This window comes from Lycorma delicatula, chromosome 8 (genome assembly GCF_047948215.1).
Source record: "Lycorma delicatula isolate Av1 chromosome 8, ASM4794821v1, whole genome shotgun sequence".
Classification (NCBI taxonomy): domain Eukaryota; kingdom Metazoa; phylum Arthropoda; class Insecta; order Hemiptera; family Fulgoridae; genus Lycorma; species Lycorma delicatula.
In genome coordinates this window covers 71,573,815-71,862,172 of record NC_134462.1, presented here as the reverse complement: position 1 = coordinate 71,862,172, position 288,358 = coordinate 71,573,815, and the positions used below count along the sequence as shown (strand labels likewise).

Genomic DNA, 288,358 nt, shown 5'->3' with positions numbered 1-288,358 from the left:
ATCGGATCTCCGGGTGGGGAGTACTAAGGAAGAGGTCACCAGAAAATTAAAAAATAACATTCTACGAGTCGGAGCGTGGAATGTTCGAAATTTAAAAAAGGTTGGTAGGCTAGAAAATTTAAAAAGGGAAATGGATAGGATAAATGTGGATGTAGTAGGAATTAGTGAGGTTCGGTGGGAAGAGGAAGGCAACTTTTGGTCAAGTGATTTTAGAATAATTAACTCAGCTTCAAATAATGGGCAGGCAGGAGTAGGTTTCATAATGAACAAGAAGATAGGGAAGAGAGCAGAGTATTTCAAAATGCATAGCGATAGAATCATTGTAATAAGGATAAAATCAAAACCTAAACCGACAACGATTGTTAACGTCTATATGCCTACAAGCACCCATGATGATGATGATGAGGTAGAGTGTGTATACGAAGAGATTGATGAAGCAATTAAACACGTAAAAGGAGATGAAAATTTAATAATAGTTGGAGATTGAAATGCAAGCATTGGAAAAGGCAAGGAAGGAAATATAGTGGGTGAATACGGGCTGGGCAAAAGGAATGAAAGAGGGGACCGACTTAGAGTTTTGCACGAATTATAATTTAGTAATTGCCAACACCCTATTTAAAAATCATAATAGAAGAATATACATTTGGAAAAAGCCAGGCGATACGGCAAGGTATCAGATAGATTATATCAATATATAATACGAAAGGTAAAGTCGATAGATGGGTGGAATATATTGAAGAGATATACGGAGGAAATGAATTAGAAGAAAATGGGTGTTATAGAGGAAGAACAGGAAGTTGAGGAGGATGAAATGGGAGAAACAATACTGAGATCTGAATTTAAGAGAGCATTAAAAGATTTAAATGGCAGAAAGGCTCCTGGAATAGACGGAATACCTGTAGAATTACTGCGCAGTGCAGGTGAGGAAGTGATTGATAGATGTAATATTTATGAAAAAGGCAAAGCCGTAATAAGAAAGGGAGTCCGACAAGGATGTTCCCTATCTCAGTTACTTTTTAATCTTTACATGGAACTAGCAGTTAATGATGTTAAAGAACAATTAAGATTCGGAGTAACAGTACAAGGTGAAAAGATAAAGATGCTACGATTTGCTGATGATATAGTAATTCTAGCCGAGAGTAAAAAGGATTTAGAAGAAACAATGAACGGGCATGGATGAAGTCCTACGCAAGAACTATCGCATGAAAATAAACAAGAACAAAACAAAAGTAATGAAATGTAGTAGAAATAACAAAGATGGACCACTGAATGTGAAAATAGGAGGAGAAAAGATTATGGAGGTAGAAGAATTTTGTTATTTGGGAAATAGAATTACTAAAGATGGACGAAGCAGGAGCGATGTAAAATGCCAAATAGCACAAGCGAAACGAGCCTTCAGTAAGAAATATAATTTGTTTACATCAAAAATTAATTTAAATGTCAGGAAAAAATTTTTGAAAGTATATGTTTGGAGTGTCGCTTTATATGGAAGTGAAGCTTGGACAATCTAAGTATCTGAGAAGAAAAGATTAGAAGCTTTTGAAATGTGGTGCTATAGGAGAATGTTAAAAATCAGATGGGTGGATAAAGTGACAAATGAAGAGGTATTGCGGCAAATAGATGAAGAAAGAAGCATTTGGAAAAATATAGTTAAAAGAAGAGACAGACTTATATGCCACATACTAAGGCATCTTGGAATAATCGCTTTAATATTGGAAGGACAGGTAGAAGGAAAAAATTGTGTAGGCAGGCCACGTTTGGAATATGTAAAACAAATTGTTAGGGATGTAGGATGTAGAGGGTATACTGAAATGAAACGACTAGCACTAGATAGGGAATCTTGGAGAGCAGCATCAAACCAGTCAAATGACTGAAGACAAAAAAAAAGTGGAAGACCATCTAACACTCCAGTATGTACACCAGTTCTCAAGAGACTGTGGAGAAATAAGATCAGCAGAAAAAATTCAATATGATGGGACTTAGTCACTTGCCCTTCACAATGCAAGGGGTATATCAAATGCAAGGAAAAATCCAGAATCCAATGTCAGAAATGTAAAATACATTTATGTCTGTCAGTAGAGAGAAACTACTATGCTGCATTCCATCAAAAATAAAATGTTCAGTATCAACAAAGAAATCTTTTGTTGGAACACTCCATTGCCTTGTAGGAATCTGTTTTGAAGTTGTGTTACAACCCTTTCCTTCAGAATCTTGATATATCCATCACTTTTCAACAGTTCATCTACTGGAAGTAATGAAGAAGGGCCTTCAAATGTGTAAGACCCCAAAACGTTTTTTTGTTTTCTTTTTAATATTTTCATCATTTTTTAGTATTTTCATCTGTTGCTTTTCTTATGTATGAAACCCTTTTTTACCCCTAAAAATAGAGATGTGACTCATCAGAAAACATGTCATCCTTCCAGTCTTCTTTTGTCCAGTTAGCATGTGCTTTAGCCTACAAAAGCCTTTTTTTGAACATTGCTGGTGTTAAAAGCTGCTTTTTACTTTCTGTCCAGCTGCAAGAAGTTGGCGTCTTACAGTTGTCACTTGTAAATCTGTTTCACTGACTGCTAATTCTCAATTTAAGTCTACAGCAGAAAATTATCGATCAAGTTTACTTTTTCTTATTATTAACTGATCTTATGTTGTAGTAGTTTTTCTTTTACGACACATTTACATATCCTTTAAGATGAGAAGAAACCAATTTCTTTAAAAAAGCAAAAAATAGTTGTTTTAAAATAGCATTTACTGTACCTAATCCAATACCATACTCAGAAGCTGTCTGACTTTGTGTCAAATTGGTATGCTCAAAAAGAGAAACAATTTTCAAATGCTTTCTTGGAGTTATGTCCATTATTACATATTAAAGACACACAAAACAAAAAAATACAAAAATATGATTCTGTAATAAAAAATGAAATAAACTTTCACAAAATACCATTTGTTACATAAAAATTCCTAAATAACCAAAGAACAATAACCTCAAATTACACGATTAAAGAATGGGTGGGAGTCAAGCAGTGTAGCCACAACATAGAAATAAACTAAAATGTCCCTGTATTTAGATTAATTTGCATGCTACTGTAAATGCTATTAGTATCTACGTAATAGCATAGATGCTATAAGACCTATTATAACAGATTAAATAAAAACATTTGAAGCAATGCTTTTTGAGAAATTAGTGTGTATCTCTCTCACCACCTTAGTTAGGAACTAAATAAGCTCCTCCCTTTTCATAGTAGCCCTTTTAAAAGCAACTTACTGCTGACAGAGTGATTGAGTTATTGGTAACATATCTGTTCTAGTAGCTTAAGAAATGAAACCAATATTACCTATTTAACAGCATAAGCAGAAGGCAGGGGTTTCTACCAATATACGAGGGCTATTCAGAAAGTAAGGAACGTTTCCACCTGACGCCGCCAGGCGCACGCCAATCGCATATATATATTGGTGTGCTCATGCTCAGCACCTCAAGTCAGCGCCCAGCCGTGACAACAGGAACATCTCCGCACTGCCTGTTTTTTTATATACAAATTTGAAATGTGTGCTGCAATCGAAAATCCCACCAGTTGTGAGGTGCGGTCTGTGATTCGTTTTTTGTTGGCAAAAAAATTAAAACCAATAGAAATTCATCAGGAACTGTGTGATGTGTGCGGGAACAACATAATGAGTGAAAGTTCTGTCAGGAAGCGGTACATTCAGTTTAAAAATGGCTAAACAAACGTTCATGATAAAGAGAAGAGTGGACGTCCGAGTATTGTGACTGACGATCTGGTCTCCAAAGTTGACAAAAAGATTCGCAGTTTCACAATAAGCTTAATAAGTAGCTCTTAATAATAAGAGCTTTCTCTATGTTTCCCAAAAGTTTCACGGACTTTATTGTTTGAAATTGTTTCACAGAAGCTAGGCTACCACAAATTTTGTGCAAGATGGGTGCGTCACTGAGTGGTTGAGATCACAGGTGGCAGAATTCTATGACACAGGAATTTCAAAGCTTGTCCACCGCTATGATAAGTGCCTGAATTTGTATGGTGATTATGGTGAAAAGTAGTATTTTAGTCCCTCTTTCACATGTATATAATAAAAAGTTTTCCTTGTACTTGGTTTTTTAAAATTCCAAAACGTTCCTTACTTTCTGAATAGCCCTCGTATATTAATAATAGTAAAAATTATGAAGGAGATAAGTAATAGTTTCATTTTCCCTTAATTTTATTATTGAAAACAAAGAACAAAAAGAGAAGAAAGTTATCAACTAACAACATAATCAAAATTTTACCAATGTTTTCGAGAAAAGTTCTAATTTTGAAGCCCAATCTTCAACTCGTGTTTTTATTGGTCCAACATGCCTAGAACTAGCAATAGTACTTATATTAATATTACTCTCATCCAGAACTGTTTGAACTTCATCAAGGCCAGCCAATATGAAAACATCTTTAGCATCTCTATGAGTTACAAGACTGAACTCTAAAGCTTTCCATGCATCTTCAACCTGCAATTAACAAAACTCATAAAATAGTACCTATGTAATTCGATTAAAAAATTATATCCAAAAAAATTACAAGTATAGTAGAAAGGCAAATATGCCACACTATGTCACCATAAATTTTTATTTTTTATTTTTCTTCTGATATCAATTTTTGACAATAAAAATTCATCCAACTGCATTTTTTTTTTATCAAAAAAAGTTAATAGGTGAATTAAAAGCAGCAAGTTAAAAAATATATTTCTATATCACTGTTAACTTATTTTCTTCTTATCAATGTTTCTTTGATTCCCTGAATATTATTAACTTGAGCCAACTTTTATATCATACCAATAACAATAACAATAGCAATATTGTCCATTGTAATAATATAACATAAAAAATATATAAAAGAATCATAAATTGTAATCTACAGATATAAAGAGACTTTTTCTATCATATGTTAACCAAAATGTACTTAAGCACAGTATAACAAACATTACAAAAGGAAAAAATATAATTATATTTTTCTATTCACTATATGTATAATATAATAGTATATCTAATATGTATAACATAGTATTAATATGTGTTACTTTTGTAATACATTAAAAAAGTTGCTAATAACAAAAATACAAAAACTAAACAAGATATCAAAAATTCACGAAATGTAGTTACAGAGGAGGTTAAGTAGAACACATCTAAATAGCACATCACTAGTTATCTCTGTTGGCATGTGTTCTGAGAGGATATGATGGTCTGGATTGGGTAGTTATTACGAATAAGAAAAAACACATAAAACAGCACATCAGCATTATTTGAAGTTTGTTTAATTTATAATTATACTAGAAACACAAGAAGAGAAGACTTAACTGAGAATAATTATTACATTCACAAAATAATAAAAAAAGACAGGAATTCATACATATAATTTTAACTCACAGTATGAAAACACATAGCACGACGAGCCTTACTGAGCACAACATTTCACTTAAAAAAAATAATCTAATTCTAGCTTTTCCGACAATACAGAAAAGCTGTGAGCAGAAAGTAAAACATTAAATAAGGTCTTAAGAAAACTAAAATCTTGTAAAGAGTTTGACGTGACGATATATTGACAACAAAAGAACAATGTACACAGCACCGAAGCGAACACACCCAATGCTCACAGAGAGCAGACTGGCGACAGCTGGTAACAGCATTCACACACAGGTCAGAATTGTAATAATAAACAACTTTGGGTTATCTTGTTTATAACACCATTCACTGATTTGTTGACAAACCCTAGTCCGTTTAATGTGAAATCGGCAAAACTGTGGTTTCTCGAACAACATTGTGTCTGCGACCTTGACCAAAAACTGAACAGCATGTAATTAAAAATGTTCGGTTATTTTCTGAACAGACCTCATATAATGGTATTTTTGAGGTTGATTTTGAGTCTTCTTTGTCTACTAAGTAAAAATTGGTCTTTACTTCTGATACTTATCTGATGTTTTCAAACTATGTACTAACAGAATTTTACTGGAAGTAAAAAGATTTTCACTGGGATACACATCTTTCTTTATAACTTTCTGTATAAATTAAGTCAAAAAGTAAAGTGAATATATAAAAACATTTTTATTTGCATTTCATAAATTAAATAGTCATTTTTCAACCTTCCAACTTCTATACATTTATTCAGTATTTTCATAGGCTTCTGAATTCCTTTCCAGAAGAAATGTTTTAATCTGGTGCTTAGCCAATTTGTACCGCTCCATTTGAAAACAAAGGATTGTGTTTCCAGCTGCATAAGTCAAGCATTATCATGCAACAAAATTACACCTTTTGGACTTAGTTTTGCCTTTTAGTGATTGCAGTAATTTTCTCTATTCACCATTTTACATTTATATGTAAAATTACTGAAGCTTCCATATCCCAGACTACAACCATCAACTTTCCTGCAGATGTGCAAGTTTTGCATTTTTTTCTGTAGCTGAAAGATGTGTCAAAACTAATTTTTAATGCTTATTCTCAGGATCAAAGTGAGTCCTGTCAATGGTTATTATCCACTTCAGAAATTAGTTTCCACTTTCATTAAGATTTAAAAGCTGAGAAATTTTCAAATGATCCTCTGTTAATGTTACAGTAGAAGCCAGTAAGCCCTGAAAATGCCAAGTCCTGGGCTTAAATTCAACTTGCTTTTAACTTCACCAACTTTAATTCATCAAATATTGTTAATCACTGTTTTTGTCATTTTGTCATTCTCTGAAGTAGAAGGCCTACCTACCCCCTTTTTTCTGTTCACTATACAGAGAGATCATAGCTTCTTTAAAAAAAAATACAGATCTTGTTTATACTCAAATAACTCTATATTGCTGCTGAATTCTATAAATATTTCTGTTGATTTCATTCCTTCTGAATTGAGAAAACATATCAATGATTGCCCTTCCTTGTTGGTGCCATCTGAGAAAGTACTCATTTTAAATTGACTTGTATACACAACCATAAATGATTAACAATAAAACAATAACTCCAATAAATAAATCATATGAAGTTTTGATTTATAGCGGAACAGTCAGTTTTATGAGACATGAGTTTTTTGGATGAAAAACACTTCCACATTATCATCAGGACATGATATATTTATTGTAATAGACAAAGATATATCACATATATATCAATTAGAATAGTAAAATTGCCATCTATCTACTTTATGACTAAGGAAAGGAAATAAAAATTTCCCTTTGTTTATTTTTATTAATGCCATACCTGGAACATCTAAGGGAGTAGGAGTTTAATAATAATTAAATAATTTAAAGATGAATGCCAACAATTGAAACCATATATATGATAAACTAGTTCCTGTAGATCTCAAACATTAAAAAATAACTTAGTATCCATTTTTTTAGATAACAATGTACTGTTGCACTTTTTGGTTAATGACCTTAGCTCCCTACATTTAAAAACATAAGAAAAAACAAATTCATAATTTTAAAAGGTGGACAAGATTTTTTTTGTAGAAATTATTTTCTGGTATTTTAAATTTACCTTATGTAAAAGTCCTTCAAGACTTGCTTCTGAGCTAGCTTGTCCAGATATCTCCTGGAGTTCAGTTGGTAATAAAAATGCATCGACATCTTCAAGCAATTTTAATGTCTTTGTTTCGGTTGGTTGAAATTTATAATTTAACACTTCCTCCACTTTCATCCAGTGTCGTGGTTTCATGTTTGGATTACGTAAGGTTGTAATTACAGGTAACTGAAATATATCAAATGTCACAAAATTAATTTTTAATTCTTGAGTCTATTAAAAAATTTAAGACAATAACCAGCAGCTTAGTGGCATGCTATTTGTCCAAAAAATTAACAATATTTGTAAGCTAAGGATGGAAATTTTTTTAAATATAATTATTGCACAAGCTCCAGGTGTAAACCATGAAAATTTTGGTAAACTAATTTTTGATAACTATAAATTCACATATTCTTTCATGTTTTTACTGTAAATTAATTTTAAAAAACCAAATTTATTGAATGAAGTATTCAATTGCAAGTTTAAGTATTTATGACATTTATAGCCAGAATAAATATAGTATAACTGAAATGGAGATAAATAAATTCTATTCTATACAATAAAATCATGCTAATACACATGAATTTCCCTAGTAAATATCAATCTAAGTTATCTGGAGCCTCAAGTCCCCCCACCTGTTCAGATCTCTGGGATGGATGGTTTTGAAGGCTATTGAGAAAAGTAAAAAAAGGTGGAAATAGTCTCTGCACTCTTTATTTTACTTAAAATTCAAGGTAGATTGAGTGTTAGGAGGAGAAAAATGTCATGGCTAAACAAGAGGATGGTTCCATCGTTCAACTATATTATTATTTAAAGATGCAGTTGTGATTTCCAAAATATTATCCGATCTTGGACAGAAGATGGCACATAAAGCAGAATCTACCTGAAATCAAAGACTATTGTGTAGTCATCTGCTCAGTAGATCTCTAAAGATGAAACTGCATGAAAGAAGAATGCATATGATAGAAATGTAAACGTTGCACAGATTGATGGGCTGATCATATTGGGTAAGGCTGCAGAATGTTACAATAAGAGGCTGTTTGAATGATACCAATTAATAAGGCACAACTGAAGCACATCTTAAAGAGTATGATCTCATTAAAAGACAAAAACCAAAATTCTTAGTAGGGTAACTTCAGACAGAAAGATAGTTACAAAGACGAATATGAGTATCATATAAGAATTCATAACAAGAGAGAACTGAAAAATTGTTTCAAAAAACATATAAACTCATCCAAACACACACACATACATTTATATATATATATATATATATCTGCAGAACAGGGAAAAAAATCAATTTTAAATTCTTCACGGGCATCCTGATCACCATTTTTGAGGATTTCTGGATTAATTTTTTTCTTAGAAAATTTAAAAAAATATTTCCACTCTCATGCCGGTGAAATTTTGCATTGTCTATAATAAAGAGAGCACAATGTAATTTTTTAATACAGTTAACTTCTTTCTTGCATTACCTGTGTCAAAATCAATTCCAGGCACGATCAAAACAAAAATGATTTTGATTTCATTTTTCAAAATAGTAGCCAAAATATGTCTGCTATTAAAATAATAGGTGGGTGTAAAATTAGTAAGCAGTTGTTGCACCATCCTTTTTCTTTCTTTTTCCTGTTTAGCCTCTGGGAATTACTGTTCAGGTATTACTTCGGAGGATGAATGAGGATGATATGTATGAGTGTAAATGAAGTGTAGTCTTGTACAGTCTCAGTTTGACCATTCCTGAGATGTGTGGTTAGTTGAAACTCAACCACCAAAGAACACCAGTATTCACAATCTAGAATTCAAATTTGTATAAAAGTAACTGTCTTTACTAGAGTAGCATCCAAGGTCGGCTCTACATAACCTACTGGGTTGGTCTAGTGGTGTAAACTTGTCATCGCCAATCAGCTGATTTCGAAGTCAAGAGTTGTAAGGTTCAAATCCTAGTAAAGGCAGAGGCAGTTACTTTTATACGGTTTTGAATACTAGATCGTGGATACTGATGTTCTTTGGTGGTTGAGTTTCAATTAACCATACATCTCAGGAATGGTCAACCTGAGACTGTACAAGACTACACTTCATTTACATTCAAACACATCATCCTCATTCATCCTCTGAAGTAAAACCTTACGGTGGTTCTGGAGACTAAACAGAAAAAGAAAAGAGAAGGTCAACTCTACATAGCTTTCTCTATATTCAATTGTCATATTTACCCAATTACATCAAGAAGTATTCTGACAAATTTGGCAACTATGATTTTATTTATCCAATTATGAAAAATCACAATAAAATTTTACACTGTAAAATGTTGTTTATTTACTTTATATGCTAACCTTACATTAATTTATTAAAGTTCATATCAGTTTGGCAAAAGGGTTAATATATTTTTAATATATATTAATATTAATTTCTTGAAACAATGGTTTATCAAATCATAATAGAAAACATATTTTTATTGTAAATAATGTTATGATTTTTTTTAATTTGATTTCTCAATAAAAAAATCAGAATCTTCACAATCTTTTATGGATTCAAAACCTTCAAGTACAATCTTTTAAGCATGATATAAATAATTATTTTTTTTTTTACAGTGACACCCCATAAAAAATACACCTATATTAATAAAAATAAAATACAAACCTTATCCTTCATTAATTCAACACTAGATTTTAATTTTGGAACAATTTTATTTTCAGGTAACCCCTTTTCAAACTGATTAACATTTTTCATAAACTTAGCTGTTGTCTGATACATATCATCTGGATTAAGGGTATTGAAATCTTGATGTGTCCAATCATGAACGTTCTGATCCCACACTTCAACACTTTCCCAAAGCAATTGACGCAATTTAACATCATTTATTACTTCATCTAATAAATCAAAACGTGTGACTTCAACCTAAAACAAAGTAGAAATAAAGAAATAAATACTGCATTATTTCTTATATAAATTTCTTAGATGTTAAAAGAGCATTCAGGAATTGTTTCTGACCTGATTTTTTGACACAGTTTTATAAAACAAATTGTTATAATACATTAGAACTTTTACATAAATTTCATTTATTTAAAAATATCAGTAATATTTAATATAATTAGTAAAGATAAAACTCAAGCCTTTGGAATCACACAGCCACATCTGGCAAGAAAATCTTTCAGTGAATTTTTACATGTATTTAAATTACAGTATTATAACTAGACAATAAGAATCTATTATATACATATATAAAATAAATTTTTTATTCTGTTCAGAACATAATAACATTATGTAGACCACATTAAGAATGGATAGATATGCTACCTCATGGATTAAAAATTATAGCCACATCCAATGCTTCATATAGGCAAGCACAAAGCTTGCAGTTCAGATGTCAGCAAGAGTTACCTAAGTGCATATAACTACATACACACACAAGCATCCTTCCCACTACACCAGCTGACTGCCCAACATCCCACTACAGCAGCAACACCTCCACCACGAGCTGGCCAGCTTTATAAGCAGGGGTCCAGTACAGCAAGAGCATTCACTTCTGGACCATCACCAAGAGCAAACCAAGAAGTTCCCTGGTTAGCCCAACATTGAACTTCCCATGGATGCCAACATCCCTGTTGGAGCATAAGCCTGGCCTACCTGTTGAGGAAGCTGCTGGGCATGGAAACCATCTTTCTGCCCCAGCTTGCCAGACTTAAAGCATCCTGGCTGGCAACCTGACCAACAGGCCTACCAGCAGAAACCAGCCCAACATGGGATCGCTCAGGGAGAATCCCCTCGGCAATGCTGACCCGACAGTGCAAGGTTCAGGGGACCACCACCATTCCTACACTGTAATGGGGGCCCAACTACCACTGAGGGGAAGCTCAGTCCAATTCCAATGGACGAACCACAACTCCCCAACTACAGCAGAGCCAACATCACCAAAGATCAGTGACCGGACTCAAGAGCCCTTCTTAAGGCTATCTCATCATCACACACACAAACAACCATTTTCAGGCCCACCACTACAAAAACCCCAAGCAGCCCTATACAGGGCTACCACAAGATTCTAAGGTGCTACATACCATCAGAGCAATTCAGTGACAAAAGGAACTGCTCCGACATTTGTCCAGATTCATTTGATAAGGTTCTCATAGTTTAAACTGAACCTTTCTTTACACCAATTTAATAAAATTAAACTTATTGTCTTCTCACTTTTCATTTAGCACAACTCAATTTATTAATGAAGATATTTCATATAAATTTTATCATTTCTGTATGATTTTGATAGAAATTATTACTGGTTTTGTAATTTTTATACTTTTTATTGAATATTATTTACTGTGAGAATACTTACACTGTTAGAAATATTACCAGGCTTTTTTTTTAAATTTTATTTATTCTGAAAATGTAGAAACTGGAATATTTTAATGTATGGAAGATCTACTTTATTAGGCTTACATCTTTATTTTCCAGATCTAAATAATAGATGCAAAAACAGAATTCGAACAATTTATAAATACATTTCTTAGCAAATTGAATTTCACAAAATTAGTTGTTTAAATACACACATTATTTAAATTGTTTGATAATTTGTTCGCATTGTTTGACAATTAGGTATCACTGTATTTACACATACATTGATTGTTTCTGCACATATCAAAAAGTGTTATTTTTATTTATGTCCCGAGTATACATGACACACCCTCTCCCTATACCATCAAAATAATGTTAATATTTTCAAATATAAGATCCAATATTGTGACTCATACTATTGGAAATTGCATTACTAAAACATTTTTCTCTGATGAAAAATATCTGCAACTGACATTTCACCATCTGTACTCATTCTACTCCCAACATCAGTGTAAATAAGTCATTCACATGAAACACATAATTTTCATGATAAGTCTACTGCATACTTAAGTGCAGACTATTACAAAATAAAAGTACAAGTTGAGAATAATTTGTTAATAAATCACTTGCTAGAAACTCAAGAACATTTTTATTTAAATAATTACTTGATACATTGACAACATTAAAAATAATTTATGTAAGTATCTCTTTACTAAGCGAGTTAAATTCTATAATCCACTGAATTTATTTGTTAAGGTGTATTGAATTTATCTACTAAAATGGAACTTAAAAACTAGTTATTAATGTATGGCAATGGCAATTTTCTCAGCACGGGTCTGCCATTGAATCAAAATAAGTTATTTATAGTGAGATTTTACATCAGTAAATAAACTCCAGTGTGAAGCTTCATGTGTAGTTTCATTAGTATTAAGAGATTAATACTTTTAAAACACTTAACTACCTCCACTATGACAGGAATTAATAACAAAAATATTTTTATGTGCCACTTTCAAAAAAGGTATCTCATAATATAAATGAATAAAATCTTTGGTAATCCATTTTGATTCTAAAACTGGATAAACACACAGACTCCTATCAGTATTTGTTTGAACATTTTGGATAAAAATACTCTTTCATGTTACCCTCTTTAGGACTATAAAAAATTATGAACAACAAACACAATATGCTACAAAGCAGCACTGTTCTGAAATAAAAACCGATAGTATACAATATGGTTGCTTCTAAATTCTATCTTCTTCTGCTGATATCTGCAGATGATGTCAGTCAGATGAATAAAAATAATTGAAACTGAAATAAAAACTGTTTGTTATTGACTTACAATGTGTCAATTAATAACAGTCATAAGAAAATCTTACTTTTCCCACCATCCAAAAATCCCCTCTCTATAATTACAGCTGTAAATTCTAAAATGAAATTATAAAAAAACAAATGAAAATACCTTACAAAAATAAGAGTTTTACTCAGTTTATTAAGCAGTTTAAAATAAACCACTCATATTATATATTTTTTTGACATTGATGATTTAATAAGAAAAGATCGTTTACCTTGAAAGCTTTTTGGTAAGCTCTATACTGTATAGCTCTCTGCTGGCACTCTGTTAACTGTTCCATAAGTTGTGAAATTTTTCCTTTTACTTCATCAACATTTGAGTCAATATCAGTTAACCACGGTTTCTGAAAAAAGGAAAACCCAAAACTATTAACAATCTAAATTATTCTGTAATGCATTCTTACAAATACCACATTTGTAAAATTAGTCGTTTTCTTAACTTCCGGTTAACTTCCAGAATTTCTTCTATTATCAATATTAACTGTGTACAAAATTGCAGTGCAGCAGCATTCATTTAAATTGCAAAATCACAAACAGGCAAATAAAAAAATTAATTTACCATTAACCTTCCAGTCGATATACTACACCTGAAGGAAAGTGAAACAGATCTTTTATTATCCAATAATTTGCTACTATGAACTTTTTATTTTATCAATCTAATTTTATTTTTTTAATGACAATCAATTTATCAATAATTTTTAATGATATCCTACAGCACTTTTTCATTTTCAAACTACTGTTTTTTATTATAATACAACAATTAGGACATTCAACTTTTTACATTTTATTAATTTTTTTGTACATTTATAATTTTATTTCTGCATTTGCATAAATACTTGTTTTAGGGAGTGTTTGTGAAGAACATATTTAAAGGATAAGACTTCAAATCAATTTTTAGGATTTAGGCCTGTATTTGATATCTAAAATATTTTCAATTCTAGCAGTCTTTCCTATCATGTCAAACAAAATTTTGTTGAAATTAGACAATTTTTTATAAGCATTTCATTTTTATAAGCATTGTGTTTTCTGATATGAGGGTGAATCAAATATAAACCGTAATTCTTTTTTATAAATTTCTTGTTTAATAACATACAAAATTCATACCTTCATCATTTCTCTATATAGTCTCCTGTATGACCTACACACTTTTGCCAAAGATTTGGAAGCTGAACATTCCTTGTTCATAAAAAGTTTGAGAACAAGTGATCAACCAATTGCACATGCGCTCCTCGATATCTTCATTGTTTTTGAATTGTTCCCCTTAAAGTGATTCTTTCAAAGGTGCAAACAAAAAATAGACACAAGGGGACAAATCTGGACTGTGTGCATTTTTTCTCAGTGCATTTTTTCCAATTTATCCCTTGTTAAAATCGCAGTGTGTGGCCTGGCATTGTCATGGAGAAGAATGACATCTCTTATGGGCATACCCCATCTTTTGTTTCAGTAGACAGCTTTTGTTGACTGTAGCAGCTAGCAATAGTAATCCGCATTTAGTGTTCATTGATTGTGGAGAAAATCAATGAGTAACTCCCCTTGAGTCAAAAAAGATCGTTACAAGAACTTTTCCTGCTGACAGAAAGGTTTTGGTCTTCATTGGGCAGTGAAGGCCAAAACCCATCTATCAGCTAGAAAAGTTCTCATCCTTCCTTCGCCACTCCTTACTCACCATTTTTGACTCTGGAGTGTAATGATGGACCCATGTCTCATCATATGTGTCAATGCACCTCAAAAAATCATCCCCTTCTTGCCGAAATCGATTTAGAAGTCTCTCATAGATCAAAAACCTGATCTGTTTTTGGTTTTCAGTCAACAACCTCAGAACCCATCGAGCACTAATTTTTCTAAAGCAGAAATGATCAGTGGTAATGGACTAAGCACTCCTGTAGCTGATACCCACTTCTGATGCGATTTCTTCAACAGTGAACAGGCGATCACTTTCAAGAAGCTCTCAAACAGCATGGATATCATCAGCTGTGAGACTTCTTGACCTTGTATGTCGATCATGACTTTTGTTTTCTACACTTTTTTGCCCGCCCTTAAATTCTCTGGCCCACATATATACTCAGTTCGGGAATAGTATAGCATCCTCAACCTGTACCATTAAACAAGTTAAAATTTCTGTTGATTTAACACCTTCATTATTTAAAAACTTGATTACATGTTGTGCAACAGACAATGGAACCTCTTGCTCACTTATGGCTGTACTGATGCCAGAACAGACTGGAGAAGCTGGCTAACAGAGCTGGTTTCTCCTGTCTAACATAATGAACATTAACCCAACCACTCTGTCATCCAGGTCAGAACTGCTTGCTGCATAGAATAGCAAAATTACAGTTAACAAAATTTGATTAACTGTACATCACCAATAAAATTAAGCTGTAAAAGAGAATTTATTACAAAAAATGGTTGATTTAAAAAAAGTAGTTTGTAGCCTGTATTATTCAAATAAAAAAACAGAACCAAAAATTCCAGTGCACATACAGCTCTTTTTTTAAATTTGTTATGTCATATAAACCAGAACAACTATGAGAGGTTATCTCTAAAGTAAAGACCATATCATTATAAAAAAATTTATTCTAATAACTTTATAAATATTCTTTTATTTCTCTTAAACTACATACCTTATATTATTTCACTACATAGTTGCCACTTGAATTAAGATATTTATCGCAGAAATATACCACCAACTTCAATATACCCTTGTCGTAATCTTCTGCTGCCAGTTCATTTACCCACTGATTAACAGTAACAGCATTTTTAAGTTCAACACCTACAAATTGCTTACCACTCAAAAATTCTTTCAATTTCCCAAACAAATGGTAATCAGAAGGAGCTAAGTCTGGACTATATGGTGGGTGATCGTAAATTTCCCATCCAAATGTTCTCAGTAAATCACATGTCAGACCGGCAACAAGTGGATATGCATTATCAGGCATCAGGATGATGCTGTCAGTCAGCCACCCAAATTGCCGATTTTGAATGATGCGCTGTAACTTACGTAGAGTTTCGCAGTAGGCTTCTACATTTATAGTTGTTCCATGTGCCATCAAATCAATCGGCAGTATGCTAAACTGATCTCAAATGTGGCCATCAGTTTGCATCCAAATGGCTGTGGCTTGGCTGTTGGTCTGGTTGGTGATTGAGGTGACACCATTTTCAGACGTTCCTTTCATTCATTACATTATCACCGTACAGAGCAACCAATGTAATTTCAGCCAACTTAATGGTTTTGATGGTTTAAAAAACATATGACTCTACGTATTTCAGTCTGTGGCAACATCAATTTTTCTATTCATTTTATAATGTATTAACTCACACGTAATCAAAGGTACTACAACGAGACAACTTACAGACAACAATATAGTGTGTACATTACAAGCACGGCCATGAATGACACAGGTTCACCAACCTTAAGGAAATAAATTTTGCAGTGGTCTTTAATTTAGAGATATCGCTCGTAATTTTAATTTACTAATGAATATAACCAGAGTAACAGTAATATATACATACAAGCACACAGCCTCTATAATAATAACAATTCATGGCAACTGTACATACGAATAAGTTAACAAAACATTCTACTAAACAGCACAAATATGTAATGTATGAGTTATGAGTAATGTTAACTATGATGAGTTAACATAAGCTGATGGTGACTAATTACAGGTTGAGCCTTGCCCAACAATAAGCCAAACATAATACACTGCACAATTAAAAAGCTTTTACTAAACAAAGCACTCCTGAAATGGAATACAACATGCAACACTTTACTGCAACCAATAAGTACCATTAAACCTTTCAACTGTAAATAATTAAAATAAGTACTGTTACTTCCAGCATGAAAAGCTCAACATTAATTTATTTTATATTTGAAATATTAATTTATTTTATAACTGAAAATTTCTACTACTAGAAAATACCAGAAGGGTAAAAACAAAATAGTTGAACACACATAGTTCTCAGAATAACAGAATAAAAAAGCAGAGAGGAATTTAACTGATCTGAACAGAAAGGAAAAAATGTTGCAAGTAAATAAAAAAGTAAAGATAAAAGAATGAAGAAAATGTCAAAAAATAAAATGAAATTATTTTAAAATGCAGTAGTATTTAAACTACTTGTCAATAATAATTCAACCTAAAATTACATTCAAAATATTATCTCCAATGATACATCTCAATGTTATGTTTTTGAAGCTTATAATAATAAAGGAGAAGTAATAAAGTGACTAAAATTTGCTTTTTGTAAAAACTGTCAATATTGTAGAAAGTAGCATGGCTTAAGTAGAATAACTTAATAAACACAAAACTGCTGCTTAATGAATAAGAAAACTCATATAACCTCAGTACCGCAAATCAATTTGAGTTAAAATGGTGATAAACTAAAAATTCAGAGCATAAATTACCTACAACTTATCCTAAATATATAAGTAAAACAAGCTGGTATTACTAACTAATGATTCATCTCTGAGAAGCCCAACTTCTTCCATCAATAAGTCAATGTCCCTATTGATTTGTTCATTAAAATTTCCAATAATTTTTTCCCTCTGATTTGTTACAGTTTCAACAGTATTATGTAAATTTGTTAATATATCTGCCAAACCCTGAAATAATAAAATTTCATGTAATTGGATTAACATAAAGATAAATTCAACGATTAACTCATAAAGATGAATTTTGTCCATTATTTAAAAATCCACTATCATTAACACAGTTTTTCTAAAATTACAGTCACGGTAACAGAAAACTAAAAACATAACTTGTAACTTACAGAAAGAAGTATTAAACCAGTAATCAAATACTTTGGCAAATTATAGTATTAATATAAATAATTATATTATTAATTACTTACTGATGTAAAATAATATTGCTATATAACAAATAACACGATGTCATTGAATTATTACGATCATGTTAATTTATATAATTTTGTATAAATTATATTATTTATAGCATTGTTAGATTGTTATGTTAAGGTAAAGTTTTACTTTCTTAATGTTATATATAGTATTAAATGAACCTGTAATCAGTGGAAAAATAAATAGATTATTATTACTGTTTCATATTTTACCGACCACTGATCCAATTTATAGTAAGTAAGCTGTCAATTTTTATAAAACACATATAAGATAACTAAATTAATACATACATAATAGTTGGCAATATCTTCTGATGCAACAGGAATACTGAACTCTTCAACAACATCATACAATTCCTTACAGTATTCAAGCTGATCATCCATTTGTTCAATCTGTAAAACAAATTAAAATACTTATAAAATATTTTATTTACTATAAAACTGAATAAGTATTATTATTTAATATTTAAATAAGTATTACATTATTGGTATTATGATTAAGGTATAATAAATTTACATTAAATTGTGGTTTATTTATATGTGAATTAATAATTTATTACCCTTGAAGTAAGGTAAATTAGCTAATCAATAAATCAGGTAAAAATTAAATATATTAAATTAATTAATATAATTAATAAAATAATAAATTCCTTATTGCTAATTTTTTTATTTATTAAATATTAAACATATAATTTTATATGACACAAGAGCAAATTGAGTAACTTTCGACATTCTGTTTTATTAAATGAAAAATAAAAACAAACATAATACAGAATATATTGTACATCTCATTAATACTGTACAATTTGGCCTAGAAATGTCCATTACTCCTTCACTACATGAAATTATTTTATTCAAGTTATTATTCAAGGTATCCATACAATTAGCAGTTAAATGTTACAAATAAATACTGACCCTTGCAGTAATTTTATCCAAAAAGTTCAAATATTCAACATAATGTAACGTAGTTCTTGGTTCAATTTCTAAATAAGCACTGGCATCTTGACCTTCAGCAATCAGTGCATCCAATAGGTCTTTACCAATACTGAAAAAAAATGTTTATGAATTATGTTACTTTGTATTATATGTGTATATTTGCAATAGACAATTTATAAAAAAAACACATCAGATTGAAATAAAAAGGGTCTTTATGTAATTGCTAAAACCATTTACTGGATTCTGCATGATCAATAGCTTGTTTGCAAAAAAAAAAGTACATCACATAAGAGTTAATTTTACTAAGTCAATTATATTAAAATGTATATCAAACATCAACATATGCAAGCTTAATGAGTACACAACCATTTTTTGGTACATTAATTTTTTTTTTGTTTTTGTTTTGAGACCACCATTAGGTATTGCTTCAGAGGATGAGATGAATAATTTGTAGCGTGTGTGATAATTAAAATTTCCCGTGTGACCGGGATTTAAATTAAAATTTAGTGCAAATTCTGTATACATGATATTTTGGTAGAATTGCTGAAAAAACCCATCAGTTAAAAATATTATTTAAAAGAGGTTTTATTTCTTAAAGTGTGTCAATGAATTACTTATTTCATAATGCCATAATTTCTCACTAATTTGCCAAAACCCAATTTGAATATTATTTAAGACAAATGGCATCAAACATTGGAATATTAATGTACCAATATTTGTTATACTTTTTTTGCATTAATACCAAAGTTGTTACTAAACTTCCCAGTTACAAAAGAAAATAGATACACAAATAAAATATTATAAAATTAAAATCTGAATTACGACTTACCAGGGTAAAGTAATTTTTATTAATTCAATGAGACGATCAGGAGATGGCATAAGAGTTTTTTTAAATTCAATTAAAATTAGGTAAATCAATCCAAGAGGTTGTACATCCACAATTTTTTCAATTGTTGCTCTTTCATTATTATATTTAATTAAATATGAGCGAAAAGTTTCAAGAACTAAAACATTAATAAAAAATGTTTTTACTTTAAAACTGTAATTTTAATAGATTAAAAGCATAATAATGTATATGGAATGATAATATAAAAGAAAAAGAAATTTACGTAAAAATATAATTCAAGAAGGAAGCAAAACTAAAACGTAACAACTTTTTCATCATTCCTTGTTAAAGCTATCTAGTACTATTTTTAAAATTCTTTTACAAAGATTTCCTAAAAAGAATTAATTTTTGTAACTAGGATAATAATAAAAACTTAGCTCAGTAGCTCCTGACATTAAAAGTTGGATTAATCTCAAAATCACAAATTGAAGTCAAGCAACACATAAGACTAGAAAAATCTGGTTTAGAATGAAAATACACATATATTGCTTGATACTGTATCATTCTGCTGTTAATAAAAATGTTTCAACATCATCATCTATATCCAGAAAGCTAAACTTTAAATATTCTTTTACAGAAAATAGATTTTATCCTTTTAATTCATGTCGGCCAAATTTTTAAAAAAATCTGAATTAAAGTTGAGAATACAAATCTGTTCTATGCCTATCTCAAGTTTTTTCTATCCAGACACAGTAGTACTGCTGAAAATTGAAATAATAATAATAATAAAAGCCTGTGAAATATAATGGTAAAATCACCAGTACTAATAAATCTATACTATTATATAATAAAGAGGAAGAGGGTTTTTTGCTTGTTCAGCTTAAGCAAAAAACTACTTCATCAATCACAACAAAATTTTTACTCATGTTTCTTGGCATAACTGAGAAATTTTTTTGATATATTTCATCTCAAAAATTCTCGAAAAAAAAATATATGTAAAGTAGTGGAGATTTGCCAGTTAAAGCACAAACTTTAATGAACTGTGAGCCTCTATAACTGTGTGAGCTGCATTTGAACTGAATGATTCAAATCAATCAAATGATATTACAAAAATAATAGAATTAAATTTATGTTAAATAAAATAATATTAAATAAATTTCTATTGAACAATGAGCTTCCCATGGGGACTGGCATGTGAGGCTAGAGTGGTGAGGTATGCAAGCACCTTGCGGGAGGCTAGACTGATCAGTTGGTAACAAACGGGATATCCCTGGGGCACTGTTTTGAGAGGTGTGATGGGGTGCTCTTATAATAACTCTGCAAAAAATTGTCCATTTTGAAAATTCAAACAGGGTATTTTGTTAATAGGTTGAAGGCTAACTTTTCCACGCATCAAGTACACTCTCAATCAAACAGATTACAGTTATTCGGAAATGTTGTTATATCTTCACAACCAATCTGCCAATTTTCAAAATTCAAATGGGTTTTTGCTAGATATTTTTCAATATATATATATATATATTTATATGTAGTTTGTTTATTTGTTTTCGCATCACATGAGAACCAACCAACAAATTGCTTTCAAATTTGCAGGAAACATTTGTGTTATCCCAGGAAAAGTTCAATCATAGACCAAAGATCTTAGCTCCCTTGAAGGTTAAGATGTTAACGATATTCATTTTTCCTTCATCCCAAGGAGGGTGAAGTTGTAAATTAGATATTCATTATGGAAAGAATAGATTAATCCTTTTACTTCATTATAGTTCTGCCACTATGGCAAAGAAATAAGTTATGAATTTTTTGTTGTTGAAGGCGAGTGTCCTTTATTTATCATAGTTACTATTATTTTGTCTTTTGCAATTTAGTTTCTTTTTTAAGTAAGTCTGAATAATTTAATTGTTATTTATCAGTATTATTCTCACAACCATGAGGGTAATAAACAATGAGGAGGTACAGGGGCAGGAGCCATTTGTGTAGATGGGAATGGCAACCAAAGCAAGATCTATGGGTGTCCAGGGTGCCAGTACCACTGGAAAATTGGGAATGGAAAACAAAGTGAGCTCTGTGGCTCTGAGGTAGGAATACCTCAGTAACTGCAGGGCTTGCCTAGGTCAACCTGCACCCAAAGGATACAGGTTCTGGCTAGACAGGCTGGCTAGTTAATTTATATTTTAAAAGTAACAGTAGTGCTAGCTTTACCCAACAGATATTTCACTCACTTACTTGGTTTTTGAACAACTGCCAAATAGGAAATTTGGAGAGTTTAACAAGCACAGAGGGTCACTACCTCTCTAACACCCAATAAAAAGTAGCAGTTCAACTAACTATTAGGAGATCCCATTATAAAGGCACAGATGGAACCAGGGCTAACCCAATTCCTATCAATTTGTTGCATATGACTAACAAATTGTTATTTTCATCTTTAGAAAGAAAAGAATCTGTTCATTTTGTAAAAATAATAAACAATGTAATCAAAATTGCATGATTTCTACAACTTTTTTCTTAAGAACCATAATAAGATGAAAACCACAATTCACAATCAAAATGTTGATGTAACTCCTATGAGTTATACCTACCTACACATACCTTTCAAATAAGCATCAATCACGTTTATACTCAAGTTATGATCTCACTACCTTTATAATAAAATTCATGGTAATTATGATATGAACTCGCAGGTAGCGTTCAAGGTTTCTTTTGCTACCTGCATTAAGGATAAATATGTTGAATAAAATTGTATACATAATTTTCAATTGACAAATATTATTATTAAATTAAATATAAGTTTATCAGCTGAAAATAACATCCTGTTGAATATAAACATAACAGAATAGTAACATAATTCCTATGCAAAATGGTTATTAAAAAACTGAAATTTGACCTTTTTCATTTGTGATGACAACAGGATCCAAATTTTCATTTATACAAAAGCTTTCATGTACAGGAGTAAATCGTTTTATATAAAACTTAACTACTTTTAAATTTTCCTCTATTAAGTGTAATATCTCTTTTTCAATATTCTGTGATTCTATATCAGTTGATAAAACATGTTCTAAAGAAACACCATAACCTATTTGCCTTTCTTCTTGTAAACCACAAAATGTTGGCCTATGAAACATAAAAAAAGATATAATAATAATAATAAACAAATATTATTATTACTTTATGTAATAATAATATTATTAATTGATAAAAGATTTTCTAAATATTTAATGTCATATATTTTTCTTTTTGATAAAAAAATAATTTATAATTACTGTTTTAATAATAATCTAATCTAAAATAATTACATTTTAATAAATAATTACATTTCTAAATGTAATTAAAGTAATTACATTTTAATTTTAGCTCAGATTTAAAAGTTGACTTCCATAAGTTTAATTACATTACTGGTCCAGAATCTCAACTAGTAATATACATTTTTGCTAATTCATTTTTTTTTAATTCCCTGACATTGATCTAACTCTGTTACAATTACATATTTAAACAATAACTAGTAACAATTACACAGCAAAAGATATAAGCTTATTGTAATACAAAGAAAGCAATTATTAGATCATATGATTCAAAGTGAGAAAACTGATGAGAAAAAGTTTTTGGATGCACTCATTTTGAAATACAATAAACTTATACTTCCACTTGTTCAGCTATCCTGCTGGTCATTATTTTATCGATTATTATTTAAATGTAATAACACACATGAAAACATATCTATAACTAATTACTTTTTTTAATATCATATTCTAAAACTCCAGAGCATTTGGAAAGTCACTGTGCAGTATGCATTACAATTATGTGGTGCATTCTGTTCTTTTGGCATGAGTTGCTCAGTAATAAACCAAGAAGTCAATTGTTAAATTGTGAATGAACATGCTTGTTTTGTTTCATGTTGTTTCGTTTATCGGAATTAATAGTTGTGAGAAACAACCATTTTATGATAGAGGAATACACAATGATTTTTCTCATTGAATACATATTTTGTGAAGGTACTGATTTAGTGAAGGACAAGTTTTCTGAAAAGTTTCCAGAAGCACAAGTTTTCAAGCCGTAAGAAGCTGCTTGATATTCTGGATGCTGTGGTTGAAAGTCCATCAAAGTCAATATGTAAGTTAGCACAGCAGTAAGACATTGGACTTGGTACCGCTCATAAAGCTGTAAGAAATGAACTAAAACCTTTCCCATGCAAAATGTGTGTTCAAGAACTGATGATACCTGCAGATCATGCCAAGAAACTATATTATTGTCAATGGTTTAAATATTTTATTGACCAAAATTCTGTAGGTACCCTCGAAATTACATTTTTTTTAATAGATTAAGCATGGTTTCTTAATAGGGTATATTAATTCACAAAATACATGAATGTTGTTGATAACTAACCCCCATGAATTACATGACCAAAAATTGGAGTCTGGGTCGGCGTGAGTGAAACATGCATATGGGTCTATTTTTCAAAGTACAGTTTTTGAAAATTAATAGTGATCATTTAAAGTTAATAGTGATCATTTAAAGTTAATAGTGATCATTATTATGCTGTTTTAACAAGGTTCATTAGTCAGTTAACATAAGCGGAAATCAATCACGGTTAGTTTCAGCAAGATGGTGCCACACCGCACACAGCTAACAAGTTAATGAATTTTTTACAAAATGTCTTCGAAGAATGAATCATATCGTGGGATTATAGCCTGCAAAATCACCCGATCTGATCCCAGATTATGTTCCGTAAGGGGGGGAGGGCAGCAAAACAAGTAGTATATCGCAATACAGACCACGCATGAATGATGAACTAAAAAACGCAATTAACAGCTTATGTATGAGACATTTCAGTACATCAGCTGGTTAATGTGTTTGAAAACAGACTAAAACGTGTGCAGTGTTGTATTGATGTTGAAGGAGGTTATTTTCAACACCTTTAATAAACTATTCCAGTTATTGTAATATCAGTTTCTATAAAATAAAAATACAAAGTAATAATTTAAAAAGTTTCATCATTACACTTCCATAATTCCAGTGTACAGCATCTTTCCGAATGCACTATATAACAGAACAACAAAAGAGAAAAAATAATAAATTAAAAATACTAACTGAGTAAATATATGAAAATATGGATCACTAGTATATATACGTATAGCATTAATAGTTTCATTCCACATTTTCATTATTCGATTAGCTCCATTCAAGAATTCAGTCTTACTTGGTTCAAGATAAAATCCTACTGTATTCGCATATAACATACAAATAAACATCGGGTGCTGGAAACAATATCACAAAATTTGATTAGTTTTTATTCTGTAAAACATAAAAATATCCTACAATATAATAAATTAACATAGTTTTATGTGTGTATGACAACATACTTTCATAAATATACGAATAGATAGAGTTTATTAAGTGTATTTTTTTCATTCACTCAACTATATAACTCAGAATCAGCAAAAACATAAATAAAACTTTTATAAATATTTTTTTTCCTATTCAGACATTTTAAATCATTCAAATCGAGAATGATGAAATAATGTTTAAAGATGGGACATGGAGTAGCACTTAAAAGGGCTGATTGAACTGTTATACATTACATTATCATTAACAAACTATCTTCCACGCATAATATGTTGCTGGGTTTTAATTAATAATTCACCCTGGTTATGAGGAATTATTTGCCCACTCTTCTCTTGACAGAATGCTTAAAATTTACTACAATATAAAATATGTGTGAAACGTAAATCAGCATATTATTATTATTATTATTATTATCATCTACCCTGAAGCAGGTCCCTTGTATAATGTTCCTCTCCATTATTCTCTATTCCCAGACTTTTCATTTCATTCTTCATCTAAGAATGACATCATTCTTCTTTCACCTACACAGATTCCTTCATATTAAAATTAAATTAGCTTTAAAGAACTGCTGAAATGTAAATGTTAAAAGAACATTACATTTAATATGTTCATTTTAATCTTACTGTTTTATGTAAGCAATAATATTAAAAACTATTATAAATGGAAAGTAACAAAATATTAGTGTAAATTTATATGAATGTATTAAAAATAGATATTAATAAAGATGTTAAAAAAGTAAAAAACTTCTTTATATTCAAATAGTATAAGTAAAACTTCTAGATACGCATCTATCTAGAAGAAAATAATTGGGAGTTTGTTGTACTATTTCAATTTTTGTTGTACTATTTCCTACATGATCCTCATTCCTTAATAATGAAGAAGTACACCGGAAGATAGAAACAGAAATTCAACAGTCATCCGAGGAAGAAAGATGAGACCTGCACTGTTTGCTGTTATGCCCTTTTCAGGACTCGCAAAATGTTTGATATTACTAGTAAAAAATTACAATGATCAAATAAAGAGTCAGATTAAAAAGATGAAAGAAGACCAAGAAAACCATTTCACAAGTAGAGAAAGTACAGCTCACACCACGAGAATATCTCCAAAACCCAGATTTCCTTCCTTTACAAATAGTTAATAAGAGCAGGCAATCATCTCCAGTCACCATAAGTAACTACCTCTGCCTAGGAAGAGTACTATACCCATCACAAATCTACAGCCCTACCAAAAAGGCCTGGAAGGGGAATCACATATGGAGAAGTTTTTTGCGACGTTCATGAGAATAACACCAATTAAAATTAAAATCACGCATGATTTTGAAAAGGATCAGAATCCAATTCTAAACTCAGACTTAAAAAGAATATAATCTATAATAGTCATTAAAAATAAACACCCACAATCTAATTAGAAAGACCCAGTAGTAATCAGCAAATCTCCAGTTTCTGCAATAAGAATGGGGATAAAGTATCCTCCAAAACAAGTGCATTATAAGTAAAAATTATTCATCATAATATAGTATAGAGTAATAGTAACAAAGATGGGTAAAATTAAATCTTATTTTATGGTCATGTATGACCATAAGATTGTACTGCGCATAGCTACTCACTGTGCATGATTCTAACTGCATGATCAAGCAAGCAGGAAGGCAGCATATTTTATATATATGTATGATAAAAACGTTTGCTTTTTTTAAATGCCCTCTTTGATATTTTGAAGTCGATGCCATATACAAAAAATATTTGCAATTATATCTCATGCAATAATTATTTTGTAATCCATATTTCATGCACTTGTAATTCTGTAATCCATATCTCTTGAACTAGTAATTCATTTAAAATTTGGCACCAACCTCAAAAAATAATTTACAAAGATTATATTGAGGGTGTAGTGGGAAAACATTTTTTTTTTTCAGAGTAATTTTTTTTCATCTTTTCAATGCTAAAAAAAAATTTATTTTACTTTTTTTTAATTTTTTAACTTCATCGAACTTCTGATGATGCATTATATATTCAGTTCAATGATGAAACGATTGGTCCAAGATTAAAAGATAATGATGATTTAGTTTCAATATCATCAGTTTGTGCAACATTACAAGTTATAAAGTACTTTAGTATTGTAAAACAAATAATACTACTGTTAATTTTAAACTGGCATGTTATACAGTGTGAAAACATCAAGGCACCACTTCTTTGAATAAAGCTGTAGTTGATCTTAGAAAGAAAAATTTTACCGAAGCACAAGTTTATGTCACTCTTAATAGAGTCAAAACATTAGAGAGCTTGTATTAGCGTGATTTAAAACCAAATAGATTACTTATTAAACGTGATGAAAAAGCATTAAGAGATTAAGAAAAGTGTAATATTTATTTTTAAAAAACTCTTGCAGAGTTCTGTGCAAGAAAACAGAATTTTTTTTCTTTTGAGAAAGAATCAACTCATTCTAATCAAAAATTTTAAAAAAACCACTCAACCCTACACACAAGTATCTCTCTTTTTCTCTCTTTTTTCATGTTTAGCCTCCGGTAACTAACGTTTAGATAATTCTTCAGAGGATGAATGAAGATGATATGTATGAGTGTAAATGAAGTGTAGTCTTGTACATTCTCAGTTCGACCATTCCTGAGATGTGTGGTTAATTGAAACCCAACCACCAAAGAACACCGGTAGTATCCACGATCTAGTATTCAAATCCGTGTAAAAATAACTGGCTTTACTAGGACTTGAACGCTGTAACTCTCGACTTTCCAAATCAGCTGATTTGGGAAGACGCGTTAACCTACTAGACCAACCCGATGGGTTATACACAAGTATCAAGCACAGTCAACATAACTCTCTTAGATAAAAAATACATACCCAGTCATCGTGACTGTCGAAGTAGGTAATGGCTACCTGAATATGCCGAATAATATTGCAATAGATACTGCAGACAAAGAAACTTCAATATTCCAATTTACAACATCATAACAAATCACACTTCTAACTTGCCTTACACAAATTTTTTCGACCTTAAAAGTGAGCTTAACTCAAGAATGATTTAACCAATCTTCATCAAATTTTCACATGCACAACTTCAGATGCATTACTAGAGCACACCTAAATTTCAATGAATTTAATCTAGTAGTTTTGGAGGTTTTCAAGTCATAAAATTTTATGGATACACCTATAAATAATTATATAAAGAAATCACAGTTAAGTGAACGGTACTTTTGTACTCCTCATATCTCAAAACATATATAAAATTCACTTTCACCCCCTTCCAATTCCACCAGGTGATCGAAAATACCATACTTTTCTTCAAAAAGTTATAAAAAGATTACAAGAATTGTAAATGTTGTTGTAAATAAATAACTTCTTTCTTATTTCAATAAATAAATAATTTCATGATGTATAATAAATAAAAAAACTAACATAAATTGAACTGACTTTTTAATAATTATATTTCTATTACCTATATCTACAAGCTTAAATTTTTTAATGACTTCAGTACTAGAGAAATACTCAACCAATGTAAAATAAACTTTGAAGGAACCAACTGGATATCATCACCTTTCAAATAAGATCAAATACATTGATATTCGTCCAGCCATTCAAGAGTAAACAATGTATAATGTAAAAAAGCAAATATTAATATCAAACTGAGAACTTCCTTTTTTGTGAAAGTTTGTTAAAAACTGAAGTTACATGAAAAAATAAAGAAGCTCCTGGAAGAACCAACTATACATTTTCAAGTAGTTACACCAACAAAAACAAAACTTACACTAGGCCCAATGATTTCTCCATCAATAATCAATCTAACCTAAGTAAAGTAGTTAAAAGAATCTGACAAAAAAAATTATAATATTCAGAAATGTTTATTTTATCACTTTATTCCAGTCACTGTTGAACACTTATCAACCTTACTTTATAATTTTTATCTTTGTGAGTCATAATGAATATTTTTTTTAAATTATGCTACTTAGCATGTCACTTTACTTTAGCATGTACAACCAAACTGAGTCCTGTTATGTTGACTAGTTCATATTCATTTCAAAAACAATATATTTACTCAATTTATACATAATCATTAATCATTTTATTTATTTACACATTGCTTTTTTAAAATACTTTATTTTTTTGGTGCTAACTTTTTTCTTATAGAATATTTACAAGGTCTTCTTTTCATGGAAACAAATAAAAGAGCCTATTAGCTCAGTATTCTTTAAAAATGCATGTAGTTTTCACTGAAATACTTAATTTCGAGAGAATAAATTAAATGAACACATTGTATAAATGCAAAGTATTATGGGGTGTTATAAAGACCATTTCTATAATTAAAATAAAAATAGCAGGCAATTCAATTATCCACATGAATAGAATTTTGATTAAAAAAAAGTTCTACTGTTTACTTACACCAGAAATAATGACACAATAATAATAATCAATAAAAAATTACTTTAGGTGGATTCTGACGAGGTTCTTCAAAGGTGGAACACAAATCATTATCAGTTAATCCTTCTATTATAGGTAAATGTTGATAATGTTTATTAATGATTGCAAAAAAATCTCTTACAGAATTCTTTATAATTGTGTGAAATAAAGTATGAATCATTATATCACATACCATAATAAACCTGCAAAAGATTATAAATTTCAACATTAAATCAAGATTTATTTTGTACAAATTTTATATATATATTATGCAAGTGCAGGCATCAACTGCTGTGGACATTAGCCCAATGGATTGGTAGCACATGAAAAGATGCCACGCTTAATCAGAATTTGAACCCACAACCTCCGCATGAAATGCAGAATGCTGTTCTGCACGAAATACAGAACTCAGCCAAGGAGGTTGACATTTTGTACAAAGAAGTAAACAAAAGTTTCTACTGTTTCTATAAATTTTAAAAAATTTCTAAAATATTTCAAAATTTGTTTTACAAGATGTATTTCATAATCAAAACAAATATTGCATGTGATTAATACTTATACAACAAAACAACATTAGTAAAACAGAATCTTAAAATCACAGCCAAAAGCAAAACAATAACTTTTTTGACTGGCTTATTTATATGCTAGTACTCAAATTAATTACATTTCTGTTAAGTACAGTGGCTTGAGCCATTGACTAAATTCAGTCTCTAACTTATTAATTCCAGAAATTAAAAAAAAAATGTTAGTAAGGGCAAGAAGTACTGTATATACAGTTTTATGAAGTTGATACTGAAAATCAACAAATTGCTATACTTTTATCTGTATTCCAGATATTATGGGAGCAACAATTATACCCATTTCACATAACACATGTAAAAAGAGTTATTACCACCAGATTTTGGTAAATGGATAAAATTCTATCAATAGTTAAATAGAAAGAGTGAACATTATCCCGATTTCCTAAGTAATATTCTAATTACTGATGAATCCTCTTTTACAGGAAATGGCATTGTAAATTATTGAAATACTCACATTTTTTACTTTATCAATTTTACTTATCACTTTACTTCATTAACACTCACACTTTAACAAACACATCTTTTCATTTAATATGCGGTATGGCCTTCTTGTTGATAATCTCATAGCTGCTTATTTCTTAGCATCAAGCCTCAATGGAAAGTGGTACTTGCATTTTTTTGAAAACAAATCTGATGGAAATCTTGGAAGACATTCCACAGTTACTTGTAGATAGAGTGTAGATGGGGTTTTTCAATGGTGGCACACCTGCTCACTACTATCATAATGTGATTAATCATTTACTTAAATAACACATTTTGTTAAGCAATGGGTTGGTCGAAACAGAGCAGTAAAATGGCCACCTCGATCTCCCTATCTCATGCCAGCAGACTTTTTCCTTTGGAGCTGGATGAAGTTGTTAGTCTATTCTGCTTGTATTGGCACACAAGAAAAATTGAGACATCATATAACAGAAGCTGTTGCTACTATTAGTAGTAACAATGATTAGACGTGTCTGGCTATCATGGATTCACAGAGCTGAACTATGCATTTAACAGAATGGCAGCCACATTGAACAACTGCTTTGATAAAATGTTTGCAGCTTTATCAAGTAACCACTTTGATATTTAAAATTTTTTTTAGAAAAAACAAAGTATGTGATGTTTATTTTTTTAAATCTATTTTTTATTCATTTTTTCAGTTATTGATTTATTTTCTATTTGTTTCCATTTATATTATGTTGTTCAAACATTGATGAAAATTGTTCTGTTTAAAATCTTATCACTTTACCGATCAAGTTTATGAGTTTTGTTTCTGAATAAAGTCAAATTTCTCAAATTTACGTAATTTTAATAGATGTTATTTACATCAATTTTCTCTCAGAATTAAATTCTCTCAAAGTTAGCTAGAAATTTTTATTAGCTACAAATTAACAAGTAATGGATTCTGTATTTAAAAATCAACCCACAGAACAATGAAACGAAAAGAATAACAGCAGTATTAGTTAAGCATTAACCCACCATTCCATACAAATACTCCTAACAAATAATGTTTTCTGATGTTATACACACAATTGTTTCTTTGATTATAAAGAACTTGTTTTACTGGAAAGGATTTATACCAGATTTCTAACAAATAAAAAGTACACACCTTGAAAGTCTAGTACATGCTTTTCTTTTATTTAATCTGTCAACATATGACATACGGTACCTTCCATCTCTTGAAGTTTTGATTCCTTTCACAGCTATGGTACCTGTCAAAATGATAGAACCAAATTATTATTATCATAATTACTAAAATTATCATTGCAATTTTATACAAAATTTGTACATGAAAAAATATAGAAAATACTAAATAACTACAGTAAAGGAAGTGATGATAAAAAAATAAAAAACTTACCAACAAGATCTGAAGGTATTCTTAGATTATTATCATCTGGTGTAAAACCTAAAGCAAACAATGCACCAAGGCAAGCAACATGTATAATATCCTTAACAAGTTCACGAAATTCTAGAATGTGCTCATATACAACGTTTTTTTTATCAATCTATAAAAACAAATAATAATTATCTAAAATAACATTTATATAAATTTTATACAAGAAAATTTTAATAATATAAAAAAATGAAGTATTCAACCAAACTGAAAAAAATTTAATTAAAAAATGAGAATTTAAAAATGTAAAACTACTGCTTCTGATTTATATACAGTAAATTTAAAATAACTGAAAGAGAAAAAAAAAATTGAATACATTCCAATCCCTTATGATTGGGCATAGAGGATATCATTTTAAAATGTAAACTTTTTTAAATTACAAAAATACTTTTTGAACATTTTATTAACAAATGTTTAAAGTAAAATAAAAATATTTTATTATAAAATATTAAACTTATTTTAAAATTTTTTGGTCATATATTTTTGACTGTCTTCAGAGACTTATAAAGAAGGTGTTTGTTGTTGCTGGCAGTTTTTTTTTTTTTAATTAAAAAATAACTGAACATTTTTAATTATCCAGCAACAGAGATATTTAGTGGACAAGTGGTTGGCAGCATTGTGTTTCACATAACCTCTTCTATAACCACATGTTCTCGAACTGTTGATATCTCATTTATTTTTGAGTTTTTGTTATTTGAGTGCAACATGCAAGTGTTAGTAGTGATTTTTGTAATGTGTGATTTTCAGGAGCAATGATACAATGTAAAATTTTGCATGAAACTGGGAAAACTTTCAGACATGTTTCAACTCTTGAAACAAGCTTACATAGATGATGCTCTAGGTCACGCTCAATGTTATGAATGGTTTTCATGATTTTAAAGTGGTCGTCAGTCAATTGAAGATGACCCTTGACCAGGAAGGCCTTTGACTTCAACTTATGACACCCACGTTCAGAAAATCAACCATCTGGAGCACGCAAATTGCCAACTGACTGTCAGAGAACTTGCAGAAGAGGTTAGCATCTAAATTGGATCAATCCAAAATCATAGCAAAATCACAGATGATCAAAAAATAACCTAATTCTGTACTGCAGTTCAGTATTTACTTGCACTATTATATTAAGGTATAAAAGTAAATTTAAAAAATAGAGTACATTACACTACTATGTATTTGGAAAAAGTAATATCCAAAAGTTTATTCATGATACTTATTAACATAACAAATTTTCACGACCACTAACACTGTATGCAAATAGACTGTCCATACAGTAGTCTAAGTATTAACTGTTTTAAACTACAATAGCTAATGAGAAAAAATGCATAAACATTAAAATAACAAAATTAATAAATTGTGCATTTTACTCTTTCAGAAATTTTTTACATAAGATAACTGAAAGCAATTTCCTTTAATTGTTTTTTAGTTTGTGTAGCATAGGTTTACACAATGTACTACCATCCTATCATATCCACAATGAACTATAGTACAGCATTATATTCAAAACAAGTACACATTCAAGTAGCAAATGAATAAAGAAGTAAAACCTATTATAGAAAAATGAAAAAGTTTTAAATTTTTAGCTTCATTATAAGCTTTTAAAACTTTATTTTCTCTGAGAGGCATTGAGAGTTGACTGTATATTCAGAATATGGTTGAGATGTGTCTGTTCAATTTTTGTGTATTAAAATATTTCATAATTTTCAAGAATGTTATGATGAGATTTTTTTTATAAATGTGTAGAATAAGAAACTTATCAATGTTGGTAGATTAGTGATTGGCAAATGGGTGTTTGATAGTTTGTAAATATTGACTATGTTGCTATGAAGAGCTTTCAAGTGTTCATTTATTTTTGGATGAAGTTGCATCCTGTCTGACCAAAACAGAAGCTTTTTTTAACAGTTATATATTGAACATATATATATATTTTTTTAACATATATATATTGAACTATTTCAACAAACTCGATCAATCTAAGTACAGAACAATAAATTAAGTAGGATGACATTTACCTTATTCTATCATATGTACAAAAATGTTTTTGCGAATTTCTTGCATGCTCAGTTGTAATCCATTTTTTTAAATTGCTTACATCAGAATATTATCATAATATTAACATTATCAATAATAATAATTTTTTTTTTTTTTTTTTTTTTATAAAATACAATAAAAGCTTTGTTAATTTTTTTAAAAGTATAAATTATAAAAATCAGTAATTTGAAGTTAAACTGAAATTAAAATTAATTTCATTTAAAAAATTTTTAACATTTCAAAATGTTTTAAAAATAAAAAATAAAAAATAAAAAATATAGAAATATGACTTCAATTGATACAAATATTAAAATTAAAAATTAATTAAACAATAAATAAATAGGTTAAAATAGAATAAATATATGTGTGGTCTGGTTAGCTAGTGTTACATTACTCTACAGATTTAAAATAAATTGAATTACACATAACAGCGTCTGATAAAGTACTGCCATCTACTCCAGCTTTTATAATTGTGTCATCCTCTTACTTTATTTTTAGGTTGATCAAATTAAATCTACTTTTATATTTATATATATTAAATCAAAAACTTTAAATTTGCTCTAAAATGTCTAAACCACTATTATTTGCATTCATATTATATTTTTTGATTTCTAATATTTCCAAATTTGTTAGAATATCAGAATATTAAATGTTTATGATTTATTAAGATGGGTAGAAACATTAGAGAACCCGTTTTCCATTTTAAAAAACATTTTAGATGTTATAAAAATGGAAAACAGGGTTTCTCTATTTCTGACCACCTTAATAAATAATAAACATTCAATATATGATATTCAGACAAATTTTGAAATATTAGAAATCAAAAAATACAATATGAATGCAAATAATAGGACATCTTAGAGAGATTTTATATATATAAATTTTATAAAAGTAGATTTAATTTGACAAACTACAAACAAAGTATGGGATGACATGATTATAAAAGCTGCAATAGATGGCAGCACTTTTTCAGATATTGTTAATGTATAATTCAATCTATTTCAAATCTGTACATTAATGCCATGGCTAGCCAGATCACATATATATTTATTCTATTTTAACCTATTTATTTATTAATTTTTAATTTTAATATGTGTCAACTGACATCATATTCTATATATGTAATTTAATTTTTGATTTTAAATTTTAAAAAAAATATTTATTTTTATTTCAATTTTTAACTTTAATTTGACTTTTATAATTTAAGAACATTTAAGTTTTTATTGTATTTTATAAAAAAGAGAAAAAAATTTTATTATTCTTGATAATGTGATAATGTTTATGTGTAATATGTAGTTTGACGTGAACAATTTAAAAAATGGATTACAACTGAGGATGCGAGAAATTGGGGATGATTTTTTTTTTTATTTGGTATTTGTGTTCTGTGTTTAATTCTTTTTACAGTTGAGAAGGCTATATTGTAATCCAATTTTTTTCCACATTTGTTTGCTATTTTCTGTAAGTTGTTAATTATGATTTATCTTCTGTTCATCTTTGTTTTTACTCTTTTATTTATTTTGTATAGAATTAAATACTGACCAACATACAATAAACAAGATGCTTCAAAGATTAAACTGACCAACATACATTAAACAAGATGCTTCAAAGATTAATTCAGTCAGAAAAAGTTCAAACAGAAGATAAAATGTTCACATCAACAAAAGAAAAAACAACACCTTCACAACTATTATATAACTTATATACATAAAAAAAATTAAGAAAGTAAGGAACATCAAATATGTTCCCTATCTTTTACCAGATAGTACCAACATATCAGTTTATATAAAATTTTAAATTTTAACTACATTAATTTTATTAATTATAATTTATATAAATATATAAAGATGAATGTTTGTCTGTCTGTATGTCTCTTATGCCTTCCTAAACCATTCATCCGATAGTGATGAAACTATGGGGAATGGTTGGACGCATGCCAGGGAAGGTTTCTGAATTAGTTTGGACCTGCTAGGTGGCACTGGTGTCGAGATATTTTGAAAAATTGTACTTATGGTCCGATTTGCCTCATATTCAGAACATATGTTACTTACATGGAAACTATTATCTCTGCAAAAAATGAACCGACTAGATGGCGCTGGGGTTGAGATATTTAGAGAAATTTTATTTATGGACCGATTTGGTTCATATTCAGAATACGAATATTAGTTACACGAAAAGAAATATTTTTGCAAAAACTATATCCGCTAGGTGGGGCCGGTGTCGAGCCGGTTTGTATATTTGTATAAACAAATATACAAACAGACTTTTTTATTCTATATATACAAAAAAATTCTATATATATAAAAGGCATGTTGGTATGTGTGTCCGCTAAAGACCAAAAAACTAATGGACTGATTTACACGCAGGCAAAAGGGAAAAAGGGGAAAATTGAAAACGCGAAAAGGTGGAAAGAGAAAAGGGTAAAAAGGAAACTGGGAGAGGGATGTGGGAGAAGGGTGAAAGGGAGAAGTTGGAAAGGGAAAAGGGGAAGGAGAATAAGTGAAAGGTAAAATTTGTAAAGTTCAGTTTTTTAATTTTTTTATCAAATTTTCAATTGTGTTCATTTAAACGCGCTTGCGCGCGCTCTCTCTCTCTCACTCTCTCACTTTATATATATATAATATAATATAATATAATATACATATATATAGCAATAGCGAAGCATTGCCGGGTCTGCTAGTTATTTAATATATTCAAAAATAAAATCATTGATTCCATAATTAAAAAACTGCCTTAATAAAACATAATATCAGATGCCTCTAAGAAATCAAAGTCTTCTGATATCATCTTTGACATTCTTAAGAAACAACATGTAATTATTTACATCAGTACATTAAGGATTTTGTAATATTTCATACTAAATATAAATATTGAACAGAATGCTATAAAATGCACACACACACTGCGTGTACACAAATACACACCCATACATTAACCTCAATTTCTGAAACAACTGTTACAAAACACATTCACAAAGTAACTGTTATTTATTCTAAAAACTGCTTAATAAAAATAACAAAAATAAAAATATCAAATTTTTACAGTTCAATGAGATCAAAAACCAAAAATAAAGTGTCACTTTTACACAAAAATAATATTCTTTTTACAACAAAAATACATTACTTAAAAAAAATAACACTGTACTAGAATGAACATACACAATTCAAATCTTCAAATCAATTACACTTTTCAACCAGATTCTATATTTGTGTTCGCCTAAATCAGATAAATACCACTGATGTATTAACTAACATAAAAACAGCAACACTTACGTCATGAAGTGAGTTTTAAAATAAAATATATTTTAGTTTGTCATTTCAGAAGTTGACAGTTTTAAACAGAATTCACCAACAATGATATGAACAAAAGTAGCATAATAATTAAAACTACCATAATAAAAGGTCACATCATAAAATCACTATCACCTGTGCATCTAAAAATTCTTGAAGTTCAAGTTTTTCTATAAAAGTAGCATCAATAAATGATGTTGTAACAAGATTAAAACTCAGCTCCTGAATTTCAAGTAAAGCTTTTTGTAAAACTGGATTTGATATGAAAAGAAGTCTAGATACTGATTGACGGGCAAGATAAAACTTTCTCCATGCTATATTCTTACGCCACATATAAAAACACTTCCAAAGAGGAAACAAAGCAAATGTTTTAATCTGCAATAAGAAAATATAGAATTAAGTAATTTACAATATTTCTAAATGCAAATTACTGGCTTTCAATATTATACAGAAGATAATATTGAAAATCTACTCATGTAATTTATTTATCTACAATTACATGCAATCCAATAACGCATTAATGGATCAAACTGATATAGATCAACAACAAGGCTAACTAATATTTTAAGATGGGAGATAACAGATTTAAAATTGTTCAGTTTAAATTTTTAATGATTATATAAACAATGTAATTTACATTTACAATGGTCAACAAAGTTTAGTTTTTTGTTTAATAAATGAGAGCGAATAATGGCTGTTTCTTACAGTATTTTTTATGCTGATTTCATATATGTTAATGGATTTTTTCAATTGGGCTCTGTTTTTTGTAATTGAAATTTAATTTGAAACAAAAAATTTATGGTGAATATAATATGATAATATATTACAAGTATTTTGTACCAACCTAAAACCAATTTCTTTTGGTTTTTCTGCTGTAAGTAGATCCCTCGTTAGATTCCAACAATTGTCAGCTAACATTTTTGGATTCCATCTTCCCTGGTGTTGTGTTTCCATTGCAAATATCTTCTGCTGAAAGCATTTTCCATGTACATCAGTGATAGCGCCGAGATTGTTGGGGAAAAAATCCAATGTGACTAAGAAATGGATTTTGAGTGACATGTTACAACACCCAAGTTCCTTGTAGTTTTGAAGGAGTTTACTCACAAGTTCTCTGAAGTTATTGGCCTTATGGTTTCCAAGGAAGTTGTTTACCACATTTTGAAATGAGTTCCATGCAGCAACCTCCAAGTCATTAAAACATTCTTCAAATGCCAGATCACTCATTAGTTTTCTTATTCGTGGCCCAACAAATGCATCTTCCTTTATTTTAGCATCGCTTATATTAGGGAATTTGTTTTTTTAACTGAAACCCTGAACAATTATGATCCATTGCTTTAACAAAATTGTTCAATAAACTTAGCTTAATGTGTAGTAGCAGAAGATAAACTTTTTCTAGTTTTACCAATACCCGACTGATAAAATTCTTCTCTCCTACAGTTCCTCTCTCTTTGGCCACTGCCCTTTTATGTAATAGTTTTTCCTATCCCTGCTATCCCAATCGGACAAAAAGCAACAGAACTTACAGTAACCAAGCTGCGGTACAAGTAAAACCGCTATTACTTTCAGATCTCCACAAATATGCCATAAATATTTCTCATACTGTATCCTGCTCAATACAAGTTTCATAAGATTCCTTCATGTGGACAGCGCATGCTAATGGTATTGATGGGTATTTATTTTCAACGTGAAGTAGAACAGCTTTCAAAAACTAAGCTTTGACAAGTCAAAAAAAGTTCATCCTTTCATCAGAATGATACATATGTCCCAAAACTTCTACTAACAGTCCAATCATTACAGTAAACTAAGTTTTCATACCGAGAGAAGAAATGTTCAAATTCTTACTATCACAGAAAGCAGTTGCTTTAATGTTTGATTGTAAAAGATGCCATCCCATCAGTCTTTATGCAATATTTCTACTTGATTCTTGATAAATTTAGAACACTAACCATATAATTAAATAGGGTTCAGTATATCCACTTTCTAAAAAGTATGGATCATCTCTTTCTTCATTGCCTGAAAAGTCAGCACAAGATTCTACATTTTCATCTTCATCTATGTTTCATGTTTCTGGTGATAATGGAATTGGAAGTTCTTGGCTATCTGGCATTGGCCACATAGCAGAGGGAATGTCAGGGTATTTAACAGACTAAGTCTAGACTTTAGCTGTTATCCCAGATATTTTTATTACACAAAAATAAGTCTGTGGTGTGATCCTTCGGTTCTCTTCAAACCATTGGAATTGCAAATGACATGTGACGAGATCCATTTGGCAAACCAGTCAACAATATTGCACAAAAAGCACAGTAAATATGAGGAGCCCAAGATTTGTCCTGATCACTGAATTTACATCCAAAATACAGTTCATATGACTTTTTTATCAGTGGAGTTATATTTCTTTTCTGAGACTTCAACGTTATCTCACCACAGATGCAGCAGACATTTTTTGGGTGATTAATCAACTGAGACTGTTAATGCATTACAAAAACTAATATTGTTTAAAAAGAAACACTTTATAAACACACTAATTTAATAAACATATTTTACTGAAAAACATATACTTGCAAATATGAAAGCCAGCTACAAAACTAAATGTTACACACACACAAGGACTCACACTTGAATGTGAATTAAAAATATTTCTTTAGTCTGCATGATAGTTTATAAGTAAATATAATAACGACAGAGATAACTAATGAATGGATGTTATGTTAATAGCAAGATTATGAAAATAGAATTAATGAGTCACATTCTTATTCATTTAATTAGTTTGTAAATAATGAACATGATGACTAATGTCTAACAAATCAACGTGACAATATTTAGTTAATTTAGATAATATAATAAAATACGTTCACAAAATGCTATGTTTTATAGAGTTCATCCATGATACTACCTGAAAATAAGAATGGTAATTACAAAAAAATATGCCTGGTAGAAGAATTCAGCATGAAAGAATCAGCAAGAAAAATACTATAAAATCAGTTATTCACTCTCATTTAACAAAATCATTGTTGATCAGTGTTATCAGTGAAAATAACAGAAAAAGTCAATACCTTCACGTGTTTACTTCATTTTAATTTACTTCTCTATTGTAAAAATTATGAAGCAGTTTTTTAAGAAAATGACACCCTAGTCATAAAATGTTGTCTGACGACAAACAAGGGTCATTGCAAAAAGTAGGCCTAAACCAATATGGTGGCCATCTTGGTTTTTTCATTATCATGGTTTCTGATTAAAATCACTCATTTTAGCAATTTTAATCAGAAAATTTGATTTTGTTATCAAAAAAGTCATGATAATAAAAAAAAATAAGAAGGCCACCATATTGGTTTAGACCTACTTTTTGCAATAACCCTACTTTGTCATCGGATTTTTACGACTAAGCTAAGCGTTTTGATCACAAAAGAATGCTTCAAAATTTTTATAATTAACACAATTCGATAAATCTAATAATTCCTAAGCTATTTAAGATTAAGAAAATTTGAAACAACTGTCATTTTGAAATTTGTCAACGAATAGTATCATTACTTTTTTCCTATTAAAAAATGTTGGTTTAAAATAAAGTACAAAATTTTATTGCGTTATCTCCAACCTTTCTTGAAAAATAATTATTTTCTTAAAAAATACAAAATGGCGGGAAGACAGAAAAATATGCGTTTTCAGATCTATGTTCATTGGATATTATTTTCTTCAGTATGTAGAGTAATATGTATGTAAAGTAGAATCACTTCCTAGAGTTTGGCCTCATCTTTAAAGGACACCTGTATATTTCTTATTTTTGCGTATTATCTACATACTTCAACCACTTCTAATTTTCACTACCATTAATTGTGTATATTATTAAAATGCTACTCTCACCAAGACTTTACCACAATTCTACTTGATCTGTCTAGGCAGCTGGTGAGGCAGTTCCTTTCTTTTATTTATTGACAATACATTTAACATAACTGTTCTTAACATGACCTACATATATATAATCCATAATTAAATACTGATCTGAATAAAACATTTATTTACTCATATTTAACAAATACTCAAGCTCTACAAATGACATGGCAGCTTAATTTTTCTTTAGTCAGTCTGCCCCTAATTTCTAATAACAGTTATTTTTTTGAACTACATTAGTTTCCAAAAAATATTCTCCATCTTGTGTTATATTATTCTACAACTGTTCTTTTTTAATACTTTGGATGCATACAATATTAAAGTAATTTTAGAGTACTTGTTATTTAACTGCTACCTGCTCCTACAAATTAATTTATCAATAAAAAAAACAAATCACAAATAATATTGTATACCTTAATTAAACACAAATAATTATCATAGCTTTTTTCCCACTCATCCAATGGAGTAAACTGCATTTCACCAGACTGATGATAAGTTACACCATGTTTACTGATAGTCAAAAAATTCTTTTTATTAATCTGTTGATAAGGTACAACTCTGTAACAAAAAATAATTGACAAAAATGTAACTGTAATTAATAATATATGACAATATTATACAGAAATAGAATTATCATTCAAACGCTATTTAATATTTCTCTAATGTTTAAGTATTTTTAAGTATTATAATATTTAACTATTTAATATCTAGGAGCAAACAATCATGCAATTATCTAAAAAAAATCTACTGACAATGCAATTGATATTAACATAATTTTGTTACATATTTCATAAGTAAAACTAAAAAAAAAGAATAAAATTAATTTTTTTATTGTTAGAACTTGTTAAAAGTTCATAAAAACAAAGTGCTTGACAAGATTTAAAAAAAACTGCGTGAACACAAGTTCCTGATAAGACTGTATTTCCTTTTATATTCATCTATAATTTGAGCCTGCTACTGATACAACACAGTTTTCTGTTTTAATCAACCCTTTTTCCCTGATAACATGACCTAGCTTTTGTATCCTAAATTGTTTTGATAAAGCTTCTATTTCTTTTACTCTTTTCTTCATTTTCCTATTTGCCAGCTCACTTTATAATTATATTTAAATGCAAGTACTTATATCTTATTTGTTCAATTTTTTCCTTATTTTGTGTAGACACTCAATCTCTATTTATCTTCTTTGTACATTACATTTTATTTTCCTAACATTCATTTTCATACCGTATTTTGTCATAATGTCTTCTAACTTATGTTTAATCATGTGTTGAATACTCTTTCCTTTACCTCCTAAAAAAACTAGTTAATCTGCAAACATTATATAATTTCTTTTCCTTCTTCCTATGACGATCCGTTAATGCTCTTCTTTTGATCATATTTCCAAAAAAATACAAATTAAACAAGGTTAAGCAGCATCCCTTATAACATCCCTTGTGCTTCTTCTCTTCCTGAATATATATTGTTTTTCTCATCATTTTCTCTTCTTTTTGTAGTATTAAGTTCAGAATTCATAGAAGAATCTTCAATAAATGTAAATTAAACATGACGTGATTTTTATAATACTATTTAGCAATAGGCTAAAAATTTAGTATCATGCATTATTGAAAATGCTTATGTATAAAATTTATGTAAAAAATTATTGAAAATTGTTATGTAAAAAAATTTCTGTTTAAAGTTTTTTTGTTACAATTAGTTATGCAGATAAAACTTCCTCTTGAAAATAAAAAAACAATCACTAAAATTTGATGAAGGATAAGGCATGATATTTAATATTAATTTTTCCTCAGTTTATCACATTTGACTCAAAAAAAATTATTTTAATTAGATTTTTTTAACATACAATAATTTTAATAAGCTACTTATTACAAAACACAACTAATTATTTAATAAAAACATCACCGTTTGAGAATTACTAACTACTAACCTTATTGCTACTAGTAATATGTACTAGAAAGATATTTTCTCACAATTATATTTTAACAGTTTGTGATAAAAGTCTAGACTGTCCAGTTTTTAAAAGTATGTAAAATGAAAAAAAGATGCACCACTTAAGGGTGTTAAAACCCAAGTAAAAAAAGCCACTATTCTCTTTACTTGAATTTGAAGCTGAAATTCATTATATCATAGGATAGTACCAGCAATAATAGCTTAACAACACACTAAATAGTTAAATCAACACACAAAATAAAATTTAAACTGTAGATCAGAATGTACTATTCAAAAACATTATCTCTCAATAAAATTAAATTTTTCAATTTAAGTACCAGACTGTTATAAATGACTTTCTTTTTATGTAAGGTTTTCCAGGAGTATTACATATGAAGAGATGATCAATAATTCTTAACAAATATAACGTAAATTTACTTCCTAAATTTAAATTTCTCATTTACCTAAAACAGTAAGGATGAAAGAATTTTGAACTTCTTGGTACAGAATAAATCAAATAATAAAAAAATCCAGTAATATTTTTTTCACGTAATTCTTTTATTAATTTTTTAAGATCAACAGTAACAGGAGTTATTCTTTCTGGTTCACGGGTTAATTCATCTAATCGAGTATCAGATGCTTCATCCTGAGATAATAACCCTGAAAAAATGATACTTCAAATGCAAAAACTTATTACCTAAAATAACTATGCACAATACTTAGAACTAATAACAACTCGAATGAAAATGAAAATTGAATCAACAATACTCAAAAGACAAATCAGATAGTTTCATTTCCAAGAATGAAAATTTTAGACATTTCTTATTAAAATGAAATAATGGAATTTTTATTTTAATAAATAAGATATGCTTTAAAAGCTGTTTTTAAAATCAATTGCAGTATACTTTATTTCCAGATTAAAGTTACAAAAATTTTTTAAATAGTTTTCATTATAAAATTTGTTGTATTTTTGCACAATAAAAAATGGCAAATTACCACCAATATACAATCGCTTTTACAATAAAATAAAAATGTTTTAAAGACAAATATACAATGACAAAGTGGCTGTATGAAACTACTTAACTAGTATTAATACTGAGTAAAAATTAAACATTATTTGATATGCATGGCAAAATATGATAAAAAAAATTATGATGTGGACACCACATCATTTGACAGTTACAAAATAAACTAAAATATTAGTTTTTACTAACATTTTTCTTTAAAAAAAATGCCATCTAAAAATTTTCTTAGGATTTTGTTAGTTTATATATTAATTCTGTTTCATGTCACTCAAGTAGATATGTGGTATAAGTGAGAACGTAACTAACTGATCTGTAACCATGCACACATGGATTCAAATCAAACTTCATATACATTTTTTTTTTCAACTTTTTTTCATAATTTAACTACATTGATTTATTAATAATTATTTACCTCTGATTGTAAAAATTTTTGAATTAAAATGAAAGTACATAAAATTTTATTTCACTAATAATTTCTGATTTTTTTCATATTTTTTTTTTTTTGTATGGTTAAAAGTTTTTTTACAATCAGATATATAGTTTTTTACAATCAATATATTTAAATAAAAAATTTTTTTTAATATATGCATATGAAGTCTGATTCGAACCAATGTGACCTCCCATTGTAAGATCCAGATATTTCATCAATTAAAATTTTATTTGGCTATAACTCTGGAACCAATGAAAATAAGTACTTCTTTTATTGTTAAGTGATATTATATCATGAAAACAATGACTACAAACAACAAGGACTAATTACTGCAGTTTAGAAAAAGTCCAAAATCCAAATGTTTCAAAATTGAAACCCCACTTACACATTTTTGGCTCAGTCGATCACAATCAAAAGGCGAGTTGCACATAGTCTTAAATACAAAATTTCAACATTCTGTGGCTAATCACTTCTGAGTTATGCGACACATACATACAACATAATAATATATGACATAATACTGGACATACTCAGAATGGAAGTAGAAAAAATCTGACAACTAAGGTGTAATATGAGAGGTGGATAAAAAAATAAGTTATACTCTTGCCATGTTCTTGAACTGAAAGGGATGTATTAATGTCTTGTGGTGGCAGCACTACTGTGGTGATGTTTTTACACTCCCCAGCAGCAACTCTGCATGACATTTAGTATGTCTATAGTGTCATAAATATGGTGTGTCCTCTAGAAGTTCCGTTCACTAGAAGTTCCATCCTCCATAAAGTGCATTCAATAGTCAGATTTTTATGGGCAAAAAATTACAATTGTTGTGAAATACATCACCAAATTTTTGAGGTATATGGTGAGAATGCAATGTCATGCCCTATGATGACAAAGTTGTGCCAAATGTTCAGAAACTAAAGAACAAATGTGTGACAAACTGCATGCTGGGCATCCAACTGAAAACATGACAGGTAATGCGGAACATGTGAATGAAATGATCTTGAGTAACCGACGCAATAAAATTAGAGAGATTACAAGTGAACTTAACATCAGCTTGGTTAATGTAAGATGTGTGCACGACGGGTGCCACATCTATTGACAGACAACCACAAACAACAACATTTTGCGTCTGCTCTTTCTTTTCTTCAATGTTATTACAGAACTAGTCTACAGTTTTGAAACAAATCATCACAAAGGATGATAGCTGGGTGCTTCATTACACTCCTCAAACTAAACGAGCATCACATAAATTGAGGCAAAAATTTGCCGCAGCCAAAAAAAGTGAAAATATCCCCACATGTTTGAAAGATTATGCTGAGTCTTTTTCAATTCTGAGGAAGTTGTTTACAGTAAATTTATGCCTTGAAGAAAAACAATCAATACCTAATCTTACTGTGAGACTAAAAAAATTGCATAGAGCCATTAAAAATCAAGACCTGGAAGATTGAGCGATGGGGACATTTTTCTTCACAATGCTACTTCTCATTCAGCTCATGTGACAAAGGAGCTACTGCAAAAATTCAAGTGGGAAATGTGGTCTCATCTGCCTTACAGTCCTGATCTAGCACCCTGCTACAACCACCTGTTTGGCCTCTCAAGAGATACGTGGGAGGAGAGCATTTTACTAAGAATGTTGAACTGAAGGAAGTGGTCCACAATGGTTGAAAAAAAATGGATTAAATTTTTGTGAGTGGAATTGAAAAACTTGTCACTAGGTGTGAAAAGTGTTTAAAAAACTTTGTATTTATGTCAAAAAATAGATAAAAATATGTATTTTTTTGTCAATTAAAAAAAAAAAATTGTCATAATTATGTGATTCACATAGTGTAACCGACACTATAAGTCCATTCTATTAATAAAAATAATGGAAAAAGTCACATAAATATGGGCTCGGTATATACATTGAACACTGACCCCCACTTTGTTTGTTTTTTTTGTTGGAATCCCTGGTCCTGAAACATTGAAAGCAAAAAAAAAACCCATACTCAATTTTTTGACCGATTACCATACTTTCCTTCTTATAGTACAGCTCTAGAGCTATGATGCCAGGAAAGTAAATGGGCGACTCCCAGAAGTCAATTAACAGTATGTATTCAGGCAAAGCATAGGAAAGGCAGATGACCAAAAGAAAATATATTTGTGGCATTTAGACTCCGATAGATAGCAATGATAATATAAAAACAGGGGAAACTACAAAACTAAAAAAATATCAATTATGGTGCTAAAAATTCATAATAATACATGTAAAATAATATCATACATATTTTTTCCAAACAAAAAGTTTAATAGCAACTTATTAAATAGAATTTACCCCATTTTCAGAGCTTGACCCAATGATATGTTTAAAAAGGATAATTCTTGACTCATAAATATTTAAAAATCTAAAGTTGCCATTCAATATTTTTAAATTTGAAGGTGAACTGAATTGCCCAGTAATACTGGACAACTTAGTTCATCTTCAAACTTGACCAAGGTACTATAAAAAAGTAAAGCTATAAAGAAAATTTCCTGAGTTGTTCATAACTTATTACATGAAAAGCCAAATATACAAATAGGCACAAAACTTCACTCTATGATACTTGTTTAAGTTTTAAATATAAAAAAAGAAACAGTTCAAGCAAACAGAGTTAGGAAAACAATTGTTGTATTTACTTTTCACATAAACAATACATTTTAATATATTATTTAATGAAGGATGTTATGTAATATGTTCTGCTTTTAACAGTAATGGTTGAATGCAACCATTACATTTATTATTACATTACGTATAATATATATGGGTAGTACAGCGACACATAGGCCTACCTAAATGCAAGTGACATTCCTGCAAGTGAAAACTTCACTTTGTCTACTACCAGGACTGGTTGAATGGTAAGCATAGTTAGTCTTAGAGAAATGCTCTGACCAGTAACCTGTAGCTTTAAATGTTTCACAATCATAAGGAAACTGAAACGAAACTGTAGCATAAACTAATATAATCCTTTCCATCATGAAATCATTAAGCACATAACTTCAGCTCAGTGTACAATAGCATATTGTACAGTACACCATTAACCCCTTGTCTCCTGCTGGTCAATATATTAACCACTGGTAATCAATTTTTCAAATTCAAATTTCTCATGAACCATTTAACACAGAAAAAAGATTTTTATATGGATTTAATCACAACGCTTTGAATTATGAGAAAATGCAATTAGCATAATAGCCGTGTATAGTGTAGATATTTCACAAGGGATCAAACACACAGTACTTTTTTTTCACTGCCGTCATTGTTTAAGTCATAATATTTTGGTATTTTTTTGTTTATTTGATTCTTATATACATTAGCAGTGTGTTATCTTTTATATAATTGCTATGCAAACATAAATTCAACAGAATAACGAGTGAACGTGACTTTTAAGAAAAGAAGCAATAATTTTAAATTATTTTTTTTTAAACCATACTTGATCTTTATTTAAAATATTTTTATACATGTATCAAAAGCAAAACATATATATCAAAGTTAGATTTTATACTGGTTCAATGAGACAAACGTATGCACATATAATCGCATGCATAGCCAGGCCTAGGATTTTATTTCACTAGCACAGTCCACTGCGGAGCGAGATATGGAGTTACAATTTTCTGAAATGTAATGGTTTTTTATTTTATTTATATTATCAGTTTTTATCTGATATAAATAAATGTTACGTCAAATTAACCAGAAAAGTCTATAGTTTATATTAATATAAATAAAAAACTAAAAAAAATTGTAATTTTTTTATACCATATTTGTGCGCGTGCAACAATCAAATATTAACAAAAATTAATTTTTGTTGAACAATATAAATTAATAACGCATTGTTAACATCCCTAATTTTTTCAGATGTTTTGGATGAAAAACAATTCAGTAATAACGAGATAAACGTTTACCGAAATCTCGATTCACGCGTGAAATAAAGCGGGAGGTTAAGGGTTAAGTCAATAATCTAGTTAGCACCAATTTATGACTGTTAATAAAGCTCTCTGAAAAACAGTGAACTTTTTAACCACAAATAGATTAATTTTATGTTAAACAAACGGTCGGATTATGTTATTGTTAGGTGTCTCCCACATACTAATTAATTCCTTTTAAGCCAAAGAAGAAAGATACTTTACAGAACATACAATAGAATTGTAAAACACAGTGTTGGTCAGCCACCACAAAATATAAAATTGTTTCTAGTTATTTTTTTTGTTAATGTTTTTCAGAATGATGTGACCAAATTGTTATACATCATGGAGTTAACTTTGTAATAAAGACCTGAAATTGAAATTGTACAATAAAAAATTGCCAAGGAGCTGGTAAAAGAAGTAAGCAAAGAAGAACCAATTATAAAAATTAATGATTCCAGGATCAGACATGTCTCAGATTTAATCAAACATGTCTCAGATATTTTTTAATCAGATGACCCAAAATTTAGGCAAAGTGTGGCAATTAACATAGCAGTAAGACATGATATAATATGCTACAATAAAATATATAACAGAATGAAGAAGGACAAAAGCTTTCTTCTCAAGACTTCTTAAACAACCCTGGGCACAGGGCTTTCCCTTAATTAGGTAAGTGAAGAATATTGTCTAATTTTCTGATGCATGTAAATAATTTGATTTAATTTTATTTATATTATTATCTTTGAATAAAGGCAGAATAAAGAAGAATTTCTCAATGAAGCTGGCAGTAGGGGCTACAAATTGATGGTTTAATACATATCATAAATTTTAATATGTCTATTGGTTTTGTAATTTCCTATTCCATTATTTCACTTTTCCAAAATGTTAAGATATTTCTGTAAAATAGTTACAGTCTTTCTTTGAGAACCCTGAAATGTTTGTTGACATAAACAAGAAACAATTTACCTAAAAGAAAACATTAAATCTAGTTATATTTGAAAAAATACTTTACTTTTAGAATCTGAAGAGCTTTTAGATGTCTTGGTTCTTCCCTTTTCTAAAAAGCCACCCTGTAAAAATTATTTTAAAAGTGTAATTAAATATTAAACAAATATTAATAATGCAATTAATATGTCAAATAAAATGACAAAATTTGATTCCTTTTATCTAAACAAGCTCTTCAATTTTCTTTATCTTTGACACAACATCTATTTACTAAGTAAGACACCGTACTTCCTTTGCAAATATGAAACTATTTTGTGTATCATGATTTTACTCAGAATATTAATGATAGTAAAATTAAAATGATGTTAGTAAAGTTGGAATGATTCTAACTTTCAAAAATACAAATTTGATACCTATGTGCAAATATCAAATATCAAGAGCTACTACACAGCTCTTTCAACCACTGAAATATTAGTGACATCATGTAAATGCCATAACAGCTGTGAAATGAAATTTTATAGGCAAAAAATATTTCAAAAATATAATGTGAAAATTTGTAAACAGTTTAAAATTAAGGGTATCCAGATTTTACTTTATAATTGTTCACTTACTTTACTGCTGGACTGAAATCCAGCATAATATCCTGGTGTGACCAATTAAATATTAATGAAAACAAAATTGTTATCATAGTTAAACACAAGAGGTATGGCCTTAATTTTTAACAAATCAACAAACACATAAAAGGTATTAAGGTATTAAAACACATAAATATTAAAGGTATAGACTTTCTTATTATTGTGATGATTATTCATTTAAAACACAATTTCTTCTACAGATGTAAAATTAATAGTATATTATAAAAGTCACTTTTTATTCAGGATAATACTGCCTCATCACAGGCTACAACTCCAAAACAGTTTAGCAACTGGATTTATCTTTTTCAAGTTGACTAGTCATGTAATAGAATATGATCTGCTGAATTCTTTTAACCAAAAGCATTTGAGTATCATAAGCATTTTTTGTTTTGTCCTGATTGTTTTAGGTGAGTGTCTGAATGGATGGGAAGACGATTTTAACATTTGCAGAATAAATATGTTTATTTACATCATTCCCACACACCAACGAATCAAATTTTAAGTATATATTATTAATACTCTGACCACAATGGAGGATAAATTTGACACAAGTTATATTGATAATTTTCAACAGTTTAGAAAATTACATTTGTAATTGTAAATTATACTGATAAAACTGGCAAATAAATTCATTGATATCATCAATTAATTAAACTTAATTATGCTTATATTATGAATACTTTGTTTCAAAACTGGGAATTGCATAATGGTCAACAATAAATGTCTAACCCAAAACCAAATTTTATAGCTGATTTATATAGTTCTATTCAAACTTCAACTTATTTAGGCATAGAGCAAGAGAACTGATGAAAACAAAATTTTTTTCTTGATCAACTGCAATCTGTTTTTTTTTTGTTTCGTTATTCACAATAGCAATAATATTATTATAACTTTATTATTCACAATAGCATATTATTAGTAATCAATTGTTTTTCCTTTTATAATATAATCTATGAAAACTTCTTCAGATCCCAAAACAGGCCCATGACTTTTTCAGCACAGGCACTGACTTTCTCTTTTTCAGCATCAGTTCATCTCTTAGTGTTCACTGTTTTGAGTGTTCTTTTATCTCAAATTTATAGTGATAAACCTTGGTTTCATTAACAGTTACAAATAAATACAAAAATTTATTTAGGTATCACTTGAGATAAATTTAGCTATCACCAGAATAAATTTTTGGTCAAATGTGAGCAAACCACAATGCCCACTGACACACAAAGCTTCATCATTTCTTAAATGTTCATGTAAGGCATTGTACAGGTATTCAGTTCAGATGCTTAACATCTGAGCTATTTCTTTGACTTTCAATCTACAATTTGTAAAAACATTATTCTCAATTTTTTCCCATTTATTCCATTGTTAACTAACTTTGATTTCTACTGCAATGTTTGAAGATATATATTTTGGAATTATATTTTATCATAATATTCTTAATTGGCATTTCCTGTAACAATACTTACGATGATCAATAATATGCATGATAATATTTGCCAATGAAATCAAATATTCACATATTTTTTTTTACACATTTTTTATGTACGTAAATTATTAACATTAAGATCTATTTAGGTGTATAAAATAACTTTAACTGAAAAATGTCCACTAATTAAATTTGATAAAGAAATTAAATACTATTAAAACAGATTTATTTTATGATCTCAGTCTTATTCTATTTACTTAACATTTCTTTACAAATCCAGTACGCCAACCAATTTTTCCAAATTAACTTTTCAATAAAAAAATCTATATTACAGTTTATATAGTTACAGTTTATACTCTAGAAGCGCAAAAAAAAATATTTTTACATGGCAAGCACAAAAAAATTTTAACAAAATATATACCTCACCATTTTATCAAGATTACCAGAACCTAAAATGACAAACAAACTTTTATTTTTTTTTTTTTTTAAAGAAATCTGAGGAAACCATCTACATGTAAAGAAATCAGCAGTTGATGGCAAAAAAAAACAAGCAATATGCAAAGAGCATTTCAGTTAAAACAAGAGATTATGAAAGGAATGGAAGTTCTACAAAAGAAAAAGAAAAGCTTTTCAAGGAAGTTACAAATACAGAGAATTACGAAAAAACATTCACTATTAATTTATTGAAAAAACGAGCTATGAATTGCTTGCTTTCCCGGCTAAGCCAGTCAAGTTATGCAATTCATTTTTGAAATAATTACAACTCTGCTTTAAGATAAAAATAAATAATGAATAATAATGCATCACGGGGCTTTTTTAATGATTAAAATAGTCACTAAAATTGATTTTAAATGAATTAAGATTGAAATTAAAAATTTCTTTAAAATTTTTTTTAACATTTGGGAGCTCCCAATCAGAGGAGGATATTAAGTTATTTTAGTGACTTTTTTTCATTTTGGGGGCTTCCATACTCCAGGGGAAGCATTCCAGTAAAATTATTTTTTAAGAAAACAATCCCTAAGTGATAATACATTTTTTTTAAATAATAACTTTTTTAAAAAAAACAAAATATGCAGCAGTATAATTCTAAATAAAGTTGTAGAAGAGTGAAAATATTTAGGTAATTGTTTTTTTTTTTTTCAAAAAATACTAAAGAGAAATGGCTATTAAAAAAATTAGATCTTTAAATGTAAGAGGTAGCTAGCGAGATGAGTTTAAATTGAAAATAAAATTAAAAAAACCTTTTTCAATTAAAAAAAAAAACCACAGACCATCAATCAGAGTGAGATGGGAAAAAAGTTTATACTGGTTTGATGGTCTATTGATGTAGAAAACAGATGCAAAAAACTTCCATTAACACCTTTTCTGAAGCAAGATACAACTAATATATATATATATATATACATCAACATTTTTTGGTAATTTCTGATCTTGGTAAAAAAAAAAACTTCAATTTTCATAAGAATTTTTGCTGAAATACATTTTTTGCTACAGTACTCCAGTAAAAATTTTATTATTTCCAAAACATCCCCCAACCTCTTTTCACAGTTTGAAGAAAATCAGTCAACAATCCAGAGTTATAAAACAGGCCAACATACACACATACATATGCACAAAAATCCATCTGACAAAACTTCTTTGCATTTTTTGAACATGGAAGCATTGGAAATAAAAATATTTTCTTGGATTATTTACAATTTATATATATATATTTTTTTTGTAACAAGAAATGTAATGCTTCCTTAAAGCAAAAAACAAAAATGACCAATTTTTTAAATCTTTTTTTTGACCAATGTATGTACTTTCCCATTATAGCTATAGCTGCTTTATAGCAGCATAAATTACTATAGCCAGGTAAGTAAGAAACTGTTAACTTACACATGCGGTTAAGTCAGAAATGTGGTGAATAAAAGCAATGAGAAATGCAATGACTTTGCATTTTAACTGGGATAGATTTCTTTTTTAAAAAAAACCCGTTCATTTCTTCTGAAATAAATCTTTTGTCTGATGAAAAACAACAGTTCATTGCACAAAGGCTTACTCTAATGTAGCTAGTTTAATACAATTAAATTTAACAAATTAAAAAAGTAACTGTTAGCTGTTGGATATGATGATGAATAAATTTAATAAGATACACATATACACATATATAGTAGGTTGTTACACAAATGACAATAAGACCATTATGTTGAAATGGAAGGAAAATTGCTCCATTTTAACCTTCAAGCACCTTTTGGAAGTAAAAATCTTTCAAAAGATTGAAAAATTCCTCCCAGATTTGATTACAACGGTTCAATTAAAAAGATTAATGCATTTGTTTTTTCTCAGTAAAAATTTTAAAAGACTAGATATATCTTTGGAATTCCTTGTTCACATGCTAAAGGATTTTTATTAAAAGTAGTTTTTGCAGTCATAAAATAAAGAAATGTTTACCAGGTACCAAGCTCAAGAAAAATTTCTCTTACTATTTTCTTCTTTTAAATACAATAGATATCTCTATTATTATGCAATTAACATTTTTGAAAACATATAATAAAATTTTATTTTTTATTTTTATTTTGACATTAAAAATTTGTGTGTCATGTCATACGTGAAGGTGCATGATGTACTTTAAATTAAAAAAAACTACATATCATTACTAGAAAAAAATACTGAGTTCACACAATTACAAAAAAATGTTTAGAAACCATTTTTTTGCAAGAGTAAAGAACATTAGCACAACAAATGATAAAAAAACCTGCTATCTACAGTAGTAAAAGACATGGTTCAAAAGTAAGGGCCAATGAATTAGAAAAAGTGATTGACAATACCCGATTGGTTCACGCATGCGCAGTAGTTTTAAATGGTCTGTTGGGCTTGTAATTACCCTGTTGCTGACTGTTCATTGTTTGCCTTTGCGAGGCAATGTATTAAAATGAGTGTGGTAATAACAAATCCTACCAGTTGTGAAGTTCGATTGGTGATTAGATTTTTAAATACAAGAAGGCAATGTTGCTGAAATTCACAGTAAATTATGTGAAACGTATGGGGTACTGCAATGAATAAAGGAAAAGTGAGGCAATGGTGTTGTGAAATAAGGAGACGTTAATTTAAATGTTCACGATGAACAGAGAAATGACAGGGCTAGTATCTGAACTGACAATCTCATTGAATATGTGAATGCAAAAGTGAGAGAAAATCATAGCTTTATGATTAGCTACTTTCTATAGAATTCTCAAAAACAACACTGTTGAGAATTGTGACTGACACTCAAGGCTATCATAAACTTGCACGATGAGTGCTACTGAAATGTTGACATGTGCTCACAAAAATCACAGAATGACATTTGCACGTGCTTATCAATCCATGTAGTGGCTGAAAAAATTGAAAAATTCAAACAAGCCGAATAATCTTGAAAGTCATGGCAACTGTATTCTGAGACCAAAAGATGTACTTTTGACCCACGATTTCATGGAACCTGGAACATCCATCACATCACAAGTTTATTATGAAACCCTCTTTTTTCTGTTTTAGCTTCAGAATCACCAAAAGGTATATTTTACTTCAGAGGATGATATGTATGAAATGAAGTGTGGTCTTGTACAGTCTCAGGCCAACCATTCCTGTGATGTGTGGTTAATTAAAACCCAACCACCAAAAAACACTGGTATCCACGATCTAGTATTCAGATCCATTTAAAAGTAACTGCCTTTATTAGGTTTTGAATCTTAGAACTCTCAACTTTGAAATCTGCTGATTTGCGATGAGCACACCACTAGACCAACCCGTTGAGTTATAATGAAACCCTTGCTAAACTGTATCATGCCATTCAAAACAGACAACAGGGAATGCTGAGATCAGGAATTGTTCTTCTTTATGATAACACACATCCACACATGGTTGCATGCACAACAGGAACAATTCAAAAATTTGGATGGGAAATTTTTTTTCATCCCATTACAATCCTGACTTCACGCACAGAGACTTCCATCTCTTCCTACACCTCAAAAACTGGCTTGCATCTCAACGTGGGTTTTGTCCAAACACTTTATGCAGTGGGTTTGCAGAAGCTGGTTTCATGATATCAAAAGTGTTTAGAACAAAATTGTGATTATGTAGAAAAACAGAATAAATATATAAATATTTTTTTTAACTGTGGGGCCCTTATTTTTTAACCATGCCTCATAATTTAAATTAATGTTTTAAATTAATTTAATAAAATTGTCTTGGCTTCAAACTATACAATTTGTGCCAAAAAAAAGGTTTGCCATAAAATAAAATAATAAATATCAGCATCAGAATGTACCACAGGTTCAAGAAATTCCTGGACTACATTCTTTTTTTCTAAATCTTCAAAAACTCCTTTAGAAGTAATGCAAGGTAACCTAAAAAGTATAAAAGTCATACATAAGCAAATAAATTCAAGTAATATATTCAAGAATAATAATAATTTAAAAATAATTGCAACTAATAAATTTTAAATAGATTTAGAACAATAATTCCTTAACCACACAAAGAACAGGTAGGATACCTTTCTCATCTTACGTGTACAAACATGAATGATCAATCATTTATGAAATACTAGTCACATGAAAAACTAAAGTTTTAGAACTCATTATTTTTATTTCTATTTTGAAGTCATTTTTATAAAATAAATAAAATTCTTCTCCTTCTCATCTCAAGGAGGAGATCTATTTCAAGTAATATATGCACTCCAACCTTTTCTTGTCTATCCTAAATAAGATATCTCTCCAAGTGGTTGAGATTCTAAATATCTTTAGAGAAGAAACACTTACCATATTCTTCCAATTTAAAAACCATTTATGTTTGCTTTCAATAACTATTAATAATAGAAGGAATAGTTCAGGGTACTTCTTTTCAATGTTCCTCAATCTATCCCTCAGGATACATAATTTTATAGCTCATTAAAATTTAATTTCTGAACTATGAACCCTAAACTTACTTCAGTCATCACTGACAAACTCTCTGCTTTATATAAAATGATATGAACAACATATCAAAATTATATTATAAAATTCTTTTTTATCTTGTGTAAAGTTTAATTAAATGGCTGCCCCATGTTTGTGTGGTGCGTGTGCGCTCGCTCACTCGCACACACGCACCACACAAACACACTCTAAAATGTTAAGCCTAATTTTGTTATCTTTATTATAATCATAACTCGTTACATAGTGGATGAAAAACTTCTGTTCCAAAAGTTTATTCATGTTTTATAAAAATAAAATAATAAAAATAAAAAATTGAATAAAATTTTTTTCAAAATGCAACAAGTCAAAAGAAAAATATAATTAACATAAATATTTTATACCAATAAATAACCAAAAATAAAATTCAATAAAAAATGTATTACAATGCTTAACAAAAATGTCTACTGATGAATAAAAGGCACACACGAACTCCAATAACTCCAAGTTTCATAAACATTTTATTTCAATAAATATGGCCTAGTATGAACTTTAATTTAAGAGCAAAATACATTGCAGAATCATAGCTTCCTTGGCATGAAAAATATGTACGTGTAACCATTATTATTCTTCACAGTCTTCTTGTTTTTTTTAGAGACAGGAAAAAGCTTGGTTATCAGTATTTACTCAAAGAATGGTTTTTAAAATCATTTGTGCTCACAATCTGATTCTCTGAGCTGCAATGTCTTCCTCTTAAGTCACTACTGGCATCAACTCAATTCATACTCCATTCATCAGTCTGAAGCAAAGTTACCCAACAATGAAATCAATGCAATTTTCTTTGTTTAATTTAATAGGATTAGTTCAACCAGTAAACCAGGGTATGCTTCACAAGTAATATTATAATAGGAAAAATTATAACAGTGAAAATAAAAGGGAATTATAGTACTTTTTTTATATAATAGCTATTAAGATAGCTGTTATCATTAAATAGAATTAGGCTGATTAAAAGACATTTTTTCTTCCCAAAGGAAACAAAATAAAACAGACTAAGAAAACAGCGAAACAGAAACTCACAGAGGGAAATGAGTTAATGAGCTAAAAATTATCAAAGTTTAGCTTCTAAAACTAAATTTTTGATACCAGTTAGTTCACTGGGCTTATTATTTATTATTTTATTTAATAATTATTCTGCATGAATAATATTACTACAGAAAAGGCCTAATATATTATTTTATTTTAAGTATTTATACTTGAAACCCCAAAAATGTTTCAATTACCTTTGGTTTTTTATATTGGGCATTTTTTTCATTTCACCATACAACCACTAAGTTACTCCCAAAACATTCTAATGAATTATTTGATACCTACCTACTTCAAACAAATCATGACAGCCATTTACAGTATCCAAAGCATATAAAAAAATTTATCAAAACATCCTATTAAAATCAGATAGATACATCCTTACTGACTGATTAGGAAACAGCACTAGAATGCATTTAATTGACCTTAACAAATACCTACCTCTAAATAAGAATGAAGACTTGTCCAACTGACAAATAATGTATCATTTAATAGTTTGCCTATCCCTCTTCACACATATTTCAATTTGATTAGAAAATTTAGTCAGTAAAAACTTTGTGACAGCTGAAGTCAGTTGAGACTGCCCAAAGAATAATAGACTGCCTAATCTGTTAATGTATCACAAATCAGTTGTTTATAAGTTGATTTTCAAAGTCAAAGATTCTGAGGTTCAAATCAAAGTAAAAGTTAGTTGCTTTTATTCAGATCTAAATATTAGACAGTGTATAGGGTATACTTCGGAGGTTGGAGTTTAATTAACAAACATCCTGGAAATGGTCAGCCTGAGTCTATACAAGACTACATCTATTCACATATCATCCACATCAGACATTGAGTCCTGTGTGTGTGGGGAGGGGGGGGGGTTGCTTATAAACAACAAACACGATTAGGAAAAAAATAAATAGTAAATAAATTCCATCATCAAAAAAAGTATTACATATCATACAAATTCTAATTTCAGAAAATTTCAATATTTTGAGAATTAAGGAAAAAATCTGATGTGGGTATCACATGACTTCCTTGTATGTTTATTTTATTACATATACACATTGTATATAAAATCTATTTCATTAATAACCTCTGATATTTTTTCATTATTTTTTTTTTTTACTGAATTATTATTTATTATAAAAATTTTTAACAATCGGAGGTTAATAATTACTAATAAATCTAATGTATTTAAATTAAAAAAAAGAAGATTTGAACCAATGTGCCTTCCTCTTGTAAAATCCAAATATTTCATTAATTAGAATTTAATTTTGATACAACTCTGGAACCAATGAAAATAAGTAACACTTATGACAACAGCTCTCAATGAGGGCTTATTACTGCAGTTAACAAAAAGTCAAAAATTCCATTTTTTTGGATTTTGGGCTTTTTTGGACCCTTTTGGTTCGGTTGATTGCAATCAAAAAGGGAGATGCACAACTAGATGTTAGAAGAGTCCAAAATCCAACATTAAACATCCTTCAGCTAATCATTTTTGAGTTATGTGTGATACATACAAACATATGTACAGACGTCTGCCGAAACTAGTCAAAATGTATTTAGGGATGGTCAAAATAGATATTTCCATTGAAATCTGAAAATCAAAATTTTTACAATCACAATACTTCCTTTACTTTGTAAAAGGAAGTAAAAATTACTTAATCCTTACTACTGAATATCTGAATAATCTGCCAAATCATCTACATTTTAAAATTCTCATGTATATGGTGCTGTAAGAGACAAATTAATTATTATTACATGTATACATCATTGTAGGAGGACATCTCTCACAGTTATACACAACTCAAAACGTTTCAATTTTAATCTTACTTTTTTTGGATAAATAAGTGTATAGAGATCCAGTGACTGACACTTTTATGAATTATTTTCTGGCTCTTGCAGTAACTACACTGTTTAAAATATCCCTTCTTTAGAATGTTGCTCAGCATATGAAAATCAACAGTTTTAGTCTGTTATGCTGTTTTTATTATATCACAGTTCATTTATCTTTTTCTAAGTTTGTATTTTTTGTCTCTTTTTTGGGAGGTTTTACTAATATTTCTTTATTTAATAATTTACTTTGCATGGCTAGGGAGTGAAATCAATGATCTGGTGCTTGTGTTCTAATGGTAGATGAATTAAGCACTATAAAGTTATCCACTAATATTGATCACAAGACACAAGTTTATTATCTAAGTTCAGCCATTGTTTATTATTTTTATCGACTTTCCAAAGAACACTAGGCTATCCCTAGACTCTTTCTCAATAGCTTTTCTGGAAAGGAATTTATTCTAAAAATGTTGATGCACTTCGCACAGCTTATGTACTTAAAAATGCAATTAATGTAATTTAATGATAAAAGTTTATCCAAGTATTTACAGACAATTATTAATTTTACTCTGAACAACTGTATGTATTATTACAGTACATATTAACTGCAGAACATAGCAGTACATTACTTTTGATCTTAATGTTCAGGTAAAACAGAAGTAAACAAATGTGGCCTATCTAGAAAAACTAGCTCTCCAAATGTTAAACTAGCAACAGTTAGTTCAACATTAGAATGTTAAGGATCAAATATATATGCAAAGATAATATAATGATGATCTATGCATTAGATTATAAAAAATAAAGTCATCATAAGTAGAGTCATACCTTTTAATTGGTTCTGATTTGGCTTCTTTTAATGTCACATTACCTAATGATTAAAAAGAAAAATAGTTTAAGCAAAAATATAGCAATAATATTATAATCAAAAAATACATAAAAACTCGCTAAAACTGACAATTTTTATAAAAATTAAATTTTGTGACTCTTTATGACATCTTTACTTAAAACTAAACATAATGATTTGTACAAATTAAAGATAAACTGCACAAACATAAACAAAGGTATAGTAAAAAATAAAACATTTTGAAAATGTTATATTTATATCATTATTTTGAAATATTTCCTGAAAGCATTTAATCTCATAGTCTTGTAACTAAATGACTTTTCAATGTTATAAATAGTTTTTTTAAAAGATACACAAAGAAATTTAAAAAAATGAAGACCAGTTGCAAAATACACTGTCTACACTAACAATGAAAGAAAAAACCTTGCCTAAGAACAAAGCAGTCACATTAAAAATTGTTTAAATAAGATGTCTAAATGTCTCAATCATTGCAAAAACAAAATATTTTTAACAATCAAGACATAAGAACAACAAAACTGAAGTTAATACCATATGATTCTGATGAACAGAATATGATCATATTTCATTATTCTAAAGAAACTTACTAGATTCAAGAAGACAACTGGAATTTTTATTGTGAAACGTCCAACAAAGCATTTTTATTTATATATAAATAAATGAAATTCAACCTGACAAACAATTCATCCGCGTTCTCTTTTCTAGCACTTTCAGTCATTCAATCATCCTCAGCAAAAGTTTCTTCCATGTAAATTTATAAAATGTTAAAATCACAACAGCTGGTTGTCATAGTATAAAGTTAGTCATGTCTGTTATGTAAGAAGGTCGTAGTTGTTATGAATATTAGTGGTCGGAGGAAGACAGTTTAGGTATCTTTGTAATTATTAATTATTTGTTTGAATAAAATATCATCCTCGAATCTGGTCTGTTTATTTATTAATTTACTGTTATAATAATATATACTGAATTTTTCAAGGATACTGGTTTTATAAAAGTCGTTTGAAATATCGATAAAATATCAACTATTTTAATAAAATTATTGGGATTGTAGCTGTGTTTATTTTGTAATATGTGTCTAGCATAATTTGATTTATCCAAATAGCCTTTTTCTTTATATTGTTAATATACTCTTTGGCTCTAATAGAAAAAGAAAAGTTGGTTATGGACTATATATTCTAAATGGCAGTCTTCACATTTCAGACAATACACTCCTTATTTATCTAAGATATTTATATTTTTGGAGTTTACTATTTTAGTATGATTGTTATTGTTTATAAAATTTATTATTTTATTGTTGGTGGTGTAAGTTTGTCTTTAAATTATAGGCTTTATATATTTTATCAAAATATTTATAAAATGGGTTAAATTCTATTTTCATATAAGATTAAAATAATGGATAAATAGTTAAAATTAAGTCAAGTTTAACTATTAGTTTAAGTAAATCGCTAACATAGTTTAAGTAAATCATAATTTAATTATCTAAATTATATTTAGATAATCGGTTATAAATAGCATTTATAGTTTCTATTGCATCAATATTAGCATACATATCTTTTATGATCTGTTTATTTTAATTTTATCAATGATATTTATTAATTCATAACTATTTTTTAGGTTGCATTTATTATTTAAATTAATGTTTTCCTTCAATGTTTTAGCTGAAAATTTGTTTTGTTGATATGTGGGCAGATTGATGAATGTATGAGTGGACATATGGAAAACCTTCTTTATATATTTTGGGTAAGGCTTTGAATCCTTGGCTTGAATTTTCGTAAGGCTTGAATACATGGGGGGGGGCGGCAATTGTTATTGCCCCCCTGACGTATCAAGTTTTTAATATTTCTATCGTGTTCTCTGTCAAATTTCCTTTCGAAAACGCTTTTTTTATAGATGGGGAAATAATTATTACTATATTAAAAAAAAAAGAATTAATCTAGCGCATTCTTCGAATCAGCTGCGTATTGGCCGTTTCCGCTCTGTCAGTACTCCTCGTGCGATTCAGTAGCATGCGCTGTGACCCGCGCGCCAATGTGACGAACCGCGCTAGATTAATTAATTTTTTTTCATATAGTAATAATTATTTCCCCATCGATAAAAAAAGCGTTTTCAAAAGGAAATTTGACAAGAACACGATAGAAATATTAAAAACTTGATACGTGGGGGGGCAATTGTTAAAAATCTATTTAAACATTTTAATTGTTTATAACAATTACAATTTGTAAATAATTTTTTTTCAAGTACTTTTTTATTAAAGCTCATTTTTTTACCTTTAAAATGAAAAAAAAAAAAATGAAATCTGTAGCTCAAATAGAACCAGAGTTATAATTTTTTTTTAAATACACTACAAGCCAAAAATCACCAAATTCTTAAATTTTCAATCCTTTCTATTTTCCAAAAAAATGAAAAGAAAAAAAAATCCTCGAATAGGTATATCTTTTTTTGTCGTATAGAACATGTAAAAAGAGTTTTAGCTAAATCAAAAATGTGTCGGTCAGAAAGGTGTTCGGTTTGTAAAAGAATGTCCCTGATATGTTTTGTATGCAGCATAAGTTGCACTTACATTGTAACTTATGATGACTTTAGCACTATTTTTTCTAAATGAATGTTTGGCTAAGATATTTTAGAACAATATATTATAATTTGTATAATCATTCATAATAAAAAAACAAATATAAACCAATTATTCTAACATGTCATTACAAGTTGCATAATAAATAAAAATAAACACAGTAATTAAAAATTTTGAAAAATGGATTTAGATAAAACTCAATAATGGTAAATAATTAAGCAATTAATACAAAATTCAAATTAGAGGGTAGGGAATTTTAAAAAAGGTATTCTATTTCTATGCTGAGCAAGAAGTTATCAGAATGGATGATAAGATACAAGAGCAAAAAAATTAATGTAAAACAAATATATTTATCACACTGCATCCTTAATTTTCAACAACAATCCATTACAGTAAAAATTAAAATGTTTTAACTATTTCCATTCCAGCCCACTTGTAGAAATTTACAGTACTGCAGCAAGGAAATTAAACAAAAGAAAAGAAAGAAGAACTTATTAACAGTTGCGTGAAGGAGAATGGAATAACTGATGCTTAAAGTAACAATGAAGACTAAGTATAATGAATAGATAAAAAAATCAAGTCTAAGTTTGACACATAATTAAAGGATGCAGAGAATCATAACTTTTAAGGGAAAGTCAAAGAAAAAAGAGAAATTTTTATTTCTTTTCCAATCACATGTCACATAATACTGATTAATCTGCTAAAAATCATAACCCTCCTCACATCATCTGTTCACCAGAACAAATTCCATTATTAGCTGTTTAAATTTGGTTCAAATGGGTGCTTCATTTCTGATAACACAAAGCACAAAATGCAAATAGTGATATATTTCTTCTTCATTCAGAATGGATGAAATCAACAGAGATTATTCATGGAAATCAGTATGGAAAGTTATTTGAATGAAAGTAAGATCTGTGATTGGACTGATCTGTTTAAAAATGTACGATTCATCTCCTATAACAAAAAAAAATAACAAATTCACATGTTTGCAGAAAATTTGAATTGATATTCTGGGATATGGAAGGTCCACTTTTTATTCACTTCACATCTAACAGGAAAACTACTGTGAGCTACTGGCAATCATTACACTAAATGCAAAAATTAACTCCAAAATGTGCGGTAAACTTTCAAAAGGATTTTGATTGAGGATAATGTTTAACTTCATTCGCTTAAGAAAACACACCTTTCTTTGTTTTCAAAGTGTCAGTTTTGAATTATTGGACCACACAATCCTGACCTTGCTCCAAACAATCTTCATCTTTTTGAAAGAAACTAATTCTCTGATACTCAACAATGCAAGACTGGTTGAGCATCAGATAAGGTTTCTTGGGAGAAAGGAATAAATGCAAATAAAATTTTTCTACATTTCACTTTATTCTTTGGCTTATAAATATAGTTGGACAGGGAATATATCTAGATAAATAATAATAAAAGTTAAGCTTATTAATAAAAAAAATAAACTAAAAAAAATAAATACCTTAATGTATGATCTGAACATCTAATTGACAAAGAGTACTACTATTTATGTCCCTACAAGTCCTTATGAGATCTTTTTCTTTTTGTTTTGATGCTCCTTTTAGTGCTTTTTCTTCTTTAATCTTGTCAGCAGGTCCAACTCTTTCATTCTTAGTGACTCTTTCCCTCTGCTCCTCACTTGCTGCACCAAAAGGCTCATTTTACAGTCTAAATTTTTTAAGTTTCCTAACATATTTTGTACATTTTTATAATATTCCATTTTTTTGTGGCCAAGAAACTTGGTAACTGTATCCTTGAAGGCTTCCAAGCTTGATTTTCTGCTTCCAACATTTTAGATTCAAATATTTCATCGTTTACAAGCTTCCTTCTATCCAGCCCAACAAAAACATCCTACTTTATTTTTATTTCTGATAAACCTGGAAACTTACTGCAAAGGTATCTGAAACACTCTCCCTCTTTTTTTTAATGCCTTCATTGATTTAAATGCTTCATTAACCCTACACTTTAATATGTAACAAAATTTGTCTTTCCTTTCTTTTTCCTGTTTAGCCTCCGGTAACTACCGCTTAGATAATTCATCAGAGGATGAATGAGGATGATATGTATGAGTGTAGTCTTGTACATTCTCAGTTTGACCATTCCTGAGATGTGTGGTTAATTGAAACCCAACCACCAAAAAACACCGGTAACCACGATCTTGTATTCAAATCTGTGTAAAAATAACTGGCCTTACTAGGACTTGAACGCTGTAACTCTCGACTTCCAAATCAGCTGATTTGGGAAGACGCATTAACCACTAGACCAACCCAGTGGGTTAAAAAACAAAATTTGTCTGGTTCTACTAAACTTTCTCTTCCAGTGTTTTTCATACCAAATTTTAAGGTTTGCCTTAGTGGCTATTCTTTTTTATTATATTGTTGCTTTCTACCACAACTATCCCACTCTCACAGAAAACATGGATATTTGGAATAATTGCTTTGTTGTCCAAGTAAAACCAAGTCCAAGTACCTTTAAATCACCACAAATTGTCCAATCTTGATCCTTATACCGAAGTTCAATTAAAAATAACTCAAGATTTTTATAACACTTTCAAATGAACAGAATGGCCCACTGGTAAAGAAGCGCACTTACTTCCATTAAGCAGAGAACTGCCCTAAGACTCCTTTTCATTGAATCAAAAACTTAGTAGACAATGTGGAATTTTCCATGAATCAAGGTACATCATCACAGTAAACACAGTAAGTCTTTTTTTCCCTTCCTAAACCAGCAAAAAATAATGCCAGAAGCTAACAAATCTTTTTCCTTCAATCTTAAGCCTAAAATTTCAGCTGAGTCCTTAGGAATGTTTCCTTAGGAAAGTCATTTAATTTGATTGCTTAAACATTTTTAGTTCATCACATCTAGGATCATAATCATTTTTATCATCCATTTTATTACCACACACCTATGGAATCATTTCATCACATATATCATCTAATTTATCCAATTGTGAAGGTACATGTATTTCTAATTCATATGACGTATTGCTGATCGAAGGTTGGTAAAAACGTCCTTTCTGTTTTGTAAATTGAATTTCAATATAATACATGAAGGAAAGTAACATCTTCACTATGATTGGTTGCTTATCTCTGACATTTTGAAGTTAGTATACTTATTTTATTACAAAATTTGGTTTGCTTTGTCATTGCAAGCATTTATATAAGGATCATTATTATGGTAAGAGATGTTTGCATGTATAATAATACAAGTTGATGCTTTGGGATGCAATGAAACATGCTTTAACCTGTGTATGATGCCGTCAGTTAGTTCTGAAATCTAGGGTCATCAGACCTTATATTTCAGTGGTCTTTCATTGATCATGTTGTTCATCAACCCCCACTCACTTCAAGATACAATCAGTAATTCAATCTTTAATGCAAAACACATTTCAGTTGCAGTGTATGAAGCAGTAGTGATGAATGAAGCAAATGAACAAAAATGGTATTGGTTATTCAACAAAATGAAAATTATGTGTATGTAACAACAATCTCCATGGCCATCTACCATCATCACTAACATCACTTTCTGGGACCAAAACGATATTCTCCTACAAAAAAAAATTTACTTGCTTCAAAGAGAAATCATTAAAACTGAAATTTACTATAAAACTTCATAAAAAAAGTTACAATATGCTAACAGAGCAGTCAGCACAGCCTGCTCACTAAGGTGTTGTCTGATCCATGATAATATGTGTCCTTACACATAAATACAAAAAAAAAAAAAAAAACAATTGCAAAAATTTTGATGAGAGATATTTAATTAAAGATCAAGTAGCAGAGTTTTTCAGTAAATGGATCATTAAGCTCAACTTCAAGAATGCTTAAGTCAACAGAAATTATGAAGAGTTTGATCTACTGTCAATTATCAGTTTTCTTCAAAATAATTTTTAAGTAAGAAATGAACCTTATACTTTTTTATAAGTAATTCTGTTTTATAATAACTGAGAAAGTGCTTTTCAGTATTAAATAACAAGTAAATAAATAATCAAGTGAATGTATGCAGTTAAAAGAAGTCACAGCTACATCAGAACAAAAAAGGCTGAAGAAGAAGACTATCATAAGACAAAATTATTGTCTGTATCTCCCTTTCAGATCAGTAGATAATTTTTTATTTACATTTTCTTTTATCATCATTTTGTATAAATTCTGATTATGACCGTTCGTTCAAAGATTTAGTTTTTTTTATCACAATGATCTTACCAAAATGAAACTACTAGCACTAGAAAGGAAATCTTGGGCAGTTGCATCATCAAACCAGTCAAATGACTGAAGACAAAAAAAAAAGATCTCGGGAATGTATAAGAAGTAAGTTAAACAGTGACATCTTGTTAAGTCTTGGAAAGAGTGACACTTAGCTGGAAGAACTAATTAGGGTCATATACAAAATGAGTCCAATGTGCCATAAATAAATCACCAAATGAGACAGGTACAAACAATGATATTGCACAGATAAGTTAACCAACTGTTTAAAAATGGTTAGCATATAAATATTACCCTGAATGTAATTAAGAGACTGTTAAGATTATAATATTAATTTTTATATTATTTTTAACTAATGAAGAAAATAATTGCAAGAAGCTAATTTAAATGGTAAAAACTTTTTTTTCCATTTTTATTTTAGATTAAAAATCAAAATTGTGTAAAAAAATTTTTTTAAGTGATCTTTATTTATATTTTAAATCAAACAATTTTTTTATTTTAGAAATTTTTCCTTAAAGTATAAAAAAGTACCATTTTATAAATAGATTTTTATAAGTGTGATTAAAAAACAAATATTTCTCCTGGAAAAAATAATTTATCATAATGTAAAATATTACAAACACTAGCAGTTTAGGCAAATTTTTTAGTTACTTAAAAAATGGCAATGTAAGGATTTTTTGACTTACGATTACTTTACAAGCTTATAAGTTAAAATTATAATATTATGATTACTAGTTACTTTTATAGTTAAATTATAGTAACTTATGATTACATATTAATAAAATAATAAATAAAGTTTATGAGGAATAGGAGACCTGGCTTCACCCACCAGATACACCACAGGCACTAGTTTGTTTTTTGTGTAACAATTAGATAAGAGTCCCTGGGAGAGTTCCATAGGCACAGAAGGTCACCACCTCACCATATGAAGAGTGACCATTTATCAATAGAGTGGCTTCTCTGCTGGCTTCTACACCTATACCTAAGAGAGAAATCAGGGCAGTTGATGCAATACTCTTGTAATTTTATACATTGGAGAAGTAAATAAAAATAAAGAAAGAAGAGAAAGGGTTGATCAACCCATAGAGGGATTGGTTCTAATCAAAATAGAGATTGTAGTAGTTAAATCTCACCCAGGATTCAGAGACATAGCTGAAAAAAATCTACTGTTATTTTGAGTATCTCAATTTACTTTGAGAGAAATTAAAAAGAATGGCTACTAAATAAAGCCAAAACCAAATGTTTCTAGCATTTAGTCATTGAAAACTGGATGAGAAAACTTTTTAGAATAGCTGGGGACAAATTTTGCAAATATCAAAACAGTATAACAAATCTGATTGAAAGAATTTCAGATCTATGTAATAATATAATTTTTAATTTACAGTTAGTCCACTCAAATTAGATTGCCTTCTGAATTGAATTAACATGAAAATATCTTCCTCCACAACAAACATTTACTTTTTGTTAAGTTATATATAAATTAAATAATTTTTTGTTTTGGTCAACCACATTAAATTTCAAAATTCCACATCAGATTCAGTATCTGTAAAAACCCAAAACTAAACTACTTTTGAATTTTGATTAGCTATAATAAATCCAAAATTTTGGATTCCAACATGTTGAAGTAACCAAATTCAACACTATGTTTTGAACCACAGACCTCAAAAACTATAAATCTAAAAACCCACTTTTATTTACTTTTAACAGAATTAAATTGGTTTTTGATTGACCACATTGAATCTGTCACTTTCAATATGAGGTTCTGATTCAGCATATCAAAATATTCTTTGTTTGATGGCTGTATTGGATTTGCCATAAATAACTTAAAATTTCTAATTGCGTGAACCCAAAGCCCGTGTGTCAATTTTTTTTTAAATTGAATTACTGCAACATTGAATTTTCAAAAAAATTATTTAAAATGATTCATTTTAAAATAATTTTGTACTTTGAAAATTTATTGAAAATAAAATGTTCTTTTGATTTTTTTTTTATTTTTCAATTTAATTTTTTCAATTTTTACAGTTTTCTAGCAGATAAACATTTGTTTATTAATTATGTTTAAAACAATAATGCAGAATTGAGAAAAATTTAACTCATCTACAGAATTCAAAAGAGAAATTTTTGTCTAGCTGCAGTAAACAACACAGTTTTAGAAAAAGCTTTGCGCAGCACAGAAAAAGTTTTGCGATCTTGTATACAAGGCATTCTCAAAGTACACTTCAATCTGGATCAAGACATACTTACTTGTACTTAAAGAAAATTCACTTAAAGTAATAAGGTTTTCAGATGCATTAAAATAATCTATCACATCACTTGATGGTGAAGCTGGAATACGCTCTTCAACTTTTTTAATTCTTTTCTTCTGGTTTTCTAAGAATCCACCCTGCAAAAATTAATTTTTTAGTCAAAATTTTTAAAACATATTACATAAAAAAAATATTAACTTCACGATACTATAATTCATCTTTCCCTGAAAAAAATCAATAAAGACAAGGAAAAGAAAAATCTCAATTTCATAAAAAACAACTTATTTCTTATGCAAATACATGAAATATAAATGATGTTTTCATCACTTATTAATTTCCAGTTCTACTAAAAAAAAATTACAAAGACTGCAAAAACAACTGTTGTAACATATAGGTGAAATACTATTACTTTTAAAAAATGTATTTTTTAAATAATAATAAACATTGGAGGGTGAAGGTCCCCAACTACACACAAAAACAAAGGGGAAGACTGTAAAAAAAACTACCAAGATCATTATTATATGGCCTAACTAAAAAAAAACTTATTTACACAATAAATTAAAACCAATAAAAGTGTGCAGAATTCTTTTTAATATGAAATAATAAACAACAATTAAAATTGGTTTGGCAAACACTATTTACACACAACACACACACATTAACATATATATATATATATATATATATATTAAAATTTGTTGAACAGCAAAACACTTCAAGAAATTGTAATAAGATGACTCATTTTCAATTTTAATGGAACTTTTTAACAAAGACATTTCAGAATCAGTTATTACGAACTCCTTCTTGCACTGCCTGGTGTTGTTATTTACACCCATTTATATACCATTAATATAAAACTGAATAATATCTTTTATCTATGTTGTTTAATTTATTTTTTAATTAAGTAAATTTACAAATTTCATGTCATTCAAGTGTATTGAGATCTTGGGCTTTTTGCAATATTTGTTAAAATTGCATTGATAATAATTTATGGGCTAGATGCTACTTGTAGAAATATGAATACTATGTCTGATCAATATGATTTGAAGTGTAAAATAAACAAAAATTAAAATAAATATAAATGTAGATAAGATTGAGCAACAATGTACATTTTTGAAAGATAAACAAAAAAAACATAGAAAAAATTAATTTGTTTAGATGAAAATAATTTTACAGTGCATTAAAATTATTATCTTTAGTCCACGAATAGTAAACTTATAACTTTTAAACAACTCCTGGAATGTCTCTGGAAGCAAGCACACTAATAATTGTAACTTATAAATTGTATTTAATAACCAATTAGAATTTTTCTTCATTAACCTACTTCTTTTTTATAAATATAGTCATCAAAAAAAGTTGCAGCAATTTAAAAAAAATCATATCTCAGAAACTACTACAGATAATCAAACAAGTATTTTTTTTAAATTCACCAACTCAAAAAGTTTTTTTACTTATCTTAGAATGTTTCAATATGAGCTACGTTGGTCATTCTGCATACAATCAGCTGATGTTTGCAGACTTCTACCCAGCATCGCAGGCGTATGTATGGCAATAGCATCAGTAATCAGTTGTCTAAAATGTTGTACAACCCTAATTTTTTTCACTGCAGACAATATTTTTAAGAATCCCCGTATAAAACAATCTAGCGGGTGTCAAATCTGGGCTTCGTAGAAGCCAAAGCACAGGATTGGCCATACCAATCAACGATTAGAGAATCTTTCATTGAGAGTGCGTCTAACTCCTAGGCAAAAGTGTGGAAGCACACCATCTTGTTGAAACATTACAGCAATGTTACTTTCTTGTTCAATTTAGTCAATTTGTAGGAAAATGTACAGTTGTAGCACGTCTAAATAAACATTCCCTGTGATAGTAGGCTCATGAAAAAAGAATGGCTCAATCACACGATCGAATATCAAAGCCGCACCACTGTTTGTTTTTGGGATTCTCTGATGTACTCAATAATTTAATTGGGTTGCTGAGATCCCCATATTGTATAATTATGCCAGCTGACACAACCACTGACATGGAAAGTTGCTTCATCTGCAAACATTTTAAACATGTTTTAAAAATGTTTCTTCATCATCAATGTTATTAAGTATTTTACTTGAGAATTAAATATGTTTAGAATGATCTGTAGGTTTAATTTGATGTTTAAGCTGAATTTTGTAAGTATGAAGCCATAAATTCTTGTGCAGCACATTTTGAATTGTTGTCTTTGAAACTCCTGACTGTAAACTTCGCCTAGAAATTGATTTTTTAGGGCTTCTTAAACAACTTTGGCATATATGCTGAACTGCTTTCTCACTTGTTTCAGGCCGTCCAGGGGGGCCTTTTTTCACTTTGATGTTGCTAGATTCCTTAAACTGCTCGTACCACCATCTAATGCTGTTTATATGAGGGGGATCATTGCCGTAAACACACCACTAAGTCTATTGATCAGTTATAATTGATTTATATTCTGCTAACCACAAAACGTACAGTGCTTTCTGCTGAACTGTTGCCATTGAACTGACAGATAGTGGCACAGAGGTGTTGTGCACATCAATTCAAGATCACGGCCAGTCATGTCTAAAAAAACTTCGATGATATCCAGATTATTTTGCAGTTCCAATTAATACACTTTATCTCAATTACACAGACAGACATGATTTTTTTTGCATTTTCAATGACCCACATATTCCTAATGTGTATGTATTATATATTACTAATGTGTACATTGGTGGTACTAGTGTACTGTGGTGGTTATTGAACAACAACCACCACAGTACACTAGTATCTACTGTCTAGTATTCAAATCCATATAAAAGTAACTGACTTTAACTAGGATTTGAATCTCAGAACCTACAACTTTGAAAATCAGTTGTTAAACAAGTGATTTGCAACTATGAGGCTTACCACTAGACCAGCCCGGTGGGCATTAACCTACTTCTGGGTTTGTAAAAATTTCAGGTTTTAGTCTTTTGTTGGTATATTGTTAAGATTGCTTTTTTATGAGACCTGAACTTTTAAATTTTTTTCTTGATAATGATGGTTATTTTGAATTATTCTTAGTTGATGTCAGCGTTACATCTTTTCTGTAACAGAAGACATTACTGTTACTAGGGATGGCCTCATTAACAAAATTAAACTTTGCAGATTAACTTACAGAATCAGGACACATACATCAGTTACACTTGAAAAATGCAAAATTTACAAACATACTAATTTGGGAAAAACATTAAACTCAGCAAAGAATGAATATTAAACAATATAAATACTGCTATTAGGTGCTCCACAGAAGTTTATAATTAATTAGCTTTAGAAAAAAATATTTTATTGATTTTCAAGCAAATTATTTAATAATTAATAATTTTAAATAGAATTTAATCTTCTTCACTGTCTAACAAGTAGACAAACTTAATAAGTAAAAATGTTTAATAAGTACACAAGTAAAAAAAAAAATCAAGGCGTAATTCAAAATGAATCAATATTTTTTACAGATTAAAGGTACTAAATCTGTCAATACGTAGTTTCTTTTTTTCTACATATTTAAGTATAATTTTTTGATTCAGTAATTAACTTTAACAGCTTTAATTTAATATTTACTAAAATAACATTCATACCAATGGTTCAATAGTTTCCACAACTTCCTCTTTAGTAACGGCATCCTCATAAAACCTCTTATGAGGAATGTGCAGTTGGAGTATACTAAAATGCAGAAAAATGAAGCCAATGTAATTATTCAATTATATAATCAGCTAAAAAATAAAAATGTTGGCATTATAAATTTACTTTTTTATATTTATAACATTAGAATTCTTTAAAGAAATGACAATTTTTTTAACTACAAAAAAATAAAATAGTTTATTTTGTATTTTTTATTTGGAAGAATTCTGCCTCTACTGTACTTTCTTTTTGAAAATGAAGACTTCTACAGTTATTCCTGGACCACCTACCTTTTTTTAGGTTTTTTAATAAATGATTAACACACATACCTCTATGAGATATATTTTCCAATCTGTTATTGCTTCACTGACATTATCTTCACTTGCTTTGCTCGCTAATCTAATCTTGACTATTATGTTAGTATATTTCATACATATGTTAGTATGTTATATGTTAGTTTAGCTGTTTCCTCTAATTTTTTATTCATCAATTATTATAAAACATGCTATATTAAATAATTTTTATGTGAAAAAAGTAGGGGGCATAAAGAGAAATTTTCAAAACTTTTATTGCACTACTATTTTTGATTTTGATGATATTTGCTATATAACTATCCACCTTGTAGTGGCCAAAAAATATTTTTTTATATTTTTAAAATAATTTTTCTTGAGTAATAGACTACTTTCTAACTCACCAACAGGTAAAAATAGCCATTTTCATCACTTTTTCCATGAGCTGTAGCATTCTTAATTTACATCGTGCAGAGGGTCAAAAAGGGTTTTTGAAAAGAGTAAATATGGAACTTCATCTTAGTGTATTCATAATTAATTTTGTTACATAACCAATTCTTGTAATATTTACTGAAGTTATGTTTACAAATTGTTTTTCAAATTTTGGGCTAAAAATAAATAATGAAGGGCCTTAGGATAACAGGCCTGTTTTTTACCTTTTAACTCTTAGGTACTAGTAGTACTTATAAAAAATAATTGGACTGTTACAATGTGTCCTTCACTAAAAAAAAATGGCCACCAAATAAATCTTAAGATTTTGAAAATGTCTCATTTTTGGGACCCAAAAACGACATGTGGAAGGCAAAAATCTGAAATAATTACAGCAGCAAGTACATTTTTAATACTTTAAAACCATATAAAATTTATTTTGTTATTCAAAGGGGTTGATGAGTAATAAAGCCCATAAAACCACTAAAAACACCATTCCTTCTAACCGTAAATAACATATCCAAAAATAGTGATATATGTATTTTTTCAATTTAAAAAAATTGCAATTTAACTCATTAGAATGAATAAACTGATAATTAATAAATAGTCTATTACAAAATGATAAATAGTCATTTAAAGAATGGTAAATAATAATTACAAAATGATAATTCAAATACATTAACAAGTTGTTCAATTCATTTATACCTTATTGCTAATGGAAGTTAATGATAACAAACTTGCATTATAACAAATTATTTATTTTTGTGATACAAGATGAAGTCCAGTCATTTCCACCTTTTGATAACAAACTTTACATAACTTAGTACTCCTGTCATTTTATTATTGAAAAGAACTGTTAAGTCCTCATTCATCTTTGGTATAATGTTGTGTCCTCTTCCAGTAGTTGATAGAAAAAGCTCTAAAGGTGTGAGAATCTTTCAAATATTTTCCAGTTGAACCAATGTTTGATTATCCATCAATGATTTCTTGAATGAAGTACCAGGACCCTGAGGATGGAAAAAGTGTATTCTACATTCCTTTTCATTTTCATGTATTTTGACTTCATTGACTTCACCTAACCACCATTTGCAATCATATATGCAGCAGACATAATTTTTACATTTTTGCTTTGGTAAATTTATAAAGCAATCAGAAACACTAATATCAAGCACCGATACTAATATAAATATTTCTGATTCAGAGGTTGCCTGGACTTTCAGAATACATTTCTGACTTGTTGGAACAAAAGTGTGAAAGGTTCTTGTTTCTGAGTGTTGTGATTGCCTTATAAGAAGAACTGAAGTATTATTCAGCCTCTTGAACATCTTTATTAGAGCAGAAAATAAATGTTATATTTTTAATATTGTCTTTGCAATATTTGTACATTTCAGAAGGTGTAACAATTTTATTGCTGACTGTCCTTTGAAGGCTTGCTTTAGTCACAGTCCTTTTTATAGTTCCACCAATATAATCACATGGTCCTTTTCCATGGTACAAGGCAAAAAAATACTATTCAGCTGCAATTTCAAAATTTTCTTGATGTAGCAGAAATTTATGAATTTTTTGTTGTTTTTATACTGAGCTGATGAGCCATCAGAAAAATAAGTAATAAATTATTGATTTCTGAATAATATTAAGAATTTTAGAAAGTATTTATCATCTAATTTTGATTAAAAAACTAGATCACTTATTTTATGTATTTAACTTACTCATTACAGTAGTCACTTTCATTGTAAAGCATGACCTCGTGTTATTCTCTGTAACACTTTGTTGTTGCTCTTCATTTTGTTGTACTATAGCCCTCAATCATTTGCATGCTCTTGCATTCACTCTTTTCATCACACTTTCAATAAATGTTACCTTCTGAAATCGCATCCAACCCAGCCTTAACATAATCCAGTTCTCTGTATCGGTAGTCTTTCTTCTATATTCTATCACTCATCACCTATTTATCTAACTATCCTAAATTACACATTGAATAGTTTTGAAAAGAATATTATTTTCTTATTATTATAAATAAATAAAAAAAACAATCATGAATTGGCCAAATGTTTATTATCAATTGATAATTTGATACTAAGTAATACAATTTTGTGAACTGCAAATACATAATATACAACAAATTTTTATACGGATCGTTAATTACCACCAATAAGTACTCGTATATAATGTAAAACATAAAAAATGTTTTTTTTCAATTGTGGGCGAAAGTATTCATTAAAGTAATACGGCGTTCAGTGTACAACATAAAAAAAACTAAAAACAAAATTTTTATTAAAAACAATGTAAAATCAAAATATTTACCCTTGATTACTTCTTTTAACGAGTTGTGGCAATTTTCGTTCAACAACATCTCTAACATGTCGTTTCTTAGCCTCATCTGAATTTTTACGTGGCCCTTCCATCAAAGCCAATAAATAGTTTCAACACTACGAATAAACAAAAAAAAATGCTGAATTATAAACTATCATGATGTGTTATCACATATATATATATATGTTTAAATAGTCATGGCAACTGTCAACTGTACTGTCTGCCTTCTTTATATCATCGCCAAATCTAATTGCTAAAACGTATTCTGCTATAATTTCTTTACTGTTACCTCGCTCAGGTATATAACATCTTACAAAACGTTATCCATAAACAGTTATTTGTTTTGAATGCCCAATAACCAGATGCATCACTCAGTATTATTTAATATCCGCTAATCAAGATATTCAAAATGCATAGCGATTACGATCAAAACTGTGGGTAGTAGAAAACTGATTAGATCGTTCTCATCGGTAGAAATTATTTGAATAGCTTGTTTTGGGACTTTTAATTTTTTAATTTAATGATTACTATTTGAATTAATTCATCTTAAAAAATAGTCGCCAATAAAAAGGTTTAACTGCCCCAATTCCAAGAAAATACTACTTATTTATTAGTAAAATTAAAGGCTGTTATGCACCATTATCTTTTACAAATTATAGCAACAAACCGTCCAATAGATTAATAACAATATAATCAAATTTACACACACAATTGTACGTCTTGTTTGTCAATCAATCGTAATTGATTACAATTACTTGCACAAATGTAAATAATTGTCAGGTAACACATAATATTGGAAACAGCAAACGTATAAAAAACACAAATAAGGATATCCACATTCATGTAATTTTCACCATCTTTAACTTAAATAACCTTTATCCTAACGCATCTTCACAAGAAATTGGTATCATATCTTACAAGAATTTCTTAAAAAATAATAAACACAAAACAGAGGTTTTGAAGAACACAAGTTATGTCAAAACAAAAGTATTTCACTCATAACATAAACATTTCCAAATCATACATTAAACCAAGCTTATCCATTGGGTTCACTCATTTCTGACCTAACTGAAATACTTTTTCAATGGTTTACTCATTTCTGACCTAGCTGAAAAATTTTTTCAATGCTGCATAATGAAAAAAGTATGAACAGAAAATCGTACTGACATTGCTATGTTGTTAACATATTTTTTACAATGGCAACACAACCCTAACATACCCTTTTCAGCAAAGAACTCAACTATATAAAATATCAAGCAAATGTTAATGGTAGGTCACCTTCATATCTCTGCTACGAAAGCATTACACAAAACACAAATTAAAACAAAAAATCCAACTAGTAACAAAAAATATATAACGTTAGAATATCTCAGTCAGTTACTTGTACAAATCTGCAAAAATTTTCAAGAAGTATGGTTTCTAAGTGGCTTGGAAAATTCTAAATAATATCTTAATAAATGCTGCACTGGAATACATATCAACCTACACATACCACATTGCTAGGCTTACCATACGTCTGGGATTAGCCCGGACAGACCTGGTGTTTTAGTGCTGTCCGGGGTTTGAGAATTATATGACTGGCGAGTATTTTTTTTTAATTTTAGATTTGTATCTTCGACATCGCGCTTTTAAACATTCTCTTACGGCTGCGCATCTCTCAGCTAATCTTGGAGCAAGCGGTGACGTCGATTTTTATGGAGGCGTGACTACGGTCTCGCCAGAATTTTTAGGTAGACTTCATAAGAATGCTACCTATTATAATGGGTACCGTGATTCGACTTCCAGAAAATTTCGACATATCTTCGCATTTTACATCCCCCAGACTCCAAACCACCGTCAGTTCAAAAGTTTATATATATATTTCACTTTCTTGTGGACACTATAACTGCCGTAATTTTGCGCAAATCACTTTTGAATTGATACATAAGATATAACGACCAAAAATCTCAGTCAAATTAGTTAATGGGCAAAATCGGACCATGGGAGTGGAAATGGGGGCTTTGGAAAAAACAAAATATCGCTATAACTTTCTAATTAAGTAAAATATCGAATTCGTATAAGTTCCTACTATTCTTTGGATAAGGGCCTAAAACTTATTTAAGTAAAGTTTTTTGATATTACCAACCATTGGCCCAGGGGATGGAAAAAAATGGGGTTTCGAAAACAAAAAAATCATACCTCCCATAATAGGCACAGTATCGAATCGGTTTAAAGTAGTTGTTAGTCCTTTAAACATTACCTAAAACTCTGAAAAAATTTTTGATATGACCAACCCTTATGGGCAAGACATCACCAAAATTTTGCTACAATTGTAAGAAGATGCCTCCTCTATGAATCATGAGCCCTTGCCGTTGGTGAGGGGGCTTGAGTGCTCAGGGATACAGAGTAGCTGGACCGAAGGTGCAACCATATCGGAGAGGTATCTGTTGAGAGCCAGGCTAAGGAACGATTCCTGAAAGAGGGCAGCAGCTCTTTCAGTAGTTGTTAGGGGCGCGAGTCACAATGACTTAAACGCCCATATCAACATCACTCAGTCCTCTGAGTACTGTGCAGCTGAAAGCAATGGAAAACTACATCTGCTTTTTTTCCAAGAAAATGTGGCTCTCTACATTTTCATATAACAATGATGGAGTTCCTTGGTAAAATATTCTGGAGGTAAAATAGTCCCCCGTTCGGATCTCCGGGTGGGGACTACTAAGGAAGGGGTCATCAGAAAATTAAAAAATAACATTCTACGAGTCGGAGCGTGGAATGTTAGAAGTTTAAAAAAGGTTGGTAGGCTAGAAAATTTAAAAAGGGAAATGGATAGGATAAATGTGGATGTAGTAGGAATTAGTGAGGTTCGGTGGGAAGAGGAAGGCAACTTTTGGTCAGGTGATTTTAGAATAATTAACTCAGCTTCAAATAATGGGCAGGCAGGAGTAGGTTTCATAATGAACAAGAAGATAGGGAAGAGAGTAGAGTATTTCAAAACGCATAGCGATAGAATCATTGTAATAAGGATAAAATCAAAACCTAAACCGACAACGATTGTTAACGTCTATATGCCTACAAGCGCCCATGATGATGATGAGGTAGAGTGTGTATACGAAGAGATTGATGAAGCAATTAAACACTTAAAAGGAGATGAAAATTTAATAATAGTTGGAGATTGGAATGCAAGCATTGGAAAAGGCAAGGAAGGAAATATAGTGGGTGAATACGGGCTGGGCAAAAGGAATGAAAGAGGGGACCGACTTAAGAGTTTTGCACGAATTATAACTTAGTAATTGCCAACACCCTATTTAAAAATCATAATAGAAGAATATACATTTGGAAAAAGCCAGGCGATACTGCAAGGTATCAGATAGATTATATCATGGTTAAGCAAAGATTTAGAAATCAACTCGACTGCAAAACTTACCCTGGAGCAGACATTGATAACGACCATAATTTGGTGATAATGAAATGTAGATTGGGGTTTAAAAACCTGAAGAAAAGGTGTCAGATGAATCGGAGGAATTTAGAGAAGCTTGAGGAAGAGGAGGTAAAAAAGATTTTTGAGGAGGACATCGCAAGAGATCTGAGTAAAAAAGATAAGGTAAAAAATGTAGAAGAAGAATGGGAGAATGTTAAAAAGGAAATTCTTAAATCAGCAGAAGCGAACTTAGGCAGAATAAAGAGAACTGGTAGAAAACCTTGGGTTTCAGACGATATATTGCAGCTGATGGATTAAAGAAAAGTGTTCAGAAGTGGAAAGAGAAATGAACATTGGTAAAATAGACGGAGCATACAGGAAAGTTAAGGAAAATTTTGGGGTACATAAATTAAAATCTAATAATGTGTTAAACAAAGATGGTACACCGATTTATAATATGAAATGAAAAGTCGATAGATGGGTGGAATATATTGAAGAGTTGTACGGAGGAAATGAATTAGAAAGTGGTGTTATAGAGGAAGAAGAGGAAGTTGAGGAGGATGAAATGGGAGAACCAATACTGAGATCTGAATTTAAGAAAGCATTAAAAGATTTAAATGGCAGAAAGGCTCCTGTAATAGACGGAATACCTGTAGAATTACTGCGCAGTGCAGGTGAGGAAGCGATTGATAGATTATACAAACTGGTGTGTAATTCCGTCAGACTTCAAAAAAAGTGTTATAGTCATGATACCAAAGAAAGCAGGGGTTAGATAAATGTGAAGAATACAGAACAATTAGTTTAACTAGTCATGCATCAAAAATCTTAACTAGAATTCTATACAGAAGAATTGAGAGGAGAGTGGAAGAAGTGTTAGGAGAAGATCAATTTGGTTTCAGGAAAAGTATAGGGACAAGGGAAGCACTTTTAGGCCTCAGTTTTATAGTAGAAGGAAGATTAAAGAAAAACAAACCAACATACTTGGCGTTTATAGACCTAGAAAAGGCATTCGATAACGTAGACTGGAATAAAATGTTCAGCATTTTAAAAAAGTTAGGGTTCAAATACAGAGATAGAAGAACAATTGCTAACATGTACAGGAACCAAACAGCAACAGTAATAATTGAAGAACATAAGAAAGAAGCCGTAATAAGAAAGGGAATTCGACAAGGATGTTCCCTATCTCCGTTACTTTTTAATCTTTACATGGATCTAGCAGTTAATGATGTTAAAGAACAATTTAGATCTGGAGTAACAGTACAAGGTGAAAAGATAAAGATGCTACGATTTGCTGATGATATAGTAATTCTAGCCGAGAATAAAAAGGATTTAGAAGAAACAATAAACGGCATAGATGAAGTCCTACGCAAGAACTATCGCATGAAAATAAACAAGAAGAAAACAAAAGTAATGAAATGTAGTAGAAATAACAAAGATTGACCACTTAATGTGAAAATAGGAGGAGAAAAGATTATGGAGGTAGAAGAATTTTATTATTTGGGAAGTAGAATTACTAAAGATGGACGAAGCAGGAGCGATATAAAATGACGAATAGCACAAGCGAAACGAGCCTTCAGTAAGAAATATAATTTATTTACATCAAAAATTAATTTAAATGTCTGGAAAAGATTTTTGAAAGTGTATGTTTGGAGTGTCGCTTTATATGGAAGTGAAACTTGAACAATCGGAATATCTGAGAAGAAAAGATTAGAAGCTTTTGAAATGTGGTGCTATAGGAGAATGTTAAAAATCAGATGGGTGGATAAAGTGACAAATGAAGAGGTATTGCGACAAATAGATGAAGAAAGAAGCATTTGGAAAAATATAGATAAAAGAAGAGACAGACTTATAGGCCACATACTAAGGCATCCTGGAATAGTCGCTTTAATATTGGAAGGACAGGTAGAAGGAAAAATTGTGTAGGCAGGTCACGTTTGGAATATGTAAAACAAATTGTTAGGGATGTAGGATGTAGAGGGTATACTGAAATGAAATGACTAGCACTAGATAGGGAATCTTGGAGAGCTGCATCAAACCAGTCAAATGACTGAAGACAAAAAAAAAAAAGTAAGAAGATGGGGCTTGTCGTATGCTAAACATGTGAAACTTTTTTCATATGCAACCATTGTCGTATTGAGTAAATTTGAAGTTATTCTTAACTTTAAGGTGGAAATCTGTTTTATCCCCTATTTAGCACCGGTAAAATATACCTCCACCTTCCAGCATGTCAAAAGGGATTTTTTTACTTCGTTATTTAGCAACAAAACAGGGGCAATGTGTTTATGTTGTTTTCGTGTGTGAAGTAACTCATCTACATGTTTTTCATCATTTTATCTCTATTCATTTTTTGTCTCATCGTTTAGCAATGGGCAAAAGAAAATGTGAGTTTAATGTTAACCTGCAGCAGGAATACAATTTTTTTAATTGAGTAATGAAGTAATAATGAATGTGTTTATTGCATATTATGTACTGGAGAATTTTCTGTTGCACATAGAGGAAAGGGTGATATTGAAGACTATGTGAAAACAGCTAAACACACGAGTGCTATTGATGCTACTGCTTCAGCAAACATAAGTGATTTTTTTAAAGCCAAAGATGGGAATAACAGAAACCAACTAAGTATAGGTTGTACAAGAGTGTTATTGAGTGCATTTTATTGTACGGGTCAGAAGTTTGGAAAATTGGAAAAAAGATGAGGGAATGATGTTTTTGTGGAAATGGATGTGCTGCGTAGGTGAAGTGGAATTTCTAAAATGCGATGCGTGAGAAATGAGATCAAAAGAAGAATTGAGGAACTGGTACAGTGATTGATGTTTTGTAGGGAAGAATACTACAGTGTTATGAGCATGTTCAGAGAATGGAGTATAGATAGCCTAGGAGGATGTTGGAATGAACTCCAGGAGAGAGGAGGAACGTGGATGATCTCTAAAGCAATGGATGTCTGGAGTAATGGAGGCGATGGATAGAAGGAATATGGAAGAGAAAAGTCTTTAGAGCCTTTATATCTGTAAACATTCGCCTAGAAGAAGAAAAAGAAATAAAGACAAATTGTCGATGATTTATTTCTTTTAACAAATAATATGGAAGAAGTCAAAATTCAAATAATAAGTTTACAAAAAATCGCAGGAGAAATTTAATTAAAATTTTCATACTACAAAACAGAAATAATTGCTTTAGATGCATTAATAAAATAAGAATTAATGCCAAAGACATTAAATTAGTACAAAAATTTAAGTATCTGGGCGAAATAATAGATAAGAAATTAAGAGAAAATTCCTCTTTGATAACGGAGTACTAAAAATGAGAAACGGCCAACTTCTAACCAAATCAGCACACAATAAAAAATGACTTTCCACAAACGCGAAAATGAGACATTATTATAGAACGGTCATTTTACCAGAAACACTTTATGCTTGTGAAACATTAATTAATATTGAAAATGAAAGTAAAAGTGACCAAACAATTAAAACAGAAGATAGGATTACCAGAACCTACATAAACAAAAAACTGTAAAAAAATGGAGTGTGGCGAATCGCAACTAATAAAATAGTTTAGAAGAATATTACAGAACCAATTATCAGTTTGATGAAAAAACGTAGAATTTCCTACTTCTTCCACATTACGAGAATGCGGGAAAATTGGTTATTAAAAACTTCTTGTAACCAGAGCGCTCAGTATGAAATCTGGTGGAAGATTTGGAAATTAAAAAAGACTAGAAGAGATTGGACTGAAAATCGAAGACGCAACAGATAAACTGAAAATTAGGGAAATTTTTAATACCAAATATTTTAACATGGACAGTGTCGAGAAATGTGAGAATTACAGATGAGCAAAGAACAAGATCCGAGAATATGAAGAAATATTGGCAGAAAGAACGAGCCAACAAAGCCCAAAGAGAACGGACCGAAAATTGATTAAAGTGATCCTACGTGGTCAAATAAGCAAAAAAAAAAATTAAGTGTATCACTTCCAGCTTACCTGTAGAAGTAGCCGTATGATACCTTGAAAAAGATCTGGGTGCGGTGTCCTTTTTTGAAAGTGAATTGTCTTAAATAATCAGAAAAAATATATATATAATACAGAGTGTTTTATGTATATAGCGGGTCTGGACACCCTGTGTTCCTTGTGAGAATAATAATGATAAATAAAAATTAAAGCATGTTCAGTTTATAAAACTGCCAGTGTATTGTAATTTCTTCAGAGCAACAGTTTGGTTAGTACAGGACCCATTAACTGGTTATTAGTTTTCTTGTGCGGTTTTGCTCGTAAAATACATAATCAGAAAAATTTCCATCACAACATTACCAAATCCCATTCAATAGCAGAAACATAAAACGGTAAAAATGTAAAAAAAAATAGTATTTTACCCCTTAAAATATTAAAATTAAAACAAACTTAATAATTATTTTTAGATATTTATCTGAAGCGTATTTGTAAGCCCAAATCGAGTGAATATTGACTAAGATACAATTTCGTCAGTACAGCCGGAAATGAAACAAATTTGCAATCATTGTTCAAATTTTTTACCTTTCTTCATCCCTTTCAAGGTAGAATATCAGAAAATCTACAAATTGGTTTTTAGATATTCACATGAAGATTACACACACCTAAAATCAAGTTAATACCTTCATTTTTTTACCAAGAAATTCAAAGAATAGTCGGGTTTCAAAAAAATTCAAAAATCCATTTTAACCCTTTAAAATTGAAATTTCAGAAACTTCCTTCTTGGTGCGCACTTACAACGTAAGAAAAATATGTATGCAAATTTTCATCAATTTACCTTTGTAGGTTTTGGTAGATGTTGATTATGATTCATTCAACACCTCTTGTTTTATACGAGTACTTTTTTCAACTTCTGATGGACTATAAATAAGACAAATTGACATAAAATGATTTTATTGCTAAAAGTTGAGTAGTATCTAACTTATTTTCTACTTAATCGCCAAAACGATTAAGGCATTTGTCGTATCGTGATACCAGCTTTCCGATGCCCTCTTCAAAGAATTTTGTCGCCAGTGAGGCAAGTATGTCTTGAAAGCCTCCTGAAGTTCTTTGTTGGTGGCGAATTGTTGTCTGCCTAACCATGCGTTCAATTATTGAAAGAGGTGAAAATCACTAGATGCTAGGTCTGGACTATACGGTGGATGGTCGAAAACTTCCCACTTGGATTGTTTGAGAAGGTCTTGTGTCACATTGGCACAGTGTGGTCGTGATCAAAACCAGCCGGACGAGAGCATGTCTCTTGGTTTGTTCTGGATCATTCTGCGGAGGCGACGTAAAGATTCACAATAAACTTTCTTTGTTACTGTTGTCCTCTGCTCCATAAAGTCCACCAACAAGATCTGTATCTGTATGGTCCCAAAAAACTGTAGCCATTGTTTTCTTGTTACTCAGTGTCTGTTTGAATTTTTTCGTCTTGTTTAGAGAAGTATGCATCCATAGTTTAGACTGTTCTTTGGTTTCTCGATTGTCATAGTGGATCCAATAATTTAGTATATTAAAATGGAATAAATGTAAGAATTGTTTTATAACAATTCAATACATTAAATGTACTGAATTTAGTTAAAAAAAAAACAGTAGTAGTTCCAAAATATCTAAAATATATTTTCTTCCATAGTAGTGAAAAACAACAAAAATTGGGATCAAACTGATAAATACTGAGTTTAATATTTTAAGCAAAGCAGATTTTTCCCTGAGATGGTCAGATTCTCATGCCAATCAGTATTGCTCTTTTTCGATGGTACCACTGCACCTATATATAAATCTGTAGCTAAAAATGACAATACTCTTCAATCCTTCAATTTGGTTTAAATATCAATACAACTTAAGTTATGTCTTACATTATTTTAAATATGCTTAATGACTAAAAATGATTTTAACAAAATTTGCAAGTAAATGTTTCATAACTTCAAATAAAATCTTAAATTCTCCATATTTGTATTTTGACATTCAAAATTTAAAAAAAAATAAAAAATTGAATAAAAATTGCAGACAATAAAATATAAATGATTTATTTTTAGAGGTAGCTCTGATCCCATTACAGCAGAAGAGATTTTTCCCATTTATTTGGAATAGATATTCTGGTAAAATATTTCATGAGACAAGAAAAAGATTTAAAACAACTTTTGTAGAATGTTATTGAGCTTCTTATCTCAATAAGGAGCTTCACTTTCAGACAAAAACACAAAATGAAAGGGGTATAGTAAAAATAAGTTGTAGAGTTAAATAAATGAAAGTGAAGAGAAATCAATCCAAACACCTTAGAGGATGCTCTCTGTACAGAAATTTGGTATAAACAGAATTATAAAACTCTTACTTTTAACAAAATTAAATAAACAATTTTATGCAATAAAGTTGCATAATTTAAACTAAACTTAATATACAAATCAATATGACTATTTATGATATACCAATGATCATTTAAATTCAAAAGCTTTAATCTGAATGATTCTTTTTTGAGCATGTTTTTAAATGTAAATTAACCAGAACATCATTATTGGATAGGTAGTAAAGCTTAAACATACACTGTATATTTTACAGCACATTTCTCATTCCAATATTCTGAGTGGATAACTAACTATGTCCTGTACAAACTCTTGCAAATAAAGTTTAGAAAAGGTGGAATTTTATTTTAGTCTACAAGTTTATCATAAAACATTGTTGGGGTTTAAATTATGAATTAAATAAAAACAAAAGTATTTAAAGTTATATTGTTTTTTTATTCGTTAAATTCCACAGGCCAACAATGGAAGTTGTTTGAAAACTAATAACTAATTCTTATACATAGACTTTTTTGTGCTGGTTTCAGGAATAATAGTCAAAAAATTCCATTACAAACCATTCCTTGAATATTCTGAAAATTGATAATCAATATATTTTATTTATAAAACATTGAATAAAAAATTAGGCCTGTGTTAATTTTTATGAACTTTATTATTAGTTTGCTTATATGGAATGAATACAAGTAGTGTTCATAATTTTGGTTGAATACAAGATGAGTGACTAATATGATGTAATATGATTAGAGTGACTTCACGAGCTACTTTTGTCAAGCTATTAGCTAAGGTCACTCATTCCTACTCCTCTTCACTCACTGAAATAAAAATAAATCAAGTGCAATTAGTACATTGTCTTGAAAGGTTTTGCTAGTGTTAAATAGTTTTCTAAATCTTCTATACTGTTTTAGTTTTCTTTCATTTTTTGAAGTTATTTTATTTGTGCTGACCTTGTGTTTCTATATTTCAAAATGGCTTCAAGGGGTTGTGTTAATTCACCTAATAACTTCTATTACATTTGCAGGGATTTTGTGGCGAAAAAACAGCAAAGAAATATTAGATTTTGTTAAAAAAGTCTATGGACAAATGCGGTAGATTTTAGAGCGAGGGTGGACTGTATTTTTTTTTGTTGGATGATGATAAAATAAAACAATGTTGTTCTTGATCAATCATTCTGTTTAATTTCTTTTTAAATATAAATTTACTTGAATTATCAAGCATTACAACTATTAGATATACTTGAACATTATCAAGTTTCACTAAGCCTAAGCGTCCATCCAGACTGAAACAAAAAACATGACCATACTGTACGGGATTCTAACTTCGAATGAAGGTCACCTACACCATCATAACTGCTCCTCGCGGTATTCTGAGGTAGAACGATCATATGATCCTAGCTTGCCGGTGAGCTCTACTACCCACTAGATAGCAGCACCCAACAGTTAGAAGTGGAAGGTAACAGTGTACTACGCCTATTTTAGGGTAAAACTTTGTAACCCACCGGGTTGGTCTAGTGGTGAACGCGTCTTCCCAAATCAGCTGATTTGGAAGTCGAGAGTTCCAGCGTTCAAGTCCTAGTAAAGCCAGTTATTTTTAAACGGACTTGAATACTAGATCGTGTATACCGGTGTTCTTTGGTGGTTGGGTTTCAATTAACCACACATCTCAGAAATGGTCGAACTAAGAATGTACAAGACACTTCATTTACACTCATACATATCATCCTCTGAAGTATTATCTGAACGGTAGTTACCGGAGGCTAAACAGGAAAAAAGAGAGAGGGTAAACCTTGGTGACCAAGATAAAATGTAGACCCCTCATACAGTTCATTCTACTTGTGTGGTAGAACTACGTAAACGGACAAAAAGACTTATTTCTTAAGTCTTTTTGGTTTGGAGTACCAATGATCTGGAGAGAACCACAAAATCAGTGATGATTGGTACTTTAATTCTCATAATGTACAAAGGTTTAATCTAAAAAATAAGGAAGAAATTGTGTATCCTAATTGTTATTTGGCAATAGATCACAGCCCTGGTGTATCTGTACCTTCAGTTCCAGAAAAACTAGAAGGAATACTGAACAACTTCAAAATGTAGCCACAGGATGATGACGATGTTGATTTTATTTCTGGTAGTTCCAAGCCACTACCTTTTTCACAGCATGAACTGAATGACTTTGTCAGAGGTTTAAGTTTTACTAAAAATTCAGCAGAACTTTTAGGACCTAGATTAAAAGAAAAAACTTATTGGCCCTGGCATTTTTCTCATGATACAGAAACGGAGAATAAATCTTTACCCTGTACTTTTCTGAAGATAGAAGATTAATTTATTGTAACAATTTTCCTGGTGTAATGGTGCAGTTGAACATAAAGTATGATGTGAATGAATGGAGGCTGTTTATTGACTCCAAAAGAAGCCTCAAAGCTGTTATTCTTCATGACAACAAATATGCTTCAGTGCTGGTAGGACACTGTGTATCTGAAAGAATGCTGAGAATTTAGAATTAGTTCTGTCTACTGAAATATTGCGATCATGAATGGATCATATGTGGTGACCTAAAAGTAATTTCTATGCTTCTGGTGGGAATGGAACAGCAGGACAAGAAAGATCATTGAACCAGAAAAGAATGGCCACATAGCATGTTATTAGAACCTGGGAGGAAAAATGTGATATGAAAAGTTTGATTGATCCATGGAAAGTCCTGCTACCTCCATTTCACATAAAATTGGGATTGATGAAACAATTTGTAAAGGGTCTATTTAAAGAAGCAGAGTGTTTTAAATACATATGCCATGTTTCCACAATTGTCAGAAGCCAAAGTGAAAGGTGTTTTCACTGGTCCAGACATTCGTAAACTTTTTAAAGATGAAGTCTTTCAAACCAAATGGAGGACATTGAAAAAGCATTTAAAGAAGTCGTAAAGAAATTTCTTGGAAACAATAAGGTCCCAAATTTTAAGTGTATAGTGAAAAACATGCAAATGAAATTTCAAGACCTGGGTTGTTTGATAAGCTTGAAGGTAGATTTTCATATTACTTCCCCAAAAATCTTAGTGCTGTAAGTAAAGAACAGAGTGAAAGATTTCACCAAGATATAAAGTAAATGCAACACAGGTATCAGGGAAGGTAGAATGTGAATATGATTGTAGACTACAGAACATGAGTGAATCCATAGAGACAATCCACAAGCTGACTGACATAGCGACAATCTGTTACAGAAAATGTGGCCTGAGAAGCGTTGAAAGGAAAAGAAAAAGGCAGTACAAATCTTCGTAGGAGTAAGAAACTGTACAAAAATACTATACTTTTTTTTAAATAAAATTTTTCTTCAACGAACACTTAAACCATATGCATTTTTTCCATTTAATTTTTTTAGTATTGTGAAAAATTCTTACATGATAGAAAAAATTGGTGGCCATATTTGATATCAGTGCACAAAATAACATTTTATAAACTTTTAAATTTCTTAATTCTGTTGACCTGTATTGTTAATCTAAAATAAATTTGTTACATAAGCAAAAATCTCAGCATGTGCAAACTTAATCATCTGACAAATGCCCAGTTTAAGTGAATTCTAATTGCAAATTGTCCAATTCTTTGGTTACACTTAATTCCGATACTGGTAGCTTTCCAGGGAATTTCTGTTCAAGAACATTTCCTAATTTTTGAACTAGTTAAATATTGTTTTCACATCAAAATGAACATTTAACTAAAACTGATTTCAATTTGTCTTTCTACAAACATACTGTGCTTTTTTTTGAGCAGAAAACATAATAAAACAAAGACACAAATCTCTTCAATAAAAGACTTATTGTAATGGTTAAATTGGCTGTTACACAAATTGGGTGTAGAGTTACAGTGCTAATATAATAATATCTCTCGAAATGTCCCTAATGTTTTCATTTTTCAGAATCTGGTAAACTGTTCTAATAAATATTTAACAGAAAATGTTTTTGCTCCACAATTTCCATAAATAGACAAGTAATTTTGTCATACCAAGTGCTATGTACTTCAATTTTTATAATAGTCCTTAATAACTCAAGTTACACCTGCAAATTGCTAAGATACATTTTATTTACATGCTCTCTTGCTGTTCCAAACAAAAGTAAGTCAAAGGGATTTTGCTTCAATATGTTTTTCAATTTGAGTCTGTTGTAACGTTTTTATTGGATTTTATATCAACATTACCTGTTTTAATGAAATTCGATTTCACCTCTGCAATATTATTATAATTATATGCATAATTTACTTGTTGGAAATCTTAGCAATAATTGTTTTCTTAACTTGAAATATTTACCAGTGAGCTGTTCAGTCTACTAGACAAAAAATTGATTTTTACTAAAAATTTATAAGATGAAAAATTAAACAGCTTTCTGGTAAGTAAAACTTTTTTTTTTAAATTTACACTAAGAAATTAAATAAGGGTGATTTCAAGTGATGAAAATTAAAGCAAATAAAAGTTACTGTTTTCATAGAAATTAAAAAAAAAAATACTAAGGTTCTTTCCCATCATGTTACAACAGGATTTTTGTATTGTAGTCATGTGTACAAATATTATAAAGGGGGGTTTTAAAATGAGGATTAAAGCAATAAAATTGGAAGTAATCTTCAAATGAAATGTTTTTCTTTTAATAAAGTAGTAAGTAATATAGTACAACAAGGAGTAACACATCATGTAGTTCAAATTGTAACCTAATAAACTGCAGACGGCATTCAATTATTTTGTGTGAATTAGCATAAATAAAAAAATATCCATAACATTTTGTAATTTTTAACACTGGTATTCGTCCACTAGAATTTTAAAACATACTTATTTTAGATTTAAAAACTAAAGTTTTTTTGAAATGTTGGTAAATAAGACTTACAAAAGTTTTGTTTCCGAAGTAACATGTCCTGAATTAACGCTCAACTTAATGTTCAAAAAGACCAAAAGATTGTTGCTATAAACGTAATATACCCATTGTCTGAGTTCAAGATATACAGGTGATTGAAAGAAATAGGAAATTTTGAAAGTTGTGTTGGTAGCCATGGGCGATTGGTACCACTTGATAAGTGGCGCCAGCCTCGTAAACCTAACCTGCCATTTAGTTGTCATGGATCCTTGGAGTGGTGCGCAACGTGCATTTGCTATCAAAGCGTTTTACAAAAACAATGATAGTGTGGAGGGAGCGCGTAGAGAATTTCACCATCATTTTAATCTGGGACGGCACGACCGTGTTCCATCAGCACATGCAATTAAAACATGGATATCTAATTTTGAGGAAACTGGTTCGGCAATGAAAAAGAAATCTCCAGGCCGTGAGCGAACCGTCCGTACACCACAGAATGTTCAAGCTTTACAAGATGCTATCACATGAAGTCCATATCGGTCAATCCGTCGTCTCTCAGCATCTTTACAATTGCATAGTTCAAGTGTTCGACGAATGTTAGTGAAGGATTTGCAATTCCATCCATACAAGTTGCAGATCGTCCAGGAACTGAAACCGAATGATGCAGTTGTGCGAGCACAATTCTGTAATGTATGCTTCAGAAGATAAATGATAATGAAGAGTTTGTTCACGAACTGTGGATGTCAGACGAAGCGCATTTCCACCTCAGTGGATTTGTTAACAAGCAAAATTTCAGATACTGTGCACAAGAAAATCCTACGCAGCTACACCAGTGTCCGTTGCACAGCCAGAAAGTGACCGTGTGGTGTGCTATGTCATCTTACGGTGTTATAGGCCCTTAATTTTTTGAGGATGACAACAGTCTTGCGATTACAGTAACGTCGGCTCGTTACATAGCCATGCTTGAAACCTTTGTTGTGGAACAACAAAAGAGATTTCCACAGATTCTTAACACAGCCTGGTTTCAACAAGATGGAGCAATGTCACATACTGCACGAATATCTATGGCAGCTGTACGCCGATTGTTTGGACAACGTGTCATTTCACGAAATGGTGACATTAGATGGCCTCCCAGATCGCCTGATCTCTCAGCTTGCGATTACTTTTTGTGGGGTCACCTTAAAAGCAAAGTGTTCCACAGCAGACCTGCTACAACGGAAGAACTGAAGGCAAAGATCCGAGAAGCAATTGCAGAAATTCCAGTTGAGATGTTACGTCAAACCATGAACAATTTAACGAAGAGACTTCGTGAGTGTTTACGTAGAAGAGGTCACCTGCAAGATGTCATCTTTAAAAAAATAAACTAAAACAGTAACCTTACAAGTCGTATGTGCTGCATAGTTGAGTATAGTATAGGTTGAATCTGAAAGAATATAACTATTTATTGGGTAGAGAAAAACTTCTTAGAATGATGTAAGGTATTTTCAATTAAAAATTAATTTATGGTTCTTAAAAAGATTTTTTATTAGCATGAACAGTAATTTCATAAAGTAATTCTTCCATAAACTTTGACCTCACACAGCAGCTTACTTTAGTTTACTTCCACAAATCTATTAGTTCATTTTCTTTTAAAATCTGTCTTATTGAATACAGTTTCAGAAAAAAATTAATTAGAAAACTTAATCTATTAATTTGAAGAAACTTTGTAGGACCTACACATAAGAATAACCATATTTGTAACCTACTTTCACACTAGAGCAATTTTAATGCTCAATAGGAACAGGAAAAAATAAACTAAATAATTTTAATTATAGTATACTATTTCTAAATTTTCCAGTTGGTCTAATTACAATGTAGGAGCAATTTATTAAAAAATAGTTCTTTCTTTCAAATCTCAGTAAATACAATTTTTTTTCCTCGTATTTGAAAATTACATTATGCATGAAAAATGTTTAAGGGGACAATAATTAAGGCAAATAAATTTGGAAGTATCGGAATATTAATTGACAATGGGATGTGTAAAAGGCAAGTAAGCAAAAAAATTTCATATAAAATGTTAGCCTCTATTACGAATTTCTCTCATGGTGAAATAGCAGCACAGGCAAGAAAATCTGTATAAATATGATTTGTCTGTACACTTGCCTGCTCCTCCCCTCAAAAGGAAAAGTTCTTGGCGTGAACCTTTCTTTTTTTAATTTAAGTTTGCTAGCAGGGAATTGACTATAGGCTTTAAAGCAACTAAGTTTTGCAGCTACACTATAAGTAATTACATAGTGATAAAACAGTTCATAAGATTAAAAGTATGGGCCAATATCACTGCAACTGTTGTTTTAATGCAGGGAAAATATATTTGCCTTCAAGGTATTTCTACTGGAGCATGTTCATTAAAATCAGAGCAAAAGAACAGTCGGGTAATAAGAAAAGCATAAAGTCCAAAAAATGTTTTTGTCAATTAAGATAAGAAAATTTAATACTTCAATTCTCACTGAAAAACAGTGTAACAGTTCTTAGCTTTGTGCCACAGTAGTATAAGGTGTCTTCAATAATTATTTTAAACCCAAATAGTGTAAAATTATATCAGTTGTGAAGAATGATGAAGTTTTATTATTTCCCATTAAGATTTTACTCAATGTTATATGTATGCATAAGTTAAAAAAATTCCATAATCTCTCTGTATTCTTGATTAAGAACATAATGAGCAAGAGTTACACAGTATTAGCAGCAAAAAATTAAAAAATAAATTGTATAATCACATATCCAGATATTTTCCTCCATCCAAGGAGAAGAAATTCTGTAAATTTGTAAGTAGCTCAAAATGGATTTAAACAAGTGAACTACAAATTATAACATGAACAATGCCTAGCAAGAACTGAACAAATCAAATTACTTTATCAGCTTTGACTGATATCGCATCATTTACTTCACTAAAACAAATCAATTCATAACTTGTTGTAACAATCTCCTTATTAAACAAATGTGGTCAATGGGTTAAAAAGAAAATTGCTATACAAGTTTCTGCATTTTAACCAATGCTTTAACCATTTATTTCACTGTTAAAGCTAAGGATCAACATACAATGAACTGAGAATTCACCTCCTTCCTCTGTTACTTCAGCAAATGTATTAGGATAGCCCCTTCATTGGTTGAAGCATATAACTTACAGCTTCAGCTGCAATTTTAATGTTGTAGTCTGACTTATTTTCAAGTTGATCAATACTTTTTACTGACCTAGAATGAGTTTCACATTTGTTGCACAATGTTAATGTTCTTCAAAATTGGTCAAAAAAGTGGTCTACAGCATAATTTTAGATGACACATCTATCTAATATCTATAAAATACTGACTTCACTGATAATAAGAAATAATGGGAATAACTTTCAGAAAATGTTATTCAATAGAAAAGCTTTAGATATTATTACAATGAACGAGACAAAAAATAATTACGAGCAGCAGCTGCAAATAAAGAAGCATGCATTCATCAAGGAAGGTATAATCTAAATCAATTTTACAAATTCAAAATATTTTATAGTAAATTTATTAGGTGAGTGATGTACATTCACAAATAATAATCACCAATAATATTAGCGCAAAACAATATTAATGCAAGAATTGCTTTCAATATTCATAAAATTTCAAAATAATATAATACAAACAAAATGACAAATATAATAATCACTATGTAAATAAACTATAAAACCCACTAACACATGAATTTCACCAAATATATATTTTTACCTCTTATAAATATGATGTTAATATTAGAAATAAAAAAATAACTAACTACCTTGAAGAAATTAAGTTTGTTATTTATATGTATTCTTTTTTAGTAGTATAGACCTGAAAAAGCATTGAAACAAGCATACTTACATGAAATATATATATATATATCTTTGTTTACGTGAGTAATAATAAATACACCAGAAAAACAATTATACGTTTATCCTAATAAAACTACTGGGTAGTGCAGTAAGTTTGTTCACAATCTGATTTTTCTACACATGCTAGCATGCATGTATATTTATTATGATGGGTGCACTAATACATATAAAACATACAAGGTATGAAAAGTGAGTAATAAAGAAGTTAATGTAGTAAATCCAAATAAACAGATCTTTTAATAATCTGCAAAGGAAGAAGGTTCACATCAATTTGGAATATATAAAAAATCATGGGTAGTAATAACTGTTTTAACACTAACTTTCTGCATTTTTGAAGTACAGATTTTTTAGACAAATAATATTAACATATACAGTATTAATATTTTTATAAGAATTAAATAAAATAAACACTATAGCTATTAAAATAATTTCTTCTTTTGTTCTTCCCTTATGAAGCTATCACGTTGGTTCTTTGCTCCACCCTCTTCTATTCTCCATATCCTCAGCTGTCCTCTTACCTTCTCTTTTCTTTTTAGCCATCAACTCACATATTGAACATTAATTTTCAATTAACTCTTCTATTTTTAAAAAGTTAATAATGAGATAAAGTTTTTTTTATAAGTTGTTAACTGAATATTAAATAAATAATAATACTCTGTAATACATATTACTTGCTGTTGTATTATATAATGATGGACTTCTGATTGATCAACCAATTCTTTAACCAAATTAAACATTGATTTACTATACTCTCAAAATAACTGATCTTATAAATTCCAGTAACTATGCATTTCCAGTATTTTAGAATAAACATACATTATTTTCAATATAATAATCTTACTTAAAGATATATTTTAACTATAAAAATAATAGGATAAAACAAAAAAATAACTGATCCCACATTTAATTATTAAAAACAACATTAAGTAAAGAAAAAGAAATATTCATAATTCTAAAATAAAAACAATAGGAAAAACAAGTGTAAAACTATATTTGTCAGTAAATTAAAAAAAAAAAACGAAACAGAAAAATACATAACTGATCCCACATCTAAATATAAAAAACCAAATTAAATAAAGAAAATGAGATATTCATAATTTAAAAAAAAAATAAAAATAACAATACATTTCAACATAAATTTAAAGAAAAGACAAAAAATAAAAATATAAATAAATTAGTCTCCAAGATTCATACAGTAATTTTCTACAGTTTGTTCTACTGAATAATTAAATTGTTTTAATAAGCGAACATTTTTTGAAATATTAGTGAAGCCCATTTCATAAAGCATAGCTAGACCTCTCTGTAGTTTTTCATCATCTGTTTCCTAAAAGAAAAAAAAAACAAGATTGATTTCATTAATTTATAAAATATGAATCTACTAATAATAGAAAGGTTCAATAAACAAAATAAATCAAGTCAAAGAAAAGATATGTATATGTATGTATGAAAAAAGATAAAAAAGATATGTATATGTATATATATGTATAAATTAATTTTCAAAATAACAAATGTTTTAAAATTGAATATTTTTACAATTTTGTCATTACAAAGAACTTTGTTTTTATAAAACGTTTTAAAACAAAGCTTCATTTCATATACCATAAATTAAAAAATGAATACTAAGGCCATAACTGTATTAATTATTCAGGTAAAAAAATAAAACAACATGTTACATATATAATTTACAAACATTAACATTGTATGCATAAAATTTCCCTTCTAACAGACAAAAACTTGAATCTTTTTCTAAAGTTACCCTAGATATTTATTAGGAAAATAATAATTTTGGCAAAAAGAAAAAAAATAATACTACGCTTACCTTCCTATACCTATAAAGTGTGATCACTTTCCGTTTGATAATTATTTTTTAGGTCATCATCTGATCAGCACTTGAAATTCATAGTAATATTTTACATTATTTTAATATTTTTTCTATATAAAAAAATAGAACTTTAAATAATCGCATGGAATACAGAAATTGCAAGGACTAAATGAGAACTTTGAAAAAATAAGTTAAAAACTGGGGTGAGATATCCACGGACTACTTTAACAATAACAAATTTTTCCAAGTGACAGCACATAAAACAACCTGAGCCAGTTTTCTGAGCTCGAATAACAGCAATATAAAATATTATTAGAAACATTTGATGTATCATCAGCTCCTTAACAGAGTTTAATATGATGCTAATGAGTCATTAGCACTCAACATGTTAAGAAAATGGCACGAAAGAAAAACTACGGTATTAAGATGCAGCTAAAATACCTTCAATAATTAAAACTTGGGTGTTAATAATAAACTTGGGTGTCTATAAACATTATTAAAGATTTAAATAAAACTATTTAAATCTATGTGTGTGTTTATTTTACAAAAACTTCCGGATTTGGATTCCTGTTCTCTAAATATAACATAACATAACATAACTACATTTTATTTGCTAGCGAGGTAAAACTTTAATAGTTGATAATCTTAAAAAAATACCTGAAATCCTTTTAATTCTCTGGCAAAACCAAATGCCAATTACAGATTGCCTTTCAATAATATATAATATTTATGGAGACATTCAAATTTAGGTTTATAAGTATATATTATTACATTGCTGTAATGCATCACGTAACTTGTATTCACAAATTTGTCTTAGCTTGCTTATTTACTTGTTATCCAACATGTTTCAGTATTTTACAGTGGAGCAACCGTTTTCATAAAAACAGTATAGCCATTCCCACAAATATTTCATGTAGATAACTTAGTGAAAAAGAAGTGACAAGGATTAAGCCAGCCCTTAAAATTACTGATGATTCCGGCTTGGTACAAGTGACTTTGTAAACCACCTTAATAATCACTTTGTAAACACAGGACTGACTGCATAATGAGCTTCATTACTTTAAGAAAAACAACATCACTCCAATGAAATGTGTCCTTCAGGTGTTATAAGTCATCATAATATAATATTGAGACAGATAGCAACAAAATGTTTCATATTCTATGAGGAAACAACATAAATCAATTATCAACATCAGTAGAAGAACTGAAAATGAATCTACAGATTAAAGTGAACAAACTGAAAAATATTTGAACAATGCAACAGGAAATGAAACAACACATATAATTTATCAAGATGGTTGTGGCTCTTAAAATACAAAAAAATAATAATAGGGTAATCTGTAAACTACTGGCATGGCTATAAAACACAAACATAAATGAAAACAGCCATGGCAATATATAAAATACCTAAGATATGCTTTAAGTGAAAGCAATTTTAACATAAGCAGATTCTGTATTCTTAAGTAATGAAGAAAGACAAGAATGCATTTAGTGAACAAAATTTTCAGTAGAGACGTTTAAATAAATCAAACACACCGATGATTTACACTTGTATACAAATTTTTTCATCTTGAACTGTGGAATGCAGCATTCACTTCTATGATTTTAGGCAGTTAAGTAGAAATAAACCTGAAGCACTTAAACTGATCAATTACAGTACCAAAATTATGTTAACAATAGTACTACATGACAAACTATTTTCTTTTTTAAAGCGTGATGTATAGCAGTCCCTTGTTTACAGTTTTAACAGCGCAAGATACTAAAAAATATAGGAATAGATTTAATTAAAAGCGAAACCTATAAAAAATGCAACCATACTTATAGATTGAGGTGCAAAAAATAGATGCGAAATGCTCATTTCATGAAGGGACAGTATAGCAGATAAAAATTCCAAATTTGGCAAGTATTGGTGACTGTTGAATATGTAAGCTTGATATAATTGATATGGCAAGTAAATCTAAATGGAAAAAGAATATAGGTGCTGATTGGTTTCATTTCTACAGGGAACTATATGTTACATTGTTCTTGCCATACACTATGGCAATTGGTGAACCAAATAGAATTGCTGAAACTTGTGAGATCCATATTATAATGAGAAAATATAATTATGAAAGAATAGTGTTGAAAGAAAAGCAGCGAAGCACACACAGGTCTTAGGTGACAAAAAATATAAAAGAAAATTTTATAATGTTGTCAAAATGAGATGCTGAAACATTAATGTTGTTAATAAGGACATTAAGCTATTATAATTTCAGAATAAAATGGGAGGCTCAGACACAATTTGACAATGATATGTATACACATCTAATGTTAAATTATAAACTGCATTTTGTTGATTTAGACAATCCAAATATACATATCAAAATGTTGAAAGGAAGACTGTCAGAAAACAAAGGATACGGCTTTCAGAATTCTTATTACTTAAAATACTAAATTTAAGTTTTTCTAAATAATCTGTTTTCTTTTTGGTGATGTTTCACCAGGTTTTTCCTGGATATGGAAAACTGCTAATAAAAAAACCATTAAAATAGTCCTCCTTTTTAGGAGGTTTGCATCAATGGTTTATTAGGTTAGGTTAGAATTTTTTTCTGTTTCATTGAATGTGCATTTCTGATAATTGGCTAAATGATTATCTGACAAAATTCTTTGGAGTTAATATAAAGTAAACAAAAAATGCAGTTTTCATAATCTGAGAACTTAGTTTTCCCAGAGGTTTAAATATTACAATAAATTACTCATAACTAAATGCTGACAAAAACTACATACGCAATAAAGATTTACGCCTGAAATGTGTTAATGCAAGTTAAATTATAAATGAAATGTTAATTTATAATGCAAGTTAAATTAAAATACTGAATTTATTAATACTTAAATAAAAATGTAATTTACTAAGGTTTTATTTTGTGTTAATGATAAATGCACCACACAAAACTTTTAAGGTGCATGTATATGAAAACACCAAGCTCAACCAGGATTTAATTAGGAAGCTGTATTGAAGGGGCTACAACATCAGCCATATAGATAAGCAGGCTTTTTCAAGAATATTTATACATCACACAGTACATAATATTAAAAGCACAGTTCTTTAAAGTACATTTAACAAAAACCTTACATTACAGATTACCCAAAACATAATGTCATGTAAACAAATGGACTACTATATAATTAAAAGATATGAAATGTTCTCTGATCTATAATTAATTTAATTTACCATACAAGAAGTTATGAAGTTCATCATCAGTGTAAGGTTATAATTCAAACAAGTTTTCATGCTTTAAGTACAGGAAAATAACTAAACTGATCGACTTCTGAAACTTCACTACAACATTATAAATATTAAATTAAACAGAAAAATCTGGAATTATTTTAATGGTGAATATTTATAATAAAATTAAATGAAATCTTTAATTTTCAAAAAAAAAAAACTCAATTTTAGTAACAAAAAATATTTTATCATCTCAAAGTTCATTTTAATTGAACAAAATTCAACATATATCAAATAAAATATGTGTACTAAAATTTCAATCTTTTAAAATTTTCCAATTATTTTTCCCCAATGTCTTTGAAATATGGACGAGAGCCACTCAGAAAGTAACATCAGTTTGACTATAAATAAAAAACCTACATAAATAAAAATATTTTATTATATACAACTTAAAACTACAGCCATACTACTATTTTTAACATATTCAATAGCATTCATTTAAATGTTCTCATCCACTTAAGACAAGGAGAATGATATGACCTATTACATGAGTCACCATGTACTAATCACTGTGAAATTACTGACCCAGTACAACTGGTCTTCTTATCAAATACAAATAAACAAGTTTTTTACCCATTTAAAACCAGAATAGTCCAAGATAACAATTGTTATCCTGTCTGGTGTTTTTTTCAGTGTGTTATAACTTTTATTACAATAGGGCTATTCTTTTAGTTAGAGAGTTCTTCTAATTGTAATATTAATATAGAATTTTGATTAACTTTAACCCACTTTCAACTAGGATCTTTTTTTACAAGGTTCTAGCTTTTTATTCAGGGTCTATTTTATGAAACTCATGGTACTAGGTGTTTTTATCCATAGGTCAATGTCTTGCTACTTATTTATAAAACCAAATCTAATTTGCGATTCCTTTCAAAAATACGTGTTTCGGCCTTTATTTGCATTGTTTATACACAGCTCTTATATTATTTAACCCAATTTATATCTTTCAAAACAAATGTATCAGGGTAGGTAGGATGTGCATATTTTACAGTTATCACAATTTTTCACTTTCCACTTTCACATCACTCCATACAGCATAGTTTTAAGGAACTGAATTATTAAAATAAATGTGATTCTCATTCAACAAATAATTTTGTAATTGATATTTCCAGTTTGCATAAAAAAGATAAACCAAATGAACATAACCAAAAATGTTAGTTATGAATTACATGTTTTTTGTATAAGCATAAAAACAAAAACAGCATGAAACTAAATGGTTTCAAGTATATTCTACATACTGGTCATGCAAGTAACACAAAAAAATGATCCTTCATGTTATATTTCTTTTTGTTACAGAAATATCAGCACATAACTTATAAAAAAGGCAACAGATTGTAGGACTGTTGTGTCAACTAAAAACTTGATTGCTTTGATTAGGTAGCCAAGGCAGAAAAACCATGAGGTTCTCCTATTATAGAGTGGTACACCTGAAACATGGTAGGGCTATTGCAATGATTGAGTCCAAAGGGTTAATATATAATGTACTGGACAACATTTGCATATTGCAAAAGATATTTTTAATTACTGCAATAATATTTATTGTAGGTACATTATTTTATTAGAATAAAAGTAAGCTGACCAAAAAGTATAAAATATTAACAGTCTTAGAAAAAAAAGTGATTGGGGGCAAGAAGAATGAAAATTTAAGTTATTTAACTAAGTAAAATATTTGGAAAGATAGTTGTAGCAAAGAGTAGCCTAAGTAATTTTTAAATGAGAATGTTATCCATTTTAGCCCTTTAACTCAGAATTTCAAAAAATTTGAAAATTGGTTTTTGGATATTCACATGTAGATTACACACACCTAAAATAAGGTATATATATCTTTACCAAGAAATTCAAAGAATGCCAAATTTAAAAAAATCTATAAAACCGATTTTTAGGCATTCATATGAAGACTGCACACAACAAAAATCAGGTTGATATCTTCATTTGTTACAGAGAAATTAAAAAAAAAGTACATTTCATTCTTACTCTATTTTGAACTTGGAATTTCAAAAAATCATTTTTTTAGTGTAAACTAACATTGTAAGAAAAACATGTATATAAAATTCATCAATTTATTTTCAGTAATTTTTGCTGGGAATTGTTTATGAGTCACTCATAGGTTTCTCTCTCTCACTCTATAGAGTATGAGAGTGTACACACACACACACATAAATACATATATTGGTGAGATGGGTAAAATAGTGTGGAAGATGTTGGTACGACTGAAGTTGGCAAGGGGAGGAGTATTTTTTATCTGCACAATTGCGTATTGCCAGTCTATTTCTAGCACTGGCACTTACCACCGGGTTGGTCTAGTGGTTAACGCGTCTTCCCAAATCAGCTGATTTGGAAGTTGAGAGTTATAGCGTTAAGTCCTTGTAAAGCCAGTTATTTTTTCACGGATTTGAATACTAGATCGTGGATACCGGTGTGTTCTTTGGTGGTTGGGTTTCAATTAACCACACATCTCAGGAATGGTCGAACTGAGAATGTACAAGACTAAACTTCATTTATATTCATACACATTCATCCTCTGAAGAATTATCTAATCGGTTACCGGAGGCTAAACAGGAAAAAGAAAGAAAGAAAGCACTGGCACTTAAACAAGGTTGCGTAATTGTGTGTTGTTTGTTTGTAGCACTGGCATTTGAACAACTGTGGAAGATGTATTCGTGATAGAAATTTATTTAGAGATGATATCTCAAGCTGTGTGTTGGTGAAATTTCAGGGAGAAATTTGATAAGGTCTTAAAAGTATTATACAGAAGTTATTTAAAAATTTTGTGAACAGGTTCAGGTTCAATGTTAAACCAGATATGTGCCTGACACAGGTCAGTTTTAATGATGCAGGTTGTACAGGACATTAAAGCAGCAGTTACACAAGATCTCGCAAATCTTTGTCGAGACTAAGGTGGGAAAAGAACATTTCACTAGGTTCAGCTCGTACTGCAGTGAAAAGGATGTTGAAATGCTGTCTGTATCAAATGCAAGTTTTCCATGAGCTAGCTAATGCTGATTATGCTAAAAGGGTTCATTACTGTCAATAGTTCAAGAACTTCATCAGAGACATCTGCATTTTGATAAAGTGTTTTTCACAGATGAAGCATGGTTTCACCTGATGTGCATGTTAATAGTAAGAGCTACTGTAATTGGGGTGCTGAAACCCACACAATTTCTTTGAATATCCCCAATATTTATAAAGAATTGGTGTATGGAGTGCTGTTTCAAGGTAATGAATAACAGGACACTTACTTTCGAAAGATAACTGTGGATGCTGCTGTCTAGCAAGAAATTATCCAATAGTTTATAGCTTCACTGCAAAAGAACAAGTGGCGACTGCTACTTACAACATGAAAGTGCCACTTGCCACACAGCTTGCTGCTATAGAGATGCTACAGGATTTTTTTTTTTGTAAAAGAATCATTTCTAAAGGATTGTCGCCACCAAGATCTCCAGATTAGACTAGTCCAGACTTCCTTCTGTGGGGATACTTAAAAGAAATTGTTTATAGGAGCAATCCACACACCCTACAGAAATTGCAGATAAACATAACCAATGCCTACCAGGAAATAGATGTTATACAACTAACAAGAGTAACCAGGAACATGGTGAAAAGTGTTGACAAGTATATAGAAATAATAATACGTGTATAATAATAATAAGTAAATAATAATAAGTGTATAGAAATAATTTTTAACACCTTCTATAAATTATTATGTAAGCGTTTGTCAATAAACTATTATTTATAGACTAAACTAAGTAATGGGACTGTTTAAAGTTGAACATGTGTATATACATATATTATGATACATTACAGAACAGTGATGATGATAAGAAAGTTTATTTGGGAAAGTCTTACTAGATTTTTCACAGATAATTGGTTTTTTACAACTTTCTAAGAATAGCATATTACTTTTGGTCACAAGCTGGGATTGGAGGGTGAAGTTGAACTTTCTAAGTGTTTAGGTATGAGAAGTATGAAAATACCCTTCACTTAAAACGTAATTTCCTTATATATATAAAATTTGTGATTCAAATATCTCAAAACTACTACATAAATTTCAATGAAATTTAGATATGCTGTAATATTGTATCTAAAGTTGAGCACATGAAAATTTGATTGGTAAAGTTGTTCTTAAGTTACGTTCAACTAAATTTAAAAAAAAATTGAAAATTTCCAACATTAATAAATCAATTTCACTGAAATTTAGAAATGCTGTAATAGTGAATCTGAAGTTGTGATGTGAAAATTTGATGAAGATTGGTTGAGTCATTCTTAAGGTACGTTCAATTTAAGGTCAACAACATAACTTCAATTTGGGTCTATGTTACCTGTGTAGTGGTGTATTTTTTATATGCCTGATGCAAGTAACAGGAGTAAGTAAATTGAAACTTACTGCTTGTGTGTAACGTCTACTTGTTAATTAACATATGAAGTGGATTGTACTCTAAAGATCAATGCGCATTTCCGACTATGAAATAATGAGGGCACCAGAAATTGAAAGCCACTCTACTTGCACAGAACTCGCAGAAGGTTTTTTAAATTTGTGTTGTTAAAATAGCATCTATGTTGTATTAACAGGAAAGATAACTAGCCGATTAACTACTTAATTCACATGTATAAAACACAATTACTGTAACAGAATGTTTTTATCATGCCCAACTATAAACTATGGTTACATATAAAGCATCATACATATCTACTGCTGCAATAATGTAAATTAATCAAAGAATTAATGAAGTCCTATAAAAGATTCAAATGTACAAATCATACATATAAAATAGAAGTGATAATGTGGAGAGGAAGAGGAAGGCTACTGTTGTTTTAGTGACATTATCATATACTATTGCTGTTACTGTTAACTGTTTAATAGAATATACTTCTATGCCTCTCAATAAAGCTATACAAAACCTTTATCTAGAAGGTACTATGCAAGCGGGTATAGTTAACCAGTACAAATAACACATAATTTAGTATTGAAGCAAATGATCAAAGTTATATAGAAATCTGAACTTCTTTTCAGGGTAATTTTCATTAGTAAATTAAAATCAGAGTAAACAGGAAAATTTTAATTATAAAAATTATTTAGTGGGCTGTTACTAAGAACTTATAGTTAAATCCATTACCTGAAAGTTTAACATAATTTTTGAATTTAACATCTCTGAAAGCAGGTCTCTTTACTAGTGCTATTTGGTTACAAAAAAAAATTATACAAAAACCTAGTTGCAATACATCACCTCAAATCAGTGTTGTTAACCTTTTTCTTTAAAAACTTTCTGATCAGATAAAAGACATTTCATAAGATGTAAAAATAAATAATTTATAAAGAAAACAACAGAAGCAAAATATTAATACTTACAGGCATATCATCTGGTCTCGTTCGTAAGCTATTCAATGCACTTACAGCAGTACTATAAGCAGAATATGCAGCACTTATAGCACCATTCATCAATCCCTCTGGTAAGATGTGTACAGGTGCTGCCTGCTTAGTGCAATCTTCAGAAGCATTAGATTCTTTATTCAATAAAACTCTTGGAATCTTATCATCAGTTCCCCCAACTGCACCATTATTGGCGTCATTTAAATTTTCAACTGGTGGTGTAGATAAAATAACCTTAGGATACAATGACTTTTTAGGTTCTGACTTAGATATCCTTTTATCAGATGCTACCATTTCACAATCTGAGGAGATCTTCATTTTTTTCATTCGAAACATGTTTAATTTGTGTTTACGACCAATATTGCCATTAGTAGGAGTGTTTTCAAAGCCTGATGTTTCTCTGGTCTTAGGTTTACTTTGAGATATAGATGACTTTGCATCAGAAATGTTATTTTCCTCAGTTATTTCTTTACCTTCATTACCAGATTTACCTAGAGTTAAATTACTTTCAGTCATTGCATTAGCGTTCTGTTTATTAAGAAATGTATTTGTATTGGGTTGGTATACGTATTTCATTGTATCCCAAATTGGCACATCGTTAAAGTAATCACGGCATTGAGTGTCAATGTAATGTGGTGATAATGGGTTGAATGAAGAAAGTGGATGAAATGGATTTAAAGGAGGAAGAGGATGTGGAGTAACATGTGGTGGTAGAGGAGGGGGAGGTGGAGGTGGAATGAACACATGAGGGGGTGGAAAAACTACAGGTGGAATAGGTGCAGGGACAGTGTATGGGAAAGGACCATTAAATTCAGGATGATGAGTTTGTGGAGAACCAACTGGCCCTAAGTAACGGTCATAAAAATTGTAAGTTGGTCCTGGAACTGGTCTAAGAATACCACTTTGATCAACAGTAACTCCATTGCACACTGTATAACTAGTAGCATAATACTCTGGATCACTTTGATAAATCTTTTCTGAGAATTCTGGTGGTAAATCAAATGGCTGTAATTTGTGGTCAACATATACACACTTCTTCACCCTATCTCTAATTAAAAATGGCTGTGCTGTAACATTTTTATCTGAATCATCTTGCTTCCTGGCATTATGAGTTTCACTATCATTTAATGCCTCCTTAGAATCTGGTCCAGAAGGATCAGTTTCATTGATTAAAAAACATTTTCCAGACTTGTCAACCATATAAACACTTCCTTCAATTGATTGACAAGGCTCACTTGGTTCTTCATACTCAGTAGCACCAGATAAATTATTCGCTTTTTCAAAAACATTACTTGAATCTTCTTTAAACTGAACAGACTTTCGTTTCACTTTAACAGGTACAGAATCTGAAACAAAATGAAAAAAAAGACATATTTAATCAAAATAACATGATTAAGCAGGATTGTTTTATGCAAACATTGTCAAGAGATTTTATCAAAAGAATACTAAAAATATTAGCAGAATTGTATTTAAACTCAGCACTGAACTTGTAAAGTGTGTTCAGTTATTTAGGAAATATACCCTATACCATACAAATCCCAATATTTTTAAATCCATTCTGGTAATAATGTATCCCAGCATTAACATTCTGCATCAATCTTAAATTTAATTTAACAAAACTAATTGTAGCAATGGGCATTCAACACCTGAAGGAAAAAGTAATGAAAATGATATTTCAATCCAAGGTAGATAAAAATTATACTTTCAAAAAATTGTAAATGAGGTAACAACTTACTACTGTTCTACAGGTGATACTAAAGTACGGGAATGGCTTCATATTTCAAAACAGGAATACTAGGAGGTAGAAAAAATGTACAGATCTACATAGTTGCAAAATTACTACTTTATGGTATGTTTGAAATCTTTGTCCGCCATCTTGGATCTGCCACACTGAATCATACATTTTTTTAAAGGAAGGTGAACATATGATATGATTTTAATCTAGTTTTACAAGAAAAATGATGGAAAAAACTGTTCCTCAATAAAGTAGTATGTTCTTTTTAATGTTCATTTTTTCTCATATTTTTAAAGTTTTTAAATTTTTTTGTGGGTCAATTTTTTCAGGGAATGGTAGCATTATCTCATGGACCATCACCGGTCCATAGGATTGGTGGTTGAGAAACACTGTGTTAAGACTATTTTCTAGCCTAAATTTTCAAATTATCCAATAATTTAAAATTTCCTTTTTAAAACATGAAGTTTCAAATACTGCATCCAACAGTTGGGTCTAAATCATTGAGGTGAAGTGTAATCACTCCTGGGTTAAGAAGAGCAAAAAATAAACTTGTTTCATTTAACTTCCTTAGAAATAACTTACCAGCAGAATCTGTAGGTACATCTGGGAAAAAACAAGCAGGCATTGGAACTACAACAAAATTGTCATCTCCATCTTCATCACTATACTCCATTACAAGACATTCCATAGAGTCTACACCAGATCCACTACTGACTTTCAGTCCATCAAAATCATTCTTCCAGGGAAAATCAATTTTTTTTTCTTCTGTGTCTGATTCTTTGTTCAAGGTAAGTGCATCTAGACCTTTTGTGAATTGTTCTTGATCATCTACACACAGAGGAAAAAAGAAGAAACATTTTTATCATTTATAACACAAATTCTAACATTAACAATTAACTTTCATCAACTATTGTACTATAGTATTCATCAATAATGATAAAACTGTACAGTATTTCTATTTTTTTTTATTTATACAAGTATCAGTTGAGATGTAGCTTGAAGTATCACAATTTTTTTTTCAAAATCAGCTTTCTTACCATGTTCTTTCCAATTATGCCACTTGCATAAACCAGTTATAAATTTTTTATCTAATATACACTAAAGGTTGTCCTTCTTTACAGCTACTTAAGTTATTAAAAAATGGTATTAAAAAATATTGGATGTTTAATTTTGTCTAGTTCAGTGCAAAAAACGTGTTTTACCAAATATCAGCTCGTGCATAAATTAATAACATAAAATTGAACAATAAAATATTTTATTTTTGAAAATGTAAACATACTTTTGTAAAACTTTTTAAATTACACAATACCCAAATTTTTCTTTCCACTGAATATTTTGTGTGTTTGATCAGATTTTTTGGCAAGTATTTCTTTATTTATCGGTTGAATTGCACATGACCATTCCTGTTGTGATCTATATAATATCTACCTATCAAAATAAAATATCCGTTTATTGATTAATATTTAGGAGAAATTTTCTGAAGTCTTACAAGCTTAGTTTTTTACAGATCTTGTTTAATATGCATCAGTAGGGTTTACTGTATTTAATGATGACCTATAAATTTGTGTACCAAAATTTTCCACAAGATCAAGAGTATTTAAGTTAGAATTTAACTCTTTTTATGTAGGTTAAAAGCAGGAGTTTTTTCTATTATTTGGTATGAATTCAGTTTGGTGGAAACAAAACTGAATGAATCTATTTTAAAATAATTACCACAGGCATAGTTCATAATACCACAATAATGTATGTTAACTTTTTCATTAAAAAAATAACTTGCCTGCACCTTCTGATAATCCATTCTTCTTCTGTTTTTCAACAACTATTTCGGCTTGAACACATGGTCCAAACTGAATACCTTTATGATACAGAAGCCATCTTATACAATAAATCCCTTCTTCAGCTGAAAAAAAGAGTAATACATCACTTAAAGAAACTTTTAAAAGAAAGCATTTATAAATATCAACCTCAGTAAGTTAAAAAAATAATCGACTTTTAAACTTTATTCCATGTAATTAACTAAAAATTTTAACCAATAATGATATGTATAAATATATTTCTGGATACGATTGTAAAAATACCCTAATGATATGTAATCAAAGGTGGAACCTCCAGATTGACTGTCGTCCCCTTCTTTAACTCCCTGCTTCCTTATCTTCGGAATAGTGTCAACTGCTGACACAGGAATTAAGAGTGACAGACAGTGGACAGTCATGTCCTTTTAACAGTTACACAGTATCTTTTTCCTATCCAAAGATTGCACAAAAAATCAGACCAATTGCTTAACTGCTCATTAGAAAATCTGTCCTCGAATAATCTAATCTCATACACAGGTAAATAATAAATAAGAGGAAGAGTGAGGAGCAGAAGATTGTTTCTAATACTGAGCTATATCACTTTACTCAAAGACCATGAATTCTATTAAATTCTTTTTTCAGTTTAGATTCATCCTTTTATCTCTAACATAATAAAAATATGTGTAATTTTCATAGATCTCTCGTTGAAGATCTAGTAAAATGTGAAACATTACTATACTGAGACCAGCTAAGAAATGAAATCATGCAGATAATTTGACAATAAAATTAGGAAAATTATCAATCATTGACTACAATGGTTTTTTGTACACATAAAATGTATTATGCAATTCACATACAAATCTGAAAATGTCTTATGGAAAAAATTACAATGGATATAATTATTACACTTAACCCAGAATAATCTTAATGTTTGCATTAAATAGATCAGTTTATTTATCTGCTCTGGTATACTTTAATGAAATTATGCTAACAGTTTGAGGGAGAAAATATAACAAATCATTCAAATTAGCTACCTTTTCTCAAAGTAAAAGTAATTATAGTTACCAGCTTTAAAATCAACAACTACAGGCCCAAAAGCTGATGGTGGCAGTGGTGGAAGAGTCTCTGTTGTCCGTTTTGGTACCAAGCCTGGTGTGCAAAATATCACTTTCATCTCGGTCTAAAAAGAAAAAAAAGAAATCAGTATTAAGTAAAGTAATTAATTACTTAGTTCAACTATGCTAAGCAGATAATTAAACTTTTCATTGTTGAAAACTTTACTGCAAATGTAGGATAACAGTAATGGTTTTTTAAACTTTTTGAAAAAATATATCAGTTTACAAAAGGAAGGGTACAATATATTGTAAAACAACATAATTATTTATTAAGTAATAAAATTATTAAATTTTCATCTATAATAGTTAAGGTAATCCAACAATTAAATGTGAGCATACTTTTTTTTTACAAAAAAAAAATTACATAAAAAGAGAATGTATTCTTTTGTCTGACATGGTTAATCCATCATGATTCATAAAACTGTGTCCACCTGCAGATAATCCGGTAACAGAAGTTACTTTCTCTTTGGCAATAAATTATATTTAAATTTAACTATTACAATATGCTGTTCTTTACACACACTGTTTGAAGTTTTTCATACACTGGAAGAAATATTTGTAAAATTAGAAACTTCTATACTCAATTAAAAGCATGTTTGAATTAAAGTAAATATGAGCTACCAACTTTTATTTTTACTTGATAAAACATAACTAAATAATTAATAACTTAATCCAACTAAAACTTCAAGTAAATCTTGCTTTTAAACACCATTGTTTATAACTACTTCTTTGAATATTAAATCACAAATTACTATACAACATGACTCAAATTTCATAAAAATTAGGCCCAGTAAATTGTGACGATGGATTAAGATAATGTAATCACCATACACAAATTAAGGTCAGTAAATGTTTAATGGTCAAATGGGAAAGAAAATCCAGCACCATAATTTACAACATTACTATAGCAACATACAGAAACAATTTCTTCCAAACATAAATGTCATTAGAAATTTCTTCTAGAGGGAATCTGCAATCTTAACAAAGTAAATAAATATAAGAGTTGTAATATAAAAGTACATTCCTATTGTTCAAAATAAACATTATTACATTTTTACAATTATCAAAAAGTATCCATTTTCTCCAATACCAGATTTAATTTTAATATTTCTAGTGAACAATCAAGAGATAGTGATCACCATCACCAGAGAATAAATTATAGAAAAGGAAAATTATTTCTTATGAGTAAGAAAAGATTAGTTTTATTTAAAAATAAAAGGAAGAATACTGAAGCTAGAATGAGTAGGAAGGGAGACATTATGAAACAGATAAAACATTTTTTTTAATGATAATTCCATAAAAATCAAACAATTTGAATCTAGAGTTCTGCTTATTATTCCTAAACAAGACACAAATTAAATCACTGTGTTCTGATTATGTAATGAAGTAAGAACGAGTATTTGATTCTTCTGGTACGAGAGTTTAATCTTGTACTTGATGCTTCTGCAATAATATCAGTACCAAAGAATCAATTGATACCAAAAGGCAAATATTTGTTTTTTTCTTAGTCACTGAGTTAACATAACAACTGCTCTATTTATCTTGATCTCCCAAAGCAAAAATCAAAATAAAGTTCTGATATTGGTTTGTATTGAATTTTCCATAAACGTAACAAAAAAATATTTAGAGAATTTTTACAAGGGCAATTTCTACTCTTATTATACCCCTAAAAAAAAATATTTAATGAACTAAAATAAACAATTAATAAAAATTCTTTGACTTTTTACATAATAAAACATGGCATATAACGTATGTCATAAAGTAAAATTCGTAAATATGTTTTCTGTGTGAAAATGTTTCATCTTGCTAAAATTCTATTATGCCATAAAAGTTGATATTGCAACTACATTTTAACAGCATCATGTAATTATAAGCACCTTACTAACAGCTTATTTGTCTTCCACATACTACAATCATGATGTGGTAGAGTATTTTGGAATACAATTTCTGATTTAACATGAAAAATACTGTAAACAACCACTCGCTTTCCAATTCAATACACTTCCTTTCTAAAAATTGTTTTGACCAGTATTATTAATACTGAAATTTCATTTTTTAACTAAACCTTAATTTTTTGTAAAATATATTTAATTATTTATCAAGTTATAAGTAAATATTTTTAATATTACAAATTATTTAATAAAGTACAAAAAACATATGGCAACAAATGCACACAACAAGAATAAATAAATACATATGTATAAGTTGAGTTTTATTTAATTAATATAATTAGTTGAGTGTATGGACGACATAAAGTGATGCAGAGCTTAGGCATGGATTGGATGCCAACCTACTTGCAGGACTAACGGTGATAACAGGAAATATACTAAAAATGTTAAATGATAAAAATATTTGCAAATCTTGTAGTAATTCTTTAATATTACCTTTTCTGTCCAAGTTAAACAGCCTACATTTCTCAACTTCCAAACAACACCAAAATTTTGAGAAGGTGGCACGTGAACTTCACATGGACTAATATCTGCAGCCAAAATATGTTCTGAACTAGGTGGAAAAGATTGGCAAGCAATCAACTGGTCCACAAATTGTTTTTCTGCTATTGAAGTGTCTAGTTTTGATTTTGGCAAATGGCTACTGGCCATTTTTTCCCACATTTTAATTTTTTTTGATTCCATTTTTTCCAAACGCTGATCCAGCCGTCGTTCCTTCTCATAAAGTTCATCTAACTTACGCATTAATTTTTTGCTTCTGAAACAAAATACAAATTTAAATTTTTGAGTAAAATAACAATATTAACAAAAAATCAATTTGAAAAATAACAAACAGTGAAAAACATTAAAAAAAAAAATTAAACTGATTAACCTCAACATTGCAATATAATAAACAAAACAGTATATAAAAGAGTAATGTCCTTATGCTAAGCCACCACTCTTGATGGCTAATCGATTTTTGTTAAACTTGCAAGGCGATTTAGATTTAATCATGATTTACACTGACATTGCATATTTTTAAATGTGCCAGCCTTTTCTTGATCATAAATGGTTTTTATTGCCATTTTTTCCCCATTTCAAGTTTTTTCTGTTACTGTTTATTCTAGTTACAGCACTCAAAACTCTAGTCAAGGTAATTCCTCTGCTATGTTTAGCTTCAGTGTTAACACTTTTTTGCAGGCGATCTAATCAGCCCTTAACCAGCTTACATGGCATCCACTATGCACAAGTTCAACATTCCCATCACCTACATTTTAAAATGGCACAATTTCAAAGCTTTATTTCTTATTCTTTCAGTTTTGTATGTTGCTTAAAAAATTACCACCATGCACAAGTTCAACATTCCCATCACCTACATTTTAAAATGGCAGAATTTCAAAGCTTTATTTCTTATTCTTTCAGTTTTGTATGTTGCTTAAAAAATTACATTCACAGAAATCAACTTTTACTTCTATTTTAATTTACAAAATTAATTTTTTATATTTATTTTTACCATAAACACCAATAATCTTTTTCTGTGATCTTATTCATATATGTGTATTGTATGAAATAGTTATTAGTAGTTTATTATATTCTGTTGCAAAGTTGTAAAACTATTTTGATGTTTGGCTGTTTTGTTTTTTTTAAATTCTTACAATTTGATTATCAAAGCAATTTGAAACTGCTATTTGTTTTATTGTCTTTATTTTGTTTTTGAGTTTATCCAGGTTATTTTTTTGTATGCAACACTCCAAAAATTAAATTTTTATGTGCCAATTTTTTAGACCATGGATGATTAAATTCTTTGTGTATAGTGGTGTGATTTACGGTTGGTTCCCTATTAACGACTGTTTCCATAATGTTATTTCCATTTATTTTAATTTCAATGTCCAAAAAGTGTATTTTCCTGTTAATTTCCATTTAAAACTTGAAATTTAAATTATTATTATAGTAATAAGAATATTTAAAAGTATCATATGTTCATCATTTGTAGTTGAATTGTTTATGACAAATGTTGTCCATGTACCTATCCACAACATTTGATACTTGTTCAAAATATCATTAATTACGATGTTTTCAAAATGTTGTAAGAAAATTTCAGAAAATATTCTTAAAATTGTTGTAAGAAAATTTTGTTTGGTATTTTTGAGTATTAAAATACATAAAACTTCTTCTATTATTATACAATTTTGATTACATCAAGGTTTATTGGCATAGGTTCATGACCTCTTATTGAACAAGAGGTGGATCAAAAAATAAGTTACAATTTTGCCATGTTCTTGAACTGAGAGGAATATATTAATGTCTTTTGGTAGCAGCACTGGTTGTGTTGTCTTCACTCCCCCAGCACAAATTCTATATAACAATCAGTACATGTGTAATGTTGTTAATATGGCGTGTCCTCTAGATGTTTCGTCCAGTATAGAAGTGGCTTCTGTAGTTCGATTTTTGCAGGAAAAAATTACAATTATTGAGGTATATGGTGAGAATGCGATGTCACACTTCATGATCACAAAATGGGTAACGCAGAACGAAATGATCTTGAGTAACCGGCATATTAATATTAAGAGAGACTGCAAGTGAACTTAATATTAGTAAGTTTGCAATTATTCACGATCACCTTGGTTACCGTAAGATGTGTGCATGTTGGGTGCCATATCTGATGACTGACAACCACAATATCATCATTGTTTTGGGTTTGCTCCTTCTTTTCTTCAATGTTACTCCAGGACTGGTCCACAATTTTTGAAACAAATCATCACAGGGGGATGAGAGCTGGGTGCTTCATTACACTCCCGACACTAAACAAGCATCACATGAATGGAGACACAAAAATTCACTGCAGCCAAAAAACGTGAAAACATCAATGGAATTGTTTTTATTCACGATGCTACTCCTCATTCAGCTCATGTGACAAAGGAGTTACTGCAAAAATTCAAGTGGGAAGTGTAGTTTCATCTGCCTTACAGCCCTGACCTAGCATCCTGCGACTACCACCTGTTTGGTCCTCTCAAGTGAGACCTGGGAGGGAAGCGTTTCGTTAATGATGATGAACTGAAGGAAGCGGTCCTTAAATGGTTGAAGGAAATTGGACAAAATTTTTATGAGGTTGAAATTGAAAAACTTTGTCACAAGGTATGTAATGTTTGGAAAAACTTTGTGATTATGTTGAAAAATAGATAAAAATATGTGTAGTTTTTTGTTCAATAAAAAAAAAAATTGTCTTATAAGTATGTGTATGTTTATAGAGGGGATGTAACTTACTTTCTGATCGTTCCTCATAAGTATTGAGTATGTGTATTTATTTCGTTTACTTTTACCATAGGCAGCACAGTGCGCCTTTATATTATATTTTTTATTCATTTAATGCAAATTAAAATAATGTGATGGAAACTCATATACAGGATTTTCTAATTTCTCTTCAAGAAACTAACAACAAATTGTGTCAGAACTAAATATATTAGAAACTTTAATAATATTAATAGTTTTTTAATACAATTAACAATATTAAGTTGATATAAAAATTTCTTTGTATGAAAATATAATGTAGCTATGAAATTATGTAAAGAAATAGGTGAGGAGGAGGGAAAATGGCATGCCACATGCTGTTTATCCCTAAAACTGCTGGTGTTGCTACCCTATAGCAGATGCAATCATGGTGGTATGTGTCCCAGATGGTTGGACTTGGGGGCATATCTCTGCCTGATTTAACATATGAGCAATGGATGCGCCCTATAGTAATGACGTGTGATAGGGTTCGACATGAGTGGCTTGCGAACGCTACTCACGTGCAAAAGCCGAGTGACAGTCCCATCGGTGTACAACTACTATTTAATGAACTCAAAACAAAAAAATATCTTACATTCTTAAGTAAGACTGAAAGGAGTTAACTAACTACCAGTAGAAGGTAAAAGTGAGTTTAACAGACAACACAAAACATAAAAATATTACATGAAAAAATAACAACAGAGTAACATTGACACAAAACAAAGGACAAAAACATAATTTATAAAACAAAACATCAACAAAAACAGAATACAAGAGAAATCCAAGCAGGGCTCTAAATCCCCTCAGCAATCCTTTCCTTTGCCAAGTACATTATAAAATTCTTCACTATCGTCCATTTGGCCTGGCTCCTCCAGTTTACATGGAGATCCAACCCGATAAGATCAAGCCAACAGATGGTCTCCATGCACATTAACTCGTACTTTAAGCACTTATAAAGAATATGGTAGGTGTCATCCAACTGTCCACACTGAGGAGACATCCCAGAATCTACCAGGCTGAATTTCTGCAGTCTGCCCCTAAAAGCACCATGGCCGGAGAGATCATGTGTATAACACCCACCACCCTCTGTCTGATCCCATCTGGCCTGCCACACGGCATTACCCATGTTGTTCAATTTCTTAAACTTTATCCTAAGTCAATTAGACGAACTTCTTAGCAACATACCACTGCTGCTTTTCAGATGAAATAAAGTCTATCAGTTTCACACCTGCAATCACAAAGACTGCCTGCTGTGAAATAGTACGGTAACTACCTGTAACAATATTAAACTGAACTCTTAATCACATATCCCGATAATCTTTATTCTAGCCTATCTGCTCAAACTGGTGCCGCTTGTAGCATAATAGCCTTGCAAACACCTTTATAAAGGATGTACATGGTCTTAAACTTAAGGCCCCAATCAGGATTGACCATACGTCAAATACTGAACAAGGCATTGCAAGCCTTCTCCTTAACATATTGAAGGTGCTTCATAAATTGCAGTTTCTCATAAAAAAAAAAACACCTGAGGTGCTTTTGAACCTGAACATACGTTATATGCTGGCCTGCCACTGAAACACAGACTCACTGCCAAACGGCCTTTGAGAAGCATCATCATAGTGTTTTCCAGGCTAAAGGTAATCTTGTGTTGATGATCCCACCAAGCATCCTGCAAATGCTTGAGTGGCTCGGAGTTCAACCTCCCTTTAACCAGCAGGAGCCCATTATCAGCATAAGCCACAAATGCAACATCCGCTGGGCAAGCTCAGCCGCAGAGAGAATCAAACTCCATCACCCACAATAAACGACCCAACATGCTGCCTTGGGGACATCCCTTGGACAGTATCTTGCCAACCTCATGACAGCCCTTGTGGAGCAGCACATCCTGATGACTGAAGTAACTTTGCATAACTTGCAATTCACTTACAGTACATTCTCTTTTTTGGAGTTGGTAATTAGCAGAAGGCCATAATAAATTATTAAATGCACCAGAAATATCCAGGAAAATTCCCATCGCATATTCTGTCTCACTGATTGTTACCGAACTCATCACATGAAGTACATCGTCTTCAGTTCCCTTTTCAGGACAAAACCCGTACTGATTCTCTTCAACAATCGAGGTTAACCTCTCATTTACATGCAGATACAGAATCTTTTCCAACACCTTACCAATAACGGGAAGCAATGACAAAGGCCTGTATAAAGAAGTAATATCAGGATCCTTGTTGCCACCTTTAAACAACAATTTTACAATCCATTTTTCTTTCAAAACACAGGGAAATAACCACCAAACAAAAATTTATTAAAAATTTGTGTGACAACTCTCACACTCACTCCAACTGAGTGAACAAGAAGCTCCGTTATTCCATCAAAGCCTGTGGCCTTGCCTCTACCTAAATTATAGATAACTTGACATAAGGACACTGAACCCCTGTGAAACTGAGCGACCTCTTGCTGCACCCATATATGGTATGTGGTCCCTCCAGTTTTACTATCAGGTAGTAAATTGTCTAGTAATTTGTGTAAAATTTCAGAAGTATCTGAAATTATACTAAACCTGGTTGAGAGAGCAGACAGAAAAACTTCCTTTTATTGTTTGTGTCCTAAGACCCTATATACTACGCCTCAGGGATCCCTGTTCTTCTACTCATAAACAAAGGGAATGCCAGCAGTCCCGACTTTATGAAAGTAATGAGATCTCAGATTTCTGTATTCAGCAAAAAGGGCTGCCTGTCATTTTTGAACACACACATATTGAGAAGCTCTCTGCAAATGACAAGCAGCCCTCTTCATGCCTGACAGTTCCCTATTCCACCATCATTCAATTCTCTCTCAACTGGAACTTTGGGGAACACTCAGCGGCATCAATAAAGCCACCGACAAACCAACTGCCGGATATTCCAAATCCAAGACATCCAGACTCCGATCCTGGTCGAAAGAAAATCAACAAATTTATTTCAGTCCACAGGCCAGTGCAGGAAACAACTCTGCTGAACCGGAATGTTACATTGGTAGCGCTCACTCAAACACCAGCAATTTCATAGACATCAATCAATGATCTCTTGAGTAATCAACTACCTTCCAATTACAAACATTGGCAAAACCTACCAACAGTAACATTGATGTTCATTCCACCAAACAATCGACGCCCATCTGTCATACCTACTACATAGGTGGGCAACTAACCAGGAATATTTTATATCTGGATATATCATAGATATGCTGGACAGGGAAGTGTATTACTTCCTTACCCAAATCCTCTCGGAACATGGTGAGTTTGGATTCTATCTGTTCAGATTTGGCAGAAGGGCCACTCCGACCTGTGTCTATTGTGAAAAAGATGCGCCGAAGCATGTGTTCTTTCAATGTAGAAAGTGGAAGGGGGTTAGACAACTTCAGGGACTGAGCTGGATACCCCTGACATGGTGGGATACATTCTCTGTTGTGGTTGGAGGCAGTGCAATGAAGTTACGACACTGGCCTCATGCATACTGGAGACCAAAGAGAGAGTAGCACTCTTTGGAATGTGGAAAAGTAGATAAGAGTTGATCCTCAGAATGGAGATTCCAACTCTGCCAGGATAGGAGCTGCCTTAATAAATATATAATATATTTATTAATAATTACCATTTAAGATATTTTGAGTAGGTCATATATTATTTTTATGTATTTTATATGGTATTGTGAAATGGGTAGAGTGCAGAGGAGTAGTTAGTTATCATTATCGGTAAAGTACAATTGTATGTTTTCCTTGCTAAGATTTTTTGACTAGTATTTCTGTGTGTAGCATAAGTACTAATTTGTAACTTGATGTATTAGTAAATATAGTGTTTTGCTTGCACCAATATCAATTTTTATTATCTATGGTCAAACTCTGTAGTGTAACTTTGTAACTGGATTCTTATACATTTTGTATTTTATGTTTAAATGTACTAGTATTTATAGGTGATTTTATAATAATGTGTAATATGTATAGCCATCTTGTAGTCATGATTAACTGAAGTTACGTATTCAGTAACACTTATTTGCATTTGTACTTAACCTGTAACTCAATGTATTAATAAATATTGCGCTTTGAGAGTATGAATAACAATTTTATTGTCCATGATCAAACTGTGTAGAGCAATTGTGTAACTGGTAATTTAGTAATTATATGTAACTGGTACTATGATGTGTAATTATAGATTGTGTTTTTTGTATACATTGTAATTTTTAATGTGTTGTATTTGATATTATGGGTTGTAAAAAAAAATTATGAAATGTCCCGATGAGAAGGGACAGGGAGGCAGGCAGCCCCCTTGCCTAGGATGCCTTGGCTCGCCGACATGCAAGAGTGGGGGAGTTGGGGTGCTTCTGATGATGGCATGTGGGACCCTCAAGATTTGAGAGGACGTGATGAAGGTAAAGGACATGTGAAATGCATGTCTGAAAAGTACTAGGATAGGGCCGGGAAGAGCAGCCCTCATCAGGAGAGGCATTTCAGCTACACAGAAGTCTGAATGTCTCAATTATTCAGGGGGGACCCCGATGGGTGACCACATGAGGAGCCAAGTTAGGGTGGGGCAGTCTGCTGCCACGACACTTGGTAGCAATCAAGGTAATGCTTAACAGCTGTACCAGTTGCTCCTGGAGTGTTTAAAAAGGAAAAAAAGATCATGCTGGGCTAAAAAGACCTCTATTAATTCACTGCCATCATCCCACTATGCCAAAAGAATGACTTAGCATTCACATCCGCACCTATAAGGATTGGAGCAGTGCCAGAGAATTTTAGGATTTTATCCCAGACCTCAAGATGACGATCAGCAGGATCTCTATACTGGAAATATGAACTAGCAACATAGAGATTCAAGTTCTGAATATTCAGACAGACAACATGATGATTATTTGAGAGCTGTTGAATAAAAACACAATCAAGTACCCTTCTGTACAAAATAGTGGACTTGCTTTCAGAACCACAATAGATCTCTTCAAACGAGAAAAACCTGGCAGATCACCGAAACAATATTTGGATGCTATAACAAAACAACATCCAATCCTCTACGTAATCCAATCTCTGAAACTCAATCTGAGCAATGGAAGTATCCTGTGCATTTGATCAAATCTAATCATTTAACTAAATAGAATTATAGTACATATCGAGAGCTCTCTGATAACACCCACAATATTTACTGTCCACAGAGTGATTATGATCCTTCCAAAGACATTTGCAATTAACACATGTCGGTCCCTCCAACTTCTTTGGACACAACTCATGCATGTGTTCTTCATCACCACAATGAGTGCAAACTGCAGGATGTTTACAGAACTTAGCCCTGTGACCAAACCTGCAGCACTTAAAACAGCGCTGAACATAGACATATTCCTTGACCTTACATGAAGAGAAGTCTACAAAAAACCTGCCCACAACAGTGAAGCTGTTGAAAAGTTTAGGACTGATCTTGAAAATCCCATGGTAGTGCTGCGCCTCATACCTACCCAATTTAAATAATAATCAACACTCAAAGAGTTGAATGTGGCCTCATCCATCTGACTATTTTGATCCCTAATGAGCCATTAATTCTTCCTCAGACAGCTGCCAATCTATGGCATAGACAAATAACTTTAGGACACGACTTTAGGGTTGACTTTCCGACTAAAGAAGTCAGAGATGACTTGCACAGTTTCTTTGTCATCAGCAATGATGACTAACCCTTTTTCGTTTCTCTAATATTACGAATTCTCAGGTTCTGCCTCTTTCTTTTATCGAAGGACAACCTGAAACTCATCCATCCCCTTAGTTGTTTTAATAATTAACCCCTCCTTTAGGTTGACGAACACTACTGCTGCTTATGGGACAGATTAGCCTCACGCCTCTCTTTCAACACCTGTGTGTACTGTTTACACTGAGGCAACCCCTGCTATGGAACCATGAGGGGTGCAAATTATCTCCTGTGCAACCTCTCTCACCTCAGGCTTAATAGTCAATTTTTCATAGCCTTGAGCCAACGGCCTGATCTTAGGGAGAATCTTACCTCACACATTAGCCTTAGTACTCCTTGGGTTTTCCAAAAACAGAATTAAAAAGTTTTACTTCTCTTCAAACACCCGTGCTAACGAGACTGAACCTCCAACCCTCCCAATACTTTTAGAAAACTTCTCAATCATTAATTCACCTTTATTCTTTTCAGCCCATGAAGAACCAGACTCCTCATCCCCAGAAGAGGATGAAGAGTCGTCGAGCCTATCCTCAATAGTTTCAACTCACGAGGTTTAGTCTGCTTGGACTTACCCTGGGTTTTTCTTTCAGTTAAAGACATTTCTGAAATCACAAACGCAACAGCCAATGGGGTGAAACACCTAAACAAAATAACTACAAGTAGAAACAAAATAAACAAAGACTGCAACCAATAAGAAAAAGTGTAAACAAACTGGTTGCTAAATGATTGCTAATAAACAACAACTTATAATAAATACCAAAATAAATAATAAATTAAGCGATTTGAATTAAAGTAAATATTTATGACTTTAATATAACTTAATACTAAACTGTCCAAGTCAGTCCCAGTCACAAAAATGCCAAACAAACTACTACTTATACAGCTGGCCTAGATAACCATAAAGGCTACCCATACGACCAAAAAATCACAAATAAATAATATATTTATACCAATCACTTAAAAACTACACAAAAACAAAATCCAATCCCTTACTAATGTATCCTGTTTGGATACTTTTTCAAAAACAAACAAAGAAAACCCAATTATAAATACATTTTCAGCACCTACACTAACTCAACCACCCTAGTTCGTGTTGAGTGTTAAACTATACTGTATGATCTCATCTTGACCCCAAGGAGAAGACACCCACCTTGTGATGGATCTGACCACCATGCCATCCTCTCCATACCTAGCCCTTAGGGGCTTTACTGGAGGTCATCTTCAATAACCTCAAGACATATTTCAGTCTGACCACTGTCAAGATGCCACTGATGCGAATGCCACAAGTGACATTCACATCGGTGTACATTGCCTAACATGGAGACTAATCCTAAACTCATTTATCAATCTCAAATGAGATCACATCGATTGAGCTGCATGACTAACTCGAGAGAAGAATGAACTCAACGCATAACACCAACAACTAGATACACATGAAATCACAATAATAAAATGCTAATCAAAACAACAAAGTAATAAATCAAAAGAAATAAAACCTACAAACATTACAAGACACTAATGAGAAAACAAGAAAAATCAAAGCATTCAAAGACAACAATACAACTAAACACGAAATAATAAACAACAAAACACAAACACAATAACAAAACTAACTAAACCATAACAAGAAGACAAGTAGCCAAACAAAGTAATAAAATTACAACAAAATAACAAAACTATAAGTATTCATACCAGAGAACAACACCCACAAAAATAGCAAAACTAGGAAAATCGCAAAGCAAGAAGCACGGATAGCAACACAAACATGAGCAGAATGATAACACACAAAAACAGAAACCCAAATATGAACAGAACATAAATGTAAAAGAACTTTGAACTGCCCGTACAATCACAGAGATCTATGTATCAATCTTGTTACACAACACCTTCCATGCACGCCTATATACAGTACATTCATCAGACCTAGTTATGAGACACAGGCTTCCCAACATGAGAACAATTAACACAATTAGGAGAACCACCTGCTTTCCTAATTGGAGTCTTTCAAATAATGTCCCTCCTTTCTGCAGTAGGAACACAGGAAGCACTACCTCACTAATCCTTAATATTACAAGACCCGCAATCTACAAATAACTTACCTTTCCCTAGAAAAACAGCATGTAACTGCTTGTCACATTCAACTATAAGATGTACATTACTTCTGTCCCTGTTCAAAAAACTTGAAACATACTGGAACTATACTTGAAACATACTATATGATCTGCAGAAATCAATTATATCAAGCGATGTCTCAGTAAGGACAACAACACTGAAGTCAGAACTCCCGAGACATGCAAAAAACTTAGCCAATTTAGTTCTCAAGCCACTAGGCATTTTGATATGAGTGTTAACCCAGTCATTATGATTCAATGAAAGCCATAATCTGCTGACAAACTGTCATTTAAAATATTACTTAATGAACCAAAGAATGGGGCACCTTCAGGCCATAGATCTGGGTTATTAACTTCGTAAATTCCAAAATCACTTTATGGTACAAGAAAGAATTAAAATTTTATAATTCATCAGAATTTGTCTGCAAACCATATACATTCTGATAAGAGATTTTTAATTCTGTTTGCAATGCCACTGGCTATTTTACCTTCCTTCAGTCCACCTTCCTTTGTGAGCATCCTATTAGTATAGTCCAAAGAACGTTTCTTTACCTGTGACACAGCATTATTGATTTTAAGCCTCCTGTAAAAAGGGCTGACCAAAGCTCTTTAAATTTAATATCTACTGCACTAAGATAGTACTATGTGTAAGGAACAATATTCAATTAAATATACCATTAAATACACACAGTATGTCTGAAAAGTTCCTGAAATAAATTAAATAAAAATACAGATTTAAAGATAAAATAATTTACTCACAACAGCCCAACATTCAACCTTTCTCTAGTTGTACAATCGTTGCAGCACCAGTAGAGCCTGTCAAATGCTTTGGAGAAATCACTTTGTGGGATTGCCTTTAACTGCTTGGTACAAAACCTTTGCATGGCTGGAATGTCATCGAAAAAGTGACCTTTCATCTTCAACTTGAGTTTCGGAAATAGAAAATACTCTGCTGGAGCAAAGTCGGGTGGGATAAGATGGTGTTTTGATTTGTAGCGTAATAATGTGTTAAAAATTGTTGTCATGTGTGTCTGAGCATTGTTATGCAAGTTTCCAACTGCCCGGATCCTGGTATTTGGGTAGGATTCAACGAATGCAATGTATCACGCATTTCATTACTTCCAAATAGAATTTAGAATTCACAGTTTGACCAGTTGGGATCAATTCACAATGAATCAAGCCCTTTGAGTTGAAGAATGCAATCAACATTGTTTTCACTCTTGATTTCTGCTGCCTGACTTTCACCCGTCTTTGTGCTCCAGGACTCAACCAAGCAGCGAATTGACACTTCATTAGTGGATCATATATGAAGCACCAACTTTCATCCCCAGTTACAATTGTGTGCAAAAAATTCAAATTGCTATCGGCAGTTTCAACAAAGACTCGAGTGCAAGAAAGATGCACCTGTTTTGGTTCTTAGGTCAAGAAGTGTGAAACGAAACAAGAGCACACCTTTTGGTGGTTCATTTTTTCTGTTAGATTGTACGTACCACATATTTACTGATGTTTAGCTCGTCTGCTATGGATCGAAGGGTAAGTTAGGTTGTTTGAGCAAGAGCTCAAACATCTTCACAAACACTTTCACAATATTTTTGTCGTGAACAGTGTTGATGGCCTCCCGCTTCGTTCATCATCATCGAACAACTCTCTACCGCCTTTTAACTACTTCCAAGTGTATGTTGTAGTACGAGATGCAGCTTCAACACCAAATGCTTGCTGTATCATAGAATAAGTTTCAACAAAAAATTTTTGAAGACAAACACAAAGTTTTATTGTGCTTCTTTGTTCCATGTTGCAAGATTGCACAAGATCACATGAACACAACGTATGTGGTCGAATGTAACTCGAGACTGGAGTGATGACGTGATGAAATTTTGTACACACTCATCAGACATCGTACTACATAGTTCCTTGATTGTCCGAGAGATGGCATTACTTGCAATGACTACAGAAATTTAGTTCGGGAACTTTTCAAACCTACTGTCTATAATAGGGGTAATGAAATGTGACTAAATAAATTTGTAAAAATGTACAATTAATTACAAAGGTATTACTACTACTAAACATAAAAACTACTATAAACATAAAATAGTAGTCAATAATAAACAGATAAATCTTAAGGGAAATTTGGACAGACATTAGACAACACATGGATAAGTAAGTTTATAAATTTCAACAGAACTAAGTTAATTGAATTTAAGCCATCTTACTAAGGGCCAATGTTTTTTTTCTTCAGAAATTATTAAACATTAATAACTATGATAATATTATAATTTTATAGCAACGATTACAGCAGTTTTTGATTTAGAAAAAACCATTTTCAATATTTTGAAAAATTCCTTTTTTCCTCCCACAGAAGTAGATCAGGTTTTTATTAGTTAAGGATTAGATTCCAGGGAGAGATTGACTACAATAAGTCAAAGAAAAAACAATGATACATTTAGTTAGTAATAATATTTGGTTTCCAGAGACTGCAGCGACATAAATCTACTCTAAGTAGATTTACTCATAAGTTTCTATTCTATCTACGCAGAGTACTACCAACTAGTTAGAAATGTCTTCATACCAAATCTATGTAATCTTAATATTTAATGATACATACTTTGATGGCAGATTAGATGTCCCTGGTTTCATAAATAAAGATGATTTTGTTACCCCTTTTGATGCTTTTGTATCTGTTACTCCCAACTGCTCATCAAGCAACAATTCAAATTCAATCAATAATTCATCCCTGAACTGAAATGATAGGAGAAAAATATTAAAACAAAAATTATGATGCAAAATTATGTTTTTCACAAGCCAAAGTAAATTTGATAAAAACAAATTTTTATAAATAATTACAGTTAAGGTTTTGAACCCTTTTGCAAATTCACTATGATGTTACTCTTGATTACATTCTAATACGTCCTATTCAAAAGAACTGTAAACAACATAAAATAAACACAACCAAATAAGTGCATTCTTAGTACAAAAGCTAAAACAATATCACACTTCATCATGTGTGCCTCCAAAAAACAAACAAGTTCAGTTTCTTATCTTTAGTTCCAGCTATTGTTATAGACAGTTTTCATTCATATCTTCATGTTTTTTCAGTATAGTGTGTTATATTGTGTTTTCTTCTAATATATGACTTCCATATTAATATAGGTATGATGTGATTTGTTTTTATAAAGCCACCAGTAGAGTTTGTTTGGATTCAAAGACATTTGATGTTGTCTGTATTCAGGTTATGGTTAAAACATTTACACATGAAAGAGTATAACTGTTTGGGCTACACACTGAGGTGACTGTCAACATCTCTTCTTGTAAAATTTTCATAAACTGTGTGCCACTTTTTCTGAGATTTTATGTAATTCATCAATAAGCTTATGACATTAACAGTGATTTTTACTTGAGTTGGGTTACATTACTAAATCCCGTAACAGTTCCATTACTGTTTTTATTAGATGATGAATCATAACATAGTCATAATCATAACATTTAAGAGGTTCTTAGATGTATAACACATTACTGGGTCAGTGACAGAAATTTCCTATATGTTTTAACTTATACATTACATTGTTATACATCCATTTACTAATATACATTTACCATACGTTCCAAACTCATATCGGTCACATGGCAATTAAAATATCAATTCATTTTCAAGATATTAACACAATGATGAGATCATCAATCACCAGCTTGGTAACAAAATATTTTCTATAACTGCCCTAAAACCTAAGGTTTACACCTAACATACACTTCCATGGCTCCATCAAATTGTAATGAACCAAAAAGCCATATTAAATGAATAATGTAAAGTAGTGTTCAGAACAATTATGTTTAACTGACAAATTACACACAAAAAATAAACCATAGATCACAAAATAATACAATCCAAAAAAAAGGGCATAATTCTATCTTAGTAATTAATAGCCAGTAAAACAATAATTTAGGAACATAAACTACTAGTCATTCAAAAATAACAATGTTAAATATTTTAAAATAGACATAACAAACATCAAATAAGACAAATGTCTTATTTAAGCCTAGGCTGAGAAGAAGGAACTGCACACAAGCAAACCATCAATAAATAATTTTACAACATGCAGATTCTTATTACCTCATAAATCTCACTTGAACAAAAGTAGAAAAAACACAGGGAAATTTGACAAATTACTTATATACACAATAAACATTCTTCAATAATAGTTCCAACATAATCACACTTCTGACAAATAAATTTAACACAAAAAAATTCAGATATCCCACCTCTTTCAATCTATAATATGACCGAGAACTAGGAAATACTTTTTTTTTTTAAATCATGCAACCCTATTTTTTAGCACTTTTTTTTTAAATAATGTAAAATTCAATATTTACCTTATATACAACTAACTTAAATTTAATGTTATTGTTTCTTCAATATTTTCTAATTCTCTCAAAACAAAATATTCTATGCAATTTATACTGCTTAAATATGTAACTTAAATAACTAAGTAACTTAAGTTAACTTAAATAATTTTTTAGTAAAAAAATTATTTAAGTTAACTTAATTTAAGTTAACTTAATTTTTTTTAATTACTAATACTAAAAAAAAATTACTCGTGTTTATTAAATGAAACATTTATCATCCAATCATTACCTTGCACAAGAAAGAGAAAAGAATATATGATACATGTACACAGTCACTAATAAAATCATTATAATACACAATACTGTCGCACTTCACTAAAGCAAAAAATCAAACTACACAAAAAACCTGCCAAACCACAACTCAATACATACTAAATATATCTTGAAAGAATATAAACAACAGCAAATCAGAAAATGTAACATGTTCTTTAGTAAGCTTGTTTAATAATTTTTTCTTTATGTGTGAAAGAAGTATTTTGTTTTAATAAAACATTTGTGAATTAGAGTTTTGGAAAGGAAATTAGGATATGAAGTATTGTATAGAAACAAGTGATTGTGAAATATAAAAATAAAATAAGTTGCAGAATAAAGCCTTGTATTTAATATAGCCGCGACACATTATTAGTGCTGTGGCCAATTACTTACGTTACTGCAACAACATTTTCCAATAACAAAGTTAATATCCCTATATTTATAATACAATAAATTTTACAATATCATACTAAATTAATACTACCATTATATCCCTAATCTACCAGGCCAAGTATACTAGATATAAGAAAAAAAAAGTCAAACATCAAAGATGTTATATTACACTGGCATTGGTTATTTATTCTTATATAGTGGGGAAAAATACATGAAGAGAGTTAAAAAAATTCAAGAAATTGATTTTTTACTTTTTTCTGCTCCCCACCTACAAAATTACTTTCAAAAAAATTTTCTGATTGTCTGTTTACTATGTTGAATGAAAGAAATTAAACAAATTTCACAGTAAAATCCAATGAAAAGTTATCTTAATATCTTGTTTGTGAGTAGGGGTGAGTTATGATGAAATTTTATTTAATATTATAAAAAGTTTAAATAAAACGTAAAAAAGCTTTAAAAAGTCAAAAAATTGGTATTTTTAAACTAAAATTGGCTCCACTAACTCCAATATAACTACTTTTATACATAAGTAATTTTTTTGCACTATTATGATGCTTAGTAAGAGAGGTTTTTTGATTTTTGGGGAAGGGGAATTTTGGGCAAAATAAAAAAAAAAAATGGTAAAATAAGAATGCATGCATATACTAACTTTACAATAGTAGGGTTATGTTTGAAAATTTTGAGCAAATTGGCCTCAAAAAATCCCCTTACCCCTTGAGATATACCCCAAAATTTTACCAACAAACTGCCCCATATACAGGAATCTATGCAAAATTGGTTTATTCAATCAGAAGTTGTTAAGCTTCAAACACGCCAACACACAAATTTAAATAAATATTTCCCCCATTTTTCTTTTGTTTTTGGGGTCCTTGGGTCATGAAAAACATGGAAAAATAAAAAAAAACCACCTCATTTTCTGACTGATTACCATATTTTCCTTTTTGTAGCATAGCTTTAGAGCTATTATGCCAGGGACGTAACAGCGTATGGTCTGTATACCATAGACAGTAGTTCTGCCTTATCCAAGTCATAATTTTAGCATTATTAATTATGCATATAAATACGGCATATAAAATAACAGTACTGCATAAAATTTGATGGGATAAGGACACTTACATTGATTACTACAGACATCAGACAAAATGGAATGCAGTGCTAACACAGTACCTTGGTTACACCAAAGTGACCTGGCTGGCGGAGTCAGCAGCAGGAGCCGACCCAGTGTGGGATTGCTTGGAAACAACCTGATGCCAACCTGACACTGTGGGACTCTGGGTGCCACCACTGCCGTGGGCAACCAACTGCCGCTGAGGGGAAGCCCAGTCTGATTTCAATGGACGAGCTGCAACTCCCTGACTTTGTAAGAGACCAGCTTCTGGACTCAACAGCTCTTCTCAGGGCCAACACAAAAATCACCACAATCAGGGCCATCACCACAAGGCTATAAATTACAAGCCGTCGAAGCTATTTGACAACAGGCCTTCTCAGGGCTACCATAAGGTTATTAATTACAACGAGCTGTCGAAACCAATTGATGACAAAAATGGTCCTTTTCAGGACTACCATAAACTCATAAGTGCCACGTGCCGTCAAAGCAATTTGGCAACAGTACATTGTTTATAATGACATAGCTTATTATAACTTATTATTCCTACTGCAATGGAATAATTTATCATCTATAATGACGAACAGAAGTGACTCATCAGTAACGTAGAATATCTACAACGCAGCTACAGAAATATTTTGATGGTTCTTTTTTTTACATATGTACTGTAATTTTTTTTAAACTTCTTCATGTACCAGATTACTGTAAATTGAAGCAGTCATATTCAATTGTTATTAATCTTTTGCTGTGAGTGTATCATATCGTGCGAGTACAATATTTTTATATAACTTGTGCAATTCATTCAATGGTGATTTAATTACAACTTTGCAAAAAACATTCACGATAAAGGAAAAGGCACACATCAACTTGGCAAAAAACATTCACGATAAAGGAAAAGGCACACATTATTAGGAGGTTAGAGAATGGCGAAAGTAATAAGGGCATTGTGTAAGATTTAGGTATATGTCAATCGACAATATCGATGATGGAAAAACCGTGAAAAACTTTGAAACAAATTCTGTGAAATCAAAAAAATTACTTCCTAGTCATCATGATGTAAACCAAGCACTGTTAAAATGATTTAAATACCAGAATACTAGTAACATCTCTATTAACGGCCCTATATTGCAAGCTAAGGCAAATGATTCTTGAAAAATTCAAAAATTAAATTATTTCTCAAATTTGGAAATTTCTGAATTAAATTATTATTACTGCATTACAATACTCGTATAGATGGCATATTAAAGTAGTACCACTAAACTACCTAAACATCGGTTATTGTAACTGTTACAATGACCTAAAATCGTCGGTCCCTTGGAGGTCACTATAAATGATATTTACTGTGTGTGTATATATATATATATTTCCTTCTATGCCAAAAATATTCCTGTCTATTAGTAATATATACCATATACCTTAAATACCATTGCAAATTACAAAATGGCAGCCATGTTTATTTTTCAATCTATTATATCTCCATAAATATTAGATTTATCAAAATTTATGTTATTTGCTAAAATACTAAGCCTTTTGTTTTAAACAAAATGACATTTTATTTTTTTTTAAATCGGTTAACAAATAGTCGAGTTACAAGAGAAAATTGATGTGGTAATTTTGTGTCATTAGGTCTATTATCGAGAGAAAATTATTACTTAATTATTACATACTTAATTTACAATACTAGAGTTTACAATAAATAAAAACAATATTTCAACAAATTGAACGTAAAGTGGAGGACATGAAACAGACACATAATTACATCAATTTTCTGCCATAACTGAAATTCAAAACATTTCATAATAGATTTTCAAAAATAAAACTTCATTTTGTTGAAAATTAAAAACTTAACATTTTAGTAAATAAAATAAATTTTGATAAAATGAATATTTATGGAGATATAACGGATTGAAAAATAAACATGACCGCCATTTTGTAATTTGCAAAGGTATTTAAGTCCTGATTCTTTGGTAATTTTAAAACTTAAACCAAATTTTAAACCAAATATTAATGTGATTTGTCTATCCGAACTTGAGATATACATTTTTATACAAAAATAACAAACTGGAGGATGGGGAGAACGAAAGAGAAATTGCCATTTTTCTCAAGGATATTTTTGCTTAGTTTTTACAAGGAGAATCCATAAAAGTATAGCCAGCCCCCATTTTAGAAATACCCTGTATGTTGTGTGTGTGTGCACATATATATATATATAAAAAGGATAGACAAAATACGGCACACATCAAAAGCAGGCTGGCACAAGTAAGGACAAATACGCTAAATATACAGCTAAGAATTGGTGGGAGAGGGGAAATCTTGAAAATATTTCTATGATGGTCAACAGTTTATGTTAGTGAACTTTAGATAAGATAAATAGGAAAAAAAGAGTGAGGTTTTAAAATGTATTACAAGAGGAAGTAAAAAATTAGGTGGGTCGATAAAGTTCATAAAAATGAATTTCTACTCACGGCAAAATCATGTGGAGATAAAGTATATTGGATGGCTGTATTTAAAGATATCCTATCCAAGTTTAGTTTATTGGTAATAGAAGGAAAACAAAAAAAGGTAAAACAATGGAAGGACAAGATTTAAATAAATAATAAAATAAAATTAAGGATATAGCATGTTGTAAATATGTTCAGGTTTAAAGTTCAGCAAAGAACAAAAGAAAACAGAGAAGAATAGTGCTAAGCACACATTACATATATTATTAAACAACATACCTGTTCCATATAGTTCTTGAACCAGAGTGGTACTTCCGTTTCATCCTTAAATAAACACTTACATTTTTCACTTCTCAATTTTGTTAAACCATGTTTTACAGTCTTTAATTTTCTATGCACATCCTCTCTAGTATCTTTATTTTTTTCTAATGGTTTTGATTTTTCCACTTTAGAAAAATAATCTTTGCCTGCTTTTGATTTCCGAGCTAATTCATCAATATTTTTTTCTACTTCATCAATACCTTGTTGAAATTTTAAGTCCCTATTAACAGTTTTAATAATTGAAGAAGCTGCTTTACTTTCTTTAGGTACAATTGGTGGTGGTAAACCTAATTCACAGCTCATCTTTCTCTGCTTTTGTTTATCCTCATTAACACTATCAGATACTTCCAGTTTACATATATCTTTTTCAGATTTTTTTATTACACAAGTCATTGTCTGGCGATGATATCTGTTCATAGCGTATGCAATCTGTAACATATAAACGCACATACATGAATATCTACAGAAATTTCCAGTTCTTCTTTCTCATATAGATTACAAAAATGTTGTCATTAGCATCCTGGATACTGAAGGAATACAATAATAACATAAGTATGTAAAAATAAAATGAATTTATTTTACATCTGTTTTATTACAAATGAAACTCCTGATGGAAAAGGTTTTTTTTATGTTCAACTGTAAAATTATCTGACTAGGCATTTTAAATTATTTTATACACTAATCTAAATTGAAACTAAAAAATTCAAGTTTCTAAATTATCACACGCTTCTAAATTGAAACTTGATAATATAAGTTACATCATCAAAACTTACTGTAAAAGTTATTCTGATTTTTAAGAAAATATCACCTAATTCAAGAGGGATAACAAAAAATTGAATAAAAAATAATATACTGGAGAAAAAAGATCCACAAGCATTGAATTAATATTATTTTTTTCTTGTTACTTCTTTTATCAGTATAACTACTTAATTATTAATGAAATCATTGTCACTAAAGAATTCGTATTCATACAAAGGATACATAGGATCGCTGGCTCTCCACCAACTCTTGAGTTGAAAAAATCAAAGTAAGTTAGCAAACAATTAACCGGAATATTCAACTACTATTTAACAAAACTACATGCTTCTACTGATTTGTTTTATAAATATTTTATAATACCATGTTTTGTTATTATCCACATTTTCCTATATCTACAAAACTTACACCTTTGACAATTTAGCTAACATAACAAACTTTGTGGGTTTCCAGATTCCCCACTCTGGAACTTTTCTTCAGTTTTGTTTACTCCTCAGATGCCTGTTCCATTATTATCAAACACATTTAATAAAATTATTGTAAACAAATAACTTCTGCACATTTCAATAATAAAGATTATGTGCATGACTGGCAATAATTTTTATAAAAAATCAAAAAAAATCACTTACATGTAATGCTTCCCTAAATTCCTCATCACATTCAATTGGTATCTGTAACAGAATTTTATTTTTAAGAACATTATTTGATTTTGTATTAATTAATGCTAATAAACATACAATTAAACTAAACACAGACTCCTGAAGTGTCCAGATATATACAAATTACAAAAAAAAATTATGTGATTTACACAATATGTAACCAATTAATAAGTGGAAATTCAGTACTTCAAAGAATTAAAAATTATGCAAACATAACAAATAAAACTAAATCTATTTATATCATAAGAATGTTGGATCAAATAGAATAAGAAAAGAAATTTATTTCACGTAAACAGATTTCAGATCTAATTTAATAATTTAACTAATTTTAATAATTTACAATGTACAATTCAAAAACATTGATAAAATATTTGACATTTATGATGATGACAAACTTATTTTTGTATCTTGCATAACCAGAATCATCTGGAATTTCACTATACTCTGCAGGACACTAAGAGCAGTTATAATCCAATGACTAATTAAAATAGTCAGACATAAAAAAAATAAATACAGGAGAAATTATTTAACACAGAAAAGTGTAATATTATTGGACATTTTAATAAGATAACCTCTGCAAATGCAACACAACACTTGACCTTTTTTACAGCATCATGAAGCAAACAAAAAATCTGATAAATTAACATTATCTACCATAAAATAGTTATATGCAGGCTGGATCACAAAACCTAGTATATCACACTGATAGCAAAAGTCAAAAACCTTACCATCAGTTAATGCAATGAGTGACAAATGGCAATTCTCATAATTTTTAAAATACCATACTGGTCAGATATGCTCTAGATATTTTGACTCAAACAGTAAACACTTAAAGAAAATATTTAAAAAAATTTGCCAAGTATTTAATTAAAGAATTACAAAGCCGCAGTTGTTCAAAAACATTTTTTAAAGATTTTACGCGATTTCAAAAAACAAATGGAACTATAAAAACAATTAGACATGGCATACAGTTAAGTGTACATGCTAATTTGTGGTGATGAATAACTTTTTCTTTATTTTTTTTCTTAATGATATCATATAAGCTAGTGCGTGGGATATCGAAATGGAAATTAGTATGTGAAAAATCCACGCCTGACTGGGATTTGAACCTAGTATTTATTTATTTATTGTTTAAATAAAAGGTGATAATTTCCATTCAATACAAAAATTAACTTTTTATAACACTAAGTTGTGAACAGTAAGGTATGCTTTGCTAGCAGGAAAGTATATAATATTACACCTTAAACTTGCAGGTTGCTTTCTCGGTTTTGTAGCGTATTACTTACATGTTCATGTAAGTAATCCTTCTTCTTATCTTACTTCATACTTGATATTATATAATTTAAGAATTTAAACTGAAAAGACCAAGATAACAACTATGTAAACTATGACACTGAGAAGGTCAGGGGATATAGGATAACAACTACATATACTACAATAAATTGATGAGAAATTTACTTTAACATAAATTTACTTTTTGCTGGTAAACATAGCAAACTTGGTGGGCCTATCATCACTCACCAAGCTGCAACTGGATAAAGTTCAGCACTGCTAGTTCCTATTTAGTATATTATTGATCAAATAAATGAGCAACGCAATGTGTAAAGTTTCCTCCAAGTTTCAGTACCACTAAACCATTACTTGAAATCATTTGGGCAGAACTAAAAACCTGATGCCAAAATATGAAGGCAATTGCAGAGACAAAAAACCTAATAGAGAATGTGAAGTTGGGAAAGAAGGAAAACCAGAAAAAACTAAGGATCTTTTGATAGGATTGAAGAGAGGAATTTATTTTAAAACTGCCTAACTCTAGCAAAAGTCTGTTCAATTGTGATAATACTGTACATGGTACTGAAGAAACTTATCATAAAGGTAGGTTGGTATGATTCTTTTAGGGTTAATGCAGGCAAATCTTAACAATGAAGAATTCAGTATTCATAAATAGAATTTAAAAAACCAAACAGAAAGGATTCTCTTTTAAGGAAATTCAACTTCTGTCAAAAATTCTGCAGAAACATGCCCATTTACCATTTGTAAATGTGCTGTATAAGAATGCATACAATCATAATGAATACATTCTTATACAAATGACTTGTAGATTTGTCAACTCTTTTTCTCAATTAGTCTGCCTTCCTTGTACTAATACAGTGTATGAGCACCGAATGCATTTTTATATTCTAAAAAATCAATTCTTTTTTTGTTTATAAGAAGCGTAATCAGCTTTATTTTTTCACAACTTAAAATCTTGCTTTAGTGCAAAATATCTAAACTTAATTTTTTTTTTTTTTTTAATTATATTGGATAAACATTGACTTAAACTAATTTTTTTTATCCTATTAAAACACATAAAGTTATAAACAATAACTTTTAAAGCGTAAAAGTATACAAAAAAAAAAATGAAAACCAATTATTCAACTCGAATAAACAAGAATTTAATAAAAATAATTCAACAAATTTCTAAAAAAAACCTTTAATAAAAATTAACAAAATATAATCCCCCAAGCTTTCAACTACAAGATGAAAATGATAGTTCACAGCAGTAGAGAAAAATGTAAAACATTAGCCATGTATTTAAAAAAAAATGTAAAAAAAAATTTAAGTTCAGAATCAACAATACCAACAAAGACGACTCTAAAGAAATCAGACTCTATCCTACATATCAGAAAAATCCAAAAATTACAATCAAAACTTAAAACATAAGCTTCAGGTGAAAATCTAATAGTAGGAAGAACTTTGGAAAAAATCCAATACCAATGCTAAACATTCACTAGTTAATATCTTCAAAGAAATATGGAAAAAAAATTATTAATACTAAAAGAATGAAAAACAACTTTAATACATCCATTATAAAAAGAAAGGCTCAAAAACAGACCCAAATAATTAAAGGGGAATTTAATTTACTAAATTAAAATTCTTAATAAAAAAGATGATGCATTCATCATGCACACATAGGGATATCTTGTTCCTCTCTCCGTTTGATGAATGATCACATGGTTGCTGATCTACTTGGCATTTTGCAGCTGACAGCTCAAAGCAACACATCGCAATAAAATTAACAATTTATGAAATTTACTACTGTACAACCTGCATAATCCTGGTCAGGTTTTCCACACTCTTTTCTAAACGTAAATAAAAATAAATTTACCAGATACTGTATCTTAAAATTAATAAAGTAAATAACTTTTATTAATTCATTACTTTAAATCAACTCTTTGATTGAACTCCTTATCATTCATTATCAAGAATATATTTTATAGACAACGTGTTCATTGCAAAATGTTGTTTGGTAAATATTTTCACTTAAAAATTAGGCTACGCAAACATATGGACGTGTTTTTTTGTTATTTATAAACTGTTGAATTAATATTTATAACTGTTGAACAATGAAATATAAACAAAAAAACAATGAAATGTTTTTCTATTCAAATTGTAAATAAATAATTTGACTGCAGTAACTTTATACTGGCAGTCCTGAAAGAGGATGGTGTCATTGACTGTAGTTGAGCTATCTACAAAAATTAATAATAAAACTTGGTTTTTTATGGTAACGATGTCAGTCACAATGAAAATTGCTAATTGAGTGGCCAGATATTGCAATGTAGAGGATACGTTATTTACAGTATACAGGAGATGCATTATTTGCATCTTCTATAGATGCAATTATATAAAATGCGGTTATTTGCAATATGCAGATTGTATTGTGTGTGTAGAATATATTCAAATATAGAAAAGATGGTTGGAACAGTCTATTTAGATGAAACCTACATCCAAGAGGGACATTCTGATGAAAAATGTTGGCCGTTAGGTGAGGAACTGAGCATCCTTAAAAAAATTGGCAAAGGCAATAGGCTAATTATTGTTCACGCTGGTGGAGAGCAAGGCTTTGTAAATGGAGCGTCATAAATATTTAAAGCTGAATTTTCATAATCTATGCAAGTGGTTGAGACAAAGTCTTTTACTGTTATTGGAATCTTTATCAGTAATTGCAACAGATAACACCAGCTACCATTCGACTGAGAAATGCAAAAAACCAACTTCTGCACTGCTTAAAGATGACATAGCAAAACAGCTGGACAATCATAATCTCACTTATAGTAAATCATGGACAAAAGCACACCTTTTTGCAAGTAGTGAATTATTTTAAGTGGGGAAAAAACATTCATCCTGGATGAAATTATTCATGACTATGGCCACATGTCTCTAAGCCTATCACCATACCAACCAGATCTAAATCCAATTGAGTTGATTTGGGCTGCAATTAAAAAACAAGTGGTTGAGCAAAAATTAATCTGCCTTCAGGAAAAAAAAAAACATTCTGTCAGAAACTCTTTCAGACTTATGGCACAGAAAATTGGAAATTTGTTAAGTATTACTTCAAAGGATGAGATGAAATGGTAATTGTATAATGTGTATAAATGCCATGCCTGCCCAGGATTTGCACCCAGGACCACCAATATGCTAGGACTTGTGCTATGGAGACCAACAATAAAAATATTATGAATTATTGTAAACTTGCAAATAAAACATAAGAAATATACGTATGTTTTGACTTTAAAAAAGCACATGAATCCATAGACAGAACTTCTCCAACATTAACACTAAAAGAATTAAGCATAAACAAGTACAATCAAGACTACCTTAACAGACACATTCTAAAGTAAAATTTATGGGAGAATTATCAGAACCAGTTCTAAATCAAAACTGCAGTTAGACAAGGTGATGGATTATCATCACTTTTATTCAATTGCACCCTAGAAAAAGTAGTCTGAGAGTGGAACCAAATCTAGAAGAAAATAATGGGATTTTAAAATAGGAACAGAAGGACTAAAATATGCTATGTAAAATAGGCTCTTAAAAATTGGTCTGAAGCAGAAATACATATTATAGATGTGTAATTCTTTAATCTGTATTTCTGCTTCAGACCAATTTTTAGTCAGCAATTTTAACAGTCAGCTAAAATAGGACTCAATATGTTTGAAAAAGCTAGAATACTAACAAACATTAAAAACTCACTAAAAATGTTGGAAATAATAATCAGAGAATTGAAGGAATAAAACACAAGTAAATGGATCAGCTGGAATGCATTAGAAAGGAGAATAATACAACACAAACTGATATTTTTTGTTCTAAAAGATATGAAACTAGCATTTCAATTAACCAAAAACACATAAAACAAAGTCACTATCATGGAACATAAAGATTAGACAATCTAAAACAGTAATAAAATCCTATAAACAAACCAATAAAGGAATTCTAGATAGTTTACAAAAAATATTTTAAAAAATAATGAGGAAAATATTAGACCCAAGTTTTTAAATAAAGTGATGAAATTAATCCCCCAATAATATCTACCTAAATCTTAAAATTGAATAACTCTCAGATACCATGAGAAAAAGGAGAATCGGTCTCCAGAGTCATATCTGTAGAATGTATAATAAGACTTACAAAGCAAATATTTGAATTATTCAAAAATAGAAAACTAAGGAGCAAATTGTTCCAAAATCTAAGAAGACCTAAATCAATTAAATATCACAGATGAAATTAAAAATAGAACCTACTTCAAATAAATACTAAAAGAACTTTTAGTCCAAGAAAAACCAAAATCCAAAGGGGTGAAAGTTTCAGAAGAAAGGAGTAAAGTAAACTTAGAAAGAATATCAGGTTAAACTGAAACCAGTCACAAAAAATGATTGATCCAACATATCCCAAAGTGTGTAATTTGAAAAATAAAGCAGTGTATTTACATATTTTATTACAAATTACATTTTTCTGAGCTAGCTTTAACTCGTGTTAAACCTCTTTAGAGACATATCACTGGTGTTCAAGTTAGGTTTTTAAAGGATCCTTTTGTTTTAGTGATGTATTTAAAAAGTGTGTATGATAACTGCTTGTTCAAATACAACGTAATTTTTATATTATCTTGAATTGCTCAAGTATGTCACGTTTCCATTTTTGGCTGTTAAATAAGATTTTTTATGCTCAGAGCAAATTGGACACAGCTTTTTATAACTAAATAAAGCATAGAAAAGCACTACACCACTCCAGCAATGAATACCACTTTTGCAAACTATCTCATTAAAACAAACAAGAAGATTATAAACAACAAAGACGGTTAAGTGAGTCACAACTGAGTAACTCAAATAAAACTGGCATTATAACTGAACAAACATCATTTAAATCACATATTCTTTAAGCACATCACAAATGACAAACAGGTTTCAAAATCCAATTTGGACATTAGTATTCTCAAAAAAAAAAGCTTAATGGTAGTGTTTTTATAACATTTCCCGTTTTAAAAGTGCATAGTAACTAAATTCAACAATATATTAAGAATTTTAAAATACTGAATGTCATTGTTTTGAAAATTAAAAAACCACTTCTTTTCAGAATGCCATGATTCTTCATAAATGTTTTTGGGAGGAAAATGAAGGAAATATAGAATATTAAGGGATGAAGAAGTGCTAACTTTCATACTAAATGCATTGAACAGATTCAAATTTATTTAATTATTTATTTATCAAAGTCTAACTGAAAGTTTTTTTTCTTTTTGTATATATTTAAAATGCTCACTCTATATGTTAAAATATATATTATTTACATATTTTACTACTGGCAAGTTGTCACGTCTAAGAATTACTAAGTACAACAGATGTTTCATCCCAATCCTGACAAATTAGGTTTAAAATTTGTAATCTTTCAACTTTAATTATCCCATATCCGCAAACATGAATTGACAAAACCAAAATGTATATGTTTAATCAAATGATTAGTTACATATGTTAAGGAAGAAACATTATTCTAAAAAATACCATAATTTTTTTTTAATAACAGTGTCATGTACGTACAAACTCAAATTTCAGCTACCCAGCTAAATAATAATTTGCTCAATTAAACAGTAATTGTCATAAATATAATAATCCAGTCAACAATAATTTTAATCATATAATTTTTAAAAATAAATTATACTTTTTGTTTTACATATAACACATTCTGCAAAACTATTATTAACAGCACTCTTAATATAAATTTATGAAATGTAAATAAACTGTCAATATTACAAATAAAATTTTTATATTACGTATTTTAATGAATTAAGGCAGTAGTTTCCAATCTTTTTTGACCGACAACATACTTGGGATACCACAACAATCCTGTAATATTACTAATAAAATGTAACATCTTAATATATTATCTTACATTGTGACAATACTATAACATCTTATTCTTAACATCAGACATCCAGTATATATAGAAAGATGTTAACAAGCAAGCAGGTAGATTCTTCTAAATATCAGCAGCAAGTAGAGTGGCATCAGAAAAAGACAAAGTTAAGTGCTTATAAAATCTACCTATCTACACCAGAAGTTGGATTAAAAAAATATATATTATTGTTACTTTTAAAAGCTCACCACTACAATTCATGTGAAGTTTGCACTAGGTGTGTTCCACAGAGTTTGTCAACACATAGCCTTATGGTCGACATGCCAACATGCAAATCATCTTCAAGATGTACCAGTATATTGTTCTGTTTAGATTTCACTATTTTCATTGTAGTTTAGTGCTGATTCACATACATATGATGTAGAAAACAACAGTAAAACATATAGATGTTTTGTAGAGAGGCTAAAAGAACCATAGGCCCTCTTTTGGATTGTGGGATTTTTGTTTTTCATTTTGTATAAGCTGATTTTGAAAACTTTCACTCAGTATGGCAACAATAAGCATCGTTGCAGGTTTCATCATCAATCAAAATTAACAGAATGAAGAAAAATTAAAGTTAGTATTGCTGTATGTACTGACTGGTACAGTCTGTCTCAAAATAAATTTTACTGAATCAAGGGTTTCATGGCAAGTACAAACCATATTATATAGGAACTTTCTGAATGGCATAAAATTTAGTTTTAAATTCTAAAATTTTGTCACACCCCACAAGACTGAGTGCCACACCATTTGGGAACCATTGGATCAAGGTATAATTTTTCTTATTTGCTAAGTAGTAGTGTGTTAATTTATATGAACTCACACTTTTTTGAGTATATTATTTTCTTATACTTTTCAATATGGCCTATTCTATAAAACCAGGCATAAAATTTTCATGAGCACAGAAATGTTGTACAATGGGTTTTGATTTTATAGAAAATTACTTTATAATCAAAACCCATTTTTTCAAAGAATTTTCAAAAAATAAATAAGTACTTTATTGCTAAAGTTGTTTCTTTCCTCAGCCTTACCATCAATGGGTTTTGTTCAATTAGAACAAACAGCTGCTATTATTCAAATTTAATTCAAAGTTGCTGAAGATTTCCAGACTTTCAGAATCCCACATGATAAATGTATAATCAACTTAAATAAATTTCACTCTAAACATTAAATTTAACATCTATTATGAAATGTTTAACGAACTTTCAATCCTTTGTGTATATTAAATCCCAAGGAAATTCTTTCAGATATTTTATTCTTTCAGGTATTTTGCAATTTACATATCTAATAAATTTAAGGTCAAATTACAAACAAATGCTACCTAATAATATTCACTACTGGTCTCATCAATAAAAAAAAAAAATCAATCATAATTAAAGAAAATGAAAAAAAATTTACCTCATCACCATCATCATCTAAATAAACAATCTTCACATCATCATCATCACAAATCTTCTTAAGTGACTTCTGCAACACAATTCACATTTCATTAATATTAAATATGAATAAGATTGCAACATACAAATGTAATTCGCAATGATAAAATGCTGAACCTGGTTATAATGATAATTCGAGTAAAAAAAAATTATTAATAGATGAACAAACAAACAAGATTTACGATATCGTAATAAGTAAAATATTCAACATACCATTACTTCTAACTGTATTCCAGAATAGTGCAAATTGTGCAATACAATTAGTTAAGTTAAATCTAAGGTTTATACTGTTGTGATCTTCACAAAAGTATAATAACTAATCACAACAATATCGACATTTTATAAGTCACAAGCAAAATAATTATCAAATGTACTTATCAATACGCAATTAAAAACGGATCGGTTTTTTTATAATTTTTAAAACATGAAATTTATACTTTAAAAGTTTACTTTATACCTAATTCATAATTCGTCATAATAAATACACAAAAAAGTACTAGTACCCAAAACTTACCAATTCAGCCAAAAATTTAGTGTAATTTTTGTTCTCATCGCTCCATCCGTCATATTGCGAATTCCACAAATCCCAATGGTGTACTGACAGATTTTGATAATCACCTCTTTCCTTAACATGTCTTGCATCTATAACATTTATTCTAATTTCAAAGTTATCCATAGTTCTGGAAACATTCACAGTTAGGAAATGAAAAACCTGAATTACGTTAACGAACGCAGACAATAACCACTACAGTACAATCTACCGTTGTCAACTCAGTTTACTACAACGAGTATAAAACAATATCTATACTTTCGTATATGCGTATTACATGAATTTAAACGAAATACATGTATCTGCAATTTTAACTTAAATTATCAAAATTACTTTTACTTATTAAAACTGATGTCGTATAAATTAGTTTAGATTTATGAATTTAATGTATTAACACTGTTATGTTTTAATATAAACATGTTAAGCATAAATTTATACCACCTAGCGTAAATTAGTTTAGCTCATTCTAAAAAAAACAGTTTAGCTCCTACTAAAATGTTTTATTCTTATTTAATTTGGCACAAAATTAAATTAAAGCTCAAAAAGTTAAATACAGTAAGTTTTTTTATAAAATGCTGTTAAAGTTCCTTACCTAATTGTCACTTTTTAAGCGCCAAAATTTCAATTATTTTAATTTTTCATTAAATAACGAATTTAAGATAAAATTATTATCGGAAAACAACTGGCTGGTTCAAGATTCAGATCGTAGTGTGTGTGATGGATTTATTAATTATATTTCTGTTTAATAACAGCAAATTAAAATTTTTTAATGGCATTTTGTTGTTGGGTTTTAAATTAAGTAGTATGTTCAGGATAGATTCAGTCATAGTCTGAACTAGAGTAATAATATAAAGTGACTCAACAGTCACTAATACAGCTTCAACAGTAATTGTAGTAACAAGTTGTTGTATTCTTACATTATAATGTAAGAATGCTATCCGCTGTGATGTGAGTGATAATGCCTTTCATCAAGAGGTCCCTGATTAGAATTCTCGTAAGGCAATTTTTACATGCAACAAACTTGCCATTTATCTCATGCATTGAAGCAATACCTAACGGTGGTCATGGAGGATAAAAAAAGTATGAAAAGTAAGTGAATAGTATTTAGAAAAAGTTTGATCCATAATCATTGCCATTCACTCATCAGCTGTTTTATAAATCCTAGACAATGTAGTAATTTAGTTCTAGATTCATGAATAGAAACTTTTCTATATCATATACATAATTGGATGCTCAGCATTAATTGACAAAATCAAAAAAAAACTTTCTTCTACATCATACTGAATTGGCTAATAATAATCCATTTTTTTTACAGAAGCATGGTTTAGAGTACTAATTTATTCTGCTTTCATTTTCTTCTTGATGATACACATAAGCTTGAAGCTTGTGCAGGGCTATGGAAAGGGACTTTTGTAGCATATGAAAAATGCCATGCCTGACCAGGATTCAAACCCTGGATCTCTGGATGAAAGGCTGTGGTGCTACCATTCTACCATGGAGATCAGCTTCACAACCTTCTTTTTTTAGATTTTTTTCTATACTAATCCTTCAAACTTAAAGTACCTTCTATATCCTTTATCCTCAGTTATCTATTTTAAATATCATGTATTATAATCATATCAGATAAATTTTAAATAATTACAAGAAATTCAGAAACCATGAGGATTGAAATGAGCACTTTGAAAATAAATAAGTTCAATAAGTCATCAGCCCTTGACAAAAGTTCAGTATGATGTGTTAATGAATCATTACCACTCAATGTGTTATCACTATATGCATTTAAAATATACTAATTTCCAAAATAATTTTCATTTAAAAAATGTATTATTAGCCAATTTTACGCTAATGCATGACAATAATCTACTGTTCAACAAAAAGAATTTATGAGTACGTCATATTACATTCTTTCTGGATATTATTATTGATAAATAATTTCGGTAAATATATAAATAAATTCGATAAATAAATAATTTCTACCTTCTCTATGAATCATGAGACCTTGCCGTTGGTGAGGGGGCTTGAGTGCTCAGGGATACAGAGTAGCTGGACCGAAGGTGCAACCATATTGGAGAGGTATCTGTTGAGAGCCAGACTAAGGAATGATTCCTGAAAGAGGGCAGCAGCTCTTTCAGTAGTTGTTAGGGGCGTGAGTCACAATGACTTAAACGGCCATATCAACATCACTCAGTCCTCTGAGTACTGCGCAGCTGAAAGCAATGGAAAACTACAGCTGTTTTTTTTTTCCAAGAAAATGTGGCTCTCTGCATTTTCAAAAGCAATAATGGAGGCGCCTTCCTTGGTAAAATATTCCGGAGGTAAAATAGTCCCCCGTTCGGATCTCCGGGTGGGGACTACTAAGGAAGGGGTCACCAGAAAAGTAAAAAATAGCATTCTACGAGTCGGAGCGTGGAATGTTAGAAGCTTAAAAAAGGTTGGTAGGCTAGAGAATTAAAAAAGTGAAATGGATAGAGTAAACGTGGATATAGTGGGAATTAGTGAGGTTCGGTGGGAAGAGGAAGGCGACTTTTGGTCGGGTGACTTTAGAGTAATTAACTCAGCGTCAAATAATGGGCAGGCAGGAGTAGGTTTCGTGATGAACAAGAAAATAGGGAGGAGAGTCGAGTATTTCAAGACGCATAGCGATAGAGTCATTGTAATAAGGATAAATTCAAAACCTAAACCGACAACGATTGTTAACGTCTATATGCCTACAAGCGCCCATGATGATGATGAGATAGAATGTGTATACGAAGAGATTGATGAAGCAATTAAACACGTAAAAGGAGATGAAAATTTAATAATAGTTGGAGATTGGAATGCAAGCATTGGAAAAGGCAAGGAAGGAAATATAGTGGGTGAATACGGGCTGGGCAAAAGGAATGAAAGAGGGGACCGACTTATAGAGTTTTGCACGAAGTATAATTTAGTAATTGCCAACACCCAATTTAAAAATCATAATAGAAGAATATACACTTGGAAAAAGCCAGGCGATACTGCAAGGTATCAGATAGATTATGTCATGGTTAAGCAAAGATTTAGAAATCAACTCGTGGACTGCAAAACTTACCCTGGAGCAGACATTGATAGCGACCATAATTTGGTGATAATGAAATGTAGATTGGGGTTTAAAAACCTGAAGAAAAGGTGTTAGATGAATCGGTGGAATTTAGAGAAGCTTGAGGAAGAGGAGGTAAAGAAGATTTTTGAGGAGGACATCGCAAGAGGTCTGAGTAAAAAAGATAAGGTAGAAAATGTAGAAGAAGAATGGGAGAATGTTAAAAAGGAAATTCTTAAATCAGCAGAAGCAAACTTAGGCGGAATAAAGAGAACTGGTAGAAAACCTTGGGTTTCAGACGATATATTGCAGCTGATGGATGAACGTAGAAAATATAAGAATGCTAGTGATGAAGAAAGTAAAAGGAACTATCGGCAATTAAGAAATGCTATAAACAGGAAGTGCAAACTGGCGAAAGAAGAGTGGATTAAAGAAAAGTGTTCAGAAGTGGAAAGAGAAATGAACATTGGTAAAATAGACGGAGCATACAGGAAAGTTAAGGAAAATTTTGGGGTACATAAATTAAAATCTAATAATGTGTTAAACAAAGATGGTACACCTATATATAATACGAAAGGTAAAGTCGATAGATGGGTGGAATATATTGAAGAGTTATACGGAGGAAATGAATTAGAAAATGGTTTTATAGAGGAAGAAGAGGAAGTTGAGGAGGATGAAATGGGAGAAACAATACTGAGATCTGAATTTAAGAGAGCATTAAAAGATTTAAATGGCAGAAAGGCTCCTGGAATAGACGGAATACCTGTAGAATTACTGCGCAGTGCAGGGGAGGAGGCGATTGATAGATTATACAAACTGGTGTGTAATATTTATGAAAAAGGGGAATTTCCGTCAGACTTCAAAAAAAGTGTTATAGTAATGATACCAAAGAAATCAGGGGCAGATAAATGTGAAGAATACAGAACAATTAGTTTAACTAGTCAAGCATCAAAAATCTTAACTAGAATTCTATACAGAAGAATTGAGAGGAGAGTGGAGGAAGTGTTAGGAGAAGACCAATTTGGTTTCAGGAAAAGTATAGGGACAAGGGAAGCAATTTTAGGCCTCAGATTAATAGTAGAAGGAAGATTAAAGAAAAACAAACCAACATACTTGGCGTTTATAGACCTAGAAAAGGCATTCGATAACGTAGACTGGAATAAAATGTTCAGCATTTTAAAAAAATTAGGGTTCAAATACAGAGATAGAAGAACAATTGCTAACATGTACAGGAACCAAACAGCAACAGTAGCAATTGAAGAACATAAGAAAGAAGCCATAATAAGAAAGGGAGTCCGACAAGGATGTTCCCTATCTCCGTTACTTTTTAATCTTTATATGGAACGAGCAGTTAATGATGTTAAAGAACAATTTAGATTCGGAGTAACAGTACAAGGTGAAAAGATAAAGATGCTACGATTTGCTGATGATATAGTAATTCTAGCCGAGAATAAAAAGGATTTAGAAGAAACAATGAACGGCATAGATGAAGTCCTACGCAAGAACTATCGCATGAAAATAAACAAGAACAAAACAAAAGTAATGAAATGTAGTAGAAATAACAAAGATGGACCACTGAATGTGAAAATAGGTGGAGAAAAGATTATGGAGGTAGAAGAATTTTGTTATTTGGGAAGTAGAATTACTAAAGATGGACGAAGCAGGAGCGATATAAAATGCCGAATAGCACAAGCTAAACGAGCCTTCAGTAAGAAATATAAGTTGTTTACATCAAAAATTAATTTAAATGTCAGGAAAAGATTTTTGAAAGTGTATGTTTGGAGTGTCGCTTTATATGGAAGTGAAACTTGGACAATCGGTGTATCTGAGAAGAAAAGGTTAGAAGCTTTTGAAATGTGGTGCTATAGGAGAATGTTAAAAATCAGATGGGTGGATAAAGTGACAAATGAGGAGGTATTGCGGCAAATAGATGAAGAAAGAAGCATTTGGAAAAATATACTTAAAAGAAGAGACAGACTTATAGGCCACATACTAAGGCATCCTGGAATAGTCGCTTTAATTTTGGAAGGACAGGTAGAAGGGAAAAATTGTGTAGGCAGGCCACGTTTGGAATATGTAAAACAAATTGTTAGGGATGTAGGATGTAGAGGGTATACTGAAATGAAACGACTAGCACTAGATAGGGAATCTTGGAGAGCTGCATCAAACCAGTCAAATGACTGAAGACAAAAAAAAAAAAATTTCGGTTTCTTAACATATGATAAATAACTTTAATCTGTTTTTTCATTACCTTTTATGATTTTTTTATAATTTAAAAAAAAATTTAACAGGCTACTAATATTAAACCTATAAAATTGCAGGTAAATTAAATGTGATAATAAGTGATTTTATATTGTTTAGTTATTGACTCATTATAAATTGTTTTTTATATTAATTTTGGTAAGCAATAATGTATGATAAAACATAAAATAAAACATTTATTTTCTCATACTATCATCCAATTATAATTGCATATGAAAAATGAAATCTTTAGCAAATGAAAAATGTAGAACTTTCCATATAAAAGGTAGAGTTGCTACACTGCTGCCATGAAGATCAGAGGATGGGTAAAAATACTCACAAGAATATAGTCATCATTCTGAAATGTTCATGAAAAAATGAATCACCTGCAAAAGTTAAAATGTACACAAAGCTTATCTGCTTTGTTATCACTTTTAGCATTGCTTTTCTTTATTCAGTTTGTATGACAACTATAATAAGTAAGAAATAATAACAATAAGTAACAACAATAATTTTATTTGTCTAACATTTTTTTATAATTTTACTAGTTGACAATGTCAAATTTTATTTTATAATTCAGCATATGCATTTATGATATATTTAATTTGATTAATTACAAAAAACAAATTAAATACTAAAAAATTTCACTGAAAAGCTTTAATTTCTTATTAACACAACTTATACCATTACTAGATAAGTTATGGAGGAAAAAAGGTCAAGTTTAATTTAGCTTCTTTAAGCTAAATGTATTTGTGTTGAAATATATGGAATTTAAATGTTAAATAATTACAAGAAATTCAGAAACCATGAAGACTGAAATGAGCACTTTGAAAATAAATAAGTTCAGAATTGCCAGGGTGTGATATCCATAGACAACTTTAAGAGGAGGAGACTGTTGAAATATATGGAATTTTTCAAACTATAAAAAATTTGAAAAAACCTTTCTGAATGTCAGCACAACATAAACTAACCCCAAGCCAGCTGCTTGAGCTTGAATAACAGTAATAAAAAATATCATAGACATTTAACAAGTCAATAAGTCATCAGCCCTTGACAAAGTTCAGTATGATATGTATAGTTGATATATAAAACATATGTGTATAGTCAATCAACACATATAGTATGATGTATAGTAGCCAATTCAGTATGATGTAGAAGAAAGTTTTTTATTAATTTTGTCAACTAATGCTGAGCATCCAATTGTGTATATGATATAGAAAATTACTAGTTTCTATTCATGAATCTAGATATTACTGTGTTGTCTAGGATTTATAAAACAGCTGATGAGTGAATGGCAATAATTATGGATCAACTACACACATAGTGAAATACTATACACACATATGTTGTGTTGTTGATATGTGTATAGTTGATATTTTAAATGCGTATAGTGTTTCATGGCATATGAAAAATGCCATGCCTGACCAGGATTCGAACCCAGGATCTCTGGATGAAAGGCTGAGGTGCTACCACTACACCATGGAGATCAGCTTCATAACCTTAGTTTGTTTGTAATGAAGACATAGTTAAATGTGTTTTTCAAATTATATGAAATTTTTACTGCAATGTCCTAGCTCTTAAGCAAAATGGTGCATGTGTAAATATTTTCATAAAATGTTCTGTTTAAAGTACAGCAACTCTCATAGGGGATGAAGAAAAGGTATGATGGAAGATAAGGTTCCATTACCAAGCTACTGCTGTCACAAATACATGGTTTTCTTCTACTTCTGTATTGCATGTCATTTCCAGTTTATCTCTCAGTGGGTAATAATTAGATACTTCACATTTTATTCAATCTTTAAGGCTAGTAAATGTGAGCCTGTTCTCTTGCTAATGTACATAAGCCATTTTCTCAGTTTGCCATTAACTATTTATCCTATCCTGGATTTCAATAAATTAATTTTTTTCCTCTCCGATATATTATTAAAAAAAAAATAAACCCTATATAAGAAAAAAATGTTACAATAGAAGAACCTGCTGCACACTTACCAGTCAGCAGCCTTTTGCTCCTAAAAGCAGTACTATGATATTGCAGACTCAGCAAGATAATTTTTATCATTGACTAAACCTTCAGTAATCAATTTTAATTGACAATTCTGTTGAGTACTTTATTCTAATTTTCATTTTGTTAATCTAAACTTGTAGATTTTTTTATAGAGAACTACCAATGGATGAGTCATAACACCTAAATTTGTTATAGAGCTCAATTTAGCTCAATAAATACAGTGCAAAATGTGTAAGGTGTAGGATTCACAAAACTATAAGTATTTTTAATTTTATAAGATTTATACAAATATATAATTTTTATATTCACATTCTAAGAATTTACAGTTTATCCTTTAGAATTTTATCCACGCTATAGTATTCTTGACTACCAAAGTATACTGTATTATGTTTATATCTTTGAATATATGAAGGCTGTTTTTTTTTTCAATCTCTGATGGGGTATAGAAAAAGGCACATTGACATAACAAAATGATTTTATTACTAAACATTGAGTAGTATCTAACTTATTTTTCTACATAATTGCCAAAATGATTGAGGTATTTGTTGTATCCAGACACCAACTTTCTGATGCTCTCTTTAGAAGTTTGCCGCGAGTGAGGTAGGGTATGTCTTGACAGCCTCCTGAAGTTCTTCATTGGTAGCAGTGTTGTCTGCCCAAACATGTTTTCAATTATCGAAAGAGGTGGAAATTGCTAGGTCTGGACTATATGGTGAATGGTTGAAAACTTCCCACTTGAATTGTTTGAGAAAGTCTTGCATCACATTGGCACAGTGTGATTGTGCATTGTCATGGATCAAAACCACACCGAATGAGAGCATGCCTCTTATTTGTTCTGGATTGCTCTGCGGAGGCTATGTAAACACAATAAACTTCCTTTGTTATTGTTGTCCTCTGCTCCATAAAGTCCACCAACAGGACACCTTTATGTTCCCAAAAACCTGTAGCCATTGTTTTCCTGTTGCTTAGTGTCTGTTTGAACTTTTTCGACTTGTTTGGAGAAGTGTGCATCCACTGCTTTAACTATTCTTTGGTCAGGATTTTCATACTGGATCCAAGTCTCATTGCCAGTAACGATATACTTTAAAAACTCTTCCCCCTCATTATCGTAATGCGTGAGAAATATTAAGGCTGAGGCCATTTACTGCGTTTTGTGATTGTCACTCAACATTTTTGGGACCCAAAATGTACACAGTTTCCGGTATTTCTAAGTCTTTAGTTACAATTAACCAGCCTCCATAGTGAGAGTGGTAGTATCTTGTCCTTTCATCCGGAGGTCCTGGGTTTGAATCCCGATCAGGCATGACATTTTTCACACACTAGATTTCCAATCCCATGCACAAGCTTCAAGCTTATGTAGTGATATCACCAAACAAAAAAAAATTTGTACAGAAATCCTTGAAATTTCTGCAGAAAGTTCATTTATTGTAAACCTCCATTTGTCATGGACAAAATCATCAACATGCTCAACCAGGCATACAGAAGTGTTAGACTTGTCCTTGCCCACCTTCGTCATGGACGTATGTTTACCCTTCTTTAAATTTCCTATACCATTCCCGTACACTATCATCACTCAAAGATTTCACCATACACTAGGCTCATTCTGGGATAGAATTTCAGCAGAGCCACATCCTTCTGCTTGCAGTAAATATATCACCCTTTGCAACTCACACTTGGTGGGAGCATCGATCTTAGCGCCCGTCTTCAATTGCCCATGGCTTGGCTCAGACTGATGCAATGGAGCAGGCAATGACAGAGGTTGCGGTGAGGGGGCGGCGCAATCACATGACATGCAGACCTGGCTGCCATCTATCTCTTGTTTATTTAGATGCACGATCAGAAGTTGAAAAAAGACAGTCCTCGTATCTTGAAAATGGAAAGTGGCAGATTACTAAAAAACTTGGTACTTGAATAATTTGATTTGTTGTAGCTGGAATCTAGGCACTTTTAAATTAAATTTCTCTCTGGCATTTCAATTTTAATTCAATTATATTGAACATTCATTATTATTTACAACAAAAGATATTAATAAGTATAAATCAAGGTAATGTAGGAATGATTAAATTTATTATTGTCCTGATACAACACAAGTAAGTTGTAGTTTCAGTTTAGACTTAAACAAGATCTTTGATAATGATAGATCACTCTTGCAGGATTTTTGAAGTCACAAGATTATAGGAATGTGCCTAGATCTGCTCAAGTCATATAAAAAATAGATCACACGTCAACAGAATTGATTAGTTGCAAAGTTTTTTATAAGTTACATGTTTTCTAAAAGGAATACAAGTAAAAATTACCTCAGAATAACCCATCAGTATTGGGTTCTTTTCTTTTTCTAATATACTGTTACCACATATATTTCTAATTTAATATCGGCGGACGAACATGGTAGCAACTAAGATGTGAGCTTACAGTATATGTACGCCAACATCCCGCTGTAGCAGCAGGCCTGGCCGGCCCGCCGAGGAAGCGGCTGGATGCGGACTTACCTTCCCACTCCAGTTCGCCGGGCTTCGATCGCCCTGGCCGGCGTATTCAAGCAGACTAAGTCGGTCCAGCGTGTGATCGCTCGGGGAGAACTCCTGGACCGCGTCAGCGAAGGATGACCGATGTCGATCCGACACTGCGGGGTTCTAGGGGCCAGCACTGCCACGCTGTAGTGGGGACCCAACTGCCACTGAGGGGAAGCCTGGTCTGACTTCAATGGAGGTGCCTCAAAAATGATGAAACTGGTTTTTAGATGTTCACATAATGATTATATACACACAAAAAAAAAAAAACAATCAAGCTGATAATCTTCATTTGTTACCGAGAAGTCAAAAAATAATAAATTTCATTATTATTTCATTTTATCCCTTTAAACTTCGAATTTTAAAAACCCTTTCTTAGTGTGCAGAAGTCTCTTAGTCTTAGAAGAACATGCACTCAAATTTTCATCAATTTATCTTCAGTAGATTTTGCTTGGCGTTAACTATGAAGCACTCATGATATAAATATTATGAATCACTCATGAAAATATTTAGGGAGTGTCTCACTGTAAGAAAGGAACATGAGAATTTAGCGGCCACCTAGGAGCCTAAATGAGAAATGCAGCACCATAATGGATTATTAATTATTTACACATTTTAATAAATAATTTTACATGTAAATAAATGTTCATTTTTAAATAGCATTTCTGAATAACCGTGATCTGTTAAATTGAGAGTACCTGATGCAAGCAAAAGTTTCTTTTCAAACTACTAACAAATATACGGTTTGAATTTTGAAAACAAGATGATTGTTTGCAGAGATATTATATGAGTGTCACATTGCACCTCCCAGAACAGCACCACAAGGGCACGCCGTTTGTAACCCGTTGATGGTGATGATGGGTCTAGCCTCTCACGAGGTACTCGCACACCTAACCACTCTGCAACGTATGCAGTTCCGACGGGAAGCCCAATTTGTTTTACATACTCCAAACGTAGCCTGCCTGAACAATTTTTTGCTTCTACCTGTCCCTGCAACATTAAAGCGACTATACCAGGATGCATTAATATGTGGCTTATAAGTCTGTCTCTTCTTTTAACTATATTTTTCCAAATGCTTCTTTCTTCATCTATTTGCCGCAACACCTTTTCATTTATCACTTTATCCATCCATCTGATTTTTAACATTCTCCTACAGCACCACATTTCAAAGCTTCTGATCTTGTCTTCTCAGGTATTCTGATCGTTCAAGTTTCACTTCCATATAAAGCTACACTCCAAACATATACGTTCAAAAATATTTTCCTGATGTTTAAATTAATTTTTGATGTAAACAAATTATATTTCTGACTGAAGGCTCTTTTCGCCTGTGCTATTCGGCATTTTATATCGCTCCTGCTTCGTCCATCTTTAGTAATTCTACTTCCCAAATTACATTCTACCTCCATAATCTTTTCTCTTTCCATTTTTACATTCAGTGGTCCATCTTAGTTATTTCTACTACATTTCATTACTTTCGTTTTGTTCTTGTTTATTTTCAATTTTGTATTATATTTTGCCTTTTGTATTATAAATCGGTATACCATCTTTGTTTAACCCATTATTAGATTTTAATTTATGTACCCCAAAATTTTCTTTAACTTTCCTGTGTGTTCCGTCTATTTTACCAATGTTCATTTCTCTCTCCAATTCTGAACACTTTTCTTTAATCCACTCTTCTTTCACTAGTTTGCACTTCCTGTTTATAGTATTTCTTAATTGTAGATAGTGCCTTTTACTTTCTACATCACCAGCATTCTTATATTTTCTACATTCATCCATTAGCTGGAATATATTTTTTTGAAATCCAAGGTTTTCTACCAGTTCTCTTTGTTCCACCTAAGTTTGCTTCTGCTGATTTAAGAATTTCCTTTTTAACATTCTCTGAATCTTCTTCTATATTTTCTACTTTATCTTTTTTACTCTGACCTCTTGCGATATCCTCCTTAAAAATCTTCTTTACCTCTTCTTCTTCAAGCTTCTCTAAATTCCACCGATTTATCTGACACCTTTTTTTCAGGATTTTAAATCCCAATCTACATTTCATTATCACTAAATTATCGCTATCAATGTCGGCTGTCAAGGGTAAGCTTTGTAGTCGACGAGTCGATTTTTAAAACTTTGCTTAACCATGATATAATCTATCTGATATCTTGCAGTGTCACCTGGCTCTTTCCATGTGTATATTCTTCTATTATGGTTTTAAAGTGGGTGTTGGCAATTACTAAATTATACGTTGTGCCAAACTCAAGTTGGTCCCTCTTTCATTCCTTTTGCCCAGCCCATATTCACCCACTACATTTCCTTCATTGCCTTTTCCAATGCTTGCATTCTAATCTCCAACTATTATTAAATTTTCATCCCCTTTTATGTGTTTAATTGCTTTGTAAATTTCTTCGTATACACACTCTACCTCATCGTCATCATGGGCACTTGTAGGCATATAGACATTAACAATCTAAAAAATCTGGGTTTTGATTTTATCCTTATTACAATGATTCTATCACCATGCATTTTGAAATTACTCTACTCTCTCTCCTATCTTCTTGTTCATTTCAAAACCTACTCCTGCCTGCCCATTATTTGAAGCTGAGTTATTCTAAAATCACCGGACCAAAAGTCGTTTTCCTCTTCCCACCAAACCTCGCTAATTCCTACTACATCTACATTTATCCTATTCAGTTCCCTCTTTAAATTTTCTAACCTAGCAACCTATCAAAACTAGTGGAGAATTTAATTCTAGAAAGTTGATGTAATAAAATAAAATAATTGTTGTAAGACTATGAAAAACAAAAAATCAGTTTTTATTATTAATAACAAAACAAACAGCAAAATGTTTTAAATTTGTAAAAAATTAATAACAGTTTGTTTTTAGTGATGTAAATTTGGACCTTTGAAAAATTAAACTACTTTTAATTTAATTTAAAAAATACTCATGGTGGTTTATATTGTAGTAATTTACAATAAATGTCCGAAAATTCAACCACTGACATCAATGCACTTTTCAACTAGTTTCCTTACATTTTCTGTTGCCAACCTAATGATATGTTCACGTTTCTTGATCTGAGCAGCAGCACTGAGAATGCGAGCGATCAGTTCATCATATATGTCTACTTTTTGTTTGTACCCTCGCATTTCATTCATTCTCATAAGTAATAATCTGAGTAAAGTCCAGTGATCCAGGTAACAAATTTACTAGCTAATTCAATTCATTTACCAGTAAATTTTTCATCTAAGAATTGTCTTCAATCGTGAAATGTGTTGTTGCTCAATCAAGTTGATAGTACATTTCAATTTGTTTTGGCTATGACAAATTTTTAAGCACTGTAAGAAATTCACGGTTTAAAAATTCCAGTTAATTTCCCCCTATGACACATTGTTCTAGTATGAAAGGGCCTGTAAACTGGTTGTTGATCATACCACATCAAATGTTCACTGAAATTCAACTACGGCATGTGGATTTTCTTCAGACCACCTTTGTGAATTCTGTGTGTTGTTTATGCCATTATGGGTAAAAGTAGCTTCGTCTTGTAATAATTAAAGTTGATGGATTTTTGTTTTCCATAGACTTTATTATATAAATTTTCTAGAATTAAATTCTCTACAACTTTTAACAAAGTTATTATACTTCAAACCTAAAAAAAATGTGTTTTTCATCAAGAATTTTTTTTTTACATTGGATATCACAAAAACTATGGTAGAAATAGTTTTGAGACCAGTTTTATTCAATTTTCAAGTCAAAAAACAAAAAAAAATCCACCAAGTTTATCCCTTATATAACACCTTAAAAATTTTAGTTATGACCTGTTTTGGCATGGGGAACGGAAAACTGGGCAAAATTTTTTGCTAGTTGTAATTCTAAAACAAATTGTTTTCGATCATATGTTTGTGTGAACTTTTTTCCTATTTCAAGCTGTAGAATCATTTCCCAAATTATTTCCCTTTCCTCCTGAATCACTCTGTATTTATTTTCATGAATCCAAAACAACTCAGTCCAGTCACATTAAATGAGATCTTCTCTCCTCGATTTTTATATTTAGTAATAAATATATAATGTATCAAGCGTAACAGTACTAAATTCTATGTAGTGGTTTGATCTGCTATATACTCGTTATATTTTTTTTCAACAGGCAACTATATGCAACTATTCACTCTTTTTTATGATGAGAAATAAACTGTGCAGGTGTGAAAAATGCCAAGTCAGACCAGGATTTGAACCTAATGAATGAAAAGTAACTAAACAAAAGGCACACTTATCATTCTATCATGGAAATAAGCGGAATTCAATTATTACTCAACAATAAAAATCCTAAATGTGCAAACTAATGAGAGGGATTAGAAAAACTTATTATTATAAAGACGTTTATTATTATTATAAACATAAACAATCATCATCAAGGCTTTGTTAGTCTTTATTTGAAATTGACAAAATTTTATTTTCTAGCACAATCAATAAAACAATGTTCACCATCATTTAAATTTAATAAATATTTAAAAGAACTAAACTCCTGTTCTGAGCTAAATTTTTTTTAAATCTTGTATATTAAAACTTAATGTTATATATTGTTTCAAGAATTCTAATCACACAAATCCCAGCACCTATAAAACACAAGGACATACCAACAAATGCAATGAACAGACACCAAATTACAAACAAAACAAACGTTTTTCCAGCATAGTTGTTCCAGTATGTAAACAGGTTGCAAACTGCTGGTAAAGCAATACCTGTTGATGCTAAACACAGTGATCCAAGCAAAGGTATAAACAGGCTAATTTTGGGAATTGCAATTGAACACATTACTGAAAAAAATAACATTAAATAAATTACAAATATAAAATACATACATATATATATATATATATATGAGATGCATACAAATATTAATAAAACAAACAGTTACAGTAACAAACCTTTTTTTTAAAAAAATATTAACTGCTATAATAATAAAATGTGTACTTATAATTAGTACAATTTATACTGTAGTATTTATCATGCTTCTATTTCAAGCATAATAATTACTTTTTTCTCTACGAGAACCAGTAACACAGTAATTGCTTTCTTCTTTATCAAATTCATTATATGTGTAATTGTATTAATTTTTTTATTTTCATAATTTTTGACGCATTTTTTGTCAGAAAATAAGAATAATTTAATTTTTTTTAGCAATTTATAAAGTGTGCTTGAAATATGTAAACAAAACAAATAACACTAAAAGAAGTAAAGTTTTAAATATTGGCATCAACTGCTATGGTCATTGGCCCAAAGGAAATTTGTAGTGTATGAAAAAATGCCATACCTGACCAGGATTCAAATCCGGGACCTCCAGATGATACGCTGAGACGTTACACCACCCAGAGATCAGCAGATGTGTAAGTTTTGTTATTTAAAACACTATTATTAAATTATAATTTATTGAATAATAATAAAAATTACAACAATAATTACAGCTTATTAGTAATTAAAATAACATTGTTTAGATTACAATTATTTCTAACCAGTAATATTTTCCGCAAACATTTAAACTTGCTTTAACATAGAGAATAACCATTTTACTGGTGACAATTCAATTACAGTTATGTTAAATTATATAATTTGCAAGCAGCTAGGCATTGTTTTTATGTGTGTTAGAGCTAATGGTAATAATTATGAAGTAGCACATTTCTACCAGAAATCATTTCCTGATAGAAAACAGCCAAGTCATAAAATCTTTTCTCTGCTATTTTTTTTCTTACAGGTATGGGAACATTGAAAGCATTTAATCAAAGATGGTTAATGAAATAGACAGCAGTGATACTTGAACTACAAATTTCAGCGAGTTCCCAAATTTTTGTGTATCTCTCCTCACGAATATGATCATTAATGCCATTTTGCAAAGTGTCAGTCAAAACTTCCACCATTCATTCTCATAATACAGTAAATAATAAATTTTCTTAGCAGATAGAATTAAATTACTGTGTTGAAGACAAGATAGAAGTAAGTTCGGGTTAATAAAAAGATTTACAAACATTTTAAATCTTACAAGATATTCCATGAAGTAGTAGACCCTCAAAAGCAATGACAGATGCACAAAGTCTATGTTTTTGAAAAAATTATAATATATTCATATCAATTATTTTGTAAGATTTCAGTTGAGAGTAGTATATAAGTTAGGTCAATATACAAAATATATAAAACAAATAAGTTTTACTCTGATAAAATACAATTATTTCAGCAGCTAAATGAAGATGATGCAGCTAAAAGGCTACATCTTTTGTAAACCTGTGCTAAAAATGAGTGTTCAGAATTTCAATGATTATCTGAGATGTGTATGTTTTAATAATGAATGTATAAAATTTTAAACATGATTCAACTAATCATTATAACGATCTGTAATAGTTGAGTACAAACAGTCACTGATTTCATGGTCTCACTAAGAATCCACAAACTGTTTGAACAGGAACTTTTACAGATCGAAGCAATGCCTCTTTTATTGGAAAATTTACCTGTTTTCTTCAATTTCAGTTTGGTTTGTTTACATAATTAGTGGACCAGTTTCTTTCCCTAACATTTCCAAGTACTTGGGTTTATTTAGTGACTCATTAATATAAAATGGTCGAATTATACGATCTGTAAAAGTTCCTGTTCAAACAGTTTGTGGATTCTTAGTGAGACCATGAAATCAGTGACTGTTTGTACTCAACTATTACAGATCGTTATAATGATTAGTTGAATCATGTTTAAAATTTTATACATTCATTATTAAAACATACACATCTCAGATAATCATTGAAATTCTGAACACTCATTTTTAGCACAGGTAAAAATATAATTACGTATAATTCGACCATTTTATATTAATGAGTCACTAAATAAGCCCAAGTACTTGGAAATGTTAGGGAAAGAAATTGGTCCACTAATTATGTAAACAAACCAAACTGAAATTGAAGAAAACAGGTAAATTTTCCAATAAAAGAGGCATTGCTTCGTTATGACCTCTTTGTTACAGATTTCTGAATAATCACTTTGAAAGAAGAGGAATAGATAAAGTACTGAATTAAAGTATTGTTAAGTCAGACTTGCCTCTTTCAATGTTTCCTTTAGGAAAGATAATTATTAAAAAATCCCATCAATGCTGGAAACTTAGAAAATTTGTCAATACCTTACTAGTTTTCCCTTTTTTTTAAAACTTCAGTAAACAGTATCATTTCATACTCTGGACAAAATTTTTTAACTGAGTCAATTTATTGTATGAAGCTTTGGTTTGCACAACTTTTTTTTCTTAAAAAATGCTTTAAAAATGTGCCACATACATTACCTTTACTTTAAACATTTTTGACCTCCCTTACTCCCTGCAGCCTCCAAAAACTAGGGAGATTGGAATTGGGTAAAATAATTAAGAACTAATACACAAGTGCTATGAAAATTTAAAAAAAATTTTTCATTTTCAACCATTAAAAAGTTAAGAAGGATTAAAATGACTTCCTGAAAATTCTGCATATGTTGCAGATACATGCATTAACTTTAGCATTAATCCCAATTGGGAAGATACCCTCTATGGTGTTACGATCGCCACTCTACCTCCTCTGTACTTAGGCCTGAGGGGCTTTACTGGAGGTCACTTCAGTACCTCAGCAATGAAAATCTATGCAAAATGTCCATACCAAATGCATGTTGTAATCTTCTAATAAAGAATCACAGTATCTACCCAGAAATGCTGGATATTTTGTGGATTGTCAGCAATCAATCATTTTGTGGATTGGCGCGAGTCAAACTTGATTGTAGATCCGTGTTCCAGAGGAGTAGGTGGGAATATAAAAAAAAAAAAAAAAAAAAAAAGAAAGAAGCCGTAATAAGAAAGGGAGTCTGACAAGGATGTTTCCTATCCCCATTACTTTTAATCTTTACATCGAACTAGCAGTCAATGATGTTAAAGAACAATTTAGATCCAGAGTAACAGTACAAGGTGAAAAGATAAAGATGCTACAATTTGCTGATGATATAGTAATTCTAGCTGAGATTAAAAAGGATTTAGAAGAAACAATGAATGACATGGATGAAGTCCTATGTAAGAACTACAGCATGAAAATAAACAAGAACAAAATGAAAGTAACGAAATGTAGAAATAATGAAGATGGACCACTGAATGTGAAAATAGGAAGAGAAAAGATTATGGAGGTAGAAGAATTTTTTTATTTGGGTAGTATAATTACTAAAGATGGACGAAGCAGGAGCAATATAAAATGCCGAATAGCACTGGTGAAACAAGCTTTCAGTCAGAAACATAATTTGTTTACATTAAAAATTAATTTAAACATCAGGAAAAGATTTTTGAAAGTATATGTTTGGAGCGTCGCCTTATATGGAAGTGAAACTTGGACAATCGGAATACCTCAGAAGAAAAGATCAGAAGCTTTTGAAAAAAGATCAGAATGTGGTGCTGTAGGAAAATGTTAAAAATCAGATGGGTGGATAAAGTGATAAATGAAGAGGTGTTGCGGCAAATAGATGAAGAAAGAAGCATTTGGAAAAATATAGTTAAAAGAAGAGACAAACTTATAGGCCACACATTAAGGCATCCTGGTATAGTCGCTTTAATGTTGGAGGGACAGGTAGAAGCAAAAAATTGTTCAGTCAGGCAACGTTTGGAGTATGTAAAACAAATTGTTAGGGATGTAGGATGTAGTGGGTATACCAAAATGAAATGATTAGTACTATATAGGGAATCTTGGGGAGTTGTATCAGACCAGTCAAATGACTGAAGACAAAAAAAAATAAAATGAAATTAAAAGAAAAAAATAATTAAAATTACATTTAATTAATAAATACAGTAAAACCGTTTTAAAGTTGCTAGTTAATAAGGCAAGAAGTTGTGAAAGCAGAAAAAGTTATTAAGTACCAAGTCATTTTTTAAAATATAAGATCCTAACAGAATTTAGATTCTTAATGTAGAAGCCTGTTTACTTAGACATCTGTTACTTAGATGTTTAATGTTTGCTGTTTTCTTAGACATCTACCATTATAGAGGGAAAATGAAAGAAAATATTTAATCCTATAACTGCAACAGTTTGAATGAAGGAAATTTATATTAAGGGGATAACTAATGGGTATATGTCTATTCTTTGCTAGACAAAGTTTAAAAGCAGTGTGTTACTTTTTATTTCAGAAAAACAAATTTTTAAAATGAATCATAATTTATATAAAATAAGTTACTTCCATTACTTAGTCTAATAATTATGGACTGCTTCATGAAATGAGATTGATAGAATTCTAAGTAAAGAAATAATATCCATCATCAATTATTCTCAATATGACATTTGTTAAATAATGTTTGTTTTGAAATTTGCAAATTAGTACTATGATGAAATTTCCTGCTATTGTGTTAGACTATTTTCATTTGTTTTGGTGTAATATGGATACTGATATAATCTATTATACTGTTCTTATCTTATTTAAATCATCTCACAAATCCTATCCTTTTTTTATTGGACAACGTCTGTCGGGTCTGCTAGTATATATATATATATATATATATATATATATTTGTACTCTATAATAATACTTTCATTTTTAATCATGTTAATTTAATCACTATTTTGGTTTCTGTTAAACTGACTGATGTTAAGTAACAACATAAACATAAATGAATAGGTGTATATGTATATATATATTTTAAAACGTTTTTAATGAACGTTACAGGTTTATATGTATAATATTATTCAAATTAACAAATCCATTTCAGTAGAATAACACATGGAAAATATTCTTTACCTTAAGTCATTCATTGTTTTGCATGATTAGCATGTATTTGGAAGTACTTTTATAAATAATACTATATACAAACAATTTTTAAAATTAATTCATGATGTTTAAAGATCTCACAGTATGCATAATTTGTCATTCAAATATCCTAATTTAATTTATTTATCTTTTCATTAATTGTAATGAAAGTGTCAGTCAGCATGATAAAAGCTCTAATATCGCTTCTCTACTAATTTAACAAAATATCCTATTTATAGTCTATCTGTAAATTCATTAAGTTGTGTTTACATTCATAAACGTAACTGTTTTTCTAATTGCTCTATTTTATTAGTAGAAGTAAATAAACAAAAACAAATGTAAAAATAAGTGTATTAAAAAAGAAAGAAATTAAAAATATTATTTAATTCTAATGATGGATTGCTAATCCAAAAAATTCTAGAATAATATTAGCCTCAGTCTTCTTCTTTTGTAACCTACAGTATATCAATTAGCATATGATAATACTTACAAGTAACTGTGATAAGCACTATTCTAAGTGAAACCTGCCAGAAATATAAATTCTCCAATGGGTTTTCAAAATGTGGCAAAATATATACTTTCCAAATAAAATTGTATGGAAGAAATAAACTAATCTCATACGCTATGAATACAGAAAATGTCAACAATAATTTGGCAAGTGTAGCCTCACTGAAACAATGCAATAAAATAAAATAATATTTTTAATTTTAAGTTATTTTTTAGTACAAAATAAAAGTTTATAGTTAGTTATATATTTCAAAGAACTTAATGGCATGTTTATTCCGATTAAACATTCCTCTTTTCTACTTAACTCTTGAAATTTTCAATTTATTTTAAGAAAACCAGAATTATGGTAAAGTACACAAAAGAAGCACTGCATTTAATTTTTTTGTCTATTTTGCTAGTGGGACAATTTCAATTTTAACTCAGCTTCTTAACAGATCGTATAAAAAAAGTTTAAGTATGTTGAAACAGAACCTTTTCTGTCATTTAAAGTAACGTAAAATGTTTTTTCCAACAATCAATTTCAATATGGTAGCCATTTAAAAAAATGCTCTTACAGTTCACGGCAAAGACAGAAAATTAGTTTTTGACATAATCTTAATTAACAGAATAGAAAAATTGAAACTACTCAGTAAATTAAAAAATAAATAGTTTGGTTAAATATCCAAAAATATTTTAAAAGCAAACTGTAATTTTGGTGAACCTTTATGCCAGCTTTAAACAAAATAAGACAAACTTAAGCCAAAGCAAAAGCATCTATTTTTACATGATAGGAAATTTTATTAACATTTTATATGCTTATGGTTGTGAAAAATAATAAATTTTCTTTAATATTTTAAACGTCAAAAGGCAATTAAAAAAAAAAAAATACTAACTTTGTTCTTTAGTATAAAACATTTCATATTACTAGTTCCCATCTAAGAAATATTAGTGAAGAGACTTTATAAATACAATTTTCAGTTTTTATTTTGTATGTCTAGTGGCATTACTATAATGATAATAGATGATCTGCTATCTATTATCATTACAATAGATAATGATAATAGATCAGCAAGCCAAGCCCACCAAAATGTAGGTGATATTCAATTCATCACAAGTGACAATGCAGTTCACAACAATAATTGGCTCTCAGAAAATAGAATTCTGACAAGTGCTATGTCAAATTTATGTACATAGCACTTTACTTTCTTATAGGAATTATGTGTATAAAGCATTTAAAGTAGCCTCAGTCTTTGACAGGGCACTTGGTATACAGTAACAAATTAATATATTCCTTTCTGTGAATAAAATCTATTGTAAAATCTATTCAGCAGCGGATATTTTTAATATAACTAAAATTTCTCAATAAAACTAAAACAGTAAAATTAATTAAACTTGTAAAAGAGCTATAAAAAAGAAGTAATATTTAATAGTTTCAGGTAAAAATATTAAACACAAAAATCCCTTTTGGCGTGCTGGAAGGCGGAGGTAGATTTCACCGGTGCTAAGTAGGGGATAAAAAAGATTTCCACCTTAAAGTTAAGAAAAACTTCAAATTTACTCAATACAACAATGGTTGCATGTGAAAAAAGTTTCATATGTTTGGCATACGACAAGACGCATCTTCTTACAATTCCAGTAATATTTTGGTCATCCCTTGCCGTGAGGTTTGGTCATATCAAAAATAGTTTCTGATAAGGTTTTTAGTAATGTTCAGAAGACTAACGACCACTTTAAACTGATTTGATACTGTGCCTATTAAGGGAGGTACGATTTTTTTTTGTCTTCGAAACCCCATTTTTTCCACCCCATGGACTCTACTTTCTGTTTGCACCAAAGAAGAGCAACGTTCAGGGATCTGTTTTTTGTGGTTGGAAGGTGTATCAGGGGCCGAAATTCATCGAAGACGTTCGGTACAGTGTGTTGCTGCAATGGAGTGTTTATGACTGGATTGAAAAATTCAAAAATGGTTGCACAAGTGTTATGCACGATGAAGGAGCCGGACGACTGTCTACCGCCACAAATGAGGAAAACATTGAGCGTGCACGTGACATGGTTTTCTTAGACAGACAAGTAACTATTGATGAAATGGCACATCGTCTGCAAATTAGTCACGGTTCTACCTATGAAATCATCCACAACAGACTTGGATTTCATAAAGTCTGTGTAAGATGGGTCCCAAAACAACTCATACAGTTGCATAAACAAACGCGCTTGGACATCTGCCAAAAACATTTGGATCACTTCTTAGACAGAATCATCACTGGTGATGAAACATGGATCCATCATTACGAGTCGGAGAGTAAACGACAGAGAATGGAATGGAAACATCCAAATTCGCCCTGCAAAAAAAAGTTCAAGACCCAACCATCCGCAGGAAAACTGATGCTTACTTTTTTTCGGGACTCACAAGGCCCAGTACTGGAACATTATGAGGAAAGGGGCACGACAATAAATAGTGCGCATTACAGTGAGATGCTTACTGCCATGCTGAAGCCTGCAATTCGAAGCAAACGCTGAGGACTGTTGTCGAAAGGTGTTGTATTGTTGCATTACAATGCCCGTCCACATATTGCTGCCCTCACTGCTGAAACGCTCCAGAAACTCAAGTTTGAAGTACTGGCTCATCCTCTGTATAGTCCAGATCTTGCCTCTTCTGACTACCACTTGTTTGGTCCACTCAAAGAGGCATTAAGGGGCCATTGATTTACCTCAGACGAAACAGTGAAAGAAGCGGTGCATTACTGGCTTGCAGCTCAACCGAAAACTTTTTTATGAGGGCATCAGGAAGCTTGTGTAACGATGGACCAAGTGCGTTGAAATGCAAGGGGACTATGTTGAAAAATGATGTACATGTAAGTTTCCTATTTGTATTGCAATAAAATTTATAACTACATTGCGGATAATAATTGGCTTATCCTCGTATATATAAACTTTTCAACTGACGGTGATTTTGGGGTCTGGAGGGATGTGAAATGCGAAGATATATCAAAATTTTCTGTTAGTCGAATCATGGTACCCATTACAATAAATTTCTTATGAAAGCTTATAATTTCATAAGAAAGCAATTTCATAAGCTTTCTTATGAAATTTACCTAATATAAGAGGGTTGTAGCCCTGCTGCAGCCCTTCTGATTTTCCTCTTTGATAGAAATATAGTTGCATTCAAACAACTCTTACAAAATCACTTCTACCTTTGAATAGATTAAAAAATATAAAAAGTTTAATTAGTTTAGGACCCCATCCATCATAAATTAATAAAAAATGAAGTGTTATGACATTCAAAAACTACAAAAAAAAAAAAAAAAAATGTTATGCAAGAGTCTCATATCTTCTGAGTCCTAAAGGCTTCTAGCCTCATCAAAAATGTTAATAATATGATAATTTCAAAATAAATAGTTTGATAATCAATTCAAAATGCCTATAGAAAAAGAAAGAAAGAAGGGTTAAGGCCTTCTAGCTCCATCAATCAATATAAGACTTTCACTTTTTAAAGAAGTTTTGCTCAAAATGTTTCAGAGAAAAATTTATTAATCATGTTGTCCAAGGTGTTCCATTCCTTCACTTCTAAAGGTCTCTAGCTTTCTAGCCACCTCAATTATAAAATGTGAAATATTGCAAATTTGCATTTTTTTCTTTCTTCTGAAAAAATTAAAAAGCAATGGTGTTGTACATTCAGATTCTCTTCTTCCCTCACGAGTTTTAGCCCTTAGGCGCCCTCAATCAACACCTTAAATACTCTGATATTTGGATTATTTTTCAAGTACTACCTTCAGTAAAATTAAAAAAAGTAATATCCACTAGATTCAAACTGAATTGCCCCTAGTGAGCCTACAACTTCTTAATCCCCTTGTTTAACATCATTTTGAATATTGTATGTTCAAACATTTTTCAAATTGTACCTAAAAAAAAGAAAATATATTGTCTAAATAATAATAATCCTTGTGGTTTGAGCCCTGTTCAAAAACCATATATTCTAGTTAACTTAAGCCCCTTTACAAAAAAAAATATTGAAATTTTGAAATATTTTAATTTCATTTCCAACCTACATAATTTTTTAAAAACACATAAAAATTCAATGACGTCTAAGAGGTCAGGAAATATTTGCCACCCCAAAGCCTTCAATTAATTAAAATAATTATTTTTATCTTCTAAACATTCTTTTTTAAAACTAATCATTCTCTTTTAATAACAATTTCAATGATATTCTAGGTCTCCACTTAACGTGATATTTTAATAATAAAAAATATTTTGTGCCTAACAATTACTGTAAAATTAATATTTGAAAAAATTCACATTTTTATAAATTCACATTAACATTTGTTTATTTTTTTTTATGTATATTATTTATATTTTACATTAAGAAGCATTTTATGCAAACAGCATTTACATGCCGTTTGGCATGGATGTAGATTCCAAACTGAGCCCAACTTATGAATAGTTCTAACTACATGTTTCTCAAGATAATTTTTGTGGTGGAGATGAACCAGATTTTTTGAGTTAGCTTAGGATGCAGACACTTGTTATTTGTTTACACTGCTGCTTGTTACTGATCTAGTTGCAAAGATTCTTCAGAATTCTTTTTTTTTAATTTACATTTCAAGACATCAATGTTTTACTCAAGATAATTATTTTATATATTTTTTTCTATTGTATTTTAATAATTTGTAAAATATCTTTTATTTTGCTAATTATTATATCAAGGAAATACTATTTTATTTATTTTTTGCATTATTATGCTGTATAGTGTTTTTGAGTTTTCTATATTATCTTGTTATTCATTCAATTTCATGATTTTTCTAGTCTAAATTTACTACTTTTATGATATAGAAATCATTTCAGAGTTTTAAAAAAAATATTCAATGAAGCAGCAATAAAAAAGAATGTATTCTAATAACACGATAGAAAATTCTAGTATAAAATATACTTTTTTCATAAAAGTAAAAACTTTTTGTACACACTCACAATAACTGAAATGCATTTTATTTTAGATAACTGAATGAATCATGTGTATGCACAAATTATCTTAGACACAAAAAATTTTAATCACTAAAAATATATAAATGTAATGTAAGATTATCTGTACTAGAAAGAAAAAAGTACTTCAGCAAACGGAATATGTATATTAGGAACTATGTAGCAGCTTGTTAACTCATAATTTTTAAATTGTCTGTTCCCTCCTATACATAATAAAATTGGCATTACTTTCCTTGGAGATGACTAGCCAAAATTAATACTTTGTTAAATTACTGAATCTGTTGTGACTTATCAGAACTTTAGAATATGTTTTGATAACTTTCTTTTTATTTAATTAGGGTGGGAATTAGGGTGCTTCACATTTTAATGTGTTCTTACTTTTAATCTTTTGTTAATATTTTTATGGATATCGATTTTGTACATGCATCTTGATTCGTTGTCCTTTACATTCTCTTAGCATTGTTTCCACTGTTTCTTTTCTGCCACTGTATGTCATTACTACCAAACATTTTGTGATTTTAATGGCTCTTCTTTATAGTGTTTCGACAAGATTATAATTGCTCAAATCAATTCCAAATGTTCAATTTTTTGTTTGTGTTTGGTGATAATAGTAAACTTTCTGTTTTTTTTTCATGATAAAATCTACTTCCCCACCTAGGTTAGGTCCTTTTCCTGTTACAATTTTTAAAATCCTGGCTTCTTTTCAGAAAACTCTGTTGATTAGTGCAAACAATCTCACTCTGACAAAATTCTTGAAATGACTTTAACAAATAATTGACAAAATAAACCAAAACAATTATCGAAGCGCAAAACAGTATGCTTTCAGCGTTTGACACCTCATGGAAAAGTGGTTTAGTAATTAGTTTTTGCCAACATCGATTTTTTAAATGACTAACCAACTCCTATTCAGATTTACTATGTTACACTTTATGCTATGATCCATTATACAATGATAAATGCTCAAATTATTAATTCGTAAGCTTATATGTTAGTTAAGCATTCAGAAACTGTTTACTTACTAAGAGTCGCGTGGTAAATTCCCGGTAATAGGTGCTTTAACATTTTCTCCATATTTTAAATAACCAGCAAAACCAACCATTCCATTTATTGGTATTACTAGAGCCATTGTAATATTTAAAACACCGAACTTGCTTGTAAATCTTTTAGGATCTGCCATTTCATTTTCCAGAGGTAGTACCTATGAAACAAATTAAATAAAATTAAAAACAGAATATATGAAAAAAGTAATACTTGTAATAGGTAAATTTTGAAAATGCCCGAGACTAAAAAAAAAAGTTAAGAATTCCACCTAACAAAAATCTTAACCTACATAAAAAGGTTTTAATCAAAAACCTAAAAATATAAAATGAGCACACACAAATATTTTGAAATAATAACATCCAAAGTCAAATTACATATGAAAATGATGTATGGAGAAACTCTGAAAACAATAAATAATTATACAATTACATGTTTGGATCAAATAAATTATATGTGTACAATTACATGTATGTTAAAATTTTAAATAATCTATTTATTTTTATCACATCATCATTTAAATGCAGTTTTAATTTAAGATAAAAAAAACAAAAAGGCTCAAATGCAGTAAAAAACCCAACCACAAATTAAATAATAGCTATTCAGAAAAGAACTGCCCTTAGTTACTAATGTAATGCAGTTAACAGTATAATTAATAATCCAAATAACAAACAGGGAATATGTTAAACTGCACAATATATGAATGAGATATATTACAATTTGAAAATCTCCAGAATATCTAAAAATAGCTTCTTCAGAAACTGAACTGCTTTTAGATATACAGAATAGCAGGATAGCATCCCATGTTTGTGAAGTAGCAATATAAAAAGAAAAAAATGGTAGGTCTACTTAATTGGTTCATGAATGCTAATTTAGTAAAAAAAAGCATCTTTAGCAGTAAAATCATTCATTCATAGGCTGGAACTCTTTTGTGACCAGCAAATTTGAAACACTTGTAGTTCATTAACATGTGATTAGCCATATTTTCAGTTACAGTGTACAAAAAGAATTGATATAAAAAATAAATAAAATTAATTTAAAATTTCACTTATAATTATGAAGTTTTTCTCTTACTTAAGATAGAGAAAAAAATTCTATTCCTTAATAATAAAGTTTTTCTGTCACAAATAAATTCCTTTGTTTAATATTAATTAAAAGTACTCTTCAAATCTTCACTTAAGATCAGAAAGTAAATTCAAGGTGACAATTCCTTTACATTCTTCATTTTTAAATAGTTTACAAAACTAACCATACACTTTACTGTTTCAACAACTGCAATATTTAAAACATTAATTAAACCTCCCTTATTTGTCTTGGTTATTACAGGAATTATAATTATTTTTTAAATCAATTATTATTATAACTCTTCTTTATTTATTTATACTATGAGGGCTGTCCAGAAAGTAACTTACATTTTGAAATAAAAAACCAACCAAATAAAAACAAGATTTTTATTATACACATTTGAATGGGATATAACTTTAAACTATTTTTCTACATAGTTTCCATTTAAATTAAGGCAGTTATAAAAATGCACAAGCTTTTCAATTCCTTCTCTGTAGAAATATGCCGCTTTAGATTTCTGATACCTATCTTGCACAAAACTTGTGATAACCAAGCTTTCTTGAAATAATTTCATGCAGTAAACTTCGTGAAATTTGGAGGAAATAAAGCGAGTTCCGTAATCGTAATGCAGCGATTTTCATTGTTGATTTTCATCGTCAGTTCATCAGTCACAAGGCTAGGCCGACCACTGTGATCCTCATCATGAACATTGGTATGGCCATTTTTAAATTGAATGCACCACTCCGTCACTACACCTTCACTCTTTATTCCATCTCCATACACCTCACAAAGTTGCCAATGAATTTCAATTGGTTTTAGGTTTTTTACCAGTAAAACCCTAATCACTGAACACATCTCACAACTCGTTAGATTTTCTATTGAAGTGCACATTTCAATAATTCACATCAAACAAAGTTGAAAAATCACAGTCCATATGCTATGACAGCTTGATGCATACTGAGGTAGAAACATTTTGATGCCAAGATGGCGGCTCTATCCCCACCCATCTTCACACTAAGCACAAACATAAGTTACTTTCTGGACTGCCCTCGTATAATAACAAAGGGCACAATTATAATTATTATATAACTCATATTATATATAATTATTATATAAGTTATAGTTACTGAGTCAAACGTAACAAAATAGTGGCTAAATTTTTATTAAGAGATGGAGGTTGTTCAAATTCCACATCTTGTTCAATTCCATCATCTAGTTCTTGATGAAGGAAAGATATGTCTGTCTTAATCCATAAAATTTATGGAGAAGACACTTTTAGTGTGAGTGATCTATACAGGTGAATGAAGAAGTTTAAAGAAGAGGAACTGTTATTAAGGACAAACTACACAATGGACACCATCAACTGTAGTTACTGAATGAGGGGGTGGATGAATTGGTTTGCGTGGACAAATGAGTCACATCCATAAATCTGCAACACAATTGGACTGTGATTACAATTTCAGACAGAAGATGGCGGAAGACTTATGTTATCAGAAAGTGTGTGGAAAGTAGTATCTCAGTGGTGGTTTGAAGGAGAAAAAGGATGGAAGTCACCTCTGATCTGTTGAAAGCATTTTAAAAAATGTATACTTTTGTCTGGTATATGTCAGGAAAAACATGAGTGTTTAATTAACAAAGAATCAGTCTGTGAAAACATCATCACAACTCTTCCCCAAGTCCTAACAAGTTAAAAACAAGCAATCATTATACAAAGTCATGGTTCGTTAGAATTACAAATGTATCATTCTTTTTGATTCTATGGAATGTGGTCATATCATGAAGGGAATGGTTTACTTGGATGCTTAAGAAGCTGTAAGGTGAAAGAGATTGAACAAAAACCCACCAGCCACAAAATATTTTTATATTTATATTACTTTAACATTCTGCTTTCCTTAACCAGCTCTATATAACATACTTGAAATCATACACACATACCTGAAATCATTAATAATTACAAATAACAAAAGATAGATCAAAACTATTAGAAAAATTTCATACTATTAATTTAAATTCAAGAATAAAATTAGCAACGATTAAATATTTAATACACATAATTTATTTAAGTTTGTTAAATATTTATAAAATTGTGTTGGACATAATTAATTTCCATTTTGTGCCATGAGTTTCAAATAGTAAAACCAAAAATTTTCAGTTCATATCAGTATATTTTTTGTTGTATTTTTTTTGATTTCATACTATTAGGATAATAATAGAAATTTAACTATTTTTTTAATATAAGTTATAATTGGAATCAAGACTGAAAATTTAAGGGGAAAAAAGTGTTACTCATTCAGAGATTTAATTTATTTCTCCATTAGGCAGTTTATTAATTTATCTTATATAAAATATATACACACTTCTAGTGTGTGTATATTATATATATTTTCAAACGTTGTATTTACCACTGTATCAAATAAAATAATTTAAAACGAATTAAATGTTATAACTACCAGGTACAGTCACAGTAAAATTTACAAAAACTTACCTAATTGGAACGCTTTTGGAGTGTTATTACATTCTCAACAGTCAAATATACAAATTAAACATAATTAAAATAAAAGTAAAATTTAAAATAAATTTCATTAGTATGTATATAGATGTACCAATAAATTAATCTTACATTTACCAATGTAAGATTAATGAGTGGTATTTTATATTAAATATTTTAGTTATTATATCAAACCTACCATTTAAACATTCTACTATCATATTCAATTTGATTATTTATGTTTATGTTTATTTTTATATTTACTAATATAATATTTCTTTAGAACAACAAATTTTTTTATTTCTAAATTATAAATATCAGTACTTTTATGAAAATTCAAATAGTGTTCCAAAAACCTTTTTATGAATGACCTGGTGGTTTTTCCTATATATTCATCATCACAATTGTTACATTTGGTTTTATAAATTCCACAGTTCAAGTTTGTAATAACTGTTATTAGGGTAAGGATGGTGGCAGAAGTAGAGGTAAAAAAGACTGTTAGATTTCTGCGAATATTGTGGAATGAATGTCACTAACACATGCTTTGAAATGCCCAAGAGAAGAAGGTATACTTGGACAGTACCAAGAGATACCAGATAAGACTATATTCTGGTTAACGATAAGTAGATAAGTATAAAAACTAAATAAAGTCTAGTCATTCGTACCATGGATGAGATAGATGTCATGTCCTTGTGACAGCAAAGTGTGATATTATATTTTGGAAATACAAAAGAGCTATCCAGCATAAATGGTGTGTAGGAAAACTCAAGGAAGAGGAAATAGTTAAGGAGCTTAAAATAATGACAGATGAGTTGATCAGCAGAGAAGAAGGATGGGAAAGAATGAAAGAAACCATAACAATAACAGCTAAGGAAATAATAGGGCTAAACAAGTTAGAACCAAGGAAACCACGACTGACAAAAGAAATACTGGACCTCATTGAAGGGCGAAACAAGTTAAGAGGGAAAGCCTTGGAAAAGTACAAAAGGATAAAGAACATGATTACTTAAAAATGCAGACTGGAAAAAGAAAGGTGGATGCAAACAGAAATGAGGAGATTTAGAAAGACGTAGGAAGAGGAAAAACTGACAGAGCTTACTCGAGTATTAAGTTAATGATGATAAAATCAAGAATGAAAACATATATGGTAAGGAATAAAAATGGGGATCTTCGCTTTGATTTAGATGTGGGTGATAGAGGGAAAGAATATATTGAGAAGTTATATGAAGGAAAGGATATTGTTAACAGTAGGGAATATCAGGAAGATGAAAATAGGGTGGATAAAGACATGATGGGACCACCTGTATCTAAGTATCTAAGTTGTAAGTTGTAAGTATCTATGTATCTAAGTTGTAAGTAACTATGTATCTAAGTTGTATTTGTCAACGCCTTGAATAACCTGAATAATGGCAAAGCTACAGGCATTGATAACATCCCAGTAGAAATATTAAAAGAATTAGAAGAGTCAACAAAGGAGTATTTGTATAGGCTTATCAAACATTGCTATGAAGAGGGAATGATACCGCCATTAGATTTTACAATAGCGAAACTGTAATAATTCCTAAGAAGAAAAATGCAATGGATTGCACCAATTACAGAACAATCTCTTTGTTATCCTACACTTAAAAAACAAGGCTTTTGTTAAAAGCCGAATAAAAGGGAAAATTGAGGCAAATTTGGGAGATGACCAGTTTGGTTTCAGGTCTGGGAAAGGAACTAGAGAGAAGAATTGGGGTTAATAGGAAGACCTTTTTGACTTTTGTAAACTTAGAAAAAGCCTTTGACAAGGTGAATTTGGAATTGCTATTTCAAACAACGAGGGAAATAAAGTTCGACTGCAGGGATAGATGATTAATTCTGAATTTGTATAAAATGCAGAAAATGGAGATTGAAATCAACGGCTTAAAGAAAGAGGCCAAAATAAGAAGGGGAGTCAGGCAAGGTTGCCCCCACTGTCACCATTTCTGTTTAATTTGTTTATTGAAAAAGCTATTGTAGAAATGAAATAAAAAATAAAAGGAATCAGAATTAATAGAAAATCCATACATTATATCCATTTTGCAGATGATATTGTGTTACTGGTGGAATCAGAAAGAGGAACAGAGATTATGTTATAAACACTATCTAAAGTACTAACAAAACAAACTGAAAATTAATAAGAAGACAACGATTATGATTCTAGGAAAAACAAAGAAAGGTACAAAGGTTGATATTAATATATTAGACAGCACTGTTGTACAGTTTTTGTTATTTGGGAAACAGAGTCACTAGCTATAATAAATGTACCACAGAAATAAAAAGAATAGCGCTGGCAAAATGAGCTTTCCAGGGCAAAAAGAATATACTGACTGATAATCATTTGAATATGCAAATAAGGAAACAACTAAAACTTATGTCTAGGGTTCTAACTTATGGATGTGAAACATGGACGCTTGGGAAAGCAGGAAGAAGAAGAGATTTCCACTTCCATGGAAGCAATGGAAATGTGGATTTGGAGGAGAATAACAAGAACAAGCTGGGTGGATAGGAAAAGAAACTATCAAATGTTAGCAGAACTGAGTGTGAGAGGAGGTCCTTACTAAATGTTATACGAAGAAGAAGAAGAAGAGTGAAATTGATAGGACATCTAATATGACCAGTTCTTGATGAATATATTTGAGGGTAAGGTTTTGGCTAAAAAACCTAGAGGTAAACCGAGAGCAACCATCATCAATAATGTTAGTGAAGACGTGGGCCTTGGTTCATATAATGACAAAGAGAGAAGTGGAGATGAAAGTGACGTGGCTAAATCGATAAGGCATAGCCTTGAGTGAATGATGATGATGACCTGGTACATAAGTAATATTATATCCATTTTCGCAAAATATGTTAGTGATATTTGCAGTATTACTGTAAAAGTAATAAATCTACTAAAAAGTAATATTACTTTGATATTTAAAAATAAATATCTATTAAGTAAAATATATTTATGATTATTATTATTATTGTTATTGATTATAAATGTAATTTTTTCTGACATGTATTTTATTAATTAAATATTTTTTAAGTAACCTATCAATGAATTTATTATTATACCCATTTATATTTACAATATACTTTATATATTTAATTTCTTTATGCATTTTAACCCAGGTATATATTATAAATTATACATAATATACATTTTACTGATGATGATGATGATCCCATGGCCAGATCTTCATTTTGAAGATATTTACCTTCAAATTCAAAATAATTCTGCATACATATATTCCTTATTATAATATATAGATTATTCATATTTATGGGATTTTCTTTATTGCAAATAAGATTAATACATTATTGTTTACTACGTCTATAGTTTCATTTCCAGGAAATATTTGTATACACACATTTTGTTATATTAAATGAAACTATTTTTGTGCAATTTTTAATTACTAAATTACTGAATTTTTTTATTAATTGAAATCCGCTTTTACCACTCTTATATTAACTTGCTCTTGGACTACATATGTGAGATTCATGGTATGGAAACATTCAGACAAATTCTGAAGCACTTCCGCTTATCCATTTGCTCTGAAATTTTGCATACAGGTTTGCTCCTGATGACAACCCATTTTAGTAGCATTTTCAAGTCGTTAAAGGTGCATTAATTGTGAAAAAAATGACCCCTGAATTTATGGAACCTCATTTACATGCATATTTTCTTAGTGAAAAAATTATCCATGTTTGTGATATTGTTGTTTCAATTGATTAAATTGAACAAAAGTTTTTTTCTACGGCTGAGGCAAAAATTCAAGTTTCATATAACTGTTGTTACATTCAATATTTATGTCTGATGATTCATGATACTTATGAGCTAGTAAATAAAAGTCATTACTTTTGTGTGCAATTTCCCTGTGTAGATTACAAACTAAGATTAAAATCACCTTAAAATTGTAAAAAAAACCTGAAAAAGATTCAAAAAAGTGCAACAGAAAATTATAAAAATAATTTTGCTGCTGACAGAAATTGAACATGCAACCACACATATGATGAAAAAAAAATTGCCTGCAACTTTTGTTAAATATGGCTGGAGACATTACTAACTGGTTCAGTGTATGATTGCATGAAAGATTTTAGTATGTGAGACTACAGACCTAAGATTTGTGCTGCCTGTGATGTTTGAAGTGTATATGAGTATCAACAGTAATATTTTAAGATATATGAACTTTTAGCTGCCTATACTCTTGTCTGCAGTATTGGAAACTGGAGGCATGAAAACTCTGATCACTCAAACATGTGCACTAGTGCAGCTGTAAAGTATAAACTTATGAAGGCTAAAAAGTAGAAAATAAAAAATATTTAAAAAACTTTCTAAAAACTGCTGTTATATTAAATGCATTAAAAATTAGAAAATAAAAGTATGTAAAAAAAAACCACTCTTAAATTAAACGCACTAAAAGGTAAAAAATAATTTTAGGACGGTATCTCAGAATGGATTTGACAAGCTTTGATGGTGATGTGTAAGATTATGTGAAAGTCTTAGCTTCAAATTAAAGATTTGATGTTTTTGCCAATTCTTTCATATGTGTGATGAATGGTCTAAAGAGTGTGGGGAGCTCATGTCAAAGTACAAATCTTTGCTCCTAACCGAACTTTTTCCCCTTTGTTTTTCTGTAGAAGGAGAGAAAATTATCTCACACGCTACATGCCACCAAAAAGGTTGCAGTGTTGGGCTTACACTGACTATAAAATATCCCTCTTGCTGACTTCACCCAGGAACTGGACCCAATTAAGTATTACTCAATTCCAGGAAGTATTTAGAAATGACATCTAGAAAGCAGCATTACATAGACTCCATGGAGTCCCATATGTATCATTTTCTGGAACCCACCCACGCTGAAATGCCTTCTCTATGTGCAGACTGCTCCTAACTAAATCTGCAGTTAGACAACTGTTCTTAAATTTTTATTTTTATTGTATCTAGAGGTTATAATGTATAATTGTTTTTAAATTATTATAGAATATATATGAAATATATAATATAATATTTTTTCAGCCTCTGCAAAGTTCAGAATTAGAGAACACTCTTATCTTTACTTTTTTATGTTCATCAAAATTAAATTTTATTAGCTTTTTACATTTTATTTTGCAAAAATTGCAAACATATTTTTTTTATTTTATTTTGCATAAAATTTAAAAAAAAACATTGAAAAAATTCAGAACAATAATGTAATAAAATTAATATGTAAATGTAAACAAATCAAGAATTTATGAAAAAAATATGACTGAAGATGGGCTTAGGCTTGAAAACGTTTTGATGAACATAGAAAAGTAAAGGTAAGAGGAGTGTTCTCTAATTCAGTACTTTGCGGAGGCTGAAAAATATTATATTATATATAACTTAATAACTATATTATATATAGTTATTTAAGGTACAGAAGAAAAAGAAAAATGGACTATAAAAAATTTAATCTAAATATGTTTATATATATACATATAAAATAAATTTTCTAATCAATTACACTATATGTTATTAGCGAACATGAACATGTTAGTACATCTACTAACAACAACATTGCAATAATAGCAGAATATACATATGCATATATGCATATCTGAACTTATCATATGCAAGGCATCAATCTATACTTGATAGTTTTTAATGCTTATAACCTATTATACAAAATTAAATATTTATATTTATCTGTGACACTGCCAAAATATTCAAATACAATATACTAACCATCAAAAGATTACGTAGTGACAACATCAAACAAATTTTTAAATTATCATACAATGTTAAATTAGTTGATAAAAGTTTAATGAAAATATCACCTTCTTACTTTTAGAATATCTTGTAATTTTATCTCCACTGTGATCTGCATCACTTTATACTTTGATTCTTAAAATTCAATCCTATAATTTATGGTTGCTTTCAAATATTTGAGTACCTGCTTCATTAATTAAAGTTTGCTTGAGTGGGTACATCCAGAAATCTTGAACCTATATTAATTACATAGGCTAAATCTGGTCTGATCCTAACACTAAATACAATTACACTACCAATGATTTCATGATAACCATTTTTATCTTCTGCCAATGGTGAATCACCTGGCATCCATCAATGTTTAATAGGGATCACTGATAGCTGAGAAATTCTATGTAATCATGAAATTTACCAATTTTTATTCCCAAACAGCTGACGTCTGATGAAGTACCTCAAAATGATGCAATTTAATCATGAATTTATTGACTGTTTTGTCTTGTCCCATAATTAACCCATTATCCACATGGAAAAACAGTATCAATTTTCCATTATAAAACACACAAGCATTTGCACAACTCTCCTGTAAATTACAAGTTCTGAGGAATTCAATTAAACATTAATACCAATATTTAAAAGCCTGTTTCAATCCATATAAACATACAAATTTTTAAGCAATTTATAAACATGACATTTATTATTATATCCTTGTAGTTGTTATATATGTATATATTTTATTTTCTTTTAAGTTATCATTCTAGAAAGAGTTATCTATTCTCACATCAAATAGTTTAATATTCCAATCAAACTCAATAATAACACCCAGCAGAGCTCTCATGGCTTCTAATCTGGCAAAAGTCTCATATAAATCATATCCTTTTCTTTGACTGAAACCCCTAGCCTCTAAACGAGGTTTATACTGAATAATTTTATCTTCAGAATTCATTTTTACAGAAAAAGCCATATTTTATCAATAAGTGTACCTTGAGATTGTAAATTCACTAATTCCATGTCTTATTCTTGTATAATAGATTCATTTCATCGTCTATTGCAGCTTTCCAACATTTAACATCCTCTGATTTCATAGCCTCATCATAATCTGTGGGTATTTCTTTTATCAACATAACTTTTAGTTTTTGTTGAAATGATTCATCTCGATATTGCACTGGTTCTTGAATTTCCATTCTATTTCTTAGATTATAACGATACTTCTGAATATTATTAATAATCTGTTCCTGTTATTCATTTTCATGTTCAAATTGTGAATTGCTCTCATTCTCATGTACCTCAAATTGTGAAACAATACCCATGGGTTATTTATCTTCTATATCATTTGAATTTGACAAAAAATTCTCATCCTGGCTTTCAATTGAAATTTCTATTCGTATATTCATGCTAACCTTCTCTGGTTTCTATGAAAATTCATCTCTCAATTTTATGTCTCTAGAAATAGAAATAAATTTTTCATGATCAAAATAAATTCTATAACCAATCACCATAACCAACAATATATCCCCCAGTAGATTTTGCATCAAATTTCTTTTGTTTCTGTTGAGGAATCCATACCAATACATTCTGTGCCAAAAATCTTCAAGTGTTAAAAATAATTTTTCTTGTACAAAACTAATTCAGTGGGTGATTTTCCTTCAATTTTTTTTGGTGCTATTTCATGTAAACATCACAGCAAGTACAGCTTCACCCCATTAAAACTTTGGTAGATGAACGGGTGACTGAAGCCATGAATGTGCAACCTCACAAATAATTCTATTCTCATATTTAGGAACTTCATTTGTTCTAGAGGTAGGGAACTGTAATTGAAGATTTTAGCCCAATAGTCTCAGCATACATTCTGTTATCAAATTCTCTTCCTTCAGTAATTCTTTTATAATCAATCCAGTTGGCATCTTCAATAATTCAATCAAGTTTTTTTTAGTTTTTCTTCCACTTCATCCTGTTTACATAATAGATACGTAACTGTGAAACTGGAATAATCATCTTTAAAAATAAGAAAATATGATAACCATTGAAATCATTCTCCTCAGGCCATGCATTAAGTTAGATAAAAAAAATATGCAGAATTTTAGTTCTCAAAAATTCTTTGTTCATTCATTAATATTGATTGATGAATCACCTTCAAAGTACTCCTTTTCAGATGTAATACATTTGTACCAGCGTTTTTCCAATCTTCAAAGCTCCTCTGAAACACAATTTCTGGTATGGCATTTATCTCCTTCAGCGATTTTGTCTTTATCTGTTCAATGTTAGCAAAACATCATCTTTCATGATTCTTTTTACCTTGGGGAATAGTAAGAAGTTACAGCGAGCTATGTTTGGTGAATACGGAAGTTTGGTGAATACATCATAACCGTGTTGCTTTTGGCCAAAAATTCACAAACAAGCAGTGAAATGTAACCAAGTGCATTATCATAATGGAGTTGCCATGAACTGTTTCACCACAAATCCAGGTATTTTATTCAGGTTATTTCACGCAATCTTCCAGATAGTAATCCTTATTGACCTTCTTATAGTGATTCTGCTGTGATTGTCCATAATTATTCTCTTCACTTTTGCAGTTGGGCTTATAATCTTCAATATTCACTGCCCTCTTGGAAACGTTTGTACCATTTGTGTTATTCATAGAAGAATTACAAAAGCAACATTTAACATTTCCACTTTAATTCATTCTTAAATCAAAATTTAATGCAAATTCTTTGTTCCATTTTTTCCACAAATAAAAATCGTCAATCATACCAAAACACATGTAACCTTTCCAACAGCCAACAATGAACTCAGCATCCAATGTAAACATATGTTAGAAATAAGTGTATTTTGACATTTGGGCTTATTCAGCATGGGAAATTTAAAAATTGTAGGCATTTTTTGAACAAACCTCATGTATCAGCAAAAATCAGTCCTCTTGGTTTAGTAGATTTTTTACTTCTTTCACCAAATCTTGAGTTGATGGTTTTTACCAAGGAACATTCTTCACAAGATTCATTATCCATTTGTACTGGTATTCCATGATCCTTTAAAATATTCTGGTACATTTCATTTATTCTGATTACCAGATTTTTCATGCCAACTTTGTAGTGTATCTGTAACCTGAGAAGTAGCATAAGATTTTTATTTTTCTGGACAATTGACTCTCACTGTCAATCGATAAAGTTCATTATCACAGTTAGAAATAGCTATATCAATCATTCCATTTAATAATGGAAAATCCATAATTTTTCATTATTCTGAATCAATTGACCAATTCCCATTTTTTTAGCCCTTTTGATCGAGAACAAATTACAAATGCCATCTGGACAGTACCACACATTTTCAAAATATTGATCAGATCAATTTTGACCATTCTTTTTAAATTTGAAACAAAGTATACCAGTTTTACAATCATGTGATAAATGTTAATTTTTCCATATGAGAAACATTGCTTTTGATCATTTTGTTCAAAACATTTGTGCTGATTTGGAAAGACTTTGCGCTGATTAACCTTCAATTTTCCTTCTTTTATAATCTATACACTAGATTTTTATATCATCCTTGCAGCCACATCTGTTTCATGTCTTTCAATCAAAGTTCATAATTCAGACATTTCTTTTGTAATTTTGTCCATATTTTCTCTGCTTGAGGTAAGGTGTACCAAGTGATATAATCATTATTTTTTGGTAGTTTGCAGGAATCGGGCACATAAATCATTAGGAACTCTTTTACAAAGTAACAACATTTTTGTCTGTATATAATTGAATTTTACTCAGTGATTCTGCATAACATCTACAAATTCCCATGTATATTATGAAACTGATGCTGTAAGAAATCGATATTTTCAGTAGACTAAATATCATAAACTTGATTCAAATTATCCCAGACATCTTTTGCAGTATCTCATCCAACTATATGAAGCAATGACTTCATATTGAGATAAAATAAGACGTTTATTTGCTACCACAAACTACATCGAAAACTGCACCATGTGAATTTTCACAATAATTTTCCATGCTGTCCATTTCCTTCATCAACGGGCTTTTCTGATTGTAACTTATCTTCATTCATCATAATAGATGTATCGTTTAAAAACTGCATTTTGCTGCCATGTTGGAAATCCATAATTAATATAAGCTACAATGTTATAATAAAATGTCCAGTGATAAAACATCTAATCAGTACATGTAAAGATCTACTTATAACAATATAGCAACAATAAAAATAGATAATCTGAATAAATCATATGTGAATCACCAGTCTAAAGTAATCAATAAGTTTTTTAATGAGTATAACCTACTATATGAATATTTATGAGGGTGATTTGATAACTCAGTAACTTTAAAATAAAGAAACATTCCTTTTACAAAAATTCAATTTATTTTTTAACATAATACCCTTTTAGTTCAATGCACTTCCTGCAGCCATTTTCTAACTTTTTTATGTCATTCAAAAAATACGATTTGTCAAACTCTCCCAAATACTAATTCATTTCAGCAATAATTTGGTGATTCAATAAAAATTTCTTCCCACTTCTTTAGGTTTGGAAACAAAATGAAGTCATAAGATGCTAAAGCTGGAGAATAGGGTGGATGAGGGAGTAATTCATAATATAATTTAACTAATTTAGCAAGTAAAACTGCAAATGAGTAAGCTGGCATATTATCATGGTGAAAGAGCACTTTTTTTTGCTAAATGAGGGTGCTTTTTCTTCAGTAGTACATTGAATTTCTGTAATGGGGCATAATACTCTCCTACGATTGTTTTTCCCTTCTGCAGGTAATCAATCAATACTATACCATGTGTTTTCCAGAAAACTATGTCCATGACTTTACCAGCTGATGGAACCATCTTTGCCTTTTTCGGAGTGGGTCAGTTTTGCCCAGTCCACATTTTTGACTGCTGCTTTGTTTTTAGCATATAATAATGAATCCACATTTTATTGACAATAACATAACTACAAACATTTGGATTTCACTGGTGAATGGTCAAAATTATTTTGAAGTCATTCACATGGCACCACTTTTGACTAGGTGTCAGCAATCATGGCACCCATCTTTCCAACAGTTTCCACACATCCAACTACTCATGTAAAATTTGCCATACATGTACAGTTGAAATGTTTATGATCTCATTAATCTCACACACCTTTGTTCGGTTATCTTTGAGTATGATATGGATTTTATTAATCATTTCTTGAGTAGTCACCTCTTTTTGATATCTTGAATGCTCAGGATCATTTGTATTCATACAACCACAGTGAAATTCAGTAAATCACTAATGAACTAATTTATGCAAAGGAGCAGACTATTCATAATACTTTTCAAACCTTTCTTCTGGTTTCTTTACTGTTTTTCTTTGCAAATAGTTGTGTTTTATGAGTATGCAGAATTCATGTTTTTCCATGGTTTACACATTTTCAACACATTAACTTTCAAGCGCTATCAAATATCTACTAATTATCAGAATGATTATAAACTTTGTAGGCAAGAATAAAATACTATTGAATAATTAAAAAATCAATTGTTTCTTTTTACATTTTTATTGAGTCTTATTTTTACATCAAATCAATAGTTTTTTTGTGGATTTAACAGTGTTACTCAATTAAATCAAATAATTAAAAATCTCTTATTTAAAGATTAAAGTGATTAATAATCAAAACACAACTGTTTTATGATGAAAGTAACTGTTTAAATTGGTGAAAAAATTTTGAAAAGATGTAATAGAATCTGTGCACTGGTATTACTGTTTTATGTAGCAAACTTCAATATATATTAATCACAACAGGGATTCAGTAAGAAATAGTTTTTAAAAAAGAAGTAATAGGTAAGCAGTTGTATGTAGATGGTGTTCAAACAGAATAACCAATCTATATATATATATATATGTAGTTCTTCACAATAATTTATACACGTTCTTCACAACTAATGTAGCAATATGAATAAGTTAAAGCTATAAAATAATTTTACTTACTGCACCTATTGCAGATACTGAATAGATTACACTTGCAGCTAACAGAGGATATGATGCAGGTGATCCAAAAGCAATTCGGCTATCAAATGAAGACACCGCGATAGGTAAAAAATTAAAAAACATCAGACAGAAACCAGTCAACATTGAAATAACACCAAGAAAGGAAAATGTAGCCAAACGTTTAAAACTATTCACCAAACCAATTAATAACAATATAATATATATTAGACACATAATCAGTCGGATATCTGAACCTTTTCCAATTCCAGAATAATCTTCTTGTATCTGTAACAAATGTAAAGATTAACTTCTTAGCTACCATTAATGTTGCAAGGACAACCTAAGCTCAACTTCCTTGAAACATTTATACAACATTTTAGCATTTCTCATAAGTATGAATATTTTGAAATTATTAAAATGTATAATTTATTCTTTCTTTGATCCACTTTACAACTGATCAAATCCTACTTATCAACATCAATTTTTTAGTTGCTGGCTGTTTTATGATGATTACTAAATAGTTAATTATTGAAAGATTGTACAGGCTATTGGTTGACTTATTTGTTATATACATTTTATCAACTTTTTTCTAATTTATAATTCTTACACTGAGGTTAATCACTGATGGACTTTTGTAAGCAAAATTTGATTAAAAATTCATTGTGTACTAAAATAAAAATTAAAAAATCAACAATTACACAAAAAAAAATAATCAACTCTTTAATTACATAATTACAATACAAATGACAGAGAGATTATTATCAAAATAATGAAAATGGTACAAAATAAAAAGGAAGATTATAAAATACAGTTTTTCCTCCGGTATCAAGGCAACTCAGAAATATTGATTTCACAGTCACATAAAGGTCATTGAAAAATATGATTTCATTCATGTTTTTCCCTGATTTTAGACTTTTCAAGATAATGATTCCTGCAGAAATGCAAGTGAGTAAACAATGGTTTCATTGATTGAAACAAGTCTTTTTCACACAGCATTTAGAAATTGAAATGTCTTAGAATTACTACGCTGACCTGGCATTCAGGTAAAAGGTAAAACTTTTCAGATGAAAGTGCTGAATAACCAAATTATTTATTAACATTTGCAGTTCTCAGTTGTTGAACTCCAGTGCCCTGAATAAACAAAACTAATATAAATAATGCATTCTGAGTAGATCTAAAACGATGCTATTACTACTTTTTTATATATAAACACAAAATAAAAATTACATTATTTTTCCACCTTTTTTATTCCTTTTTTTAATGATTTTATTATTTAATTTATATACACAAAATAAAGTGCGCGTGCGCATGCACACACACACACGAGTGTGCACACTTGTAAAATTGTTTAAAAAATAACATAAAACCAATTTTACAAGAATACTAAACTAAAACAAGAAATTAATACATTTTCAAGACATTTTGACTTTTAGATATCAACTTTTAGCACTTAATTTGGTAGAGACTTCAAAATATCAAAATTTAAAGAACAACTTAAAAGTATTATGCTCTAAATTTAGTGCAAAATTTTTCTTGCATCAGTGTTATTATTATTATAATTATCATCCGCTAATATGGAAAGTAGCTTCATCACTGAAAATTATCTTGTTTAGAAAACCTTCATCTAACAACATCTTTTCCTGTAAATTTAACAAAAATCGAGCCTACATGTTTTATCTCAATCAGAAAGACGCTGGATTAATTGAAGATGGTACGGTTTGCATAATAAATGTCTACGGAGAACTCTCCACACTGTTGTTTTCGGAATTCCTAATTTTCTGCCTGCAGCCGCAGTCGATTTTGACAGGCTGCAAATGAAACTTGCATGCACACGTTCGACATTGACTTCCGAGGTTGATGGATGACAGGAGATTTTCGCTTGCACAAGCAACCAGTTTCACTGAATTGTTTATACCATGCACGAATTGAATTGTCAGTTTGTGGCTCCTTATGAAATTTCAACCAAAACGCACGTTGCACAGAAATTAGTGACTTTGACAAGTGAAATTGTAACACACAAACGACTTCTCGATTCCCATGGCAGCCATTCTATCTACTGTCTACGCCTAGCGAGCAAATGGTTTACTAACTGCCTAGTATATGTGGAAAAAACTATTTGAAGTACTCTTTCGTACAGTACTTGTTTTATTCTTATGAGTGAAATAGTTTTTTATTAATGAATTTTCGAATCTCCGAAGAACATTGAAACGCCCTATATATTAATATTTGGTATTTTTATAAATCAAATTTCTGCTTAGTATTTTTAAATTTTAGTATTAGTATTTTTAAATCTTGTAAATTGTTTTTTATTATTATTGAAAACATTTTCTGGGAAATGATGTTGATGCGATCAACAATTCCATCATTCATTTCTCTTGTTTCCTTTTATAAAATATTCTTATTAATGTGCTAAAAAAAGATGAAAATTCAAAAGCAAACAAAGATTCAACATTTTTAACAAATTTTATAAACAATAACTAAAGTGAACATTCAAAGGCATTTAAAATGCTGTGCTGCTAAAGAACGATAAATATAGCTCAGCAAACTACACTAATGGACAGAGGATTCAATCTTGAAAAGTAATATAAGTTACATCATTAAGCTTGCATGAATCTTTATAGTGCCCACCAATAACATCATGATGTTTTGTGACGAATGTTGGCATGATAAAATCACATCAGGCCACATATATTTTTATTCACTTTACTGAGTAGCTATCTTCTGGCAGATTGCAGCAGTAATCAGAATATTATTGGCAAGAATCAAGCTTTCTTTTGATGCATTGTTTTTTGTAGGAATACAAGTTAACTGTTCAGTGCCTGTTATAGAAAAACATCAATATCATAAACTTCACAGTATTCTTTAACATCACATCATTAATGTAACAGTAACTTCACTTCTGTTTGTTAACAGTAGTATTATAATGTATTCTATCATGATATTTGTAATTATTGTAATGATTTATTTTTACCAGTACTACCAGACCCAAAACAATGTGTCCATTACAAATTTTCTGAACATCAGCTACTGTTACTACTATTATTTTACTCTATTACTATTTAACTATTAATACTACTACATATACTATTATTATTTTTACAGCAATACGTTTTACTATGTTCATGCCAATCAACATATGTAGAAGTTTATTGGCAACCAACATGATATTTTGGACAGAGTGAAAAGATGAAAACTACCTCCACAACTGTAATTAGGGCTTTCATTAAAAAAAAAGTTTTTTTGGCGTTAGTAAAATAACCACTTAAAGTAATTTATAATAACAGTCCACTGGAAATTCATTACAACCAAATATATAAAATGTATTGTAATTCTTTAAAAGAACTGTAACTTACAATGTACCAACGTAATTACAAAAAAAAAGAAAAATGAATAAATGAAAAAATAAAATAAATTATATAATCAATAATTACTGAATTTGATACACATGCAAATAAATGAACATAGATTCAAAGAGTAATATTACATTGTATTTCTATAACCTAATTTTGACAGACCTGCAGCCCAAATTAAAAAAAAATTATAAATTAAAAGATAAATAAACAAAAACTTCAATTACAGAAAATTTCTATAAGAAAATAACAATTGTTAGTTATATTTTTTCAATGGCAAATTCTATGCGAGTTCTTTTTTAATTTCATGCAATTATGGTAAAAACTATATTCTTTGTAGTTAAAAAAAAATTTATTGTTTGAAATATGGAAAAATAGTTCTGTTTCTTCTCACTCACACTCAAAGTAGGGGATGGAATTTGAAAGAAATAATTTGATGAATATCAATTTGACCTTCCTCTGTCAAGCAAGCAGTGATAATTTACGTTAATGTTAATCAACTTGGGAGCGATAACCTTATTTGGCAGTGTTGGTGAAGAAAACCATACTTACCTGAACTGATAATAATTAAATCAGCTTTTTGAGGGGTCACCACAATTTATAATATATGAACAATAACTGAACCTAGGTATGCAATAAAGTGTAAGCCACCATCCAACACTTTTCAAGGAAACAGTCCTTAATATTTATAATTACTTTTATATTTATACATTAGTGGAAATTAACAATTAAATACAATTTAAATAAATTTACTTTATTTTTTTTACATTAGTATTATCATTGAAAACATTAAATTTCAATTTCAAATTTGAAAAAAACAATGGTTTACTTTTATAAAAGGGTTGACAATAAAGTTGTTACAGTTTCCTGACATTGGTTGTATATTTTTATATATTTGAAAAATAAACAATATATAATTTTTTCCCCCTTTTTTCTGCTCCCCTACCCATAAACTCAGCTCCCAAGAAAATTTTTGGATTTGTCTACATTTACTATGTTAAATATACATTTTAAGGTACAACCAATAAAAAGTTACCTAAGATTTCTTTTTTGGGGGTGGGGGTGAATTATGATGAAATTTTATTGTCTTATTGTAATTAAAAGTTAAATAAGCTAAAAAAGTTTTTTAAATTCAAAACATCAATATTTTTAAACTTTGATCGGTTCCCCTACCCCAATATTGCCCCAAAGTATTGTTTTTGGGCCACCTACACACTACTGTGTTTAGGAAGACATAAAAATAATTCTGTTAAAAAATATGCAACAAATAAAGACGATTGCTTTTTTCAATTTTTGGGGAAGGTGAAAAATTTGAAGCAAACTTATTTTGTTAGTTCTTTAAAGTGGGGTTAGATATCCAAAGTTTTGAGAAAATTCACCAATAACATTTACCAAACAAATTGCCCCATATACACAAGTCTCAAATCAGTTTATCCAGTTGAAAGTTATTAAGCTTCAAACATACCAACATATGCACATACGTACAATTAGCCCTCCACTTTTTTTTTTGTTTACGTACATTGACCCTCCACTTTACATCATCAAATGTCAAGAAATGCAAAAACCCAAACCTCATTTTTTTTACCTATAACTATACTTTCCTTCTTGCAGCATAGCTCAGCATTATTTCATGGCTTCTTACCAGTTCACTTTCCTACCTTCTGTTCTTTCTATTTACAACAAATTGATACAGTGGAGATACTGATATAAATTCTGATGAAAAAATTCAGAGAGAAATACAAATTCAGTAATAAAAATTAAATTTACATATGGTAAAAATATACTACATTAAAAAAAGCAATTTTTTATCATTCAAATTTATCTTATTACAGTAAATATTTGGTACATAATATAGCAAAAAATAAAAATTACTTATATCTACAATTTTGTATTTCAGTTCAAAATATTCCATTATTCAAACTTTTCTTAAAAATAAAAATGTAACAAATTTAAAAAAAACTTACATTACATCATATTAATATCAATAATTTGATAAATATTTACCGATTTAAGGTTGTTAGCTATAAATATTATATGAACACAACAACAACCAAATTGGAACAAAGTTATAAAGAACTGAGCCAATACACTGTAAAAAAAAAAAAAATTTAAACAAAAACTATCCCATTATACAAATTTTTTTCAGTAAGTAATTCTTCTGTATTAAAATTGTACTGCATTTATTTTGTAACGAACATAATAAAAATTATTTTTACCAAGCTATTTATATATATATATTTTTCATAATATTTTGTATTTTATATTGATTCAAATATTATGTTATTTTTTGCCCTTTCTAGCACTGTCACTCTAACATTCATAGTTGATGTATTTCAGAATATTTCCATTCTAAATACTGCTTTTAGCAAATGTAGAAAATAACTCACAAATCAAAAATTTATATTTATTTTTGTTTACCTACTACAATTTACCATGTCATCTTAACCTTTGATAGTAAGCAGTCCAGTAAATTACCTTAAATGATTAATTTAATAACTTGAGGCAGATGTGCAACATAAGAATTGGAGGATTTTAAACTAAACTTTACAATTTACTACTCATTTGGATGGAGTGACAGCTTGCAAATTTATCTTTACCAAACTGAAGTGAGAGTATGATACTGTATGTAAAACATAGTTTGAAATTTTTAACACTATAGATAATTTTTGTAACAGTAGATGTAAAGTAAATAAATGTGCTGTTTATATACTTTTGATAGACAACAGAGTTTCCATTGTAAAATAATGAAGAATAACTTTACGATGAAGTGGGGAACAGTCACATAAAGGGATTCTTTGAGATTTTGGAAATTTCTGCAGTACAGCAATTTTATAAAATTATATTTAACACGAAAATAATTTTTGTTAACTTAGTATAAGTGCAATGAAACAACATTAACTCTAACCTCAAGAAACATAAAAATATGAATGACTACAACAAATTACTGAATTTTTAACATAAATTTTGGGTTATTTTGAATTTCAAAGAGATTAAGAATTGGTTTTACCTGATAGACATTTATCAGAACCATTAAAGACTTACTCATTAAAAGATCTTATCTTTAAATCATTAAACATTAGACTTCTAGTGGAGTCACAAGGTGGAAAATAAAATCACTTAGGGTAGTTCACAGACAAACTTTTCCCAGAAAAAATCATAGTTCTAAAAGTATACGAAGCTAGTGTAGCTGAATGGTCTAAGGCGATGCGTGCATTAATTCTACAAGTATCATATAACTCAGGCCTAAAACACAGAACTAAAAATAAAAAAAAACATTTGTAAAGAAAAAAGATGTTTGGTTAAAAACCATAATTTACCTTACAGGAAACACAGTAAGAGATAAACAATGCCATGTAGGGTAAAGTTCAAACCTTCTGCAGGTTGCAGGGACCTAACCTATACTAGAAGGTAGAGCCATTTTTACAGAGGAAGAAACAAGGCATTAATGAACAGAGATTTTGTATTGACCAGCTTAATTTACACCGCAACAAAAATTTGTTTCCCACCATGAGTTAAAGACCCTCTTGAGAACAAGTATAAAATACTTTACTAAAGAAAACCTACCCATCCCAGAAGTTGTGGCCTATGAAAGCATCAAATTAAATACAAACCATTCAGCCAGAACCCCCCCTCAACACTGAGTTATTAGTCTAAATTTTAAACCCCCAAACTTCTAAATATGGAAATATGGATGAAAATTATAATAATTTACTGCAGTTAATTCAATTAGTTTAAAGATATTATAACAGCAAAAACATAAAAAATAATTCAGTGTAGTAATCAACCAAGGAAATGGGTTATTTCAAAATAAGCAGTGGCAGTTATATAAAAGGTTAGGAGTGGCTGCTGTCAGTCAGAATGTCAAAAATTTACATCAAAATTTTTGTTTTTTCAATGCCGTTTAAAAGGATGCATCACAAATGCCTTCCCATTTAAATTTTTCGGTTCTCCCACTGATGAGGGAGCCTTTGGGGTACTTGAGTGTAGTGGTCTCATTCTAAAAAATAAATAGTTTTGGTGTAGAAACATTAGCTATACTTCATTTTTCATGGATACAAAGAAGAATTCTTTCAAGTTTTTATTTATAAATGTTCAGTATGTGTACCATTTGTAACATGACATATCAACACTGTAGTCGAATTCCTGTTTGGTACTCCCAAACACTTGCAAGCATATGCCGGTCAACGGTAGCAACAGCATTTGTGATGCATTGTATTAAGTCGTCGATATCAACAGGGAGGAGCATTCCAAAAATTTGTCTTTTATATAATCCCATAAAAAGTAGTCGCAAGACGTTAAGTCTGGACTAAGTGTGGCCAACACTTAAACGCCATGTTTTCCTCACTTGCACGGCCAATTCATCGTCTGGGAAGGCATTCGTCGATAATTTCTGACCTGAAAGTGCCAGTGACGTGAAACTCCATTTGTACAAAAACTAAGTTATCACTATCTTCCATGAGTTGAGGCATTATTCACTTAACAAGTCTAAATAAATTACTCCGGTTACTGTCACTTCGTGAAAAAAGGGACTGCTCATACATCCTTTCACGAGATACAGCGTAAAACACGTTCATTTTAGAGGAATCCCGTAACTTATAAACTCTCTCTTGGGTTTTCTGTACCCCTTATTCTTACATTATGTATATTAGATTTTCCACTAATGTGAAACGTACATTCATCAACAAAAATTAGGCGATGGAAATGCCATCGTCATTTACGAATATTCCTGCAATTCCACACAAAAATATTTACGCAAGACTTAATCGCCGACATTTAAAATTAATACCAACTGTGATCTATAAAGAGTCATTTTCAGAATTTTCCACACCATTGGTTGAGGAATTTGCAATTCTAAACTTGCTGATCTAGTTTGTCTGGGCTACGTTGATACACATCACGAACACGATCAATTTGTTCTTATGAAACAGATCTTTTTACACAGACACCTTGTGTTTTGAAACTGTTTATTACATTCATTGAATGATTTTCTTGTTGGCAATGATTTACCATATTCTATTCTGAAACACTGCTTCACAACAGTAGCCGAGTTTGTTTTGGCTAATTGGAACACACAAAAAGCATTCTCTACTGCAATAGCGGCCATCTTGCCAGACTGGTAACATGACACATCAAAGCTATCGAAAGTATATATTTCATTTGTAACTATTCTGTATATATATATATATATATATATATATATATATATATATACAGAATAGTATATATATATATATATATATATATATACAGAATAGTATATATATATATATATATATATATATATATATATATATTAATCTCCAAGGCTAATTCCAGAAATTTTAGAGGAATTTTATTTTATTTTGCAGTCATCAAACCTTTACCATTTATTATCAATTTCAATACAAGGTAAAGAAGACATATTATACATATCTGTTTATATTTAACATCTTTTTTCTAGCCCTTTTTCTGCTTTAACAATAATGCAGCCATTTCTGGGAAAGTTAGTTTGTACTGAACACACATTCACAAGACATGGTGAATACAAAATAATATTCTTAAATTTTATAATTTTTTTTTATAAATTAAGAAGCTTAACTAAATGAGCTTAATTCTTAGATGATGACTAAACATAGGCAATAGGAATGAAGTAATGTTGAGAAAGGGAAATAGCTGGTGGATGTATCTATGCAGGATGATTCACACCCCCAATATTTAAAGGACTAATCTGAAGCATTTCATATAAAATGATTATAATAATAAATAAGATTTAAAAAAAAAACATTTAAAAAATATATAAATAAAACAGCCTTAGCTTAGTTATTTTTTATACAGATAATACTGAAAAAAATTGAGTGACACAGAAGAGGGTAATAATGTAACAGAACATTTTTCCTATTACTTGACAATGCATTATAATATCAAATCATCTATAGTCTTGCTTATAATTACAGCAATGAAAAGAAAAAAAAAAAAAAAATTATATATATATATACAGGAGATTCATAGACTATTTATTAAGTAAATAAAATATTTTATTAATTTAAAAATGGTTTTAACATACACAGAAAAATGTAAAAACAAAATTAACTACTCAAAATAAACTTTAACATTTATAACACAAATTTTTCAACAAAATGTCCTTGCTCATTGTTTACATTACATTTTTGCTCAATATAAAATTCCTGGGAGGCTTTTTTTTAACAGGGTGTTTTGTATTATTTAATAAACATTGAAAATTCATACCACAAACTCTTCTCTTACATTAAATTTTTGTTTATATATTAAAGCTTTCATACAATTCCATAAATAATACTTCAGTGGTACCTCTAAGTATAGCCCGACCTTAGAGCACAATTGGCCAGTTAAGCCTGAATCAATTGTTTAAATAAGTTATATTCTAGTAATTTCCAGCTTTATCATAAAAATATAGAAATCTTGTCGAAAATCATTTTTCCATTGTGTTGGTCGAGTGAAACATTCTAAAGAGGTGGTAGTTTGCAGGAAATTTATGTAACACATACTTCCTGTAAGGCACTCATAAAAAAATCTCATTAACATGAAACTGCTGTTTGAGACTTGCTTCTGCTGCACCAGATGGAATTTAATAACTTCATCAATGATTATTTTTAACTCCTTGAAAAACCCCCTAATCATATTATTGAACCTAAGATGAAGATAATATAAATGAACTGTATGCAATGCTGAAATATTGAAGTAAAGGTTTTGGATTTATCCTTCAGTTACTATATATTTCTTGATATATAATGTGGCAAGGGCACTTCTACTATAAAACCTGTAAACAAAAATTATGTTCAAATATTCTTAGTCAGAAAATCAAAAAGGAATTTTTATACTGTGATATACATGTACTTTATTTTATTGCCTTCTATAAGTTTACAAAATTATTCAAATGGAATTCATCAAATGTAATTGTTATCATCTCTTAATGGTGCCAACTTACAAAATAAAAGTTTTTCAAGTGTGTGTAACTTAATTAAAAAAAAAATTATATATAGTTTTGTAATGGTCTTTAATTTTACTCAACTTTAATTAAATTGATCTTTTATTTAACCTATCATTCATTTTAATTTATTTTGAATAGTTAATTTTTACAATTTTTGTATTAACAAAAAAATTTTTGGCTTGTTTAAAATTATAAAATAGGTTTATGGGTTATAAAATTTGCTAAATAGGTTTCTAGATTTCATTTTCTTACGTTTCTCCATTATCTGTTTGATAGTAATCACACTGTTCTTTTAACTATAATGAGTTTCTATTTTATACATTCTAATATAAATAATTTTACTGCAAAATTAAGCTACAGTTTAGGACATGAATTCCTAGGTAGTCATCATAGTATAAGAAAAAGTATAATTTACTGAAAATTATTATGCGAGCTGAAATTAATATGGTTACTCACCCTACAAATTCAAGTTTTTTTGCAAATTGTGGACCTTGTTTAAAAGAATGTTTTGCTGTTTGTAAGTAGCTCATAGATGGAACTTTATAACGTCTACATAACTCATACTGCACTGTTACCTGAAAATAAACTTTTATAAAATTAATATTTTTATTTTAATATTGATTATTTTATGTGTTATTACTCTGTAATAATCAACAACAGATAATATTTTAATAATTAATAAATAATCAAAAATTATTTCAGGAGTAAATGTAATCTCTACACATTTTAGTCAATTATAATAAAAATTATATTAAGTCATTAGGTACTATATATAGGCAGTGAAACTAGTTAAGAAGAATTTTGAAAGAATTAGGTTTTAAGAGGCGCAAAACGGAAAACGAAAGGAAAATTTTAGTTGAAAAACATGATAATAAGCAGAAAAGGATTTCATATTTGCAGGCAATCAATAATTTTAGAAAATGCGACCGGGCGATCGTAAAATTAGATGAATCCTATGTTTCATCATCTCATTCAACGGCAAAATCGTAGACTAACGACAGCAGTGCATGACTTCATCTACCAATAAATAAAGGTGAACGCTTAATTAAAATTCATGCCGGAGGTGAAATGGGCTTATTCCAAACGCAATGTTTACTTGGACAGTCAAATAAAAAAAGGAAGGCTGTCATGTTTACTAATAACATGACAGCATGAATACTAAAAATTATTTGAAATGGGCTGAAGAAAAATTAGTTCCTAACCTTCCTCCTAAGTCTGTAGTAGTTATTGACGATGCTCCGTATCATATATCCTTTTTGAAAAACTTCCATTGTCATCAAGCAAGAAACAAGATATGACTGTTTAGCTACAGCAACATAGTATTCCATTTTCTTCACAAATGCTTAAATCACAGTTATATGAACTAATTAAGTTGAAAAAAAGTAACAGAAAACGATACTAATTTGACAAATTATTAGAAAAGAAGTAGGGATCAAGTTTTGCGATTTCCACCTTACCATTCTGATTTAAATCTAATCGAGATGGTATGGTTATGGTCAGAGTTAAAAACGACGTGTCACAAGCTACAACACAAAGGAGCACGTTGGTCTGGTGGCACACGGAAGCGTAGGTGAGCTGTGTCACGCAACCATGAAGCTACAACACAACGTTTAAGACGCCATAAGTGCAAACACTGAATGAAGATAAAATAAATTCGATGGGAACATAAAATGATTCGACGAACACTGGAAACCTTACTGGGAAAAGGTTAAAAAAATTAAAGATGAATATCTGAGCCAAAAATCATTAATAGATTCTCTGACAGCTAATTTCATTGTTTCTTCATGTAGTGACAGTGATAATTACACAAAAAATTGTGAATACAGCGAGGAGGGCGTTCTCGCTGAGGAATTAAACGGTTAACTCATTTCCCATTAAGTAAAGTTACAGTAATAACCAACCATCGATCGTAAAATTTACCGTGCAATCATTAATAATATTTTGTCATCCGTTATTACATTTTACATGTACAGTACAGAATTTCATTTCAAAATTGTTGCATTCATTTGTTAAAAATAGTACAATTATTTGGTAAGGGAATTACTAAGGGCGAGAAACGTGTTTTTACGTTCCGTAAGCAGCAATCGTCGCTACTCCAAGCTCATAGTTACTTGGCAGCAAGTATACATCTACTTTGTTACGACCAGTGGCGACTCACGTATAGGCATTATAGAACTGCAGCACCCCCTATTTCCATTTGATATTATCGATAACGTTTATTATAATGAGTCCGTTTCTCTTTATACTTGTACAATATATAATCCTTAAGCTTAATGTCAGTAGTCATCCCCCAGTTTATAAAAAAGATACAAAAATCTTTGTATGGAAATGTGTGCTTCACGATTCCAGCGGCGTGGTGTTTGGCTGTTGTGCGCATGCACACATAGGAAGCTGCAAGCGAGGCTGTGAGGGAGCGAGAGCACTGTCGCTACCGCCGTGCCCGACCCTGGCGTGCTGGTGGAAAATAGTTTTTTTTTTACAACGCGTGTGTATGGAATGTTCCTTATTCGTTCCCTTTTCTAGTTTAGTCGGTGGAAGGAGTATGAAAGTGGTTTAGTAGTTTTTTCAGTAGTGATCAGAAGATGGCGGAAAGCAAGGGTTCTTTGATTGCCAAATCTGTCCAAAAACAAGCTAGAAGCGCGAAAGAGACGGTAATTAATCAAATATAATTATATATTTTTTTAATTAAGCACCGTTGCACTACAGTGTTTTTAAGTGGACATTTTATTAAGTTATTATATAATAATACTAAAAAATGTTATCTGTATTGACATTTTATTATTTATTCGGTTAAACCGAATACGGTTTTTAAGCACACTGTGCTTAAGATCGTGTACAATATTCTTGAATGTGATAAAGTGTAGAATTAGATTATTATCCTGCTTCCGGCTATTCTATTTGATTAATTTGTTCGTTTCTTTTATTTTACAGAAAACTTTAACTATGGCCTTGAAAAGGCCCAGAACAATTTTTCTGGAGCAGCACCCCCACTAATTTTGGCTACGAGCCGCCACTGGTTATGACTTATCTCTGAGTGTATTGAGCAATAATTAGGAGCTAAATAAAAAAAGAATTAATATCTGTCTACTTTATATTGAAACCAGAAGTAAAGAAAACAAATCCCGAGTGAGGCAGTATGAACCGGGTGTACATAAAATTGCGAGACAGCTACTGGGTGCCTTATTTAGTTTCTATCGTAATGATAATAATACAGAAATAGTTACCTGTTACATTCATCGGTACATTCAAAACATTTTAATTTATTAAGAAAAGGTAAATTGTTAAATACACTAAAGTTACCTTCGATGATAATTATGTTTTACCGTTGCAGCAGTAGTTAACTGTCATACGCAGTTCGCAGCTTTACAAAATAATAATAGTTCCATAAAATGATAAACATAAATAGGTTAGTAAATAATTTGTTAGGTAGTTTACAAAAACCCTGAAATACCTATTTACATGCATAAAATAAATAATATTTTATGAATTATTAACATTTTTTGTTGATTTTATTTCGTTACGTAATCACCCATAAATAATCACATCCACTCAACACCTCATCTTCATCTTCCCTTACATTAGATTCCGAGGAGTCATTTTCGAAACTAATAATGAATTTATTCACCTCTATATCAACAATATAATCCATCTTCTACATTTTTCTTCTTCTTGTAACACTGTTCCGCCACTTTATGCAGTTACCTCACCTACACAGTTTTCAAGAAAAACCTTTACATCTGCTAATTTAAAACTCCGAGCTACAAATCCTTTTACTTGACTCCACACACGTACTACTGGAGTTAGATTGCAGTGGTATGGTGGAAGCCGTATTACTGTCCATTTGCTTTAGTCGTATCATTGATTACATATTTGTTAAGTTTTCCTTATGTTTTTTAACTTCTAGGAATTCAACCTTTAAAAATGTAGAATCAAATGGAATTTGTTTTTTTTCCCCAGCCACGATACTATATCCGCTTTTAGCCATGATGTATTCGGAATTTTTTTCTTATTTTACACTATGGTATGGTGCATTATCTATAACGATAACACTATTCATTCATTGTGTATTCATTCATACCACAAATACATATTTAATATTAAAATATTTATTGGATTCGTAAACTAACAATGCACCATTAACAAATCTTATCTTCATTCCCTACATGACTTACAATTTCCTTTTTCCTTTGTTACTTGCCGATTTTATAACTGTATTTAAACCAGACAGAAAAGCCTGTTTAGATGCCTTAACGGGTTTTTGGATAATTTATTTTGAATTTGGATATAAAAGTAAATTTTTTAAATTTAAATCGGCAAAAACATTAAAGAAACGGAAGATCAGAAAGTGAATGGAAAACTTTTGAATTTAATTAAAGAATATAGGTGATTCAAAAAGGACTTCAGAAGTTTAAATTCATATATAAATTTATTTAGGTATGCTTTTAAATTTGTGAAATATAGTAAACACATAAAGTTTTGACTCACGTAGTTCATTAGTACCGAATTCGGCTACCAGTGTTGTTAAAAATGGATACATTTACTGGTGTGCAAGTATTCGCTGTTTGTTTTGGTTTCACGATTTGCAGTCATCAACTGCAATTCAACGTAAATTTTGTTGAGAGTACAGTAGGGAGCCTCCTAGCAGGCATAGTTTCTTCTTGGCACCAAATTGAGCCAGCACCTTCGTTTAGACAGGTTATTATGTTAATATACAGAATCACCAGGCCGCCCACACTTTCCTGAAGCTGCTGTGGTACAACACAGAGAAAGCTTTGCACGTAGTCCGAAAAAATCGACTCGACGTGCGTCACAAACGACTGTTTGGAGCGTATTACGTAAACGATTGTACTTGATGCCTAACAAAATAACCACGGTTCTACACATTACAAAGTTACTTGGATACAGTTTTGTGTGGAAATGTAGACAATGTAATTTTTAGCGATGGGTCAACGTTTCAGTGGCAAAGTGAACACCTATAACGGCCGAATATGGGGGGTAGCGAAAACCCCATGAAACTTTTCAGTACATTCATGATAGTCCTAAGGTCAATGTTTTTTGTGTTCTAAGCAAACAAAGACTGTACGGCCCGATCTACTTCCCGGAGGCAACCTTAAATGATATCGTTTATCTGAGCATGCTTCAAAATGTTCTAATTCCTCAGTTAGACGATTATAAAGCTGGACGCCATTAATATCAACAAGACGGGGCACTACCACTTCACTATCACCTGGAAGTCCGAGACTTTCTTGATACTTTATTCCCAGGTCGGTGAATTGGTCGTGAAGATCTAATTGCATGGCCACCTCACTTCCCATATTTGACTCCGCTAGATTTTTTCTTGTAGAGGTTTTATTAAACATAGGTTTATTTTCCGCCTTTGTCTGCTGATCTTTGAGCTAATACTTTGAATTAACGCCACAACTGCAGAGGTAACTCCTGACTTGATGGCCACAGCATGGAATGTGTGTCGTTTTGACATACATTCCAGGCTGTGCTAATAACTTATTGTATTCATAATTTCATGTACAGATTTGCCAGTATGATTGGATGAATCATTCCTGTGCTAATTTATATAATATTTAACTAATCTCTTTATGAACTGATCATACTTAACTGTTATTTCTATTAATATAATATTTTATAACCGCTTTACTTTTTCTTCATCATTATCTGTTTATTTACTCTATTTCCACATAACTTTTAAAGTGGTAGTGAATGTTATATTCTATTAAATGTTCAGTTACAATACACAAATTTTTTATCATCTGGCTTTTCCTCAGTTTAAAATTTAATATAAATTTCTGGTTTACAGTCTAAATTAAATTAAAAAATCTCCAATAAAAATAGGATATTACACTTATAATGAAATGATAGCAGTACAGCCATAATTAAAACACTATTATGGCTGCTTTTTAGCTGGCACTTTCTTTAGACAGTTTCAATAATAAAAAATTGTGTGTGGTATCTTCCTTCTCACTTTCACCAACTAAAGTTGTTTTAATTCTTTTTCAACCCTATCAAAACTATAAACAGAAACATCCAAATCTGTGTCAACCCTGAATGGGAGTTTACTTCAATAATTTAAAAGTATACATGCTGATTCTTCAATAGTAAACTAATTCTAAGAGTATTAAAAAAAAATTACCAAAGTGCGAGTGCAATATAAGTTCAAAAGTCCAAAAGCAACAGTTCCTATTAATCCAACAACATATCCACTTTTTGAATAAGCTTCAGACAACATGAATAATCCTGATCCAAAACTTGCTTTTGCCAAGTCGAAAATTGTCTCCACAAAACTAATGAAAAAGGTGAAAGACATTAATTATTATATAAAGGAATGCTAAAATAAAGACAATTGAAATTTATATAGCAGTTCTACTACAGATGATCTTCATCAAAGAATGAACTTTAAATGTAGAGGTATCTACCCTGCTAAACAAAGAATATCAGGCTGATGCAGTGTATATTAGCTTTATGTGACATTACTGCATTGCACAGATCTGATGCACAATTTTCAGACCTATTATGAGAAAGTTGTTACTCATAAAACTGGTTTGAGACAAGATATAGGAGAAGAAGAAGAACAGATGGAACAACATTAATAGAGAAATTTATACCTTATTTTTTATTTCTTCTCCTTCAGTGTTGTCCAGCCTTAAATTACCAAACAGAATAGATTTTCAAGATTACATTAAGTAATTTTACTATTAATTACACAATGCTTGGCCTTAGGTAAACAAATCTTAAACTTGTTATCAACTTAAAAAAACTAGTTCAACTTGCATGCCTTGATGACTTGAAGACAAGACATCTTTGCATTTCAGATACTCAAGAGACAGAAGCTGATAAGAGGGTGAAAGGATTCCAATCTTTGCTTTGCCAGAAGCAAACTCCTACATACTGTATATGGACTTTAGAGATCCAAAAGTTTGTAAAACTTTTTTTCTTCATAATCATGAATAGTAGAAATTAAATTTCTACTTAACTCAGCAGACTGAATAAAAAAGACAATTCTATGAGATTAGAGTGCAGTAGTATGTAGTTACTTGCCACAGAGTTTAACAATCTTGTCATTTTCATTTATCTTGGTATAACGGTAATTTATTGAAACCCACTTTACTGTAAATCTACAATGCTGTGTACATATACTCTCAAAAAATATTTTAATAAATAATTAAAATTTCACCAGTTAGTTTTAGAATGTTCCTGCTGCATTTATTTTTTTTAACATAAAATTTAATTTATTTAACTTTTTTAAAATCAAAAATCATTAAATGCAAAAAAAAGCACTGTGAACAAAATTAAATCTATTTTCCATCACTCATACATTTATATCCCAAATTCATCATCCATTTCATCAAAATCAGAAATTCATTATTTGTAATATATTTCTGAATATTTTGATAAAATAAAATAGAAACACAGCATACTGGTTACAAAATGCACATTTACACAAACAATGAATCAGCACTATGACGGCCTGGAGACTACAAAATGAGATTTTTGAAAAATTACAAACATACAAGTATGTTGGTCAAATATTAAAATTTTATTAAATAAACCACCTAGTACAGAATATTGAAATAAAAAATATCCTAACTTAATTTTTCATGAAAGTACTTTCATGGGATCCCACATCCTAGTTTTTATAAGACCATCTCCCTCAAACATTATTTGACGGTTTATCAAATTGAAATTTTGTTTGTATTTATTTATGTAATATTTTTCAAATATATTTAACTTTTTGTCATCTTTATTAATTTCTAATGTTTTAAATTTTGCGTTAATATCATAAATAGAATTAATATTTATATTTATTTTAATCCCATAAACAACATCAATGGTAGAACAGCAAATGTGATGAAACAGTGGATAAAAGACATCAAAGCATGGCTATTTCACCAGTCCCAAAAATCAGAAAAAATCCTTCAAAAATGTATTAAAACAAAGAAAAGAAACCACCTGAACCCTAAGGAGAATAAAAAGATAACAGCATAAAGACTCAATAAAACACAGTCAAGAGACTACTAAAAAATAATACAATTAAATCAGCTCCAAAAATACAAACTCCCAATGCTACTAATAAAGAATGAAAACTGTAAACTAACCCATAACAATAAAGACAACATGAAAATTCTAGCTAAATATTGCAACACAAACATCCCAATAACAACACCACCAGAAAACATCAACCCTCCCACAATAAAAGAAGTCTATCAAGCACTGGTTGAGATGAAGAATTACAAAGCAGCAGGTGAAGATCACACTTTTGTAGAGTTCTGGAAACACGCAGGAAGATCAGCAAAAATTGCCCTTCATCAAGAGCTTGTCGACATCTGGATCAAAGAAGAACTATCAGAACACTGGACATCAGCCCTCATCCACCTGCTATGTAAAAAGAGACAAAACAAATCCTAACAATTACAGGGGAATTTAACTCCTAGATAACATACAAAATTCTTTAAAGAATCATTCACAACAGGATCACTTTACAACTCTAGAAAGAATTAGGAGAATACCAGGGAGGTTTCAGACCCTGAAGGAGCTTTCCAGACGAGATCATGAGTCTCAAGCTAATAATGGATTATAACAGGAACAGAAAGAGATATATGGTGATAACATTTGTAAATTTCAAGAAAGCTTATGACTACATCCAAAGAGAATCCCTACTAAAAACTGTAAGATACCTCGCACTACATATCAAATTAATAAACATGAAAACTGACCCTCACAAACACCAAGTTGAAGGAAACGTTCAGAGGTGAGCTCTCAGAACCATCTGAGATCAAAACAGGATTGTACCAAGGCAATGGGTTCTCACTGCTATTATTCAACTGCACTCTAGAAATGGTAATGAGGGAATGGTTCAAAAAATGCCCCCTCCCAAAAAAAAAATCAAAACAAACTGCCTTGGTTTCAGCAACAACTTGGCACTGCTAGGCAAATCACATCAAAAAGCTAAAATACAGATACTAACTTCAAAACATTGCAAATAAAACTGGCCTCAAAATATCATTCGAAAAGACAGGAATATGACCCAAAAACTAATACATTTACTTAAAAGAAGTAAACAAACTGTAATAAAGTTAAAATAGTTACCCAATTTAAATACCTCAAAGAAATAATAACAAACAATCTAAATGAAAAAACCTCAATCCAAATAAGAACACACAAACTAGCTAAAGCACAAAAATTAACCTGGTACACCTACAGTAAAGAATGTCTGTCTATCCATAAATACCAAAATAAGACACTACAACACAGCTATAAAACTGCGAGCTACATACATGTGTACAGTAGAAACATCCTTCCACCTGAACAAACAATCAAAGACTGACATACTCTAGAAAATTGAAACAAGAATTAGAAGAACTTGCGTCAACAAAAAGTACTAGAAATATGGGTAGTAATAGAGTTTTTTTTTAAGTAGTGAGAAAAACAGTAGGAATTATAAAAGGTTCTTCTATTTTCTTTCCTCAGACTGTCTTACTGGTCGTATAATTTCAAAATTCTATAAATTAAGATTATTAAAAAAAAACAGTTGTTTTATTCACAATTTCATCTGCTATTTATATATATGTATTTTTTAAATTGTAATTCAATAATCAATCCATTTATGGTGATCATTACAAAAAAAAATAAAAATAAATTTACTCTTCAATTCTCAGTAAAGGTAGGATTTATTTCTTCACCAATGAATAGTTTTTTATTTCCATTAAAACTGCTTGGAATTAAATTTTTTAAACAATCATTCTCAACAGGATCGGTTTACAACTCAAGAAAGAACTATGAGAATACCAAGCAAGACCCATAACCCTTGAGGACCAGATCATGAGTCTCAAGCTAATAATGAATTACAACAGAAAAGGAAGTAGAGACATGGTGATAACATTGGAAGACTTCAAGAAAGTCAACTGCATCCACAGAGAAACCCTACTACATGTTCTAAGACTCCTCTGACTACATCCCAGATTAATAAACATGATAAAACTGACTCTCACAAACACTTAGTCAAAAGTGAAATTCAGAGGTGAACTCTCGGAACCACTTGATATCAAAACAGGATTGCCCAAGGTAATGGACTACTACTTTTCAACTGCACTCTGTAAATTATAATGACAGAATGGCTCAAAAAATGCCCAAAAGTAAAAATGGGCCGAAAAATCAAAACAACTGTCTTGGTTTCGTCAACAACTTGGCACTGCTAGCAAACAACATCAACAAAGCTAAATTACAAATATTAGAACTTCAAAACATTGCAAATAAAATTGGCCTCAAAATATCATTCAAAAAAACAGAAATTGTGTCCAAAAATCCAACACAATTAAAAGAAGTAAACTTAAATGATAATAAAATCAAAATAGTAATCAAATTTCAAAACCTTGAAGAAATATTAACAAATGATCTAAATGAAAACCCCCAATCCAAATAAGGAGAATCAAATCAGCTAAAGCTCAAAAATTAACCTGATATACTTTCAACAAACGCAAAAATAAGACACTACACACATAAATCAGAAGCAACTTATATAGCAGAAACACTCTTCCACCTGAATGAATAATGGAAAATGGACTGACTAAAGTGATCCTATGCCATCATAAAAGATAATAATAATTTATTTTAATTTCAGTAAAGTAATTACATATATATATATATATATGTGTGTGTGTGTATTATATATTACTACATAGTTAAATGTGTAAAAAACTAGTTAACTACAAAGGCTATATAAAAATGGTCAACTGATATTTTGTTAGTTTGGATTTAACATTAGTATAAAGAAAAAGTTCCCATCCATGGTTCTGAAAAAACATTCTATCAATCTGTTTGCTATTTTGTGTTTTTTTAAACAGAGATTTATATCTCTAGAACTGTTTAAGCAACTAATGATATCTAAAACATATTTTTAAAGTAGTAATCTACTAATATATTATTAATGTAATCTTTACATTATGTTATTTTGTAATCATTAAAAAATAAATAAATATGAAAATTGCATATTCTTAAATTTAAAAATGGTGATCATCTTTATGTTTTACTTAGTGATAGCTCAAAAAATACTATTCTTAAGAAGTAATTGTTTATTAACATAAATGTTAAGTATTTCATTAACTAAATGACACCTTGTTATCAAATAGGATTTCAAATATCGGAATTGTAATATAGTGTGAGTCTAATTTAAAATTATAAAATTTTCTGTGTTAATCAATAACAGATGAAATAATAGATACTGCTGAAATTACACTGACCTGATGATGACTATGAAAAATTTAATTTATAGCTACAACTGTTTTATTACCACTTGAAAAACACAAGCAATAAAATACTGTACAAAGCTTTCAACTACGAAAACCACTAGTAAAATTTTGAGGAAAACCATAAAGAACACAAATAATAAAATAAATTTTAGAAGTACATAAAAAATAACATAATTTAAGAGAATTAACTACTCTATTAAAAACACACTATTTCCCTAACAAAAGAAATAAAATGACAGTACTACTTCAATTGACAAACTGGAAAAATAATCGCAAACAATATAAAAAATAAGTTGCAATTTTGAAAATAAACATGATTTGGGTAAAATGTCTACTGATGCCAGCCAGCTATTTTTTTTAATAAATTTAAAAAAAAATTTAAACAAAACAAAACTAAAAACTAATACTTACTCTTATTTAAATTCAATGTTTTTTTTTAAAATCTTTACTAAAGGTAATTCCCACTAACTTATTTATTCTTAATTGGCTTCTAACTTTGACTTCAGAAAGTTAAAATTCAAAGAGCTGAAAAAGTATTATTTTTCATTTAACCGTTAGAATGGTTTTATGTGAAGGCAGTTTTATTACACAAGGGTGGTCCAGAAAGTAATTTACATTTGTTTCTAGTGTGGAGATGGGTAGGGATAGAGCCACCATCTTGACGTCAAAATGTTTCTACACTCAGTACGCGTCAAGCTGTCGTAGCGTGTAGACTGTGATTTTTCTACTTTGTTTGTTGTGAATTATTGAAATGTTCGCTTCAATAGAGAATCCCACAAGCTGTGAGGTGCATTCAGTGATTGGGTTTTTACTGGCAAAATACCTCAACCAATTGAAATTCATCTGCAACTTTTTGAGGTGTACAGAGATGAAATAATGAGTAAAGGTGGAATGAAGCAGTGGTGCATTCAGTTTAAAAATGGCTACCAAAGTTCATGATGAGGACTGCAGTGGTCGGCCTAGCCTTGTGACTGATTAACTGATGATGAAAATCAATGATAAAATCGCTGCAATTTCTACAGAGAAGGAATTGAAAAGCATGTGCATTGTTATGATAAGTGTGTCAATTTAAATGGCGACTATGTAGAAAAATAGTTTAAGATTAATAAAGTTTCTTCTTTTTATTTGGTTGGTTTTTTTATTTCAAAACATAATTTACTTTCTGGACAGCTCTCATAAATTATTTTTAAAGAAGATTAATTTACATTTTTTACTAATATTTTAATTTAAAAACACAAACTCTGTGAAAAACTTCTGCATAAAAGAAACACAAAGATGAAAACATGTATCTTGATAAAAAGTAAGAAAAAGAATGCAGAGAAATTATGTAGACATCAAAGATAAGCAAACTGTAGAAAAATGAATTATTTTGATTTGGTAAGTATAAGGAAGGGAATCCAGAGAAACATAAATGTGACTGCTACTGAGCATGATCTAAAGGCTCTCTGGAATGCGAATTATATTTTACTCTAAGTTTTCCAACAAATTTTGTTTAATTTTTATTAGAATGACAGCAGGTTATCAATTGTTCTGCAATAAAATCACTAAGCACTGATGATGATAAAAATTAGAAAATCCATCTAAGTTATTCATAAAAAACATTGGAAACAAAGCGCTTCCTCTATTGAAATAGAAATAATCCTGTTTCTTTTTTTGTAAAAAAAGAAGAAGTTTAATAAAACTTTTTTTATTAAAAAAGTTTTTATCTTTTTAATTTCATTTTAAATAAAAAACTATTTACCTTGTTGGATTTTCAACATTTCTATGCTGACTTGGTTCATAATCTTCATTTTCCATTTATAGTTATTGAAAAATAATGAAACGTTTTTTCTACTTCAAAAAAGGCGTTTACGTCAAAGTATAATAATAATAATAAAAGTCAGAAGTTCATTCCTGAAAGAAGTAAAGTTGTAGATTTCAAGCAATTAAAAATAATTAAATTAAATTTAATTTAATAAACAAAATTTATATAGTTCATCATAATTCTAATTTATTTTATATAGTCTAATGATTATTAATAAATTTACAAAATTATATAAGTGATAACTACACTTCTGTCAGAAAATTCACACTACTTATCAGACTCTTCTTTTAATGAATTATATAAATACAAACTAGTTCAGTCCAAATGAAAGATAATAAAATACAACTACCAAAAAAGGAGTAACAAATAAATAATGTTATAATAATAATGAGAATGATCAGTAATAAATTATCAAAATGATTTTAGTCCTAATCAAACTATTCACACTCTAGTGACCATCAAATAAATTTTTACATTAAAAAGTTATAATATATAAGTGATGGAAAAAGAAGCAGTATTGAACAGTTTATTTATTGCTGAAGTAGATGGTAAGGCTAGAAAGTAAAGATAAGACCTTAGGAGTCAAGAAAGAAAACCACAGTACGATATGTTTAATCCTCCACAAACTACCTGTCAAGTCTTCCAGTTTGAGAAAAATTTTCTATAATTAATTTTAACATTTGTGATTTTTTCAACTTACCCAAAGCAGATTTTGCTGCTTGTTGGAAAATTAGAATGTTAAAAAGATCAATTCAGCAAATTACTACTACTTTAACAAATCTGGTTGTATCTACACTCCAAGCTTATGGCTGATGACTTAGCAGACCAAAACAAAAATCAAATTATGAATTATGGTTGGAATGGTGTGTTATTGGCTCTGTCAATAAGCTAATATATGTAAGAGACTTATGTAATCAGTAAGAGTAAAAATACAAACTAAATTATTTAAGCCACTTACTACAGTATGCAAAGTAGTAATTGATCTGCTGGTAAACTGATTACAAATCATTAACAGCAAAACCACCAAAATTCAACTTTCATAAATTCAAAACAAGTAAAATAGTTACTAAAATTAAAATAGAAACACAAGTACAATAATTAATGATTAGATAAACTTCTAAACATGTTTAATTAAAAAAAATAATCTGCAAGAGAGCAGATCTTGTTTTAAAATACAGTCTTTGGGAATTCTTAGCATATTTTCAAGCGACTACATTTTCTCAAAGAAAACAATTTTTGGCCTGACTGGGAAGGCAGTAAAGGACTTTCTTTAAATAAAATTATTATTCACCAACAAGGAAATGACTGAAACAAAGGAGCAGCAAGGAGAAGTAAAATGTCACTAAATTTGAACTAAGAATTTTGTTTAACTTAGTTTATTATTATTATTCTTCACTCAAGAATTAGGCAGTATTATCTGTTCTGGAGACAATCTTCACATCAAGCGGCCAATGAATCTTCTCATCAGGATTTACTTCTGGCCATGTATGCTCACTGCGTAAGTTGTTAATGCAATCATGAGTGAAATTTGCCTCGTCTGTAAACAAAACATACTTGTACAGTTGTTGATTTGTATTCCACCAGCTGCAGAACTCCAAGCGAAGCAGACCATCTGCTAAAAGTGTAGATGTTGAACTGGCTGTTTATTATAAGGATAAAACTTGTTTTGTTTAAGTGTTCTTCAAACCATCGAATGCGAAATTCCGATCTGCTTAGAATGATGTGTACTGACACCTGGACTGCACTGACCTGCATCAATAATAATTCCATCAATAACAGCATTGTGTTGGACAAATGAACCTGTTGGTAGTGAACCTGTTTGCCGAAGATTGCAAAAAGTCATGCTAATTGTTTTGGTATCTCTTTGCTAAATGAACTAAAAACAATGGCTGATGCCGTTCTTACAATTCTAGTAATTATTTTTTACTGATTACTAAATACAACCTATTCTTATGTATTAGATAAGAATTTACCTCCAGAAAAACTAAATTTAACATTCGTACTTATTTAACACAATTTTTAATTCCAATAAAGAAAAATCTGCTGCATGCAAAATTGACTTCAGACTAATATTTAAAACTTTAATATTTCAATTTATTTATTTCGTTATACAGATTTGTAAAGAATAGAAATTTGTTTTTAATAATTAAAACTGTACTCCTTACATTTAATTTTTTTAAATCCTTATGTAAAAAAAGTCGTGTATTTATTTACAAATTTGATGAACTGGACATTTTCTTGCATTATAAAATTAAGAAAATCAAGTTAAATACATTTTTGTTTAATAATGTTTTTTCTCACTACATTAATTTATATAGTATTATACTAACTAATTCCTCTACTTTTTCCCCAAATCTAAAGGAAGACCAATACACAATATGCACAGTTGTAAACACATACATACACATCCTGGATCAATTCCTGTAACCAGTCAATGTGGATTTTAATTTTAGAGTAAAACTGAGATAATTCCTTTACTATTATTATTTTTTTCATCTTTTATGACCACATAGAATCATTTCAGTCAGCCCATATCAAGTCTCTTTGAAGGGACTGTTCGAGCCTTGCAATCTTCCTTGTACTTTTTCATGTTCTGATCTTTGTGCCCTTTCTGGTGCTGAAAATGTATGTGCTGTGAGTTTCTTTCTTGTAAGTGTTAAGTGAATGTTTTTGTATTTATTTTATTTTGTATGTGGTGTCTTCTGGTGTAAGGCCAATTTCCTTCAGATTCTCTCTTATTTCTCTGATCTATCTTGCATCTATCTGCATCCTGTCTTGGTGTTTTTCAAGTTGAGATTGTACAGTACCAGCTGTCTCAGAAGTTTAGAATTATGCATCCTTATGATGTGTCCCAAGAATCCTAGTTTCCTCTTATGCACGATTATCAGTAATGGGTTTTAACTCTTAGTACATGACTTTGCTATATTTCTTTTTTGAAACATCTTTTTTCAAGGAAAAAACGTGTTTGAAAGAAGAAATATGACTGCTGTGTTCGTAGCATAGTTACAGTAGGGGTGGACCAATGGACCCTCAAGGATATAGAGATATTATGGTACATATGTAGTAACACAATTTTATTTAAGTTTACAGGAAACAATATTTTCTAATTTTCAGTCAAAATTCCAAGCAGTTTTAACGGAAATAAAAAACTATGTACAGGGTAAATAAATCCTATCTACTGACAGCCGAAGAATAAATTTTAGTTTTCTTTTTATTTAATGATCACCATAAACTGTTTATTAATAATAAACAGCTTTTTTTTAATAATCTTAATTTATAGAATGTCAAAATTATACTACCAGTAAAACAGTCTGAGGGTAAAAAACAGAACAACTTTTTATAATTCCTAATGTTTTTCTCATTTCTTAACAAAAACAAAATTTAACACTGCCTATATGCAGGTTCTTCCAATTCTTGTTTTGATTTTTTGGAGTCCATCAATTTTTTATTGTTCATTCAGGTGGAAGAGTGTTTCTACTGTGTATACGAATATGTGGTTTCTGGTTTTATAATGATGGTAAGAGTCCATCACCTTTGTGCGGTTCTGTTTTGATCTAATATGGTTCTGAGACTTAGCCTCTGAATTCCACTTTTGACTTAGTGTTTATGAGGATCAGTTTTATCATATGATAATTGTTATTAATCTGGGATGTAGTCCGAGGTGTCAGAATTTTTAGTAGTGATTCTCTGTGGATGCAATCCACTTTTATTGAAGTCTTCCAATGTTATCACCATATCTCTACTTCATTTTTTTTGTAATCCATTATTAGCTTGAGACTATGAACTGGCTTGGGCTGCTCCTCTAGTATATGAAACTTTCCAGTTTTTTTTTTTTACTTCATTCTCGAGCTGTAAACTGATCTTGTTGAAGATGATTGTTCAGGAGTGAGATTCCCCTGTGGTTGTTAGGGTCTGTTTTGTCCCCTTTTTTGTGCAGCTAGTGGATGAGGGCTGTCATCCAGAGTCCTGGTAATTCTTCTTTGATCCAGATGTTGAGAAGCTGATTATGAAGGATGATTTTTGCTGGTCTTCCTGCATGTCCAATAATATCAAACATGAGTTTCGAGGTCTCTACAAAGGTCTGATCTTCTCCAGCCACTTTGTAATGCTTCATCTCATCCAGTGCTTGGTGGACTTCTTTTATTGTGAGAGAGTTGATGTTTTCTGGTGGTGTTAGTGTCAAAGTTTAGGAGTTCTGTTGGTTCTTTGCAATTTTGAAGTTGTTGAAATATTTAGCTAGGATTTCCACATTGTTTTTATTGTTAAGGGCCAGATTACGGTTTACATCCTTCATTAGTAGAGTTGGGGGTTTGTACTTTTGGAGTTGTTTTTGAAGGTTTTGTGGTAGTGGTAGTCGAGAGACTGCATTTTGTAGAATTATTCTTCTGATGATTTCAGTATGTCTTAGGGTTCAGATGGTCTCTTTTTTTTGATTTACATTTTGGAAGGATGTTTCTGATTTTTGAGAATGCTGCAATAGACATCCATGCTTGAGTCTCTTCACTGTTTTGTTGTATTTGCAGTTCCATCATTGACAATTTTTATGGGGTTTGTTGGGACCAATTCTTCTGCAATTTGTTTAATAGTGTTGACTAGGTGCTGTTATTTTTTTTCAGTTGCTTTTTGGTAACTTTCATTCTTGATTAGTTGGGTAGGGTCTATTTTTCTCTTACTTTTAGGGGCTTGGTTTTGTTGCTTCCTTTGGGGTGTGAATTTAATGTTAACTATGTATGATCTGAGCCTGTGCCTATTCTTCGGAGGACTTTTACAATGTAGATCTCTTTGTGGTGGTGTTTGTCTATGAAGATATGATCTAGTTGCTATTCTCCTTTAGCATAGTCGAGGTGTTTCCAGGTTTGAGTTTTTGAGGTTTCTTCTTGAAATATGTGGATTTCGAGATTAGGTTATGATTTCTTCAGAGATCAATTAGTCTCTGTCCATTTTCATTTGTTCTCTTTTGGGTGGGTCATTTTCTAATGATGTCACATAGTGTCTTCTTTCTCTGCTAGTGTTTTAACATGATGTTGGGGATGTTACTTATAGTCTGGTTGAGAAGTCCCAGAACTTTTCTGTTTCTTATAGAATTCTTGAGATTTATTTTTATTATTAGTGAAAGCATAGGCATTTATTATGGTGTAACTTTTATTAGATGATTTTAGCGAATTTTGAGATTCTTGGGGATACTGACGAATTCTTGTACAGAGTTTATTACTTTGAGGCTGACAAAAAGTCTGTTCCAAACTATGGGACACTTTTCAACAATCTCTTCCCAGGTATACCTTTGCCTATATTCTTAAGGTTCCATGGTGTCCTGGTTGGTGATTCTTATTTCCAGCAGTCCCATGATGAAAATTTTGTATCTGTCCATTAGGTTGGTTATTATTTTCAGTTAACCAGTTTGTATGAGAAGCGAGTTCACATTGCATGTGCAGGAAATATAGATAATTTGCTTCAATTTGACTTGAATTTTATATTGTTCTTGTTCGTGTTGCAGTGTTAGGGCATTCCAATGCTTCTGATCACATGTTGTCTTCTATGTGGCATCCAACCGTACATGAGTGCTGCCTTCTCTGAACTCTGATGCTGCTCAGTTCAGTCAGTGGAGTGGAGTATTCATTAAGACCTTTCACAGCTGACTGTCAAGAGGTCACCTGTGGTGGGACTAGGTCCCGAGTCACAACTCTGGATGCAATCTACTGAGGTGACACAAATCATACCCGATTTGTTGATAGATGAAGTTTGTTTAGATTCAGTTCACCTGGCAAATCTCTCCTGTTTGTTCCAGATATATTCAGGCTCACCTCACCGTTCGATCTGACTTTTGTTGAAGTTGTTATTTTGGTGAAAAGTTTAAAAAATCTAATCCTAAACATTATACACTTTTACTATTAAATTGTACGTTTGCCTTATTTTATTTAATAATTACTATAAGTTACGAAAATAGAAGCAAAAGTAAAATAACTCTCAGAATTAATTTTTCTTCAGTGGCATAAAACAAAATTTAATAAATTTCATTCCCCACTTTTGTTGATAGTCACTTAAAATAATTTATAAATAGATAAAAATGACAAGGTTTTTTTATACAAAAAAGTTGGGATGTAAAGCAAGTATCTACATAATAACAACTGAATAAACAAGAGGAAAAATTCAGTTTTCATAAATTATTGAAAAGTGAGAATAAAAAATAATAATGCATTTAAACACTTCATTACACAAATTTGCTTTTTGTTATTCTTTTTGTAAATTTGCTTTTTATCATTTAAAAATATATATATTTAATGACTTCATACTCTTTTGACAGAGAATTAATCATGAATGATGGTAAATAATATTCCACATGGATCATCAAAAACTGTGTGTTTTGACTTAATGATAAAACAAATTCATTAAATTTTTACAAAGAATATTTTCTCAGCATAAGTTGAGAAAAAACTTTTAACAGGTTGACTGCAACAACAGTTATTTTATTTCTGTCCCTTGGGATGGGATGTTTTGCACAGAAAACATTACATACCTTCCATGACATCCTGAAACATTAGTAGAAACACTATTTTAAATGTACAGGGTAAAAATGTATGGAGGACTGTTGGAGGAATTTATTGAATGCCATATAAGATATTTATGGCCTCAGAGTCAAGCTTTGTTTTCCAGATATTTGCTAGTCTTCTTACATTATGATTATTATTTTATGCGATCAGTATACAAAAAGTCATTTATCAATTTTTTTATTAACAATTAGGTTCTTTTATTTATTTTAATTTCATTATTACACTAATTTTTTTATCTCTGGTGGATGTTGTGTTTTGCATTATGTCATTTTTACAGTTTTAAAATTTAAAAAAAAAATCTACATAAATGTTTTACAATCTTTATTCATTCTTATTGCATTTAAAAATGTTACAGCATTATACCATTTTATTATCTTTTACTGCTGGTGTGTTTGCTTCATTTATAATAATATTTAAATATTATTATTGAAAAAAATTATTTAACAATCAATCTATAAAAGTATCGCCTTACTATACACTGGAAGCGTAGGACAATTTTTGATGGAAATTTATCTTTCACTTATTCCTTGGCCAACATTTTTGTTGTTTCTAGAAAACAAAGTCCAGTCTTAATTAGTAAGAATTATATATTAAAGAAATTCTACTCTGGACATAGATAAAATGAAATTTTTTTTTTGTAGGAAGCTTCTCAACAGCTACACCCTAGAGGTAACATACATATATACATGCTAAATATTGGAGTAGTATAATAATAATTGGTATAATTAATCTGTAAATTGTGTAAGCTGTATGTTCTAAGAAAACAATATTTTTTAAAAGTTTAGACCATATGTGTTACTCATGACATGCTGGATTAATTTAGCAGTTAAATTTGTTACTCATGGCAGACAACTTGTTAAAATAATTACATAAATACTCATTTCAATCGATAATTAAAGCAAAATGAAAACAAACTTGTGTTGGTTACAATAATTTTTCTCCTACCATGTTAAATTGAAATTGATAACTAGAAGTTTGGTGATTATAAGTAAAAAAACAACTGCGTTATTTTATGTTCACATAAATAAATAATATAACATAAATAATTTATTTTTAAAGTAATGTTATATTATTAATGAAGTAAGGTTACACAGTCATTAAGAATTATCGAAGTATGTGATGTTAAACAATGCTGTCTGATGCTGTAATAACAAAGTTAAAATGTGGCCCGCCATCACTGACTGTTAAAATTTTAAAGAGGAAGTGAGCAAAAAATTCATTTTGGACCAGAAATCAAGAAATGTGACTGAGAAACCATTATATTTAAATATTAAAAAATTATCGCAATGCAGATACTTCCAACACTTCTTTTTTGTAATAATTGTTGTAGTTGATGTTATATAATTAAATTTTCTATTAAAAATAGGTTCAATAATTGATGTATAAAGCCTTCATCCCATTTTGAAAAAAGAGCTTAGACTGTGTCTGTATTCTATCACTGGATTGTAAAAAAACTGCCAAAAATCAAGAAATTCCTTATGTGGTGATTCAACTGACATATTGTACTTGACATATAAATCTGTAAAAAATAGTATGACTAATGAGAATTGTTAATATAAATATTGATGATAAATTATTTTAACTTACATTTTATTTGGATTTGTACAAATTATTAAATTTATATTTTTGTTGAATTTTAAATACAATATTGTGTTTTTAACTGCATAATGTGCAGAGAATATCATAATAAAGCTTTTTATTGTTGGTAGACCTAATTTAATAATTTTTTTTTGTGATTAAATGTATCTAATGGTCTTGCTCAGTAGAAAACTATATCTAAGGGGCTGCTGTAGAAAATTTTTATCCTAGTAGGAATTGGCCAATTCCAAATGTAATTAAATCAAAGAAAAATTTACTTCTTTATCCCATTATAAATGGGATGAGAAAGTTAAAGAAACATCAAATGAATGATCTACAAAATTTTAAAACTGCAAGAAAATTTTTTATTTAACACTAAATGTTTTTGGTCCGATGCGTGTGGAAAGGGAGTAAAAATAAAACAATGATAAACATGTAAGCACAATTTTAATCCCCCAATAAGTTAATATTTCCGATTGTAGGGAATTATTCCTCACCAATGGATAGAATTTTGTCTGAAAATAACAGTAATTAAAAAATAATAATTTAATTTTACGTAAATAGAATATATATGTATATTTTTTTCAATGAAGAACAGTTTTTTCGTTAATTATTTACTATTAGGGGCTCACTTCCGATTTTGATTGAAATTTGAAATATACCTTGTGACCTAAAGTTATTCGTTACAATTGAAACTATTCGTCGGAAACGCTTATCACCTGAGTTACATCCCTCGTAAGTTACACGGATCCTGTACAAAAATTTCGTAATTCTGTAATATAACTTTATATTTAATTGGTTATTGTATGTAATTATGTACTCAACCTAATAATCTGCCAATTTAATATTTATAATTAATTAGACAAGCGTTAGGTTATGTTGATATCGTACGATGTTCAGTACACGGAATCGTTACTTACCTAACATAATCTAACCTTAACCGAAACTAATTAAACTCAACTAAATTTAACTTAAACCATGGGGGAAAATTTGTTAAATGCTATCTCCAGATATTCATACAGATGGGCAAATGACATTTAAGTTTAATCCATCCAAACTGTAAATGCTGTTTAAAAGTTACAGGATAATGTATCTTCACGACAAATTTCTGCCATTCATCTAAAAGGTTTTGGATTCTACTTTTCACATACTTCAAAATGTACTAAAATCATTAAAATAAATAAAAGGTGACGGGCTAGATGTAACTGCCAATCAGTCAGTTACATAAAGAAAATAAAGACAAAATGTAGTTAATAGAAAAACTGATAAATGTGAAACTATAATTCACTATTAATAGTTACAATCAAATACAATGGTTATGAAAAATTTTAACAATATAAAACAAAGGTATACATTATAAAAGAAATTATAAAATAAATCATAATACAAGATAGCACAATAGTTAAAAAGTAAGGTAGATAATCTGTTTGCAGCCAAGATGAAAAAATAAAAAAATGAGAAAATCAAAGTGCTAAGGTCAATGTAAAGATTTAACAGAAATTTAAACACAAATTTATTATTACACATGTTGATATTAGTGAGAGTAGCCTGAATATTTTAATTCTTAAATTAAAAAAAAATCAAATCAGGGAAGAAAAAGGTTAATCCTTTGCATATCAATAAAAACATTGCAAATTCACACTCTATAATGCCTTACATCAAGCTCTGAATCAACACTACAATAGGACAGCTTTTTTTCTGTGTAATATGGATTCTGTAGTTTCAATTACTATTTTGCTTAAGGAAACCATGTGTAATAAGGGATTTACACAATATTTGTTATGTGGTCACAAAATTAGTCCCAGATACTACACATTCAAAATTTTCATCTGCATAAAAGTGAATGGTTTATGGTTCAATATGCCAACCTTGATCGTGGTGGGCTAGCATCCTTGCTTTTCATCAGGAGCTTAATTTCTAGAGAAAAAAATTGGTTATAAAAAAACACGGTGGCTTAACACAATTACAGATTTGTAAAGAAATCAATTTGATTTAGCATATTAACTAGTGCTGCAGTTTACACCCTGGGATTAGCTGATAATAAAAACATACAACGTCAAGGAAAGGTAAACTTAACTTAAATTTTTTTTGGGATTTTTTACAAAAGTATTTTCATTGAACCTACTTTTTGTAATCTTAAATTCAAATTTTCACTATATCACATTGTTTTCAGTTTGCTTGTCCATTATGTTTAATCCAGATTTTGTACAACACTAAACACATTCACTAATAACTTAATATTTTTAAGTATACAAAAATTTACCACAATATTTACTATTACTTGCATTTTATTACAATTCTTTATCGTGTGGTAAATTAACTTCGAATTGCGAAAAGTGGTGGTTTGTCCCAAAAGTTTTAATGAAAATATTAAGTTGTTGGCTGAAAGTAATTAAAAATCAATCGAAGTAAAATTTCACTATCGTTTATAGCCAGTTTTATAAAATAAAATCATGAAAAATAACAAGCAATAATTTCATTAGCAAAACTAAAATAAAGAATGCTTTAGGTTATGAATTAACAATAACAAATATTTAACATTAAATGGAATCTGTTACCAAAATGAAGTTAATGTTTAAATACTCAACTAAACTACATAACAGTTTTAAAATAAATGCTTATGTTTTATCAAACCGTTTCAGTCACGCGCGAAAACAATTCGTAAACAAACACAATCAGCTGACAACTAGCCGGACGCCGGGATTTCTGATTATGCCCCAATTTCCATTTTTGTGGGAAAGATAAAAGTCTGCTGAAGAGCCGTGAAATTAAAAATAATTATCAATTAAATTGAGTAAGAGTCTAATCGACTACAGTCTAACTGCTCGAATACAGTCTATTTAAGTCCTTAAAGGATTTAGATAAAATGATTCTTTAAAATGTTTTCAAATTTGTTTGCATTGTTTATACATAATCAAGAAAGCTTTGACATCTTATGAAATTGATATTATATCGAGCAGTATTTATTTCTAGAATAATATATTTTATTTCTATGTGTAAACAATCATCAATTTATTAGCTATTTAACAGACCAAAAAAAAACCTGTATTTTCTCAATTCTACATTCAGTTGAATTAAAACTTCCATCAAATGAACGTTTTTCGAAGATTTTTTTAATTTTACAGACAAATTGCTCTAGTGGTTTTTGTCGTAAACTGTTTTTAGGTTAATTTAAGTGGTGTTTTTTACTCTACTCAAAAAGGAGTACCACCATAGCAATTCCGGTTGAACCAATTTATTTAAATGACCTCGCGTTACTGGGAGTGTCAGTTTCAATTAAAAAAAAACCAGTGTTAACCTTAAAATAAGATCGTAATCAAGAACACCATGAGGTGTCTCCCCCACCAATCTAACTTTTATTTAAATAATTTGTTTGCAATTAAAACGTAAACCTTAATTCTCTTTTCATTGGTGGGGTCAAAAATATGTCATCACACGATTTGTTAAAATCGTGTTACCAGGAGTAATATAAAATGCTGATTAGCACAGGCAAAACGAGTTTTCAGTCAAATATAATTTGCTTACATCAAAAATTAATTTAAACATCAGGAAAGCATTTTTGAAGGTCAGCTTTGTAAGAAAAGTGAAACTTGGATGATTGCAGTACCAGAGAAGAAAGATTAGAAGCTTTTGAAACGTTGTGCTGTTGCAGAATGTTAAAAATCAGGTGGGAGGATAAAGTGACAAATTAAGAGGTGTTGTGGCAAATTGATGAAGCATTTGGAAAAATATAGCTAAAATAAGAGAGACTTATAATAGATCACACATCTTTAAAGCATCCTGGAATAGTCGCTTTGATATTTGAGAGACAGGTAAATGGGAAAGATTGTGCAGGAAGGCAATGTTTGGAATATGTAAAACAAATTGTTAGGGATGTAGTATGTAGGGGTATACCGAAATGAAACAACTGGCACTGGATAAGGAATCTTGGAGACCTCCATCAAACCAGTCAAATGACTGAAGACAAAAAAAAACTGTATATTTGTGCAATAAAAATGTATGTAACATTGGGGTTTCACAATACGTAATATGTGTAAATCAGTTTGTATAGGTTTTATCACTTAGCTATAGGTTGGAAATTTTATATTTTGCATTATAACAGGAAAAAATTCATACTTACTCATTAACATAGCAAAAATTGATGTCAAGCGGAAATAAGTGCAATCACACATATAATGAAATAGAACTTTTTAAAATATTTGAGAACTCACACATTGAATGCAAGCATTGTGCAACAAAATCATCTTCATTCATATAATTAAACTAAAGACTGGATTAATACATAGATTACAGTACAGGTGCAATACATGTACACTAAGTACATAAGATTAAATGAAATAATACTCTATCATTATTTTAGTTTGAAAGTTAAAGTAACTTAGGTTAAAATAACAGAATTTTCTAACTTGTTTTTAGTTTTTTTATTAACTTACTATTTATAAACATAATGTGTTTAAACTTAATGGCCACCACAGGTTCATTGCCAATACATTATATACAGGTTATACTCTTAATACTTACTAAAGCAAGTCTGTATGCAATAAAAATGTATTTTCCGTTTGAAAACTTCATTTTTCAGTAGAACCTAAGATGATGGGATGAAATTTAAAAGAAATGCCAGACCCTTTTGGGAAATGAGCCCAAGACAGGCCCTTTTGGGAAATGAGCCCAAGACTGTTTGCTAAAATAGTGAAGAGTATAAAGTAATGTACAATCACTGATTTGTATTTTATATTTACTTTATTTTGCATTCAAAAAAATTTTAGGTATTACTGGGTTTTATTTATTTAGGAATTACAACTGAAATAAGAATTATGCTTAAAAATTACACTAATAAACACAGTTCTGTGTTCCAAATGTAACTTTTATGCTGAATTTAAAAATGCAATCATGATTTTTCCACCGCCAACAATTTTTGTGAGAATATTTTGGAAGTACTTCTTACATGGAATTAAGATGTATTTTTATAAGGGTAACATATGTACATAAAAGAATATTTTAAATGACTTATAACACTGGCTAGAATACAAACATAACATTATGAAAACAATAACTATATACGCATGAAGATTCATTTAACTCATCAGTTTAGTTTAAAGATTCACTGTATATGCATGTACTGTTAAAACACACTTATTTGTGTCAACACACTGTTTTAACACCATTTGATAAATTGTTATTTCTGAATTAGGAAGATAAAAGGAATAAGTGGTAAATTTAAACACAGTATGTGGATCATAAAGAATGCTGTTGTTCAGAGTTTATTTGAAATTTACTATTATTTTCTTTTATAATCACTGTTCATTATTAATCAATTAATTTTTCATTATCAATTATTAAACAATGTTTATTATCATTTAACAAAAAATTTATCAACAACTGAGCCACTATATTGGACTAAATTTTATACATTAAGACTTACTTAATTATCTACTATTACAACACTATATATTTTCTATAACTTTTGTACATTAAGACATTACTCAATTCATTATTACACTATATAAACTGCACCAAACACCTATAAAGCACGTGCAGATACCAATAATTACAATGAAGAAACACCAAATTGTAAACAGAGCAAACATTGGATTTGTATAATGATTCCAATATGTAAACAGGTTGAAAATAGCTGGAAATGCAATACCTGCTGTTGATAAGCACAGAGACCCAACTAAAGATATGAACACTGCTAGGTGTGGAATTACAACTGCACACAATACTGAAAAAAAAAAAAAAATAATTTCAAATATAAGATACGTGTGTATGTATGTGTTTGTGTGTGTGTATGCACACGTGCACACATGTATAATCTGTATGATATTTCTTTTAATTTATGTTATTTTTATAATTGAATTATAATTTTTTTTGAATACTCTAATTTATTTGGCTATTTCTTCTAACAAATCTTTTAAAAACAACATTAATGATTAGTTTTTGTAATTCCATCTACAATGAAACTGTTCCTTAGTGAAAAAATTCCAAATAAGCAATATTTTGATATATATGTGGTTTCAAAAGGGTCTACACATTTGAATGCACACATACTGAAAGAGTTTACTGTAAAATATATGCATACGATCTTGTTAAAACATTTTGCGTTTAATACTATTGCTTTTTAGTTTATATTGTTATTCAAATCAATGAATTCATCTAAATATAATAATACATAAAGATAATAATTCATTTAAAAAAAAAAATTACTTTGTTTTGGGTGGGGGGAGGTGGAAATGCATTTATGAAATAAGTGTCAGGCTCCCCAAAATGTGAGTACAGGCATCAGTTATAAAATTTATTCTTGTAAGGAACTTTGGAAAATTCCTAATATGATGTCATACATTTTAAACTTATGTTGTAATGGGATTTCCTGTAATCTTTTAATTATATAATCTAAATTCAATTATTTTTTTTTGAGAGGAGGAGTGAGGTGGAAATTCATTTATGTATGGAATGTCAGGCTCCCATTCACTGGTGGTCTTTTAGCAAACTGCTATCAGCAGACTACCAACTATGAGGATAAGTCAATTATTATCCGCAATGTAGTTATACATTTTATTACAATACAAATAGAAAACTTACATGCATGTACATCATTTTTCAACATGCCCCCTTTCATTTCAATGCACTTGGTCCATCGTTGCACAAGCTTCCTGATGCCCTCATAGAAAAAGGTTTTTGGTTGAGCTGCAAGACAGGAATGCACCGCTTCTTTCACCGTTTCGTTCGAGGTAAATTGATGGCCCCTAATGCTTTTTGTGTAGACCAAACAAGTGGTAGTCAGAAGGGGCAAGATCAAGCTATACGGAGGATGAGCCAGTAATTCAAAGTTGAGTTTCTGGAGCGTTTCAGCAGTGTGGGCAGCAGTATGTGGACGGGCATTGTCAGGCAACAACACAACACCTTTCGACAGCAGTACTCAGCGTTTGCTTCGAATTGCAGGCTTCAGCTTGGCAGTAAGCATCTCACTGTAACGCGTGCTGTTTATTGTCGTGCCCCTTTCCTCATAATGTTCCAGTACTAGGCCTTGTGAGTCCCAAAAAACCGTAAGCATCAGTTTTCCTGTGGAATGTTGGGTCTTGAACCTTTTTTGCAGGGCGAATTTGGATGTTTCCATTCCATACTCTGCTGTTTACTCTCCGACTCATAATGATTAATCCATGTTTCATCACCTGATGATTCTGTCTAAGAAGATGTCCCCTGTTCGTTACCATAATGATCCATATAATGTCCCAGCACGTTTGTTTATGCAACTGTATGAGTTGTTTTAGGACCCACTTGTTTGTTTTGGATGATTTTGTAGATTGAACCGTGACTAATTTGCAGACGATGTGCCACTTCATCAATAGTTACTCTCTGTTTAAGAAAACCATGTCACGTGCATGCTCAATGTTTTCCTCATTTGTGGCGGTAAACGGTCGTCCGGCTCCTTCGTCGTGCGTAACACTTGTGCAACCATTTTTGAATTTTTCAATCCATTCGCAGACACTCCGTTGTGGCAACACACTGTTCAATACGCTTCTTCATTAGAACCACAATCTTTGTCTAGCCGAGGGCTAGAGATAATCCATGATCATCCAGCCAGGCGCTGACCCTTGCATCGCTCAGTTGAGCATCAGTTGGGTGCGCTCTGATTCTTCAGTCACCTCAACCTCAGCAAGCCGTCGTAGGCGGCGTTTCAAAGGTTGGGGGCTGAGAATCAACCACTGCACCGTCCCTGATGTGATCGCTGTCCTACTCCAGCCTGCTGCCATCTCGTAGATGAGATCACATTGCTCAGGTATGGGTCTACCATTCTGAAGAGATATCGAGGCATGCGGAACGAATGTTCCACGGCCCGAAGCATATTGCACAACCGTTCAAAGTTGAACGCGTTTTTCACATCCAGCGTAATGTGAAGGAACACATGGCACGAAAAAGTATTGTGGTCATCTGGTCGCCACACTGACCAATTAACAATTTCTTGTCTACATCTAGGATCAACCGACCCTGCCGGAAACCGTACTGATTGGTCGTCAAGCCTGATTCATTAGCACAACCAGTCTTCTCCTTTAAGTCTTCTTCAATACCTCCCCACCTCCCCAGCTGTGTCAAGTATACACAATGGGTGGTAGGAGACAGCAACTCCGATTCTTCTTTGTCTTAGGAGATTAGCAGAAGACACATGGTCTTCCATCTGGTGCTGAAGGCCCCAGCTTCCAGACATGCATTGTACTTTTGTCTGAAAGTAGACAAGGCCTGTAGCGCCCCACCAGCTTGAGGACCTATTAATTAGGTACACTATTAAATATAATAATAATAATAATAATTATTATTAATAATGGTTTTTTTTTTTTAATATTTATTTCATTCAATTTACATTTTTATAGGATCACCTAAATTGACAGCATTTTGTCAGGGGTTTCCACATAAATAATAAATACAGAGTTAAAACAGAAATAATTCCATTGAAAAATAGAACATAAAACAAAACTCACCAATTATGATTATTTAACATAAACGAAACAAAAGATCTCCTTATCCTTACAAACATTAATATTCTGATCTCCAATTCTCTTCTTCATGTTACATAAAATTAATTAAATAGTTAAACAAAAATTAAGAATGTCTTCCATCAACTACTTCAAAGAAGAGAAATTTAATTTGCCTGGTGACAAATCTGAGAATTTTTGGGACAGGATATGACTATGTATGATGGCCATACTTGTTATGAAGCCAGTGTATAAAATAAGGTGTGTTAAGAGTTTCGTAGTTAATATTTTTTATATAAAATCTTGGATATTTTTTGGAATATGTCTATTGTTATAGGCTTTTAGAATAGTTTTAATTACTTGTTTTTGAATGGAACAGATTACATTTAAATAACAATCCTAGATTTGACCACACTGCGGTTTGATGCGAGAGACTGCAATATGTGTATGTGGTGAGGAATTCACGAAAGGAAACCATGCATGGATCCTGTGGCCTGTGTAAACTATAAAGGACAGAAATTATGCCGTTCAAGAAATTGTCCTTTTACAAAGATTAAGTAACTGTTCAGGAAGTTAAAACCATGCAGGTCAGCTATTTTGAGGCGAAGAAGATTGTAAGCATCTGTAAGCCTAGATGCGAAAGAAAGTTATTACTTCAGAGACCCTTATGAAGGCTCCCAAGCCTTGTAAAGTCTAAGGTGGTCTCATCAAAACCACACAGGGGGCTTTTGTTTCCCCCCTGCCTGAGATGGTATCTGGTGCAACTTCTTTTTTGGGGATCTCCAAGGTTCTTGCCTCTCAATCGGCACCTAAACCAGGCACCAAGCCATGCCCGTCTTCGCCATGCCTGTCTTCGCCTGCTGCTTCAATGGTCTCCAACTCTGAGATCGGGAGCCACATGAGCAATGTTATTCTTATCGAACATGAAATTGCTCAGAAGATGGAGAAGAAGAGAAAAAAGGGATAGCCAAAAGGCAAACCACTACATTAAATCATTAAAAAATAAAAGATTCGATTCTTCAATGAAACATCAATGGGTGTTTGTCAAACACCCACAAGCTCAAACCCTTGGAACATTGTGTATACCCAATTAATATGTCTGTAAGCATTTCCGCTGAAATGAAAATCTTCATTTAAGAAGATATAATATTTATAGGCAAGATCAACCGCCAAATATAAGAGTTAGAAGTGGAGTAGCCATATTAATGTTGACTAGAGCTACTGAAGTGATTGATATCAACACAAATCTGCATGCCGTCGCAATCTGAATTAATTACTCAGCTTCTCCCAACTATACTACTTGACGTAATACTGAACTGAAGTAATACATCAAAAGAAAATATAAAAGTCAGCAAACAAAAAGAAGGTTGTTTGAAAAGGCAGACTGAATGAACTTTATTGCTGACTGAAACTCCCTGAAACAACTGCAGTTATTGAAATTGATATCTATGCTATAACCAATGCTATATTTGACTCAGCATCAAGATATATTCCCAGAGCATCTGAGAAACTCAAGAAGTGACTCATTCCATGGTGGAATGATGAAATAAGTGAAGCTCTAAAAAAAAGAAAAAAAGTGTATAACGCTTTCAAGAAATGTCCAACACTAGAAAATCTAACTGCTCTTAAAAAACACAGGGTATACGCAAAGAGACTTATGACAGATTCTAAAAAACAATCCTGGCAACAATGTGTCATCCAGTAACAGAAATATAACTGCATCAGACGTTTGAAGGCTATTTGTGGCCATACAAACTTTACTCCCATAACTTGCTTTCAATATGAAGAAAAAGTTATTAGCCAATCATTTTGAAAAAGCCAAGAAAAACAGCTAACTATGATGATTTTTTTGGAAGGCAAAACATAGAACTTGTGGGTCTGGTAAATTTCAGAACTAAAACGAATTATTCATATAATGTACCGTTCAAAACACAAGAAATTGTGATAGCGTTGGAAAAACCTGGAAATTCAGCTTCTGGTTCAGACAAAATTCATTACATCATGATCAAACAGCTAAGCACCACTGCAAAACTTAAATTGTTAGAACTATATAATTAGATATGGTGGGATGGAATGTAACTGTGGCAGTGGAAGAAAGCACATATTTTTCCAGATCCAAAAAAAAAAATCTGACAGATCCCAATAGTTACTGTTTTATTTCCTTGATGTGTGCTATGGGAAAAGTTTTCCACCACAAGGAAACATTGTCTCTGGAGTCTTCTTTGACCTGCTTTCGATATGACCTGGCGTCATGGAATTTATCAGGGACTTTGTAGAACTCATGAAGGAGAAACTCAAAGGGGAGTTCATAGAACTCACCCTTTCATACACGAATGGGGAATTTGTGGCAATCTACCAGTATTACTTGGAAACTATATGAACGATCATATTTTTCAAATAAGTGTAATCAATGAATACTCTCAGAAAAGATTGGAAAAAGGCATTCTACATGGCTTGCCACTGAGTGGGTACCTTGTTCATGATCACTATAAATAAATTGATATCAGCCACTCAAGCAGAAATCAGCAAAAGTGTTTATGTCGATGACCTGACAATTGTATATGCCAGCAATACTACAGTTACGGTGAAGTATAAATTGCAACAGTGAAGTATAAATTGCAACAAGCGATAAATGCCATTAACAAAGTTGCAAAGAATAATGTTTTCAGATTTTCACCAGAGAAACCATGTGTATACTTCTATAGAAAGAGAATTCTTCACCGTAGTTATGTTTTGACAATCAATGGTCATCCTATACAATGTAATATTTCTAGGTCTACATTAGATAAATCCCTTGCATGGACTTATAATAATTCCCTTACTATATATAAACAGGAATTGTATATATATAGCTTAAACTTGCAAGACAGCTTAAACATTAGTAAATGCTTATCAAACATTAATTAATTAGGACTCAGATAAGGAAATATTACTGTGGCTGTATAAAGCATTTATTCAATTGAAGCTTGATTACAGGTGTATAATATATTCATCCTCTAGAAAGTCGCATCTGCGAAAGTTAGATGTAAACAGTGGAATCAGATATGCCATAGGTGCTTTACGTACAAGCCCGGTGACTAGTTTAATCTCAGAAGCCAGCATAATGCCACTACGTTATAAAAGAGATTCTACTATTAAAATATGCAGTAAATATATGGGCCTTTCCTATCCATGTAAACAATTTAACGATCATCCTTTGGCTGCATTATATGAAGGTGGCACTACCTAATCCAGACCAACCAGCATACAGTATCATGATTTGACAAGTAAATATGGAATTGCTTTACACCAAACAAATTAGCAATTTCCACAAGAGAAATACCGCCTTGAGAAATACCGGCTTTTACCAGCAGTAAGTATAATACTGGATCTCTCTTATGGAAGAACATAAATTTTTGTTATATCCATAGTTATATCAGTAGTTATGAAGGATACATAAAAATCTACACTGATGGTTCTAAAACCATCATGGTGTAGGATGTGTAAATGGAGAAACCCATCCATGGAAACTTTAGATATGGCAACTTATTACTGTACAGCAAGTTATTTGTTCAGAATATTTCAAGAGAGAGTTGCTCATATGTTTCGACTAATTAAGCACACTAACTGCTATTCAGAACATTTCTGTCCATTCTATATGTTTTAAATGGATGAGGACAACGATGTGTATTTCTGTGGACTCCAGTGCATGCTGGTATACCAGGAAATACAAGCGCAGGCAAAGCTGCCAGAATGGCAACAGTATGTGATAATATGGATATAATTCCTGTTCGAGTGGCAGGTGTTAAATAAAAATTGCCTAACCACCACTATAATAAATACGTGGAGTAATGAATGGAAAAGGTTAAATATAAAATTTAAATCTTCTCCATATAAATGGAAGAGTGATGTGAAACTGACTCACTGAGAGCAAGTGGCGGTGACCAAACTTAGAATTGGTCAGACACGAATAAAAAATTCATATTTGTTAACCAGCGAAGAAAGACCAATATGCAGTATATGTAAAACAGCTTACAGTCAAGCATCTACTGGAAGAGCGGACTATTAACAAGTCTAAATCAGTACAACGTTTTGCTTAAGAATTCTTTATATGAAGTATTTTTTTGTACAAAATGGATTTTATTTAATCATTCGGTGTTGAAAAGACTTCTGATTTTTTGTTTAGTTACTTACTTTTAATGTGTTTATTTTTGTGTTTTATTTTAATGTCAGGGCCTTTTACACCCTAAAAATATTATTTGTGTTCTAAATGTATTTAAATGTTTTGTTATTTCTGGGTTTTTAAATAAAATGTAAGAGCCTTTAACACACTTACATCTGACGAACCTGTTGGCGATTAAAATTTTTTTTTTAAGAATGTGAAGGGGACTAATCAACGTAGAAGTCTATACCTTTATACGCCTTGTCTCTCGTAATAAAAAAAAATATATTAATGCCCTGGATAAATTCAACCCCATGTCCATGCAATAACATCTTCGCACATGTCTGGGGTGAGCTACGATGTGGTACTTTGGTACCTTCACTTATATTGGCCAACGGATCTAGGAGCTCCCCTGTGAAGTACGTGAGCTAGTTGCAGTTGTGCTTTTCATTTTGCTATTAACAGTGGTGGCAGGTGGTGTGCCCGTGATCAGTTTTGCCGATGCTGGGCGGAATGCGAATGGAGAGTGCCAATCCCTTTTCCTGGTTGTGGAACCGGGTTGAGAGTGAGCTGCTGTGAGCTTGCTCTGCCAAAGTTCTGCGCCTCCTAGTGTGAGTCAGTCACTTCAGCCCTTGACAGGGATTGTACCATGAGTAAGTGTATCGGTGACCTTATTATGTGTGAGCCCAGGATGTTGGTATCATGGGCCAGGCAGTTTGTGACTCCCCGGCCGTATTGACTGACGATACTACAGGTTATGCAAACATCTACAGCCACATCTTCTGTGGGTCCATGTAAAAACCCTTGTCCAGGAGAACCTTTGCCTTCAGAAGCAAAGAGAAGGATGAAAATATCTGACTAAGTTTTGACATAAGAGTTTTGTACCAATTTCAAAGTATCTGGTGATAAAGAAGAAAGAAGGGATTTTTCAGAAGTTAGTCCTTTTGTGATTGTCGTGGGATCGCGGAAGCTATGGGCTTGTTTGTTGAACTACAGTCATTTTGGCTACTGAATACTATGAAGAAAGGACTCATTGATGTTGAGGTTGTACCACATGGTACAAAAAAAAAAAATACCTCCCAAGGAGTTTTTTTTCCAGGGCCCGTCTAAACTGCATAGAAGAGATGATCGCCAAGGAGCTTCAGGAACAAAAGTTTTTACAAGTCGACGTTTGAACACCTGACATAACAGAGAAGTTGTACCCTCAGCATCGCATGTTTTAACATTTAACAAACCTAAGTGTCCTGTGAAAATTAAGGCTGGCTTTCATAGACTGGATGTCCATCCTTTCATCCTGATTCTATTGCGGTGTTTTAGATATCAGAAATTTGGACACACCATGACGAGATGCACTAGGAAAAAGATCTGTCCCTGTGGTGATCATTATATCTAGATTAACCCTGCAAGGATCTGCCAGTTTGTGGTAACTGCCATGGATATCATTCTGCTACATGGCAAAATTGTCTGATCTATAAGGAGGAAGTAGTAGCAATAGAGGAGGTAAAGACCATTCAAAAGTCAGCTACTTTGAAGACAGAAAAATTGTGCCCAGCAGATCACTGATTATCTGGTATCTGCAATATCAGAAGTAAAGATTTAGGAAAAGAATGATTTTGAAAAACCAATAATGAAGCCTTTGATAGCACTGAGAGGCCTTTAAACAAGAGTGAGAATTTTGACTGTGCCACATACTCTAGTGGGGAGTGCATAGAGCCTCTACTTTGATGCATTACTGACCGCACCATTGGAGCCAGTCTCATCTGATGTTGGCAGCAGGAGATCCTTCATTATTTGCGGAGGATCTGATTAGTCAATCTTCAAAAATTGAAGTTGCTCATCACAGATATTTCAGAGGATGTGTCCAATTGTGTACAGAGATTTGTTAAACTGCAAGCGAAGAGGAAATTGCAGATGAACTTCAGGAACAAGAAGTTGTTGCATGTTCAAGTTGTTGCATTTCTCCATGCAATGGAGAAATTCTTCCCTCTGCATCGCACATGTTAAATTTCAGTAAACTTACGTTCCAGAGAAGATAAAAGCTGGATTTCACAGGTTGGATGTATGAGCATACATCCCAACTCCTTTGTGTTGCTTTTAATGTCACACAGTGGCACATTGTTTGAGGAAGCAAATCTGTATATGTGGTGAACAATTACATCCTGATGACCCATTGCAGGGATCCTCCTATCTGTGTCACTGTCATGGGCACCACTCTGTAAGGATTTTCCTATTTATAAACAAGAAGTAGCTGTACAAGAGATCAAGACAACACAGAAAGTCAGCTACTTTGATACAAGGAAAACTGTGCTTGGCAGAACACCAAAGATCGCTTGATGTACACAAGTCATGGCCACTCCTGCAGCTTCCTTTATATCAGAGGATGTGCTCTCAGCACATCCAATGCTAATTGGCATAAGCATTGGCTAAATGCTTCAATATGGTTGACGTATCACAATGACAAATTTAATAGTAAACCATAACTGACAACAAAGAAAGGAGAAGCTTTCAAAGAAAAATATTATGTGCAACCTAGCAATGAGTCTTTAAACAGTAGGAAAAAGAAAGAAAATGATATTGAAACACAGAAGAAACCTGAAGCAAAAGTATTACATGAAACAGTACAAATTGAGAAAATTAATTTAATTAAGGTAATTAAGGCATTATCTGTGACACCAGAAATTAAACTTTCAGAGAAAGAGGAGTTTGAACCTCCAACAATGGAGCCTCCAAAAGGCATGGAGGCCTTTAAATGAGAGGGTGAGAGCACTTCAGCCACCCCACTCACATATACTGCTGACTGCATCATCAGAGCCGGTATTCCACAACTGGCAGCATCAGGTAATAAATTTTGTAAATAGTATTTGCATTAATCTTGCTTATGTGATTGAATGTACTGCCCATAAAAAAAAAATCGTACTATATTTTTCTTAAATGTTTATAAACAATAAGTAAGAAGAAGCAACACCAACAAAATAAGAGCAAAAAGAAAGAACATGCTTACATGATCGAACATACTGCCTGTCAAAAATCATACGTGTATACCAAATAACACTCTAAATCTGTTCATTGAATTGCTAATAACATCCAAATTCTAAGAGTGGCAGAAAATTGCCATGAACTGCTATGGTGAAACAAACAAACGTATGTATGTTTGTTACATACATACATACATACATACATACATACATATACCCTAAATATGTATGTAAACACACCTTTTTGGACAAGTATGTAAAAATATTTTTAAAAAAGGAAAAAATTTCTTAAATATTTTATTCCTATCTTTCTTTTGTAATGTACATTATATAAGCCATTATCTCTATAAACAGATCTGTAAGCCAAGTACTCTATGCCATAACAATACTTACAAGTCAACAAGATAAGCAATACCCTAAGCAAAAATTGCCAGCAGTATACAGCTTTCTGTGGATCTGTAATTTGTGGCTGAATATACTCCTTCCATATAATATCATATGCCACAAATAAACAGAGTTCATATGTTATGAATATAGCCACTGATAAAAGTATCTTGCAAAGTGAAGATGCCCTGAAAAATACAGTAAAGTTATATGTTAAAGTATCTTGCAAAGTGAAGATGCCCTGAAAAATACAGTAAAGTTATATGTTATTTAATCACGAATATTGAAATTGTTTTAGTACTAAAATTTAGTTATATATTCTAACTGCTTAATAGAAATAAATAATCTTAATTCATAATTATTATTTTTTCTTTTTTGCATTATTCTTAAGAGCATCAATTTATTTGCAGAAAACCTATATAGATTTTAAACCTATAAATTGCCCTTCCATATTTTATTTTTTATCTGTTTTGTTGGAGGTGCAGTTTCAATGTTAAAACTTTTAAATCATATAAAAAGGTATTGAGTATATAAGAACAGTCTTATCTGTCTCTTAAGTAACTAAAAAATGGTAATTAAGTAAAGAATTTAACGGAAATTTTTAAAAACCAGTTTAAAAGAACTATTATTTCAACTCATATAAAAGGTAGAAAGTTATTTTTTGATAACATCTGAAGTAATGACAGAATGGAAAAAAAATTCTGAAGAAAGGTAAATCTGATTAACTTAATATAGTAATTTCTTTAACCCTAACATGAATGACGTCATTTCTGTTGCTTTCTTCATGAACCAAATTATACTGTTGCTTATCAGCATGAATACAATTCAGTAGACAAGTGCTACCTCACATGTTTTATATACTTAATAGCTATAAGCAGTTAGTACCCCTAGCTGAGGAAATTAGCACCCCTAGCTGAGGAAATTAGCACCTCTAATTACTAAAAAAGTATTATTATGCCCCCATAAGAGGTCTCAGGACTCCAGCCCTCTCAATTCAAATATTAAGAATATTGAAATGTTTTGATAAAAATGTATATCTAGGAAAAACTTTAAAAAATCTTGTTCAGAGATTTAGTAAGATAATGAAAAACAGACATTATATAAAAATCATAATGTAGTATTAAGAGTGCTAAGTATGCCATGCCTCCTAAATTCACAAAAATTGTTATAGTATTGTGATATTTAAACAGTTCTTCTTCCCAAATAAGATCTACTTCCAGAAAAAAAATCATTGATCTCAAAGGCTGAAGTCCTCTTCAATTAACAAAAAATTTAATATTGTTTTTCCCTATCTGATTTCCTTTCAAAATTTTCCAACCCTTAGAAAAATAATAATATAATTATGTTCAACTTATTTCAATTTAAGAATTACTGTTCAAAATGTCTACCTTAAGAAAATATTAACATAATGTTGAGGATTTTACCTTGAAAAATTATGTAATTTGATAAATATAGTTTAATATTAAAGATTTTCTCCTCTTTCTAAATGACACAAAGTATCTGAATAGAAAACATTGCCAGAACAGTTTTTTATAAGATAGAATGTAGTCTAAAAACAGTAGCTTGAATATCAAAATATTTAAAATGAAGTTAATTGCAAGACCGCTAATGAGGTCTTCACGGTAAGGCAACCTGAAGCTGTGTTTTTTAGACTTAAGGCACATGACATGTATTTTTTTCCCATTAAATTTATTAAAACAAAGATGTGCAAAAATTTGATAAAACTGTGCTAACAAATTTTAGGAATCAGATTTTTAAATACTGTATATGGTCTATCTAAGATCTAGTCCTCTTTTACTTTATCTGTTAATCTGAAATAAACTGTACTGTATTTGTGTTGTATTATTGTTTATGCTTTCAGTATTTGCTATTATATATCTGCTGAATAAACATTAGTTATTCTTATTATAAACTATCAAAGTCTAGGAATATTGGGAGTCTGTTTTTTATAAGAAGTGCAGGCAGCAGCAAATCATTTAAAATTCAGATTTATTCCCTCACCAACAATCAAGTTAAAGTAAAACTTCTCTTCTTGAACATGTTTTTAATGAAATAAAGGGAATTTTCCACTTTTATCCTGAATTTTTCCCTTCTACATATGCTCACTGTTTTGTCCAGACATGGACACTAAAAATGAGATTTCACGTCACTAATCTTTCCCTGGTCAGTAGAATGTTAAATTACTGTATTACAATTTTAATGTTAAAAGTTTCAACATTACAAAATTCATTTACAGTATATTAATTGTGTTCTGGATGTAATAATTATATAACATATACCTACTGTTTTGATTTACATTCCAATTAGGGTTTAAATTATGAATATATCTAAGTCTCTGCTGTAAGAAAATGCACTCAAGTTTCCAAGGTGTTAGAGATAAGTAATTTAAAACCAGCTATGATGTACAAAACATTTGGTTTTTAAACTTATAAATTGTAAGCTTGATGTGAAGTATAATCATACAGATATTTAGATATACATCACAACTTTCTACCAGATGTAACTGTTTAGGGGGAGTAGAGTATGTATAGCAAGCACAGGTCAAAATATTGTGCTCTGTACATCAAACATGTCAGGTGTATGAATTTTCTATCTATATTTAAATAAATTTAACAATAATTTAAAAAAATAGCAATAAAGTACACATTATATTTGTATTAGAAAACGCAAAATTCTTTTTAAACATAATTCTCATTATTCTTCTTGTAGGAAAATAACTGATATGTAATTTTAAAATATTTTGTAGTGATATTTTCTTACAATTATAGTGGGAACCTTTTACATTTCAAATTGAATTACTTTTAGTTAATTGAATTAAAATAATAATTTTTTTATTATTTATTTTTTTTATTATTGAGTGTACTATCAGCAGACTACCGACTAAAACCATTCCCCTTTCTACCAGGACTCGACCCGGAACCATTTAATAGATTACTTCCAGTCGAGTCCTCCTATACTAGTCTGATAGGTGCTACCTAATTTTTAGGACTACCCATGTCAACCTTTTTAGCCCTGAGAATGTTGCCGACGAATTGGGCTACACTTTCCCAGCTGCTCAGATTACGGACATCATCGCAACCACGTTGTGGGGGCTCTGAGATCCGCCTCTTGTGTCCCTCGATTTGCCGCCCACCGAGTACATTTGAAAAAGGTGTGCTTAGCGTCGTCCCGTACACCGGGGCAATAGAGGCAGTCGGGGGATGGCGCTTTCCCTATGACATGAAGGAAAACGCGGAAGTACCCGTGTCCCGTTAAAAATTGGATCATGTAGTACTTCACCTCCATGCCGCCGCTCCGTCCACGGTCTGGCCAGAGAGATAAGCCTTGCGGTCCATCGTCCTCTGGTCTCATGATCCTAGGTCTCTTGCCATGCTAGGAACATGCGAGTGCATTCCTCGTTGGCAATGGTCTGCCGCTCTTCGCCAGCCCGTCGCCTCCTGTAGATCACCTGGCGCTCCTTTGCCAAAATAGCGATAGGTATGGACGCCGGCGACCACCAGTACTGCAGGCTCGGAGACCGTCTGATACACGGAAGTAACTCGCAAGGCTGCGGTGCGTTGCACCTGCGCGAGCCGCTTCCGGTTTCTTGCAGTTCTTAACAGGAAGGAATGCACTGTGGACATCAGCAGTCGCCGTCTGCTGGACTTCGATCCGCCAACATTCGCCATGAGCCAGGTGAGAGCAGTTATGGATCTTCGTAGCTTTGTCGGCGGCTCTCCAAAGCTGAGTTTCCGGTCAATCATTATACCGAGGTACTTTGCGGCCGGCTTGACAACCTCTACCCCGACACGCAGGAAGAGAAGGGTGTCGATACGCCTCTTCGTTAGAACCACGATTTTCGTTTTGCAGAGGGCTAGAAACAATCCATGTTCGTCCAGCCAGGCACCGATTCTGTTCATGGGTCGGCTGAGCCTCAGTTGGGCGTGCTCTACGTCACGGTCTGCGACAAGTAGCGCCACGTCGTCAGCGTACCCAACCAAGACAGATTCTTCAGGCATCTCCAGCCTCAGCAAGCTATCGTAGACGGCGTTCCAAAGGTCGGGCCGAGAATCGACCCTTGCGCCGCCCCTGACGTGATCGCAGTCCTACGCCATCCTGCCGCGGTCTCGTAAATGAGACCGCGCTTCCACAGGTATGCGACCACCATTCTGAGGAGGTATTGAGGCACATGGAACGAATGTTCCAGGGCCCGAATTATATCACTCCACCGTGCGGAGTTGAAAGCGTTTTTTTAACGTCTAACGTAACGAGAAGGACAAAACGTCGCGAAAAATGACTGGTCCTCTGCTCGCCGCACTGCCCCAAAAACCTCTTGAATTGCGTCTAGGGTCGACCGACCCTGCCGGAAACCGTACTGGTTGGGTGAGAGGCCACCTGCCTTATTCATCGCCGCAACAAGTCTTTTCTTTAACAGTTTCTCAAATACCTTCCCAGCTGTGTCAAGCATGCACAATAGGCGGTAGGAGGACGGCGACTCTGGGTTTTCTTTGCCCTTGGAAATTAGCGCAAGACGAGCGGTCTTCCACCTGGCGCTAAATGACCTAGCCTTCAGACATGCATTATACATGTCTAGAAGACGGGGGCCTGCAGCGCCCCACTTGAGCACCTCGGCCGGTATACCGTCGGGACCAGGGGCTTTTTATCCTTTCAGCGACCGTAGGACTCCCTCCAGCAACTCCATCGAGAAGAGCGGGAAGTCGCCCACGTCGCCGAAGTCCCGCTCGGTACGGACCGAGTGGGCCGGGAGCAACATCTTAACGACGTGCTCCGCTTTAGCCTCGTCTAGTGAAGCTGGTGACCGCGAGACCCCTAATCGCCGAGTTACTATCTTGTAACCCAGCCCTCATGGGTCTGCATTCACGGTCTCCGTCAGTTCCCTCCAGCAGCGTGCCTTGCTCACGTTGACGGCTCGACCGAGGCACTTCTTTGCCGTCTTATAATCGGCTGACCTGGCGTTTGCGTCTGTGCGATCCCTTGCACGTTGTGCCACTCGTCTTAGTCGAAGACACTCTCGGCGCAACCCGGCAATCTCCGGTGTCCACCAGTACACGGGTCGCTTCCTGTGCCTCGGCCTTCCGTGGAGCATGGAAGCGTCGCATGCAGAAGCGATCAGCCGCATGCTCGAAGCAACTACGGCTTCAACGCTAGCGTCCTCCCCATTGGTGATGTTTTCAGAGGCTACCACCCCTGAGGAGATCTTTCTTTTGAATTTCTTCTCGTCGATATCTTTTCACCAGCCGTGGGGGCCCCGGGCGTTCTCGTGCACCATCTAGGACTCGAGATATATTGGTGGTCGTTATCTGTATAATCCTCGAGAACTCTTCAGTCCTGGACGAGCGTGACCAGCTCTTCGGAGGCGAGGGAAATGTCGGAAATAGTTTCCAAATATCCTGAGCGGCGGAACGTCGTCGTGTTTCCTGTATTGAGGATCGCGAGTCCAGTACGTGCCGCCATGTCCAGAATGTATTTCCCTCTGGAGTTGGTATGCGCCATACCCCACTCTACCGTCCTGGAGTTGAAGTCTCCAGTTACCACAAACCCATCAGCGGCAGAGAGCAAGGATAACATCCTCCAACGCGTCAACTTTCCGGCGAAAGTCCGCTATCGAGTCATTTGAGGTGAGGTAACAGATAAAAATCGTCACTTCACCGCAGTAGATCCAAACAAACCCCTCGCCAGCACCGTGCCTCCGAACTTGTGCTCTGTTGCGATACGCAATCCATATCGCGGCAATCCCGAGCGAGTCTCGGAACCATTGGAAGTCGTCACGGTCCCGGTACTGCTCGCTGATTAGCACCAAGTCGGCCTCCTTGTCTCTGGCTAGCTGCAGCAGCAAGTCATCAGCTAGCCTACTCATGTTAAGGTTGGCCAGTAGTACGTTCAACATTTTAACACAGCCTTCTCTTCACCTGCTCCAGGGCTGCCCGGAAGACCTGACACTCCCTTGTTCCAGGTGCGTAAGTCAACTGCGAAGCGTTCACACCTTTTTCTTGGCAGAGCATGCACCAAGGGGGCAGAATACTCCTTAGCCTTGTGCTCCCCTATCCCGCACTTATGGCATCTTTTGTCAGGCCCCTTACATCCATGAGCCAGATGCCCATACCCATGGCACCTGAAACACTGTGGGACCTGTGCCATGGATCTAATCTGGCAGTACAACCAGCCAATCCTTACCTAGGATTGACTGAGTTGTCTGGCAGCAGCCTTCTCTCCAATCTCTATTATTGCTGCTTTCTGCCCCCTGGCATTAGCACTAGTAATGCTAATTCAGCAGTCTCCTATATATCTGAGATCTCTTCCCAGTGCTAATAATTATTCTTATTAATTAAATTTTAGTTTCTCCAATTTGTTAAATCTGTTAAGTCAACTGCGAAGCGTTCACACCTTTTTCTTGGCAGAGCATGCACCAAGGGGGGCAGAACACTCCTTAGCCTTGTGCTCCCCTATCCCGAACTTATGGCATCTTTTGTCAGGCCCCTTACATCCATGAGCCAGATGCCCATACCCATGGCACCTGAAACACTGTGGGACCTGTGCCATGGATCTAATCTGGCAGTACAACCAGCCAATCCTTACCTAGGATTGACTGAGTTGTCTGGCAGCAGCCTTCTCTCCAATCTCTATTATTGCTGCTTTCTGCCCCCTGGCATTAGCACTAGTAATGCTAATTCAGCAGTCTCCTATATATCTGAGATCTCTTCCCAGTGCTAATAATTATTCTTATTAATTAAATTTTAGTTTCTCCAATTTGTTAAATCTAATTTATGGTTTTTTTAAAATAAACTTTACTGATTAAAGAGTCCATTAATCCCAAATCTCACTCCCATTCAGATTTACCCTCTATTACGATAGGCTAAATTATGTAATGATAACAATAACACTTTGTAATTATTTACTTACCAGGTAAAAGGTAAATTCAAGGTAACAGTGTCTTTAACGTCTTTTCCAAATTTTAAATAACCAACCAACCCAATAAATATATATAGTAATATTATTGGAACTGTTGAAACATTTAAAACACCAAACAAACTTGTAAATTTTTTAGGATCTGACATTTCATTTTCCAGAGGTAGGACCTGTAATAAAAATTTTAATTGGATTATAAACAATGATGTATTTGTATGTAGTTCAAAAAAAATAAGAGAGGAAAACAAGGATTTAATAATATAGCTACAAAAATGCTATTGAGTATTAAAAAATGTTCAGATCAAATTTTATCTAACCTAATACAGATAAACTGTACTCAAAGGAGAATTATTCACCCCTACACTTCCTCTCATCTTTGTTCAGAAAATCTTGACCAACACTGTGGACACAAGTGGTCTGCAGCATAGTTCCAATGATGTTTTTCGGAGAAAGCACGCCAAATTCTTCCAAGCAGGATTCCCTATGCTGCCAGAACTGAGCACCATGTCTTCGCAGTGTTCACCTCTCCACAACAGTGACATTCTGCAGAGGGTCTAAATGGCCTTCAGCAGAATTGTATGCTTTAGCTTATCCTGATTTCATTCAGGGTCAGAACCATGGCTGTCACTCTTCCCCTGCAGTGTAGCATATTGGAATATGGTTGATAAAAATAGCCATGTTCCAGAGACATGTGATGGATGTGTCAGAAAAGACTGGAATCCATTGCTTGAGATGGTCCTGTACCCACTGCATACCCAAAGGGAGACAGCATATGCATCCAACTAAGAATTACACAGGCTCTATCTTTCCAGTGTGACAGCCAGACTGGTGCTTTGTGCACCATTTTCGAAAGCACTACCTGTTACAAGACCTTCTTCTTCTTCTATGTGCAGGGCTTCCTGCACATAGGAATGATGTTGATCATTATCTGACTGATAGTGGTTGCCATTCTTCTAGCCTTTTCTGACACTTCCATCATATGTCTGCTATTTTCATCAACCACATCCCAAGATACTTCACTGCAGAGGAAGAGTAGGCTGCCATAATTCAAATGATACCATGATATACATAATAATTTGAATATTGCACCCACTTTTAATATTAATATTCTCAATTATTATTACAATAATAATGAAAAAATTTAATTTAATATAAGTTTTAAATCAAGATTTGAGATTATCCAAGAGCTAAAAGGTGTTCTCATCTAGTTCTGTTTTTTTACTAATAAGCATTAGTTCATTTGCTAATATTGAACAAAGTGAACACTACCTCATGTTCCTCTAAGCTCGAGTTATCTATTACCAGAAGGATCTTCTCAGTCAGAATTCCAATCAATCTTTTCTTTGAAAATAATCATTAATTTTTTTTCTTTAAAGGTTCCCCAATGATTTTTTCCTAAAATACATCCCAATGAGTAAAAACACAAAAGAAATAAACTATTTTTGCAATTGAAAGGAACTATTTAAAAGAATGTTTTTTAAATTTTTAATTTTCATCCCACAGAATATTTTGCTAAAATATATCTTCAGCTAATAAATCATGAAAAAACACTACTTCCAAAATAAGGTATTGATAGTCCTAATCTTTAATTAGGACCAAGATTAAAATCTGACAGATTTTAATCTGACAATGCTATTATTAATGCTGTGCAAAATCTTGCCACCCAAAGAAAAAAGTCCTAAATTTCTTCTGGCCTTAGACAATATATCAGCATGGCCAGTAAATAACAATTTGTATCAAAAAGCATACCCAGATCACACATAATGGTCACACTTAATATTTTCTCTAGCAATCCATTACTCATATTTAACAGTTTTCCTAGAGTGTGACATTACTACTGTCTTATCAAGGTTAAGAGGCATCTTGTTGTTTATTGACCATTTATGCACTTGATCTATATCTTCTATAATATTTTCTGGTCTATGGTATTATTTATATAACCATCAATCTTAATGTCATTGGCAAACAAAAGTATATTATTCTTAAACTCACAATTATTGATAAATAAAATATAAAAAAACAAACAATAAAAGTAATAATAAATCGCCAATTTATGGTGAAAGAGTTGTTTGTTTGGTAAAAACTTACTCTCATAAATGGTCTTGACTAAAAGTCATTCTATGAATCTCTTATAAATGTCAAGTGATAAAAATTGGGAATAAGTTAAATAAAAAATAAGTAGCATGTAACTGCTTTACACAAGAAACTTTACTGCTGAAAAAGTACAACAGCAATATTTTTCCTTTTGTTTGTAAAACAAGGAAAAATAAATAAATCTGATGTAGGTGATTAATATTAATACAGGATGAGCAACTTAAAACCGAACCAAGCTGGCTCGAACTGCAGTTATTTGAGTGTCAGCTGCTGCTGTACTACTAGTGACATTATTGTCTATGGTCAGTTTTAAACTATTTGGATTCACTCCAGTAGTTTTATTCTTTGCAATTGTGTTTTTCTAAAATGTTATTTGATTGAGGAAAGGATTGCCATAATAGTTTTGTATCCTTTCAAGAAATGCATCAAATATTCATGGAGAAATTTCAAAATTCCAGTATCCAGCAAAGAGTAGCTACACAATTTGGTTAAACAATTAGGTCAATTTCAAATGCAAAATGAAATAGGCAACCTTCAGAGTTAGGACTAAAGAGGCCATGGCTAATATTTTAAGAATTCCTGTTGGTCCAAAAAAATCTAAGTTATCACAATTAAATGGTGTAAAATATATATTTTGCTGTAAGATTTAAATTTGAATTCATATCAAGAAACAACTGAGCAATAATTTAAGGGAAAAGACAAACTGATCTGTCTTATTATTGCAACTGTTTTTATTGCAACATTGTCAATAGCTTCATTTGTCTGAGCATGCTAATTCACACAAGATTTTGAATGAGTGAAAATCCTCACTAGATGTTTGAAAGTGTTCACAATGAGAAAAATCTGTGTATTGGTATGTTCTTTCTGGTAATTGTACAGTAGGAACAATATTTTTTGATCTGATTCAATGTACCACACAATTTTTGTAAATTCTCGACTGTTAACAAATCATGAAAAAGATTTCACATTATCCAAATCTTTCTAGTAAAAGTTTTTTCCTTTGGGTTTATGTGAAGGGCACAGTTTATCAATGAAATCACCACATTATCAATGAGCTGAAGGTGAACATTCACAAGAAATTGTCAACAGTGACAACGTTTTGCATCAGAGGGCTCTCAGTTTAATCACTAGAGTATAAAGTGCATAGCTGTGCAGAGTGCTGATTTCAAACATCTGTTGAAATAATATGTAAACTTTTATAGTACAGAATTTAATTTATGTTTTCATTTCATTTATAAATTGTTAAATGCCACAAAACTTTGTTTAGTCCGTAGTAGTTCGATCTTAAGTTGTTCACCCAGTACAGTTAAGACAGAACTATGAAAGTTATGAAATAATTTCTTTTCTTACTGTTCCTATTGCTTCTATTGAAAAGATTACAGTTCCAATAAACAGAGGATATGATGCAGGTTTTCCAAAAGCACTTCGAGCATCAAGACCAGGTATATTTTGACAAAGATAATAAAAAATAATTGCAAAACTAATCACTGTTATAACATCAGCAATGAATGAAAATGGTGCCAAGCGCTTTAAACTATCAACCAAAGCAACAGTTATTAATGGAATCAATAACAATGTCATAACCAGTCGCTTATCTATTTCAAAATCAGTATAGTAATGTTGTACCTGTAAAAAATATGAATGACAAACCTGTTAGTTAATGTTTATGTCAGCAACTTAACACTGATTGTTATTACTTAAGTTAATACCTTGTACACCTGTTTTTATATGTATATTTTTTAAATATTTTAAATCAGTTAAAATTACAGTAAACTAAAATTACCAAAGACTTCATAATTTATACAGTAAACTGTAAAAATGTAAACTTGTAACTATTTATGCCTTTTTTTGTTTTCATTAAATAACAAATGTAGTCAACAGGCAATTGGTAGATTTGTGGATTGTATATTCTTTTACTACAATTTTACTGATTTTTTTAAATTTTTACTAGGAATTTAAAAAAAATAATTTTTTCTGTAATTTTTTACGATAAAATAAAATCAAGATTAATTACATCATTGATACAAATACAAACAAAAAACATCCAGTTACCTTAAATGTCAGAAGGACTTTTGTACTAGTGCAGTGAATCTTTCGCTAAATAATTTAAGTATAAAAATTACATAAAATGATAGGAGCTTGTTACAGCACCAATAAAGTTTATAGTATTTCCAACATTTGGTCGACATGTGGTTTGCTTTATTAATAATTTGTCAGTAAGTTACATAAAAAATTAAATTCAGTGGATGATTGTAGAATGGAAATCTAAAATCCTTTAGCTGATGCAGATTTGAAAATTGAATCTGATGGCAGTAAATATTTTTGTCGTGATTCATGATAAACAACTTTTTTTATAAATTTCTCAGTTCAAAATTTTTACTTGAAACATTCACTGAAAAACTATTGAAAATTATAGTAACAATATAGTTTAACAAAGGAACTGATTTTGGTAAATACTTTTGGATAGTCTACTACACAAACAACCATAAACCAAGTGTTTTAATAAAATTATATTTTCAATTTATTTTTATAGTACAATTAAAAAACTGTTATTTCAGTCACTTTTCCCATTAAACTAAGTAGAGATAATTACAAAATTCACTGTTTTCTGTAGAAATGAGGTACATTCATTTCATTACAAAAAGCACCTAAGCTACACAAATGGCACTAGCTAAAGAGTACTTTATTTTAGAATAATGAGCATCATCATCACCTTATACTGCAAGAACTTGTGGACTGTTTCATCGGTTACAAACAATTTGTTATTTTGTTATTGCCAGAGATCATTAAATGGAAACACACCTAATCTACAAGGTTTATCAGTCACATTACCATTTTAAATATCACCAATTATGTACAATAGTTTGAATCTACAGTAATTTGCAAATTAATCAAAACCCAGATTAAAAAAAATGATTAGAAAAAAATCATACCTGTATGATTTGTGAATATCTAGTAATTAATATGTCTCCTTTATTCTTAATCACTTCACATTCACGATTTGACATCAATTAAGCAAATGTGCTATATATTGTTTTTTATTTCTTCATCATGAAACCATACTGATATTTCTTCAGCGAGGTCAATTTTTGTGGTATAATTCATTTTTGACTACTGCTCAAAGATTTTCAGTTGAGAAGTTGCCTGGCCACAGGAGAACTTAAATATTTTGTTCTTCAAAAAGGTTTTCCGCTTTTTTGACAGTATAGCATGACGCCAAATCTTGTTGGTACACTCAGTTACCTGAGTGTACTGAGTATTTGTTTTTAAGTTGTGCCACAAACTGTTCCTTCAGAATTTTGATATATCTATCACTTTTCAACATATCATCTACTGGAAGTAATGAACAAGGGTCTTCAAATGTGAAACAACCCGAAAACATTTTTTTCTGGGAATGTTTGCTGGATATGAGCCGGTGATGTATTTTCAATCTAATGCTTTTCTAATATATAGGATCCTTTGCCTTTTAACATAAAAATGTGACTCATTGGAAAACATAACATTTTCCTGGCTTCTTTGGTCCAGATACCATGTGCTTTGGCCCATAAGAGCTTTTTTTGCACATTGCTAGTGGTAAAAGCTGCTTTTTAGGCGATCAATGAGCTTTCCATCCAGCAGCAAGAAGTCTGCAAATAACTGGCTGTTCGATTCAAGTCCTGTTGCCACATGTTGTGCTTACTATCGGCAAGTACGAGGCTAGCCGGTAGTTGTTGGAGGAATTTGCCATCCACCTTTGCACCTGTGCATGTGTTCCTCACCACAAAGCTAGCTGTTGTGCAACATGCATAGTGATGATACTGCCTTACCATTTGCAGGTGGCTTTATAAGCAGCACACAGTAATGCGAGAGCATTCATTCACAGACCACCATCAGGAGCAGATAAATTTTGAAGAATAATGAGTCCCAACATGGGATCTCTCAGTGGATGCCAGCATACCCGTCGGAGCAACATTTCTGCCGGCCTAGCATGAGTTTGCTACAGTCAAGATGGTGCCAGTGTACCCAGACGGTCTGCTACAGTGTAGCAGTAAAGACGGTGCCAGATGACTACCAACTCAGACGTGCCAGCGGAAGACAACAGACACCGACTGACACTGTGGGGCCCTGGGGACCACACTACAGCGTGTGTTATAGTAGGGTCCGAACTGCTGCTGAGTGAAAGCTTGTTCCGATTCCAATGGATGATCTGCAACTCCCTGATTACCACTTGACTAGTGACCGAACTGAACTACCCTTCTTAGGGCCACCTCATCAACACACAAATATCCCTTTTCAGGGCTACTTTACAGTTCTAAGGTGCCATGTGTCATCAATATTAGCATCACTTTGGATTTTGAAAATTAGTAAATTTAGAATTATCTGAATTAAATAAAAATTTATTACAAAAGTTAAATTTAAAAAATTTAATTTTTTAATAAAAAAAAAAATTGTTTTTGTTATAATATTTTGGTGCATGATGAGCGTGACATCACTTTGCCACTCATCATGCACCATCCTCATGCAACAAGAAAAATCGTTTACAGCGATGTGACTGGTGAAAGGAGGCTGGAAACAAGCCTCCTTTGCTGCATCGTCATTGTGCTAATTGCCTAAAATCCCAATGTGGCTGGGGATCCAGCAAAAGCTTACTGTTGAATTATGGTAATTCATTTGCGAAATGACAATAAATCTCACAGACAACAGGGTGTCTGGAGTACATGTCATTAATCGCTTGTAAGACACTCATAGAATCTGAGCAAACAAGAACATGTCAACATTTTGGGCTAATTATATGTAAAACCTTAAAGAAAATACTGGTAATGCTGGGAAGGCCAAACTTGTATGTTCTGTTGTCAACCACACAACCAATAGAATTAGCATTTCTAGAGCAATCTGTATAAACAGTAATTCAGGATTCATGCTATTTATAATATCATAAAATTTGTTTTATGTTTAAGATCTGGATTTGTGTTATTATATTGACAAAGATCAAAGCAGTAATTAACAAGAGAAGGCTGCCAAGGAGGGTAACAACATGAAGCAACAATAAGGACTGGAGGCAATTGTATATCCAGAGCTGAGAAAAGGCGCTGGGCTCTTATGTGTAGCAGAGCAGTAGATCTCGACTGTTCCTGGTATCGATTAACATTGATACCAGGAACAGCAGCGGTTGGAGATACCGCATCAAAGGTTGCACGAGTTGGTTGCGCTTTAATTTGAGTCACATAGAAGCATAAAATCTGCTTCCGCCTATTCCAAAGAGATGGCTCACCACTGTCCACCAGCTGACTTACCACAGGGCCTGACCGAAACGCACTCATGGCAAGAGAAATGAATGAAAGATGCACACTACATTGAACAACCTTAGAGCGATGGTGCCACTCTAAGGAGCAGTGGGGCTAACGTGGAGCCAAGAAATAAGCGACAGTCGTAGCCTAAATGGGAGTGAACCAGAACTTGGTAGAAGCGCAACATACATATACAATCGGCTTCCCAATGGGTGTTAGATTAAACCCTCACCATGTCTAATATTTTTAGACATTTTACCTTCAGCTCCTTCAAATGTATTATCCATGTTAGTCGTTGGTCTAATCACATTCCTAGAAACTTAACCCGTATGCATGCATTAACTGGTTCACCATGTAAATACAGTTTATGGTCAACGTGTTCCCTCAACTGGAAAAAGCAAATTTACTTTGTTTTTTCCGGGGAAAACATGAATCCATTAGATTTACACCACGATTCGAAGCACCCTCTCACCTGCAGCTAACATTCTAATGCTGCATAAATAGAAGAAAAATCATCTACAAATAAAGAACACAATCGATTTTCACACACCATTTGTTATACTATTTATGGCTACGGCAAACACACTAAGGATACTGCCCTTGGATACTCCATTTTTCAGCATAAAACTTTCAGGTACCATTTTTCCAACTTGAAATCTTGAGGACTGACTACTGAGGAAACCCCCAATAAATGTGAGGAGATTTCCCTGTACACTCCATTCATGAAGTGTATACTTAGGATTCCTCTTCTCTATGCCACGTCGTGTGCATTTTGCAAATTGAAAAATACAGCAAACACACGCTGGTGAAAAACATGGAGTTTTATATAGCAGCTTCTAGGGCAACTATGTGATCAATAGATGATCTACCATGGTGGAAACCACATTGTTCTGGGGCAATTTGGGTATTTCTCTCAAGGTAACACACACTAGACCACGGTTTACAATTTGTTCCATCACCTTGCACAGGATACTGGTCAAGGAAATAAGATGAAAACTTATCTTTATTTATCTTTACCAGGTTTAGTACAGGGATTACCAGTGCCAAGAATCTGAAAACATCTGGTCAGAGAATATTCTATAAATAGATACACAATAGATGTGCACTATCTGGGAGATGTGATAACATACTGAGCCTGATATTATCATTTCTTGAGGAAGTGTCATGAGAATTATTCAAGGCCCTTAGCTCATTATAAGAAAAGGGTATGTTAAATTCATTTTGCGAGCCTCCAATCACAGTGGGATATTTTCTACCTGCAACTTATATCTCATGAACTCAGGACAGTACCGATGATGAAAGTTAAACTACTCTGAACGACTGCTTTTTAACAAGGTCTCCACAGCTTTGCAGTCAAATCGGCTGCAGTGAATATACTGACCACACATGGTTCAAACCTTTTTCCATAAAACAGATGGTGTTGTGCAAGAAATGGATTCGCCATGGATTCGCCAGTTTTTTGTTTAGAACACCAAAACACTCAAATGTAAACAGCCCTCGCATTGTGGAAGGCGCTGCGTGAGTATTTCAATGGTCAGTCTTAGATTGAAATTACTAAAGCCCTACGCTGATCTCTTAGGATGTGCCTACAGTCTTCATCCCACCAAGGAACAGCAGGCAGCCTTGGCTTTCCAAATGTTAAAGGTATGAATTCATTCGTGTTATAGAGAATCTGATGTGTAAACTTGACAAGTTGGTGGGTCGTGCTACCACCGCTCTTGTCATAATCACTAAAGGAATCCTTGTGTCCAATCTAGTTTGCTTTCTGAACCACCCATCTACAAGGCTGACTCTGAGGCAAATCACCATTATAGACGGAGATTACAGCCGGTCTAAGATTGCTTCCAAAGAAACGCAGGTAAAACGTGGTATTAACGTTACTGAACACACTGATAGATATCAATGCATGAAAATTTACTTGATGAAGATGACAAACATGTACAATCAATCATTCAATAAATAAGCAGAGATCTAAGTTCTGCCTCGGTCGATCAACTATATTACCTCAGGAGAACCTGACAATGAGCCACAAGAATGGAGATGGGCGTTGAAATCGCCAATTATTAAGGGTGATAAGGAATCTGTGAAAACAGACTAGACAGATCATCCTCACCGATATCAGAATTTGGAGGAAGATGTAAGTTGCAGGTATTCATTTTGAATGGAATGTTTGTTGTTAGCGGAAATACGGGCGGCTATTGCGATTTTCTTCAGGAAAAAGACACCCTCAGTTTGAAGGTTACATCTTTTGCAGACTTATCCACAAAAGGACACATCATCCTGTGGATGGAGGCTAGTCTCTTGCAGACATAGTATTAAAGGATTTTCTTCCTTTATTAGGATTTCAATATCCTCATGATAAGATACCATCAAAAATTCCATTGAATAAATTTTGTAGCCATAAAAAGTACTTTTTTCTATTAAATGTATATGAAAACTCTGCGTGCAAATTACTAATATAAAATACTATCTGGTTTTTCTTTTTACTATTGATAATTTTTAAAAAGTGTCCTTGAGATAGTGGTGGAGACTTGAAAGCCTGGGAGGCCAGAGATACCGTACCAGGTGATGAGACTTTAGTAGATCCCTTCATAGAGATCTTTGTAGTTTGCCATGTTGTTGGTACAGCTGGAATTTTCTTTGGTCTTGGATTGATTGAAGTGGTTTTCGGTAATCCACTTTTGGAGTTTCTACCAGAAATTACCTCCTTATCACTAATTAATGCTGTAATCCACATTCAGTCTTAGTATATTGTCTGACGAAAGAGCCTGAACTTAACTTAGACCAGATTATACAGATTCCTCATGCTGATAGATTTTCTGTATTCCTGTCGAGCTACAGGTAAAGGAAATTTCTGTTCAGTATACAGATCTTCAAAATAGCTTTCTCTTCTTTGTGAGTGGAGCATTCTTGAAATGTTGCTGTGTGGATCTTTACAATTTGCACATTTTTCAACCTCTGCACATATGATGTCAACATGTCCCGTACAGCCGTTAATGCCGTGCACAAACTTCTGTGCAACCATCTTTGTTGTGGCCAAAACCCTGACACTGAAAGCAGCATCTAGGGTTAGGTATATGGTCATATACGAATACTGAGGTAACCTACTTTTGTCAGGAACAGTCACCGGATTTGAAAAGATTAGAATTGGTGAGAATGTCAGTACATCAACACCATTTTCCTTTTTTACAATCCTCTGTACTAACATAATTGACTTTGGTGATAACAACTGTAATTTCAGATAACTCCAAATCAGCCAAATCACAGGAAAAGAAAACCTCCTTGCTGAAATTCAGCATCTTATGGGGCTCCACTACAACTCCGTCTTTCCCTATATATACAAGGGCTAGCAGTTTTTAGCATTGCTTCTCAGTATATAGTTTAATAAGAAGGGGGGTCACTTCTGAGCTTTTGGACAGATTTCGGAGATCCGCAAGCTGTTGTTACAATAGCTTTATTTATCAGGAAGCGAGAAACTTTGCCAAAAGATCTATCCTCCTTGCTGTTTCTCACAACAAGAAACCTTACACAGAAAAATTTCACAACGTTGGTCGAAGTGTTTTCAAACCCCTGTTTTTTGTTGGTTTTTTCAATTGGACCAACCACAGAAAAATTTTTAATTGGGACAGATATATAGTTCCTATGAATACTGGCAATATACTCCAACAGAACACATGCGTACTGGAACTAGAGCTAAATACAACTGGGTTTGCCCAATTGCCCAGAGGACATCGATCAAGACTCACTACATAGAGCCATCACCCACTGGCACAATAGTTTCCACCTTGGGTTAGGGCTGTGCTTCATAAGGTGTTGCAATACCACCAGTGTAAGTGAAAGAAGAAATAGTTTTTTTTTTTTTTTTTTTTTTAGGGCGAAAAACGGTTGAACGTTATCATCGCCCGGAAAATAAATAAATAGATAAATAAATAAAAATAATTTAAGGTTTTTAGATAAAATTAAAACTTAAAACTACTATCACAGAAAAAAAATCCGGAATGGGTGTAAAAGGCCCATTCTCGGATAACAAAAACACTAATATGTAACTTAAAACTATGTTAAAAACTATCACATTAAAAATAAATAAAACTTAAAACTAAAAAAGGAGATAAAACTTAAAACTATTACGTTTACAGGCTTACAACTAATATCACAAAAATCTTACAACTAATATCACAGACGAATTTAAAAAAAAAACAAAAAAATATGAATATATATATAGAAAAAAAAAAAAAAAAATCCGATAGGGAGTGTAAAAGGCTCCCTACTCGGATAACAAAAACAATACATAGGACAATACATACAATTACGAAAGAATACCATACTTATTAAATTTTTTGCATTAACCCTATACTACGTAAAAATATAAACATCCGGTTTAAAACCTCCTTATCGTTACGCAAGATACCATGGATGTTACTAGGTAGTTTAAATTTACGACGCAATGCCGCATAACATATGCAGTCCACGAGTATGTGGCGCACAGTCACGCGGCAGTTGCATCTTGCGCATAGAGGTGGTTGTCCTCTTGTAAACAGGTACTCGTGTGTCCTATCCGCTATCGTCAGAGAACTACTTCCTCACGCCGGGGTTTTCTATATGAGGAGTTCCATGGTAACACAGAATCTTTAATCTGACGGAGTTTATTATCAACGGTAGCTGTCCAATCACCTTGCCACCTTGTTCTTAATAATTGTTTTACATAGTTAATGAAATCAGAAGTAGCAACTCGGGTGGTGAAAGGAGGCTGGTTACATGCTTCTTTGGCAGCGGAATCTGCATGTTCATTACCTGGAATCCCTACGTGGCTAGGGACCCAGCAAAAACTTAATTCTGTGTTGCGATTATTCAACTCAGCGATTGCGTTGTAAATTTCAATGACGATAGGATGTTTGGAATAAAAGTTTTTTAAGGTTTGGAGAGCACTACACGAGTCACTGCAAATAAGAATTTTTCTATATTTAGGGTTAATGATGTTTAGAGCCTTATTTATAGCGTACAGTTCAGCGGTAAACACACTCGTAATACCGGGTAGACCAAACATATAAGTTCTCTCATTAACAACAAATGCACACCCAACTGTATCATTTTGTTTCGATCCATCAGTGTATACAACCGCGTCTGGTTTCATTTTGGAGAGAACACACTGAAACATTTGCTGAAAGACAATAGATGGTGTTGATTGTTTATTGTATGTGGTCAGGTCAAAATTAAAATTTATAAGGTTTATTCTCCACGGAGGATATGAGCAAGGATATATAGGAAAGAATGACGGTTTGTCAACATTTACATGCTGCAGCAGACGCCAGGTACGGATACCTACCGGTGCAGTACGACGTGGATGGTCCTCATACTTTCCTAGATTAGGATTTCTAAAGACTGACTCAAGAGCCGGGTGATTTGGTTGTCCTCTGAGACGAGCAAAATACGATAATAAAAGCTGGTCTCGTCTATCCCAAAGTGATGGTTCACCACAGTCTACCAGTAAGCTTGCGACAGGACTAGATCTAAACGCGCCTGTGGCAAGCCGAAGGAAAGCATGATGTACACTATCCAGCATTTTAAGCACGGTTTGACGAGCTGATGAGTAGGCCACACAACCGTAATCTAAACGGGAGCGAACAAAGGAATAGTAAAAACGTATCATACATGATCTATCGGCTCCCCAGTTGGTGTTAGTAAGGACTCGCATCATATCTAGAATTTTGGAACATTTTGTTTTCAATTCTTTTAAATGTTTGACCCAAGTAAGACGGCTATCAAAAATTAAACCTAAAAACTTAACGTAAGTAGAGATAGTAATAGTCTCACCGTTCAGAAAAATTTGCGGAATAGAAGGGTTTCGTAGCCGAGAAAAAACTATACATTTTGTTTTTTCGGATGAAAATGTGAAACCAGTAATCCTAGACCAAGCTTCAAGGTGATGTATAGTGTTCTGCAGTAGTCTCTCTGCTGTAGGTGCCGAACGGCTTGCAATGTAGATAGCAAAGTCGTCAGCAAATAGAGAGCATGAGACAGGAGCCTGAACACATTTGGTAATATCATTTATGGCTACAGAAAATAAGGTGGCACTTAATACACTACCTTGGGGCACTCCATTCTCCAAGATGACACTATCTGAGAGCGAACATCCACACGAACACGAGCCGTTCGGTGATTTAAGAATCCCCGGATAAAAGCAAGCATATTGCCCTTGATTCCCCATTTTTTGAGAGTGTTAAGAATACCACGTCGCCAGGCTGTGTCATACGCCTTTTTTATATCAAAGAAGATAGCGACGAGGTGTTGCCGATTGAGAAAAGCGTTTTGTATGGCTGTTTCTAGTGACACTAAATGGTCAATGGAAGATCGTCCTTGTCGAAAACCACACTGTTCTGGAGATAGAAAGCCATGTTTCTCCAAGTACCATGTAAGTCTGCGGTTTACCATTCTCTCCATTATTTTACACATAACGCTTGTTAATGAAATAGGGCGATAGCTTGAGGGGTTCGTCTGGTCTTTACCAGGTTTTGGTACTGGTATAATAAATGCTTCTGACCAGCCGGGTGGGAAGACTTGTTCGGAGAATAAACCGTTGAAAATATTCAAAAGTTGTTGTAGTGCCGAATTAGGAAGGTGTGAAAGCATGGAAAGGCGAATGTTGTCCGGTCCAGGAGAAGTGTCCCGTGAATTTTTAAGTGCATGTAACAATTCTTTAAATACGAATGGTGTGTTTAATTCACCAACCGAATCACCAATGTTTAACGACAACACCTCCATTTGTATCTTGTACCGTTGAAAATCGTTATTATATGATGAGGGGAGAGACACCGAGCGGAAAGATTTTGCTAGACTATTTGCCACTTCCGAGGATGATGAAAGGAGTTCTCCTTCATCAATAAGACCAAGAATAGATTGTTTCGGTGATCCGAAGATTGCACGAATTTTCTTCCATACAGTAGACGTGGAAGTAGTGCGTGAGATAGTGCTCACGTATTTCGTCCATGAATTCCTCTTAGCGTCCAAGAATACTCGACGGCACACCGCTCTAGCCCTGTGGTATAAATTTAGATGTTCTGTTGTAGGCCTACGATTAAATTTACGTAGTGCCTGCCGTCGATTCCTAATAGCATTTTTGCATTCATCGTTCCACCATGGAACGAAAGGACGTCTAGGATTACCCGATGTTTGTGGGATATATCTGCTGGCATTCTTAAGTATCATGGACGTAAAAGAAGAATATTGGTCGTGGATGTTCGCTCCATCGTCATACTGAGATTGGAATGCTTTACGGTATCCGTTCCAATCTGCCTTTTCAACAATCCATCTCCGTGGCCTTCTTTTAATCTCGCAGTCTACACCGAAACTAATAATAATTGGTCTATGATCACTGCCGTGAAAGTCATCACAAATCGACCAATTAAAATGAGGGAGTACATTCGGTGAGCATATGGAAAGATCAAGGTTAGATACAGCACCAGTTGATAAGGACATAAATGTGTGTGATCCATTATTCAGTAGGCAAAGGTCAAAATCTTGTCTCAATCTGTTTATCATATTTCCTCGAGTGGAGCAGAAGGTTGAGCCCCAGGAAATATGATGGGCATTGAAGTCTCCTACTATTAACGATGGAGATGGTATTTGTGTAAGGAGATTTGAGACATCTAAAGCACTGAACTCAGTGTTCGGTGAGAGATACAGATTGCAGATATGCAATTTGAAGGGAATGGTGACCTTTACTGCAACAGCAGGAATGACAGTGGTTAGTTGAATTCTTGTAGCTGACACCCCATTCTTCATGAAAATCGCTACTCCACCACTCTCCCTACTGTCTACTAGGCAGTCGTATCTCTCGCAGAAGTATCCTCTAAGTGTAATTCGGTCATGTTGTAGAAGGTGAGTTTCCTGGAAACACATGATTAGTGGATCATGTGTGTGCGCCAGTACTCTAATATCTTCAATGCGGGACCGAATACCTCTAACATTCCACTGAATAATGTTCATAAGTGTAAAAAAACAAATAAAAAAAATAAATTTCGGAAGCTATATAAAAATTAGTTGTACGTGATTCGGTTTTTCTTTTTTGTATTTTTTATTTTAAAGAACTCCGATGCCCTAGGGTCGGGTGGTTCTTCAACCATATCCTCCAGTATATGAGGTGATGGTGGAGGAGATTTATTTGAATGGGATGCTGTAGTTGACATCCCAGAAGAGATAGTTATGTGGGTTCCCTTTATGGGGAGCTTATTAGATGGCTTACTGCCAGCTGTGATAGTCGCTATTCGTGGCGGTACGACTTTGGGAATAGGAACTTTCGTATGTATCATACTGTTTGATTCACTAGCTGCGACGGAGGACTTTTTATTCATTTTTGTCAGCTCTGAGATAGTGGCTGTAAGTGAAGCTACTTGATCAGATAGCATCTGAACAAGTTTTTTAAGCTCATTGCAGGATCCGCACTGCTGATTATTAGCATTTGTAGGAATTTGTTTAGTTGTAGCGGTGGCAAAAGATACGTCTGGTTTAACCAGGTTCCGTGAGTTGTTTATCTTTTTATATTCTCTACGTGCAGCCGGAAAAGATAGTTTTTGCTCCGTACAGATTTTGAGAATTGCCTTTTCTTCTTTAAAAGTTGGGCAATCTCGGGAGCGGGCTGTATGTGGACCACTGCAGTTTGCACATTTTTCACTTTCTTCGCAGTTAGTGTCGTTGTGACCTTCTTTACCACATCGAGCACAGATCTCAGTTTTCGTGCAAGATGTTGTAGTATGACCAAAACCTTGGCATCTGAAACATCGCCGTGGGTTGGGTATGAATGGTCGTACCCGAACCGAGAGGTAACCCACTTTAATCTCTTCTGGTGGAACAGGGAGATTGAATGTTAGTATAAGAGACGGTGTCGGTTCTTCTGTTCCGTTCTGCCGATTCATTATACGTTTCACTTCAACAACATCTTGGTGGCAAAGCTCGTCAACTATTTCAGAGATATCTATATCTAGAAGGTCTCTACAAAAAATTACACTCCGGCTCGTATTTAGCGTTTTGTGGCATTCTGCACTTATATTTATGCCACCCATATTACGGAGACGTAAGATAGATCGACTCTGTTCATCGTTGAATGTTTCAACCAGAATCGATCCGTCGCGTAATTTCCTGATGTTCTTTAGGGAGCCACTTGCACCTGTTAGACTTTTTTTTATAAGGAAAGGTGAAACCTTTTGGAGGGAGCCACCTTCCTGACTATTTCGGAGAACAATGAATCGAATATTTTTAGTGTTCAAGTCTAAAGATTTGTAGTTCTCTTCCATAGGACTTTTATCCTCGTCAGACAAAGCTGACCGAGGTCTCTTCGCAAGACATAATTTGGTGGTTTTTTCAGATGGACCACCAACCATCATTGTGTTTATTGTTGGAACTGAAATTTTGGTCCCACGAGTACCGGTGAAAAATGGACCACTCCAGCAGAGCGCACGCGTACTGGAGCTAGAGCTAAGTACAACTGGGTTTGCCCTGGTGCCCAGAGGACATCGTTCAAGACTCACTACGTAGAGCCATTCACCCATCGGCACGATTTGTTCCCACCTTGGGTTACGGTTGCGTTTCATAAGATGTCGCAACACCACCGAGTGTTAATGTAAGAAATATCAGTGTAGGATGTTGTTGTGTAAGTGTGTATGTTGTAATTTATGTAGTGTTCTTGGTGTAGTATATGTGTAAAATGTAAAGTGTTCCGCAGCTCATTGTATAGATGGAAGAAAAGCTGCGGAGGCTAGGCCCGTGGGGACGCCAACCCCCAAAGTCTTAAAGAATAAGACTCCCCGTCGGGGTAAGAAGAAGAAATAGTGAAGAGTATTGTAGTGTAAGGATATATGTTGTAATTTGTGTAGTGTTGTGGTGTAGTGTAGTATTCTGCAGATTTGTGTGTAATGGGAAGAAACGCTGCAGAGGCTAGGGTTATGGGGGATCCCCTAAAGTCTTAAGCGTAAGACTCCCCATTGAGGACGATTGACAGAGACTACATTTATTGATAGAAATTTAAACACAGTGAAATATGAGGTAATGACCATAACATTCCTAACAATCAAAATGTTGTTTGCCCTAACTTAAAAAATATTTGGTTTCAACAGGATGGTGCCCATCTCATTTTGATCTTCAGGTAGATGAAATTTTAAATGCATTTTTTCCTGGAAGATGAATTGGTCAAAGCGTTCAAATAGAATGGCCAGCAGATCACCAGATATGCCACCATTAGATTACTTTCTATAAGTCTACACTGGGTGAAAATCCACAATAACAAATTGGAAAGTAAAAACAAAATGTTTTCGGATTTTCATAAAATTTAAATAAAGTGACAGCTCTTGATACATAGAACCTTCGATGTTACGTACAGATATGCAACATCTGAGGACATATGTAACATTTGACTGTACCCCTGGTAGTTACAGTATATAATTGCTTTAAATTATATAATTATATTATATTTATATAATTACCACCATGTTATTAGATTGTTTTATTTATTGTTATTGTTATTAGATTATTGTTTTAAGATTATTATATAATGTGTATACATAATTAAACTAATAATCTTAATAGTAAACAAGAAAGTAATTGAAATTATTAATATGTAATTGTGCACAAATAATACATAATAGAATATAATTTGGTTCTATTAATTGGACTGCACAGTAAGTAAAATTACTCATACATAAGACCCATACATACATAAAAAATAATTTTTTTTACTTCATCATTTAAACATTATACTAAAAATAAAAATATAGCTTACTTTTAAACAGTTTAATATTACATTAGATGAAAACTTACAGAGTTAACGTTGTCAGCAATAAATATAAGATAAATGCAACAACAACCAAGCTGGAATAGAATAATAAGCGACTGAGCCAAACAACTGTAAAAAACATATTTATAAGTTTAATAAAAATTTTGAAAGTTACAATAACTAAGTACCCATACAAAAAACTATCCCATTGAAAAAACTCTCCATCAATCAGTTTTATAAACTGTACTGTATGTGTCGTGTAATAAACACAAAATCATCAACCATAAGAATAATAAAATCTCAAACATGTACCCACCAAATTATTTATATTTTTTACGGTTTCCTACTACAGTTAATTATTCCAATCATTGCTGGCAAGCACATCTAATAAATAACACATTTTAATCAATTAATTTAATAACTTGAGGGAGACAACAAAAGAACTAGTCAGCTAACATAATTTACCACTTGCATCATTTTATAAACTATGGAATAACAGGTTGTAAAATTACTTTGATGATTAGTGTCTATGCAAAGGGAAAAGAAAAATAAACTCATGATTTTTTATCACAGTTTAAAATAATGAAGAACTGTAAAAAACTATAAAAATTAAATATGTCTACTTTTTTTGTAAATGAAAAGAAGTAGATCTATATATTCTTTTGTTAGGACCTAAGAATATATATGTATATATATATGTAAATTATATCCAGTGTAAGCTATATGTAAACTAAAATCCAGTGCAATTTTGTAAAAGATGAGAATAAATGTAGGTAATTTTTTAGAAAGAAGTGTATTCAAAAGTCAATAATCTTGGCATATGTTGTTTTCATCATCCCAATTGTAAATATAAAAAAAAGTGTGTTGCTTTATCGTAGTTTTTATTTATAAACATTTTAAAATGAAAATAAATAAAATTACATATTTCTGTAGCAGTGTGTGTTTGGAAATTGGATAAATGTTTATTATTCATTCTTAAATAGAAAATTTCAGTTATTTGTAATTAAATTATAAAAATGGAATTGAATGGGTTTTTAAACTTTGTACAGTATCAGAAAACATGAGCTACATATCATGAGCAAAGCAAGAGTTAGGTTATGTTATCAAATGGAAAGTGTTTATTAGGGTTTTTGGACTACTGGACATATTACATAGCCTTTAAAAACCAGTGGGTGGCCTGGAGGAGATATTTAAGGAATTTTTATGGAAGTAAAAAAACTCGTTTTAAGAAAAAAATAATATGATAAATCATTTTATTTTAAATGATTTCCTCATTTGATCGGCTAATTTTAGGTGATGAAACAGAAGTTTAATAAGCCACAGAAAACTTTTCTGTTCACAGGCAACATTACACAATAATGGCAACAACATTAATAATTCCACAAAATTTATTAACATGGATGTTCCACTGCACAATTGCCAGTGTGAAGAGTAACTCTTGTGTTTTTAAAAATCATGTGCAGTACATAGCAACAAGCTGATAAATGATAAGATTCCTTCTAGAATGAATTTATTGACAATCCACAATAATGTTGATCTTTTTGTAACATAATTCATTTGTAAAATTCATTCTGTATTGTTTCATTCATGCTGTATTAATGGTAACAAATCTGTATGAGTAGTATTTAATATACCTAACTGCACTAATCTAGCTAATACACGTGTAGCACACAAGTTTCTAGATCTAATGGTCCTGGATTTAATTCTCAACAACAGTCTGGCATTTCTTCACTTACAATTTCAACCATGTCATCGTTTTTGTTAAAATAATGGACTAACATGCATGTGGTTATAATAAATTTTAAAAAACTTAAGTTGCTGCTTAATTTACACAAGAAATATAAGTAATACAACTAAGAGAAAAAACTTTTACTATTTTAGTAGCAAACCAAACAAAAAATATAATGTTAACATTTGCTGATTTCAATAATATGAATTACAAACTTTTCAACCCAAGTAGTCTTTCTAAACACGTGGCATTAAATTTTCATGAAAGTACAATCCACACATTTAGAAAGAGAAATATTTTAATACATTCTATTTATAGACAATAATGTTCTTTTGAATGAAACAAGGAATTAGTTGGAAATGATAAACAACATAAATTCATTGTTTGGTGTGAAATAAAAAAACAGGTTAAAACAATGAAAAAGGAGAAAAACAAATAAAATGTGTCACAAAGAATGATAAATAAGATATTAATATTAATGCAAGAGACTAATGTACCAAGATTTAGACAATTTTATTTAGGAAGCAAAACTAAAATTGGTGGTCAAAGTAACAGACAAAAGATGTATCTTTAGTAATTTGGTGCAAAGTATAGTACACTTTGCAAAACAAAGTAAAAAGGAATTTAAAAAAAATATTTCTATGGACTGTAATATTTACAGAAGAAAAACAAGACAAAAAAGAAAAACAAGAGAGATGAAGAAATATTAAGAATTTAGGAGAACTTTATAAATGGAAGATAACAAGTAGCATATGTCTAGCCATTCACTAGTTGATTTGGTAATAAAAGAAAACGTTGTGCAGGAAAATAAAGATGGCAAAATGAACAAGATAGGTTAAATTGAAAATAGGATGAATCTAAAATCATGGAGAATTGTATGAAATCATTCAAACGATTTGTAACATTATCTGAATTTTAAGAGAAATGGCATCATCAATGCAAGTTTTCAACTTCTACAATATTTCTGTCTTTTCCTAGGATGTTCTGGATCCCTTTTTCTGGATGTCTCATTGATATTTTTTCTTGATTACAAGATTCCTAATTATTGAACTTTCTCTCTTGTAGTGGAATACATTGAAGGAATTTCTGCTGACTGTACATTACTATAGCATGTAATGGACATGACCTGACGTATTGCTATAATTAAAAGAATAAGGAATCAACAGAAACAAAATCTGGTCTCTTTATTGTTAAATATTTTAATAATAATACTTTCAAAATTTTCTTCACTTTCTTGCAGTATAATTATGTTCTCTGCCAATAACAAGCAATTAAAAGACTTGGTTGTTCAATTTTGAACCATTACATACTTGTTACTTCCAGTACCTGATAGTTTCATTAATATAAGAATTACAAAGAATACATGAAGGACTTATATACATACTTCTAGATTTATTAAAACTGCACCAGACTGCAAAGCCTGTGTCAATAATTATTTATCAAACCTATTAAATACCCTTAGGTCCATTTATTAGATGTCAGGGAAGTGAAAATACTTTTGGAGTACCTCCCATAATAAGAGTACATTTTTTTTTACAGTAACAGATTCTTTGACTGTTTGTTGTACTGACTGAACAAATTCTTTTTACTGATGATAAACAAATTCCATATGGATTTCTGGATTAAATTTTCTGCATTTCTCAATTATCACATTGATAAAAACATTACTCATGTAAGACCTACCTCATTAAATGATATTTTTTCTTTAACACTATTATTTTCTACACTATTATATAGAAAACTTTACAATGAACCTTACAGTCATAGTTCAATGGACTAATCCCTTGTTATTCATTAAAATATGACTGACAACAAAGTATAATTTACTGATCAACTATTATGTGAAGAAAAAAAAATATGTGAAAGGTAAAATTAATATGGTTGCTTACCCTATGAAGGTAATACGTTTTGCACATTCTGGACCTTCTTTAAAAGAATTTTCTGCAGTTTGTACATAAGTCATGGAAGGAACTTTATAACGTCTACATAATTCATACTGCACATTAACCTGAAAATAATAAATCTTTATATTAATAATTTTATGTGGAATTATGTCTGAAATGATCAGCGATATTATGGAATTCCAGGGGTAAAACAGGATCTATTTAATATTAAAATGTACAACCTGATCAATTTTGTTAATTGCAGTTAAGATTTTATTAAATCATTATATACCATTTCAGTAGCAGGGGATTATTAACGCATGCTACATCAACACTAAATCACCAGTACATTTTTATAATTGATTTTAAAATAAAATTGGGCTACGCCTCTAGTACTGTAGTAGCACATAAAAATCACGATCTTACCAGTTTCTTTAATCTTTTGTAGTGTCATAGGGTAACCACCAATGACTTTTTTGTTAAATTAACTCTTAATATCGCTATAATATAATAGCTCTATTATAACTCTATAATATTGCTTATAAGATGACTACTGAAAGCCTAAAAGGTAATTACAGGACAATATTTCTGAAAGTGCACATTCCATACATAATCAGGATTAATTATTAGATTCCTCATCCCTGCTGTTGTGTGTTCTAACCTTGTTTATAATTCTGATATACTGACATATATACATCTGCTCAACTAACAAAATTAAGTAGTAACAGATGAAAATTTGGGATCATATTCAAAATTTTGCATACATAGTTGATTTATTAAGAAATGAACATTATTTTAACTTTAAATACTTTAACTTGAAAAAACTGGAACATTTATATATTAATCTTAGATCAATTGGTTTTTCTTTTCTACTTTAACATTTGTTTGCATATCCTTTTTTAAAAATTATTTCATCCCTTGAAAATATTTTCCCAACTTCATCCTGTAAATCTTAAAGACACACTTTCCACCTTAAAATATTTACTAGATATTAAAAATATTTTACAAGGTTAATATTCAAAATTTTATTTGTTTAGGTTTTTTTATTTCAAAATTCTTTGCTGTAATGCTTTTTAGGCTAGTACAAAATATATTTTTGCCGAGTTTACTTTGAAGAAGGAGAAGAATCTTTCTCTTGCAAAAAACCCATCTAAGCGATTAAATTCCTAAAAAGCCATTTTTTTCAAGAAGGTGGGACCTTCCTCAACAGATATTATTACTAAGGTTTTATTACTAAATTGATAAACTGTAGCCTCCTACAATGGAAATCCTAAAATCAGTCTTAAGGTTAGTATAATTGTACAGTTAGATGAGTGCATTATAATAGCTATTGCAATTTTATTCTTGTCTGTAGGTTGTTATAAAAGTACAGAGAACTTAAGGAAATCCCAAATATTACTGATGAAAGGAATGAGTATACTCACCATCAAGAATTTACATTATATTCTATATTAAATTAAGAAATACAAGAATAAATTTCTTTATATATTCTAAATGTTATAGGTAGCATATCTTTCTGTTTACCATCTGAACAAATAACAATACCACATTTGCACATATACAACTTTGTAGGGCTTAGAAATTGGATTGTTAACTTTTGCTAATTATCTCCATGTACTAAAGCACATGCTTTTTGTAGCTTAAATGATGTGACATTTAACTAGTCCAGTTACCGCTTTACCAAATTGAAAAATGGTTTAATGAAATGTAAGTGGCTTCATACAGAAAACATGCTATAATTATTCAGTACATGTAGAAAATATATGAAAAGTAGTTATGCAATTCTGTTTTAATTATTCCAATGAATAAACTTAAAAACAAATAAATAATCATAAAAACATTAAATGGGGTTATTTTCTGTTACTGAATGGGAGATACTTTATTGGTTTAAGTTTATGCTATCTTTACTTTATTGAGATATTTCTTATACTTTCTTATATTTTGTATTAGGATTACCTGAAATGACTACACTTTTTTTTTTTTTTTTTTTTTTTTTTTTTTTATAAAACAGAAGTTACTTTTTTATACTACAATTTTTTATGCATATTCTATAAATCCTGCCAAAAATACATTTTAAAAATGTTTCTTAAATATTATTTATTGTCAATATTTTTTATTTAATTTATATTTTACTCTTTCTATATATACTACATATACATATATATATATACTACATATACTATTTATAATTTTTTTCTTCACATCTGTTGATTCAATCAGAATGATAATCTAGGTTTAGATTTTAATAAAATGCTTGTATCAGTTTTAAACATAATTTTGTCTTAAAATTTATTTTAATTATTAATTTTTAAATTTATCTTAAGTGGATTATCTATTTATTCATATGAGATGTATTAAGAGTGAACTTGTGTAATAAGAACTTTATTAGAATATGCGTAATTCTATATCAGCTTGTTCCATTCAAAGCAATCCGCCATTGCTGGCAATAGACTTGCCCAATGTTTGTTCAATTACTGGAATCTTTGTGGAACACATTTTTGGTGACAGCAGACACCTATTTTACACAATTTTCTTAGTCTTCTTTATGGTTTGAAAACTATGTTCTTTTAATGTTAATTTCAATTTAGGAAATAAGTAAATATCTGCTGGGACCAAATGTAGAACTCCTTGTTTACTAACAGGGAATTTATTTTTAGTAAAAAAAGCCCCATCATTGGAAATTTTTGATTGCAGTGATCCTTTCCCAGCCCGCTGCAAAGTTTGAATCTTAGTCTTCACATTATCACAAACTCAAGTCTCATTTCCTGTTACAATGCTTTTCAAAAGTTTTCATTCAACTGACATGATCAAGATCATGACATTGTATGATTCTCTTTTTTTGATCAGACAGTAAGCATGGCATGAATTTTGCAGAATGCAGTGCATGTTAAACTTTTATGTAAAGATTGTGTACCGTGACAATCTTCACAAACTCCATTAACTTACCATAATCTATAGGGAAGGTCACCCAAGTCTCTGGTCTTCATTGATCAATGTTTTTGGCCCTTTAAAACATCTGAACTGTTCATAGCACTGTGATTTACTCATACAGCATTCCCCAAATGGATAATTAATGCATTTTTATGAAAGTATGTTAAGTGTATTAATTTTAATTATTTTATATGGATTATCATTTACTTTATTTATCATGTGATTTTTTTGGTTTCCTAACATGACTTGGATGCCATAAACCAAAATTATATTTATGATTACAAACCTAATATTTATTAAATTTTACACTAAAATAAAGACAAACAGTAAAAAAAATTGTACAATTTCATCAAACACTAAATTACCAGTTTGAAAAGTGGAAATATTTTAACAGACTTCAAACATTTTTTGGCATTTTCCTACCTGTCAAACAAGCACACAACAGGGCTGAATCACTACATGCACAAATTCTTGTCCAACCCTGGCCATTATGGCCAACAAAGATACACATTACCAGCAGAGTAATTTTATGGCTGAAGCTATTTACAAACTACATTTTAGTCAGCAAATCATAATTGCAGTTCCAATGAGCAACATTTGCTGTACCGTTTTCCCTGTGGTCTATAACCTGACTGGGTACTCTTTGCTATTGGGCATACTTTCACACACAATACTTTCAGTATGAACTGGAAGGCATGTACTTAAGGCATGTACTTAAGTAATTGAAACTAAGTTTCAATTACCTAGCATTATCAAATACCTACTTGATTCCACAGGATGAATGTACGACCGTCTATCCCAATTCTTTTGTGGTTCTTTGGAAGTAAGAGATTCAAACAGCGGCACGTTACAGGAGAAAGCAAATCTGTGTGTGGTGAGCCATTACATCCTGTTGTCCCAAGGCAGGGATCCACCTGTCTATTGTCAACTGCCACCACTCTGCGAAATCTCCAAATTGTCCTATCTATAAATAAATAGCTGTTCAAGAAGTTAAGAGTATACAGAAAGTGAACACTTTGAAGCCAGGAAGATTGTGTTTGGCAGAATGCCAAAGATTTGATTTATGCACAGGTTGCTGCAGCTTCCTTTAAATCAGAGGATGTGGTCTTTGAACTGGCACCAGCTCTAACTAGTGTGGTTGAATGTATCAGCAATGAAAAATTGAAAAGTCAACCATCATGAGAAAGTAGCTTAAAATTGACCAAGAAGAAAGCAGATGATTCCAAACTAAAGAGTTCTGTATAACCTAGCACTGAGCCTTCAAAAGTTGGAAGAAAGCAAAAATAAAGTTAACAAAGGGATGAAGCCTGAACCTAAAGCAGCACATGCTAAAGTCCAAATAGAGAGAATTTATATTCAGAAAAATAAGAAAGAAGATAATGCTATTATTATTGAAAAAGAAGTGTTGGACAAACAACAATGTAACTGCTGAAAGGCAGGAGGTCTTAAAATGCGAGGGCAAGGATTTCAGCCGTCCCCACACATTTAAGTGGTGAGTGCACAGAATCTTGACTCTGATGCAATGCTCACCGCATCATCTGCACAAATACCATCTGATAGCGACAGTAAAACATCCTTCCTAATTTACTATGTAGTACCAAATGATTCAAATTTCCAAGGCTTGAGACACCTTGGATTCGATGTCAAGGCCTTCAGGAACATAGAAAAAAGAATGTCCTAAGAGTAAACCTATGCGATAGAAAATAAGAATATAAATGGTTTTACAAGCTTTTGACGAACTTAATAAAATTATGACCTTGCATCAATTAATTTAATTCTATGACTTTGGAGCTGTTTTGATAGATTTGACATTTTTTTAGAAATAGATTTGTGTTTTTAAGTGACAATATCCTTATCTTGTGTTCTTTTGGAATTTTTACTATTTTATGATAAGTCTATTTCTGGATGAGCCATCTGACAAGAATAGTCTTCTGACTAGTTTGCTAGTGATTTCATCAGGGAAGGAAATATCTTTTTTCTTTTAATTTTTTTACTTCCTTGTATGAAGTAAAGTAAGTATTGTGATTGAGAAAAATTTCGGATTTCAACAGAGATATCCAATTTTACCATCCCTGAATCCATTTTGACTAGTTTTGGCATGATGTGTATGTACATAAATATGTGTATATGTACGTCCGTATGTATCTCGCATAACTCAAAAACGATTAGCCGTAGGATGTTGAAATTTTGGATTTAGGACTGTTGTAACACCTAGTTGTGCGTTTCCCCTTTTGATTGCAATTGACTAATCAAAAGTACCCAAAAAAGGCCAAATTTAGATTTTGGTCTTTTTCTCAAACTTCACTGAGAACTTTTCAATGATATATCATAAATGGTACTTATTTTCATTGGTTCCAGAGTTGATGTCAAATGAAATTTTAATTAATGAAATATTTGGATATTATACAGGAAAGGCACATCTGTTCAAATCAGACTTCTCTTTTTTTTAAATTTAAATATATTGATTTGTTAATAATTATTAACATCTGACTGTATACAAAAATTACAATAAATAATAATGAAATAATAACTATAAAAAAAATATCATGTTATTAATGAAATAAAATTTTATGTATTTTTCATTTTAAAAAAAATGTGTATATGTAATTTAATAGGCGTACAAGGAAGTAAGTCATGTGGTTTGGTTGACCTGGTGTGGTTAAAAAAAATACAATAAAAAAGAAAAAAAGAGTCATGTGGTGTCCACATCAGATATTTTTATTTCAGAAAAGGACTAATGACTGTAGTAGTCTATAGAAAAACATTAATTAAAAAGAACAACTTTAAAAATATTATTTTATAAAATTAAATATTTAAAAAAAAATAAAACTGAATATCTTGAACAATACATATTGTGTTACAATTTTACTTCAAACTCTGTGTATATGTTTATTATGTCTAACAACTGAGCAATTAATTTGTTTGTTAATGTGGTCCAAAGATTAAAGATGCTAAGAGGTTTGGACTCGTGTGTCTAAACATTAAAGAGGCCAAGTAAATCCTGACGAAGTTTACTTCAACACTTACCATTTACATATAACAATATAATAAATTAAAAAAGTAAAAATATTAAATTAATAATTAAAATATTGTTACAGATTTCATAATAGTAAATTAATTTTACAAGTATTTAGAAAAAAAATATATATATATATATATTACCAGAATTGTCACACTATAAAGAGCCAGCAATCCAAGAATAATAGTTCCTATAATTCCAAGAACATATCCACTTTTTTCAAAAGCAGTAGGCATTGCTAATATTCCTGTTCCAATACTTGCTTTTAGATAGTGTATCATTGTCTCACAATAACTAATGTAAAAAATAAAAATATATCAATTGCTATAAGTGTAATTATATAGATGTATAATATATAATAAATTTATAAGCATGCTATATTTATTTAACTATATGATATTATATGGTTTATATAAAATTTCTACTGTAAATGATAATCATTGACTGACCAAGGAATGTAGACGAATCTAATTTGTTAAGCAAACAATATCAAGTTGCTACAGTATATATAAACTTTTATTTGATAACTGCGGGCTTTTAAAACTGGTTAAGGCAAGGTGGTAGGTGAGGAATATGAAAAGATGAAACAAAATAAGTAGAGAGATTTTCAGTTTAAAATAACAAGATACCTCATTTTTTCTCTTTTAAATGCTAATCAACCAGCATAACAAATCTCTGAATTTTACATATATTAAAATTAAAAAAAAAATTTTGAACTTTGAACAACATAATAAAAATTTTTTTACAACTTCATGATTACAGATTTTGGTTCCTGAAATGGTTGAAGAAAATTGGATGAAATTTTTGTGAGAATGGAATTGAAAAACTTGTCTCAGGGTATGAAGTGTTTAGAATAACTCTGTGATTATGTCGAAAAATCGATAAAAGTTAAAAAAAAAAATTGTGTTATAAATATGCGTTTGTTTCATAGAGGGGTGAAACTTACTTTCTGATCGTCCCCTCGTACAATACAGGAAGCACAATAACTATTTAGTCCTTATTAAATTTCAAAAACTTTAACATTTCTAGTTACTTTATATAGTTTTACTTTCCAAATACATATATATATTTTAACGGGTAATCGCAAATTTCCATGCAAAGTAGTTAATAACTTATCAGTAACATTAAGAAAAAAAAAAAAAAAGATTGCAAAAAATAAATAAATCTACAACGAACTTTAAATGATGAAAGATTCTAATCCAACAAGAAAAATAAAAAAAATAAATTATATATAAAAAAAGAGCTTATCCACCTTAATATAAAATTTCAAAATGAAAAAAAAAAAAAAATTAACAAAAAGAAATTCTCGATTAAATCAATTTACCAGATAACCAGATATAAAAAGAAATGAATTTCATATCGAAACAATCCCAAACTTATAAATAATTATTCCACAATAAAATACAGATTAAGATAGATCTTCACTATTCGGGGAAAAAAAAAAATTAAAAAAATTAATTAACCCTGATACAAAAGGTACTAAAAAAATTTTATTCTAAAATAAAATTTATTCATCCAATACTGTACAATTAACTAAATTAAAGAAAATCAAATAAAAAAAAGAAAGACACAAAAAAAACTTTTTAAAAAAAAACAAAAAAAAAACTAACCTATGACATGACTAACTATGAGATTAAAATTAATCTCATTAATTTGAACTTCTGGTGTTTATTTAATTATTCGGTTTAATTATTTTATTTTATTTTGTGATACTTATTTTTTAATAATTATTTCTTTGGTTACAATAGTTTTATCTGGATTTGCTGCTTGTTTAGAAAATGATTTGAAAAAGATTATTGCCTTTTCTACTCTTAGACAATTAGGATTTATATTTTTTACTCTTTCTTTAGGTTCTTTAACTCTTTGTTTTATTCATTTGTTGATTCATGCCTTATTTAAGTCGTTACTTTTTTTGTGTTCTGGGATTTTTATTCATTGTTTTTTAGGTAGTCAAGATATTCGATTTATAGGTGGGTTGGTAAGGCAATGTCCCTATGTGAGTTCAGCATTTTTTATTTCTTTAATTTGTTTATGTGGGTTTCCCTTTTTTTCTGGATTTTACTCTAAGGATTTTATTTTAGAGTTATTTTTTTTATTTGATTATAGTTTTTTTTTTTTTTTTTGGTTTTTTTTTTTTTATTGCAACCAAGGGCGTATACATACGCCCTTGGTTGTAACTGGCGGAACCTGTTAGCGAGCCCAACACTGCTTAGGTGCCCGTTAATGGGGTTCCTCCACCTCTTTAAAAAATCAAATTATGGAATGTACTCTGGAACAAAATTAAAATATTTATTTCATCATTTACTAATTCATCTTCAAAATTTACACACTCATTGCTTCATCAAAATCGGCTTATTATTTGTAATACATTCATGTTTCTTATCATAAGAAAGAAACTAGAATGATCCCATTAAGAAAAATACTGCACAGATTTGAACACAGCAAACAGCACATTTATATAATCACTAGACCAGTGCAGACAATGACCTGGTTACAACAACCTATAACATTTCATGGTCAATGTTATAGTCTAAATCTTATGTTCTAACAGTGTGTAATGTTAGAATTAAATCTATTTATTAACATATAATTAAATCTGTTGACCGGAAATTGTGGCACTAAAATATTTATTAACAGAAAACCTGTGAGTATGTTGAATAAATCAAAAATTTAATTCATAACTATACTCTTATGTATATACCACTGGAAAACCACTTTGAAACTTGTAAATACATTATCACATTGGTCAAAAGTTAAATCAATTAGTTCACACATACAGCAGATTTTTTTTTTTGCTATATAGGCACTTATATAAATAAATAGTTCAATTTAAACCATAAGCAAAAATTCTTTTATAATAAAAATTATATTGTTATAAAACTGTCAGCTGCAAAAATAAATAAAAATTTCTAATACGTTTCCATCAAGTCATTCACATCCATTAATTGACCAGCACTTAGTAAATTTTTTAATTATCACCCAAACCTTAGGATGGTAATATATTTATACTGTTCAGCTAAACTGCTTGTATATATAATTTACCATAAAAATACTTCCACAAAAGGATGGAAAATCATTATTGAATTTAAATTATTTGTTGGGAATAACTTGTCTATTTAATCTTTTTACCAGCTACACAAGAGATAAATCTGTATGGTAATAAGTGCTATACCTATAAAATTGTTTGGCAAGGTTTTATTACGGTAGTGTTTTTTGTCTGGAATACCATTTAATATACTTGAGGATTATACAGAAAGTAAAATTTTCCTGACAAAATTAAAGTATTTTTCTAAATAGTTGCTTTGAATATTTTCATTCCAATTCTAATGTTTTGTTATTGTATACCCATTACAGGACTGTCAAAAGCTTTCCTCTATTTTGAGTTGTGTTGTTTGCTATAAAGATAGGGCTAGTTGTTTGGAGAACAATCAGTCCAGCGAGAATAGATATCCCCAGTAATGCTTATTGCCTAAGAGTCAATTGGAGGTCAGGATGGAGATGCATGTTTCCCTTGTTCATTGCTTGTGATTCCTCTGTTACTAAGAATTCAATGGAAACATATGTTATGATCAGAAAAAAGGATGTACATCTGAAATTACAGTGTGTAGAACAATGGCCAGTAGTAATTGAAGAGTACTTCAATATTACAGGCATCACAACCACAAAAATATATCACTAGTTATCCATGAATTGATGTATTATGGATCCGAGGAATGGTGATTATGGTAAAAGTTCAACAGTACCATAAATAAGATTCTAAGTACCCACAACCATAAATGAGACTGTAAGAGGATCTTGAAGTTGATACTTTATATATCCTTAAACATTGTGATTAGTTGATTCAGAGAGAAAGATTAATTGCTTAAGAGAAGGCTTGCTGCTTTCTGTTAAAAATCTGATTACAGTGTGAGATCAAAATGCACACAGTTGGAGAAAAAAGCTGTAATGGATAGGATCCATTCATGTTAGAGCTGTCCACCTAGCACAGAGTACACAACCAAACCTTAATCTAAGAGAAACTTCACTACAGCTCATTAAAATTTAAGCATCTCCTTCCACTTCATAGTCTATCAAACATAAAAGTGTGGGACCCATAATAAATTGTTTTTTGTTGATTAGTAAGCTTAGATGAAACCCATCTTCTAGACATATTTTATGTAACCAAATAGAACAGTAACAATTTTAATTATTAAGTATGAGAAATGTGAAAAATAAGACAATTTTTTCATAGATGTCAAAAAATGATCTTGCCTGATAAAATTGCACAATTTCTTCATCACTGAGGATATTTCCCCATCAATTAAATATTCTAAATTTTTGCATTTTTTTATTTATCATAACATTACCACAAACCTCTTTAATCAGAAAGTGGATTTCGCAATTGTGTAATTTTTTCATAGAGGAAACTTAACTTATGGCCAGTGATGGAGCAATCTATGAAGTTCCTGAATAATCATTTTCTTGAACAGTGTCTCTACTGCTCACCAGATTTAATTCATTGGACTTTTACCTATGGGAGCATTTACAAAGTATAGTGAATGCCATACCAATAAAAATTCGGGATGAAAATGAGAGCTAAGGTAACTGTTTTGAAAAAAAAAGGCTAGCTGCTGTGTTGATGTAAGTGGAGGGAGGCAGCATACTGAGCATCTACTCTGGTTATTCCATACAAACAGTTAAATTATGAAATGTTTGAAACTCTGTGTTTAAAGTTTTTATTTTGTAATTTTAGATAACTTAAATAATTTTTTTTATTTTGTAATTTATTTAATTAATATTAGATAACTAACAAATATTGTTTTTCAATAATTCTTAATTTGTACTGTGTTAAAAAGTTGCTGAACATCACTGGTTTAATGATGGTTAAGCATCAACTATCAAGTGATATTAACTATATTATCATGTAGTGGAGAAAATTAAAATTGACATACTACTTCCAATTTTGCGAACAGAGTCATGGTAATGTTTTTCCTATTATTTGGGCTTTGAAGTCAAATTTGAATAAGCAAGGTATCATTAAATTCATAAAAAAATACTTAAAATTTTAGCCAGTAAACAATTACATTGTAATTAATGATGTAGGTCTTGAACTATCATGAAGTAAAAAATTAACATGGTCACATGGAAATTTGAAAATTTCCATATTAATTTACTTTGTAAAGAATTAAAAATATGCCAAAAGTCATTAAAATAGCTCAATCCAATCTGGAGATAAGAATTTTTATTAAAACACACAATAATGGACATATAGATAAAATGGTATTTCCAAATCTATATTAATAGAAATCTTCATTTACATAATCATAACAGAAGTAAACTACTGAAATACTGAACAAACTTTTTAATACAATTTGTATATATTATCTAATTTCTTATTAACTTTTTTTGATATACTTATTAACACAAAAAGTTAGTTTATTTATCTTTTAACTAAACAATCATACAACTACCATCATATTTGTATTTTTTGTTCTAGCAATGGAAATATCAAGGCATTTATTATTAAGATTTTAACTTTTCATACATTTTAGCAATTATACAGTTTTGCAAAAGATCTGACTGATATAACCTGTGATTATCCCAACCTTATTCTGCTCTTTTTTTATAATTCAAGCTACATATCTTTGGTGTAGTTTTCTGAAAATATTATTACTTTATAACTGTCACTTTTCCAATCTTATAGGAAGTATTGCAATATGATGGAAAAAATCATCATAGGTGGTTACAAGTTTTACAACAGATTCCAAGCTACATTGCAGCTGCTCTAATTACTTCTCTGTGTTATTTACTTTTTATCTGTGTTAATGAAAAGAGATAGTGATGTTGTCATGGTCAAAAACTGAATACCATGCAGTTTGCAAGTGGGTTAAGTGTTGATCAATGCTTACAGGAAATGATTCCTGTCTGAGAGTATTGTGCTCATTGTACAATATTAAAGTAGTACCAAGAGTTTGAAACAAAAGATTTTGTTTAGCCTTGAGGACACATGAAGATAAAGTCGTCTATAGTCTTTGTCTGCAGCAACAAGAAACAGTGCTGCAGTATGTAAAATGCTTTAAACAAACAGGCATGTGACTCATCACCAAATAGAGATATCCTCGAGCATTTATGATTCAGCAGTTCCTGCTATTCTGTGAGATCACCTTCAAGTTAGAAAGCTTTATACTCTTTGGATCACCACATTGCTTGACTGACGGTATGTCATGTTTCATGATGCTGTGAAATGCTGAAAAAGTTTGAAAATGGGAAATCTCCCTATATGAGTAGTATTATGACCATTACAAAACGTGACTATGCTATTATGATGTCCCGATCAAGACTTTGAACAACATGTGTCATGTTTGAAGATGAGGAGACTCCGTGGATATTTGAAAATCCAGATCATTGAACAAGAGAATGGTGGCTGTATTTTTTAATGTGAGGAATTTTAAGCTGAGTTGTGTTGGTAATTCAGAAAACAGTTACAGGGAAATGGAAAAATAGTAGGGCCTGCCTAAAGTGTCAGCCCTCAAGAAGCTTAGCCCAAATTCATGGATAAATATATGGATCTTCACCATAATAACCTCCAGCCCACCACTCATAAGTTTGCTTCAAGTATTTGACCAGCATTGAAATATTAGCGCACCTTTGACCTACATTCCTGACCTTGCTTCATGTGACTTCATACTGTTCCCCCAGTTTAAGAAAGACTGAAAAGGAGGCATTTTACAAGTGATTATGATCACTCAGAGCTTGGGACAATGAGTGTGTTGAGATCTCCAACAAAACATGGCAAGGTTTCAAAGAATGGAGAAGTTATTTTGAAAAATTATAAAAAATAACTGTATTGCAAATCTTTCCTAGTGCCATTTACAATTAGTTTATAATTAATTTTTTTTCATAAATAGTTTAGTTCAAAGATATAGAAAAATGTTAAATAAAATTTAATATAAATTTAGTTTAAAAAAATTATATATGCATTATATAATTTATTTACATATAAAACTTCAGACATAAGCTAAAAAAATTTTACCTGAAAAATATAACTGAGGAAACAATAAAAATAAATAAGTAATAAGATTTAATATAAAAAACTGTGGAAGGTCTAAGGACTACATTCAAAGGAAATTTAAAAAATGATAGCAGAATGTACTTCCAAATAAACTAATAAATAAAAATTAGGTGTATTGTAAAAAATAAGTTCCAATTTAAAAAATAAATATGGTCTGCATAAAAGCTAAAAGTGGCAGTGGCCAGCAGGCTGACCCACTGCCACTCTTGCACCACCTCTTAGTTGTTTTAGATTGGATTGTTTTCTCAGGTCGAACGGCCAGCACTGCTGACTGCTATGGTTTCCTGTTCTGCTCGGATATTCAGCAGAGCTCGCAATTCTACGGACTTTTTTTTTATTTTGTGTAAATAATTGTATTCTCTCTGCTTGGTGGTGAAACTTTGTGGGGAAATGTTGAACTATATGAAGTTATGTTTTATAGGTTGGCAATGCTTAGTAATAAACAGTTTTACTATTAATGTTCTTATATGAACTATTAATGTTCGTTATTCTCCTTTCTACACTAGACTAGTTGTCTGGTATTGTGCTGTTTGTGCATGTTATGTGTGGTTATATGTTTCCAATATGAGTGATACATTCAATTTTCTTTTGAAATTGGACAATATAAGAAAAACTAGAAAATGTAGAAATTGATTATTCTAGTGATTCAGCTCTTGAGTGATGTTGACTCTAGTGAATGCGAATAATTTGAATGTGAGGTATGAGTTGAATTTGGTAATGATAATTTATCAATAGACCAAAGTGTTGAAAATTAGTTATAATGAGAATGATGACGGAGGAAATGACAATGAAGTGGCAAATGAAGAAGATGGTTGGAGGGAATGGATGTATTTATGTAAATAATAGTGGTTTTCAACCACCTTGTGCTCTAGGCCACAGTCAGAACTTGAGTATTTTTAATTTTTTACAGACAATTTAATTACAGCAATAGTAAATGAAAGCAATCAGTTTGCTAAGGAAAAAATCTTAATCAAGCATTACAGTAATCAAGCTGATCATGAATAATCACAAACGCACTACCATAACTGATGTTAAGTTCACTTGCAATCTCTCTAATTTTAATGAGCCGATTACTCAAGATCATTTCATTCACGCGTTCTGCATTACCCTCGAGTTTGTAGTTGAAGGACGCCTGACACGCAGTTCGTCACTCACATTTGTTTTTCCATTTTTGAAAGTTAGGCACTTTTTGTGATCATCGTGCAACACTGCATTCTCACCATATATATCAACAACTTGGCGATGAATTTCACTACAATTTTTTGTCCACAAAAATCGAACACTGAACACACTTCTATGTTGGATGAAACCTCTACAGGACAACATCATATCGCCAACAATACTACGTACATACTGAATGTCGTGCAGAATTGCTGCTGGAAGAGCGTAAAGACAACATAACCAATACTGCCACCACAATACATTAATATATCATTTTCAGTTCATGAACACGCAAGAGTGAACTTACTTTTTGATCCACCTCTCGTATATTTACAGAGACTAGTGATCGATCAGTAAGTCGGACTCCGTTAGGAACCTGAAGGAAAATTTTGAGTTACTAAGTCATCCACCTCACGATTCTTTAATAAAATCTAAATATTCCATCATATAATTGTGTAAAATTATCAACGTTTACACTTTTCTTACGACATCGTAAATTGATCAACTATTCTTTCCAGTGAACAATACAATTATAAAACTGCTACATGCCTTTAGCTTTTTTCGACTGGTAAAACAAATAAGTGAAATGAATTACAAACATGGAAATTTAATTCTCAATTCTGAGAAAACCCATATTAATGAAATTAAGTAAACACTGTTGGGTAGTATGTTTTGTTACTCATTTTTTTCATATATTGCTACAAATTTTATTATAAACTAAAAAGTGGAAATTTTTAATACGTAAACTTTCTTCTAATGGGTCTTAGGAACATATTCCATATACTTTTGTTACAATCCATTCAGAATACCTGGGTTCAGAGATTTTTGACTTTTTTAAGTCTTACAGCACTCCTTTACTAGTCAAACAATTAGTACAAGTATGAAATGTCAATAAAAGACACAGAATGTCTGATGTTGTAGATGAGGAACGCTTTAAAGGAACGCTTAAAAATTTATTTTTGGCTTTTAATTTAAGGTTGAAAAGGTATATTTTTTTATTTAATTTAGAATGGTTTTATTTAAAGTCGGCCTTTTTTTAGTAGAATTTTGATTTAAAATTAGAGTAAGCCTAAAAAATATAAACTACGTAAACATACACTATGTAAAGATACTGTTCAAGAAACAGAAGATAAGAAAAATATGACTTTATAAAAAAAAAAGAGAATGAATGCAGTTGTAGGAAAGTCTGCTAACAACCATAAAGTATAGAAATATTTATTTATTTAATCTTGATAAATGTGAGATTAAGGAATCCAGAGAAACAAAATAAATGAGAGCACTATTGAATATAATCTAGCCTGTCTGGAATGCAGTTATATGAATTATTATTTTATCCTAATTTTTCCAATAAACTTGAAAGTACAATTGAATTGTCTCATGAAAGTACTTTGAATATCAGAGTGACTCAGGTTATAAATCATTATGAAGAAACACATAGCTGCTGACAATAAAATATTGAAAATTAACAAGTTTATTTGGACAAAGTGATTTTTTGTTTAACAAATCTTCAAATAGAATAACTTACAAGGGATCAAAAGAACTTCCTGTATAAAAACATAAAAAAAGGTTGAATTGAGAATTTCCATCCACCTTTTATTGCAACATAATAAATAAATATTAGGTACTACTTACTTTGTTGGGTGTTTAAGCTCTCTGTGCTCACTTGGTTCATAATCGCTTGCCATTTACACTTAAAAAAGTTTACAAAAATTAAATAAATATGTTTTTCTGCTTCAAAAAAGCATTTACATCAAACAACAATAAGTCATAAAAAGTTCACACCTGAAAAAAATAACTAAATAAATTTTAAGATATTAAAGCTTCTGTGCTTTAACTACATGTAATAGTCTGCCATTTGTTCAGAAATGGTTTATTCACAAAGCTCAAAGTAATTGTATAATATTTTGAATTCAAATTACAAGCATTGTGTCTCCTCTAGTTTCAGACAGACTATAAAATTACTTAAAAAAGGAAAAATTTCAAAATTATTAAAGGTAGACACATTTGCCCATGCTTACAATTGTTCAAAACCATGTTCATTGCCACTTTGCCACTGTAGCAAAAACTGTTATAAAGTGTACATTCAAATTCAACAACCAGTGTTACCAAATACTCTACACCAAGTAGATAATCTATTTTGTTAGTTTACTTGCCTAATAAATGCATACATCCAGTTTGTTAACATTGAAAAATTGTTTTGTTAGTACATTCCTCAAAAAAAAAAAAAATTATTTATTCATTTAACAATAATACAAAGGCTAACAGATTGCTCCATAGAAACTTTATTGACATTCCGTAAATTTTTCAGCTAAATTTAAATTGCAACTAACTATACTAACTAAATTATACATAAAATTAAAAATACATGATTAAATAATCAGATTTAATCTATTAAATAAGACAAAACCCTTAAGAGGTGTAGGTGTAGAATGATGGACCATATTACTTCTTGGAATAGTGAACACATATTGGGTATTTGTCTATTTAGAGGCACAAAGAAGAACATGCTCCAGCAGTGTCAGAATGTCCACAAAGTGATTCATACATTTATTAAAAAGTTTCAGTCAGGCAACTTCTTACCTTACTTTTAAGGATTCGATATTAAATATTTCTATCAAATTCTGAGTGTGATATCTTTTGTGTGAAAAGTTTTTGAATTTCTTGTAATATAAGAATCTTAGAAATTTATTCTGCATGGTCTTTCATCACAATACTCTTACCAAATTTATATCATTTATAGAGTAATTGATTTGATAATATTAAATTTCCTGGTTAATATTATTTATGTATTTAAATTTCTTAACTCAATTCTTATGACTACACCTTAAAATCATATCAAGATCCTGCAGGAGCAAAATGCAATCATCATTAGAAAGTATAAAGTGATACAATTTTAAAATCATCCACATACATCAAACATCTAGAATATCTGAGACAACTAGGGAAATTGTTGACTAATAATATAAATAAAAGTTTCTAGGTTACTTCATTGAGGAACTCAAGTATTACAAAACATATCTGACCTACAGCCTCTCCAAATAATACAAAATTACTATGACTTCTTAAGTAAGTCCAAAATTATCTTATATAATTAATGTAGAACCCAAAATAATACATTTTTTTTTTAATAATATTTAGTGATCAGCACTGTCAAATGCCTTTTTATAGAAGCTGAACTGCATCTATATGAAATTCACAATCCAAATTATAAGATATATTATTAGATTTAGATGTAACAAAATTAGTTATTGTAGAGTAATTCGGACGGAAGCCACGTTGAGAATCTGAAATAAAATACTTTTCCATAAATGATAAGATTCAAATATCTTTGCCAAACAATTAATTACACAGATACTGGTCTGTAATTTGAGATATTAACATCACCTGATTTATGTGCGGGAGTAATTCTAGCAAGTTTTCATTTAGTTAGAAATTTGCTTTGCTTCTGTGACAAGATTAAAAATATAGTGTAGAGAGGCTAAGAATACTTGCACAGCTTTAATTATATAAGGCAGAATATTATCGGGTCCCAAAGATCTTTTGGGTTTAAGACACTTGATAGTCTTATTTACATAAAGTGTAATGTTCATTTCAGGAGTATCAACATCATAACATCAATCTAAAGCAGTGGCACAATTTCATCATTCTCCAGAGTAATCATAACGCTAAGATGAAGCAAAAAAATGAGTGAACTCATCATTATCAGGAATTTAAATATTATCACATACATATGCACATACAATGTGCATATTATATGCACATTCATTATACAACTTACAATTATATATTAAATAAGATAAGAAACATGTACTGAGCACTTTGATGGAATTCATCCAAATACAAATATTAAAATAAATTATTCATAAATGATTTTAAGTAGCTGCATATATTACCAAATTTTCAAATAATTCTGAATACATTCTGAAAGTTTGGACAAGTAAAAAGGTTATTTGTGGATAATATTCATGTCAATAATATTTCACTATATTCTTAATATAATAATATTTTTTACATAGTGAAATATAATTATATTCAGTGCTATGTTTCTATCCTCAGGCAAAACAATTTGCTGGTTGAAAGTCTGTAATTTTCACTTTTATCTAATTAAGTTTTAACAGTGAGATGATCTATTAACTGGCTCAAAGAAAAAAAATGTTCTGCAAACTCACATTGGAAAAACAAAATGTTCCAGGTCAACCAGGTAGGTTACACATATGGTTGAACATTTTTCATCTCCCTGTTCAAATGTATTGAAAAGTTTATACCAAAGTATTTCAGTCATCTAAAATTTGCAAATTAAGAATTGATTTGTTGATAAAAAGAGTGCAAAATAAACAACAGCAATTCAGAAAACATAATTCCAGAAGTACCAAAAAAACTAAATTTACCACTACTACCTAGGTTGGTCAGTAAATTTGTACAAGATTTGTAATGAAGAATATTGTTTCTTGATTTTTCTTTTATAAATAATTTTTCCTTATATTAATTGCTTAAACAAGTTCATGAATGACTTCAAAAATAACAAACTATTAATTAACACTTGCTTTCAATTTATAAAGATATTCTTTTAAATTATTTTTCATAGCTAATTATGCAGCTCCTTTAATGTAGTAAGTCTCTACTTACTACATTAATAATGTAGTAAGTACTACATTAATAATGTACACTATTACTACATTAATTATTAATACTACATTAATTATTATTACTACATTAATAATGTAGTAATGGGACTATTATTAATGGGGCCCATCTTAAAGAGGTTAAAAGAAACCCTTCAGTGTATAAAATATTTAATCTATATTGTGTTCTTTTTTTCTAATTTACTGTGTTTGTAAATTTCATACTATCGAGATATCAGGTTTTATGGGTTATAATAAAATCTGCATATTGTGGCTGATGTCTTTTTGCCTCATAATTTTCTGAAAACTAATAAATAAGATGAACACCAAGTGGATAAGGTATAAGTGGAAAGGCATTGTACCTGTAGATAAATTTGTATACAATTAGTTTGTTTCAAAAACAAAAACTATACACCTTTTACCTGAAACAAATTTTGTGTGAAGTGACAGCAATTCTGTATGTTAATTGAAATATATTTTTGTATTACATATATTTATTATGTGTTTTTCATTGTCTATACTTCATGTAACATATTGTCTATGTTATTTGTGTGGATAGGTGGTCTCTTAAATTATATTAGATTCCATGTAATTATCTGCCAACAGGTGTGCGTGTGTATGTGTGCGCGCGCGCGCGTGTATTACATGATGTAACGTAAAATATTAAATGAAACATAATAAAGAAAAAACACACTACATAACTGTGTACTAACGGGTCTTCCTAACCGTTATAACAAAAGTATAATGTACAACAATACTACTAAAAGGAGCTTTGAAAAGATCTTTTGGTAGAACAATTTCAAAGTTAAAAAGTTCAATTTTCTAATTTGAAAGCAAACTGTTTATATAATTATTAATATTTTTAAATTATTTATTTAAAAATTGAATGCGGTTACTAAAAATTGGTACTTATGTATTATAACGGCTTCACTATGGCTGGGAAATAAATATAAATAAAATCTTTTTTTCCTGTTTAGCTGCGGGAATTACTTATCAGATATTACTTCAGAGGATGAAATGTAGTCTTGTACAGTTTCAGTTTGACCATTCCTGAGATGTGTGGTTAATTGAAACCCAACCACCAAAGAACCCGGTATACACGATCTAGTATTCAAATCAGTACAAAAGTAACTGCCTTTACTAGGATTTGAACGTTGGAACTCTCAACTTCGAAATCAGCTGATTTGCGAAGAATCCGCGATGGGTTCAATCATTAATCTTACACAACACATAAGTAGAATGTAGTTATTTAACTCGCCCCCAGGAGCGCTGGTTTTAACCTCCTAACGATGGTGGCGCCGTTATAATGCACAAGTACCACGTAAACAAAAAAATAGTTCTCTACATGACAATATAATATTACAAATCTATTCGCATAACAATTATTTTTATTTAATCTTTGAAATACTAATAAATAATGTTGTGCTCGTGGTGCAAAATTTGTGATACTTGCACAAATGGGCCGATTTAAATGCTTGTTCAGCGCATAAAAAATTATCACACTGTTATAAACATTTTGAAAGGACTGTATGTAAATAAACTATTTTTTAAGGCAACTAACGTTCAATAGATTGGTGCTTTTAAATAAAATAATTATTTCTTCCTTAAAAGTATAATCTGATGGAGCTAGTCACATTCCACTAGTCATATTTTTCAGTTGGATATTGTTTAAAGCTAAAAACTGTCAGAATTATATTATGACATATATTTCTTATAATAAGGTAGAATTATTTATTTCAACATATTTGGATAAAAATGTACAAAAACAATTAAATTCAACATTCACATATATTAAAAACAATTTTAATATACACATGGATGGCAATGAGTTTGCTTGTGCAGAAATAAAAACAATTAACGAACACTTTCTTAACATTTTAAACACATCTATTTCGTTATACATTTATCTATAAAGAAGAGAAGCAATAAAAAACAAGATGAGGCTTTTAAAGCTGCATTTCTTACATCAATTATTTAAAATTATTTTCATAATCATAACATATTTACTTACTAATTTGACGCATCGGTTTACAAATACGAAAAACATTTTCTTTAGGAAAGATGTATAATTATCTTAATAAGTCGTTAAGATTTTAAACCAGCAAAATCAATTGCATCTGCATTCTGTTAATTGTGGAATTTTATACGAAATATTAGCAAACTTTTTCCTGAAACTTTTAACACGAAGGAAGAAAAATCATTTAATGTACGTATTCAGTTAATAATTAATACAAACATAACCTTGGACTAGAGGTACTTTTTAACAATGTTACAGCTGACTTTTTCTCTATATTAGCAAAGTTTTAAAATAATTGTAAAGAATTATGGGAAATCCATTTACTACTGTATTGTAAATTTGTTTTCACATTCCTTGAACTGACGAATCGTACGTATATTAAGAGAACTTAATTAACGCTAGATATACAGATCATATAAAACTTATTAATAACAAAAGTGATATTTACACTAAGTGTAATAATTAACGTACAAAATAGCAACAGAAAACAGCGGTACTTAACGGATCAAATCGACTGCTACCCCTCCCTCCACCAACATAATAATTCTCCTTTTTCTACAAATTATAGTAGGTATAAAGATTCAAATTTTATTTCAATAACAAAAAAAAAAAAAAAACAGAAGAGATAATGTTAATATGTAATGTGTAATATAAGTAGACTTGCTATACGGCCCGGTTTGAACGGGATAGTCCCATTTTTAGAGTGTTGTCCCAGTGTCCACCCTGTTGCCGAAACGTCCCGGTCGGTGAATCTGATTCATAGAAAAATAATGAAGGAGTCCATTAATATTGAATTGTAGGTAAGACTGGGGGTTTGCTATGAAACCGCTATGAAAAAATACCCACGTCTTTTTTCTTCGTTTTATTACCCAGTGATAACTTGACGTGTTGCAGTTAGCGTGTTCGTATAGTTAGAAATCTGGATGTGTGTAATGTTACATTAGGTTAGGTTGTTCTATACATTACATGGATTTGAATGCTAGATCGTGGATACCGGTGTTCTTTGGTGGTTGGGTTTCAATTAACCACACATCTCAGGATTGGTCGAACTGAGAATGTACAAGACCACACTTCATTTACACTCATACATATCATCCTCATTCATCCTCCGAAGTATTATTTAAAAACGGTAGTTACCGAAGGCTAAACAGGAAAAAGAAAGAAAGGTTGTTCTATACAGTCTTATAGTTTTAAATTCAAGAATACCAGAAATATCTTGTAAGTTTACCAAGAGCCTGGAAAATGATTTTTTTTTTTTTTTTTTTAAATATGCATACTCATGATGATAAAGTTAAGGGTGGATCACAATTTTTTGTGACTCAGGTCATCATTCAGACACAAACTACTATTTAAAAACAAATATACAAAAATAGTTTTTTATCTGCTCGGATTTCAAAAGTAACAAATTTTTTTAAGAGAAGCAATCCTGTGGATAAAGAACTGAACATAGCTGCAAAAAAAGCAACTTTCAGTTATCATACAGCGAATCATAGCTTGAGCTTAATTCAAATGTGTGCTCTTCAAAGTTAATTTCTAAATATTTTGGACAAAAGTTTTCTCTATGAAAAACAAACTGTGAAGCAATTGTGGTAAATATAATAGCACCTTTAGCACTTTAAGAGTTTCATGAAGATTTAGCAAAATTGAGTTTTGTACACTAATTATTGATACCTCAAACTGAAAATAAATAAAAATGGTCCCTGTTATTGTGTTCTATTTCAAACAAGAATCTGGAGTGCAGGTTAAACTTTTAGATTTTAAATATGTTCTAGGTGAAACTGCAGAGATATTATCAAATCATTTTTTCTCAATTAAGTTAAAATAACTTAGCACAAAAAATTGTTGGGTTTTGTGGTGACAATTGCAATACAAACATTGGAGGAGTGAAAAGAGGAGGAAAAACAACATTTTCACACTGATTGTGAGTGACCTTTCTTTTTTTGTTTAGCCTCCAGAACCATCGTAACGTATTACATCAAAGGTTGAATAAGGATGATACGTATGAATGTAAATGAAGTGTAGTCTTGTACAGTCTCAGGTCAAACATTCCTGATAGATGTGGTTAGTTCAAATCCAACCACTAAAGAACACTGGTAACCACACGATCTAATATTCAAATCTGTATAAAAGTAACTGCGTTTACTAGGAATTGAACCTTAGAACTCTCGACTTCGAAATCAGTTGATCTGTGATGACGAGTTCACCACTAGATCAAACCGGAGGGTTGGATCTACCTAGATCATGAATAACTTATGTAGATCAATCACTGGTATTGTTTGTGGGTCCATGTTGTCTGCAATTATACTTAGACTGCTATTGATTCCCTTCTTATTGAAGCGGAAACCTTATAGTTAAAATTTACATATACTTTCACATTTATACTGTATGCGTGACATGCCTTAAAGAATTTTGTGAATATGCAGAAATTGAATACTGTAAGGTTTTGCAGTATGGAAATGCAAGATTACTTTCACCGATGCCAGCAATTAAAAGAATTTTACAACTATTCAAAGGACTAAGGAACTATTTGTCTCACAAATAACGTACCCAGTTCTAATAAAAGATTCTTTTGATAAATGAAATGAGCCTTGTGATGAAGGCTCACGAGGTGAGCCTCATGAACAAACCTATGGTTTGTTCACAGCCAGGTATCTTTATTTAACAAAATTATTTTAACCATGCTAAAAACAAACCAAGTGCCACTGAAGTTACATTTTCCTTGTAGAAATTTAGAGAAAATCTGTAAGAGAGAGAGTCTGTAATTCTATTCCTTCTCGAACAGAAAATCTTCTAAAAATACAATAAGAAAAAGCTCAGCTGGATTATAATAATATAAAAATGACTATGGCATTCTGTGATTGGTTTATTACTTACATAGACCTTTCGGAAAATAGTTTTGGGGATTCCCATGAATTTACCTGGGTAAATAAATATATATCTTGTTGGATGACATTGAAAGAACAACTGAAAAGATAAACAACAATCTTGATAAAGCCATGATAAATACAGATGACCTCTTTGATGTAGTTGTTACGGCTAAGAAGATTTGGTGCATTAAAGTGGGAGTTTGGGAAACAGAAGAGAAAGACAACAACAAAAAGCTATAGAGAAGAAAGTGGTTGCAATTCTTCAGCCATGCTAGGGGAAATGACATCCCAATTTGCAATCTTGGACTGATAACTGAGTACATCTTTTGCCTTCCTGGAACATCAGCTCCTGTAGAGAGAGTGTTCTCATTGATGAACAACACTTGGGCAGATGAAAGAGATTTAATACAGGAGTCAACAGAGCGTGCAGTGATGCTGTATAAAGTTAATTTTGGACTTATTTATACCAAATTTTTGACAAAATAAAAACAAAAATGATATATTGAGAAAGGTGCATTCAAGAAAAAAATATGACTGGTTTAACATTTAAGAAACAAGTTTAAGTTACACTTTTCTACAAATTCTTTATGTAATTTTTAATCTTTTATTTAAATACAATTCTCTAGTAAAATTCTTTCCTTTTATTTACACTTTGTTATGTGTTAAGTATTATATTTGTATGTTATATAGATCAAATACATTACATATAAATTATAATGTATTAACATACATTCAATTTTTAACTGCAGCTTATTATAATTTTTAACTGTACCTATCCACCTCAACTCTCCTCCCTGAACCCTCTCATGCTCTTCAGGTGTCCCAGTTGGTCAATAAAAAATTATGGCAAGCCTTTAAAGTTAATATTAAAAATTAACTTTTTAATTTTTGTCTGTCAAAAACACGAATGTCAAAAAAATGTTTAACAACAACATGTTAAACAGCAATGTTTGTGACAGACATTATTAATATTAGGATAATAAAAGAGCATGAGGGTGACAACTTTGTATGTAGTATTTGTATATAGTATAAATTTTCTTCATAGTTTTTTTAATTTATTAAATATACATATATATAGCTTATGACACTCACAAAATAACATAAGGATTCTAACGCGGGATCAAATATCTAAATCGGTTCAACCATTCAGATGCTACGGTGTAACAAACATACATACACCTGAAATACATTACATTCCTTTTTGGGCAGTCATGTAATAATTATTAATAATAATAACGCAGAGGTTTATATTTTATGATTATATGTTTTATATTTGTAAAAATTATTTTAATAACAACTACTGTGCAACACGATAGAAGAACATCATTTAAATCAGTATAAATATAATTATCATTGTAATTTGCTGAATTATGTATTTTTTGTCGTCACTGAATCAATGGATATATTTTTATCTAAGAATATGTTTTCACATTAATTTCTAGTAACAGATGTACCTTGTAAACAGTACATTCGTATGCTATACAACATTAAATAAGGTCCATTTCTGAGTGTATCAATTAATTTTTGTTCTGATTTGGTTCCATGATGAGTTTGTATTATACTAGCAAATACCACATTTGAATTTTGAAAATCGGAAGATTGACTGCAAATATATAATAACATATCCGATTAACTGTGATCTGTTATCAAGAGAGTACCTGATATGTGCTAAAGTTAGTCTTCAGCCTACCAGTGACAGCTCACATATAGGCACTGTGGAACAGCAGCATCCCCTATTTTCACTTGATATTATCGATAACATTTAATATAATGAGTCGTTTTTTCTTTAATTCTTTCTTTATACTTGTACAATATATAATTCTTAAGCTTAATGTCAGTAGCCGTAGCCCAGTTTATGAAAAAGCTACAAAACTCTTTGTATGGAACTGTCCAAACACGGCATGGTGTTTGGCTGTTGTGTATGTGCACAACAGCCAAACAACATGCCGCTGGAGCCAAAACAGTTGTCAAATTCTACTTCCTCTAACCACATGTCCTAACTAGTTTCTGTTTCTTTTATTTAGTTCCCGCATAAGTGCTCTTTCTTCTTTACTCTTTTTCATTACATCCTCATTCCTCACTTTATCTGTCCATTTTACTTTTTCCATCCTTCTCCATATCCACATCTCAAAGTGTAAGTTATACTTAAATAAAATAACTGAAAAACATTAGAGAATAATAATGCACGAGGTATTTGTTATACTGGTAATTAGAGTAGTGATAGCTGATCCTAAAAAATAATTTAATGAAGGTGAATTTGGCAGTATCAATAAAAAATGTAAGCTAAAAGACATTGTAGATTCACAAATTTTATCTTTGTTGAATATTATTTTGCGTATACTTAAGCTTGATTACCCAAATACGAGCTACAAACTGTAAGTTAAAAATCTACTTTTCCCTTTTAGTTAAAAAAACATATAGATGGTGAAAAATATATACAAGTACAAACATTACTTAACAATTTTATGCAGATTAAAATGATGAATTTAAGTCATTTTTTTTAACAATTTTTTTTTAGATGAGTTATGGCACTCCAAATATGTAGCCAAGATGGCTTGGACAGACACCATGTGTTCTTGTTCTGTGTTCAAGTCTTGTGCTTCATCATACCATCTATTTCAGATCTTTTTTTTAATTTAAAGAGAAAATTTCTTTATTGGACTGGTGAAACTTCCAGATAACAGAAGTGCATAATTTTTTAAATGTAAAATTAAGTGATTTATGTAGATGATTTGAAGATATTTTTAATTTTTTCAACATTGCTCAGCAATGTATAGTTGAAACATAAAAACTACAGTCTAATGTTTTTCTAATATTTAAAGAACTTTCACAAGAAAATAAATAGAAAAACTTAAGGTAATCTTAATTTAGAAAATTAACAGTCAATTACAGGACTAATACCCAATTACAGCTAACTCCCTGCTTATTGATGATGAGCCTTGTTTAAATTTATAGATTTGCTTGTGCAATGTAAAATTTTTTCTCCTTAGAAGCACTGAAAAAGATTTCCTTTGCAGAGATAGCAATAAAATAATTACACCCATCATGTTTGAAGCTTTCAGCTTTGCCAGTTTTGTACTCATTTTCACGCTCACTTTATTTATCTTTTAGGGATTTGTAATCAAAATAAGTTTTCCTTACTTTTCATAGACACACCCTTGGAAATAACTGTAGATGGAAAAAATTACAAATAAGAGACTAAATGAGTTGTTGCAAGCTTTTTAACTTAGAGTTTCTACTGTACCATACTCTTAAATGGATGTTAACTCTGTAATTTATATTTTCTTGAAATTGTTTTTTAAACTACTTTGTAATATAACCACTTTTTTGATTTAAAACTATTTCAGTTTGAAAAAAATTCATCTTTTATTTTTTAATCAACCATACATCTAACATCATTTGTACAACTGGGATGGATTATTAGATATATGTCATGAAAATTGGAGGTAACCATTCTGAAATTACAGTTACAAACATATACACATTCATGACTAAACTAGAATGGATTGTTTGACTAGCTTTTAACAAATTACCATAGTTCTTCAGTCAGGTATAAACAAAATTGCATTGTAGGTGTGGAGGACTACTTATGCAATTACTGGAGAATATTTTTAAGGTTCATTAAGACTAAAAACAAATGTTTGACAATCCAATGTACTGTCAGTCAGCTGTTTCTTCTCATATCCTCTTCATCTTGAATGCCATATCTGATTTTTAATGAACTTGTTGAAAGAGATACAGTTAGTTATACAGGATGAGCAACATAAAACCAAATCCATAACGTAACCACTGCAGAATCAGTAGGTTATATTGGAATGAGATTTTATGAATTATACGGATAAATTAAATAAGAAAAACATAAACGTAATTTAAATGTTCGTTTTATTTACCTTATTGTTACAAAAAATGTTCAAAATGATCATTCTGGGCATTGATGCAATTCTGTACTCGACTGATCATATTGAGAGTTGTCTGATACAAAACGTTGTTGTCAATTGCGTTGATTTCTTGTTGAATGTTCACCTTCAATTCAAATTCTCTCCTTTAAGTAGCCTTAAAGGAAAAATTGCAAGTAGACAACTCTGGGGCTACATGAAGCTGTCACTGACAGCTCGTTCATTTGTGAAAGCTGCATCAACGTGATTCAGTAAAACGTTTGATGTGTGACACATTGCTGCGTCTTGTTTGAAGAAGCTGTATTCTTTTTCATTATCAGTTAATTGTGCATAAAATCCTTCGAATATTATGAGGTATACTTGTGTTCTGACAGTCCGGTCAAAAAATAAGTCTGGTCCCACTGTACAATTACTGGAAAAGGCATACCAAACACCAATTTTCTCAACGTGAAGTGGATGCTCGATTATCTTGTGAGGATTCCTCGCCATCCAATTCCAGGTGTTCTGGAAATTAACATGGCCGGATAAATGAAACCATGCCTTGTCTGACATGAAATATGACATTGAGTCTATTTATCTACTAACAATGTTTTTGAGTAGCCAGTTGCAATAATCAAGTCATTTCGGTTTGTCTGTCTCCTTCAGTTGTTGTACAGTTGTAACGCAGTATGGTTTCAATTTTAATTCATGAAGAATTTTATGACAAGATTTTTATATAACACCAGATTGTTGGGATAACTTGGTAATGATTTTTTTGGACTGGCAGTAATTCTCCTTTAAATGTCGACAATGGCCTGTGGAGTCCTATTGGATGGTTGCCCATTTCATTTTGCATTTGAAATCGAACCTGTTGTAAGCCCTTTTTTAAATAAATTGTGTATGCTACTCTTCGCTGGGATACAAGCATTTGGAAATTTTTCCTTGAATACTTTACATGATTCTTCAAATAATCCAGAACGAATAATGAAATATAGAACTCAACTATAGCTATTCTCTCCTGGATTGAATAAGGTATTTTCTTTCTTTTTCCTGTTTAGCCTCTGGTTAAAACCTTTCAGATAATACTTCAGAGGATGAATGAGGATGATATGTATGAGCGTAAATGAAGTGTAGTCTTGTACAGTCTCAGTTCGACTATTCCTGAGATGTGTGGTTAATTGAAACCCAACCACCAAAGAACACCAGTATCCACGATCTAGTATTCAGATCCATGTAAAAATAACTGACTTTACTAAGACTTGAATGCTGGAACTCTCGATTTCCAAATCAGCTGATTTGGAAGACGTGTACACCACTAGACCAACCCGCTGGGTTGAATAAGGCATTTTACATAAACACAACTGCACTCACAATATTGCACTGCAACAAAACGTATACTGCAATGACACATAACCACCTGACAAACAGCAGTGCCAATCAATAGTAACATTACTTTCTATAGTAGCCTCACCCCTATGCACACAATACAACTGCCGCATGACTGTGCACCACATTCTCGTGGACTGCATATGTTATGCGGCATTGTGTCGTCAATTTAATCTACCTAGAAACATCCA

General features: G+C 31.0%; 5 protein-coding genes across 14 annotated transcripts in view; all 5 read right to left on the bottom strand.

The window, feature by feature from the left end:
• Positions 1 to 18,425, bottom strand: part of Dhc16F (Dynein heavy chain at 16F) — a 149,275-nt gene extending 130,850 nt beyond the window's left edge. The window contains exons 1-6 of the mRNA XM_075373265.1: positions 18,329 to 18,425; positions 17,634 to 17,783; positions 13,399 to 13,527; positions 10,148 to 10,405; positions 7,490 to 7,699; positions 4,277 to 4,489 (exon numbers count right to left, since the gene is read on the bottom strand). Of these exons, the coding sequence (XP_075229380.1) occupies positions 4,277 to 4,489; positions 7,490 to 7,699; positions 10,148 to 10,405; positions 13,399 to 13,527; positions 17,634 to 17,783; positions 18,329 to 18,421 (1,053 nt within the window). The 5' untranslated portion in view covers positions 18,422 to 18,425. The remainder of the gene's footprint in view (positions 1 to 4,276; positions 4,490 to 7,489; positions 7,700 to 10,147; positions 10,406 to 13,398; positions 13,528 to 17,633; positions 17,784 to 18,328) is intronic.
• A 509-nt stretch (positions 18,426 to 18,934) lies between these two features.
• On the bottom strand, positions 18,935 to 76,056 carry LOC142329479 (dynein axonemal heavy chain 6-like). Its single transcript, XM_075374149.1, has 16 exons — positions 75,851 to 76,056; positions 72,785 to 72,869; positions 69,181 to 69,319; positions 60,117 to 60,159; positions 55,772 to 55,850; positions 49,499 to 49,556; positions 43,584 to 43,779; positions 41,607 to 41,751; positions 37,444 to 37,683; positions 31,961 to 32,108; positions 31,712 to 31,814; positions 29,568 to 29,745; positions 24,882 to 25,048; positions 22,681 to 22,907; positions 19,803 to 19,977; positions 18,935 to 19,082 (listed from the first exon to the last, which is right to left on the bottom strand). The coding sequence occupies exons 1-16, from the start codon at positions 75,949 to 75,951 to the stop codon at positions 18,935 to 18,937; spliced, it is 2,232 nt and encodes a 743-aa protein (XP_075230264.1). The 5' UTR covers positions 75,952 to 76,056.
• A 17,821-nt stretch (positions 76,057 to 93,877) lies between these two features.
• Positions 93,878 to 142,085, bottom strand: LOC142329073 (uncharacterized). 2 transcript variants are annotated; one of them, XM_075373374.1, is made up of 11 exons: positions 141,811 to 142,085; positions 141,259 to 141,327; positions 132,631 to 132,672; positions 131,204 to 131,674; positions 124,938 to 125,071; positions 111,719 to 112,040; positions 109,285 to 109,399; positions 108,204 to 108,326; positions 107,009 to 107,254; positions 104,671 to 106,037; positions 93,878 to 95,560 (listed from the first exon to the last, which is right to left on the bottom strand). In XM_075373374.1, exons 1-11 carry the CDS (start codon positions 141,970 to 141,972, stop codon positions 95,411 to 95,413), a joined length of 3,201 nt encoding a protein of 1,066 aa, XP_075229489.1. In that variant the 5' UTR covers positions 141,973 to 142,085; the 3' UTR covers positions 93,878 to 95,410. The 2 variants fall into 2 exon arrangements, with proteins under 2 accessions (XP_075229489.1, XP_075229490.1); XM_075373375.1 differs by having other exon boundaries at positions 108,210 to 108,326.
• A 13,963-nt stretch (positions 142,086 to 156,048) lies between these two features.
• Positions 156,049 to 217,357, bottom strand: LOC142329247 (proton-coupled amino acid transporter-like protein acs). Of its 7 annotated transcripts, none has more exons than XM_075373656.1 (9): positions 216,755 to 217,354; positions 206,441 to 206,592; positions 199,587 to 199,737; positions 193,898 to 194,016; positions 188,500 to 188,584; positions 183,146 to 183,430; positions 167,891 to 168,069; positions 161,902 to 162,080; positions 156,049 to 156,454 (listed from the first exon to the last, which is right to left on the bottom strand). In XM_075373656.1, the coding sequence occupies exons 2-9, from the start codon at positions 206,494 to 206,496 to the stop codon at positions 156,198 to 156,200; spliced, it is 1,311 nt and encodes a 436-aa protein (XP_075229771.1). In that variant the 5' UTR covers positions 206,497 to 206,592; positions 216,755 to 217,354; the 3' UTR covers positions 156,049 to 156,197. The 7 variants fall into 7 exon arrangements, with proteins under 7 accessions (XP_075229771.1, XP_075229772.1, XP_075229773.1 ...); XM_075373657.1 differs by having other exon boundaries at positions 217,218 to 217,343; XM_075373658.1 differs by lacking the exon at positions 206,441 to 206,592.
• A 1,716-nt stretch (positions 217,358 to 219,073) lies between these two features.
• Positions 219,074 to 280,243, bottom strand: LOC142328810 (proton-coupled amino acid transporter-like protein acs). 3 transcript variants are annotated; one of them, XM_075372857.1, is made up of 9 exons: positions 280,034 to 280,243; positions 275,033 to 275,090; positions 265,332 to 265,482; positions 259,245 to 259,363; positions 255,671 to 255,755; positions 240,948 to 241,223; positions 237,498 to 237,673; positions 230,607 to 230,785; positions 219,074 to 220,351 (listed from the first exon to the last, which is right to left on the bottom strand). In XM_075372857.1, the coding sequence occupies exons 2-9, from the start codon at positions 275,083 to 275,085 to the stop codon at positions 220,113 to 220,115; spliced, it is 1,278 nt and encodes a 425-aa protein (XP_075228972.1). In that variant the 5' UTR covers positions 275,086 to 275,090; positions 280,034 to 280,243; the 3' UTR covers positions 219,074 to 220,112. The 3 variants fall into 3 exon arrangements, with proteins under 3 accessions (XP_075228972.1, XP_075228971.1, XP_075228973.1); XM_075372856.1 differs by having other exon boundaries at positions 219,076 to 220,351; positions 275,033 to 275,182; XM_075372858.1 differs by lacking the exon at positions 240,948 to 241,223 and having other exon boundaries at positions 219,076 to 220,351; positions 275,033 to 275,182.
• Positions 280,244 to 288,358: the final 8,115 nt, after the last annotated feature.

Coding starts and splice junctions, on each gene's coding strand:
- LOC142329479 (XM_075374149.1), bottom strand. CDS start 75,951: ATGGAAGGGCCACGTAAAAATTCAGATGAGGCTAAGAAACGACATGTT. Junction 37,684..41,606: donor ATTATTTGTGTTTAATTAAG/GTATACAATATT, acceptor TTCTTATTGCAG/ATTAAAACATTTGCTTTGTT. Junction 29,746..31,711: donor GCATGTACTAGACTTTCAAG/GTGTGTACTTTT, acceptor AATCTTTTGCAG/GTTTATTATGGTATGTGATA.
- LOC142329073 (XM_075373374.1), bottom strand. CDS start 141,972: ATGGATAACTTTGAAATTAGAATAAATGTTATAGATGCAAGACATGTT. Junction 108,327..109,284: donor AGTTGTTGATTTTAAAGCTG/GTAACTATAATT, acceptor TCTTTTTTTCAG/CTGAAGAAGGGATTTATTGT. Junction 95,561..104,670: donor CGAGACCAGATGATATGCCT/GTAAGTATTAAT, acceptor TTTTTCTTTTAG/GAAACAGATGATGAAAAACT.
- LOC142329247 (XM_075373656.1), bottom strand. CDS start 206,496: ATGGAAAATGAAGATTATGAACCAAGTCAGCATAGAAATGTTGAAAAT. Junction 199,738..206,440: donor AATGTTGAAAATCCAACAAG/GTAAATAGTTTT, acceptor CTTTTTCATTAG/TTTTGTGGAGACAATTTTCG. Junction 188,585..193,897: donor AAAAAACTTGAATTTGTAGG/GTGAGTAACCAT, acceptor TTTTTTTTACAG/TGTATTGGCTCAGTTCTTTA.
- LOC142328810 (XM_075372857.1), bottom strand. CDS start 275,085: ATGGCAAGCGATTATGAACCAAGTGAGCACAGAGAGCTTAAACACCCA. Junction 265,483..275,032: donor GAGCTTAAACACCCAACAAA/GTAAGTAGTACC, acceptor TTTTTACATTAG/TTATTGTGAGACAATGATAC. Junction 230,786..237,497: donor TTGAATTTACCTTTTACCTG/GTAAGTAAATAA, acceptor TGTATTTTTCAG/GGCATCTTCACTTTGCAAGA.